The sequence below is a fragment of the Nipponia nippon genome, unplaced genomic scaffold, assembly GCF_047370975.1.
Source record: "Nipponia nippon isolate SJK-2023a ecotype South Korea unplaced genomic scaffold, ASM4737097v1 scaffold_17, whole genome shotgun sequence".
NCBI lineage: Eukaryota > Metazoa > Chordata > Aves > Pelecaniformes > Threskiornithidae > Nipponia > Nipponia nippon.
In genome coordinates, this window is record NW_028262333.1 from 9,010,343 (window position 1) to 9,232,799 (window position 222,457).

General features: G+C 45.1%; 4 protein-coding genes and 2 long non-coding RNA genes across 15 annotated transcripts; 4 read left to right on the forward strand and 2 right to left on the reverse strand.

The window, feature by feature from the left end:
• The first annotated feature begins 13,303 nt into the window (after window positions 1–13,303).
• LOC148056161 (uncharacterized) lies at window positions 13,304–54,797 on the forward strand. Its single transcript, XR_015703911.1, has 4 exons — window positions 13,304–13,421; window positions 48,459–50,583; window positions 54,510–54,637; window positions 54,726–54,797. It is a non-coding gene; the product is annotated as an uncharacterized LOC148056161 (long non-coding RNA).
• On the reverse strand, window positions 19,559–21,875 carry LOC148056162 (uncharacterized). The gene is made up of 4 exons (XM_087754071.1): window positions 21,677–21,875; window positions 21,561–21,590; window positions 21,206–21,334; window positions 19,559–19,843 (listed from the first exon to the last, which is right to left on the reverse strand). Exons 1-4 carry the CDS (start codon window positions 21,818–21,820, stop codon window positions 19,643–19,645), a joined length of 504 nt encoding a protein of 167 aa, XP_087610197.1. The 5' UTR covers window positions 21,821–21,875; the 3' UTR covers window positions 19,559–19,642.
• Window positions 54,798–60,481: 5,684 nt separating the features above from the next.
• On the forward strand, window positions 60,482–122,286 carry ACSL6 (acyl-CoA synthetase long chain family member 6). 5 transcript variants are annotated; one of them, XM_087753837.1, is made up of 21 exons: window positions 60,482–60,653; window positions 88,516–88,736; window positions 89,954–90,068; window positions 92,799–92,863; window positions 93,301–93,402; window positions 93,547–93,646; window positions 93,918–94,096; window positions 94,624–94,656; window positions 95,649–95,700; window positions 100,764–100,837; window positions 103,746–103,958; window positions 106,483–106,617; window positions 107,765–107,899; window positions 109,734–109,829; window positions 110,686–110,758; window positions 112,170–112,258; window positions 112,830–112,946; window positions 113,196–113,339; window positions 114,153–114,254; window positions 114,920–114,991; window positions 117,235–122,286. In XM_087753837.1, the coding sequence occupies exons 1-21, from the start codon at window positions 60,605–60,607 to the stop codon at window positions 117,373–117,375; spliced, it is 2,307 nt and encodes a 768-aa protein (XP_087609963.1). In that variant the 5' UTR covers window positions 60,482–60,604; the 3' UTR covers window positions 117,376–122,286. The 5 variants fall into 5 exon arrangements, with proteins under 5 accessions (XP_087609963.1, XP_009462611.2, XP_009462612.2 ...); XM_009464336.2 differs by having other exon boundaries at window positions 60,483–60,653; window positions 103,746–103,823; XM_009464337.2 differs by having other exon boundaries at window positions 60,483–60,653; window positions 103,881–103,958.
• An 868-nt stretch (window positions 122,287–123,154) lies between these two features.
• MEIKIN (meiotic kinetochore factor) lies at window positions 123,155–138,592 on the forward strand. Of its 4 annotated transcripts, none has more exons than XR_015703840.1 (13): window positions 123,155–123,452; window positions 125,075–125,162; window positions 125,390–125,468; window positions 126,469–126,529; window positions 127,179–127,322; window positions 127,757–127,876; window positions 128,117–128,156; window positions 129,444–129,505; window positions 130,280–130,374; window positions 130,707–130,886; window positions 131,255–131,335; window positions 132,963–133,154; window positions 133,442–133,553. XR_015703840.1 is itself a non-coding variant. In XM_087753691.1 (13 exons), the coding sequence occupies exons 1-13, from the start codon at window positions 123,281–123,283 to the stop codon at window positions 135,110–135,112; spliced, it is 1,293 nt and encodes a 430-aa protein (XP_087609817.1). In that variant the 5' UTR covers window positions 123,155–123,280; the 3' UTR covers window positions 135,113–138,591. The 4 variants fall into 4 exon arrangements, 3 of the variants coding, with proteins under 3 accessions (XP_087609817.1, XP_087609818.1, XP_087609816.1); XM_087753691.1 differs by lacking the exon at window positions 132,963–133,154 and adding an exon at window positions 135,066–138,591 and having other exon boundaries at window positions 133,442–133,565; XM_087753692.1 differs by lacking the exons at window positions 131,255–131,335; window positions 132,963–133,154 and adding an exon at window positions 135,066–138,592 and having other exon boundaries at window positions 133,442–133,565.
• LOC148056164 (uncharacterized) lies at window positions 128,156–140,103 on the reverse strand. The gene is made up of 3 exons (XR_015703841.1): window positions 139,770–140,103; window positions 138,881–139,002; window positions 128,156–128,935 (listed from the first exon to the last, which is right to left on the reverse strand). It is a non-coding gene; the product is annotated as an uncharacterized LOC148056164 (long non-coding RNA).
• FNIP1 (folliculin interacting protein 1) lies at window positions 139,353–211,331 on the forward strand. Of its 3 annotated transcripts, none has more exons than XM_087753688.1 (18): window positions 139,353–139,562; window positions 170,408–170,534; window positions 179,405–179,548; window positions 183,830–183,930; window positions 184,189–184,263; window positions 184,807–184,898; window positions 187,556–187,639; window positions 188,601–188,672; window positions 189,417–189,552; window positions 190,104–190,305; window positions 191,110–191,195; window positions 197,644–197,790; window positions 199,773–199,942; window positions 202,476–203,901; window positions 204,262–204,430; window positions 206,317–206,514; window positions 206,903–207,018; window positions 208,016–211,331. In XM_087753688.1, the coding sequence occupies exons 1-18, from the start codon at window positions 139,474–139,476 to the stop codon at window positions 208,092–208,094; spliced, it is 3,513 nt and encodes a 1,170-aa protein (XP_087609814.1). In that variant the 5' UTR covers window positions 139,353–139,473; the 3' UTR covers window positions 208,095–211,331. The 3 variants fall into 3 exon arrangements, with proteins under 3 accessions (XP_087609814.1, XP_087609815.1, XP_009462610.1); XM_009464335.2 differs by lacking the exon at window positions 139,353–139,562 and adding an exon at window positions 162,373–163,318; XM_087753689.1 differs by lacking the exon at window positions 187,556–187,639.
• The last annotated feature ends 11,126 nt before the right edge of the window (window positions 211,332–222,457 follow it).

Below are 222,457 nucleotides of genomic sequence, written 5' to 3' on the forward strand. Positions count from 1 at the left end.
GTATTGAAACTGGGAGCAGGCAGGCTGCACACTTTGGGCCAATGGAAACTGTCATCTCAGTATTATTACACTTATGAAAAGCCTTTCTCTGTGATAACTTTTCCTTTGTGGGGTACTATCTGTTTTTGATGCAAGCAGTTATAAAAATCTGAAGCCTTTCAAGACTTTCAACAGTCTTGTCAGTTCTTGATTCTAAAAGTAGGCATCTCTGCTGATGAAACACTGTATTTTTACTGCGGCAACACCTGATCCAGCAGAGCTCAACACCTATTGAAGTCAGCAGGATGGCTTGCAAGCAAATCTTAATCTACTTTTGTAGACTGGAGCAGGGTTTTGTCTTGCCCTTCAGGCAGGCTGGGAATAATCAATACCCTTTAAACCCAAGGATTCAGATTCTCCTTTGCCTTTTTGCTTTGTTAGCGTGTGTGTAATGGCCACAAGCCAACACATGGAGGACAGCGTTGTCCACAACAGAAAGGAAATCCCATTTCTGAATTATAATTCAGAAGAAATGACAGTTGATTGCTTAAAAAAAAAATAAATGAGCAAAGTTGTGGAGAAATAGGCAGATGTTTCAGAAATGTAGAAACTTGCTGTTGGTACCAGGCTGTTGTATCAATATGCCACTGCAGGGTGGATGGACTGCAGACCTCTCACTGGCCATTTCTGGTATGGGTATGACTTCATGGGAGTATGGATGACTGCAGGTGAACTTAAAGCCAAAAATGGTAATGGCTTTACAACTAAGTTATTGCTTAAAGACTAGCTTGGGCAATTGTTAATATACCAACATATTAAAATGGCCTCAGAAAGTGAAAGAAATTTCAATGACAGTGAAACATCTAGTTGCAGTCATGATTGCCATGTGACACACATTGGTTTCCTTTCGTACTTCTCTGTTGCCCTGTGTTGTGCAAAGACTGAATGAGCTAGAGTGAGGTAATGCTTAAAACAACTGTCAGGCAGGGTCAGAAGCAATGCACCTGCTGTCCTCCTAGGAGAGACTTGTGGCAGAAGGGGTTTACATGGTGGGTATAACAGATGGCATCCGTTTATTGTATTGGTAATAAATTGTGACTTAGCAATATATGTTTATGTGCCCCTGAATTTTACATGTGAGAAATTTAAGAACTTAATGGTTATTGCTTTGTTTAGTCATTTAGATGCAGCATGTAAGTACATGTATTCACTAGAGTTTTAACTTTTCTGTTAACCATACACAACTGGTAGAGAGAGGTCTTTGCCCAGGCAGAGATGTGTTGAGTTAATGACACTGAAATGAGAGGAGTATCTAGTCTTGTAAATAAGCTTTTTGTGAAGTTATAGCAGGTAGCTATAGGAATTGCAAGATTTTCTCCTAAAAGCTTTAATGACCTAGTACAGCATAGCTCGATAGTTGCTCTCCAGCCTCTCACAGTGCTGCTTCACTCGCCATGAATGTTGTGGTTGTTGGCTGGCTGTTCAGAATATTTCGTTGCTGACCTCTAGTTTTCTTAGTAAAATCTCTCAGCACAACATAAACTTAGGAAATCAGTTTTGCTTTATAACAAAGCATTCAACATATGGCAGCCTCACAGATGTGAAGAAGAACTGATGAGGAGCCAAACCCACAATCTCTGGTTGGAACACTTTGGATTTCGGGGGGAGGGAGAGGAATCTACTTAGACTTTCTGTCAATGTGGTATGTTGACAGATAAAGTTCACATCAGGACTCTCGCCAAAAATCTGCACATCCCACTTCTGAAATAGTGTAGTTGGCTGGGAAATACCATTGTTAACTGTATTATACTGAACTTTTTAAGCTAATTTTACATGTTTGTTTTCTCTGGGGAAAAACTCTATCCTATTCTGAGTTGCTTTCCACCTTGCTTCAGTCTGTCCATTGAAGTAGGATGTGATGAGTGGATGCAGAACTGCTCAAATGCTAAGCTTTCTTTTGTGCTGTGTGCAGGATTTGCTTACTGCTAAGCTGATCTGAAGAATAATAGCTATTTTAGAGAAAACAGCATATGTGACTCATGGGCATTCCTAACTTCCCAGGCATATTTGTGTAGTCTGACAGATTGTTCCTTATTCTGTCTCCTATCATTCTAGAAGATGAACAGAATATGGCAATTAGCCTAAAATTAAGCCTAAGGGATAGTTTTTAGACCTAAAAGAAGATTCATATGCTGGAATAAATAAGCCTTCCTCCATCTAGGCATAGGGAGCTTCTGCCAGTGTATCACTGGTATGGTAAGTACTTAAGTCTTGTTTAGACTGAAGTGGTTTTTCTCCTGACGTACTGCTGACTCTTCTTTATTTCACAGGGTTTAAATACTTTGTACAGATATTTATACACACTACAAAGGCTTACTGTGGACAAGTGGCTGCCAGACACTTTAAAGTGCTTTGGGGACCTTTCAGGTCACATCTGTTAGCGTTAGCTTGCTGATGTGGTCTTTAAGGCACTGCTCTGCATAACAGGTACTGATGAAAGCAGATACCATGTGAACTGTCATGGAAAGATGGTCTCTTATCGTGGCTTATGTAGTCATAAGAAGAACAACCACCCCCAGCCCATGCCAGTAATCCACATCCAGTTTGAGCATGTGGTTTCTTAACTCCTGGCCTGAATGCTACTGTGTGGACATAGGCTGTGTCACTGAGCAATTATGCAGCCCTCCAGCTGGGTTAGGAAATCACCTAAAGCATCAGTGTTCAGCTGTGTAGACTCAGTGAAGTACTTACCTTTTCTGCATTACAAGTTACTTCTCTTTCCTGTTACAGTGGAAAAACATGTGAAAATCATCTATCTAATCACTTTAGAGGGGGAAAACTGGCATCCAGCCTAAAATGTGTAGTGTGAGCAGAGAAAGGGTTTGGCTGTGATGGACAAGAGAAGCCATGCGAGCTATGGCAGAGAGAAATGGGGGCGTTCGGTGGGGAGGGGGACCATAGTTACATTATACAAGAGTTGTGTACCTCAGCTGAGCTATAAAATCTCTAATGTGAGAAGAGGAAGGGTCTTTTTTCAATGATGCCAAGTTTTATTTGAGATGAGGATGGTGTGCGTGTGTAAAGGGCAGCCTAGGATATAGCTGCCCCCCAAGCCTCTTCCTTCTGTTCTTCCTGTAAGCAGTGGTGGTGCTGGGGTACAGGTCAGCATAGTGTGTGCTCCTTCCTTCCTGAGGAAGAGGAATTCCTGTCTGGGACTCTGAAAAGTGCCAAAACCTGACACCTGTGAGCTCTAGGTGATGGGAATTTAAAGATACCAATTTCACATGTTTAGTCCTGAATCTGTCTCATCCTGCAGGGAAAAGACTACATAGACTGTGTGTGTTGAGGATGTGTTTATTTAACCAGAGGTCAGCGCTTGTCCTCTGTAGTGATTCAGATAATCCCTTCCTAAATGCTCATGTGGTTACTCCTCTGTGCTGCCCTTTGGGGATGGTTGCCTCCTGTCCCTCTGAGGGGAAGGTAAACCAGAAAAGGAGGATGGTTCCAGTTAAGTGCTTCCAGACCAGTGCAGCCCCAGGAACCCTTATGTTTGATCCGATTCCAGCTTCCCTGACTCCTGTCTTGGCCTTCCTTCTTCTCATCTATAACATAGCCTTACCTCTGGAGAGGCATCTGCGTGGCACTGCCAGCAGCGCAAGGGCAGAGGTGGATACCTAATCCTCCACATACCTTGCAGTGATACGCAGCGCACAGGTCAGGAGCTTTCTGGGGACTGTCATGGGATGCGCTGCCCAGAAAGCAAGCGTGTTGTTCTGGTGTCTTTGGACAGGAGTGTGACGATCATGCGAAATAATAGTAATGCTAAGATATGGTTAACCCACGGGTACCTTGCACCTCGGGATGTATGCGGGTAGCTGGCTGATGGCTCTCGCATCCCATAACAAACAATAGGTTTTCAATGATTGTAGGGTAACCCCTGCTTGGCTACAAGTTTTGATCATCCATAGCTGGGAAGCATTCATGTGTTTACCTGCTGTGTGAAGAGAGTGAGTAAAGCACATTAAGGAAGAAGAATGAAAGTGAGAATCTTCATCACGAGCATGGGAGAGATGCTGGATATCTTGGACTACCTGAAGACACAAAGCTAACCCCAGCGCTTTGCACATACCTTCTGGGATGCCTGTGCAGGTAAGAGGAGAATCTTGCCTACCCTCTGCAGTGCCATTTGGAAGCTGACCTTTCAGCAAAGCCAGGCAGTCCACATCCCATCACTTACCTCTGCTTGCTGTTTTGCACACAGAATCGCCTCAAAGACAGACTTTGTTCGCAAAGCCCTGGGAGAAACGGCCTCCCAGGCATTCTCCAGCTTTCAGAGATGGCCTTTGGCTCGAGCATGCGCTTTGGGATGTTTCTTTTGAGATTTCTAGTGAGTCCTTGAAAGAAAGTCAAGGATAAAACCAAGTTGTTCACCTGATGTTAAGCATCAACTGGGTCAAAACTCATTACGCAGCTGAAGAATTATTTTTCCTTGAAATCTGGTTTTCTGCTATGCTCCAAGGGCTCACAACTGCATCAGCAACTTATATGGGAAACCAGGGTTCCGGTGACCCGAGTCCTTGCAGCGTGTTGCTGTGTGTGGGCAGGCGTAACTAGTGCACAAACCAGCACCCAGCTCTCTGATGGGAGGAAGGAGTGTGGTTGCAGTTTTAGTTTCCAGCTGCTGGGGCAGGTGGGCAGCAGCAGCAGCAGGGACGTGATACCGGCTGCAGCACGGGGGTGGGCAGCCCCATGGCCACAGCTCACGTCTCTGATTAAACTCTTGCCCCCAGTGTTCTCTGCTGTGAATCTTCATGCAGCCCAGATACCAAAAACAAAGCTGTGTGGGGCTGTTTGCTAGCAAATGAGATCATGGGTGAAGCTGTTTTGCAACATGTTTTGGGCTAGAAATACACTTTGCCAGGTGTTTCGAGTCAAGATGTGGGTCGGAAATGGCAGACCTGAGTGTGCCCTCGGTGTGACCCAGGGTGTTTCTAACTCCCTTGTTTGTTCTGGGGCACCTCTGAGTCAAGTTTATGAAATGATCCTGTTTTTACCCTCCTGTGACCTGAAAAGGGTAGAGCGCTGCCCCTTCCCTTGTGCTGCGATAAGGGACAGGTTTCAGGTGGGGCTGTGCTGCTGGCTTGGCTGAGCTCTTGCTCAGAACGTCCTCCTGCTTCCCGGTGCCTCTGCTCCCAGGAGATGAAGACGACCAGAGGAATTTCATTGCACTGGCATTTTGGTATGCTTTTATTGAAAGAATAGCCAAACCTAGGAGGGGTCAGCTCTTTGACCCCACGCTGGGGGGTGGTTTCTTGCTGCATCAGACCCCCACCTGCAAAATAGGGCCTGGATTCAAAGATGCCCTTTCAGCCTCCAGTGTGGAGGTGAGAGCCCTGCAACATCTGAAGCCTGATGGTGATGTAAAATAATACAGGAGCGAGCTGAGCAAATACCAACAGCCCCTTGTGTGGCTGCTAATCTTTTCAGGCCTTGGGGCTCTTTATCATTCCTTATAGCTGCAGTGGCTATTGCTGTTGGTGTCTGTAGTCTGTATCTGCAAAGATGATGGAAGATTGGATGTATAACACTGCACAACCAGACTACCAGACAACAGACCTCGTGGGACCTGATGAACTTTTTGAATCTTCTCTGCTTGTCTGGGCCGGGGTGGAGTGACTCACGCAGCCCTGGTCTCCTGCAGTTCAGCAGTCCTCTACCCATGTCAAGTTGTAGACCGGGACAGAGCCTCCAAGTGACTCGGCGCCTGGAAGAGGAGCTGGAGTAGTGGCTGATGCTGGCTCTTACCCCGTCTTCTGGAGAAGATGAGTTGAGCCCCTGGGACTGCTTGTTCCTTTGGCTGTGGAGCACTTGCATGTGATTTCGTTTGAGCATGGCAGCCGCACTCAGCTGGTGAGCATTGAACACCTGCGGTCCGGGTGCTCAACTGCCCACGGGGCATCGCTGAGCCCTCTGCAGAGGCTGCTGCACCTCAGGCATCTGGCAGCAAGATCTCTCCCAGGTCCTACCACAATATAATGTTTTCACTTGGTTCTGCATTGTTTTCCTCTGCTTTAATGTTCTTGAATGAAGGTAGGCAAATGGAACATTTCTGACTCAGTGAGGTATATGAATTTGTAAGCGCTAATACCACATGCAGCCTTAGGCTGTCACTTCCTAAAAAGTGTTAATTTATTCATGCTCTCTGGTCTCGCTTTACCTCCACACATGTATTTTGGTGGGAGGAATACTGTAAAATGTGCAACATGCCTGTGTCGGTGGGAGGGAGGGAGGTGATGGCTGTGGCTGTCCCCTGCCTGCTACAGCCCTTGCCCTGGGAGAAGTGCTGACCGCATGTGCCTGCGGGATGTGACCCTGTCAATAACGAGCCAAGTCTGACTCTTGCAGGTGTCCTCCTTTACCATGCAAAGGTTTCATCTGCTTCCAGCATGGCTTTCCCCAGTTCCTCCAGCAGCTGGGAACACATGTTCTTTCCCTGGACAAGCTGGTCACAGTTGGATCCCAGCTTCTCCGCAGCTCGGCCTCTTGCGTGGGCTGCTCCGGCTCTGGGTTAGGAGGGAGGGAGCTGTTTCAAATTAGCAGACAAAGCAGCTGGGGTCATCGAGCTCTTATTCACGTGGTTTTACCCTTGCCAAAATAAATGATGGAAATCTCCTACTGAGTCCATCGGCCCAGCCAAGGCTCTGCTCACTGACCAACCTCCCCCATGAACTCTGCTTGCAAAAGTCCGCATGCTTGCCCATGCAGCAGGATCCTGCTCGTGGCCCTGGGGCAGGGAGCACCCTGGCTTGTGCACATGGCAGGGGGCAAGGGCCTGCTGGGTGCTCCTGGCTCAGAGCAGCCCCTTAGCCACAGCGCTGGGTTCGCAGGAGCCGGTGAAGGGCACTAGCGGGTCTGGGAGGGCTGGTGCTCAGCGCAGAGGATGCGGATATTAAGGGAACTGGTCTCATATAGCACGGGGCACAGCTGAGCGGAGCAGCGAGTCAGCAGGAGCAAGATCGCCGCTGACATCTCCCAGCGACCATCACAGTTCATGTTTTTTGTCGAAGGTGCAGGTGTTGGGTTCGCTGTTCCCAGGGGATGTTGAGTCCTGCAGGCAGCTGGGCGGGCTGCCCTGTGCCTCTGGCCATGCACCTTCCCCACGCCCGCTCCCAAAGCTGCCGAAGATGCAGTTGAGCTGCTTTTCCATGGTTTGAAAAGGCACCGTAAGGAGGAAGGCTGCCAGAGACGATGGGCTGCGGGCTCTCCTGTGTGTAAGTGCATTGCCAGAGTATTTTTGGCGTTTGGGGCTGTGAGCAGAGGAGGGCAGAAAGGCGGGGGGCTGCGCGGGTGGGTGCTCGCCCCGGGGAGGCCCCGTGCACCAGGGAGCTGCGAGCTGGCTTTGCGTCCCCAGCAGGAAGAGATCTCGCGCTCCTGCTGCGGGGGAGACCTCTGTAAGATCGTCAGCTTTCACATCCAAACAGAATGGATGAAAGTCTGCATTTTGCTCTCGTTTAGGGCAACATTATGGACACCAAATAAGAAACAGAGTGCATCAATGGGGCACAAGCACCTGTTGGATTTATTTGAAAAAAATTAATAAGAACGTTCATGAAAATTGCTCCTGTAAATAAGGAGAGGCTGAGAAAGCATTGGTACAAATGCTTGAAACCTTTTCTTATTTGACCAGGTCTTTTAACAACAGTGAGAAGGAGTTTCTGTTTAACTGAGTCTGCTCAGCTCAGAATGAAATATCTGTCTCTCTGTGGAAAATGTTATATTTGAAAAGCCGCATCTGTTTAACATAGTTTTAGTATAATTTACATCCAATAGAGTTTTACTTGCCATCCCTGGGGACTGGGAGGATACAGGGGAGCTCAGGGACACTGCATATGTAGAGAAGAGCCATCCAGGTACGGCAGCATGGTCTGATATGCTTTTGGGCACTGTCGCTGGGTGGAAATGTCCTACTATGTCACATTCAAGCAAGAAAGACTTCGTACATCATGTAGATCATTAAAAAGAAATAATTTCTGCATTAACATGTTGCATAGAAATCCAGATTGCTCAATGACTCAGAATTGTAACCGAGTAAGACTGGAGCATCTAAATTGTTACGTGCTCCCATCTTTGAATGCTCCTTCCCAGAAAAGCTCACTTGCGATTGCATTGCCCGTGAGAGAAAAGCAGCCGGGCCCCCCGGCCCTTTTAGTCAGAAGCTTTGTACAGGTTGTATCACTGCGGTTTTTCATCTGTGTGTTTTGCTCTGAGTAAATGATAACTTGGATTTTCTAGATAACTAGCATGGTTTTACTCACAGGAAAGAGGAAATGGCAAGCTGTAGTTGATTTTGAAGTGGTACACAAGAAGCATTTGTACAACTTTGGGTGCATTTAAAGGTGGAGGACATCAGCCGAAGGCTGTAGGCTGTGCTCGCTCCACCTGCCTCCTTGGCGAGCAGAGCAGAGCCACGTCTTAATAGCCCTGGGTAAGCTAACAGCAGCACGCCGTGCGTGTGCAGCCCCTGAGCTGCTGGGGACTGACCGGGCACCCCTCGCCGCCACTTCCCAGGGATGGAGCTGGTGCCAGCGGGTGCTTTCACATGAGTTCAGAGTAATATTTCCATCCTTATTAGTTTTGATTTGACCCCGATAGCCACAGACAGCAAAACCAAAGGCTGGGGCAGCATGCTGGTCCCCAGCTGCATCTGATGAGCAACGGGGTGACGGCAGTGGTCGGTGCCAGGAGCGGTACCGGGTGTGCAACAGCACGGTTAATCCATTAACAGCTCGCTGGGAGACTTGAGGAGTGCGAGAGCAGCATTAACTGACGATGTGGGGATGGTCTGCTTCCTTGAGAGAGACTTCTGCTTCGAGCCACTAGATCTTACTGTCGAATCTTTTTTTTTTTTTTTTTTGACAAGTAAGATGAGTAAAAATGTTCGTAGCTGAATAGCTGTCCAAAAGCAAGTGAAAGCGTCACAGAGAATCACCCCTGTGAGTACCAGACCTTTGGTTCTGCAATTATTCAGTTAGGAGAATAAGTCGGCACGTGCTCACCCGACTCTCCGTTCCCCATTGCCTGTGCCGGCCCCAACGGCTGCTGCCAGCACTGGTTGTGCCTGTCTCTTCTTGGGCTCTGAGCTACTACGGCCGATTTTGTTTCTAGCAATTTGTGAGCTGCTTGCAGAAGCAGGGGGAGAGAAAGCATTTAAATTATGACACTGATTCTGCAAATAAAAACAAGAAAACAAGAAATCCGGGGCCTGACAGCAGCATTTCCCTTCTCGGTTGAAACACAGAAGGGGGGAACTGCAAGACACAGCCTTGACAAGCAGAGGTGGTGTTCAGGGTATTTGCACGCCCAGCTTACCCAAAATATGCAGCCAGGCCGTTCAAGTGGAATGGTGCTGGCCTTTGGAGTGCACCAGCATCAGGAATCAAACTGTACCCAGTTCTTACCAGATGCTCTCTGAAACACTGGGACACAAGCCCACCCCAGTGCCTTCAGCAGTGGGATTTCTCTTGTTGGGAATCCATGTTATTTTTGTCCTATTCAGTCCTTACCCTGCAAACCCTTGTGAACTTGCCAAACCAATGAGCAGATCCAAGATTTGCATAAGTGTTTGCATGATGAAGTTTTGCCTTTGTTGGTCAATAAAAGAACTGGAGAACAATTAGGAGGAAATGATTTGATGATTAAAAGCCGTTTTTAGCTCATACCTGGGAAACCACAAACTTGAAGCTTCACACAGATCAGAAGCTGCTTACTAACCATCTTGCAATCAGTGCCTCTTTTTTAACACTTGACATTCAGCTCCTGCCAAGGCACTGCTCTGTCTGTGGTTGCACTTTCATGTCTTTCAGAAACAGCAGCTCCAAGTTCCGAAAGTCAGAAGCGTGTCTTGTACTCAATTGGGAGGCTGGATTTTAAAACCCCAAGCCTGTTGAACCTCACTCCCTGCTGCCTGGAGCAGGGCTGGCACTCCTGGGCATGCTCCTCTTCCCTCAGCTCTCCTGGTTATTTTAGTACGAGGTATGGCTTCCCTTTCCAGCACTGCCTGGCTTGTGCCAGCTTGGTGGGATGATGCCGGGGGGGAATTGTCTCACCTAGGGCCCACTGCCTCCTTACAGCCAGAGGAGGAAAGCGGGCACTGCTGGTCATGGGGCGGGTGTGCGTCTCCCATTGGAGGTGGCCATGTCCTGGCAATGTCTGCCTCTCTCTTGGCTACAGAGGAGTCTGGGCAACAAGTCCTGGAGCCAGCGCGTTGGCTTCAGAGGCAAGGCATGGATTCAAGGCTGAGATGGGGGCAGAGCTCCTGACTTGAATGGCAGGGCTTGCTCCCATTGCGTTTCTGGGAGCGATGGAGCGTCCCCATCGCAGGAGGCGTCAGCTCTGCCATCGCTCGCTCCCTTGTCGCAGGCTTGTGACCCAGCTACGGCAGCTGGTGCCTCCCAGGGGCCTCTGAGCAGCTTCCAGCAGAGCAGGCAACTCCCAGCTCCACTGGAGTCAACACCACAGGATGGGCTGAATCCAACCCTTCCTTGCGATAGAGAAGCTGTAGGGAACAGCAAATAACTTGTAAAATACCCTTCCCTCTGTTGGATGAGAAATGACACCATCAGGCTGGGGTGAACAAGTGCATAATGTTCTACCTAACCTGTGAATAAATTCCTCCATTTCCACGGCTATTCAGTGATAGCTGTCTGGTTTTTACTGAACTAGCACAAAAATTATCGCAAGAGCTGAAAACAGATAAAACGGGTGAGGAAGCTTTTTGTCTCTAAGAAATATTGCCTGAAGGCAGGTCAACGTGAGATGTGGTTGTTCACAGCAACAACCAATAGGCACTAAATGTTCTCTAAGAAACGTCCCAGCACAGGTCTTGGGCTTGATATACAGATATAGGCAACCGCATCTCCCACCCATATCAGTTAAAGGTGGGAAAACTCAGCACTTCTCAGTATCGGGATCCAGGTGTGCGGAGCCGAGTGTGCAAACAGAACGATTGGGGGGTTAGATAACTCCTGTGACCCAGCACCCAGCCCAGAGGGGCTGAGCAGCTTCACCGCACCGTTTGGAAGGAGTCAGAGGCTCGGTCCTGTAAATGCGCCCAGAGTTACCCCAGAAGTGCTGTGCTAATTCCACTTTTCTTCTAAATATTTGCCGGATCAAATCCCTCATGTGTCTTAGAGCACATAGATGGCCAAGAAATCTCTTTGCTCAAAATAAAGATTTACCCAACCACGCTAGTGTCATAAGAAAAACTTCCTGGGCTGTTAATACGTAAAGTAACAACCCCTGTTAGCTGAACACTTGACCTATCTATCTTCTGTATATAAAGTCACAACCAGTTTGCAATTTGGGTTTAATTCTTTGGGAAATTTTAACTTGGGAAATTCTTCAAAGCCAGCACTGTCAAACACTTCCCTTTGCCCAGGTTTGACTGCAGCCAGCTTTGAAGCGAGCCTTGCCCATGGGATGTCCCCTGCTCGGGGCCCTCTGTAAGCACAAGTGCCACCAACCCGTGTTGGGGTGCCACGTAAACACAAGCGCTGCTCAAAAGCCTTGTGGGGAGTGGTGAGGCTGATTGCATCCAGCTGGGTGAGATGTTGGCCGGAGCATCGGCTGCAGATTGCAGCTCAAATAATGTGAGAAAGAGCATTCAGTGCTTGGGAGGGAGGAATTAATAAAATAGTTCAGTTGGAAGGGACCTGCGGCCGTCATCTAGTCCAACTGCCTGACCCCATCAGGGCTGAACTGCTTCCTAGAAACCAGCTTTCCTTTATTTAAAGTACTTTTATTTAACAAAAAAAAAAACCCAAACAAAACTTTAAAATACACCAAGTTTTATTAAAAACAAATTCCTTGTTACTAAAATCCTGACTTCTTACCTGTGCCTGATGCTCATCCCTTAACTGCCTTTGAGGGGCCAGTGCAGTACTCGGGAGTGGGAGCAGCGGGTCAATGTGCCGTGGTGCCCATGAGCCACGGCCAGGGTAAAAGGACACGGTGACAGTTGTGACTTGCACAGCAGAACAAATGTCTTCCATAGGACAAGCCAAAGCATCCAATAATTACGCTTTGTCTACATGGTAAGTTGATGCAATATCCTTTTGGGGGGGGGGAATAGAAATGACCTTGTCTCCTTGGCACATTACCTGTAGTAAAGATAGGACATTTTGCCCACTTTTAGCAGCTTTTATAACTCACAGTAGGATTGCCCTGAGCTGGAAAGGCTGCGGGGTGTGATCTGAGCCATCCTACGGTGGAAACACACGTGAAACCTGTGTCATTCAGCACATCAAAGCAAGACAGATCCCAGTCTGACTTTTAACGTTTTCCCCTGAGAGCATCGCTCACCTTAAGCCCTGCCTGGTTTCGGTGTTCCTGGAATACAGGGGTAACGAGGACCTTGCAGTTGCGTTGGCTTGTTACCAACAAAATGCTGCTTCGTGCTTCTGACAAAACTCAATCATTAAGAGGCAAGGTGGCCCCGTGCAGCCGGGGCAATGGGATGGCGGATGGTGTAGGAGATTTCTGTGGGGCTGCCAAGGCCATGGCAGAGGAAACTCTAGTCTTCTCCAAGGGCTTAGTCCTGGCCCTTTCCCAGCAGCTGCACTCCTGCTGTTTGCTGCAGGCCTGCAGCTCAATTTCTAAGCCTGGCTGAGGTTTACATGTAGAAATTGATACTAAAATTCCATTAAAATGGAGTGGAAATTAAAATGGGATTTTACTATCAAGAGCTATTGTTTTGTTAGCGTAAAAGAGATCTGTGCCAGCTGCGAAACAGTGCTTGTAGAAACTTGGAACCAGCTACAATGCTTGTTAAAACCGTGTCTTATAGTAGTGGTGTGTTATGGTAGGGCAGCCCTTGCTTCTGCAAGTGTCTGTCATGAGCAAAGCTTTTCACATGATGTGCATTGCTTGTAGACATGTAATTACCCAATATGCTGCACTGTTAAATTCATCAACTTAAAGAGCTTTGCAAATAAATAATACTGACTATTGTGCAAATAGTCAGTACCTAACATTGCATTTTAATGCATTTTAAATAAAGAGATACTATTGTAACTGGAAAGCTGCAGAAGCAGAAGAGCTGTTCTGCAGAACCAAGAAGCTCAGTGAGTAACAACTGGATAAAGGATGTTTCTGATGATTGATTTGAATCCTGGCAAGATCGCAGAACTGAAAACTCATTTGAACTTCTGGAAATTGCATTATACATTCTGCTGGACTGCCAGTCTGCAGACCAGACCTGATGCTACAGGACCGACCCCTCCCCTGTGTCAGCAGCCCGGCGGAGGACGAGGACCAGGTGGCTGCGGCAGCGTGGTTTGGGAAGGGGGCGGAAGGCAGGACCCATCCCTGGGATGCAGAATTCCTCATCCAGGGTTATCCATCCCCAACCTTTCAGCAGCACTGCATTCATCTCAGAAACTGAAGTAAGTTCATTTTAATTTCATTTTATGACACTTTTCCGGGAATGAAGACTGGACGGCACAGGAAGCTGAGGCACAGCAATGACCACTGCCTGTGCTCTCAGCTCCTGCTGCTCTTCAACCACAACCTTATCTCATGCTTCTATCTGAGGGAGGTCTCTCTGTGTATCACACCTCTTTCTTTTTTTTTATTTTCTAGCTAATAAGCCTTCCTTTATAACTTCTCAAAAGCTAAAATACTTTTTAAACCTCTCCCAGCATAGGCTGTGTTTTTCAGTAAATGATCACAAGTGACTCTGTTCTGTGTGGCATCTTGTCAACAAAAACGAAGCAAAACGGTAAGCTTATTTCCATGATATAATTTGGAGATTGCTAGACAGATCCAGTGGCCGCCTGGCCACTGGGAAAACGATTTGCACCTGTGGCTCTAGCGGTTGAATTTTTTCACCATTTATTTGAAATGTGCAACTTTTTGAAGGTAATATTTAAACTGAGGAAGAGCAACCATTATTTTGATATGTTTGAAATTGCAAGCAGGTGCTGTGGGGACTGTGGCTTTTCAAGGATAATGTGTCTGGATTTATGGGGAGTGGATGGAAGTCACCTGCGTCCGAAGTTAGTGGGTTAGTGCTGACTTAGCAGCAAGTTCGGTAGCATGGGCCTCGTGCTTATCAGAGAGGGGGATTGCTGGCAGCCCAGGTCGGAGAGATAACGCAGATGATGCTTTTACAGATAGCTGAGGGGGAAGGAGGCAGGGACGGGACTTTCCCATTATTTCTGCTTTATTCGTTCGCTCGTGGTAGGTGGTTCAAACTGCACGCAGTCAAGGAGGTCGCTACTGAGTTCTGTCCTCCACCAAAAGTTTAGACCCTGTTGTGACGACGGAGTAGGAACATTTAATTGCAAGGAATAAAAATTAAAAAACCTTGCATGTGAAGTGTATCACAGATAAAATATGCTTCAAGACATGAGAGCCCAGTACTTATGGAAGTTGTTAGAATGAAGATTGTGCTGCTGCCAAGAATATCAGATCCAGATTTCTTTTTTTTTTTTTTCCATTGCCTTTGAGAATACTCAGAGCATTGTACTTAAAAAACCTCAAAGTCTGGATGAAGATTCAAATAACTTAAGAAATTGTTATAGAGAATTGGGGTTGATTCAGGACTGTTTCTGACCAGAATTAGATTGGGTTTCTGTAGATCTCAAGGCTTGGGGAAATAAATTCTTTTATACCTTTTACGTGAGGTTACTGTTGATGGTAACCTTACTTCTAGTCTATGGATTACTGATGGGCTGTTAGCTGAAATGAATTATTTAATACTTGCCGTTTCTTCCACTGACTTTTTTTTTAATATGGTATTTTAAAATTATTTTTCCATTCTGTCCCATAGTTAGTGCTATTATTTTTAAAGAAGGGTTTGGCTTCTTTTAATAAGAATATATTCTTTGTCCACTACAGCTCATGGCATTCGTGACTCAAGGATGTGGCTAACAGCTCTGTGTATCTTTAAAACAAAAAAAAAAAAAAAAAAAAGAAAACAGCTTAAATATTTCAGCTATGATAAACAGGTACTGTAACCTCAGTGTTTGTTGTATTTCCCCACTCTTTGATAAAGTCATGGGAAGAAATAATTTACACGTTGAAGTTATCTGACTGTGTTTCCTTTGGGTCAAATCCTGTGGGCTAGACTTGTGCGAGTCTTCTCTCTCATATAACTGAGAGCAAGAGGCTTCGACAAGCCATTTCAAATTGCTGAATGGTATCAGTAATCATCCTAAATTATGCCTCTTCCTTTTTCTGTAGAAGCATTGACGTTAAATATAAGTTGCATCAGAGTCTTTATTTTTAAAGACTTTGCCCAGCTTTTGTTGTTTTATCATGATACATACCCTGATGTCTTAAAAGATGCCGAGGCACTGTGGTAGTATTAATCTTTTGCTTATTTGCTAAGTTTTGCTTGGTTGTTTCACCCTGTAGAAGCATGAGGAGTAGCTGAGTATGGCTTTGATCTTGAGGAGTTTGTGGATGACTTGAGCCTTGTAGGACATGGCCATCTCAGCCCCAGTATCGGGAGTGGTGAACCTGTTGCAAACCTTCCCGTTACCCCATATGTGAGCTGTGCAGTTTAACTGGCACAAACTATGGGCAGGCTCAGTGGAAGTCTTTCTTACCTGGTTATCATTTACCTGATCTTTTGAGGTGACTCGAGAAAGCTGAAAGTAAAGGAAGGCCCAATTGTCCTGCTAATTGCCATGTTTTCTGATGTTCATCCAGCAAGCGCTGGAAGTGCAGGAACTGAAGATTGATTTGTAATTTGCACCCAAATTCTGATTCATCTATCAGAACAGAAACTTGTGATGCTGTTTGTTTCCAGTTAAAACCTCCTGCGATGTTTTCTGAATATGATATTCCACTCTCATTTTAGCTGCTGTTGCTCGTGCTTGTAAGGGTTGGCAATGCAAGGCAGCAGCGGGCTGCGTGTGGACAGGGAGGGAAGTGCTGGGTCAATGCTCTGCTGTCCGCAGGCACCCAATGAGCGTGTTGGAGCTGGGGGGTGTGTGACAGTATGTCCTGCTCCCCCGGGACCCCAAACCAGTGTACCACAGCATGGCAAACGGGGGGTAGTAGGGGATATCAGCGGGGCTTCCATTTGAGTATTGGAAACTTCTCGCCTGTGATCTGGAAACCTCTGGAAAGAAGGTGGTGATGAAACAGAATGTGAAACTGTTTGTAAGTAAGTGGCGAGATCACCTTACATTTCTCCTTTGCAATTCTGACAAGTATCTTATTAGTTTGCAAGTTGAGGTTAAGTTATTGAGTGTTTTATCCATAAGCCTTGTGTAATAAGCTGGGATTTAATTTTCCCTATCCAGAGTGGGGAAGCTCTTCTGTGCATTGTAGCCATGGTGGTCTAAAAGCAAAACTAAGGCCCAGTTTTCAGAAAGAAATAGTATTTTTCATTACACAAATAATTTGAGATCGTGGGGGAAGACGACTGGGTAAACAAACATTGACTATCATGATCTGGACTTATCTTAGGTCCTGCCAGCGCTGGCAGAGGTGGCCTGGGCCTGCTTGCTGCGGTGAAAGGGAAACGTGTGTGTATAGGAAACACATATGGGAAATGCGGTAAATTCAAAATAAATGCATACATAAAGTTGGTGAGGGAAGTGCCACTACCTGCCTAATTTGAATGGTCAAGGTTTGATTCTGAGTTGGTTTCCTTTTCTGCATTTGTTTGATGCAAAATCTGCAAGTAGGTGTATTGAAAAGTAAATAGCCACACAGGGGTAACGACCTAGAGTTAAGAGTGGGTACAGTAGGAGTGAGAGTAGGTAGTTGGGTTTTTTCCCTCTCTTTAGGAACTTAAAATAACAAATGTGAATCATGCTGGGGGTGCTACAGGACTTTCTGATCAAGTCAATGAGATACCACAGTTTCTGAACCCAAGTGTCATGTTCAGAATTTTAAAAGTTAAATTCAATTACATTAAAATTAATACCTTGGAGGAGCTGCTGGTGCAGGCTCGGCGCTCAGCAGAAAAACCCAAACGTATCTCAGCAGACCCAACCACTGGAGGTAATAAAAAAACATTTTCCATGAAGAACTCCTTAAAATCATGGACTCCTGCAGAATAAATGTCTTTCTGATGATAACATTACTCTTCTGTCAGCCACCCCAGTTCATACACTGACTGGTGTAGTTGTCTCTGGTTTTGTGAGATTCTGCGAATACTGGTCAGCCCTTAAGGTGTGTGTTTGGACAGGCCAGCTCCAGAAAATTTTGTGGTTTGATCTGTTTTTTCTCATAGGGTTAGACAGGACCACTTTTGTTCATCTCTAGGGTTTGCAAAGCTAAACTAAGTCCTCTTGAATTGCTTTCTGTTTTTTAAACTGAATTGTTCTTTGAAATGGCTGGGCTGGGTAGGTGATGGAGCTGCATCCCCTCAAGTAAAACCCTGGGACTAAGGTAAAATTACAGATAAGTAACATTAAACAGTGGCTTCAAGAACGAAAAAAATTGGAAGATATCCAGTTTAAAAGTGGCTTGTTTTAAGCCTGGTGCTTTTTAAAGTCTTCTGGAAGGTGAGGTGGAACTGAGTATATGAGCAAATTCAGGTATTACTCAGCAGCTGCTCTGAGTGGAAGGTTGGTAGTTGGTTGCATTTACTGTATGTGCTGTGCATAATTCAAGTACAGTAATTCAGCAGGTTTGTTTCTTTGGGTAGGTCACATCCTTTCATGCGCAACCACAGAAACTCATCCTTTACCTGGTTGTTGGAATATGGCACTTCAGAACCCTGCTGCAATTCAAATCATGTTGGTACTTCAAATGTTTAGAGAGGCTTTGAGCTTTGTCAATTTATTATTTCATTTCAATTTGCAAAGATCACTGCGATGTGGGTATTTCCAAAGTGCTCATCTTGCATGGGATGCAGAAAGATACAGACAGCTAAACTGAGACCTGTACCACCCCATCTCTGCCGCTCTTTTAACCTGGAGATGCCTGATGGTTTGGGGCCTTCTGAGCATGCTAGAAAACTATTGATATTTGGACTGAAGCATGAAAATAGGACGGGTTTTTTCTCCACGTGACTTATAAATGCTGTGTCTCTTTTTCCCTCTTACCACCTTTTAGTCATCTGCAAAAATCAGTTCTGGCAGCCCGCTCTAGACTGAGTATTGGTTAGTGATTAAGGCATTATGAGAAATGGTGCAAACCTTCTGGTTTGTGTGTATATATGAATTATACCTGTTTTTATACGTGTGATAAATCCTGCTTTCATGACAAGTGATTTCCATGATTGTTGGTGACTTCGGCACAAATCCTTGTCCAGAACCCATAGGTGTTAAGTAGGCTGTGAGTACGAGTGGTGAAGCGTGTTCAGTGGCAGCAAAGGTCTAAGCACCAAGATAAGATTTATCTTGCAAACAGGTATCTGCAGTATTTCTAAGTTAGAAGACCATTTGATGACTCCATCATGTTTTATCACACTAGTTTCAAATTCCTGTCTCAGCCTTTTGCTGGGCTTGGAAGAACTATGGATTTTTAACTGATACCAGCTAGATTCATTATGGTACATGACAATTGTCTTTTGGCTCACTTTTGTGGCAAGCTATATTTCTATCTGTATTTAGAGAAGTCAAGGGTCTGGGTTCTCCCATCTTCTCTAAGTTTTGAAGACAGAACCCTTGAAATCTGTGGTGCCTGCGTATCCCACTATATCGCTGCTGCCTGTACGCACGGAAACAGGCATCAGGCAAGCAACCCTTGGGAGACCCATCATCCGTGACCTCTTATATCTGATACCTTGGTATTGTTATTGCAGACTGGGAATACTGGTATTGCTGTGACCAGAACTTCTCTTAACCACTAGTTTGCATTTCTTAAAAACTTTTTCCTTTTTATGTCTCTGCCTAAGACTTGACTGTTTTGCAAAGATAAAAATATGTATCAGAAAAACGGCATCTGGCACTTGGTTTGTACTGATTTACGCAGGGGTATGCAAGGTCTCATGCAAGGAATATTACGCTCTGTATCTTTTTTAAAGCATGTGGTTCAGTACCAGTTTGGATCTAGTCATAAACTGTATAAATGCTGTATACTGAAAAAATCTGAAAAATTCAAAGCAAAACCTATTCATTTTGCTGGGAGAAGATGCTGCGACCGAAGTGGCGGGCACATGAAACCTCAAGGTGTATTTGGTCAGGTTTACGTCAAAGCTCATCGTAAACCAGTAGAAATGAAAAGCAATGATTTTAGTGCTGGGGGGTTAAAGCCAATGGTGAGAATGGTGGGTGTCCTGTCTCTTCCCTCCCCGGGGGTTGCTCTGCGGGGTTGTGCTGGGTCCCATAAATCCCCACTGAACGTCCTGACCCTCGAGCCACCCTGCAGAAACCCTTTCCTGACCCCAGTCCCCAAAGCGTTTGAATGGTCTCATGGTCTGTGGGTTCAGGGTTGGGTTTTCTCTCCCTTCATACAAAAAAACCCACAAACTTCAAGCCTTACTATTTATCTCTGGTGACATAACAACGTTTCATATTCAATAACTGTGCATGACATAAATGACAATACTTGGCCGTGCTTGTTACATAAAGTTTTAATTGCTGTATACAGTTTTAATTCACTTACTTGCATTAACACTTAGCAAAGACTCTGATTTGTAACAGCCATTTCTTCCCCCGCTTCCCACCCCCCTCCTCGCTGCCCAGCAGGCTCTTCCCTAGAGCAAGCCTTTGTGGTATTTCCACGGGTCAGGGCAGATGCATTTGCCATCTGGATACAAACCCGACTCACTTCTCATGATCTTCTTGCACAACTGCTTCTGGTTGACCCATTTCAAGAATTCTTCCAGACTCTTTTTAAATTCTAAGAAATTTATTTTTTCCATTTTTGAGCAGCTGTTGTCATTACATGATGATCCCTAAGAGAAAAGAGTAAATACTGATGCATGAGTTACGGAGGAATTCCACCCAAATGCTGCACATTCTCCACGGCTTCCTCAGCTCACTGGGATGGCGGATGAAGCCGGCTAGCTGCCCTTCACCAGCCCCAAACCATTTCATCCAATTCTTACAAATCATTAGTCAAATAACATCTTGCTATTTGTCTTTGACTTTCACAGTACTGCAGATTTTTCTGGGTTGTTTTTTGGGGCAGGGGAGTTATCTGCCAAACTGGAAGAAGGAAAGTCAGGTCAAAACATTTCTGTCATAATATCCAAATCCTGGGGACAGAGAGGGAGTGCGGGATGCACTGTGGGATCCCAGCAACATCACACCACGCTCGTTCTTAGCGCTGAGCAGAAGAGGCTCCAGTTGCAGTAGCGTGGAGCTCAGCATGCATTTGGTTAGGTGACAGATGGTAGACATGGTTTCTTCTGCAGCCTGCAGTAATTAGCAAATTGATGCAAATCTGGTTTTCTCCCTAAAGCCTGCTTCTCTGTTCAAGGGAAATGTCTAAGCACAGTCATTGCTGCAAGTACAGCCACTGGCAGAACACATGGAAACCCTATTTTCTATTCCCTTATTTTCTCTGTCTTTCTCTATTTTGTATTCAAAAGGCAGATTCCTTTCTCTGTAGTATTCCTGGTCTGTATCTTTTCTGCTATTAATTGCCTTGTTCTTCCTGAAGGATAAGCTGTACAGGTCCTTATTAATTGCACCTGATAAATAATCTTCATTACTGGGTAATGAAGTGAATGATTACCCCAATCATTCATGGGTCTAAATGAACTATATTAATATAGTCCGTATAAGAATGAATTTGTGCATGATAGACAGACTTCAAGACCCTTCCTTGAGGCTGCAGCTGGTCCAAAATTAAAAAGGAGGACCAACTTCTTTGCTAACAAATCTCAAAACTTTGAATTAGAATTTACCAAAAAGTGAGCAAGAAGTTAGGTGACAGGTGAAGTCTTGCTGAACAGCTTCCACTGATGTTTCTTTAATTCCTTTGGGGAAATTAACTTTCAGGGAAGCTTGGTGGTTTCTTTTAAATCATAATGACAGCTCCTTATATTTTTTCAGCATATTTATAGATTCAATTAAAGAATCATGTCTTATCCTCAATCCTATGCAAAAATAAAGGTGAAAGTGTTGGTGCAGTCCAGTGGCTGCAGCAGCGTTGCCCAGCTGGAGAAGGGGCCGTGGCTTTCCAGCTGCTGGATTGCTTGGCATGGGGCTGAGTGAGCTAGCAGGCATTTGAACAGGTGTAAAAAACATGGATAAATGGATAACTACCAAAAGAATTTGAAACTCAAATCAAGTAAGTAGTAAAAGCTTACCTTCAAAATGGAACAGTCTCTTTCTAATTTTTCCATATCTTTTTCAACTCTCCTGATACACTTACATGCGGGTATCTTTTTTAGTTCGTCAATAAATGTTTTGGCGTTACAATGTGCACAACTTTCGTTCTAGGAAAAAAAGGGAAAGCAAATAGTGTTCTAGTTTACAAGCAGAAAGCTTTTCTTTCTCAGAAGAACTGTTGATAAATCATATTGAATATACCAACTGTTATTTTTCTCTGGAAATCTTAACTTCTTTTATCTGATTTCCTTTTTATGCCTTCTTTTAAGAAGTCATGTTATAAGTACATTCTTCACAACTATTATAACTATATAGGAAACAACAGCTTCTTACCTTTATGTGCAGCGGTTTGGTGAAGTGCTCCTGAAAACGACAGAAATCCATTGGTTACAAATTGGAAATCATCTCAAAATGCAAATCTGGGGTGGGGAAAGTGGAAAATTATTTACCTTAATGTGCTCTTTTTCAGCTTTAAGTAAGCAAAGCATTTCGTCGATTATGGACGTGTTCTGCAGAAGCAGCATTTCCTTCAGAGGCAGAAAGTAACTGGATACCCCAGAGCTAAACAGTAGCAACAACAAGTGAAGATGCATTTTGAAGGTGTTAGATTTGGGAGCTTGACTCTTTTTATCTGAAATGGGCTTTGAATTTAAGCTCGTCTCTCTTGGTAGATACTAAGCACGCTTATATAGAGAAGCTGGGTAAGTGCAGGATATGACTACTATCTTATCTCATTCATAAATCATTAAAATAGGAAAGCGACAACAACTTGAGCAGTCGAATTAGTGGCGTATCTGATTTGAGAAATATTTATGATTAACGTTCCGGTAAACTTCCTAGAGCCTCTAACTCCAGAGCAACACTTCAATGCAAGCAAGAGCAATGTGCAAGGGCACTAATGATGTACGAGATATCGTAAAAGAACATATTAATATCTGAGGAAGTTATTCTACTTGTAGTAACACAGGCATGGATCTGGTTGTTTCCCATCAGATGAGACTGTATCCTATATTGCTGTAAATTATTGCAGTTTAAAGATATCAGCACCTCTGGAGCTAATATCAGCCAAAGGTGGAGCCCATAGGACCTAATCAATCGTCTACATCTCTACAGCGCGACTTGGGCAGGCATGTGGGTGCACAGACATGTATAGCAACCTTGCAAAACTGACTACTTTTCTATGGCAAATATATTTTCTTTGACCTGAAAAGAAAACAAAAGGTTGTTTGTTCATTGTAATTAGTAAGTGCGAGGGATGGATCTTACCCTGACATAATTAATTTTTATGACAGTGCTGTGCAAATCTTCAATCTCAGCTGTCAGCTGCAGCTTCTGATTCTCAGGGGAAATGTTCGTCGCTTCGTTAATGATACTTGGGCCCTTATGTAGCACTTCACAAAGGTAATTAGGTGCTTTGTGTTATATGCGTGTGGGAACATGTAAGTGAGTGGGGAGAAGGGCTGAAACGGCAGCAGAGCATTGTACAGCAGCGCGGTCAGGGGGTGCTTTAGGGTGGGACCCTGGCATGCCCGCAGGAGGGGAGCCAGGTTTTCCCTGGCTTTTGGAGGACTGCAACTCTCCTCGACGTGATCAGCTAAGAGCAGAGTAAACACATGAGGGAGCTCACTTCCAGATAACTCTGTATTTGAAGAGTGAAATTGCCAGAGCGATTGCAGAGCCAGGGCTTAGATAACTCCTAAGATAATGCAGCTCTAAAGAAAAAAAGTCTAATTTGTGCCATGATGGGTGGCAATTAATATTACAGTTAATAAAAGGAGTGTCATCAAGGGAGCTCTCAGTGAGGAATTATTTCTGGCCACCAAGAAATCACTAAGCAGCACCACTGGTGCCAACTGCACCTGACAGCGTAGCAGGAGGTTTTGTAACCTGCCCTGGGAATGCCCGTGCAGCCCGTGCTGCCTCACTTTGCTGTTTGCTTGATAACAGCTCTGACTCCAGCAGAGAGCTGTAAGGAAGTCCTTTTGTAGTGCCAGAAGAAAGACGGTTGGCAAGTGCTATTTGGAAAGGGTTAGCGAAGAGCCAGACTCTCAGCTGGAGCACATCAGCGCAGAGCTTTGCAAATATCCCTGTCAACCTATGCCAGCTGAGGGTCTGGACTAAATATTTCCCATATGGTCCAGTTTCTATTCTAAATCTATACTTGATTTTTAGATAGGGTATTTCATAGAAAATGTCTGACGAAGTGCAGAAGTGGCAGATGGGTTTTACCAGATTTGATTAGGGAAATCTTTGCTGTTGAGTCAGGGATACATTTCACTTTGGATAGTCTTCTAAATGTCATATGAAAATTTGAGAGTGGATAATGTTTTAAGTTCTTTGTCTAGATATGTTTTGGGTTGTCCCTATTAGAAAATACAAGTCTGCATGTTAACCATGGCCATGTTATTCATTGTTCAATTAATTTCTTCAGTTTGCAGAGCAGGTATTTCCATTTTCCAGTGCTATGTGAAAGCTTCTTGTAGCAACAACCACATGGGAAATGATTGTCATGGCTGGACTTTCTAGCCCTGCTTCAATTCACCTCTCTGATGAAAGGTCTGAATCATCCTCTCAAGGGGCAAAATTTTAGTATCAAACTGCTCTTGGTTGTCTGGTGTCCAGGCCCCCTCATTTCCCAACCAAGCTGTCAGAAGACCAAGTAGCTTTTGGCATCTACAAGCTGCTTTCAACCAACAACCTGAGGTAGAGTTGATTAAAACGAGTCACTAAAATGAATGTTTTAAATGTGCTGAACTGGCACACTGAAAGATGTAAAAAACCAACAAAGGTATCTCTGTACTTTCTCCTATGTAAACTTCAATATCTCTTGGTATCTCTAGGGAGTCTGTTCTGCTCCTCCCCTCTGGAGGTGGGAGAGGAGAGGGCAGGAGAGTCTGTCTCCTTTACCTTCTCCCACTTCTGTCTGAATCATTTGGACCAGGGGAAGCTGCTGACAAGAGGTTCAACCACCATCTTATTCTGTACGAGGATTTAATAACCAGATCCACATATGCAAACCACTATGTAGGCTGCACGTTCATCTAAGCCATTAGGCAAATAGTGACACCTACTAAAACCATTTATTGAATGATTTTCACACCAAATACCATTTGGAACAATAATTTTAATACTCACCCACTTGGAAAATATACCCTAGCTTAATGTCACTTACTTTTAAAACTGTTGGAGAGAAGTAGCAAGATACTATTGATAGGCTGAAGCTTAAAGAAAGCAGCTCCCTGTGCCATGCTCGGGATGGATCTCTCAGCGATGCAGCAGGGGCCAGATGTAGGTACCATGTCCTCGCTCCCGTGCGCTGACTCCTGCTCACAGCCAGCATCTTCTTAGGGGCTTTAGGCCTGATACCGTTGCAGCTGCGCTGTTTTGCTTTTAGCTTTCTCTGTAATGAGAGGCAAGAATCTGCTGTACTTTATTAAACCCTTTTGATCTGTAGCCTTTTGGTAACAAAAAGATGTTTTATAACAAAGATGATATAAACAGGACCGCTCACATTTGTAACCAGCTGAAGACTTTCCAAGGGTGTTGGCAGAGGGAGTTTTGAGAAGCTGGGATAAGCATGAAAGCACACAAAATTCTCCAAAATAGTGAAAAATAATGAACATTAAAGACTGGGAGTTTGTACAAAGAGGGGAGACGTTTATCTGTTGGTCTAGCTGGGGTGCTGCAGGTGAACCTGAGGCACACAAGCCCTTTTTCAGGCTCGTTCCGAAAACAGGTAGTCTGAAATCTTCCTTCACCTTTCTGTAATGCTTGAGCTCTTTAGCGTAATACTGAGAAAGGTTGAGTAAAAGCCTGAGTGAGTAACAAACTGGCAGCTCTCCTTCTCCTGTCTCCTCTGGCTGATGCCGTTGGTCCGGCGGCGATGGAGGGACATGCAGCGAGCAAGGGCTGCCACCTAGAGAACAGCCACTGCTACTTGCAGACAGATCTTGATTTTCTCGTTTTCAGAGTAGAAACACTTGCCGAACCTCACACATCCTGAGTGTCTGCGGTAACTGGAGCAAGGCGAGCTGCCTGCTCTGTGATTTGCCCCAGCCTAAGAGCCTGAAGAGTTGCCTGGATGAGATAACCTGGTTTATAGTGATAGCAATTTAATTTGTATACAGAGAGCATTTTAATAAGTGATAGGGAAGGTAGTGTCTGAGGGTAAGTGTATCTGCCATTCCCCAAGCGCCCGGCAGTGATGACGGCAGGTTCAGCCTGCTCTAAGGGAACTATTTTCCAGCCTTTCTTCCCCTCCATGAACAATGGTCCACAGCACCTCCCGGTAGTCCCGGCCCACTCCTTTATCTTCCTCTCAGAAGATTTGTGCTAACAAACGTAAAACTTGCTTTGGAAGCAAACTGAGCCTTTTGCCATGCTTTCCCCTCGCATCCCACAGGGTCGTGGCCCCTTTCCTCCTTGGAAGGTTGTAACTGTTCTTCTCTTTTGCACCCAATTCCAAACAAGAGAGCAGCTTTGGATGCAGTATGTTGGATTGTGATCCAGCTCTCCAAAGAGCTTTCAGCCTTTGAGCTGGAGGCCATTGGCTGCCCTTCAAGACCAGCCTGCTCTATGCCAGCCTTGAGGAGATGGGGCTAGACCATCCCCGCGGGTCTTTCACGAGACTGTCCTAGCAGGCAACGCGGGCACCGTCCCAAAGCACAGATATACCCGGTGTCACTCTCCTTCTGCCCTCTCACCCGCTCACCCGATGAGCTGCTTTGACCTGAAGCCACTAAAAATGTTGAACCTCCTTTTCTATGTGCTCTGTATTTTTGTAGGTATTGGTTAATGCTTTATTCTTGGCTATTTTGGGGAGGCAGGGTGATGATGACTGAAGCTACCGTTGGGGTTTTTTTTTCCCTCCCTGTTCATATGATGACTACTGTGTCTGCCTTCCCCCACCCTCACAAAACTCCTCCACAGCTGTTATTAAAAATATTAGCTAATTCTTCAGACATTAGTTGCCTTAAGGAATCCCTGTATATCCCAGTACGGATTTCCCTGCCTCTTCAATCTGCCCTTTCCTGCAGGCAGTGTGGTGTTCGGGGGATCCCACAGGCACACCACACCTTCCACAAGCACTGCTGTCTGCTAAATTCTCTGTGAATCATGGTGTTTAGGGAAATTTTTTCAGGTGCTCATTGATGCCTGCAAAAGTAGATAAAAACAATGGGCTGGGCTGGGATTGCTTCCTGAAGGTGAAATTCCAGTGGGACAATCCCCTTGGAGGGGAAGGTGTGTGCCCGATGACCCTGATGGTCCATGGGGATGCAGGTGCAGCTGCAGGCTAGCGCTGCTCCCTCATCCGAGACCCAAATAGGATTTTTATGGCTGTTTGCTAAATGTTTGCTTTCTTCTCTATGGGTGAATCTTCCTGAAATCAGAATATCCAAATGGGTGGAAAAGTAGAGATGCTTCAGTGAAATGTTTGCCATGAAGTGAGAGCAAAGAAACAAAAGCCTGACTCGTTATTTGAGTGCTACTTCTACCCAAATTTGAAAGCATAAGTGGCCTTAGGTGGTATCTGGACCTCATGGTGATCCCCTACACAGGGCTATCAATCATCTATAGAGTATATAATCAACTTACGTATTTCTGAGTAGAAACCCCCCCTGAAACTGTCAAAACCTCACCACTAGAAGACCCCAATTCAATCAATCTAACTGTTTTTAGATAGAATATTCCTTAAATCACCATAAAACATCACAAAACAAAAAATTATAAGAGTTACACCTTTGTGCAAGAGATGTATTTTGCATAGATTCTGTTAGAGTTTGGTTACATTTCATACAGTTTTGCATACAAATTTCCCAAATATTTAACTGTAAAAAATGTACATATGTGACGTATTGGCAGCACACAGCTATAAGAACAGTCATGTTTCCACAATTTGCACTTCATATTTTTTACATTTTAAAATGATTGTCACTGTGTTCATAGCATAGTAATATTCTTCAGGTAATGTAAGTACTTAAGCATAATTTTAAAAGTAACAGTTGCATCCTTTTACAAGACTCTCCTCTGAAAATGCCCCTAATTTCCTAAAGAGATGTGAAACTGCTCTGAAGGCATCTGGAAACTTCAGCTGCAGGAACAAAATGATGAAATTGCCAGAGTGCAACAGCATTAAAGCATATTGTATGAAGACTTCATCCGGTTGAAAATAAATGGAATATGATATGTATCAGGCTCTTAGTCATCAGGTTTTATTTATGCAGTTTATCCCTGTGGAGCACTCATAAGACTGAGTGAAAGTCATTTTTACATTCACACACTCTAAGTGAGTATGGGCGATGCCTTAAGTTTGCAAGCAGTCTTTCCAAGGGTTTGCTGAGGTTTGATGTCTTTGAGAGCTGCCTTTTGTCGTGTTTGGTGGCAGCTCAGGGGAGCCAAGGCCAGCAGCCGTCCGGCCATGCCGCAGGCTGCATCCTGGCCCCAGGGCTCGTCCTGGCTATTGAGATGGAGGTGAAGGTGCTGAGCAGCATCTCCAGCCTGGCACCAATGGCTCCCATCCCCTGGGGTGGCTTTGTCCCAGCTTTGAGAGCACTCAGGCGCTGCAGAGCCGAGCCCCGGGGCTGTGGCTTGGGCTAGTGTGCTAGAGAAATAGTGTGACTGCCAACCCCAAACTGGATCCGCAGAGCTCCTCCTCACACACCATTAAATAGCAGTTTCCTAAAGTAAATAATTATTGCATTTCTTCATTGTAAAAATAAATAACTTGAAGTTTCTACAAATAAATAGAATAAATAAATATGAATAGATATATGAATAAATAATAGGTCCCAATAGCCTTGCTCATTGGAGTAAGGATACACAAATGAGGACATGCAAAGCTCAGGTCTCCTGGCAGGCTGGACCAGGGGCGCTTCAAACTTCTTTGAAGACTACACTGTTTCGTCCGAAACAGCATTGTGATTCAGAAACCTTAATAAATATTCCAAATTACTGAAAAAATCCTTTTCTTCCTCTGGCTCCCAGTCCTGTTTCTAAGGGGCAGACAGAAAGGAGAAGAGTTAAAAGAACAGAATCTGGATACATAAATTGCATTCTGTTCCCTGACTGTAGTTTTTTTCTTAATAATTAATTTTAAGACCACGAAGGCTCTGAGGAAGACAATGGCATGGGACAGCAAGTTGCATCTAGCGCAGATGTCCTGCAGCGAGAGCAGCCTCTGCCCCTGGGGCTGGGGCAGCAGCCAGGGGCTCCGGTCCCCATCTGCACCGGGGCATCTCCGCCAAATGAGGGACTTTCTCTTAGCAAGGAGGCATCGGGAAGAGGCAAGCACAGCAGAGCAGAGGAGGCACCAGGCTCATGGCCAAGTGATAGCTGCTGGCTGGAAAGTGCTCCCATCAGCCACTCAACTGGGAGGCAGCCGCGTGCTTTAGTCAGGCACTTGTTCTCAGTGCAATCAGGACAAACACCAGATGTCTTTTATAGTCATCTAAACAACATGAAATAGCAAGCAGAAAATCCAACCGAAACGTACCATCCACCTGAGGCATGGCTTTACAGCATCCCAGATTTTCTGCAGCTTCTGGGCTATTAGTCTTTCTTCCGAACTCTCTTTGCTGCTTTTTAGGGCTTCAATAGATCCTTCCATATAGGTGGTTATGTTCCCTCCTGCCTTCATCATGTTGTCCTGGAATAACAAAGTTTAGTCATCTCTCTCTTTTCTGTACTGTATTGCTGGCAGGTTGTATCACGTTAATGTAATTAAAATGCCTACTACAAGAAATAATGTTGTGTAATAATTTGAGGCCAGTATTTTATAGTAACTTTGGGCACCTTAGAGTAGGAAACCAACTCTGCAACCCAGTGCTTTCTGCCTGCTGAAGGCTGATGTGACCTTCAAAAGCTGCAGAGTGAGACTGTGGAGGTGAACCCAGGCAGGATCAGGCACCTTTTGCTTTTTGATTGCCTCCTTAGCAGCACTCAGGCACAGGAAGGCAGCGATGCTGAGGAGCAGCTCCAGCCTCCAACCCTGCTACCTGCTCTTTGCCTTTCCTGAGCTTCCCCCATGAAGTACACTGCCGATGCCGTTGTTGGCATTGGTCTCTAACAATGTGGGTATTTCTTTCCAGAAAAGGCAGGGGGGACAGCCTGTCCCCCTGCTTTCCCATGGCAGGAATGCGTCTGCCTCCACCTGACTTCAGAAGGTGGTCAGTTCTGACTATCTACTCCGTGAAAAGAAAGATAACCAGCGCTGGCTGGAAGCAAGCTTTTATCCACCGCTGTACTGAAGGCAGTAGCCCTGAGCACTGTTTTTTCAGGGAGATAACTTTGCATTGATAGCTATAGATGGAGAAGGATTTGTCCTGGGGGAGCCGGCCCCTGCACATCACCTCTCAGCACACACAAGCTCAGTTCCCTCCAGCACAGCGCTCCCATGAATGACTTGGTTGCCATCTAAGACCTATCTTAAGAGCATAAAAGAATGCGACAATTAGCTGCTTTCCCCTTCCGTCTCAAAAAGCGCACTAGCCACACCACAAGCACACAACGTTGCAATGTGAGCTAGAAAGTGATCTTACCAGAGGTGTGATTTCGCTGCTGCCCTGAAAGAGATAGATTGATAAAAATCACATTAGCAGGCTCTCCACTAGCACAAAAAGTCAGACGTGGGGCACAAAGAAAATGGAACAACCTTAGAGTTTAGTGTCCGAATGTTGCTGAGGGTTTCCTGGATGAGGAAGCTGGCAGTGCAGCCTGTTCCCGCGGTGGGTGGCACGGGGGACGCGATGCACAGCGCTCCGCAGGACAGCAAAACCCCGATCAGGTGCAGCATCATGGTGAAGGTTCTGCGCTCCCCTCCTTGGACTGGGTATGGCTGGCTCCCAGCTTCCTCTTATATGTGCTCTCTTGCAAGGAAATGATTAATAACTGACCACAAATATGCCTAAACTGAATGCGAGTAGTCACCTGTAGAATGGAAGCTGTTAGTTTCTTATCTGATTGAGGAAACTACATGTTTCTAAAATAAGGGTTCCCTCATAAGTTCAGTAGGAGCTACGTAATTCAAATGTTTGAGCCCATTCTGATTTTAGATGCTGAAGCATTTCTATGTATTGATATTGTCTAAAGATTGGTGCAAGATAAACCAGAACTACCTAAATGTCTCTCAGATCTTTATACTCACATTGACTTGACTTAATATTGCAACTACACTAAATAATACTCTGATCTTTTTTAGTTAATGCTCCTGCCTTGTTCTGTGTGGTTGTCATAAGGAACTCCATGAATAACTCAGTGGTACCATGCTGGCATATAAATGACAAATTCAAGAGCCCTCCTGAGACCTTGCGGTGCCCAGGTGAGCCTGGTGGCGTGCCGGGGAGAGGGACTGGCCAAGGGTTGCTGCGGCAGCTCAGCATCTTGGTGGGGGCAGAAAAGCTGCTCCTTCACTGCTGTTTAAGGAGCATTTGCCCAGTTCCTGTGCTCTCCTGAGGAGGCTGAAACCATTTGGCCGGTATCTCCATATACTTCATCTGCAGGAAGTTTGGGTGATGGGGATTGACAATGATTCTGACAGAATTGCTCCTCAAGCTGAGGGTGAGCTCTGGGGTGGCCATGGTGGGTCCTGGGCGTGCAGAACCCTCTCCTGCTCCCCGGCCCCGCAGAGCCTGCTGGGGAGCAGAGCGGGGCTGCCCTTGGCCTCTGCCCTTGCTCCACAGCTCCTCTGTGCTCGCACCAAGAGGAATGAAAACTGTGCCAGGATTACACCCGCAGGACATTGCTTCTTCACTGTCCAAAAATTCAGAATTTTTTGTTTATATGTTTTTGCTGTAATTTAAATGTTGCTATTTCAATACTGCAGGAGTTTTGTTATCTAATTAACATTGTTTAATGTGTGTTAGGTTTTCCTACCCTTAAAAAAAATCAAGTGGTACATAGCTATAGTTACTGTTTTGCTTGAGGTGCTCCGTCTCCCCTGAGGCGAAGGCTGGTGAGCCACACACCAATGTGCCATCCAACCTGATGAAAGCCCAGATGCTGCTTTTCCTATGCCCATGCATTTTCCTACCGGTCCCCGAGTTGATGTTTCACAGAACACATGTTGTAACTCCAGCGGTTTCCCTGCATGCTATTAGTTACAGCAGAAGCCACTGTTGTGTTAGCTACAAACCAGGTCTTGGAGATGCTGCTGGGCACCTCCCTCCCCTGAGGACCCGTCTTGTTCAGTTCTTCGTTTTCAATCATTTCGCTAATTGTTTGGTGAGTAAGGCGTCTTCCCTGCCGTTCCCCACAGCTCAGCGTTTAGGAGCCTTTGCTGGATGAACCGCCCTGGAAGCAGAAGCCAGGTGCTGAGCAGACCGTGCTCCCTTCCCTGTGCGCCCCAACTCTGCTGGTGCAGGAACTGGGGTAGTTTTCCTGCCTTGCTGGAGTCACCCCAATATTCCCAATGTTTCCCTGAAATCAGCAGATCGGTTTTACTCCAGAGTTGAGGTTAAACCACTATGTGTTACCTTGGTGGGGCAGCATCCAGAGGAATGCCATCTTTGCCTTGTGCCATCAAGGGATCTGCATCAATTCAGCCAGATGGCAGGTGAGCAGTGGTACCAGTCACCATGGTGCACAGCTGGTCTCTTTTAAGAAAACCCTGTTCTTCTGATTTTAATGAGTTCAGGAATAGTGTGAACCTTTCCAGTGACACCATGCATTACACACCCGGGGAAGCAGAATTGCACCTGAGACTCAGATGCTCGCCCCTGTCTCTGCTGCCTTCATAGGGAATGGGTGGTCCAGGACTTTGCACGTCCCTGGCATGGCTGTGGCTGCTGGAGATAAAACGGAATACAGTATGATTTAAAGGGAAGCGATGGATCATATGTACCACGTGGATGAGTGTACGTTCTGGTACCATATATTGTAGCCAGGTTCAAATCGCAGGGAAGAATTTCTTCCCTTGGGGTAGGAATTAGGGCTGCAACTAAACTTATCAGTGAGCATCAGGGATTCTGCTTTTATCTCAAAACTGGCTAAAGAGATGAGAGTCCTTGCAGAGAGGGCAGAAGGGAAAGGTGTGGGCAGGACTGACTTTTACTGCTGGAAAAAACAGAACTGTGAAGCTGGGACTCCACCTTGTTCTCTTTATTCTTTTTATAGCCACTAATGACATGCAAATACATTCTTAGATTGCAGCCAGGGTGGAAAAAAAGAGCTGATAAAATCAGAAAGGAAGATGGAACTTGCGGTATACTCGTGTACGTACACTGATCAGTTGGTCTTTCACGCACTGACTCATTTGCAAATATTCACTCAGAACCGAAACCGTGCTGACCACTCTGCTCCTGTCATGGTAGGATCAGCGTTGACCTTTCTTTCCTGTTCTGCGCTTAGGGGATAGCTTCTGTGGGATGCTGAGATGGCAGGAGGGAGTTTCCAGCAAGGGCTCATGCAGCAGCACCTCCTTCCAACTCCGCCTCCACCAAAAAATCTGAGGAGGATTTGCTCTAATGAGATGTAAATCACTGATATGATTTCACTCCTAGGGAGAGCCATCTGAAACACCCATACCCTAGTCAGACACAGAATTAAATTAATGAGCAGAAAATGGCCTAGCCCATTAGGAATTAACTGAAAGCTTAACAGAAAATTAACTGAGAAACTGAAAAGATAACAGAAAATTAACTGAAAGCTAACAGGAATTTTAACTTTTCTAAGCCTGGAGAGATGATGGGCTTCATTTTTATGAGCTGTGCTCTGTATAGCTAGAGTAGAAATCCTAGTGAGAAGCCTGAGTATAGTGATGGTGCAAATACTGTTCCTTCTGAGCGAAATTCACTCCCTGTGAAGGATTTGCTGGAGAACTTCTGGATCACCACCACATAAGTGATCAGTATATGATCATCACCACATATAAACACTTGAATGGAAATTCAGCCAGCTGGAGCATCTCTTGTGAGGCTTCTTGTCACGTCAGTGGGAAAGGAGACATTTTTGGAAGTAGTTTTGTTGATTAAAATTATCTTCTTGCTCTCATTCCTCTATAAAAAGATTGATCATCACCCCTTTCACTCTTCTGAATATCCTCTTCACACTTGTGTCAAGTTCATGTCTATGCTTTCTTGTGCAGCCTTGAAATGTTTTTATTTCTCCCTAAATGTTTGCTCCTGCCACATTTCCAGCTGGCAGTTGCATTCATACATCTCTGAGCAGACCAAACCATCAGGCTTCTCAGACATGATGGGCTCCTTCTTTGGAGGCCCCTCCTTGGCCCTTCTCTGTATCTCTTCCAGTTTGAATTAATCTTGAACATGGGAGGCTGAAATGCTTTACAACATTCTTTGCAGAGAGGCATCAATACCTTCTTGTCTCGGTCCTGGAAGGAGTTAAGCAGTATTGTATCTCTGTGGTCTGCCTCTGAAGAAGGAAGGAAACCATGCTTCTCTATGGGGTGCAGGGTAATTTTAAATGCTGTTCAGAAACAGTAGAAACTGAAATCATCATCGCTGGTGACTGTGCTCAGTCGGGGCATCTGCAGCAGATGTGCAGCTCCACTCCCCAGCCCAAGGACATTCCTTTTGCGTTTCGTGCTCTGGCTGTGGTCGCTGGTCCATGGCCAGCTGTCTGGACAGTGGGCTGACATCTTTGGAAAGTGTCCCTTGGAGCATGGGTCCAAGTCAGGCTAATGCAAGAGCAGAGAAATAGGCTCTGGGCACAGAAAGACTTCTTATTTAATCAAAAGGTATTCCCCATGGTTTGTATGATTTACTCTGTAGCTACTTAAAAGAAAAAGCCTGTGAGTCACAGAGGCCTGCCCTTCCTTCGCAGGACCAGGGGAGAATTGTACAGACTAATGAAATCAGAAATGAGTCCAAAGCCAACTCATTCTGCACATCTCAGCCTCCAGACCCCCTGCCCTCCGTTGCAATCCCTTTGTCTTTTGTGGCTTTGCCAGGGTCTCTCTATCTGATGGGGGTTAGCAGGTCTGGATGCTTTAGGACTCACAGATGTTTTTGTAGCTACCCAACTTTGGGAAAGCAGGGAAAACCTCCCTGCTCACTCAGAGGGATATTGTCCTGGACATCCACAACAAATTCCTTACCTTTCAGGCAAAATTAGAGATGAGATAAGTTCTGGATTTCAGTGTTAAATTCTAAGAAATTAGATGCCTGTTTTGTCAGAAGAGATTTCACAGGCAGCCTCCGCACCTCTCCAGCCCCAGCGGCAGCAGGTTGGTGCACGTGGGCCAACATACATTATCGTATGCACGCTTCACCCTCCAGCCCTGACAGTAGAGAAAATAAAATAGTCTTCCCTATTTTTTGAAAGAAATTGTGTCTACAATTTCTTGTATCTTCCCATCCATGGAGACTAATTGCAAGACATCTCTGGGCTTGAGTTTATGGTGTAAATGGCATTCAAGCTCTCCAAGGACGCTGTGTGCACCCTGGGAGCAGCCATAGCCCTGCATCTCTTGCATCTTTAACCTGGTGCCTATCGCATATGTGCAGTGGCTTTGGCAGTTGTTGGTAAGCATCCAAAGAAGGCTGGCAATGTTTCACAGTGATTCATTGCCTTCCCAGTCACCCGTCTGAAACCAAGCGAGTCTGAGAGAAACAGATGATCAATCCAAACAATCTGTAATGGGAGTTTTCAAGCCCCACCCACTGACCAGCTGAAATTTGGTTCCAGAGAGGGGGCGGCCAGAAAGGGACACCTGATTTTTCAGTTGCAAAAACACCACTTACAAATGAGAAAAAAAAAAAGTAATCCAAAGCCTGTAAAAGTGGGATCGTGTTGTGCAGAAACTAGAAACACTTTGTGAATCCTGACAAGTGACTAAATGAGAACCGAAGATGAAAAAGGAAGTAAAATAACAACAGAAAATGAGTAATCAAATATTTCAAAAAAGAAAACAGGGGAATTACCCTTGTAGAGTATTAACCCAGATTTAGCCGCTGATTGCAACTTGATGGAGTTGAGGCTGCCTTCATCTGGCCATAATGGCATCACCGTCCCCTGTACATGGCTGATCAGGAGGGTGATGCCACGGCTGATCTCCATCCTTCTCATCCTTAGGGCTAAGAAATGACGGCAACAGAAGCAGACCTCAAACACGAGGGGAAGGATGGAGCACGGGAGCAGCATTTCTGTATCCAAGCAGCTTTCTGTTAGCTCTGCCCTGGCATAAGTGAGGGGGAGCCTCTGGCAGGGAGCCTCCCTGCGGGCTGGGGCAGCCCTCCTCCAGGCGATGCTGAGTGGTCTGGCTCCCTTATGGCTGCCCCACCACATGCTCCCATGCAGGAGGAGCTCTTCCAGAGCCATCCACAGCCTGGAAAGTGGGGCTGTAGGAGAGGAACCCCTGGACCAAGGAGCAAAACATGGTCTCGAGGTGCTGGTGTCTGTGCAAGAATGGGGTATGTTGTGTGTCCCATGTGCTCCTGGTGCCTGATGCATCTCAGCAAACCTTCCCCCAGCCCTGCACGTGGTGCTGGCATAGGACAACTGCCACCATTAAGGGCAGCCAGAAGACTGTGGCTGGTCCTACGTGGGGTGGATGGGATTCTCCCACCCTTGGAGGGCTCATCGTGGAGCCCATGGGCATGGGCAGGTGTAGGTATGGAGTATGCACCTTGAAGAGGTTGAGCAGACTGGGGGATCTGCTCTCCTGCCACCACGGTGGGGATACGGGTTTTACTGAGAATGATTTCTTGCTTATCAAATGGGGAATACTAAATATAACTCACACCTACAACTTCTAAAAGTAGAATGTGCCTCTGTAAAACAGACCTTCCCCCGCTGCGCCACCGTCTCACATGTCTCATCCCCACCTGGGTCTCATGGAGCTGCGTGGGGCTCTTGCTCTTCCTGCCGGTGATGTAAGAAATGCAACAATCATTTTTTAATAAAAAATCTGCTTCCTATATGAACAAGTTTGCATTAGCCCTTGAGAGTCAAAGTGGCGTCTTAACTAAGATTTTAAGGCATGCGTGTTTTATTGTGTTATGATGATGCAAGATTCTTATCAGCGCTGTTAAAGCAGTGACGAAGCAGCCGTGGCTGCTCAGGCAACCGTGCTCAGCATGCTAGTGCAGTCATGCCAGTGATAAGACTGTTCCCGCCTGCTTGAAACTGGGCATTCCCTTCACTCCTCTTTGCACTGCTGTTTTCCAGTCAGCTTAATGATATTCAGGTTATTTAGGAGCCCGTGTGGGATCAGAGATGACGGTAGGGCTCTTGGAAACCCCAGCAAAATGGACTTTTCCCTCGCCTGGACAGGGCAGCAAGAAGGAAGGGCTGTGCCGTGCCAGAGCGCGTTGCAGGGTGCTGCCCGTACCAGGGCTGGGAGGCTCCATCCGGAGCTGGGACCCTGCTGCCTGCACCCCGCTGCCTGCACCCTGCTGCCTGCACCGTGCAAGGCACCAGGGCTGCCGGCCCACCACTATTTTACTTCCCCCAGCAGTCTGCTGCCCTGGGCAACAGCTCGGCTGCATTTGCCTACAGTCAGCCCAGTGTTGACTTTGAGTTATTAACGCTTCACTTTTCCCTCTTGTCTGTTTGTCAGAGTTTCCTGGACTGCTGTGCCAAGAATGCTGAGCCTGATTAATGTTTTCTACTTAAAACCCTGACATTCTTCTCTTTTTCATATACCTGAGATTCCATGACTTCCCATTTGTCCGAAGGGTGAATTTAAAATGTAACGTAAAATATTTAAATGTAATTTAAAATAATGTATGTGAAAAATTAAACACCTTATTGCTCATTAATAAAAACTTTGAAATTCAATGGCAGTAGGAGTCTCTTCAGTGTGGTTCTTATTATTACTTATTAACTATTGCAGCACTGAACGAGACTGTGCTCAGGACCAGAGATTTTCTTGACTCTGTTTAACCTGAGGGAGTCCATCTGGACATTCACTCTCCATTTCAGATTCACAGTTTGGTTTTATTTACAGGTTTCCTATGAGAATTCAACATAAACTGATGCACTGATGTCCTTTCCCACAGAGCCTGGGCGGTTTGTGGTACCCAGGGATGGTCAGGGCACTCGCCCCTTCCAGGGCTGGCAGCTGCATCCCCACTGCAGGGGCTTTTGGGGCTGCTCCTCCTGCAGCAGAGGATGAAGTCCGCCTGTCTGACCTGGTTGGGCTCTGCCATTTGCACAGGGGAGATGCGGTCTGAATGCAAAACATGGCTGCTTTTGGTTTGATCATTGGAAATGTGTGTCTCTGAAAAATGGGGTGTGCTCCATCGGTGCTTGCCATGGAGGCTGCGTGTCTCTGGCTCTTTGGGCACCCATTCCTGCCCCAGCCGGGCTGTCCCCTCCATCCCTCTCCTCTCTAAGAACACGGATGCTTCTCAAGTTTTCTGCGCTGGGAGCTTCCCGTGCCAGGGAAGGGGAGGGGATGCTTCTCGGCTGTGGCAAGTGAAAGCTCTTCTGCTTTCGCTGCACTGCGAACATGGCAGGGACATGGTGCAGCCAGGAATGAGCCACTGTAGCAGGCAAGAGGGCAGCTCATCTTAAAAGCTTAAGCACGGCGTGACTCAGTAAAGCTGAGCTCGGGGCCAGGCTGGAGTACAAGGGCTGCAGGTCCTCAGGAAGGTGCCTGGATGGGGTGAGGGCAGATGCCAGGGGCTCACCCTGAGCAGGGTGCTTCTCCCCCATCCCTGGCAGCATCCACATGTCCATTTGCATCCTGGAAATCATTCTCAGCTCCCCTGAACAGCTCTGAAACCGCTCACCCTTCACAAACAGAGGTCACTTTAATTCCAGAAAAAAAATTGTTTATTTTTGTAAAGGTCCATTTGCATTCATGGAAGGTTACAAACATTTAGTAATGGATACATCAGTGTAGGCAGCACATGGCATGCGTCCTTACAAACCAGCACGAGCAGTAACATTCCTCTTGCATATTATTTTATTAAATATTAACTTTCAGAATCTAAATGGATAGTTTTAGAAGGGTACGCACTTTCTGAGTACATCCCATAGCTATGGATACCTAACAATTTGAAAAACAAGTATTGCCTGATTCAGCTCAGTAAAACTCAGCTCACATGAGATGTGGAAACACCTCATATCAGCTGAATACACCTTAAGGAAAAGCAAACAAGATCGTCAGAGCCCTGTTTGCTTTTGTATTATCCAGAATTTTGTTGTATTAGGGTGACATGGCTCTGCTTAGTCAATAATAAAACATGTAGTGGCTGAAGTTATCTGCTGGATCCGAATGCCTGGGGGGGAGCAGAGATGAGAGCTCACAGCTGAAGTGAATCTTCTCCAGCCCCAGGGCTGGTCTGGGGGCCAAGAGGGAGGCGAAGGTGCTGGGTGGCACTGATGGCTCCCGTCCCCATCCCCTGGGGTGGCTTTGTCCCAGCTTTGAGAGCACTCGGGTGCTGCAGAGCTGAGCCCCGGGGCTGTGGCTTGGGCTAGTGTGCTAGAGAAATAGTGTGACTGCCAACCCCAAACTGGATCCGCAGAGCTCCTCCTCACACACCATTAAATAGCAGTTTCCTAAAGTAAATACTTAAATACAGCACCATCACAATAAATATCTCAAAGTACCCGTAAACAAATTAAATAAATGGAATAAATAAATAAATAAATAGATAAATAAATTATTCTTCATGAATCAGTATGACATAAGTTAAAATATTAAAACTATATATAACATTTAAATATTATTTTAAATACCTGTCTTTTAACAGAGCAGCATGTTTCAATCATTATAGAGAACACAGCTGCTGTCATAACATCACTTTTTATACATATATATATTTATAAAACATATATATATATATATGTACACACCATGTATCTCTCTATATAAATATTCTATGGCCATATTCCTGAGAATAAGTTAATAACTGAATCACATTTTGGTTGGAGTAGAGTTCAGGTTCTTCATTTCTTCTTGGGTTTGGTGTAGTTGTTCTGTTTAGGCATTTTGAATTTTCTCAGAGAGCAGTCTCAAGAATTGGGTCAGTGTCTCCAGGAACGCATGACTCGTTACTTGTACAGTCTTACATTCCTTATCAAGATCCTTAAAAAAAATAAGAGAACATAATCCAGCCATGTAACTTGAATATCATATTTAAGTCTATGTTATTTGATGCATCCATTTTCTAAAGAATACTAACAACGGGGGCTATAATATCCCGCAGTGTGTTTCGGAGAGCTGGGTGAGCTGGGCTCTGGAAACTCAGGGGCAGTGTGACGATGTGCGGGTGACAGCTATCAGCCCGGTGGCACACAGACGATGCCCTGAGACCCATTGCTGCCACAGCTTCCGCTCAGATATGGTTGTTTTTCATATTATTATCTTTCTTGCAGTTGAGATTACTGTGGGGAAAGGTGGCAGCACATGGCTCCTTAAGGGAGGGTGCTTCAGGGAAGCCTTCTTAATTATATTAATTTTCAGAAGAGATTTCTAGTGCCCATTGCAGCCAAATCAGTGCCCGTCTCAGCTGCCGTGTCCCGTTATTGAACAGCATTTGCTGAATATTGTGCTATTGAATACCACAAAGTCAAACTTACTTCAGGGAGGATGTTTTTGTAGGTGTTAACTCTGGTCAGTTTTCTGGAGATGGATGTGCTTGGCTTGTCAAGAGCTGCCAAGGTGCTAACAAAGGTTTTCAGGTGGCTGCGCATACATCTTTCCACCTGCAAGGACAGCAAAGAGTTATTTCAACAGTTGCGTGATACGTTGGTACCACATAAATAATGCATCGTATCTCAGGAATTTAGATATCCATGAAAAATAATAACCTACAGGAATTAAGAGCTGCGTTTTCAAACACGGCCCCTGATTTTGTATTTAGCAATTTACTGGACACCAAATTTAGGAAACCATGGTACAATCTATAATTTTCATTTAAAGACATGCCAGGGACAAAAAAACTCCCACTGCCTTCTTTGGAAGTTGCAGGTGCCACTAGAAACTGGACATGTAAAATTTACAGGTGTCCAGCACTGTAGGTATTTGTTCCTTGCGTGAAAGGAAGGTCAGCCCTGCACTAGAGCTTCGTTTCTTGCTATCGTGTCTCCGTTGAAACTAAATCAGAATTGTCTTAATGAAATACAAGCAATTATTGCTGCTGGTGTGAATTTTCAGCTTTTCTCCCTGAAAGTAAGAGGGGCTCATGCTGTTTATCTCCTGTTCACTTTTAATAGGAGATGGGCTCCTACTTCTCACTTGTACTGCTCATGTCCTCCAAGAAAAGCTCTTTTTTTTTCCACTGGATTTCAGCAAAATACCGTTCAGTGAAATTAATGGGTCTGTATGGGATACAGACCACACCGTAGTTTTGGATTGTTCTAAAACTAAGGGTTTAGAGTGAATTTTTGAGGCTATCGAGAAGATGCCAATACACATGTGAGACCTATACCTACTGAGATAGCCACCTGAAGGATATTAGCATTGGCAACAGCTTTCTGTAGGTTCTTGCAATAACTTTGCATTTCCCTGGGTTTCTAGAGCTATCTTAGTGCTATTAAAGTTCTGAAGTGGAAAAGAAATTTGGAGATTTGAGACAATAATTTTAAATAGAAGAAAAGTATGCAGTTTCTTACTGTAGCATTCACAGTTTCAATGCTGGAAACCTGCAGAAGAGAAAATGAAGTTAGCAACTTGAAAACAAAATTTGGAATAGAAAGGCAGCCAGGTGAAAGCCATTAGAAATAAAGGAACTTACTTCACTTAAATCTAGTTTCTTCATGTCTTGAAGAACTTCTCGAATGATCAGTCCTACCAAAACCCTGGAGTGCTCCTCCTGTGGCAAGCTTCTCATGGCACGGGTGGATCCATTTGCCTGCAGCGGTGCTGAGCTGCAGAGCGCCCCGAGACTCAGCAAAGCCATGACCTGGACCAGCATTGTGAAGTCAGCTCTGCACTTCAGCTGGGTGAACTGTGTGTGGCTCTGCCTTGGGTTCCTCTTATACACAGAGTGCTGGAGGAAATGATTAATATCTCACCACAAACATGCTCTTGCTAAAGGGGAGGCGGGGAAGATTTACCTGAAAATGGAATCTGCTGATTATTCAAATGAGTAAGAGTCTACGTACTTTCTACCTCAAGAGCAATTTTATGGACTCTATACCTGAAGCCCTTTGCAGTATGTACTCCCAAGACGAGCTATACGACTCTTCAGTGTGGATAAAGTGCAGACAGATATCTGTATCCATGTCTGAAGACATTAGGGTATGTATTCATAGAGTATACAAAGACATATACAGACAAATGTACATACAAGTAGATGCTGGAGAACTAAATCTTGGTTTCTATTAATTCTTCAGCACTTCCAAAAACTTGGAGGTCATTTAAAGAAAATGTACAGACTCCCCCAGAAAACTAGGGTTATAGTGCTCAACACTGTAATACTTACATCTTCTTAAGATTTATATTAAAACTACCATAACTATTCTGTACAGTTTCTATAGGGAATTCTGTGGCTAAATTCAGGAAATATATTGCAACTTGACTCTGAGTCAGGCCAGAGGTGCCAAGGTGTTGGGGCACTTAGGAAAGGCATCGTAGCCTCAGGGTATGTTTCCCAGCTGTCTGAGAAGAACAGAACTTGAATAGCAACTGAGAAAGTTTGCAATCAAATTTCATTTAATACGAGTAGAGCTGCCAATGCACAGGACAAGCTAATTATGAATATCAAGTGGAGAAATTTAGTAAAGAATGATTCAGAAGCCTGCTGGGCTTTGAATATAAAAAAAATCAGATTTCATAAGAACAGCTGTCCCCTAGGCTGGCATTAGAGGAAGATCAGCCATGGATGCTGGAGTCCTGACAAAGAGGTGTTAGATCAGCTTTACCCTGGCTGTGGCATCTTGCACTGCTTTTGCCTTGGGCTACAAGTGAAGATGGGAACCAAGCACTAGTTTTCCATGTTTTATTTAAAATCTGAAAATATATTTTCCGTATCAGAGAGTTATCGGGATATTTATTACCTTCTGGGCTATTGAGAATGCACTTGTGGGTGCTGGATGGGTTAATAGACATCTCCTGGGAAGGCAAAGAAATCCCCTACTCAGTATTTTCCCTGTGCCTAGCCCACTTTCAAAACAAGTAGGAGTAGCATACACTCAGTCATCCAGAAATTTTGTTAGGGTATACTTTGCTCTTTAATCCAATATTGCTAATGAAAATCCTGAGTAATGCTAGACCCACACCAGATCCCTACAGCCGGGGCTAGGCATAACCTTGCAAGCTGATGGTGAATTGTTGCTCACCTGCTCTTTTGATCAGTGATACACCTAATACAGTAATTTCAGTTATTTTCCTCTAGTTTGCTTATGAAAATATGCTGTAGTCTTGAGCAAAAATTTCAATAAATGTTTTTCTGCTAACCAAAGTAGAAGTCCAAAGAGCAAACTATTTTTTCCAAATATTACATTTGGCATGATCTGCTTTTCTCTTCGTTTGGTTGCTGTTGCCCTCTGGAAACTGAAAGAGGTTTTAAAATCAGGTTGCCTCTTGAGCAGGCTGTGGTGTTACCCTGGCTGGACCGTAGTCAAGGGGATCTTCAGGGAGGACAACACTCCCTTAGCCTACGTGCAGGTGCTTTGTTAACCTACATGTCAGGGAACTGGATGCTCCCTCTCATTTTAGCTCCTGTGGTATTGGATAAGTTCAAGTCACACATAGTTTTGCATTTTTCTATCTCTAGGATGTATTTTGTTAAACTCACTGAATACATTCACCTCCTGAAATGTTGACACTACTATAACAATCTGCTTTTCTCCTGTTGTAATGTGAAAGAGATTGCACTGTGACGAGCACTTTGTAGATGACACTGTGAGTTTTCAGTCTTTAAAAAATGTAAAGTTAGAGCGGTAAAGAGAACACAGATCTCCTAAGCTAATGTATTATCAAGTCACATCATCAGTAGGCTTTCTTCCAGCCACCTCAGTGTTCCACCATATCTATATGTTTCATCTAAGGGGTAGTTTCCAGCTATGAGCTATAGTTTCCTCATCATTTCACTAATATTTCAGCCGTGCTTAATAATTCCTTCCACATTCCTGCAGTAATCTATGACACTTCTCTGGTAATTCCCAACATTTTTAGTGCAGCTGTCAGGGTCATGCATATTTCAGGATGAATTTTTTAGCATTCTGGACATACTTTCATGCCAAGGCAGGGGACCCGGTGTGCAGGCGAGGGCTGAAGACCTGCTGAAAGCTTAGGCAGGAGGGAGAGACTGTGCAGAGAGAGATGCATGGTCCAGGAGGAAAACCAACAGGTGTAAAACATATTAGTAAGAATACTTCAAACACAGCAAGTGATTTACAACAGGCCAGCATAAAGCAGTTACTCACACCGTCCTGCAATCAAGACACTTGCCAGGAAAAACATAAGCCAGTGTTAAACTCTGGGATGATAATCTGAGATAAATGCCAGGACTATGACTTGTATGATTACTTTATTGGATTCAGTCTAGATTGTTAGAGTAAGCAAATAGCTGTGCTGAGGAGGTTATGGAAAAACAGTGTCGCCGTCTGGTGTCAGCATCACCGCTCTGAGGAAGTGCTTCATCGGGGAAAGGCTTTTGATTACAGGAGTGAGACACACATGTTTCCAGGGATGTGCAGGACAGAGTAAGTATCTGTCATGTCTTACATCTCCACAGCCTCATAGTATGTCCCAACAGGATTTTGCACATTTATAAAATGTGAAGCAGGGTAAAAAAAAGAAAAGAAAAAAAAGAAAAGAAAAAAAGAAAAAAAAAAACTGCACCAGGAAACCATTGCTGATGTTTGTGATCCTTTGGTGCTGTTTTGTGTCTGTGTTTTGGCCATTTGCCTCTGTAAGTGTCACACTTTATGCTTTGTCTTCCCAAGCGCACATCACACTCAAATCTGATAAGGATTGTCCCTGTTTTATGATTCAAATAGTTCATTATTACTTTTTTTAATTACATCTGGGCCAGGAAACCTGCCTGTCAGAAGACAATGTCTTCAGATATTTCAACCTTTCAGACTTCAGCCTGGCATGTCAGGCACTGCCAAGAGCCCAGCAACACCTTCCCCTTCACCCACGAGGGCAGTCAGTCTGTCGAAGAACAGTTTAACTGTGAAGAACAGGTTGTGTCACCCCAAATCCATACTGACTATTTTAAAACTCATGAATCACCTTATTTTGTAGTAGAAGAGACTGAGAGAGAATTGGTTCCCAGATCTTCCTGCAGCTCCAGCTCAGCTGGTTGCTCTATAAGCTCCTCAGCTTTCTTCTGACCCCGGGCTGTGTTTACCTTTCTCCACTCCCAGAAATTCCCACAGTTCTCTGTGTTTTCCAGGGCTGTTGGCAGTCATCCACAGTCATGCTGCAGAGAGCCTTAGGAGCTTGAAAATTAATTGCATCATGTCCTGCAGACTCAGCTATGGCTATCTTATTTAAATATTATTTCATGTTCTTTTTATAAAGACAACTAGTGTGTTTTGTTGACCAGATCTCCTACATACATCCTGATTTACAGAATCTTTGCTCCAAATTTCTGCAATAGATGAGTAATAACAGCTGTGTGTTGGTGGCAAAGGAGGAGCCTCAAAAAGATAACCCAGTTACAGAGGGTTACTTGGTCAGCATATAGGTTATCCTCTAAAAATACATCTCAGAGTTTGGCCTATTAGATGTTTAGTATCTGTAGGTAAAGAAAATCTCCCCAAAGCCTTAAACTTCAAACTGCAATAGCATTTTGTAAAACTGTGAGCTGTGCCAAATTTTGCAACACGTGAAACTACAAATTCCTTATAAAATTATGTGCAAGTCTGTTCTAAGAAACCTGCAAAAACCCTTTCTAGGAAACAGCATACCTGTGGCAAGTTGTCAGTATTGACCTATATTGGAGAGTGGTGTAAAGGAAGAGTTATGCATAGTCATCGGTGGCAATTACGTCAGCCCATATGCTTTTTCTGTACACTCCGTCAGAGGTATGTGGAGATGTGCAAAGACAGAGATGCTCTTCTGGTCTTGCAGAACAGTGCTGGAAGGCACAGGGGAAGGACAGATGCCCTCTATTATGACTCCAAACAGAATCTCATGTTAATGAGATGAAATTAATTTTTCTGAACGTAGCACACTAGCCTTGTGCTGTTAGTATAGTAAATACTGAAAAAATCCAGATGTTTCAGTACGTAAGCCAAGTTGCAAGTGAGCCCACCTCCACAGCTGTCATCATTGCTGTTCACTACGTGCAATCATGTAGGAAAGTGTCTGATTTCTTCTGTAGCGATGGGGTGACTGGAAACTAGATGGCAAAACACAGGTGAATCAACCATCTGCTGTAGTACTGCAAGACACTGAATTACTCTGACACTCAGCTTCCCATTAAGCTGAGCTGAAGATTTAATTGATTTTTGGGATGCCCACTCTCTGGAGTGAGCTTCTGCAAAAGGGAAAATTTCTTCCATATTCAGTAATCTCGATTTATTTATTCTTCCAATGACTTATTTTGAAATGGGTATATGTTTACAAACATGTAATGTTTTCTCCTGGAACTAGCGAGACTTACTATTGGGTGATCTTGATTAAATAATCCTGTTAATTATGTTTAATTAACCAAACTCCTGAGGGAATAAAAGAGTAACAGAAATATTCATGTCACAAAGTTAATTTATCTTACATGGGTTTTATTTCCAGTCTCCTACGGAAGCTTTACAGATGCTTTGTCATAAAAACCGCAAGTACAGATAGCAAGTGCTTTTCTGTACTCTTAGTAAATCCATTGCGAGGTCTAATCAAGGCATGAAAAATGCAATGATTTGATGAGTGCTTTAACTGCTGACTCTGGTGTGCACAGAAATTCCTGTCTCTGTGAAACGGACCTCTGAAAAAGTTGCTCTGAGTTGTGTGAAGGTTTCCAGGTTTAAGCAGATGTAACGTCATGGGTTTTGTCAGCCTGATGCGAAAATGTAAAGATCGAGTCTTCTACTGGGCTTCAGCTGTGTTTGCCGTCCGATCATCAACTGCATTCAGACAAGTTTAGGCAAGTTTATTCAGACAGTAAAAATATAAGCCATAACATCAGGTGTGGGTCTGGGTCTTCCCAATGCCCGGCAGAACCTGGGGTCTGTCCTCTCGTGCACATAACCTTGCATCCCGTTGGGATCCCATTGCTCTGGAGCTGAGCCCAGGACAGGCACGCCTTGTTCTTGTGAGATTTGCTCCCACGTGGCCAAGAAGTACCTCAAGGTATTTTGTGATAATCTGTGCAGTGACTGGAAGGACTCATTTATTATCTCTGCTTTTCTTGATTTTTTCTTTTTTTTTTTTAATTCACTGTAAAATTGGTGCATTTAGTAATGGCTGTACACAGAAAGGGAAGTACAGTGAGGGCTTATGTTTATAAATGCCTTCATGACATGAGCTTGAGATGGCTGCACTGGCATTACGTGAATGAGAGACATTATCAATAGCACCGGAGGGGAAAAATGAGCCCATAATTATGATCAGTCCACAAACAAAAATCAGGCAAGGTCCATGAACTAGACCTAGAAGGACTTAATACAGCAAGTAGTTTGGGATATTTTACATAATAAATGCAAAACAGAATTCCAGTTATTGATGACAGTCTGATGACCGTCAGACCACTGTCAACGATGAGTGTAGAAATCAGTCTTTTTTCTTCCAAATCCATTGTGATTTGGAAGGCAGCCTTCGGCACGGTGGCGGCGGTGGGAAGGGACTGGAAACTCCTCATTCCCAGTGGTGGTGAGCTGATGACGCTGAACAGACATCAAGTTGTAGCTGGTGGTTTCTGTTTCGGAGGAAGGATGCCGCCTATGCACAGTAACTGCAGAGAGAATGGAAATTTAGTTTTTACAAGTACTTGTGGATTTATATATGAATATCTGTCATGAAATGAACCTTCAAACTCCAAGAAAGGAACTATCAGCATAAAGTCACAGGTGCTGATGGGGCCCTCGTAGCCCAGGGTTTTACCTGGGCATTTTTTACAGGTCTATAATAGTCTGGGATACAAGTGACCTGATAATAGATTACAGGAATCTGACCTCCTCTTCTTCTGTTGTCTGTGTAATGAATCCTTTTACCACTTTTTATACCTTATTGCTAAAAAGACCAAAGTTGAACACTCAGAAGCTTATCTTAAGGGCCTTTTCCAACCTAAATGATTCTATGATTCCTAAGTGAGGAAATCCTAAAATGAAGTTTGCTTATGTGGCCATAAGTTGGTCTCCTTCCTTACATTGTGCTTTCAAACTTTCTTTAGTTATATTTTGTATATTTTCTCCCCTGAAAAATTTGTTCAGTGCCTACTTTGCTCAGGGTGGACCTTTCTTGGACTGCAGCAGTTGCCTTTTTTTATCATTTTCTAACTTCTGGGTGGCTGCTTTCCAACCGTAATAATCCTTTCAGGCAGTTTTTTCCTACCTAATTTTGAGGGTTTCTTTTCAAGTAAAAGGAAAACCAAAATTCCAAGCAAGGTACCTTGTGGAGTCTCAGTGACACCAGCATGGTTAGGAACTCAGTGACCTGCACTATATAAGGCCATAGGGATTTCAAACAAAAGGTCATTTTTATGTTTCCGGTCTTACTAAGCAACTTCTTTACTTAGTCCTACTTTTAGAAACTACTGAACTGACATCTTCAAGATAAGCAGCTAGTCAGCGTGGAAAATTTTGACCTGGTAATTAAACATTGGCAAGTCTGTTGGCAAAGGAAAATGACAGGCAGTGTGTGAGGCTCCCTGATAAAAGGGAGAAGGTGCATCTTCAGAAAGGGCGTTATGAGAAAGCATCACATCCCACTTGGTAAAACCAGTGGGATTCAGCGCAATGGAAAAAATACCTGCGGCTGTGTGGGAGCTGGTGATGCACCCCAGGACACTCAGCACCTGATGACCTCTGGCAGCGCTGGCTTCGTGCCAGCTCCCCATCCCTCCCTGCTTTTGGCCATTTTTTTGTATCACAAGCTATACTTATTCTTTATCCATCTTTTTCTTGGAAATCCCTAGCAAAATCACAATAACTCTCTCATAGGTATTCTTCTTGCTTATAGGCAGTCTTCAGAGAAGGACAAAGATCTTCCAACCTGGTTTTCCCTGGGTTTATTCAAATTATGGGCATTTAGTTATCAATTCCAGCTTTGTGTGCTGGTCAGTATATGATGAATGTCCATTTTGTTTTAACATCTTCCTTTTCCTCACTGCTAGGAAAAAAAAAATTGCATTTTTGTTTCAGGTGGCTAATTGAAAAGCAGCATAAGTAATATTGGAGAAATCACCATGGTTCTACCACTGTTTTGTTTTGTAGTTGGCCAAAACCATGGGTGAAACTGAAAACAGAAGATCCTGTGAGATGGCAAAACCTGACCGTACCCCTCGAGACACGTTTCGTCATCCCATCTGGAGTGAGATGGTGACCAGCTGTGCTCCAGCTACTGCATGGCTGCAGGCAGGACTTTCTAAGGCAGAAGGTTTTCCAAGATCAGCAGTGTCTTAATGACAACAACGCCGAGAGTCAAATGTTAAAGAGCCTTGGATGAAGTTTGTGGAGCAAAGTGTCTCAAAGCACTCTGCCACTCCCCAGCAGCTGCAAGAGACCCTGCCTGCAAGTTTAATCACATCGTTTGGAAGTTTCTGACGTTTCCAAATCAGCTGAGAGGAACATCAATGTTTAGAATTGCTGTGCTATTTAAAAAAAAAAAAAAAAGAGACTGTTTATCTCTCACCCATTTCAAACAACCAGATTTTTTTCTCTATGCCTCCTAGATTGCTTTCCCCACAGAGCTATGGAGACGGTGGTACGCAGCCCACGTCTATCAGTGTGCGCCAAACAGGCCAGGGTGTGCGGCAGCATCCCCATGGCTGCAAGCAGACTGATGGCAACAGCACAGGGCTGAGAAATCAAATATATAACAGAGTTAGTTATTCAGAGGAGAAAGAAAGGCGAGATTTCAGGTGGCTGTGAGGATTTCAGTCTGGTTTTCTCTACCTGGGTGCTGAGAAACAGGTTTCTAAATCTCATTTGATCATCTAATAAACGACTGCATTTCAATACTTCTCACCCTTAGGAAATGAGAAGTAGGTTCTGGGAGTAAGCGTGTTATTTTAAAGCAACCAGCAGACAGCACCTTTATCACCGTTAGACAGAAGTGTCACAGGCAGCACAACGTTCCTTCTGCTTCAGCGCTGCTGGCTGGCAGCTCCAGCTGCTCCCGCTCTCCTCCTCTGTAAGAGGGAGGGAAACATTGCTCCCCAGGGAACGGCTTGTCCTGGCTTAGGAGAAGATCTTGAGGTCCCTCGTGTGCTTAAAGGCAACTGCTTTAGCATTCAAGAGGAGTTTTCAAAATACAAATGTAAATGGAAAGTCAAAGCGTTCTATGGATTTCTTAGACCTTCTGATTTTCACACTTGTATCATCAGTCCTCAGCACTGCAACATTTCATGTGTGTTCAACCATCAAACCAGCTGCTTAGCTGTGGCATCTTTCTGCTTCTTGACTAGGAAAGTCTGAAAAATCGGTGTCAAAAGCTACATCACAATATTGACGTGTATTCATATAGGCACATGAAAACAGAAATACTGCCTGAAACCCTCAGTACCACATGGGGGAAAGACCTAAAGCCAGAATTCACCTGTTTGAGTTTCTGCTTTTCTCTCATAGAAAGTATACAAAAATAATTTGTGTTTTTTCCTATTTTATCCATTTTTCATTCGCTAACCAACTTCCTCCTTTTGGTCCCACAGTCATTATTTCAAACTCTGCTCAAATCAGCCTGAAGCTGTATTGCTAATTCCTCTTTTAAGAAAATTGTCACCAAAGCATGTGTGAATAAGCACCGCACCATGGAATAATTTAGGTAACTGCTGAAGACTAAGAAATAGGAGGATATACGAGCATAATTTTGAGGTTTCTTACAACTCCACAGTCACTTCAGTGTCACCTTAGATGTCAAAGTCTGCTGATGTTTCAGCTGTCGGAGCCCAGTGTTTTCAGAAACAATTATTACCGCTTCTGTAGGAGTCTCCAGTGTGGGATGTATAACCGAGACAGTTTCTGAAAAATTACCCTTTGTACTAAAACTGACATGAGCAACGTTTGAGTGCCTGCAACGTCACTTTCAGCGAGAATATTGCTGTATTTGTGTTTACGAATTTGCAGGTGGAAAGACAAGTTGTGAAAATGTGAGCATGGATTTTGGAACCCTCCATAAAATGGCTGTTTCATTTTAAATTTTTTAATGACGGGCTAGTGGCTCACATCTTACCAACTTCCAGCCTGGTGTGATTTTCTGGCTAGTTGTAACTTTGCTATTTGGCAGCACCATCCCTTGTTTCTGTTACCACCACAGCAGTGACCTGAGTTGAGTTACCACCTCTCCTGTTGGATATAAAAAGTTTAGGTCAATGGAAATATTCCTAGTGTCATTAATGAGGTAAATTCATTTTCTGTTGTACATAGTGAATGTATTCGCTTCTTGCATATCCTTCAATGTAAATGCCTAAATGTCATTAATGGGTATGCGACGGCTCTCAGCTTTTGAGCCATTAGAACATGCTAACATTACTGAAGAATGTAAGACCTGATGTACTGGTTTGTCATTGCCCAGCGTCCTATCAGCAGCAGTGGCTATCTAAGGAAATGGTTTGGGACACAGACTGTATGGAAGGGTCTTGCCCTACCATGTCTTCCTGACACCTGACCCTTGGCAATGTAGGAAATCTCTGAGACAAATGATCCCCCTTGTTGAATTTAATGCTACAAACAGTGTTATGATCTGTGAATGTGTGTGACATTTTTTTGAACTTACACACAGATTTTCTTTCCATTATACTCCACAGCAATTAACCTTGTGGTTCAATTAAGTTTTAAGTGAGAACGTACATTTTTCTTTTTTTCCAAGTTGCTGCCTGACAACGTCATTGAATGCCTTTCTGGTTTTTGTATTTTGAGAAGTAATGAATCATCACTTACAATTTACCTTCTGCTTGCCCCCCTGATTGCAAAGCCCAGGGTCTCCCTTTCCACCACTCCTATTCCTAATGTCTCCTGCTCAGAGAGCTCCTCTGTGCCCCCAGTCTCCTCTGCACCCTCTTGTACTCTGCGCTGCCCTTTCGGAGATGGAGCAATCAGACCCATAAACAGTATTTAAGATACAGCCACCACACACAATGCCTTTTTTCTATTTTATACTCCAATCACTTCCAAACAATTTAGAATATTTTATTAGCCTTTCCCACAACCTTTCCCACAACTGAGCTGATGCTGTTGAGGACTGTCCACAGTGATCCTGGGCTAAGACTCATGTAGAGCCCTTTGCTATTTTTAGTGAAGTTTTGTTTCCCACGTGTATGTCTGTGCTTACCAACACTGAAACTTCTGTCCAGTTTTCTTGCCCAGTCACTTAGCATTGTGAAATCCTACTAGGACGTCTCATACTCAGCTTCAGAGAGTACTTGGCATCACTCCATGCTTTCGCACATTCCATCCACCTCGTTTTCCAGAGGACATTAAGCAATGCAAGTACTGTTAATTCTGGCTTTAAATCCTGCTGATGACACATGCTCTTGTGAGTAATTCCTCTGAATTAATTGTTTTATGCAATGGCATTTTCCCTTTGACTGAAGTGATCCAAGCCCCTTAACGCTTTGATTTTACTTATGTCCCTTTTTTTGCACATTCAGTTCTGCATCCATGCGTTCAGACTAGGATTAATTTTTATTACATCCATTTTATTAAACCATACAGTGTATTTTACTCCCTTGTGAGAGATATTCTTTGATTCAAAGTATTAATGAAAGATTTACTATTCCACAGCCACGTTTGCTGTTACCTTGGTAAACAGTGATCTGTTCTTTCCATGTGGCACAAACGGGCTCTGTGCTGATGCTCCTACAGTACTTCTAAAGTGCCTGCCACTTTCAGGGTCAGCTCTGATATTCGTACCTCTTTTATAGAATCATAGAATCGTTTAGGTTGGAAAAGACCTTTAAGATCATCAGGTCCAACCATTAACCCAGCACTGCCAAGTCCACCACTAAACCATGTCCCTGAGCAATACATCTACCCATGTTTTAAATACCTCAGGGACAGGGATTCAACCACTTCCCTGGGCAGCCTGTGCCAGTGCTTGACAACCCTTTCAGTGAAGTTTGTCCTAATATCCAACCTAAACCTCCCTTGGTGCAACTTGAGGCCGTTTCCTCTCATCCTATCGCTTGTTACTAGGGAGAAGAGACTGACCCCCACCTCGCTACAGCCTCCTGCCAGGCAGTTGTAGGGAGCAATAAGGTCTCCCCTCAGCCTCCTTTTCTCCAAACTAAACAACCCCATCTCCCTCAGCTGCTCCTTATAAGACTTAGGCTCCAGACCCTTCATCAGCTTTGTTGCCCTTCTTTGGACACGCTCCAGCACCTCAATGTCCTTCTTGTAGTGAGGGGCCCAAAACTGAACACAGGATTTGAGGTGCGACTTCACCAGGGCCAAGTACAGGGGGAGGATCACTGTCCTGGTCCTGCTGGCCACACTACTCCTGATACAAGCCAGGATGCTATTGGCCTTCTTAGCCACCTGAGCACACTGCTGGCTCATTGACCAACACCTTCAGGTCCTTTTCCGCAGGGCAGCTCTCCAGCCACTCCTCCCCCAGCCTGCAGTGTTGCCTGGGGTTGTTGTGACCCAAGTGCACGACCCAGCACTGAGCTTTGTTGAACCTCATACAGTTGGCCTCAGCCCATCGATCCAGCCTGTCCAGGTCCCTCTGCAGAGCCTTCCTACCCTCCAGCAGGTCAACACTCCCGCCCAACTTGGTGTCATCTGCAAACTTACTGAGGGTGCACTCAATCCCCTTATCTTTCATTTTGAAGCATTTTCTAAATACTTAACCTTGCTATTATAAAAATTACATGACCTATCCATTCTATCTTTTAATTAAACCAAGACAAATAGGCAGCTGGCGGTTGCTCATGGGAAGAAGGCAAATGATACCAAAAGCCCTGGTGGACTGGCTTAAATAGCTTGTTGTCTGCAACACAAGTGCTTGTTTAAAAGATGCTCCATTTCAGTACAACCTAAGTATATAAAATCATGAATAAATATGTGAGATAGATAGTAATTAGTCATATAAAAGGCATTTCAGCCTGTGCTCTCAGTGGGCTATTTCTGCAGCTCTTTCACTTCTGTTGCTTTTACTGGCGTTGGCTCCATCCCCAGCGCCGTGTGTCTGTCTGCATGAGCTTCTGACAGCAGATGGCAGCTTCCTCAAAACCAGAGGGGCAAAAGGGATTGCTGCAGGAGAAAATAAAGCAGAAAGCTCATTGCCCTGCCAGTCTGCTGCTGTTGACAAGGTCACATCGTCGATCACTGGCAAAATTCACCCATGAGGGCATTCCTCTCCTTACCTAGGTTGGGAAGCAGAGCGCTTTGTTTCTCTGTGCAGCATTTACAGCTTGAAAGGAGCCTGGTTGCTTTTTGAATAATATGATCAACACTTCACTGAATCGTCGGCGTGAACGGTCTGTTGCTTTACAGTCCCTGCACAACCTCGCTGCCTGCGCAATGCTGCAATACTGCTATTAACAGGTCTGCATCAGCTTCCCATTCACCCTGCTCCTGACATTCATCCATGGACTGGGGAAGAAGGGAAAGGGAAGCACATGTAGTTTTACAGTTAGTATAAAGCCATTATGCTCTGGTGAATCCTCCACCCAAAATTGGTGTCAAAATTATTTAATATATGTACATTATCTTTTAAAAGCCACTTAAAGTTGAGGAATTCCCATCAAAATATTGTGAAAACATGGCACTTTCATATGTGCTAAGGTATTGGCTTTGTCATTTATTCACTTTAGAGGTGTGGCTCATTAGCCACAAGCCAAATCACAATATCTGTATCTCTCCATTATCTAAATCCGCAGAGTGTTTGTCTAATGAAAGTGCAAAGGTCATTACAATGTATATTTGTATTTATACAAAGGGGTTGATGCTTTACTCCCAGTCTGATGGAGAGGTAGTATAATTTCCTTCACCAGAATTAATCCTTACTGGCCACAAGATAAGTGTGACCAGAGCTTGCTTCTGTTTGTTGACAGGATCCTTTTGGATTCAAGCTGTAAGTATGTCCTCTAAGCCAGAAGAGATTAAGCCGAATATTTGTTGTTTGCCTTATGTGATTTCAGCATAGCTGGCATGAAGTGTTACGAGATTAAATGAGTTCTGTCCAACTCGGATACCTTAATTTGTTCCATAACAACCATAACAGAACTACTTGATTTCTCATTTCTTACTGTAATGTAGGTAGAGCAGGACTGGGATTTGTTTGTTCCCAAAAAGCTCTTGTAAGTCTTTGCTTTGTTTTTGCAGCTGGAGCCTGTGACCGGGGCGGCAGCAGAGCAGCAGTGGCACCCGCGCTCTCCTTGCGTAACCCAGCCAGAAGTAGTTCAGAGAGTTCATGATGATGAATGGACGGTAACAGAAATCAAATGAATAAAGTAGGGCATTATACCATTTCCAATCTAATGACTTCTGGTATTTTTGTATCCTCAAAATGAAATATTCTATTTTTCCTATTTTGCATAGGCAATCAACTGATTTTTCCTGTGAATAGTTAAGTAGAGGTTTTGTCTCCAGCCTTTTCCTTTATAGCCAGGAAGACTTTTGGCACTAAGGTAACTCGTCTTAGCTAACAGTCATGCATAGGTTAAATCTGATGAAATGAATGAGACATATTAAAAATTTGCACTTGGTAAATTGCTTCAGAGTCCAAGAATTATAATTTGTGTATGTGTGTATATATGCATTTATCAAATGAAATGTGTTTACTGGGAAAGTTTAACAGATAAACGCCAGTTAATTAGTGCTATTACAGTATCATGTGGGGCCCTCGTTATGCCAAGTACCTAGAGTCAAACATTAAGAGACAGCTCTTGCTGCAGAAAATTTTTAACTGTTGGAGTCCTGAGAGCACTAACAGGCTTTGATGGTCCTGACCAGCCTCACCTGGGCTCCTACCCACACCCTTCCCATGGGCCCAGGAGCCCATTTAAGCTCAGTCCCAGGGGCCTTTATTCCTGCCCTATGTTGCAGGAATGCTGGTCTCCAGTTCAGTCATAGCCATGCCTGTGCTTGGCCATGGGACCTGTTGATTTGGACTCCAACCTGTGGATTGACTTCCTGACCTTGGACCTACCTCATTGCCACACAGTTACCTGGTGGTCTGGGCTCTTGTCTGACCCCCAGCTGCCACCCTGAGGCCTGTCCTGCTTGCTGTGCTTGGATACCATGGGACTGCACCCGGGGTGGTGAGGTTGGATGTGTTACTGTGCTTGGCTCCTGGCTCCCCATATCTGACACTGACAGAAACATAGTTTAGACAAGAGCTGCTAGCAAATAAAAATGCTCTGCAAGCTAATATGAATAATATGAAAGATGATAATGCTTTAAGCACCTATGTAGTGGTCAGAGGAAGTAACTTGAGGGAAGATATTTATGTTTAACTTCAAAGTGTTGACCTTGTCCTTTCATTTAGCCAAAATATCTCTCTCTAAATCTTCAAGGTTAGGCAGGTAGGGAGAGTTGGCACCACACAGCATGTTTGTATAGCATTCAGCAGCAATTTGTACTGTTCTCTTGGCTATGAGATTCAAAATAGATTTATTGTAATGTCAGACCTATCACTTCATCCTGATTTGGGCTGCCAAATAGCACTGATCTGTGTGCTGTCCCTCTGGTAAATATATCCTCTGCTCATCCTGAAGACGCATGCTGCCCTTCAGCCCTCAGTCAGAAACCCACATTCATCTGTGTGAGATGACCATTGGGAGGTACAGCACGGACCTAATTATCTTCTCTTCCATAGGTAGAAAAAAAAAATTGCTAAAGAAGAGGCTGGCACAGAGGTGGAAGATGGGGAAGGATCAGGCACAACTTCTAGGGTAACATATTAATCAGTTTTGCTACCTCTAATATTGGCAAGTAATAGGGAACGCAGTAGGGAGTCCCTCACAGACGTCGGTGATGTCATGAGGCAAAGCACGGGTTCTTTCATCACGGAGAAGAGCAGCGACCGGCCGGGGCCGCCGCTGTCCGTGGTGCTGGAGGCGCCTCCCCGCTCCGGGGCCCGCCGCCATCCTCCCGTTCGTTCCCTCCGCGGGAAGGCGCTACCAGCGGGAAGGGCTTCGCACCTCGTGTGTGCCATCGGGACTGTGAGTGCTCAGGGCTGGTTGAGAGAAAAGTGGAAGCCACCTGAGGGGCTTTACAGAAAAATAAATGATTCTTCCTCAGGCGCATTTTTGCATTGCAGGTCTAAAAAAGCTATCTTAACTTTCTTCAGGTGGGCTGGAAAAGTACCTTAACCCTTTCCACAGATATTTGACATATTGTTTCTTGTATGCCTGTCAGCTACAATTTTAGAAAGTGAAAGTTAAGAAATAAACTCAGATGAGATCCCCAGCCAGCCAATTTAGACTTGCCTGCATTATCACATACAGGAAGAAGGTAAAACAAATACCTCAACTGCAGGAAAAGCCATGATGAGAGAGTTCACACCCTTCTAGCCCTGGGGCAATCCAACCATGAGACGGAAAGCCACAGGCTTTGCAGGTTTCACTGCTATCAAGATTAATTATTTCTAAGTTGATGACTCACCAAAAGCTTCTCATGCTTTTAGACATGGCAAATTGGATGACTGTGGTGGATTCCTGTCCTCCACAATTTGCTTTAAGGTACAGATAAAATGGTATGTGGCTTCTCTCTGCAGCCAAACAGCAGTGCTGCTAGTAGTAATGAGAACTGGTTGATCAGTTCACCTCTAAAGACCAAAGAAAAGATCAAGAAGAAAACTCAAGGTGTAAATACAGCCTTCAAAGCAAGGTAAATTAAAAGAGAGAGAAAGAGAAAGAAAAGAGTTCAAGAGTTCCTGTCCAGGAACAGAAAACAAGGAGCTTTGAACAATAATGAAGGGAAGGGGAGTTTCTGCTCCCAGTCAGCTGGACTGGGACATTTTGGAGCTAGGCATGTTGTGGTTTGATATTAGACTAGCTTACTTGGCAATGGGTAATATAAAGCTCCAAAGAGACATTGAGAGATGATGGAAACAGTTCAAACGTCTTTGTGATCAACACAAAAAGAAAGCTGAAATAGCATCCTGAAGAGGTATGATCTTTACTTAGCAGATTCTTGCATCGATTCCCTCAATAAATGCTGAATTACACAAGGGAAGAACAATCTTTTAAAAATCATAATTCTGCAATGAAATGATAAAGAGAGGGCACGGTTATCATCATAAGAAGCTAGAAGGGCAGCCAGAGCTGCTACTGAAACGTGGGGGAGTGCTGAGTCACTCTACATTAAGTGCTGCCATAGTAACTATTTACCAGCTGGTTGGGAATGAGGAGAGAAACCTGAAATAAAAATCAGACAAGTTGCAGCTTGAAATATGTTGCTTACCTTTGTAAAAGATTTAACAAAATGGAACATTTTCTAAGTTTGGTGATATTTTTTATATTAGTGTTACTTGGGGCAAACAGATTACACTGGACTATGGAGTAGACACATAAAAGTATTCAAGCAAGAAATAAGAAACTGCTATTTCTTCTCTGCTAGACTAATGTTATTGCACCTAATTGTGAGAACAAGTAGGAGCCACTTTGGATTTGTTTATTCACAGGGATATGGTGTAGCGCATATTCTCTATAACCCAGCCCAGGCTGTGAAGGAGCACAGAGTAGAGGATTCTTCTGGCAGTAACAGGTTTGGGGGTGAATTGGAAAACTTAACATAGTTTAGAGAGGGGTATAAGCTCAGATTCCTTGGCCAGTTTTTTCTGATGTTGTCTTCTGCTCTGGCTATTGGGAAGATCACTGTTGGCCTGTGGCTGTGGCTTGAATTTCTTGGTGGCTGAAGGTACGTCCTCTGCAGGAGAGACAGCTCTGTGGCGTAGTAGCAATTTGGGGCACTTCTGTGACTCATAAGATTCTGGGTGGTTTCTTACTGTGGAAAATTTCAGCATCATCATGACAGGTGTCTGTCACCTTGACACCTCCGAAGATAAAATCTCCACTGCTGTCATCCCAGATGACGGACACTAAGTGAGAGCACTTAATTCAGTGAGAGCACTTAAACTGGCTGCTGTTGGGGTGTGAACAACTTCAGAAAATGGAGTAGCTGGGCCTTTTGATAACCAATTGGCCAAGTTTGCCTCGGGCTGTAGTGTACAGAGAAGCAGAAAGCTATCAAAGGTTTTAAAGTGAAGAATTAGAAAAAGGTTCATGAGAACTTTGCAGAGAGGCAGGAAGTTTGTGGTGAAACACAGGAAGCCACTTGTCTGTTTTTTAATCTGCATAGAGCTTGGAGGAGCTGCTGCAGGAGCTGACGAAGTCAGGAAAGCTCTTCTTTGCAGAGCACAGGCAGACACATGGTGACTCCCCAAAGCAAGGACGTGGAGGTCCAGGTGGTATTTGTTGTGTCAATGATCTTCACTCCTCCTATGTTAGATGGAGGAAAGGTGTTTTCAGGACTCATTGTGCAACTGTATGTGCAAATCTGTTTGCTATAAAACTGTTTAGTGGAGTTCTGGGAGCTGGAACACTTCAATCAATTTCTACTTGTCCCTCAGCTTCCCTAAGGAAGTATTATTTGAAAAGGTCCATCTCCTGAAAGACAGAGATCCCATATCACTAGGACAACTTAATTTGTCCCATCAATGAGCTTCAGTGTTGCCATTTCTAGCTAACAGAGGTTTTCAAGAGCCCAGAAGCAGGGCTCAGCAAATGACAGTGGTGGTTCAGGGAGAAGTCTGGGATTGCTTAGACACAGGGACGGTAGGATCTGGGTAGCCTGCAGAAGACGAGACACTCTAAGAGCCTTCCAACACAAAATTTGCTGCAGGGAGGAAGGTAAAAAGTGGGGTAGAAACTGTTCTTATGAAGAAAGAGAAGGTTATAGGAATAGGCTAGATAAAAGCTCGTTAAGTAAAATAGATTGCACAGTATTTAATCTATAATCTATTTCAGTCTAAAGTGAAATAGATTGCAGTAGATACGATTTTGCCAAGTCCTACTTTATAGCTGTTTTATTTGATTTTATGACACCAGGTGTAGCTGAAGTCACAATTGCTGCAGAGGCATTTACTGGGAGAACTGTAGTCTGAGGAACCAGATACAGTTGTCTTTGGTTCCCAGCTCACTTGTTAGCATGCTTGATGATGGTTTTCTGCTTTGAGACAATGGATCCTGGAAGCCCAATAGCCCTTGAGTAAAATGGATGTGGCAATTTTCTAACAGCTTTCAGGAGTGGGCAGTGATGACACTAACACAAGTGACATCAGTTTTAGTCAGCTGCTGGTCCTCTGTGTACAGGAATTTGTTAAAGTCCTTCTCATAGTGAATCAGAAGGAAACCACATTGTGAAAAAGATGTTGGCCGTGAAATGGAAATTCTTCATTTACATCAACTTCATTCTCACCTTTAAGAAAATGAAAAGCCTATATCTTCAAAGGAAATGCATGCCCTGGACAGCTGTAATCACACCTGAACTAGTGCTAATTCCTGGTACAGGCAGGGAATTTTTTTTTGGTGTATCTTGGTCCATGCTCACGAAGAGTTAAATAGCTGCATATCACAGTTGGAGCAAGCAGTTGTGCCTGCTTTGCAGATCTGCCATGTTAGTCACTCAAAAGACTGGAAAAAAGACACAGTGTGTCTTCTGCCTCTTGCCACTCCTGTCCTGTTTACCCCACTGGCACTGTGATTGCCAGAGGGATGGAAGACGTCTCACCACTGGTGCAGCCCTTTTAAAGCCTTTTTCTGCAAAGCCCTTCTTGTACCACGGAGCTTGGAGATTAGTTTTTCTACAACCAGCTTGTTCAAGGAAAAATGGAATCGCTAAGAACGTGAATCTGTTATTCCTCCCCTTGTATTTAGTATCACACACAGTTTGTCTCCTTTTTAAGTAGCCATTAACTGTATTTTAAGATGTTAAAATACCTAGAAGCAATGCCAATCTGTTTCACAGGTGCTGCTGCTGAAGCTGTAGGTGTTTCAGCGCCTCTGATGGTCAGGGGTTTTAGGACCGCTCCTGTGCGGGTCACCGTCTAGTGGCAATTTCATCGGCCAAAGGCGACGATAAACAGCCGTTACGGAGTCAAGTTTCTCCCCTTCCTTCCCCTCCCCGCTCCCCCCTGCCGCTGATGCTCCCGGCCGTGCGGCGGGGGAAGGGATGCTCTCCACCCCGTCTGACGATCCCCCGCACGCCAACCAGCAGCGTCCTCCCTTTTACGAGGGAGCTGGAGGGCTCGGCAGGATGGGGAGAGGAGGAGGGTTGCTCAAAATGCCGCCCTGTGCCGGGGGAACGCGCGGTGCCCGGCGGGCCGGGCCGCCCCGGTGCGCAGTGGGCGCGCAGTGAGCGCGCAGGGAGCGCGCCGCAGTGCGCGGCTGCAGGGAGCGGGCCGCGCCGCAGGGATGCTCGCCCCGCTCCTGGGCTCCGCGGGCTCCGGCTGGCTGCTGCTGGGTGAGTGCTTCCCGCAAAACCGCCGCGGCGTTTGGGATTTGCCCCCCAACACCCCACCCCGCTCCGCTCGGTGTTTCCCGGCTCCCGTCCCCGCGGCGTGCGGGGGACCCGCTCCCCGCCGGCGGCAGGGAATTGCCGGCCTCGACCCCTCTGAAACGACCTCTGAGCGCAGCTCTCCGCTCTGGGGCCGCTACCCGGCCCCCCCTCGCCTCCCCTGCTCCGGAGTAAGGGTATTTTCAAGCGCTTTGAAGGGAAAAGGCAGGCGGGAGCGCGCACTTAATAGCAAAGATGGAAATGTGATGTTCTGCAGCATGCGTGCGACTGGAAAGCCGGCACAATGAGATGTTATTGCAGCGCGATGGAGCAAGCTCAGCTGAATGCATTACATAATTGCTCTTGGATCATCTTGCTGGTTTATTCAGTTGGTCCATCTTTGACAGATTTGTAAGGGCGCTTTATTTGTAGTGGATGTGTGAAATAGGGCAGCGTGCTTGGATGTGTGTGCGTGCTTGTGCGTTATAGCTGTTGGGCAGGGGGTGACCGTGACTGCCATTGTTTCGTGGGCAGGCGGTAATGATTCAAAGTGTGTCTGGACTAGAAAATTGTTGCAAGTCCTGAAACAGGAGGTTCTCTGTAAGGTAGTTAAAGGTTCAGCTTGAAATGATCTGCTGCGCTGAGTCAAAAACGAGTCCTTTGAATCTGTGTGAAGCGTCTTTGCTAAGGAAAGGTAACGTTCAATGTCTGTGCTGTTTCCCCCTTTATCTGTCAAACAGCTTTCCTCTAGGCAAGCAGACTTGCTATGGGAAGAAGTACAAAGGGGAAAATGATTTTAAACCAGCATCTTTGCATCATTAGGTAAATATTCTTTGAGGGGATGCCAAGAATAGAAAACATCATAATAATTTATGTTCATATCTACTTGCTATTTTTTATTATAAAAAGGGATATTTCACACTGAAAAAAAAAATGGAAACCTAATATAGTGATATAAGATAGTGATGGCCTGAATTTTGCCTCTGAAAATATCCTGGTGGCTCCCATTAAAGTCAGTGAGCTTACAGCTGCTTATATCAGCAGCTTGAATCAGCTGCTTTTGAACTGTAGCAAAACTCATGCAGTGCAAATATGGCCCAGAGGGAATTACATGGGTGAATCAGAAAGCAGGACTTGGCTCGGAGGCTGCAGGCAAGTGTTTGTTACAGTATTTTGGGCCCCGGGGCCCCAGGGACTGCTCTAAGCTACGTTACTGGATGCACCAGGCTTGTTTATGACAACGGGCGGAGAACTGGGCCCGCGGGGAACGGGTCTCCTGTGCGAGCTCCTGCTCTCAGGCCTCCATGTCCACCCTGCGGTATTGATCCCTGTGCATCCCATCTCGGTGTTTACTCTGCTGCGTCCAAATGCGTCTCCTTTGGACGTCCAGCTATCCCAAAGTGTGTGTGCATTCAGGTGCAGCTCTGACTCGTGGCCTCCCTTAATGCCGTGCTCGTTTTATTTTAGTGTGGACATGACTTTAGCCTAACATTTTAATCTACAGAATAGGTGCCCTTGGAAGACAGATGTGCTGTTATTGCCATTTGCAGTGGCACCCTCAGCAGCAGCCGAGATGTACATCAACACAGGCCATCTACAGGAGATGGGTCCCACTGGGGAGGCGAGGGCCCTGCCTGACCCGGCAGCGTGGCACTTGCTCAGCCGTGTGCCTGCCGTTGCTGCTCTCACGCATGGTCTCTGTTTTCTGGTGGCTCCATCCCATTAGGCACTGCTCCATGCTGCAAAGGAGTCACGGTAGCTGTGCTGATGTACTGCACAAGGGGCTCCTTGGCCATTACGGCCCAGTGCAGCACTCTTGTTTACTTTAAATGAATTTCTGGCATCATTACAAGGGTTTTGACTAGTTGAGAACAGGTCTGCAATGCTCACCCCAATGAAATAATGGTAGAAGTCAGAGAAAGACAAAGCTAATTATTTCCTAATGTGCAGACTTGGGTGGTCTGATGGATGCAGAGAGTGGTATAGTAAAATAAACCAAACCTACCTAACGAATTCCCCCAGGGATTTGCACATTGGGCTGGTTTGGTTGAAGCAGTACGAGGTTACAGTTTACCCATTGCTCCTCTCCCCTTGAGTAAAAGTAGGAAATCCCAGAGACTCCTCTGCCCTTCTCTTCCCCCCTCATTTCATGTGACTGCAACCCTGAGCCGCTCGCCTGCCCTGTCAGTCCTGTCTTACAGCGAGGAAGAGGAAGGTTTGCTCTCCTGACTTCTGGCAGCTGCTGGAGGCCCCAGCAGGTGCCTGTGCCTGGAGGCACAAGAAGGGAATTCTGCCATCACGGTGTCCCTTCTCCCTGCCGGCACCAGCACCTCTCCAAATATTTCTCAGTGCATGTTTGCAAAGGAAGCAGGAGGTTCATCTGGTGTTGCAACAGACTTCTACAGTCCCCCTTCTGAACGCGGCTCTCGCACGGTGACACAGGAGTCCTTGATGATGCCCTGAAATTCAGGTCTCTGGATAAGAAATATTTCTTGCTGTGCTTTGTGTATGAAACGGAGCAGATGCCCAAGGCTGCTCAGCCCAGCCCATGGAGTGCTGGCTGCTGCACAAGAGGCAAAGCCTGTGTTATTTGATGAGGTATATTTAGTTGCTTTTATTCTCCATCCCTCTATTACTGCTCCATTTGAACAGTTACTAGATACCATCAAAAGGAAAGAGCAAATGTATTTGGATTTCCCTGCTTGCTTGCAGGCAAAGACAGCACATAGCAATTTTTCTCTGCTGCTCTGGACTAATCTAGACGTTTATTTGATTCTTGTCTCTACACTACTATGGATATTACAAATATATTCAAGTAATGAAAAGAGGAGAAAAGCTTTGAAGACAGATGGTAAACTGAATTAACCAAATACCCACAGAAATACGAAAGCTGACTTGGGAGCAAGCCAGGAACAAAGAAATACAGCATTACATCAGTAAGAGTATAATTGCTGTTGTTTTGACGTCACCAAACACTGCAGAGCACCACAGGGTTTAAACCTTTCCTTGTTGTTACATTTCTGAGAGCTCTTTGAGAGAAATACCAGCATCTTCCTTCTTTATCACTGCGGAGTTGCAACCAGCACCTGAATAACTTGTAGCTAACTAGAGGCGAGTCTGGGTGAGGCTGAAGAAGCGATGGTAGGTAATGTGACACAGGCACTTACCTCTTGAGAGATGCACAGGCATCGAGGACAGCTCTTTTCCTGTGGCTTTTTTCTTGGCTTTGCTAGATTATTTCTTCATACAGACCCAAACAAAATGATTGACTTAATCACCCTCTTTCTGGTCAGAGATGAACAGGAAAGAAGAACATCTATTAATACAGTTTTTTATTTTTAAGTGCTCTGCATATGTTCTTTGGTGATGGATCAATATGAGTAATGAGTTTCTTCCATCACTGCTATTTATGTCTCTTGTGCTACCGTGCGAAGCCAAAGCCCTGCAGGTCCTTGGCACCGGGGTCCCATCTGTCCCTGCAGGGCTGCGGGTGCCAGGAGCACGGGCAGCTCTGAGGAGGGCCACCTGCAGTGCTCCATTCCTGCAGCTCTGTGGCCTTGTCTCCTCTAGAGAAGTCACCGGTGTCCAAACTGCTTCGGCCTCTCTCCTCCTCTCCCTCTGAACAGGAGGGCTTACAGAGCTTGTGAACCCAAGTACCCTCTTACCCTGGAAACTAGTCAAATGCAGTGGAGTGAGATGTATCAGAGAGCTCGTGGCTTTAAAATATGGATAAATATGCTCGAAATATATCTGTAAAATCCATGAAACCCCGGTGTGAGCCCTCACGCTTCTTTCTGCGCTTTCCTGTAGTTTGCTGTGAGCCATGCCTGGCCCTCCCGGGGCTCCTCTTCCCAGACGTGCTGATTCAGAGCCTTTGCAAATCCTTTTTCAGAGGCTCCGCGGAACTTAGCGTTGATACCATACAGCATGATATGAGTAAATGTTTTGCTGGACTTGGATTGATTACCGTAGCATGCTATCGGTGCTTATTGATGACAAGTCATTTACTGTGTCAAATCCTCCTTCCACTGTAAACATTGTCACGGAGACTTCAAGGTGACCTGCGGCCGGTGGGGAGGCAGGCGAGGCCGAGGGAGGGAAGGGGCCGGAGGCTTTGCCTGATTCTGCTTCTTCCTTATGCTCTCTATATAGATAAAATCATAAATATTTTACCATTCTACTGGAGACTGTGCTATGGAAAACTTGGTGGCTGGTGATGAGGAAGGATAAGATCACTAAGATGAGCAGGGTTTTTTTAGCCAGGAAGCGTTTCAAAGCCACAGAGATAGTTCAGCCCCTGGGCCATCCCACAGGGCCCGGGAGCTGGTCCCCACGCTCCCTGCTGCAGCTATGCTTCGCCCACTCTTTACTCACTGCTTGGGCTTTTGCAAGCCGTGATGTAGGTACGATGTGTAGCAGATACTTTGGAAAAGTATGGGTAAAAATGCGGCCCCTGCTCAGCGTGGGCTGAGTTCACGGCAGGCTTCGGCAAGACCCTGCAGTGATTCTCCCACAAACCCCAAGTATTGCGCTTGCTGTCCCAGAAGCTCCCGTTAGCCACCCTAAGTGCTTTTCTGTCTTCTGTGCTGTGTGGTATACCACTCTCAAAAATGTGGAAAGAAGATAAATCCAACCACCTTGTCCAAGTCATTTTCTTTTGCGCCACAGGAAGAAAGTGTCACTTGTCAAAAAAAGAGGTATCTTTCAGTGGAAATCACCATCTTGTTAGGAAACCCCCAATTAAGGGAGGAAAAGTTTTTATATTTAGACCTGTGTGCTATGGTGTTGCAAGACTGCAGCTCACATTTCCATTTCCTCAAGCATGCGGCTGCTGTGGTGTAGATACAATCTCAGAATCACCACATGTAAACTACAGTGAACAGTTTCCACTTCATTAGTGCAAAATAATGCTGCAAAATCAGTGTCAGGTGGGTTGGCCTCGGTGAGATACTTGGGTTTTGTTACGTGGCTTCACTCACTGAGGTCAACTGTGTCACTTGGCACAGGGAGCAGCAATTCCTTCCAATGGGAATGCTGCACGAGCGGTCAGATGCCGCGTGATTCAGAAAAATAACCCCGGAGAAGGGTCTTTTATCAGCTGTTGCCTGTGCCAGAGGTGGTTACCTGTATAAGCCCATCTTCTAGTGGCCAAACTCCAAGACAGCCTTCACCGCTCTCGCTGCTGAGGGTTTTGGTGATGGTAGGAAGGAGGGGAACACAAGTCCCATGCCTCGGAATGGACACCTGGATGCTCCATCTGGACACCTGGGGTTGTACCTTGACCACAGATGAAGAATGGTCGCCTTTGAGGCTATCAGCCTGATCGCAGTCACCGCAAAGCCTTCATTTCTGAGTTGCATCTTCAGGTCCAGAAGTACAAGTGCTGAGGTGGCAGGGACCTGGTGTGGGGTGCCACCTTGGCTGGCCCTTCAGCAGATGTGTGACTCTCCCTGCTGTAAACACACTCTCATTTTGGAAAGTTGTTCTAGAAACTTTTGCTCCAAGTTTCAGCTCAGATTTGCTTATGACTAATCTAGATCCTGTTTGTTTGGATGCCAGGGTGATGTCTCCACCAAGCCATTGGTTTTCCTCCGGTGTTTCCTTCCCGACCCGCAGCCCAGCCTTCTCTCTGCAACAGTTGCCCACATGGCAGCTCTCTGCCCCTGTCCTGCCCGCTCCCGGGGCCGGGTCCCCTCCTCAGGCTGGCAGACAGCCTTTGGAAAGGATGGGGTTCTCCTGCTGCGGACAGCACAGGCAGCGCGTGGCTGGGTGCAGAGGGCACCACGGCTCCCTTTGGGCCACCACTTGATCTGTCGCTGGATGGAAAGCTGCGCAGCCTTCCTTTCCCAGGCTAGGCAAGCCAAGCCACTGCATTTGTTCATGGCTGAGAAGAAAAGGGGCTAAAATGACCTTTCCTTCTCCCACCAGCCATCAAGAAATTGAGGCTGCGTTGCCCTGAGCACAAGCTGGAGCAGCCCCTGGGCTGCGCTGACCCACGTGGCCTCGAGACGGTGCCTGGGGAGCGATGGAGGCTCAGGAAGAGCCTCCTCGGGGAAGGACGTGCAAGAATCTCTGCGTGGTGAGGGTCAGAGCCACGCTCCCCTCTGCCCCCAGAGCAACAAGCAGCTCCTTTCCCAGGGCTACCAAATCCCTAAAATCAGCTCAATGACCAATACAGACATTGCTGCGATCGCCCGGGTGTCCCAGTCGCTGCTAGATGGCACCAGCTGAGAGCCACAGCCAGGAAAGCACCGAGGTGTTTGCTGAACGGGGATTAATTTTTTTTTTTTTTCCCTCCAAGGGCGAGTATGAGCTGGTCAGCACAGGAACCAGCACTGAAATTGCTAAGCTGATTTAATGTAACTTTTTTTTTTTTCCTTTGAAAAAGTATCTAGAAAGAGAGTAAATCATTCTGCTGCTGATTTAAATGAATTGGAAGTGATCTAAGCCAAACTTGCACTGAAATTACAAAAAATATGAATGATGCGGATTTAAATGTCTTTTCTGCAGAGACCAGTATTTAGGTGTAAAAAGTGGAGAGAACATTATTTAGAGCTTGTTTCGAGATTCTTTCAAATGGTGGAGAGAAAAGACACCTATATTAGAATCCCTTTTGAAATGTTACATGTATTTTACTTCGTACGTCCAATACCGTTCAGTTTTAGGTAAAACCGTTCCCCGTAACTCCCGACGACCTAATTCAGAATTATTTTGTCTTCCGCAAAATGTTCAGGCAGCCCCTCCGAGCAGCCCAGCTGAGAGCAGCATGTGAGCAGCCGGCTGCCCCGAGGCTGCCCGGGTGCCCCAGCGCCCCGGGCTCCGCGGGACCCGCGGGCGGGTCCCCGCAGCGCCGTGGGTCCCCCCGCACGCCCACGCGTGCCGCAGGGAGCGCCAAGCCTCTGTTAGGAGCCAGCCGGGGTTTTGGGGACACCGGGGGAGCCATCCCCAGTGACCTCCTCCCTCCGTCCCCGCGGAATGCCCGAGCCTTGGTTTTATTCTGCCTGAAAAGGTTGGGGGGTTGGGGTTTTTTTGTTTGGTTGGTTTTTGGTTTTGTTTTTGGGTTTTTTTTGTGCCGGCCGCCTCTCCCCAGCCAGGCAAATCCCCGCAGCTGAGAGGCTGCTGAGGGTGGTGTGATGCTCTGACCTGCCAACAGCGATTCAGGGCTGTGTTTCCTTTCGGAAAAGGCATTTGCATATCCTCTATTCGCTTTATTTGGCTAAATACATTTGAAAAGGCAAAAGCTCTGGGTCATTGAGACTGAAGAATGGGCTGTCTGAGGGCCTCCCCCCACCTTAACTCTTTTAAACTTTGCTCCAGTGTCCGAGAGACACGTCTTAAAACATCCAGAAAGGGGGATTTAAAGGCTGCTTTTGCAGCAGGGAAAGGGAAGGGGGCTGGAAACGGGGAAAAGCCTGACAGCAAGGAGGCAGCGGAAAGGTGCCGTATAGCTCTGAGCTGAAAATTCACTTATGGGCAGCCATAGACAGACTTGGGGAGAGTTTGTGAAATGTAGCATGGACAGAAATGCCTTCATGAGGACTTGAAAATATCTGTGAGAATAGGAGAGCAAAAGCAAGTTACGGTAGTGCCAGGCACAGAAACGTACAGCGTGCTGCAGGGTGTGAAAAGCAGAAAGTGGAACTGGCTAGAAACAAAAATACAAATAACCTCATTGCTGCTTAAGTTAACAAAATAAAAGAAAAAAAAAACAAACCCAAACCCTAAAGCAACAGCAAAGATCCTGAAAGACAAACCAAGTGTTTAAAAACATTCAAACAATGTAACCACTTGTTATTACTGTCAGAAGAAAAGAAAGTTTCAGTGAAGTATTTAACTCTGAATATTTAAGGACATCTTCAAATCACAGCCCAACCACAGATGTCTCAAAAACCTTCCATGAGATGATGCCAATCCTCCCTTTTCCCTCATTTTCCAGTGCAGGGCCAGGCCCTCGCTGCCGGGGGTAGTGGAGCTGGGTGCGGGCTGTGGTTGGGGTCTGGGGCTGGTGGGTGCCAGCCCCATTGACGTGCGTGGATGAGGAAGGGAGCCCCTCGGACCAGGGCAGGATAGGGCCCCGCACCCACCGCGCTCAGCTGCAAAATGGAGACTCTGCTTCTGGATGCCTGTAAAATGTTTTGAGGATGACAGCTGGGAAGAGATGCGTAAGCAATAAAATCATCATCGTGGGTTTATTTTTGTTCCTTTGCCACCCATTGGCATCCTTGTGGTGCAAGGAAATGGAGGGCTAGAGGGAGAGGAGGCAGAACCACTTGCCTGGTAGCTTCACAGGAGTGTTCCTAATTATTGAATTAATCCTCTATTCATGCAGTATGTGTCCTTCCCGCTGCTCCTTGTCAATGGTCAAAAATATACACCATATAATCAATACAAGCATAATATATCACCCAAAGTTGCAGAAAGGAAAAATTGACTGCTAAAAAGAAACACAAGGCAGTAAAGTTCTCCCATCTTTTACATGACTTTTATTATTCTAATTTGTGGCTGTTTTTTATTTCTAGTTGTGGCAGGATTTTCCATGGATGGGCCTTAAGGAACATAGAGATAATGTTGGCAGACTTCTGTTCAGTAACTGAAGCTATTGCCCTGGGTTATGGGAATGTCCTGAAAGACGAAGCAGCAGTTTTTACTGAGTTGTCCTCAGAATGTTGAAGTGCCATATGGGCCGCTGGGCCGTGGAGCGACGAAAGCCCAGGAGCTCCCGGGCCGGCTCCGAGCCCGGTGTGGTTGCCTGGTGGTACAGCCTCGTTAGCTGCTCTGATGGCTCTGCATCCTCCCGGCCATAAGCATGACTCTGTTTAGAATTCAACCTTAATCTGTTTCTCATTAGTTTTGATAAAGCGTAAAAGCATAGAGAAATTCAATACATTACTCTCTCTTACAGTACTCTTATTTCATGTTGCGTTTGATTGTGAGCATTGAAAGTGCTGTGATTTACTGATACAACTTCTTTTTTCCTGGACGGGTGAGGTCTCAGCCAAATCCCATAAAAGTCCCTTGAAGTCTTTCCATTGATTTTACTGGTAGTTGGATCTCACTGGGCTTTAGACTGAGCAGTAATCAGCACAAAAGGTGAGGTCTTATTTCCTTTGTACTTGTAGAGTATAAACATCCCTGCTACTTAAGACGGGAAGGTGAGGGGCAGTTTGGGGCAGCTTTCTACAGAAGCAGAAGTCACTTGAGTCCTGGTTTGAAGCACAAAGGGCTTTGTAGCCCCTCTTGCCTTGGCCGGGTCCTGGTGCTCAGCACCTCCGGGCTCAGCCCCGCCAGCCCTCAGCCTCGCGTTGCGCAGAGCACAGCGAATACATCTGCAGGAGGATTTTGCGCGTACTTGAACTGTCCTCTGAGTTCCAGTGCCAAAGGCTCTTAGAGCAAAGCCCTGTTTATGGTGAACTGCATGCTTTTCCTCAGCTATGTGTCCAAAAAAGGAGGTTGTCTTCCCATAAAATGCTCTCGCAGTTACTCTGCTCTGCAGATCACCTGGCAGAAAATGCTGGGGCATTGAGGTAGCTTTTATTCTGTGTATTAGAGTTTGCTTACTTCCGTCTTCCCTTAAGGTAGGAAGCTTAAAGCCAGTTTTCTTCCTTTGTTCTGTCTCATGTTTCTCCTATGGTTGTTCCAGCAAGCGAGTCCTTATGCCGTGTGTATGTGCAACAAAAGCAAGACAAGAGAAAGGGAATGACTGCTCAGGGTATTTACCGGGGAGGCAGAAGGGTCTGAAGCTGTCCTGAAACACTTGTTTTACTGAAGCCCTCCACCTGTGCTGCGGGCACATCACCCACTGTCATCTCCACGCAGGTAGGCAAGAGCATCCCTTACCAACAGGTGCTTGAAAGAAAACATCTTATCAATAAATGCAGCACAGTAACTTGTTTTTAATCCAATATTTATTTAAAATCAGTATTCCCACATGCCCTCTGGAGCACTCCATCAGGAACACAGCTGTGTTGTATCCGTGGGCTACAAGCACCCAGATGCCTGGCCAGCCTGGGGCTGCTCACACACCTGAAATATTTTCCTGACTACAAAGTTTCTGCCAAGCTGTGGCTCATGAGGAACAAAGGGGCAAGAATCTGAGCTGGGGAATATTGCTGAGGTCCCATTAAGCCAGCACTGTGATGCTGATTTACACCTGCAGACCATTTAGGCCAGTACTCCCTGCCCTACCCTGGCAAATTTATGAATTAAGCCTGATTGCAGAACCACCCACATCTGAGCCAAACGAGTGACGTTTGACAAGCTTGCCTGAGATCTCATTAAATATTCTCTTCATTCATGAGCGTTAAGAGTTCTTTGAGAATTCTCCATTACGTGCTCCAAGTGTACAATATCGCAAGTACAATTTAGGACGGGTCAGACAGAAACTTTATTAACTATGATAATAGTGAAAGAGTGCTCAGACGGCATCTCGCCCTCTACTCCCCTCTTCTCTGCTAAGTGATTGCAGAGATCCAACCTATATATGGTTTCAGGAAAAAAAAAAAAAAAAGAAGTGAGGAAGACAATAATTTCAATATTAACAAAGTCCGGGGAGGGATGGACTCCCCAAGTGCCTTGCTAGCTGCCACAATTCCAGGAAAGAAAGGAGCAGTAAATAGGGTGGCTGCACGGCGGGAGGCTCCTGGTGGGGCCCAGCGGAGCAGCCCGCCCAGCGCTATCTCAGCTCGGACGCGGGGAGCTGGAAGCAAGCAGAGACTGTTAGCTTTCAGTTGAACGAAATGTTCTTTTAGTTAGGATAAACGTCTTAGCCAGACCGCTCAGATCTTAAATGTTAATAATTTTACCACTACAAATGAATTGCAAAGGTTTTTGTTTTGTTATTATCAGCGTAAAATAACAAAAACTGGCTTTGGCTCAAATGCCAGGTTTTTTTCTTTGCTTTTAATATAGGTAACAATATAAGGGTGATGTTGGTGATAGTTATTTTCTTCCTATTTTATTGACTCAGCTGATTTAGATTTGTTCTACTCAAGCTCTGAAGTTTCTAATTTAGCAGACTAGGGCTGGCAAGGCAGACTTTCTCAGTGTCAGAAACTTCATTTTATGGTGACTTTTCCCAAAGGAAAAAAAAAACCTGATGCTGTCTTTCATTTCAAACCGAGCATTTGCAGGAAGGCTTTGCAGTTTTACATCCAAAAGCCTCGCCTCGAGTCTGTTAGGAGCCGTAAAGCTTCCAGTATGACAAATAGATGTGTCAAAAATCATGCAATATTCAGTAGCAGAAGGGGCGAGTTTTGCCCATCTGCGAGAAGCTGGGATGAGGCTCCCACCGCCGGGGTGCGGCGTCTCCAGTGCCTGAAGGGTTACACCGGGGCACTGCTGCTGCGCTAATACAGCCTAAGCTGATATTAGCCAAGCTTAACTTCTTTCAGCAGTTTGCAGATGGGAAGGGGGTGGAACGTCCTGGAGTCAGCAGTTCTTCAACAAGTCCATGAACGCCGGCTCCGGCGGCGGGAGCCCCAGCCATGAGCTGACTGCCTGCGAGGGGAGAGGAGGCTTTCCCTGGAGCTGGTAAGCCCTTAGCCTGATTTTTTTATTATTATTCTTGAAATCTCGGTGCGGAGCCCGGGTGGCTCCGGGCGGGACCCCGCAGGGCTTCGCGCGGCCGCGGGCTCTGCGGCGGTTGGGCTCCGGGATGCCGAGCAAAAATAAAACCGCAAAAAAAACCCAACCCAAACCGGGGTGTAGGAGACCCCTCTGCGCAGAGGGGGACCCCACGCGTGCTGCTGCTGCGGGAAAAGGTGGTCTCGGCTGCGTTTCTCGGTGTTGCAATGCGGGGAGAGCCCGCAGAGAGATGAAACGCCAGCACCGGCGGAGTTTGTGGCTTTCGCAGTTTCCTGTTGTTTCAGATGTTTCTAACAGCCCGGGGGGGGACGGGACGGGACGGGACGGGACGGGACGGGACGGGACGGGACGCTCCAGCCCGGCGCCGGCTGGAGGCGACAGCGGGGCCGGGGCCGCTGGGCTGGGGAGCCCCAGCCGCGGGAAGCCCGGGGGCTGCAGCGTCCAGCTCGGGCCGCAGCCCCGGGGCTCGGGGCCCCCCGGCACCTCGGGGCGCTCACGGTGGCAGCGGCTCTGCCTGCAGCCCGGCCGTGCGCCGGGGACCAGGTCACTTGGATGCAGAGGGGGAGGCTGGTTTCTGGGGCTGCCCCGGGAGGGCTCTGCCGGTTTGGCCTTCGTTCCCCGAAACATCAGGGCTTGTTTCTGATAGCAGGAGCTCTGTAGAGACCGGCAAACTTGTTTAGTTGTGGTTGACACCCTGCGGGTTTCTAGGCTTTCTGTATACCGAGTTTCAACCACCCGGGCTTTAAGGTAGGCTCTTTGCGATGCATGTTGCTGTCTGCGGGATCGCCAAATGCTGGTGAGTGATGCGTGCCTTTGCCAAAGCTATGCAGCGGTTGCAGGTTAGAAGTGTTAAAGGTCCTGTGGGATCCTCATCGCACGCTGTTGATTCACACCTCCTTCAAGCATGTAACCACGTGCGTGCTCCGTCCACATGGGAAGAGCCTGCTGGTGCGTGGGGTGTACCCTGGTGTTAGGCACAGAACGTGGAAACCTTGTCAGTAGGCACGAAATGCCCGCTCTTGACATCGAGTGTGGTTTCTTGCTTGCCCTATTGCATTAGTGTGTGCCCGTCCCTGGTGCCCACATCCTTCGGCATGATGGGGACAGGCTGGGTTGGGGATGCGAAGAGGATGCTTTCAGGGGTTTCAGAGAGGCTCCTGGAGGGTGGAGGGTCCCCGCTTGTTCCTGGTGGTTATAGCACGGTGGGCCCGGCACGGCTGCTCGGTACAGCTGCCGAGGTGGCTGCGTGCAGCTGCAGGGCCCCCCTCGGAAAACCTGCAGAAACCAAACATGGTTATTTGCTGGTTTCCAGTGCAGTGAGAGCAGTCCCTAATGTGGTGAACATTTCTGCAGCGAACGGTCTGTTTTTACTGGCTTCACGTGCAAGAGAGAAACATAAAGTTATGTTCCTTTAAAAGCATGGCGATATTCTCGCCCGCAGAAAAGATGCGGAGATTATTTTGAGAAGCTCTGGCTGTTTGTGGGCACCGTGTTTCGGTGATGACCGTAGGCTGCTGGCAGGAGGCCCGGGCAGGCAGAGGGCATGGCGGGAGCTGGCAGGGCTGTGCAGCGGGTGAGGCTGCCGCACCACCCTTCTCCTGCCTGTCCTGCTGCCTGTCCCGCTGCCTGTCCCCTGCCTTCGCTGCCTTCAGTCGACCTGCAGCGGGAGGAGGGAGTTGCTTCCCTTCAGGTCTTTTGGCACATGACCTGCCTCTTTCTTAACCCTTATTTTCTTGCCCCTTATCGCACTGCAAGGTTGCCAAATAAGCCTTGAGCAACTTTCAAAGCCTTTTTTGGCTGCTAGTTTGTTTTGGGATAAAGCCTGGTCTCGATTCCGGCAGTCCCATTATATGTGCACGGGATCTGGATAAACCCCTGCTCTCTCCAGGTGTACTTATACCTTTTGGGTCCCCTCACTCCTTCCCGTCTGCATGGACAGGGTCCTGCAGAAAAGCACTGCAACTTGCAGGGCACTTGATTGGTAATTAACCTGGTCTAATTATAGACAGCTTACCGTAAGTGAGGGATACAACTGTATTTATTATAGTTAGATCACAGAATCATAGAATCGTTTAGGTTGGAAAAGACCCTTAAGATCATCAAGTCCAACCGTTAACATAGCACTGCCAAGTCCACCATTAAACCATGTCCCTAAGCACCATGATGACTGTTACTTTCTTTAAGCTCCCATTTTCAATGTAATTTTCTAGTCTCAGATTCCAGCGTGACAGTCATAACGCCGTCTTCATGGGCACACAGTGGACACACAACTGGCAGAGGGCCTTTTGGTCTGCTCGTTGTTCATATGGCTCTGCTTTTACCGCGGCGGCAGTTCAGCAAGTTTTGGAGCTCTTCAGTCTGTAATATTGGCTTAAAGAGAATTGCTTCTTATAATATAGAGTGCTTAGGTGTTACACAGTACAAGCTAGCAGGTCTCAGCCTCAGTCTACGTCTTCTGCAGCAGCAGATGAAAATCTGTGGTGTGGTACTGCATGGGCAGCATCCTGGAGATAGCAACAGGCCCAGTTTCCAGGATCTTCATGTCTGGAGGCAACGCCAGCTGCAGTTTGGCCCCCTTGTCCCTGCTGCAAACACTTTCTACATAACTGTTGATATTACAGCAGGCAACACAAGACTGAAATTTGACCAAATAAGAGTTTCAGTCCAGTCTGAGCTGTCAGTGAAACAATGCAGGCTAACGCATGGCTGGGAAGTGGTGTACAAAGTGTTCCTGTTCTTTCCTGTCCTCTGCAGGACTAGCTCTGAGCGTGCCGTTGCGTTGTCTCTTAAGTGTTATGGAAGGTCTTCCGTTATAAGCTTGTTTAGCTTTCTGTGTCACTTTGGATGATGCATTCGCAGGGCTGCCATGCATGCCTGAACGTAAAGCAATGGCCGTGCAGGATGCTTGCAGTGTTATTCAGAAACCACTTTATTCTGGTACTGCCGCCAAAAGAAACAGCAGCAACAAACCCAAAAAGGGTTTGCAGCTGGATCAGTCCCCCTGCGCCATTCCCTGGGCCACTGCACAAATATTTGTGCTGGCGCCTGGGAAAGGCAGGGTGGGAGTGGGAACGACGCCAGGGGCAGGAGGCAGGCAGGAGGGCTCCTTGCACTGGCAGGGCTCCTACGCCATCCAGCCGGGGCCCGGGATGTAGCGGGGCATCGCAGCCTGCGTGGGCTCGGCTGCAGTGTGCTCCTGGCAGGGCGGGAGGTGGGTCTATGGTGGGTTGAGGAGCTGCCCTGCTCCCACCGGCCGTGGCCAGGTAAAGCGCGAGGTGGCCCCTGTGACCAGTCCCTGTGACCATACGTGGCAGTTCCAGCATTAAACGAAGCCACCCTGAGCCGTGCTGCTGTAAGGGCTCCAGCTGCCCTCCCTGCATGCACGCTCTGGCTCCGTCGTGGCACCAGTGCTTATACCATATGATCGCCACAGGTGGGGATTCGGTTGGAAACTAACCATTTTTTCTGTTACTTTTGCAGGACCGTTAGTTTTGTGCCAGCTCGGTTGCCTGCTCTGCCCAGCAGCCGTGCACCCCAGGGTGGGCAGAAGGCAGAGGGGAGCACTGGCTGCTGTGGGGGAGCCCCATGGCTCCATCCAGCAGTGGTGTGGGTTTGGGTCCCCCCATCCCGCTGTGCAAACAGCGAGCAGAAATCAAACCTGGTGTAGCGTGTGCACGCAGTGGGAGAGCAGCCAGGGCCAGCTCCTGCCTTCTGGTGTCCCTTCAACCCCCCTGTGTCACTGCGACTGGTCTCGCACATACTGACCACGCAGACATGGCCGAGGGCAGGGTGTGAATGGTCATGGAGAGCTCAGCCGGGCTGGGAACTGGCAGCGTAGGGACCTGTCTGCGTGCCTGTCCTTGCCTGGCAGCGACCTGCTGTGGGGACAGAGCAGAGCCAGCCCACAGCAGCCGGGTTAATGCATACTCATGTACCTGCTTCTTCCCTGCCCGGGCATGCAAGAGTGGAAAATTTCACCCAAAATCTCCTTCCCTCCACCCAGGCCTGGGCTAGGGGCTTTGCAGACTTAGCTGGCTACAGAGGGCCTGGCTCTGGCATGTTCAGGTGGGAGACTGAAAATGAACCCTGGAGCAAGCTGCAGAGGGGGTTACACCCCACCTGGGCGCATTGAAGGGCAGTGTGTAGTCTGCAGCGGTACGGAAAGAGATCCCCGGGGGCTCTGGGTAGCCGGTGGGCTCGGGCTGGGAGTGCAGGCTCAGTCGAGGCTGCGGCAGACAACACTATTGCAAATTGCAGCCTCCACTGAGCAATGAAAGGTGTGCTTTTCATAAAAGAAACGAAGGAAAAAGAAGAAACTAGAACAGTGAAATGGGAGTTAGCAAGGCCTGTAGCTGAACTTCCCCAGCCCGCTGGGTGCTGCGGTTGGACACCTCCTTTTCTTCCCCTGCTGCGTCTGGCGGTGGTCCCTGCGCCTCTGCGTTGACCAGCGCTGACACTGCAGCAAAAACTTCAGGTTACTGGGGTTTTTAGCTGGACCGTGGCCTCTACAGACAGTACTAAGGCTTGTTTAAATCCAATCAATATTTGAAGGCAAATGTGAAAACTTTGCCTGGCAACAAGCCGTCAAGCCCTTTGCAGAGCACCTTCGTCTTTCCGCTCTGCAAAACCGGCTGTCGTGGGTGCAGCTGCCTTTTCCTTCTCCATTCAGTGCTTCTCTTTGTACTCTGCCCCAGATAACTATTTTTATGCAATTATTTAAGCTGTTTGTTCACTGCCTGTCACACGGCATTCAAGTACCATATAGTATATGGGACAATCAACCATTGACGTCACTCAAAAAAAAAAACCACCAAAAAAAATCAAAAACCCACAAAGAACCACAACAAAGCCTCTTCTTCACGAGAACTGAGATTTACAAATGATCATGGGTGCCTCTGGAAAGTGGGGGAGCTTTGCAGATGCTCTGGAAGCAGCTTCCAGAGCTGAACCCCAGCCCTGGCAAGAGCAGCACCTTGGTGCAATGCAGGGATGGAAAACAGCCCCACTTTAACGACGCCCGCAGGGCACAGCGCTTAAGCGTGAGCCCCAGCAAAGTGCACAGGATTCACTGGCACCTGTAAACTTTTCCATAAGGCTGAGGGGCAAATTCTTTACTGCTTTAGTTGCCTCCATGGGTTGCTGCCGTGGGCCGTGCTGCCTGCGAGCCAAGAAAGCAGGCAGGGTGCGGGCAGGGAAGGATCAGGCTGTGGTTTCCCCAGATGAAACTTTGCAGCCCCTGAGCTGTTTTTGGTACAGCTGTGTGAGCGGTCTCGATAGAGCTGCAGGCAAAAGACCAAAGAGCCAGAAAACCACATAGTTTTGGGGGTTTGCTTTTTCTTCTGGCTGGGTTATGATTTAGCTTGGAGGAATTGCCTGAGCCTGATTTGGGCAAGCAAACACAGCAGCCACGCTGGCATGAGAGGGATGTGATGAGGACAGCGGGTGCAAAAATATCCCAGGTGGATTTTGCCATCTGAACTTCATTCTCTGCAACCACAGGCTGACGTTTTTAGCCTGGCCAGTGAAACCTTGTGGCTCTGATTCATCACCTGCTGGTGCTGGGTAACATTTTAAGGACATTTCAGCAGTTAGAGGAGCTTTTTCATCACTGTGCCTTAGGCAATTGATAGATTTCAGAGACAACAGAGCTCTGAGCTGTTGAGTTTTTCTCTTCTGGTAGGAAACTTAAAATACTTGCACGGGCTTCCTAATGCTTCAGCATCCAGAGTGGCAGATTTGGACCAGGATCCCAGTCTCAGCTTTCTGGTACACATGAGTCACGGTGGCTTCCGAGTATGGCTGTGCCAATCTGCTCGGGGGCGCGAAAGGTATTTTTAGGTTGGTGCACATCTGTGAGCTGTGCCTGAGCATGGCGAGGTGTGGGACCAGAGGATGAAGCTTTCTGTGGGGCTCTGGCATCAGCGGCTGAATAGGTGGACTCGATGCAGAGGGATGAGCCAAGCCGGCGGCGTGGCTCCGAGCACGGGGCATGTCCAGCCAGCCGGATGGTGGATTTTGCTCTCTGAAACATTACAAGTGTGTAAAGTAAGATCTCCGTGCAGCCACTGAATTATTTATTGAATAATTTCTCCTGGCAAGGGACAGTAGATATTTTAGATACTTTAAATACCTCTGTTTATGTGTGATTACTGTGCTCTTTCTGTAAAATTGGACTTTCAGGACATTGAGCTCCTTGTTAGCATTTTTCCCTTTTTAGTGGATGCTTGCAAAGATCTTGTGTCTTGCAAATGTGTTTCCTTGCAAATGCATTTCTCGGCAGTGCAGAGCAAGAGGGAGCAGAGTCCAGGAGGCCAGTGCCTCTCCTCCGGGTTGCCTGGAGATTCCCATCCTTTGTCTGCACCTTGCCTTTGGCGTTGGGGTGGCTGGAGGAGGCTGGTGGGTCAGCGGGGCTCCTGCACCCAGGGCTGGGCTCTGCCACCAGCTGGGTCCCCGGCTGGTGCCGTGGTCGCGCTGAGGAGGAGCCTGTGCTGTTCACACACCAGATACTTGGTGAGAAGGATTTTTTTCAGGAACACAGAGCAGGAGCGTGAGATGTCTCTGCAATAATGCTAGTGGCACAAGTGTTAATCATCAGTCACCCAGAGCAGGGGGAAATTTATACATATATTTTTTTATATATGTATATGCAGATGCACACACAAGCATATACATCCACATATGCAGATATATAATTTTATGTTTATATATATGTATGTATAATGGTACCAAATCCTTTGTCAGCCTTCTCTCTGCGACAATTTTTCTGCACCAGGCATTTTTCTGCCTGCCTCTCCTAAAAAAGAGTCTCACTTCTATCACTGGGCCAAGTTTATACCACAGCCCCAACCACATGCTGAACCGGTCCCTTCCATTCGTCCCTGTCCTCTCCACGCAGTAACTAGAGGTCACACGAAAGCATTGCCAGCTTCCTCGCTGTGAACTTTATTTGCCTTATTCCTCTCCAGCAGATCAAAGAGGCTTGACCCGGCTGTAAAGCCTTTTTCCATGGCAGATAACTCTGCCTTGCTGATCGGGGAGGGCCAGCGCTGGGGGGGTGAGCGGGGAGGCAGTGGCACGGGGACAGTTGCTGATGGCCTCACCACTTCCAGTGCCCCAGACACCCAGTTTGGGGTGCACCGAGCCCCCGGCCGGCTCTGCCAGCATGAAAGCAATTCGAGCTAAAGAGGCTTATGTACCATTGAAACCTTGTTCTTTAATAGTCTTGTTGGCAAACAGCCAGTTTAACAGATTGGATGGGTCTGATTCCCAAAGGAAAGGGATAAGGACATTTTTCATTAGTAAAAATAAAATGTAAAAATGATAACCTGCTTTTGTTACATTTCTTGCTCACTGGGTGATTCTCCAGTGCCACAGCCTCGCAGGCGTTGCGTGCTCTTCCTCCCTTGTTCGCCATCCATGCAAATAGATGTCCAAGAGCACATACATATTCTGCATCCATTGCCTCTCACACCTTATGTTGTCTGAGTCCTGGCATAATAATGCCAAAAAAGCAATTCTATCTCTAAACTGGTTCCTTTTTTTTTTTTTTTTTTTTTTTCCCCCTTCCCAATTATGACTCACTGAGTTATAGTGGAACCATAGTCAATGAGGACTAATGCCTTTGCTTTGATTCTTAAATTAAATGTAAAATTTGACCCTGCAAAGAATTGTGTAATCTGAGTAAAACACAATAATTGTGGTCTATATGTTTTTGCACTTGGGAGTCAATTATTTCACTCACAGTGGGTAAAATTAAGCATCTGCAAGAGTTAGTTTTGGTCTGGTTTTGGTGGGTAGGGGGCATTCTTTTTAAATGGAAAACACAGTTTTGATGAAAATTATACTGTCCCAAAAATCAAAGCAGTGATACAGCACATGGAGGCCGTGGGAGTTTGCTTTGGTGTGATCTGACGGAAGGTGAGAGACATTAAATGGGGAAAAGGGTTATAGGGAAACGTCTCCGTTTAGAGGAGCAAAAGCAGGTAAAGTTTAAGGAAGTTTTAAATAGTATTAGCCTCGGCTTGGTTGATAATCCCAATAATTGCTGAATCCCAAGTAGTTACAGCTGATTAACCCTTGCAGAGTACTGAGGGTCTCTGTATCTAAGTATCTCTGTATCTAAGTAAGCGCGAGATGGGTCGGGGCTGCGGAGTCGTGGCAGCCCAGCCGCCCGCGGAGGGATGCAGGCCAAGTAATGATGTATTTTGGGTCACTGCTGTGGCAGCGTGTTTATACCACAATTACCTGTGTAGGCCAGGAAGCGGGTAGGAGTCCTGCAAAAGCATCTGAGGCAAGTATCACTGGTCGTCTGCTTTGTTTTGGGGCTGTTTACTGGATTTCTGCACATCGACTCTTTCATCGTTTCAGATGCTTTTGGTGCTCATATTTTCCTCTTTATGTTTATCACCCCCTTTGCTCTTTCTCAAGCAGCCTGTAGGACTCGCAGGTTGTCTGGCTTCGTGTCTCGTGGCAGCGCAACTCTTCTGTGAGGTTTTCAGTCGCTCTCTGTAATGATCAATAAGTATATAATGGCATCCCCTCTCTGTGATTAACACCGTTCAGCTGGCTTTGTGCCCGCTATGAAGTCTGGCGTTACCATTTCCATAAACACTATAGTGTAAAAGTATTAAAGCAGAGAATAAAATTGATCTAATCTCAAACTAGTTGAAAATAGAAAGGTGGTCAAGTGCCCTGAGCTTCCCAAATTTTCTCCTTTTTAATTAAAACAAATGAGAAAAAAATCTGCCAGTTTGGAATAAACTGGATATTGCATTTGTGGCTGAAGCACAACAAAGGCTGGAGTTCAGTTTCTGTGGTTGGAGATATCATTAGATCACTTGTTCTCATCAAATCTTTTGCATCTCTGTCTGTGCAAGCGTGAGACCAGCCTGCTGCAGAATGGCCGGTGTCCTTGCTCCTCGGCTGAGCCCGACCGCAACCCAGACGGGCCTTAGGCTGGGAGCTGAAGGTTCATCCAACTCCTCACCTTCTGTGCCCATAGAAGCAAAATTTGCGGAGGTGCCTGGCAGAGGCTGGCCTGGCTTCGTCTCTGGTTTTAATTACAGCAGTGATTAGGAATTCATAGCCTGTGGTCTCCCAAGAGCTGCTGCCCTGGCCAAATTGGAGAAAGTCAGTGGTACCTGAGCCGCATTTAATGACAGCAGCTCCTCTCAGGATTGCTGTCCTACCGCATGCTTGCATGAAGCTTGGAAAAAGGAAGAAAAAAAAAAAAAAGAATTGTACTCTACAAACAATACACAAAATCCCTAAATGCCCTCTGCCTGCACGGTTACAGCAGCCTCTGTGCACACGTTTTCAGAAATATGTTAATCGTTGCAATAGCTTTCGTTTAAATTAGCAAATGGGTTCCAGTGATGCAGTCTGACGAATGCCTGCTGGTTTTATGTATCCCTGTGAATTCTGATGCTCCCTTACCCTCTGTAAATGGAGACTCTTACGTAGTGACAAAGCCACAGGATGATTTGAATCCTCATCTCAAAGTCATCTGAACCTTGTGTACAGAGTACTGCGAGCATGTTTTTCTTCTGCAGGGGAAGGGAAGGGAGAATGGTCCAAATTTTGCTGGGTGCTTCCTTGTGCAAATCTTCTGCCACTGACCCCGTTTCAGGAAAGCAACTACAAATCTCAGAGCCTGAGGTCTGCGGAGCTGAATGTGACAAAACACAGCTTTCAGAGTTCAAAAAGCTCATATTGTTTCACTTGAGTGAAATCCCTCTAAATCTGCCTCTCTGGATTGAGATGTTTTTAGATCCTGTAAATTCTGTTTCCTCAGTGAAATGAGTGAGCAGCCAGTGCTGTAGCCAGGGACACGGATCTGCAGCGGCTCATGGGGATATTCCTCTTGCTGCAGCTCGCACACTCTGCAGGCTCTGAGCCATCCTCTGTCCGCTGGCTGCATTTTGTAGTTTCCCCACTGCAAATAGTTAATTCTCTCAGACATATTGAAAAGCTGCTTATTTGATTTTGGTTTAGTGCTGTAAAGTCAAATGTAAATAGCCTTTTTTTTCGTGCTTGAATATAGGGACAGTAATTAGACGCTTTGCCTAGTTTCCAATGTAAAATGAATCACCCGCCTCTTCCTTACCCCGCTGTGAATGCATGGTGGGCAGGAAGATGAAGGCATCTCAAAAGGAGTTCTCCTTCCCAAGCAGGCGCCCGCGTGCTGACGTAATGGTAGGAAGGATGTGATTGCACGGCTGCACAGGACGGGTAAAATTTTAATTGCATTATGCACACACCAGTAGTTTGAGGCTGTTCCCACACTGGTTTATGTCACTAAAACTCCATTGACTGCACTGGAGTTACAGAATCACTTCCAGCAGGAAAAGATCAAAACCGAATGGCACAATAGTGCCATTTGTAACTGAAAAAATAAATAAATAAGCATTGTCCCTGTGGTGATGGCCTGTTAACAAAGGCTGGTCCGTGATTCAAAGCCCAGCGTCACTGCTAGCTACCCAAAGACTGGCTGCAGAAGCCCTGTTCACCCCAAACCCTGGGCACGGGAGGTTCAGGCGTGCCGTCCAACTCGGGCAGCCCCAGGCTCGCCCATGGCTGTTCCCTCCTAGCGACTAACCAGCACTTCTTCCTTTCTCAGAACTGCTTTCTTCTGTCCCTCCTTGCATATTTGTTTCTCTTTTCTCTGCCATGGGAATACTTTAGAAATTCAGTGGTAATGTGAAGTCCTGTTTGGAATAAATGGAAGTGTCAGGGTTTCCACGCGCCACGTGCATGGATGCTGTGCTCCGCTCGCTCGCTTGCGCCCAGGGCTGCTTGCTCGTGGGGCGCACGCGCCGTAGCAGGGCGGTGGATTCACCGCAGGTAACAGAAATGGGGCAAAACCGCTGGGCAAGGGGTGCGGGACTCCTGAGACCGAGGTGACGGCAGCGGCTGCTCGCGGCGCGCTCTGGGGTGTGACACTGCCTTGCTGATGGGAAACCCAGCCCAGCCGTGCTGGCTCTTTTTTATTATTATTTATTGTCCTGATCACATGAGAAATATATGCACAGAGAGCGCGTGACCGTGAGGCGCTCACCCGCTCAGCTCGACTCGTCGGAGCAGGCTGTGATCCGGGCAGCCCCGAGCCCAGTTTTGGCAGGCGAGGCAGAAGCAGCCTCCCCTGGGTAGGAGGGTGCTGGGGCGTTTCTCCTCTCTCTGGTCTGTGGTGCTCCTCCCAAACACACCTGGGCCCCTTTCCTGGCCACCTTCCCGAGGCAGGTTTGCTGCCCGGAGCAGATCAAGCACAGGCTCATCACAAATCACTTTGGGATTGCGAAAATCAAGATCAACAGTCGCAAAAGCCAAGCCGGATGAGCTTTGTAGTGCAAAAATCAGATGTGATGAGCAACAGGGGTCAGTGACTGAAGTTACAGATCTCAGGTTGAATAAGAGGATTCAAAGGTGCTGGGAACTTCCCTTGACTGGGTAAGTTCACTCTTGAGAACAGGATCTTGTTCTTAATGCATATGTTTAGTCTTCATTGAACTTAGATTATTAAGTGAAAGTGGGAAAACATAAGCAGATGAGTTTGTGAACCTTCTCCTTACCGCTAGCACTTCTGCTTAACTCTCCCAGGGATCCCAGCACACTTATCACTGCATTTGGGCAGAAAACTAAATGGATTTCTGGTTCCAAGTGTATTTTCTGATATTATTTGCCATTACTGGCATCTCCGTCACTGTGGCATCCTCTGAGATGCCCTGCGGTGTACTTAAAATGAGTCACTAACAAGAAGTACTTACTATTTTTTTATTTAATCACAAAGTATCTAAGAGATTCCTGCGACCATGAAGTCTGCAAGGATTTTAAGTTCACCATGGAAGTGGGCCAGCAGCTTCCCTTGAGCAGAGAAAAGTGAATTTCTGTCTTCCAGTCATACTTATTTATTTAATCCGGCTGATGGGGTTGTGAATGCAGGATCTGGGCAGCTGTTCCAGGGATATGATCTGCTGCACGACAAAACTTCAGGTCAGTGGGAAATAACATCCCAAGTAGGAATTTAGCAGAAGGCAGCAGAATGTGCACAAGTGGTCAGCAATAATAAATGTACCACAAGCATTTAATTGAGAGAAATGTCCTGATTTTTCCCCTGGGAGCGGATGGAATGAGTGCAGTTTGAGTAGTTTCCCTGTAGGTCTTGTGTAATTTTGGCTGCTTGTCACGAATGGGTGAGGGGTGATTTATAACGCTTAAGGAATCACTGACAGACGTATTAGCAAAAGTGGTTTTAATATGATGTTGTGAAAGTGTAACTTAACAAAGTTTGATGGCAAGGTTCACTCTGTTAGCTACTGCATGGAAAAATCGTACTAAGGGAAATTGAGTTACACTTGAGTTAGCGTGATTTACAGAGAGATTGAAGATGCAGAGGGTAAGGAGGACCCTCCCGGGAGTCATGGGGTTCAGAAAGGACCCCTTGATTTCTAAACCCCTTCCTCAGAGAGGAGTCTAGGTGCAGCTGGACCCAATCCTAGTCCCACACTTGGTCAATGGTTTATGTCTAACGGATTATATATACAAAGCTTATGTTTCATTAACCTCAATTCAGCATGCAATTAAAGTTACCAAGGGAAAAAAAGTTACATGCGATATCAGTCACTGTCATCGGAAAAAGGTCTTTCTGCCTCAAGGAGCAGCCTTGAGAGGTGTCCAGGGGGGGAGATCACCACCATGCAGCCACACTGCCTAGCAGGGAGAGCTCCAAAAAAAGTGCTCACTTAGGCTGTCATTTTTATAGGATAAAGTGGTTGGCTTGTAGTCAAAATACGAGAGGTAGAAAAGGTATGCAGGAGATTCCTTGTACCCACAAATTTCTTTGTTGTTTCCTTGATAAAGAAGTCACTCTGCTCTTTTGTGGGTTTGCAGAAAACAGATTAAAAATAGAGGAATTCATGGCCGGTCTACAGCTCAGGCCTTTCTCTCTTTCGGAGCCTGCACCCAGCCACTGCCAGTCTGTTCGAGGGGTCGAGCGCACCCGTCGCGCTGCTGCAGCACGTTTTACCTCGCTGCAGGGGCAGATGCTGCCAACAGCACCCTGCTCATGGCACTCCACGGTCCACGGTGTCCCTGCCACCGCCCCAATAAGGGGAATATGTTCTGTGCAAACCCAAGGAGCACTGTGCCCATCACTTTGCTCAAGCCAAATACCTCCCAGCAATTAGAAGTGATTCTTATTTATTCTTATTCTGTATTAAAGCATCGTTTCTTTTTGGCAGAGTAAAAGTGCGCTTTTGATGAGCCTAGAGCAAATTTTTAAAAATCCAGGAACTGACGTATATGACACCTGACACATGTCAGAGGGATGCAAAGTCAGTAAAGGTGTAATCACACTTTTTTCATTATCTGCATTATAACAGAAATAGTTTTATTCCTGCATTGTACAGGGTCTGGCGTCCAACACTTGTTCTTTTTATTGCAACCCTGACTCTCACGATCCTTTTGCCAGTGCTGCCAACTCCAGATGTCCATGGGTGCCCTGCACCTGGCCAGACGTGCATAAAGGCCTGGCCCTGGTGCCCCCCGGGCGATACCCGCAGCCGAGTGGGGCAGAAGCCTGTGGCTGTGGCAAAGCATCCCCCCGTGGCAGCTGCTGCGTCACCCTTCCCACGAGCACCTTCCCAGCTTTCCGCTTTCAGCTTGGTGCACAGGTGGATACAAAACACCGCTCACAGGCTGATGTCGAGGGAGTCATTCTCAAGAGTTCAGTGTAACCAGCAACCGTGGCAAATTGGGCAGCTGCCTTTGGTGGGATAGGCTGTGTTTCTGGGAGCAGACAGTTTTAAGTGGGACTTGCTGAAATGCCTTTGCACAAATAGCTAATTCATCAGTAAATGAATAGCTCCCTCACTGAGCTCACCCACTTTTTGTAGTTTGCTAGTAAAAGTGTTTGGCAAGCTGCTTTTCATAGCTTGATGTGGAGAAATATTGAGGGGAGAAATCAGCACTCTGTCCCAGTTCATCCTGACGACATTGCAGCCACGTAGTCAATATTTTATCAGATGTGGAGATTTCTGGAAAGGTGCTCAAAGCTCATGAGAGCCCATGGTGGGTATTGCCTAGTAACATCATCTGGAAGCTGTTTTATTTGCTGTGATCATTGCAACCATTCTTGGAGGGGCTGGGTTTGCAGAGCTGGGAACTCTTGGGGGAGCAGAGGTGGCTGCGCTATGTGGGGCTGGCACCGGGGTGCAGCATCTGGCCCGAGGGATGAGTGGGCCAGAGCCCACAGGAGGGAGATGGCCCCGAACATGGGCTCTGTGTCACTGCCACCGCTCCCTGCTGCCCCCCGCCACATTGTAGCCCCGCAGTGGGTGAGGTTAATTGTTCACTGTGGTTTTTTTGCTCGTGCAAACATAAAAACCTCCTCCAGAGCCTTGTGCGAGGGGTGCCCCCCTGTTTGCAGGCTGGCCTGTGCCGGCCTCCAGAGCTCACTCGGCACAAATACGGAAAAGGCTGTGAGAGGGTAGTCCTGACCTTCAGTGTAACCCAGACACTGTTCCCAGGAGGAAAAAAGCTGGTTAGTGTTAACGTCAGTGGTGCCATTGTGTGGGGAGTCCTGGCCCCGCCGTGGGAGTGAAGCCCCTCCATTAATCACTCAGTAGCTCTGCAGGCTGGAGCGAGGCCAGACGGCGAGAGGAAAGGGGCTGCCTGGGCTCCTGTGGCAGAAAAGCTTTTTCTTTAAGATCTTGACTGCTGGTAAAGTCATAAATAGTGCTGTGGGGCTTAACAGGAAACCTTGACTGTTTGGATCCCCTCCTCTGCAGCATCTGCTTGGCTTGTCCCTGGCAGGGCTGGCGGTTATTGGAGACTCCCTGGCAGGGGAGTGATACGGGGCTGTTACTGTAAATACAAGTTATTTAAAATGCTTCTTGTGTACTCAACACCCAAACACAAGTCCCCTGAGGACAGCGTCACCTCATACCCCAGGAGCAGCGAGCTGGGTGTCCGGCTCCTCTGTCCAGTGACTGTTTCTGCAAAAGAGAAAAGGAAGGCAACTTGCAGTGGCTGTGTTTGGAAAGATGCCTGCTGAGCTGCTTGCCCTCAGCTTTCCCAGCGAATAGCTCTCACTCTGCGAGTCTGGCACAAGCCAGACCGAACAGCAGAGAGCCGCCCTCCCTGCGCCCACAGCAAAGCGATGCCAGCAGGACCAAAGGCAATGAGTTGGGGATGGCACAGCGTTACCATCCTGTGCCATAAAACTTGCCCCCTTGCCTGTCTCCTCCATGCATGGAAAAGGAGAAAAGGTTTTCTTTTTGTGTTTAGCTTCAGCGCTGTCAGAGCAGCGCAGGGGCTGGCAGCAGGGGCTGGGGGGTCCCCAGCAGCCCCACTGTGTCCGAGGAGCCGAGGCTCCAGCCCTTCTCTTCTCGTGCCAGGACCGCACCCTGCGGGACTGCCCGTTGGGGAATGCCCTGGCGCTTCTCCCTCCCGGGAGCCTCCATCTCCCCTGTGGAGCACCCGGAGGCGTCGCATCCGGCGGGGCTGCAGGGTGGGGACCCTGCGGTGGCGTGCTCTCAGCCTGATACTCCGGCACTCCCTTATCCCCACTCTGCAGTCGCTCGTTGTTTCTTCCAGGAAACATTTAAGTGATGAACTGAAACTTTCCTTGGCTTGAATCACCTATAATTTACCCTGATGTAAATCATAAGGAACTCGAAGTTGAGAATGTGAAGCCGGCGTAAAGGTGGAAAGTGGTGTTTCAGAGCGTGTCTGCACAGCATTTTGCACACAGAGACACGCTGGCTTTGCCCCGCTCCATGTGAGCCGAGGGCTTGTGGCCGGAGCTGGCGCCGTGCTGCCCGACCCTGCCAGGGGCTGCAGCCACCACGCAGCCCCTGTCCTGCTCAGGGAAGGCAGAGCAAGCTCCTGGCAGCCCTGAGGGTACAGTCGTAGCTGGATCCCAGAGCTTGTCACAGCATCCGTCTGCTACAGATAACGGCAGGTGCATTGCCTAATGTACGTTTGTACTCAGTTGTTCTTTAGGAGTGAGCTATCTCCTCCCACTCACCCTTCTAGGGATGTTTCCTCCTTTCTCGTATCTCTTCCATAGATGCTGTTCTTCTCAAGTTAAGGTTGCTGTTGGTAGGCAGCCCTGGGGGTCAGCGGAGCAGTGTGTTTGCAATGGCTGACAAGGGAAAGCATGTCCTCTGCTTCCCAAGCCGTGCAGGGACCCGTGCTGCCCATGCTCGTCCCGCAGCGTGACCTGACCGCATCCTTCTGGCTCTTGCAGAGTTTGCCATTTCACTCGTGGAGAAGATGCAGGCTCAGGAAATCCTGCGGAGCCTGCGGCTCCCCGAGTTTGATGACCTCAGCCAGTTTTTCCGCAACCTGCCGGCCACGGCGTTGGTGGGCATCGGTGCCTTTGCGGCCGTCATCGCCTACTGGTTTGCCAGCCGGCCCAGGGCCGTGAAACCGCCCTGCGACCTGCGGATGCAGTCGGAGGAAGTCGAGGTAAGACCAGGGGCACACCGGACGCAGAGGCTGGGTTTCACCCAAGGTTTGCATGCCTGGAAACGACCACAGGGGATGCCAGGAGGTGCTTTTGTCTGTTTGGAGGGCTCCCCGACCTCATCCTGAAGTCGGTCATGTAATGCGCTATGCCAGGGATCACTTCACTCCTTAATTCACCTTTTTCTGAAAACTGGAAAACTAGAATACAGCCCATTAATTTATTCTCTTAGGTTTTCAGTAACATTTTGGTCTTGGCTTTGCTTAACCGTCCGTGACCGAAAATTGCAGGAGCTGCCATTGCATGGGAAGAACCACTGAAAGGCAACAGGTGATAAGATCAAATCAGCTGGCCCTTCTTGTGCGTGCCCATTACTGAGTTTGCTGCTGCAAACTTTGTAATAATAAGAAAAAGTAGACCCGAATCTGTGCTTAGAGGCTGAGGAATTATTAATTTTCATCCTTGCAAAAGGTTTTAAAGTTTAATGAAGCTGGTCCATTTTAAAGAGCAGAAATATTTCTGAAAATTGTTTCCACTTAAATTAATATCTGAAAGTGTGATGAGAATTTTTAAAGCCTTTTGTGATGTCCACTCTAAGACCTTGTTGTCTTCAATTCCAACAACTTTTTTAAAGGGTGGGAGGAATTTACATTTTCCAAGACAGTTTTCCTCTGTGGTTAGGGCTTCAGCGAGACTTTCTTCTGGCTCACAGCGCAGTCCCAGTTCGGTCACTCTCACCCTGCCTTGCCCACTCCTAAAACACCCCTACTGAACCCACGCCCTGGGCTCTGGAGTCTGGCCTCTGCTGTAGTCTGTCCTTCATGTTGGTCTAGATGTCCTTGAGAAGGTGCCTGTGGTGCCAGCCCTGGGGACCTGTGGAGCCCAGAGCAGTCGCTCCCCTAGCATGTCCCTACTCCATTACTTGCAGATTTATAATTCCTCCTCAAATCTCCTTGGGAAATATCAACCATCTCCTGTGCCAATGAACTGGGTCAAGTGCTCCTCTCTGGGAAGGTGGTTCTCCATGTTACTGGGGTGCTGAGCTGGACGTCCCACCTCTCCTGTCCTTTTGGGTGTTGGGGCAGGAACACGGTGGTGGCTGCAGAGGCCTCTCCAGCATTTGGGGGGTGTGCTGCTTCATGGTTTGGGGTTTCCCTGTCTCCCGCCTGTCAGGCGGTGCTGACAGCTGTGTTACATCATGTCATGTTGTGTTGCACAGGGTCTGGCCGGGGCACGTCGGTCGGTGATCGGGGACAGCCCGCAGCTGCTGACGCACTACTACGACGATGCCAGGACCATGTATGAGGTCTTCAGGAGGGGATTCAGCATCTCCGGTGAGAGCACGGTGACAAGGAGGCCTGGGAGCAGAGGTGGGGAGAGGTGGAGGACCAGATGATGTAGAGGCCCAAACAGTGCAGGAGGCTCAAAGGCTTAGGGACACTCAGAAAGTGTAGAGGCTGAAAGAGCATGGGAGCCCATAAAAGTGTGGGAGGTCCAAATGATGTAGAGGCCCATTCGGACTCGAAGGCCAAAGGAGTGTGGGAGGCCCAAAAAGGAGTGGGAAGCCACCAGAATGTGGGAAGCCACAAAATTGTAGAAGTCAAGAAAGTGAGAGGCTGAAAGAATGGGGGAGGCACAAATAGTGGGGAGGCTGAAAAAGTGTAGGAGGCCCCAAGGGTGCAGGAGGCGCAAAGAGCGTAGAAGCAAAAGGCATGTGGGAAGCTGAAGGAGATATGATTGTTGAAGGAGAGAGGGAGGCTGAAACAGTATGGGAGGCCAAAAAAGCGCATAGGCCCAGAGAGCATAGAGCCTAAGAGAGTGTGGGAGGCCCAAAAACTGTAGAGGACTATTACATGTGGGAGGCCAAAAAGGTGTGGGAGGACCAAGAAGAGTGGGAGGACCCATGAGTGTTGAGGCCAAAGACTAGGAGGCCTGAGTGTTGAGGCCCGAAAAATGTAGAGGCCAAAAAAGGTGTTGGGAGGTCAATAGAAGGAGTGGGAGGCCAACATATTGTAGAGGCTTATAAAGGTGTGGGAGGCTGACGAGGTGTAGAGGCTTATAAAGGTATGGGAGGCTGACAAGGTGTAGAGGCTGATAAAGGTATGGGAGCCGACAAGGTGCAGAGGCTGAAAAATGTGTTGGAGGCTGACAAGGTGGAGATGCTGAAGAGGTGTGGGAGGCCAAAAGTGTGTGGGAGAATGAAAAGGTGTGGGAGGCCAATGAGGTGTAGAGGCTGATAAAGGTGTGGGAGGCTGAGGAGGTGTAGAGGTCAAAGAGATGTAGAGGCTAAAAAGGTGTGGGAGGCCCACTGAGAGTTTAAAGGCCCAAGGAGTGTAGAGTCCCCAAACTTGTAGGAGGGCCAAGGACTGTAGAGGCCCAGAGAGTGTGAGGCCGAAAAGGTATGAGAGGTCAAAAGAGTGTATGAGGCCAAAATATTGTGGGAGGATGAAAAGGGGTGGGAGGCCCACTGAGGGTGTGGGAGGATGAAAATGTGTGGGTGGCCGAAGAAGTGAAAAGGCCCCAAAAGTGTGGGAATCCACAAAAGTGTGGAAGGTCAAATGAGTGTAGCAGCCCAAAGAGTGGGGGTGATGAAAAGGTGTGGGAGGGAGAAAGAGGACCACAGAGTGGGAGGCTCAACTGGTGTGGGAAGCCCAGCAAGTGGACATCTTGGAGAATGGGGGGCCCAAAGAGTGGAGGCCAACAGATTGGGGAAAAAAATGAAGGGAGACCCAGAGATGGAGGCCCAAACAGAGAGGGAGGCCTGAGGGGCAGAGGCCAGGAGAGTGGGAGGCCCAAGGAGCGGAGGCCAAGGAGGGAGGAGGCCCAGGGAGGAGCGGGGCGAGTGCTGCAGCCTGCGCTGCCTGTAGTGGCGCAGGCACTGCTTTTGAAGCGTGGGGGTTATAATTAGGGTTATTATTTTTAACGTGCATTATTTTGCCCTTAATGCCATTGACTTTTACTGTGCAGTCTCTTAGCACCACAAGATCTTGTTGCTGCCACTGGCAGACAGCTTAACGTCCTGAATTTTGCAGCATCAGCAAAGCTCATCATACATTATTCATTTCCAGAACATTTATGAATACATTAAACAGGGCTGGTCCGGGCATAGAACTGTGGAACGCAACAGAGCTCTTCCTCCGCCGCAAACGCTGATACTTATTTCTGCTTGTTGCTGCCTTTTCATCAGTAACTCATCCAGCTTACCTTTTATTCCACAACAGGGCAGGGTAAGCTCTGCCAAAAGCTCTTAGGAAAGCCAAGTGTGGTGTATCAGTCCATCGCCCTTACCCCATGGTCAATGGTACCGTCAAAGAGCGCTCACACACTTGGGAGACATAATTTCTCGCTCCAAAAAGCCACAATGACTCTTTCCTGCTATATCATAACTATTTCTGTGTCCACTGCTTACGACATCCCGCCTCGTTGAGTACGCCAATTTCATTGTCAGATTATTATTTTTGGTACCACCAAAAGCCTTAGAGGATTTGCAAATATTTCACCCCACAGCACAGGGGTAAATAAATAAGTCAGTAGGTGTATGGAGGGATGGATCTTGTGCAGGTAAGTACAGTTAGCAAATTAATTAAACTTCTCAAATATTCCTCCTGTCATGTAGTGCTGCATATTGTCTTACCCTCCTCCAGAGTAGGCTGTGCTAAAAATAGCAGTTTTCACTTTGAAGTGTTTAAATCAAAAAGCAGCGAAAGCAGTGGGAGCCGGTCTTTGGGATGGAAGCTCTCATCAGACACTAATGCTCACGCTACCTTCGGAGAAGTGGCTTTTAATGAGGCTGTTTGGGGGCAAACTGCTGCTGTCCCCTCTGCAGCTGAGGGAGGAGGACTGAAGCGACTGTTTGGGAGATCCCAGCAGCCGGTCTCCCATTAGCTGCACTTGTGTGGTTAATTTGATTGGGCTTGCTGTGAGCTCTGCCCCAGGAGCGAGAGCCAACCCTGATAACAACAGATTTTGAGGGCTCTGCTGCATCCCCGCAGTGTGGTACTGGGCAGCATGTTAACTCCTGGCACTGCCCCCATAACTCCATCATCTCTGCTTGTGTCTTCCAGAAAACGGCCCCTGCCTGGGGTTCAGGAAGCCCAAGCAGCCCTACCAATGGCTGTCCTACAAGGAGGTGAGCTGGAAATGACCCCCCTGCAGAGTCCTTGCCCCCAGTGCTCTCACCCTGCCCGGCAGAAGAAGGGGTGTTAAGGTGCCCGTTGGTAACACTCATGCACTAGACCGGGAGGTTGCTAATACGCCGTGCAAGGGCTCTCGGTTTCCCCAGCTGGGCACACCCCAGCATTGTACAGGCGTCCTGGCTCTCGGGGACCGGCTCAATGCCGCTCGCCTGCTCCTGCCAGCAGCACTGACACACTCAAAGCCATGGGGCATGGCCAACCAGAGGTCAGCTGCTCGTCCATTACTAATGGCTTGTTATAACAAAAAATTGGGCTTTTAGATAACAAACACAATAATTTGAGAGCCTCCCTGTATAAGCTAAGTCTTTGCTTAGTTTAGTATTGCTTATATTTCTCTTTTTTATGTATTTTTTTTCTCTCCAAATTCCAGGTGGCTGAAAGAGCAGAAGCTCTGGGTTCAGGGCTTCTACAGCAGGGCTGCAAGCCATCCACGAAGCAGTTCATTGGGGTCTTTGCTCAAAACCGTCCAGAGGTGAGATTTTAAGTTCAACTTGATGCAGTATTAATAATGTTCCTGACTTGTGAGCTTGCTTTATACTTGAAGCTTGTTCTCAAGTGCGTTAAACCTGTTTCCGTGGCCCCCTTCTCACCTTCACGCTTTGGTGTCCTCCTGCAGTGGATCATTTCCGAGCTGGCTTGCTACACCTACTCCATGGTGGTGGTTCCCCTCTACGACACCTTAGGTCCTGGAGCCATTCGTTACATCGTCAACACAGGTAAAACCAAAATTGATGTAATCTTCTCAGAAACCAGTTTTGTTGCTCAGAATGGTTCATTTTCTTCTTCTTTCCAAAAGATGGGTGACTTTACTCATTGGGTGTCTTGAAGTCACTTAGAGAGGTTTCTGGGGAGCTGTGTGTCCCCATGCTGGGTCAGGGCTGCCTCTGCTGCATTTCCCACACGCCCGGTTGTGCACAGCCATGGATGGGGCTGCTCTGACAGCGGGCATTACTCCAGGGCCACCTTGTTTGGCTGCTTTTCTTCCAGCTGACATTTCCACAGTCATTTGTGACAAACCTGAAAAAGCCAGAATACTCCTTGACCACGTGGAGAGGAGAGAAACGCCAGGTCTGAGCTCCATCATCCTGATGGACCCGTTTGAAAAGGAGCTGGTGGAGAGAGGGAGTCGCTGTGGGGTTCGCATCCAGACCATGCAGGAGGTGGAGGTAAGTTTGCTCTCCCTCTCTTTTTACTATATTTTGTAGTGTTTGCAAAAAGACAGTAAAATATACAGGGACTTGTGAACTGCATGGCAGGTTCAGTGTCTGGAGAGCACTTTGTGGCCGTTAATATTGATGCATGGCTCAGTGCAGTTGCCTCGTAAGTGTTATTCCTTGTTGACAGGAGCCAGCGTCTCAATCTTTCCTGCATCAAATAAGATATCAGCTGCTAACTGAGCCTGGAAAGGGGGGTTGCTGTTCGAGACACTGTCCTCCTACCCGTAAGCCTACAGCCTTATACTTTTGTGAAGCAGCCTGGATCCAGCTCAACCAACCCAAGCACTACTTGAAATCCAAGGATGGCATTGTGGCTGATGCAAGAAACTTTGGATAGAAAAGATGACCTAAGTGTTAGCCACAAATTTTTCTGCTCTAGCCCACGCTCTCCCTTGGTGGTTTGCAGATCATTAGGAAGTGGGTTACACCACAGGAATTAAAGTGGAAATAATTTTTGTTACTTTAATCTCTTTCAGGACTGTGGCCTTGAGTGTCGACATGTGCCTGTGGTGAGTGTTGGCATGCTGTTTTTCCCACTTGCAGTTGCAGCTGACTGTTACATTTATTTCACTGACAAAAGAGGGAAGGGTTTGCTCTGGGCAGAAGGAAGCGTGCATGTGTTCGGGGGCAGTGCCCCGCAACCCTCTGCCCATGGGAGGCAGTGGAGCAGCCCAGGGACTGTTGATACCATCCACTGGAGACGTGCAGTATTTGCTTCATACCCTCCACCTGGGACGCTTAACTGAGAGAGTTCATCCTTGCCTAACATGTTAACGGGACAGTAATTAAATGCCATTGTTAAGCCACACTAATGCCACTACCTTGCCCAGGTGGCACCAGGGGAATGTGTTTGCACCCTTGGCTGTCCGGTGGGGTTTCTATAGCTCAGAAACACTACTTGGCAGTATTTCTCTGGGATATTTTTGGAAAATTGCATTGATATTTTTCACTGGCTGCTCATACTTGTGCAAAACTTTCAAAAGCAGCCTCTGATTTTCAGGCCGCTTATTTATTCATTTGTGACCCAAAATAGCACACACATGCAGTGGTGCTGAGAATACAGAGATGCTAGTGGAAACGGGAGCAATCAGCAGCTTTGGAAAGTTGTCCCCTGTTGTGGATAACCACACGTTTCCAGAATTTCTCTGGAAATCAGTAAATTATCTCAAGTTTTCCCATGCACCTACAGGTATAGATGGTGTCTTTGAAAATACTAACTGCAAGACAAATATTCCTTCGAAGTCTTCTTGCACTAAAGCATGCCCTTAATGCAGCCTGGAGCAAAACATAAGGGAGGAATAAAGTCTGCATGAACTGAAGAAACCTGATAAAAAGAGTTTTATGATGGTCTTCTCTATTTGCCAAGGGGAATGAAATCTTTTTATGGCAGAGCTGAAATATAATTGGTTTGATCTTTAAGTTTATACAATGACAACAGTCTACCATTGACCCTTCTGCATTTGATTGATGTGATTTTCTTCTTCTCCTTGTGTATTTCTAGCCTCCTCGACCAGAAGATCTATCAATTGTCTGTTTTACTAGTGGCACTACAGGTAAAAGAAGAGGCATTTTAATCTCAAAATGTTAGAATAGATTGTCAGTTAATTATTAATACCACCTCAATATGTGCAAACTTGATGTTTAGACTGATATGGCAATGATATTTCTATGCATTTTTAATATTTAAGAATATATATGTATATACATTTCTGTAGATTGCAAATTAAAAATAATGATATATTTATTTTTCACTTGAATTCCCTGACATACCCTTTGGCAGTACGATTTTCCAATTGTCTGGAAATCAGCCCATGTTTCTGCTTCCCATTTGCAGTGTAGTTGTGAAGTGCTTGATTGATTGGTATTTATCTTCTGCAAATGTTTAAAAAACAAGAAATGCGGGTCCACAGCTTTCTGTTCTCTGTATCCTAAGCACACCAATGTCCCCAGCCCCACCAACGTCTTCAGCACCTCTGTCTCCTCTGCAGTGTGCCCCAGCTTGCTCGCGTGTTGCCCATGTCCTCGCGTTGGCCCTGGGGCACCACGTGCTGGGGCAGGCTCGGGGACGAGCCTGTGCAGCCCACCCTGCCGGTACTCCCATGCTGCTGGCCCCTTTTTCTTGGAGAGGAGCAGCACCATTTTTCTGCCTGTTCTGAGCAGACGCAGTGCTTTCTCCTCTCTCCAGACCCTGGTTTTCACACAGCTTGCAGGAATTTCCTGTTCTTGAGAATTCAACCTCCGTAACATTTACTGAAAAGCCACACAGGCAGACAGCACCGATGCACAAGGCATGATTGCTTGGGAAACTGCTTTTATACTTACCTGCAGGGAAGGACCATGCTCCAGGGACCGCTGGAGCAGCTCTTCCAGGTTCACTTGTGCTCTCAGGATTGCCTAACTCTTGGTCCTACCCCAAAGCATCCTCGATTTGGCCTCCACTCATTTAGGCAAGCAGAAGAGGCTTCTTGACACCAAGCTGCCCTCCAAGAAGGGAGATGCTTGTGCTGCTCAGCCTGAAGAGTCCAAAGCCTGCAGATTAGGCTGAGCAAGAGCAGACATCTTCATCTTCCACCTCCTGGAGAAAACTTGTCCTGCAGATCAGGTAGGCAACTGCTTTATCAACTCCAAGTACAAACTCAAAATGTATGAAAAGGCAGTGCACTGTGTGAAAGGAGCCTGTGACTCTGCTCTGTCTCAGCAGTGGGAATTCCTAAAAGTAAAAGATTGAACCCAGTGCAGGATACAGACATCACAGCTGTGTATGCAGTGAGCACCAGCTGGGCCAGTGCAAAGTGGCCAGGCACAAATGGGAATTGTAGGAAACCAAAGGAGCCATGCCCATGGATATGGTGGAGCGTGATTTGTGTGGATTTTAAAGTGCAGAGCAATTATTTTTTCGAGTCACGTTCGTGTTGATATTTTTATTTCTAAATAAGAAATTTTGAATACAGAAGGGTTTTTTCATTTTCTTTTTTTATTTGCAAAAGCAGTCATGGGCCAGTTTCTGGCTTTGTGGTTTTTTTAGGCACGTGTCTGAAGTTACAGGAATAGGACAACCAGGGAGCTCATTTGCTTTCTCCCACCCAAACCAGAGATTTCAAATTCTGCAGGTTATCTGCAAACTAAACTCTCGTAGCGCAGTGCTTTGTGAACCACCAGCTCATCCTCTGCTGCTGCAGGACTTTGCACATCACTTTCTGGCTTTTCCAGGGGCTGCATCAACACTCTGTTCTGTTTTCAGCGTTATGTTTTGATGTAAAAGGCCTGGCTTGTGTACAGCCCATGTCAGGATATTTTTAGTGACCAGATCTAGAATTTTCTTCCAACAGATATGTTCTCAAGGGCTTTTTCAATTCTGAAGGGCTCCAGATACTTTTGTATGGTGTGAAACAAATCTTTGCTACAGAGTTTGTAACCTGGAAATTGTTTCCAATTCTACAATCTTAGCTGTTCATAAAAAAAACCCAGAAGTTGACTTTAATGCGTGCTTTCCTTTGATAGGACCAGATGTCTAAATGCCTCCACAGGCTGAAGGGAGAGACTGAGATTGCTGAGCTCAGATCACAAGACCAACTTTTATTGTCGTACCAAGAAATCATCAGCACTTATAAATGGGCCAAAGGCACACAGGTGTCCCCAAACCATCAGGATACAATTTTTCATGCTGGCTACTCCAGAGAAGCAAACTGTCGTTTCCTCAAGGATCCACCTGTAACCAGTTGGATAAAAATTGCTTCCCAGCGGTTTCTCACAGCCTGCCAGTGCACATCCCTGACTCCCGGAGGTTCCCGGGGTGAGGAAAGCGCTTACATCCCAAAATGCTGACGGATCACACCACCGAGTTGGTGCCGGAGCTGCTACTTGAAAGACCCATTTAGTGATGTGGAAAAGGTTCTTCTGTTGCTTATGAGAGCTTTCAAACCAGCTTGGCCCCGAGATGAGGAGAAACTGCCATGCCCAGGCTATCAGCTGACAAGGATCACAGTTCTGTAGCAGGACTCTCAGAAGGTGTGTCTTTACGAGGAAATTCAAACTTGAGAGCAGTGTTACAGGTCCAGCATTGATTTTTTTTTTTTTTTTAAAAGAAAAGCAGTATCACTGCCAACTTTTTTCTCTTGAAGTGGTTAATTCTGGGAAAGGGCTTATAGCAAGGGGCACCTGTTTTGCTGGGTTAACTCTTAAAACAGAAGAACTAAAGAAGGTCAAAATTTACAGGTATCTCCCAACCCAAAAAGCTCCAGCTCCCCTGTGGCAGCATGGCTTGTTCTGGATTTCTCCTGATGAAGGCTATCCTGGCTCTAACGCTGCTGCTCTGCTTTGACACCATTAACACCGCAGCCTGTCCGGGATGCTGAACCCACTGCAGGCAGGACATGGGGGAAGGAGCCAGGAGGTTCATAGGGCTTCCAGGCATGTCATGGTGATTTAAGCAGAGGTACTGAATTTGCAAAAAAAAAAAAAAAGTCAGAGGTGGAGTAAGTAAATGAGTCTGAGGTCTCAAAGCATCTGAGAAATCTTCCAGAAAAGTCTGAAGAGCTGGGTCAAGGTGCAGGAGCCAGATCTGCTGCTGGCATAGCCGAAGGGTGCAGTTTTGAATTTCCAAACCAGTACTGAGCACGTCCTCGCCACCAGTGTGAGACCTGCGGGGCTGCCGATGCGGAGAAACTTGTGCAACACTGCAGGAGTAGGGATACTTGTAGAATTGCAGGGGCTGAGCACACGTATTTGGCTAGACACAACTAAAATAACACAAGCAGTTTCTGGGTCGTTGGCATGTATTTACACCTGGCATTGGTTCCTGGAATTTTCTTGAGGTCTGGATCCACGTGTGCACCCAGCTGTGAAAATAAGCACCTCGAAACTAAACCTGCCTGGCTGAGCTGGTGCCCGCAAGCCTGTCTGTACAACACGTTAGGACAGGAGCAGCTGTGGTTGGCAAAGACGTCAGCCCTTAGCTTCACCTCTGAGCTTCGGAGGGGATGAATGTAAGTGAGACCAAAGTCACTTCTGTGCACTGTGTTCATCTGGAAGTATTTGGGACTGAATTACTCAAATCCACTTGGAACACCATATATGGATTTTCAGTAAAATATATTGTGTTCAAAATGTCCTACTTTAGTACAATAAATGTGTGTGATAATTACTACTTTTGTTTGGGCCTTTATTTAATTATTTGAGAGATGGGCTAGAAGCAATGTCAATGAAGCTGGCAGGGCACAGGGCTCGGCACCGCGGCTCCTGGAGCAGGGCCGGAGCCGGGCTGTGCCATGTGGGTGCATGCCCACACCGAAGGGCTGCCAGCGACGCAGCCTGCAAACTGCTCTGAAACTGAGCGGATTAAGCATGTTTTCCTGTGCTGAAACTGATTCACAAAACATCATTGCCCCTTCCTAATCTGATGAAGCCAGAATGACATTCTGGCTGATTTACAATTTTGTGAGGCTGTTGCACCCATCATTAACTGTAACAGCACTGCAAAACTCCTGGGGCATCCCTGTGCCTGCCCTGCCGGGGCCACGCAGGGTACCCGCAGGTAAAGCTCCTCCGATCTGCTGCCGCATGGTGTAGCAGGAGCTACACTGGAGCTACACTGCAGCGGTGTGATCGAATTAAAACAACCTGCTTAAAAATATGCTGGAGAGAGAGGCTGGCTCTGTAATCTTTATTCGAGCTGAGCTACACTTTCTTTTTGGAAATAAACCCTTCGAGGGTGATGAAAAGGGACGGTGTTGTGGCAGGAGGACATGCAGAGTCCTGCGTGCCAGCGCTGCAGGCAGAGTGTTTTGGATGGGGCTCTGGGCTCTGGTTTTGGCCTCTGCGTTTGCTGTTTAACAAACCCTGCGTTTTGGCGTACAAACAGATACAAAATGGAAATGTGTTATGGTGCGAAGGGGGATTCTCAGCTCAGAGGAGAAAAGAGAGTGAGAAAGCAAATGCCGACAGCGTGGAGCTGCCGCGCGGGAGGCCGGCGGAACGCTGCGGGCGTAGTGCCAGGCGCTGGGGCGATACGTTGAGGCTTTGCCAGCTCCCTGTCCCTGTCTCCAGGACACCTCTGCTCTGCTGCTGACAATATTAATGGCTTCCCTTAACTGCAGTCTCATAGAGTCTTCTTGTAGCCTAATTTTTACCATGTTTTACCTGTTTTCTGCATTGTTCAGGTTATCCAGTGTACTGGCTAAGTAAGAGGTTAACAGCCTTTTAAATGGCGTTTGTTGGTATTCAAGATCATCCTTAGTCAAAATCTGTATGAAATGAATCCTACCTGGAGGGGCCGGGAACAGCCAGCCAGGTCTGATGGCCGTGCTTACCAAGCAGCTCCAGCCGAGTACTCTCATAAATTGCAGTTGGGCTATTTCTAGTGGAAACTGTTGTTCAGAGTCTCCAATAGAAATATTCATGTTATACCGTGTTTACAGTATTATTTTATTAAATTTTGAGGATAGCAATAAGTGTGTTTGGTGGATGTTACTGCACAGATATAAGTGCAAAAATTGCATAAGTTTTAAAATTCAAAAAGAGAACTTAATGTTTTAACCATTTCCTGCTTTGTTTTTTTTAAGCTTTTGGAAATTACCTACTGGCTCATCTTTTAAAATCACTCTTTGTTTCCTTTCAGGAAACCCCAAAGGTGCTATGCTGACTCATGGGAACGTGGTTGCTGATTTTTCAGGCTTTTTGAAAGTGACGGAGGTGAATACCCTGATTTAGAAAATGCTGCCATGTGCAGAGTGTGTGGGTTAAGCTGTGTCCCTGCACGGGCTGGAAATGTGCTCCTGCAGATAAGAGGGGAAATTTCTCTTACTCGGAGGGCCAAATCCATGAAAATGGGAGCAGGTCTGAGCTTGCGGCACTGGAGGGCATTAAATCCCCTTTCCAGCACTGGCTCCCTGGCTCTGTAAGGCTCAAAGTGCTTCTGAGGAGCAGTGTTGGCTCCTGTACATCAATTAACTCCTTTCAAACAATTAGGAAAGCAAACAAGCCCTGTACAGTTGCAGCTGGTGCTTCAAAAAGACTACAGGGTCCACTTCTAAGGATGCCCACACAATGTCATCCTCATTTATACGAAAGTTTTCTGCGTATAAAGTGTGTATGTATAAGAACATATACGTTTTTACAAGAATAGTTAATTTCATTGACGTTAAAGTATATCTCTGTTTCCGTTGTACATCTTTGTAAAAAAGCATAGCACTGGCCACGTACAGGTATAATATGTTCCCTGCAATGTGTAAACTTGTGTTTAGAAACAATATAGGAAGCAGAATTGCTTTAGCACAACATATTAAGGATTATATGCAGCTTGTACCTAACAAATATAAAGAATCTATTTTTTTGTAGTAAACAGGCAATTCTATAAAGTAGTGATGTGCACATGGGATGGACAATTTGTCACCTTGTACCCCTTGCTGGTCGTATTGTTCGTGGTGAAAATACTGCAGTCTTATTACCTTAATCCTTGAACTTTCTGAGATTTCCAGACCACCGTTGTAAAGAAACTTGGACACATGATGTGAGAAATCCCACTGAACTCAAGTGCTAAGTATTTGCAGGGTTGTGACTCCGGTGATTTGCAGTATGAAATGTCAATACAGCAGTTCGCTGCAGCGAGCCCCCCGGCTTTGCAGCGCAGAGCTTTCGCTGGGTTCAGAGGCAGCAAGATGCACAAATGCGAGCTGATGTGCGGATATGGCTGAGTTTCAAAGGGCAGGAACGTTTATTTTGGAAGAGAACTAATTTAGAGGCAGCTGAGGGAACTTGGCATCTTCCAGGACTGGCCCACAGAAATGGATTTAGTGTTCACTGACAGCAATGGGACACTGATTATTCTTGAAGGTATCAGATTGAGACGTAAGTCTGGTGTAAGTGGCTGTAAATTCAATAGCTTCAGTCCCCAGAGATAGTTGGTGACAGTGTAAATGCCTGTAGCTGATCCACACAACTAGGGCAACGTCACAGCAATGAAACTGAGCAAAGCGCAAAATAGTTGAAAGCAGTATCAATTACTAAAATAAAAATACCTAAAGCTGAGAAGTATTGTAGATTTTCTGTTTACATACTCTTGTGCCAGTTTTGCTTAGTTCAGTGATTTTTATAAATGGAATATTTTTTGCAGTGAACCTAGAGCTTTATTATAAGGTTGTCATGAAATGCTAAGAAGCTGTTTTCATTTTTACGTTTAACTGGACAGCTGTGCCAACTGTGAAATACTATTCAATGTCATCATTTTGGTCCAATTTAAAACCAAATCATTTATTGTCTGGGCACTTAAAGCAGTGTGAAAACAAACAAAAAAAAGGCAGCATAGCTAGTGATGCTAATGATTTTACATTACTGTGCTTGCAGAAAATGAGGCCAATTTGAAATAATGTATAAATAGATCTGCAGGCCCTAATGGCTTAATTCAGACTGACACGTAAAATAATATGAGACGGGATGCTGAAAATACCCATGTGGTCAATCATGTTTGACTTCACTAGGTAATGGTTGGGAGGGCATACCCAAATCTGACTTGCCCAGATTTAACTCCAATAAAATATTTCCCAAGGAAGAAACTCCTGTGCCTCCACCCACCGCCATGTCCCAGGTCACGGACTATCGATTCTGTCACAGCAGTGGAGATGCAAAGTGGGTATAAACTGCTAATACTGTGAGCTAATAGATTTTATACCCATTTTCCACTAACCACTGGCTTTGGTGCAAGTTATTGGGTAATCAAGCTTTCAGTTTTTCTAATCCATAATATTATGGCAAGCCTTACCCTTGGAAGTGCAGGTGGAAAGGCTACTTCTCTTTTGGGGCATGGATCAGGTAAGGCTCTCAGGGCCTTTGTTTATTCCAGCCTGTGAGACAGAGTTAAAACTGTGGCAAACAGAAGACTTTGGTCATTTTTATTTTTTGCATAATTTGTCCAGCCTTCTTTTTCCCCACTGCACCTGTCTGTGGGGCAGTGATAGCGCCCTTAAAATCACATTTTAATCACTTAAAATTATGAGAAACACTACCAGATATCATTAATTTTTGCAGCTGAAAAAAAATCATTAATTTTTCCAACATATTCTGATTCAAATCAATGATTAACCTAAGGAAAAAGAAAAAATCTATAGCTTTGACTCTAGTAACACTGTGAATCTCTGATGGGCTCTGTGCAATCTGGAAAAATGGTGTGCCTGTGGAGCCCCGCTGATGTCCAGGAGGCTCCTGCGGGTTTGCACCAGGATCCTCCAGGTCTGCACACAGCTGAGAGTGCAAATCGTAGTCTTAGCATCTCATGGTAGAAAGCAATGAATAAAAATTGGGTTCTCTGTCAGGGTGAGCTTCCATTTCCAGCGTGAGCTGTGTGGATACGATACGCCTTCTGCCGTGGAGAGACCTCTCCATTGCCCTCTGTGTACATCTCCGTGCTCTTTCCTTCTCCTGCTAACTGAGCTTCATTGACGCTGTGGCTTAACGCTTCACTTCGTACGCTGCTCCCTTCCTCTCTCAACAGTCTTTACCCTTTTGCTCCTCTGGTGCCATTTTTCTTTTTATTGTTTTATGACTTTCTTGTTGTCTTCCTGTCAGTGTTTCTTTCCTTTCTGTCTCCCATGCCCTTCACCTGCAGAAAGTGATCTTTCCGAGACAGGACGATGTGCTCATCTCCTTCCTGCCTCTGGCTCACATGTTTGAAAGAGTTATACAGGTAAGAAACCTGCCTGAACTGACGAGGCCTCGTGGGGCTCCTTGTGTTTTCTTCCAGAGTCAGTGGTCTCCTACTTGTGAGGATGTACACATTTCCTATTTGCCTTTAGCACACATGTTTGAGAGAATGGTACAGGTAAGGTCCTAGTGTCAGTGGAAATCATCTTTTTCCACGCCAAAAAAAAATTAGAATGAATAAAATACTAAATAACCAGCGATATCTTGTAGCACTAAAAAAAGCTTGTACTCCAGAAGTGCCACATGCATAACACCAGGGCCCGGCCTCTGGTCTCAGTGACATGGCCGTGAGTCCAGAGCGATTCCGGGAGTTTCCCAAGCTCTCCAGCTTACACCGGTGGCTCTGAGATTGGAAAACAGCCCTTCACCAACGAGCAGAAACTGCTACCTGCACAATTTTGGGGGCAGCTTTTCAAAGCACTCTAGGGTCAGGTATCACGGGAGTAAAAATAATTTCATGCCATTTTCTACATCAGCTAAAATCCTTTTATTGCATAAATAACCAGATCTGCCAAAAACTTGCAGACACTGAAAAAAGAGGAAACTAAGATCATGGTGTGACACACATGATCCTCCTGGCAGGGCAGCCTACGGTGGGCATTAACTGGAAGCCAGCGTCCCCTGGAAATAAGGGCAAACAGAAGCGCTAACTCCTGCCAGCCCGCAGAACTGACTTTTCGCATCTCGTTTCTGAAAAGACAGGTGCTGATTGCGCTGCAGTCGGTGTGTTGGGCAAGTCAGATGAGACGATCACATCAGTTCTCGTGGCCGGAGAAGCTGCGAACTAAAAACTGATCCAATATCCGCAGACTGGATCTGGATTCAGTTGCAGCTCTGTACTTTCTCACGGAGGACCATTTTGCGCTGAAAGCATAGTTTTTGAGTCAGAGAAGCATCTGAATATAAGCCTCCCACTTCTTAGTAACAACTGTGCCAGAAATAATATATTCTGCCCTGTTAAAAAACTTGCAAATTGGCAGTGACAGTCCATGAAAGATTTGGAGAATTACAGCCCAGCCTATCTTTACTTGTAATTCTAATTTTAAAAGGCAAGTTGGTCAGTATGGCACCACTATTCAGGCAATTCGCTTTGCCAGCAAACAAGAATATAATTATTAAAAAGTCATCTGACGGGAGAAAATACATTAGAAACATCTGAAATAACCTGGTTTCACAGGATATTGCCATATTGACAGGGGCAGGCCTCCAAACAATGGTCAGGTTTATCCTCTTTGCTAAAAAAGCTCATTAATATAAAGATTTTTTCAAAAGGGCTAAAAAATAATTTTCAAAATTATTCTGAACATCAAGCGCTGTGTCAACTTTAGTAGTTTTAGCCAACATTATTAGTTCCTGGAACTTACAGTTAAAATTATACAGATACATTCTTTAAAGCTAAAAATTTCTAGGAGTTATTTCTAATTCCCAATGAGCACACTGATTATATTTTCGTTTTGTTTGGTTTTAATTCATGTGTATGTGCAGTGTAAAACGCAGATTTGGCCATGTGATGTTCGTTAAACCCACATCACATGTATAAAATTCCTGTGGTTTCAGTTGACGGACAGACAGTCTCTAACTGGTTGACAGAGCAGTGAGAGCACTCCGGTTAGTAGTACCGATTTTTGGGAGCAGCACAAAAAGACTTAGGTCTCTCTAAAGGAATTTGTAACTGTTTTAATTATTTGGGGGAGAGAAGTTGACCACAGGGAGCTGATGTTCTCCATCTGCGCCTCGAAGAGCTCAGAAAAGGGAGCGCGCTGGTCCGGGCGCAGGGAGGCTGGGCTCAGCTCCCGGCATCACGGGCGCTTTGCTGGGGACACCTTCTCCTGCTTGGGAGGAGCAGGGTAGGGATGCTGGTCTCGAAATGCTCTCCAGTGATAAAATGCCAGTTTTACCAAGTTAGTGGCTGGTCCTCTGCAGTATTACTGACTACCGGAGCTGCTGCTCCAGCTGCCAGTTGGCTCATCGCAGGTGGCCTGCCCTGCCCGATCCCACACATCCAGCTCTGTTCTGATGTGATTAAAGTGGCCTGTTTTCTTTCCAAGTATGAAACTTCTGGATCTGTAGTTTCCATACAAGTAAAGCACCTTTTATGAAGTGGGCTTTTATTTCTGGGATACAGGATCAGGCACTGTATTGCTAACGTAGTCTATATTGTTGTATTTAAACAAAACTAAAGTATTAACATCTAAAAATCGGCTGCCGCTCAGTACGTTTTACAATGTTTCTTAATATGCATTTCTTTATCGACAATAGTTCCTCATGCTGTGAGCTGCTATGGTAGGTCTGGGCTTCAGAGGAGAAGTTCAGATCCAGAATCTGACCATAACTCAGCCTTCTCCATCTCCGTACGCAGGGGATGAAGGAAAATCCCTTCTAAAAGCTTTGGTTACTCCTTCTTCCAGAAACAGTGGCAAATTTGGTGGATGCTGAATTGCAGTACTGAAAAGTGCCCAGAACTATCTGTATATTTCTATTCAGTGCAAAATTTATGGTTACATTTATATATATTTCTAAAGCCTTGTTTTTGCCTTACTGAGAGTAGAATTTCAGAAAGGCACTTCTGCGCTTGGGAGGGATGCTCTGCCATGGGAATTAAAAGCAAAGCGGTTACATGTGTTCCTTTTTCTTCCCATCAGTCTGTAGTATACTGCCATGGAGGGCGAATTGGGTTCTTTCAAGGAGATATTCGTCTCTTATCTGACGATATGAAAGCATTGCGTCCAACCATCTTCCCTGTCGTGCCGCGGCTGTTAAACAGGATGTATGATAAGGTGAGTTTCATTTTGCTCTTTTTGTAACAGTAGAGTTTATGTCCCTTTAGTACTGATGTGAAAGAATTCCCTTAGTCGTGGTGATTTCCTGAGCAGATTATATGATTTCTGCCTTACTGCGAACACATTCTTACCCTGTGTAATTGATACAGCTGCTCCAGTCTGTAAGTCTGTCTTACATTGATTTACACAGACTGCAGACATGGCTATTGCTTGTTAATATGAAATCCCTCTGCGTTAGCCTCTTACCCTGTCCTCACTGAGGTTACTAGTGACATTTACAGAGATGAAGGATTTTTTGATCAGAGAAACACTGGTCAAACCTGGATGCACTAAAACTTTTTGTGCCTTTCAACCAGTTTTGGAACCTGAATCTCTTTCTGGTGGCAATGACAGCTGAGAATCAGGAACTGCAAAAAGCCTGTGAGGATTTAGGCAGTGTAAATATGAGGTTGGCTTTTGGATCTAGAAATCTTTAAAACTAAGAGGTGGTCTTGAAAGGTATTTAAGACAGACACGTCTGGTCATCACGTTAAATCTGTTTGACCAGCTGGGAATATTTATTCCTCAGAAGACTTATCCTCTAAAGATGGGCTTAAGCACAAGCTACTGATTTAATTTTTCCCCAAGGTCAGGACTGTTGGCTCAGGGGTTCTGGTGCCTCATTCGAGGGATGGGCAATGGGGGTTTCTTGTTTGCAGAGATGTAGTTCATGCTGGGGTCTGATTAAGCTTAGGTAAATGCAGCCCCATCACCCCATCAGCCAGCGCTGATACCTGCTTTAGCTGCCAAGTATTCACGTTGCTCATTCCTAGTTGCTCAGATTGCATGATTTCACTGAATCCTATCATAGAAATCGTATAGAAATACCAGTCATGTAGATCTAGTCAGAGCCTACCCTATCATCCGCTCCCCTTTTTCCCTCAAAGGAACAGTACGTACAATAGCAAATGAAGCAATACAAATGACTCCCCCCTTTTTTTTTTAATCCAATAAAAAAGCCATAGTGTAGTCTTATTTAACTGTATTGCTAATGTAACTACCCTCCCTGGCACCGGCAGAACTGTATAGCTGTAATTGTAAGAACAGTTGTTGATGTTTTCTCTCTCTCGGGTGCCGTGCTGCCTGCCACCCCGCGCTCCCGCAGATCTTCAGCCAGGCAGACACGTCCCTCAAGCGCTGGGTTCTGGAATTTGCTGCAAAACGGAAAAAGGCTGAAGTTCAAAACGGGATCATTAGAAACGACAGCTTGTGGGATAAACTTTTCTTTAATAAAATACAGGTAAGCAATTTAAGAAGTGAGTCTAAAGTCAAAGAACTGCCATGTCTTCTAGCAATGACTGGTTTTCCTTAAAGTCAGTGTGGTCCACTTGCCTGACGGTGAACTGCAGGCAATTGCTGCTCACTAGCAAACAGCAGGCTGAAAATTTGAATAGAAAAAGGAAATGGAGCATAGTTTGTTGTTCCACTAACTTTTGCATTAACTTTTGCCAAATTTATTTTTATTTATGTATTTATTTTTGAACACCACGCATAAGATGCCAAAACTTCACTTCCATTAGGGATAGTTTTCCAGAGGGGAAGGGGGAAATTCAAGGCAGCCTAAGATGGCTTTTGCCACATCCCTCCTTCAGCAGCACCGAGAAATCACCTATTTGCAGAATAGTGCCTATTTTTCGCCGCTCTTGGATACAAGCTGTGGCCCTGCACAGGCACCAAGGCGGGATGTGGTGCGGAGGCACTTGCCCTCTGCTAGGTGAAGTGGCCCAGAAGCAGGATCGTAGCCTCCTGCCCGACACAAGGGCTGCTGTCGGGGCAGCTTGTGCCTGCTTCGTTGTTTGGGTGCTCTGCCTCACGGGGACTGGGCACCTGCCCGCGCCCCGTGGGTAAATGGTTTCTCCTCGCTCACGCCCAGCAACAGGCAGGGGAGAGGACTGCATTAAACCCACTCCTGTCCCCTCCCAGGGGGGCTAAAATTCAGGAAGGTGGTCATGAAAAGAGGAGTATGATCAAAGAGACGTTGCTCCAAAGTTTTCTGCAAATTCTCTATAGATATGATTGGATTTAGGGCTGGGTTTCAGTTGGGTATATTCAAAATTGCTTTCTTTCCTAGAACAACAAGAATAAGGGAGTAGAGAAAAATACACAAGTAAATCCTGATTTAACAACGGGGACAAAATCAGAAAGCCCTGCTGTGTGCCACACATCTCCTCAGGAAAAAAAGATTAAATTGGCTTTAAACCAGGTTTTCCAGACACTGTACTACACCAGGAGGCTCCGATTACTTCATTTTTTTAATTGGATAACTTATCTGGAGACATGCCACTTTATTTTTAACTAAAGAAACTGACTGTACTTTTTCATCTGCGGATTAGTTGTCCTCAGTGTGCAAAGATAGCAGAGTTCACACGATGCTGACGGGAGCGCAGACAGGAGGCAAGACAGGCTGCATATTGATTCAGGATCTGGCGAGACTGGCAGACTCAGTCAGGAGTTGTTTTCTTTTGTTCTGGGTTTTCTTTTTACTTTTGGAATAAGGAAAAGGAAATGAAAAGGGGAAAAAAGAAGTACAGTGTGACACAGGAATTTATGTAATACCCTCTAGAAATATTTGAAGGTCATCTGCCTTGAAAAAGGGACAGCATGATTTTAGATGGCTTGGGAGCCAATTCATTAAAAACAATGAGGTGCAAATAAATAAGCAAAGAAAACTGGAGGTGGGGAAGAGCCTGGTTTGTACCCAACAGCCCCCCAGAGCCAGACGTGCTTGCTGCACGCCAGGGCTGCCTCCCTGCCGGGCTGCAGCCTGCCCGGGCACGGCTGAGCAGCTCATCCTCCAAGAGATGGGGGACTCCCGCCCCTGCACTTCAAATGTTTTTTTCTTGGGGCACTATTTCTACCTGCGAGGGACACAGTTATTGCCTTTAAGATTTAGCTGGCTTTTTATCCCTAGGGAAAGATTCAGAGCCAGTTCATATTTCCATAGCACAGCTGCATCTCTTCTAGAGAGAGCATTTTGTGCAAGTTCTGTATAAGCAATACTCACGGACGCTGCTGGTTTTGCCATGTGTAATAACCTGTGATGCTGTCTTTTGTTTTCTCATGCTATCAAACAGGCGAGTCTCGGTGGGTGCGTTCGCATGATAGTAACAGGCGCTGCCCCTGCCTCTCCGACTGTCCTGGGCTTCCTCCGTGCGGCCCTCGGATGTCAGGTGGGCTCACGCGGCCGTTTGGCGGTGTTCATTTACTGTTAGTGAGGAAACGCGCTGCATTTAAGAAAGGAGATGGGTTAGGGCCTCAGGACTGCACTTAGGACAGCTTTCCCAGGATTGATCCAACAGCAGCTGCAGGGCTTGGGGCAGACGCAGTGCCCCGGTGTCCCCGGAGCTCTGCTCCCGCAGCCGTGGGGCTGGAGTGGGAACAACCGGTGGCCCTGGAAAGCAAGCGGCAGGCGAGAGCTGCTTTCACTGTGGGCAGCTCCCAAAAAAAGCATAGGCTCATCCCACCCGCCTCTCAGCACTTAATTGAGTACGTGCAATTAAATGTGCTTGTGCGTGTGCTAGGAACTTCGTTACAGAAATTTCATTCTATCTAGAAATGGAGAAATATAATCTTCAGGTGGCAATTTAACCCACTTAAGATGTCCACTGCGTTATTTCTCCTTGACTAGGAAGCCCAAGGCAACTAAAAGGCCTCATTTAGGAGCCTAAAATTAGGTGAAAAAAAATTAAAAGGCGTATTTTCAAAATGTCCCACAAAAATACCTTTTTTCCCCCACTAATACATTCCTCTCGTAGAGTAACATACTTCTTGACTCAAAAGCTAGGTGCTGAATTTGTCTCCTCACTATTTTCAGCTCTAGAGAGCCATGGTAATTCATAGTCATATAAATTAAATTCTGTATACAGTAAGAGCCAGAGAAAGCATCCCTGTATTAAATGTGTACCTGGGCACTGCAGCTGGCAGGATTAGCTCACAGGACCGTGCAACAGAAGGCAATTCTTAGAATTTTATTCTGTAATAGTGAAATCAGATACACTGCTTTAAAGATACCCGTTTCTTTGGCAGGTTTATGAAGGTTATGGCCAAACAGAATGCACAGCTGGATGCACCTTTACAACCCCAGGTGACTGGACATCAGGTAACGCTTTTTTTTCGACCATTTCCAGAAAGAAAAGAAACGCACACTTCTTTTGAAAATTCTGGACTGTAACATCACTGGGTGTTACGCAACATTTGCCACCGTGGGAATAATCTTCAGCAAATGTAATGTTCTTGAAAGTATCACTCACTAGTCCAGAATAAATACAGAGGGATCAGATGTTGGGCACGTTTGCCTGGGGAGATTTGGAATTGTCCCTTGAGCTGTTATGTGCGATACTCTCATCTCTGCATTCCTGGCCCTCTGAGTCCTCTCTAGAGCACTGGAGCTGAATTTAAAAGAATGTTTGTTATAATGAAATGCCTGAACAAAGAAAAGATGAGTACATTCATGTACCTAGCGAGCAAACTCAGGCTTTGAATACAGATCCACTGCTACTCAATACTTTATATATTTCAGGCTTTCAAAACTTTTGAATCTTGACAAAATCAGATAAAAATTAGTACTAAGCAAGATTCAGATAATACATACAAGTACTGTGGCTTAATTTCTTCTTAATATAATTCATCAGTATTTATAAAAATGTTTTGAAATAGGTATCATACTCATCCAAATGAATACTAGTAGGAAACCTAGACATGAGGTATTAACGGGTCTGGCCAGTTAAACATTTCATTCTTTCCAACCCAGATTTTCTGTGGCTGGAGAAAAGCACATGCTTTCTTTTCCCAGCACAAGTGGCCATCTGTTTGGTTTTCTTCCAACCAGAAGCAGCCCCTTGCAGATACTGGTGTGTCCTGGGGCTCGCTGCCCGTGCCCTGGCCAGCACGGGGCAAAGCACCACTCGCCTGCCAATGCCGCATCCTCATCCTCAGTCTGGTTCCTTTGCAGAATGAGACCTCAGCCCATGAGAGCTACAGCGCACAACGTGCTGTGGTAGAGTTGTGACTCCTTTTTCCAGTCTGTGTTTCCAAGCGGCTGTTTCAGGGGAAAACAGGCCTGTTTTGGACACAGTTGTGTGCTAGCAGTGCTTGTTGGCTACAGCAGACGTTGCCCTCGCTTCATCTTTGGAGAAACCGTAGGGGTGGGGGGAAACGTGTTCAGCATAACGTCACTGCAGTTGGTATTCCCAGGTGATTAAAACAACGGGGATCCAGAGCTTTGTGTGCTTTTCTAATGAGTTAAGCTTAGAAAAGGGTTTAGTCTCTTACAGGTAAGGGATGCATGGTCCGTATTTCGATATGTTTGAAAATAGGGTTTATATATATTCAAAGAGGAGGTATTTAGTCTTAATAATGGAAAACCTTAAATGAGGAGATTATTTCTGCACACAGACACAGCTTCTGCAAGAACAACCAGTGTATCTACAACTATGCAAGCAACTAATAATAAAATGCTAATTATTCCTTATAGGAGAGATGAGAAGTGACTTGATAACTTTGATTTCCAGGTCATGTAGGAGCCCCTTTGCCCTGTAACTTAATCAGATTGAAGGATGTGGAAGAGCTGAATTATTTTGCTTCCAAAGGAGAAGGAGAGGTAGCAAATCACATTTTTCTATCAAATTCTCACTAGTTAACACTGTATTAATTAGTTATGTAGTTATAGAAGCATTTTACCTTTTTAAGGGGCATGGTTGCAGGTGTGTTACCTATTACAATCAGGAAAGGAAAACGTCAATTCAGCAATAGAGCAGCAAAGCATTAATTAAAAAGGGGCTGTGGCAGTACTTCCAGCCAGTGCCGTGCCTGATTACTTTAAAAGCTAAGACTGAATTAATTAGTTCAGCTAAGCAGAGCTGAATTGCTGTGATTTCCACATTGCTGATATTTCTATATTGCACAGAAATTAAACTTATTGAAATAACTTTTTTAACTGCAAGCTTAATGCAAGCCAGCTTCAAACAAAGCAGTTTTGCATTCCCTACTTCATACTTCCATTAGTTTGAAAAAAATCCATAGGTAATTCTGTAACGCAATATATTTTAGTTTCATGGAGCACAGTCATTGAGTCAACCTTTAAAATATTTCAATTTTAGTGAATTCCTATTTAGCTTGTTAGTATTTACAGCAGAAAGATAGAATAATTTATCAGCAACTCTGTTTTGCAGATATGTGTGAAAGGACCCAATGTTTTCAAAGGTTACCTGAAAGATGAAGAGAAGACAACTGAAGCGCTGGACCAGGAGGGCTGGCTTCACACTGGAGACATCGGGAAATGGTTACCTGTGCGTCCTGATCAGCTGCTTAGTTCTTATGTCAATTGTATTATCCCATGTCAATTTTCAAGTACTGAACTTAAATTTCCAAGCAGATCTATCTTTACAAAGGATTAAGTTTATACTTTGCAGAATAAGCTTGACATGTCAGTGAAGCATTTTCTGGCTATTTAAAGAGCTCTGTTAAAAGCAAACTGCTCACTGAGTCTCTATGGTTAAATAACTTCTCTGGGAACTCTCATTTCTTTCTCCTAACAGAATGGGACTCTTAAAATTATTGATCGGAAAAAGCATATATTTAAACTTGCTCAGGGAGAATATATTGCACCAGAGAAGATAGAGAATATTTATATCCGCAGCGACCCTGTTGCCCAGATCTACGTCCATGGAGACAGCCTGCAGGTAAAAACTAAGTTTTCAGAAAATCTTACTTTATTCTTTGTAAATAGAAAACAGAGAGCTGGGCATGAACGAGGGGAAGGCGTGAGTGGATCACGCCGTATTTTTGCCCTGATGTCTCCCTCCTGTTCTGGAGCTGGCTGCCAGCCACGCAGGAGCTGAGCTGCTGGTGTGACCCTAAGCAGCTTGGAGGATGTTGTGGCCAAAGATCAAGCCTTTAAATTTGCTTCAGTGTCACCCTTTGGGTCTCTAACGCTCTCCTTTGCCACGTTGCCTGCAGTAAGCCAGACGAAGGCAAAGCCACCGCTGCTCCACAACCACTGCCTACCCATTTGGACCAATCTTGTCCTGTTTATTCGCATATTTACACAAACATGTACAGCTTCTGAAACCATTGCAATTCATCCCTCTGCATTCATTGGCCACAAACATGAGGCTTCCCTTGGCATCGGAGTTTGCCTGAGACTCGCAGGCCCATGAACTGCATGTGTATAAATGATACGGGCTATGTTCTGCTCTGGCTTACACCTGTGAAAAAGTAAGTAATTTAATTAATGTCCAAGCAGAACACAAACCCAACCAAAGGTGTTAAAATTGTTGGCAAATGCAGGAACAGTCACAGAGAACCATTACATCTGAGGAAAGGCACGGCCACCAAAATATACTTCACTATGACGTGTTAGCAAATTATTAACATAATTAAACAAGAAGTGATAAACACATAGCAAATTCAGCCGGCTTATATATTCGCTTCAGTGTAGGGCCTTAAATGTCATTCAGCCTTTGCCTGCAACTCTCCTTCTCCTTCACCTACAGGCCTTTCTGGTGGGAATTGTGGTGCCTGATTCTGAAGTTATGCCAGGCTGGGCAAAGAAAAGAGGGTTTGATGGAACGTACACAGACCTCTGTAAAAATAAGGTTTGTCTTTCTATCTATCTGCAGTACAGACACTTTTTCACTGTAGCACAACCCAGTTAAGAGCTGGTGTCTGTTATTAGTGATCTCAGTGACAAGAACTATTTCTTCACTGAAAATTAAGCAGGGTTGACTTGGATACAGGGATGTGTGCTGACTGACAGTACGGACCGCTGCAAACTCCTGCATGGGTGGGACCAAGGGTCTGTCCTGCAGAGAACAACAGTACGGCAGTAGGAGAGGTTGTATTTATTTAGATGCCTTGAATAAGGATCCCAGCCTTATTTACACACGCTCTCTAATACTGAGTATCTGAGTTGCATCACATCAATGAACGCTGATGCCAGTGAGTCATCCCACTGGTGTCTGTGGGAAATAATTCCGCATCTAAGTCTGGCAAACGGTTGAAGGATTGCAAATTTAAGCATCTATGTCATAAACGTTTGAAAATGTAACCTCACTTTTCATACTGAGGAAAGAGTTAATATCACCGCACTTAAGTTTAATGTTTGTACACTTCTTTAATACAATATTTGCTAATTATGTATTAACTATCGATAAGGCACTTGAACTTTACTCAGAAACGTGTTTTCTTGACGAACAATGACATTAATTGTGTGTAAGGTTGACTCTGCTATTTCATGAGGAATTCATGTGTTTTAACCCAGGAACTGCAGCAAGCGATAATGGAAGACATGGTACGGTTAGGTAAGGAGAGTGGACTTCATTCCTTTGAGCAGGTAAAATGAAACAACTAATACATTAATCAGTGTGGTCAGATAGGCAATTTGTCCATTTGTATTGAATGGGGATTTGTCAGCATTTGTTATGTTACTACAGATCCTTGTCGCAGCCGCACACAATGTTTTCTGAGAGAGAGCTTTATTGCTGGCAAGTTGTATTTGTTCCTTTGAAAAATATACATGCTGTGATTCTGCCTTCCACTCATGCTTGAAATTTGAATTAAATTTAGTGAAAGTTTTAGGTGCAGAGGTAAAAATATAATCCAGGGACATGGATAATCTTCAGTCTGACAGCCAGCGCTCAGGATCAATATCTGTAGGACTCAGATGCTTCTGCCAACTGAAAGCACTGTTAAGAAACTGGGTCACTAATTACCGTTCTTCTAACTGACCTAGGAAATGCTGCTGGTTTATTTATTTTCAGCCTGTGCACTAATTCTTTTCTGGTGCTTGTGTAAATATTTCTGCAACAGAGCTACAAACACTTCAGAAGGAGAGATCTGAAATCAACCCTGGATTACATAGCATTAAAAACACAGTAAAAAAAATCCACCCCATTTAAAAATGTCTAAATGCTTATTTGTGTTAAACTAATGAACATCTTAATCATTACACGTAATTAGCAAGGGCCTTTTTGCTTTTGTTTAGACTGCTTCTGGGTGGGAATTCTAATGAGTAATTCACCATATCTGAGTGCAGCAGAAGCACCATTAAGCATATTGTTATTCTTCATTTCTCAGTTACGTATGCAAATGAAATGATAGTAAAAAGAAATTAATTTAAAAATTAAATTCAGTATAAAGCACGGTTTGTAATGTACATCATTGTCTGTGGCAGTAAGTCTGGTTTGCTCCTGCCATAGTCTTCACAGTATGAAATACCCTCAGGTAATCTCGTCTACCAGCAGTTTGCAATTAATAAACGATAAAGTGGTGAGGAAAGCCTTGCCATCCTTCGAAAAGTTAAGAAGAAATGTTTGCGTTTCAAAACTAAAGGGCTTCAAAATTAGCATCTCTGTTGCGATACGTAATCTTAAAACCGAACTTTGAGCCAGATATTATGGCTAATGCTCTTGTGGCATGGGATCCCCCTCATGTGGAAGAGCCACTCTATCATCCCCGTCCTTGTCTGCAGCGCCAGAGGCCTGAGCTTGGACCCCTGGCTTGGAAATGGCAACTCTGGCTTCTATAACCAACAGCTTCCCGGGAGCAGGCTCTGAAAGCCAGCACAGCAGGCGGGGGAAGCATTAAGAGCACGAACACTGATTTTGTGAAGGACATCACTGGGGGAGGAACTGGACCACAGTGCTTACAGGGGAAAAATGAATCACACATCTAATGGGAATTTAAAAATTGATTCTCGGTCTATTTTCCTGCAACTCCCAGTCTTAACAAAATGCAAACCGGTCTGGTTTGGGGAATCACGAAAGTAGCAGATGGCTGGGGAATTTTGTCTTAAATCGGTGGACTATGACCAGTCACGCAGCAGTTTTCTGCTTTCTCCCCCACCAGCACTCCCATAAATGCACTGGAAGGAAAAGCTCGCTCCCATCTGCGCTGCCAGGCTCCCTGCTGTGCTCAGAGACACCGCTGCTAACAAGGGCAGCCTTGTAAAATCCTGTTTGCCTAGGATGAATGATTTTATATCATTTTAATTAGCTAGTAAAACACCATCGATTCTTCTCCTTTAAAGATGATCATCATGTACATTCTTTGTGTCTGCAAAGCTTCATGATAATTTTGCAAGACTGAATTAGTGCTGCTTGCTTTCTTTGCAGTTCGGTTAGGATGACGTTTCTTAGCACGACTCCCTGCCCTCCCTCCCTTCCCCTCTCCCCCATGGTCTTTCAACCGTGTGAAACTCTGCGGTTACAACATCACATATGGTGACGCTGTCCCTTGCGCTCTGCCTCGCTGCCTTTTGGCCTTGGTTTCATACGGAGAAGAGGTTTATGTCCTCGTTCTCTCGGAGAGCTCCCTTCTGCACTGGCTGGCTGGCGGGTCAGCGCCGGCATGGGAAAACGAGCAGGAGAGCGGGGAGTGGTGAGGGGCGGTGGAGGGATTCAGTGTCACCTTGGAAAACTTGGGCACGTGAGGAAAATCCTGGGGACCCAGTGTAAGGGTCCCCTGGGCTCCAGGCACAGCCAGAGGTAACCGCAGCAAGGCTGGTGTAAGAAGTTACGCTTATTCAGTCTGATGCTTGTAATTTTGTTCTATAAATTCATCCCTTTTTTATTTTAGGTCAAAGCCATTTACATTCACTCTGATATGTTCTCAGTACAAAATGGTTTGTTGACACCAACGTTAAAGGCTAAGAGACCAGAACTAAGAGATTACTTCAAAAAACAAATAGAAGAGCTATATTCAAGCATCTCCATCTGAAACCACGGGAAGAATGTTCTGAACAACGAACTTCGTAGCAATATTAGAATAACACTCAAAAATACAGAGCCAGAATGACACTGCTGAAATGGATAAGCATCTGAATCTTACATTTGAGCCTTTCATTGTTCTAGGATTTCGCCACTAACCATAATTTTCCTTCTTTTTTCCACCAGGTGTGATACAAATCACTTTTTACTCTATGTACACAGTAGGGTACTACTAGGAATTATGCTACATTGCCACAAAATATACAGAAATTTCAATCTATGACCAAGTAAATTATGGAAACTTACCTTATTAATAACTACAAACATTTCTAATTAAAACAGGAAAAATTTCACGTCTGTCTATTGATATTTGATTGTATGTAACCTAATACATTAGAAACTAAAATTGTGGATAATTCAATAATGTGGTCTACCTCAAACAATCAGTGATTGATGGTGAAAGTCTGTTTTCCCTGATCTCGAACTTCAAGCTGGATATTGGTTTATATATTAAGTGATAGTTTTTATATTTTCCAGGACATAAATTACATTGATTTGATTTAATCATTAATGACTAACAACCAGAATAGAAATAAGAATGAATCTCCCGCTATTTGAACTTAATAGACCTATTAGTGTATTACATCTAAGGGATTAATATAACCTTGAAATTACAAGAATGGGTTAGGAAGCAATAGGATAGAATCCCCTCTATTTCCTTTTCATCCGAACTCAATTTATACATGGCATGCTGGTTTTACGTTAGGGCCTCCTTCAGCACAGTGCACTCATGGACATCTCAACTACTCAAACTGAGGAGGTTACAAAAGCATCGCTGGCTCTGTGGCGGCTTTCGGTGGGAGTTCACGTTAACCCATATGCTCCCGGTCCCTAATTTATTATGTTACGTGCTGCTAATACTGCGTAGTCCAGTTGGACTAACTCCCTTTCAGAAACAGCACTAAAGAAATGGAGCACAAGGTATAAGCTGCACTTCTGAACGGGGCTTAGCAAAACAAATTGGTTTCAGAGAAAGGCCATCCTGAGATGCAGCAGTGGAGGGCATCCTTCGGCTGGCCGTGGAAGAACTATTGCCCCAAAAGGCCCACAGGGATGGGCGAAAGGCTGTGTTAGCCATTGCTGTTGGGAGGTGTCGTGGTACGGCAAAACGTTGGACGTGGTTGCAGAGAGGCCTGCTAAGAAAATATCTCTACGTTCAGACGGCTGGAAGCCTCAGTTCCCACTGTCATCGCTTCCAGTGGCCTCTCTGGAATAAAGAGCAAGTAGTCTGGCTGAAACCTTTGATTTACAACCAGCTGCAGCCATTAGAAAGGGGTGAGTCCCCTGCGGAACAGGAACAGACTCTAGAGCTCTCTCTTGATCGGAAGCACGGTACAAAACAATGAGAAAACTGTAACATCAAGTCATTTGAATACTTGGACTGTCGGTGGCTTCCTTCTGCTAAACAGGGTCCTAAATATATACGTGTATTTTAATAGCTGCTGTTTGTTGCACCAGTGCATACTAGCATGGAGCTGTGCCTGCTAGATCTTCTTTGCTAGGACAGTGAAAGCACACTTATTTTCTCTCTTAAACTGGAATCCACTGTAGATTTTTGAAGCTAAAAGTTTAAATTTTTAATCTAAATGATCTCTTATTTTCCCTCTGAAATTCCATTGCATGCTTCAAAATGAAATAAATTGAATTAATGAGTTAGTGTTACACGAAGACTGATTTATTGCAGTAATTTCAGAACAAAATGATACAAAGGAAACTGTATCAGCTGACATAATCACTCATATAAAGAACATGGCGATTTGATTTATCAAATGTGCAAGTATTTGTCTGAATCCCTTTTTGCGCCCGACTCCTCATTTGATCCCAGTGCAATGACTCAGATCAGTCCAAAACAAATAAGAAATACCGCTGCTGGGATCTGATGGCAGTGTACATTCATTTTTCACCAATGCACGCAGCAACCGCATCCCTGGGGAATTCGCGTCTGCTATGTCTACAGAGGATAGGAATTACTGTATAAGATATGCCTCTTTAGGTCAAGTCATAACGGATTTTCATCTCTGCGGAGTCTAGTTTGTCTCCTTTTTGTATCAGCCAAAAGACAGTCCTTAAGTACGCATGCTTCAAAGCAATGAAGAATTAGATTCAGTACAATTTCCTGTCTGTTTTAATGTGACATACTCTTAAAATAAAAAAAAAAAACCAACAAAAACTAGTCATCTAAATAAGTGCAGAAAAGCTATTTTCCACTGACCTTTTTCTACCACATGAATTTAATTTACTTTTCTCCTAAGATGATTTGAGTTTACCAGGCTTTTCTAGACAACTAAACTCTGACTTTGTTTAAGTATAGAAGATCCCAATATGAGTTTATTTACGGCTTAGATGGCTGTTATTTTTATGTATATAATGCCAAATAATACATCTGTATTCTTCTTTTGGTATTTGATGCAAAACGTCAGATGCACTAGAGCCAAAGATATGAATACCAAAAGAGTAAGAAAGAAGAAATACAGACTTGGCCACACGAGGATGATGCAAAATTTGGGAGAAATTGTGTTGTCACACCAAAAGTGTGAATACTTTCAGAACTTGTGAAAAGCCGTATAAATAAACTAAAAGCTCTCTTTAATACTTTCTTGTGTAATCAGATTTTCCTCTGCAGGTCATGCTCTCTAGCCATAATCATGTTGTAAGAGATTAAAACTTGAAAAGAATACATGTGTAACGCATGAGCTAGGCGCAAACATGCTTCTGTTCAAATTCCAGGAATATTTTGGTTTGCATTGAGCTTTCTTAAACTGAAATACTTCTTGTGACCACCAAGAAAAAGTCCCCAGGGCTGTCCAATAACCAGTTTGTTTCCCCCCCCCCAACTAATTACAAAACTAATTTCTAATATTCATCTTATTGAAAGAGTTGAGACTCCAGTGCCATTGCATAAGTGGCAATGCAAGTTACCCACTTCTGTAAAGAGCCCTGTTCTTGATGGCTTCAGGATGACTGGTTTTAATTAATCACTGTCATCTGGGGGTTCATTCTGCAATCAATTAATGAAAAAATACAGCGAGCCCACTGAAACGAGCATGGCTCTGGTCTGCCGTTGCCGGTGGGATCAGTGCTGGTCAGAGTCGGGCCCCCGCGATGGGGCTGTTAACTCGGTGTTGCAAAAGCACCGTTGCCTCGAGCAGCCACATGAGACAAAGCGGTTTTGCACCCTCTCCGCCGGAGGCTCACGCTGCAGTCGGTGTGCTGTGGGCAGGGTACTGTGTTCTCCGACATCTGAAATAGGGGAGGTTCTTCCTGGGCCTGGTGCTATGCTTGTGAAATCACTGGAAGATTGTCTCCAGTGCTCCTACCTGAAAACGAGAATAAAATACATTTTTTCCAGGAAGAGAATATTGCTTAGTTATCTATTTTGTATGTTCTTTGCTCAATGTATTGCACAGAGAAAATACCGTTCTGCCACAGAAATGGTCAGACACACACGGGTGTGAGCAGAAACCATACCAGGCAGTCTTAACCCCACGTTGGCAGGTAACACACAGCGTTATTCTGTCCTGAAAGGCACATTTGCAGGTTAAAATGGTTGATACACATCAGGTGAGAGAGAGATGGTGAGTTGTTTATTGATACAAGTACTATCTTGCAATCTGTCGTCACTGTTAGTAAGTATATATCAGCGTCAGTAAAGTCCAGTGTCATTTTTGCCATGAATATAAAGTTCTTGCATATAACAAAATAATCTGACTTAATCTTCTGAAATGAAACAAATTAACTATAGATTTTTTTTTTTTATTTTCCATGTGTTAAAAGCACAAACTGGTGATCTATATGTAAATAAACTGCTACAAGATGAATGTAAACTGGGAAAGAATATACTATTTTTGCATGGTAACAGATTACTTAAAGACCTCTTGATGCCTTACAGAAAAATTGGAAAAGCATTTTATTTAGAGGCAATTCTATCTGCGTACTTTTTGCACCTTTAGCTTACTTTGGGTTTGTCTGTGGAAAAAAAAAGATATCAGAATTAGATCTTTGTTTCTTCTTGGAATTAACATTCTTCGGTACTTTGCACATTCAATGGTTTCTACATGACCTTTACTCCTGTTAACTAACGAAGCTGAGGCTATGCCGTTCAGAGGAGAAATCTGGATGCTTGTAGTCGGGGAGGGAAAAAGTTTTAGATCCCTGGAATTGTTCCAAAATAAAATGTTTTCTGAGGCATCTAGAGCCCCTTTAAGCCCTTCACTTCATTTCAGCTTTTTGTTATGTATTTTAGCAAAGTACAAGCAGCGAACAAATGAGGCGTTTTTGCAAGTGTTGCCTGTTCTATTTTCAACTGAAAGTGAAAGGGTTAAAATATAACATACATTTGTGTAAAAAAAAAATCTTAACTGTAATTAAAGATTTTTCGGTTTTGGTATATTAGCATGTACATCAAAAAGTCATCTATGGAAACTTTTGTAAAGAATTAAATTGTCACATTTCTCAAAACTGCTCATAAGAGTTTTCTCATGGACTGACATACAATAAAAGCTCTTTTATAAAATCTGTTGTTACTCCAGCACTCTGTCCTCACAATGCGTATGAAGTTGTTCCGAATGCGTGCCTATACTAAACGTGTTGTAAAAAAAAACAAACCATAAAATAATGACCAAAGGAATACTGGAACCTGAGATTGATTTTAGCAATCATCTTCTACGAAAAAATTGTTGCAAAGTTCTCTGAAGATGCAGCAGTCTTTCTGTAATGGTTTCATTTTTTATTTTAAATCAGTAATAATATAACCAAATGTATATGCTTGTTTAATATGAATTGACAATTGGGAACGCATAGTATTTTTTTCAGACCGTGTGTCTAAAACAATAAAGTTTAAAAGCGTTCAGTCTCTATTCCAGTTTTTGCGTGCACTTGCATCTCTCCCTTCCCTTGGAAATCCAGTGTGCCAACGAATTATCTCAATTTTTGATGCTAGTGAAGCAATGAGACTCCTCTGCTCTATAAACTGAAACATGGGGGCTGATCAGTAAAAGGAACATAACGTACACAATTTCGATTGCAAGATGTAGTATTATAAAACCAAATCTATCAGCATTATGAGCCAAACCAGTGAACGGAGCAGCAGCAGCCGGCACCGCCCCGGCAAACGCCAGCAGCCGGGAACAGGAGCAGGACCAGGCAGGATTATTCGCGGGCAACGATGCACTTTAATTTTGCATCAGAAACCGGTGGCTGGCCTTTGGTTCAGGGGAAACCCCCGGCCCCGGCGCCGCCTGCCATCGCCTTCCCGGTGCCTTTGCCCCGGGCCGGGCCGGGCCCCGCTCCCCCGCTCCCCCGGCGGTGCTGCCCGGCCGGCGGGGCCGCTCTCCCCTCGCCCTCCGTCCCTCTCGACCAGGTTCACAACCGCCCTCCGCGTTCACTGACACCCGTTCAGCACAAAACCCCGCAAGCCAGACGCCTGCTGATAACGCGCCCAGGAATAAGCAACCCTGCCCATTCCCCCGCCTCTACAGCTGCGCTGCCTCTCCCCGCGGATCCGCCCGCCGGCGGGCACCCCCGCAGCGCGGCCGCTCCCTCCCCGGCCGAGCGGCGGCTGCCTGCGGGGCCGCATCTCTTCCCTCAGGCGGGGCCGGGCCGGGCCGCACCCCGCCACGGCCGCACTCCCCTCAGGGGCGCCGCGGCGCGGGGGCGCCGCCTGCCGCCGGCCCCGGGTGCCGCCGCGCCGCGCATGCGGGCTGGTGGCGTGGGGAGGCGGTTGGCGCTGGCTGAGGGGGGCGGCCGCCGGCCGGGGGGGCGGCTCTCGTCCCGGGGGGCAGCCCCGGCCCAGCCCTCGCCTGCCTGCCCCTGCTTCCCCCCGTCTCTCAGGGACCGCTGAGGGGAGGCGGCCCGGAATGGAGCGGCAGCGCTGGCAGAGCGCTTCCCGCGGCGGAGAGGCACCGCAGAAGAAGCGCCGCGCCTCGCCGCTGCCAGGGGCGGCCGTTCTCCGGGGCCGGGCCGGCGCCTCCCAGCCCTGCCGGCGGCGCCTCTTCGGGAGCGCGGGCCCCCGCGGGCCGGAGCCCGGCCGTAAGCGCTTCTCCTCCCGCCGCCCGTGCTCGCGGAGCCCCGCGGGGGCCGGGCGGGGTCGGGGGGCCGAGCGGCGCCGGCGGGGCGGCGGCTGGGCCGGGGGGCGCCGGGGGTGGAGAGGGTCCTGTGCGGTGCTTTGTCCAGTACTTGTGTTTTCGTGGCGGGTGAGGGTGCCGGTCGCGGCGAGTCTCCCTCCGGGGAAGCTTCTCCTCGACAGCGACCTGCTCGGCGCTGTGGGGCCTCGGCGTGCGCCTGTAGACTGGGTTTCTCGCCCCCGTGTCCAGCCGAGTGGGTCCCGCCGCAGGTTGGGAAGCGGTTTGTTGTTATCCGTGGCCCTTACGGCGTGGAGAAAGCAGGCGGCTGATCTGGAAACAGGGCCGTTTCCTCAGTTTTGGCTGTTAGTTGGTAATAAATGTTTTTTTCCTTTTGTAAGGTACACCTCCCCCCCCCCCCCCCCCCATCTGATCATTTCCTTCAGAAATGGCAAGACAAAAGCCTTGCCCACCTTGGAGAGGATACTTTTAAAAATTGCTTGAAGTCGTTTCTCAAAAGGAACAGCCTCGTTGAATACAACTTAGCCGATCTTGTGTTAGGAATTGGAGGCCTTAAAGAAAAAAATACTTTCTGAGGGGAAAGTATGGGATTCAAGGAAAGGCTGACAGCAGTAGCATAACTTGCTACAGTAAATGGGGAAGACCGGTGTGGGATGTCTTGGTCCCACACTGATCTCGATAATTTAAAGGTGAGACTTTAAATTACTGTTATGGGGTACAACGAGCATTAGTTTCTATCTGGATCCTGCTCTGTTGGCTCGTGCTCTCGTAGGCGTTTAGTACTCTTGCGTACCTGACTGGGTACAGCTGGCAGCCTTGAGGTCTCTTTGCTTTTCATCCTTCCATATACACGGAAGAAAGAGGGAAAGGGCTGAGTCCTGGATCGAGTCCTGCTCATACGTTGTCCTGTCCTGAATTCCCAGGGAGTTTCAGCTGAAGGGCTCTGTGCAGTGCTGGGGGATGCGGTACTTCAGACCCATTTCTTAGTGTGGGGATGGATGCTCTTTTGACTTGCTGTCATAAAAGTGTAACTCTAGAAAGTTTGGCTGTTTCTAGCTCCTGGCTACTGAAAATAAAACACAAAGCTAAACACCTTATAGAATTGGTTTTAGGAGAAGAAAATACATGTCTGAAATTTGCTGGTTCCTAAGTAATTGTGTCATCATGGCCTTTGGGATTACGTACAGTGAGGACCAGTTTATGCAGAAATTCTTATGATATTCCTAATAAACTCCATTTAAAACTGATTTAGACTCAAATTACTTTGAACCTAGGTAAAGGTCACTTCCAAAGTGGCTTTTTCTTTTTTAATGAAGAGGTTTCTAAACCACCTGAAGTATTTCTTGAAGTCTGCTTTTTATTTTTTGGTCTTGTTGATATACTGATTAAAAAAAAGCTTGGGTGAAAATAATAAAGCAAATTCAGACTTTACAATGTTTGTGATAACAGTGACAAAAATTGTTATGGGCGTGGAAGAGGGGGAACAGCTAAAGGTGCCCTATTAGAAATAATCATCTAAATTCTAATAGTAAAACTAAAATCATTGAACTAAATACTTATTCTTTCTAGGCCTGAAGGGCAAGTCCAGTGTGAAAACCCTACCAAAAATTAAAGAAAATCTTGAAGTTACTGAAGTGAGCTGTTCATCCAACCAAAGGTCTGTTAGAACTCATTCAAATACGCCGTTATTAACACTAGCTAATCATGTACATTGTTTTGCCTGCATGAGCTGCCTCTTGGAGATATGCAGTCTGAATTCTTGGTAAACTGATGTTAGTCAGTCTATTTGTTGGCACCTCATAAAGACATTTTGTAGTTTTTGTCGCCTTCCTCTGGAACAGTGTAGCTTTGTGTATTGAGCTTAGCTCTGTTCTTCGACTGCAGCAATCAAGTGAATGTCAAAGAAACAACAGACTTGGACAAAAATGAAGAGAAAATAGAAGAAAGCACTGTACTGCTAAAGGTGAGAATGCTGTCTTGCTCTTTATCTACTAGTAATTTAGGGAGGCTAAACCAAAGAAATGTTCAATTATTTTTCTAATCAAGTAGAACTTCCAGCGAGTTATGTTAGTGTGCACAGACACAAGTTTTTCCTCTATTTAGGTGTTTTCCCATGTCTTTGGCCAGAATAAAAGCTGTTGGAGCTATTAGTAGCATGGGAAAACACCAATACTAATTATCGTTAATGAGGAAAGGCCACAGCAATTGTGTTGTGTAGAAGATATCTCATTAGAGCGTGATTTCAGAGAATTGTCGCTTCTAGTTCAGACACAGACCTTTGGCAAGTCACTGTTGCACTCTTCCTCGTGTTAGTACAACTGGAACAAAATATTTTGAGATGGCTGAGCAGAAGTGTTATAGGACAGTTAATACTGCAGTGGTAAGAAAATAGTTCATTAGATGTGTTTGAACTGAAATCTGTTACAGCAAAGGGCTTGACTGATACTGGTGTAAAACTTTTTCTTTAAAACGTTAGCTCTTTGAGTCCAGCAATTATTTACTTTTCCTGCAAACGCTTAGTTTCATAGAATATACTATTAAACAACATAGCTGTTTGTATTTATAGGAGCAATCTGGAAATCTGAAAGTGAGCAGCATGAATTGTGTACCTCTAAAAAAAAAAAAAAAAAAAAAAAGACAGGGAAATTCATTACTCCACTGCTGTCTTATGCATACCTACAATTCACGTCAGTATGCCTTCACTGGAAGTCTCATCCCGCAAAGATTGTAGGATCAAATTATTGGGTATTCATTGTGAATTTTAGAACTGTAAGTCAGATTGCAGACTTGTTAATGATGCATGAAAAACCCCGGTACAAATTACACTGTGAATAGCAAGTTTAAATGGTGAAGGACCAGACAGTAAGTTTCTGAGCATCTACTAATGTAGGAATACATTTAATTGCATTTCTTTGCCTACCTCCAGTTTTCTCAGGTTGGTTGTATTGGTCATTTAATTTTAGGAATCCCTGATAATCAGCTTTGAAAGTAAAGAAAGTTTGAAAAATGCTGAAATGACTTCAAGTGAGTATAATTGCAATACATTACATTATTAAATTTTATTTTAGAATTTTAATTATATTACTATAAAAGTACTGGTGTGCTGTTCTTGTACTGGTTCTGACTGTGTGGTATTAGAAAGTAAAGGTTTTGAGACCAGTGGCTGGACTTCTGCCTCTTACTCCAGCATGTGGCTTGGTTCACATGAATTGATTGTAGGCAGCACAGGCAGGACAGGAGCCCTACAAGACCTGAGGCACTCTTGAGCCCAGCCTGTCGAAAACCACATAATCTTGGTTTTATCATTGACAGAACTAGTTGTTGACATGAGTTCTTCAGTTTACTCAAACCTGCATTTTTAAAAACTTGTGCCTAAATAGTTTGTCCTTCTGAAAACAAACCTGGCTAAGAATTACGTTATCACAGGCTAAATTCTTCAAGTATTTCTAGTGAGCCTTGGGCAAGGAAGGTGTCTTCTGTTAGGTTATGGTAGTGTAAATCGGGCTTCAGGATGCCCTTTGTTTATTTAACTGTATTATGAATCAGTATAAGATACTGACTTGACAATATTTAGCTCATCACAGGAGTGAAACTTAGATAAGGAAATCCTGCTGGTTTGTACAAAATGATACTTTTTTTTTTTAGTAGCCACCTTTTTTGCTTCTTTCTCTAGGTACAGGAATGACTCTTCCCACAGGTGTTTCAACCTTTCTCCTAGAGTGTTTAGATGTAGATTCAACTGCAGATTATAACACAGGTGCTAGTGACAGCCTGAACAGTTGCCCATCCCCTGAAACATTCAGAGATGACGTTTCAGGTGAGACTTCTGTTGTTTTGAGCTTTATTTGATGTAGAAAATGCGGGGGGACTATTTACAAAAGAAAGACTAGTGGCCTCTCTTGGTGTGACTCACCAGGTCAGATCTTTGCTATAAGCCAACCTGCGCTTAACACGGGATTTGTATACCTGGTCCTCCAATCCCGAGTGACTCGGGTCCTGGTGTAATTCGAATCGTACTGTAAACTTCAAGTAGTCACTGTTGACACAAGCTGTTTATTGCGGATGACCAACAAATCTGCTTTGAGTCAAATTCCTCCCAAACTTTTCTGTGGCTGTTTGAGCCAAGACAATGCTTTCACTTTGCTTTAAAGTTCCTGTCTTGCAAATGTGATTGCTTTCAGTTTGGTCACGAATTTAATTACTCAATGAATTTCAGCATAAGATGCTTGCACTTAAATCTTTTGTGTCCAGAAAGAAGTAATTTTTACTCTGAGGACCCTGGCAAATACAAGAACTCTACTCTCCTGGACTCCAGCAAAGCAGTGACCATAGATAAGATACCACAGATCTCAAATCTTTCAGCAATATTAGGTAATTATTTTCTACAATATGTAAGAATATATATGTAAACAAACTTCACTGTAGTGCAAGGAACCTGTATAAAATATGTAATGATCATTTCATTTAAGGCATGTCTGCATAATCGGGAACAGCTCCCCGTTAGTCGTCTGTGTTTGCTCCTAATATTTTGCTTTATAATTTAGTGTGCACTAAAGCATCGTCTAGTCTGCTCAGCTTTTTCTTTTAAAGTTTAGCTTTTATGTTTTTTAGAACCTGCACTGGAGGATTTTCAAGACCAATACACTAGAAGGTAATCCGCAAAGCAGACTCTTTGACGCGCCTAAATGTTCAGGTTTTTCTCTTTTGAATGATATTTAAAAGAAAGGCCAGTATGAATAAGCCTCTGATCCTGCAAACACCTCTGAGTTTCAGCTACCTGTGTCCTCACTAACTTTGAAACTGGTGCGTGAAGTCAGGTAAGAGTTTGCCTTATAGACTTTTGTTTTGGTCTTGTCAGCTGTAGGGAAATCAATGTAAGAAAACTCAGTGAAGGATTTTATGGAAGGGGAAGGTGACGTTTATTTACAAAATCCCTAAATAAATTGCTTTTATCCAATTGCACTTATTCAGTCAGATTTCGTTTGGTCACAGGCAGCAAGATGTATGTGCCCAGGTGGTCTGGCCAGGATTGTCTGTGCAGTACAGAGTATGAGGGGCACCTCTTGTCAAGTCCTCATTAAGTCTCTGGCGTTCCGTGCTTGCCCAGGACAAAATTAGGTTTTGGGCAGATCTTTTCTGTTCTTTAGGAATCGTCAGCTTGTACGGGGCACTCGTTTGCTTCAGAATCTTGCTGACTTCAGCCTTCATAAACCTTGGGCCAGGTTGCTGCCCAAAATCAGTTTTTTCTTACTTGGAATACATGTGAACCAGGAAGCGGAATGGTGTATGTGATATGCTGGAACCCTCTTGCCACCCTCCTGTTGTTAGGATGCTGGGTTTTCTGTTGACAAGTCATCTGTGTTGTGGTTTTATCACAATGCAGGGTCTTCACTGAATCTTCTGTACTTGTCACAGTGCTGCTGTCAGGTCCTAAAATAAAAATCGGAGTAACATGAGTGTTTTTCTAGGAACAGTATCCTTTCTTTTAACCCTTGTGCTGCTGTTTCCAGGCTTACATGCAGACCTTTCCATTCGTAGCTTATTTATACCAATCTTGCAGTGTTACAGATCTCTGCACAATTCAATCTGAATTTTCTTGTGAACCTAATTTTTCCCTGCATCCTCCTTAAATGCGTTGTCTCCTAGTATGCTTCAGTGCTGAGCGCTTTAGTGAATGTCTTCTGTGGGCCTTAAATTGCAAGTATCTTCAGAATAAGCTGTGTGACTTGATGATAAACTGTCAAATAACTGTAAACTGTGATGAAGTAACTCAGTAACAATATTTTTAAAAATAAGCTTTATCCCTTTTCACTCAGTCTATATTTTCCTATGATTTCCTTATACATGGTGTTTTTTTGTTGCTTTTTTTTTTTTTTTGTTTTGGAACGCTAACATTAATTCAGGATAGTTGTTAACTTTTTTTTTTCTCCTCTCCTAGAAAGAGACCATCAAATTGCAATTACAGTTCTTCAGTATTAAATGTTTCAACTACTCTGGCAGGTAAAATATGACCTGAAGCAGTTGTACTAGCTGTGAGAGAACAGAATATTCTACCCAAACTTAAGTGATGGCAAAATATCAGAACCAGGCTTCCACTGGGTCATTTTTCCCCCTGGCACAGGCTAAGTTCAGTTGTGTCTAGAAGGGAAAGTGTAAATTGAAAATCTTCCTTGTAAATAAGACTTGGTTCTAATTAATGTGCTAGGAGAACAAAAAAACCCCAAACCCTGCATTTTTCCATTTAATCACCTGTGCACTGAGAATTAGCATTTCTTATTTAACTTATCCAGGAACAGAACTGCTTGTGTCATGCTCTTTACTTGAACTTAGTTCATATCAGCTTCCCAGATGCTATTAGGAGTCCCTCATGTAACTACAGTTCTGAACTGTGACTGATGCAATTCTGGCTGTGGCCCAGGTACCACATAATTTTCCCCTGCTTAATTTGGACTGTAACAGCAGCAGAAGTTGCCAGTGGCAAAGACTGCTGTGATTATGCAATTCCTCTGCTCCCACAGTATGTGTGTCTAGCAGTAAATAGCCAGGTGAACATAAGATTAATAAGCAACCTTGTTTCCTCAAGGAAAGGGAGAGGAGTAAAACAGCCCTGTTGGCGGGGAGAGGGAGGTGAGGATTATACTGAAGGGAGGAAGTGTGTTTGCATGGGTGGCTTTGGAATGAGCCCTCTTTGCAAGCCGTCCTGTAAGATGTGGGTTGGAGAGTAGCTGGGGTCTTTGTCTCAAAGTTAATTAATTTGTTGGAAATCTATCACAGGAAAAAAAGTCTGTAAAATTACAGCTGCAAGAGAGAGAACTCCAGACCTAAAAACTGGTATGCGCTGTTCTTCACCATTAGGACCGGAAAGAAAGGTGAAAGATCCTTAATAAATCAGCCAGATTGTAACATGGATGACTTGCTCCTTCCCTGTATAGGTGGAAGACTCCACCTAGAAGTGTAGTAGTTCCCTTGAACAGGGTGCCTGCAGACAATGGCAGAGAGTGAAGATGTAGCTTGCCTCTACCTCTGGATAGCAGTAATAGTCATGGGTGCCCCCTAAGCTCACTGTTTTGCAGACTGACTGTGTCAGTGGTACCGAATCAGTTGTGTAGAGCTTGAGTAGGACAGTGGGGCTCTTTGTTAGTGCTTACCACACTACAGAGGTTCACTTCATAACACAAAATGTAATTGTTTTGTCCTTTAGCCTGACAATCAAACTGCTAAACCCAAAAGGCTGAAATGTAAGAAAAAAGAAAAAAATTCTACTACATTAGCAGAAGGTACATCATTGTGTTGTCAGCTCGATGCCCCAGGAAACACTTCAGCCAAATCAGTGGGCTTGACAGCAGAAGTACTGCCATCCAAACAGACAGATGCTGTGGTGGTAAGTATTCCCATTGTGCCCCGCTGATTAGCAAAGGCATAAAATTGAAGTGAGAGTTTTGAATCACGACAAAAGTTACAACTAAATTTGAGAAGTGGTAGGAAGTGCTTTATCCTCTTGTTGTGAAGAGGATCTGAAATATGTGTGTTCTGTGCTTCAATAAACTGATTTTGTCTTAATTTTGGAGAGCGCAAGACCAAAAAAAAAAAGTGTATGACAGGAATTCAGTAGTTAAACCCTAAGAACTGTTAGTAATTCTAAATGGAGTTGTTATAAATAGTATTGTGTACTTGGGGAATACTGTAGGACTAATAATAAACAGCGAAGAATTAGAAACTGATATTGAATTCTTCTCTGTTTTTGTTTAGCGAATTAGTTCCACCATGCTGATCACGGAGGAAAATAAAGCCCTAAAAAATCTTGGTTATGCTCAGCCTGCAGAGCTAGATGTGAGTGTTTATCCTGATACTTTTTTTTTTTTTTTTAAATGATTAAAAGCAAACAAATCATCCTTCATAGAATCATAGAATGCTTTGGGATGGAAGGGACCTTTAAAGGTCATCTAGTCCATCCCCCCTGCAGTTGGCAGGGACATCTTCAATGAGATCAGGTTGCTCAGAGCCCCATCCAGCCTGGCCTTGAATGTTTCCAAGGATGGGGCATCTCCCACCTCTCTGGGCAACCTGTTCCAGTGTTTCACTACCCTCATTGTAAAAAATTTCTTCCTTATATCCAGTCTGAATCTACCCTCTTTTAGTTTAAAACCATTACCCCTTGTCTTGTCGCTACTGGCCCTGCTAAAAAGTCTGTCCCCATCTTTCTTATAAGCCCCCTTTAAGTACTGAAAGGCCGCAATAAGGTCTCCCCGCAACCTTCTCTTCTCCAGGCTGAACAGCCCCAGCTCTTTCAGCCTTTCCACAGAAGAGAGGTGCTCCATCCCTCTGATCATTTTTGTGGCCCTCCTCTGGACCCTCCCCAACAGGTCTATGTCCTTCTTGTACTGAGGACCCCAGAGCTGGATGCAGGACTTCAGGTGGGGTCTCACCAGAGCAGAGTAGAGGAGCAGAATCCCCTCCCTCGCCCTGCTGGCAACGCTGCTTTTGATGCAACCCAGGATACAGTTGGCCTTCTGGGCTGCAAGAGCACATTGCTGGCTCATGTCCAGTTTTTCGTCTGTCAGTACCCCCAAGTCCTTGGCAGGGCTGCACGCAATCCCTTTATCCCCCAGCCTGTACTGATACCGGGGATTACCCCGGCCCAAGTGCAGGACCCTGAACCTCATGAGGTTCACACAGGCCCACCTCTCCAGCCTGTCCAGGCCCCTCTGGATGGCATCCCATCCCTCAGGTGTGTCGATTGCACCGCTCAGCTTGGTGTCATCTGCAAACTTGCTGAGGGTGCACTCGATCCCGCTGTCTGTGTCAATGATGAAGATGTTGAACAGCACTGACCCCAGAACTTCATGGCACAGTCCAGTTCTGGGTATACTTATGTGACAATACAAATTGCGCAACCAGCTACATGTTAAATTCAATCAGTTGGACAGTTAAAAAACGACAACAAAAACCCTAGGTATCTGTTTTGTATTTTGGCAACATCTTCTAATGTAAAACGAGCACCTAGTAGCCTTACTTGCATTACCCCTTTGATACAAACAAACTTAATATTTAAATGCCAGTTTGAATTCTTTGCCAGTAAAGGTAGTGTAGTACTACCACTTCTCTCTGCAGGAATAGAAGTTACGTCTCTGTCACTCTTCATGCCATAGCTCCCAACCAAGTCAGCAAACTAAATTTTTTTTTTTAGAAAAAGGGAAACGGTTACAATAGAAAGATTGCTTAATTTTGCACGAGATTATTTGGCAGGAAAACATACTGGGCTTTCCTAGTGTTGTTGCAAGCATACTTGAGTTTATGGATACTAGATTAACAAATAGATAACATCAGGGTCTTGTTGGAGGCTGTAGACAGGAATCACTGGAGTCCTAAATCATATTTTTGAAGCAATAGAACACCTTTTGCATGAGCCAACAAGTGTTGGCCAATTTGAGTTGTTGTTGATTATTTAATTGGGCAGTTATTGCTGTATGTTTTGTATTTTGACGGAGCTGTAGCTTAGCTTGTCACCAGTGTGCAAAGCCTCACCTGGGGAAGACCTATTCCTGAATACACAGGCCCATATGTAAATTCAGAAGAAATTGTTCCTGCATCTCTGAGATCAGAAAAAGAAAGTATTCCTCAAAGTCCAGAAGAAAAGAATATTTTTCAGGTTCTAATTTTATTGCACTCTTTAAATCCACTTTTGGCATGCTAGTATGTAACATACTATATATTAAAGCCTTACAGTATTACAAACAGCTGAAGAAAATGTTTAAGCTTTGAAGTTTCCTATCGCCCTTTCCGATAGCATATTGAGTGTACGCAAGTAGTCTTAAATGTTTTCTAATGACATCCCTTGAAATCTGCATGTCATCTCTAATTTCTCTAGAAGAAAGCTAGAAGAATATTTCTTCAATGGAAATAATTGTGTGAATGAAATGTCATTAATCTTTTCAGCCTCTGTGTGGCAGACAAGAAATCTGCTCCATTGTCAGAACTTCACCGTGCCAGAGGCCTTCCAGGCTTCACCAAATTCCAGTTAACACAAAAGCATTCTGCCTTCCCGAAGGAGTGCCTGAAGGTAATAGAATATAGAATTGGTTGCAGATGGTAACTGGCTATTTGGGTGTTTAAAGTTTGTTGGTTTTTTTTTTTTTTTAAAGTATGAATATTTGGAAAAATCACAAGGCTAAAGAGTAAAAGACGCTGAAAACTTCAAATTTCTGACTTAACAGTGTTCTCGTGCAGCAGTACTTCACTAACAAACTACACTAACATTTTCTCCTCCAAGGATCTTAGCACAGGAATTAATACAATCTAGCCATTTTGTAGGCTAGATCATTAAGGCCAGAAGGTGCTGCTAGGTAACTCTGGAAATATCTGCGCCTCTTCGAGTTACTCCTAAACACAATTTTGATCTTTACTGCTGGTATAGAGACTCCCTAGAAAAGATACCAGCTTGTTTGGTAAATGATTATCCTGTGCCTTATTTCTAGGGTGAATATGTCTGACTTCAGCTTTCAGCCATCGGTGTGTTTTTTATCTTGCTCAGCTAAACTGAGCTCTTTAGCATCCAGTATTTCCCGCCTCCCCCCCCAAGTAGTTCATGTAATAGGGTTTGTTTTTCTTTAGAAATTGTCAGCTTTTCTCTAAAGGTTTCTGTTCTTTTCTCCTGAGGCCCTTAACATAGGGGAAGCTCCTTTCTTCACTTCCTAGATTTTTGTTAAACAAAAATGAGAAATGTGTACAAAACTGTCTCATCGCTACCATAGAGGTAAAATCCCCTCCCTTTCCAATCTCTCTTGAAGTTTCTCAGTGTGCCACTGGATGGCATATGTCTTCCTAAGTTTAAAGTAGTTCTTTACAGACAATGTCTGCAAGTTTCCTGCAACTTATATTAGTCATTTATGCAGTATTTCTGTATGAAATCAAAACAGCATAAGCATAATAGCTTTCAAAAATACTGAATATACACAAATTTCCAATGGGATTGCAGTTTCCTAGGTCCACATACTCTCCTACTTTGTTATAGATTGAGTACATACAGCATCTAGAATGCAGGGAAGTGCTTTTAAGTGTGTGTGTGTGTTAATTGGTGACAATCATCTGATGCTTCTGTACAGATCAAAGAACAAGGATGACAAGGATGTTAAGTTGTGCCCAAGAGAACTGTGTTAATGCAGAACACAGGTTGTACTTGGTAGGCAAGTAGATCTCAAAAATCAGCAAGTGGTGTTGTCAGAACAAAAGTTTGCATTTGTTACTGCTGTTCTAGAGGAGCCTGGGAATCAGGAATTAGACTGCCTAAAGGTGGTGGTGGGGTTTTTTATGCTGGGTGTTTTCATCTCTGGTCAAGGGAGTCTTTCAGATGATGCCCTTTTTCGTGAGGAACGTACATACGCTCAAAACTACTGTTCCCTTCTCGCTGGCAATTGACCTGCAAGATTCAGATTCCTCCAAACAAATGATAGCATAGAGGTCTATTGAGCATCGGAACAGCTTGTCAGATCAATGAGCTTTCTCTTACACTTGAGAATGTGCCACTTTACTGATAGTATTTAACTTGTCACTTTTTCCCCAGATACTATTACGAGTACCAAAAACTGGATCTACTGTAAACGCAGATGAGATTTCTGGGTTTCAGCAGGAATCAACAGAAGAAATAACTGTCTTGCTGCTGTGGCAGGGAGGTGAAACAGAACTACTAACTAGTAATTAACGGCCGTATATTTTGGCATATACGTTGTTTGAAATTTATTATAATGCTTTGCAGTAAGGTTGTAAATACTTTGCTCAAGTGCTTAATATTAAATTATTTTGTACAAGCAACCAGATCTTATTCTGGGCATTTTCTGTAAGGACTTCACAAGATGATTCTTCAGTTCATTTAGATTTTTAAGAAGCGTGACTCAAGAACAGCATTGTGTTAACAGAATTATTTTGGCTCTTGCTGTGCCAAGGTTTCTAGATTTCTCCTGTAGCATTAGCATCTAAAGATGTGACCTCTACTTGAGTTAAGAAGTGTTAACACTGTTATAAACGTAACTGCATGTCCTGAAAATGGGTATGCAAAGTGTTCATGTACTCTCAGAAGTCAACAGTATGCTACCATTAAACTACCTGAATGCTTGGGTCTGCAGAACTTTGGAGGTACAGGACTCTGTGTGTTCTGCTGTGGATTGATTTCTAAACGTGAATGTAAGTGGCCTTCACCCTACCATCACTGCAGTACAGCTAGCTTTTTGTGATCAGCACTATCACCATTCTAGGCACAGCCACTGCCCAGCCACTGTCACCTCAGAGTCCTTCCCATTTAATCTCAGTTATTTTATAATATCACCTATCTCGGTCATTGCTGCTTCTAGTGGCTTCAGACTTGTGCAGAGGAAGTGGGTGCCGTCCATGAACACAAGGGTGGAGAAAAACCTTTTATAGCTGAACTGTCTGAAGAGCTGGATATTGGCCTTTTGGATTTTCAGGTTACTGCTCACGCTACCTGGCACATAGGTTAGATTCCCAGTGCTTCCAGTTCAGCTTGTGGATGGTTAATCCATAAATGTTGTTCTTCAGCAGTGTGCTGAACGCCTCAGAAAACACTGACAAGAGCACAGTTTTTCTCCACTTGCATTCACTGCAGTCTAAAGTAATTCGGATCCCTACAGTGTTCTCACTACAACACCCCTTACTCAGACTCTTTTGTAGACATAAAGGAAGTTTTTCAATGTTTTAAAACGATAGTATGGCTTTCCAAACCTCTTGAAGTCTGAGTTTGTTTCTCAGTGTTACCACCCAGAATACTCGTGCCCTGGAAGATAGTTCTGTGTTTCCAAAAAGAGCATACCAAGAAGACACATACAATCCACAACTTTAATTAGTTTGACTACATTTGAAAATACCTGTGAAAGTTCAGACCCTGAATGTTTTCCCATTGCTCTGGGGTAGAAGGAAGTGCAAATAAATGCTATTAGGTTATGAACAAGTATTGTATAAACATACTATATGGCTCAAGGTTAAAAACGATGCCATTAAGTTATTTTTTCCTTTAAGCATTAGTAGAATGAGTTCTGCCAATAACTCCTTGGAGTCCTCTCAGGTATGCTTCTAATTATCAATATCCTTGTTCTTGCAAATACTAAGCCACTGGTAATTATGCAAGAATCTAGAGCCCCTAGGAGACAGAGGTGAGCTCCTTGATGTAGCTATATGCAAAACTGAAAGTTATATATGTAGTAAGTTGTGATTATGATGATCATTCAAGTAAAGGATGGTCCAGAATAAAAGAGGTGTTTATCATAAGGGTATTCCAGGAGTCCTAGGAAAAAGCACTCGCTTTGCCCTAAACCATTTCGTAGTTTCTATACAAGAAACAGACTAATACTGACAAACTAATTGGAGAGTACAAGAGACGAAAATACGGCATGTAACTGTGGAGTTGGCTGTAGCAGCCTGAAAATTGCTGAGCTTTGTTTTTTCTGGATGTGATGAAGCTATATAGGAGGACAGAAATATCATGAACCACAATCTCTCCTGTCCTTCCCTTCAGTTACGAAAGTGCTGCTGCTTATTTTCGTCTTTTGTCTGACTCTTGGAGAAAGTATAATTAATTACCAGGCTAGCTCTCTGCCCCAGGGAAGGAAATGTTATTCATTTTGAGGCCGCAACAATATCTACTCTTGTTCTGCTTTTCTCAAAGGGAAGGCATTTTCCCATGTTTTGGTTTTAAGCTCAAGAATGACTACATAAAATTTCATTCAAAGTGGAAACTGGCTCTTCCATATTAGTGGATAAAGGTTATGGGTCACAGCCAGTTAATGGGTAGTACAGAAGAGCTTATTTGTGCAGTGATTCAGGAGAGAAATCTGTTCAATGTCAATAGGGCTGCTCTGTCATATCCTAGACATGATGAAGTCTTAATGGCTTGAATGGAATCGCTTACAGTGAGTCAGTCCCTGCAAGAACTGTGATAATACTTTATCACTAGGAACTGTGTGTTGTAGATGCATCTTTAGTAAATGTATTATACGTAAATCTAGAAGAGGTTTTTCGTTACCACTGTTCAGTTATTTTTGTTATCTGAAGTGTACTTTGAAGAGACTTTGGCTTAAAGTGTTCGGGGACGATGGAAGATGTTTGCGTCTCGCACTGGAGTGCTACAGGGGTACGTGTACTAGCTGTTGGAGGGTAAAGACCTTACTTGCAAATGGTTCTGTTTTGGTTCATAATCTCTAAACACGGAAGGGACAGGTTTGGGGCCCAACACGATGCATGCTGTATGGACACATAAGTTGAAACTCGTATTCTTGGTGTAGGTATGAAGATTTGCCTACAGGGAGGCTTTTACAGGAAAATGGATGATTAAACCTGTATTCACCCCTTTTTCTCTTACTGTCCATCCTCCCCTCCCTCGATTAAGGTATGTCAATCAAGCCTATCAGAATCACTTGCTACCAGTTTAGGAGTTTTGGAACAGGTTAATTTTTACTTTTAAAGGGACTATCAGCTTGAATTGTAATGCACTTGTGATTAGCTAAATCTGCACTGCTGTAAATTGTGAAACTACTGAAAGCCGAGTCGTATATCCTGGCCAGAATTCTATTATTTTGTAGTGTTCCCTGAGGACTTCTTATATTTGAGACTGTATTTACATGCCCATCTTGAAGCCCGGAGGTTTTCACATGGTGAAAGGATGTAAAGATCGGTCATCTGTAAAACTATGGCAGGCAGGTGTATCTTCCATACAGAACAAGGGGAAAAAGATGCATCTAAACATGAATTGCTATTTTCTATTAGAATTATCTTCAACTTGTAGTAGATGAAAAACAAAGTTCCTACAGATGGCTGATTGCAAGGAATCATTATATAGATATGTTACACTTGCACTAAATTATGCCTTTTAAAAACAATCTGCTTAATTTAATCTTACATCATACACTGTTTTAGTTTAATTCCATTTTCTAGGGAAAGCAGATGAGTCAGTTTTGTCAGTTCTTAATTAAACTTGTAGTAGTGTTGTATCTGAACAGCGAGACATTGAAGGAGACAGTTAGCTGTAACCAGTGTTTCCATTTTGTTTAATAAAGAGTTTTGGAAAAATCTGCAGATTCTTTCGGTTTTATGAAATCTATCAATTTTTGTTTGGTTTTCTCATATATTTGTTCTGGATTCACCTGCTGGGTATTATGTCCTAAATCCTATGTTGTAGATGGATGTTTTATTTGTAATGAGGGCCTCCTCTGCATGCAAATGCACACGGTCCACCTTCCGTGCAGGTTTTGAATTGGGCGCGCCTGGGCTGTGCGATCTCTGTTACTGCCGTGGGACAGTCGCTTCACGTACATGGGAGGAGGAAAGGGGGCAGGAGCTGGATTTTCTAGGTTTGGGGGTAAAAGAAGTCACCTGTCTCTGCTGCACCTCTGCAGGGAAAGTCCCTGAAGCGCTGGGTACAGCAACACGAGGGATTTGATGCCGAGATCTTGGCCTCTTCTCGCCTTTCTGGTGCTTCTGCCTTTAACTTCCCTCTGAAGAAGGAAAACAAAACAGCGGCGTGTTATCGCCGCCCCCGGCCGTCCAGCCCCAGGGGAAACGCCTCGCTCCCGGCAGAGCCCCGCGGCGCTCCGGGCACCGCGGCCGCGTCCCCCGCGACGCCGCGGGCTGCGGCCGCAGGGGCTGCCCGGGCGAGCGGGGCCGGGGGAAGCCCCGCCGGCGCTCGCTCGCCCGTTGCTCGCCGCAGCCCCTCCGCCTGCGGCTCGCCCCGGCCCGGCCCGCTCCCCACGTGGGGCCGCCGCCGCAGCCACTCCGCGGCCCGCAGAGCGCCCGGCCGGGCCCGCCCCGCCGGCCCTCCCCTTCTGGCCGCGCCGAGTGACTAATGTCTGTCATATGACTGTGACACCGAATGGAGTCGGGCGGGCGGAACTAGCCGCGGCGAGGGGACGGCGCTGCGCGGAGCCCAGCGCCTCGGCGGCGGCGGGGGCCAGCGGCGGCGCCCCAAGATGCCGCCCACCCTGTTCCAGAAGCTCTTCAACAAGAAGCACGGGCTGATCTCCCCGGCCAGGGACGCCAGGGACGACTGTGTCTTCAGGTAACCGGGACGGGGCCGCCCTCCTCCCCTGCCCCAAACTTCTGCGACGAGTTCCCTGCCGCCCTCCGCCGCCTGCCCTGCCCCGGAGGAGGGCGGGCGGCAGCCCCCTTCCTTCCCGGCCGCAGCCCCCTTCCCGCTCGGCAGCCGCCCGTGCTGCAGCGGGGCCGCTCGGCGCGGCTCCCCGGCTCTCCTCCGCCTCGCACGTACCGCTGGCCGCGGGGTCCGTCCCCGCCCTGCCGCGGGAGCCCCCAGGGGCGCCGAGGTGCCCCGGCCCGGGCCCCTCCGCCGGGCGCTGGGTGGGAGCCCCCCGGGGCCGCCACGTCGGGGGCGCCGCGCTGCCTCCTCACGGCTGCCTCCCCTCGCGGCTGCCTCCCCCGCGGTGGCCACCTCTCCTCGGGGCTGGGTCGTGCCTCCCTCCCCTCAGGCCGGCCCCCTCACGGCGCAGCCCGCAGCGGAGCGGGGCTCAGCCCCAGGTCGGCCCGTCGCCGCCTTCCTGTCGGTTTCGCCCGATCGCGATCAGCGGCAGCTCCCCCCGCGCCTTCCCGGGCGCGGGCGTGGGGCCCCGGCCCCCCGCGGCTCCCTCCGGGGATGCTGCAGGCCGGGGCGGGGGGAAAGGCGCCATTCCGCTTGAGGCGGGCAGGCGGCTGGCGATCCCCGGGGAGCAGCCTCAGAAACGTGGAGGAAGGGGGGAGAAAACGTGAAGTTTTGGCCGCTGCCAAGAGAGGCGTAGGGTTTCTCGTGAAATTTGTCATGCTCTAACCGCAACAAAACTGGATCCGCCGAGAGGTGCCAAGCACAACACGGGGAGGCAGGAGAGGCAGCCCTTCTCCAGGAGACCGTTCCCTGCCCCTGCGAGTCGGGCGGGCCGCCGGAGCTGGGCGGCCCTGGGTGACAGAAGCCCTCGGCGGGGTTTGGATGGCGGCTGGGCTTCGCTGTCCTGCGTGGGGACGTGGAGAGGCTTCACTCGGGCTTCTGCGCCGGGGCCTAGGAATCACCCAGGGCCTCCGTGGGGTTAGTTAGATGGGAAACAGGTTGTTTTTGTGGCTGTAAAATAAGTGCTGTTCCACGAGTGGATAATGATTACGCTCGAAAGCGATGCGGTCCTAGTCCTGGCTGGCGTAGCGAAGAGGTAACCTGCAAAATCGTTTTAAAGTGCAGCGTTTGCGACTTGGATGCAAATACAATATGCTTCATTAGTAAGAGTTATGCGCTTCTTGAAACACTTATAACAGTGTGGTAAAGCTCTCCTCCCACCCGCTGTCTTAAATGTATTACCTACAAATGATCAGCCCTTGGGTTGCTCCAGAAAGGGAGATCTCGACTGATGGGCTTAATGTTATGTGGTGGTATAGTCCTTTCAACTGCAGTGATACAATTTAGCAATTTAGGTGGTTAATAGTATCTCTGCAGTAATTTAAGCATCAGGGTTTTCACAGAATATTGATGCGTCTTTTTGTGTCCGTGTAGACGCGGGACACACTGCTGGACGCTACCTCAAGTCCAGTGCGTTAACTGCTAGCGTGCACCTTTTACAGACACTGATCACGGCTGCTCGCACACCTCTCTGCTGCTTACTGCGAAGGTGGTTCCTTTTTTTAATGATCTTTTTTAAGAGAAAAAAACATTTTAATGATGTCTGTGTCATCTTATTTTCTAAATCAGCTTAATACTGGGATCAGCCCCCTTGGTGGGGAAGGGGCACTAGGACTGCTCTGTATAATTGCCTTGCCTTTCCCCCCCTGTAAAGACATTTGTTAGTGCTGGATTTGTATAGAGACTGGTGGTTAATTCAACAGCTGCAGTGCAGACCCTGGGGCAGAAACGTGGGGATCACGCCTGTGTTGAAAGGAGCGAGAGTGAGTACTCAGCAAGGTGTCTTCATCCCTCTTCACCTGCATCGTTCTGTGCCAAACTGGATGTGAAATTTGAAAAAGATATGTCACTGTCTGCTCTTACCCTCTGTTTACGTAGTGCTGTTTCACTGTGTGATGTGAACTGTCAATAGGTAACTAGTGAATTTGCAGGCTTTTTTTTTTTTTTTGATGGACCCACGGGTATAAAATCTCAGGAGAAGGCTGACAGCTCTTCTGACTAAGGCTCTGGGGGGGTGGGAGACCCGTCTCTTACTTAGGAGAGCCAAGTATTATTTTTTGAAGACTAATACAGATGCTCTCTAGGCATGTTGCCTAATGGCTGCTTTCATTTTCCAAATGGGGATAAGTCTTTAGTTAATCCTCACTATGCATGGCCTTATCAGTTACTCGTGAAACTTTTGGATAATATGCAAAATAAAGACCGTTATTTACGACAGCTGGGTCCTTAGAGACTGGAAACAAGCGCTCTGGATTTTTAGACTGTTCCTGGTTCCAGTGAACCTGAAGGCAACAGCCTCACCAGTTTCACTGGGGCAAGGTTATGTTTATGGATTGGTATATTATTATCTGTTTATATTCTAAGTAACAGAACATTTTCCAAATATTCTGAGCACTATTATTTCTGACTGTCTTCACTTTGAAAGCGTGGTCCTTCTACTGAGGATACTGTGTAGAACAACCATGAAACCCACATAAATTCTCCTAATATATTTTGTGAATAATACATACTTAGAGAGAAAAGCCCAACTACTCTGGCAATGACATCGGTATAGGAGAACATTTAAGAATTATTTTGATGCTCATTCTTTTTTTTTGACTATGAATATATTTTGCATTTCTATCAGGCTTATTGTGAAAATTTACCAGGATATAAATTCTACTTAATCTGAACTTACACTGTTTCTAAAATAAAATAATACTTTTCAAGGGAAACGTATTTGGTTTAGTTGTTGGGGTGGTGTTTTTGTTTTGTTTTGTTTTTTTTTAACCTGCCCAGAATTTCTTTCTGTGCTGTGGGTGTGTGAAAGTTTATGAGTCTGGGTCTAGCCAAACTGTGTAAAATCCTTCAGAACCAGGTGCTGGAGAGGTTACCAGTTCTAGTGATGTGACCAGTAAGTTACTAACTGTAAGGTATTTGCTGATGTAGCAGTTTGCTTTTTTTTTTTTAAACTGTATTTAATCTATATAGAAGCAGTTTATTTTACAGAAGGTGGCTTAGGAAATCACAATAGATCCACTACATTTTAGTATTTTGGCTCTTCAGTTTAACCGAGGGCAATTGGCAGGCTTGACCCTTAGACTGAAATCTCTCGGTACAGCTCGACATTCACATGGTAAGCAAGAATATTCAAAATTTTAGTGGTAAAATCTGTTTACAAGAAACATAGAAACACCTGCAAGTATTCTAGAGAAGAGACAAACCCTTAAGTTCCAAGGAGTAGAGTACCCGCTGTCTACTGGAAATAATACTCACGTGAGTGGATTTTCCCTGAGGGTAACTTTTACTATAAATAGGAGCTCTTGGCCATACTGTAGCATCTGGCACTGAGGACTGCTGGTGACAGGAGAGCTCAGCCCAGGCTTGGGCTGTTACAGTTATTAGGAATACGAGATGTCAGGTATGTTGTTTTCTAGAATTTTAGAATCAAAGTATTCCTGTTGTAAAAATACATAAAGCTGTTCACGAGTTGTGTGCTGTACATGTCTAAAATGTATATACACTTTTAAATAGCAATTAAATGAACCCTCTTCCATAATTTTCTGATCAATTTCCCCAGTAAAATGGAAACAATCTTACAAAAAGTTCCTTAAACTAAGCAGAAGCAGCCACACATTTCTGCTGAATATTATATGGGCACACAAAGTATTCCACTGCACATTTACACTACTGACTGCCACAGATACTGATTTTGAGCTGCTATTTCTTTTCTGGCTGTCTAGGGGTCTGCTTCAGTGCTTAAAGAGAAGAGGGAGCTCCTAAACCACTGATAACTCAACCAGCTTTTTGTTCTTCAAAATGGGCTCCATAGAATGAGCCCAAAGCTCAGTAAATTACTGAGAGGTCTCAGGCTTTACATCTTTGTTGTTAAGATATGTGGGCAGTATTTCCAATGGTAAATACAGCTGTAAAGGACTGCAGCAGAGTTTTTGCAGGAGAGTGCATCTGTTGAGATAGTAATTGGGCTTGGAGCACTCTTAACCTATTGCAGAGGGAAGAGGGATGGTCCTGTAATACTGAATTATGGGACTGGTACGTTTTGGGGTTGTATGCAGGAGGGAATCGCAGTGTTTCTTTCCATCTTATGTATAAGTTCAAATACTTGTTCCCTGGTATCTCTAGACACCCTTCCCACCTAGCTGGGGAATAGAGGAATTATTAATTACGACTTCTTTTTACACAACAGCTCAATAAAAGTTTCAGTGTGTGTGTGTGTCTTTTTTTTTTTTTTTTTTAAATCTAGGGAGCTCTAAAGAACCATCTCACCCCGAGGGGCATTCCACCGATGTTTGCAAACTCTGTTTTGCTCTTGTTAAAGCACCTGTTGTAGAGGTACAGCTGTGTGGTAATTGTTCAAGCTTGAAAGAACCCCTTCCAGTTTCGAGTCTTACCAACGGTGTGGAGTATCTTTGGGCACATTCTTCCTTTAGGGGTTTGCCTTGTTTATCTGGGTATTTCTGAGGACGAGTGCAGTTTTCCAAGTGGGAAGGTACAGGAATAAATAACTTGAAATGTTCTTTTCTTTATTTGTGGAGAAGGCCATTTTCAGTCATCCTGGAAACGTGCTTTCTTGGGATCTTCCTGTAATATGTGCTGCTCCTTTATTGAGAGAATAGTTTGCCAGGTTCCTGAGAACTGAAAGGCCTAAGGCTGGCTGCAGAGTAGTATTTCCTGAAATCTGTCTAGGCAAGTATCCCCCATCAGCCCAGACTCTTTCTGTTCTCCGTGGCAGTGACTTTAAATGGTATCTTGAGATTTGTTTCCTTTCACATAATTTTTGGCAGCGGGATTCATCAAGGGAATTGCAATAAACCTAGAGTTGGAAATGAGTGGCATGATCCAAAGCTGCTTCATGAGCCAGTTCCTCTGCAGAGCTATTGTTCTTGCACAGTAAAAATGCTATATGCTTTCTTACAAAGGCATAAATGCTTCTTGAACCAGGAGCTAATTTCTTGAAATAAATCGTGAAGAGACTTGGAGACATCTAACGACATGTAGCTGGGGACTTTTTAAAGTGGAGGCTGGAGTAAGGTGAAGGAGGAACATGAAAGTTGTCTTTACACTGATTTTCCAGTCAAAGTTTTACCCACAAAACTTCTTGGTAAGTTTTCGCATTATTTCTGAAGGTGGCTAGTGCTGGTGACGTAAATGATGTGGTATTGTTACAGGGACTGTTTTGTGTTTGTTCCGCCTGTGCTCAGAGCAGGGGTAACCACCACAGATTGCCGTGTTGCTTTCCATTTTTAAGGTATGGCTTCATGAGATGCCGAAGGAGTTCAGAGCCGGCGGTGTCTGGACACTGTAGTATCATCAAACAATTGAACAGATAAAACCACTGCCAAAATTCTTACTGAATTTACCTTCCACGGCAAACAAGCTATCCCACTCCACACAGTCAAAGGCTTTTCTGTCAACAGCAGGTAACTTTGTGTAAAGCCTGCCTGAGCCCAGGGAAGCAAATCTCTTCCCAAGCCGTGTCAGTCCTTGTGAGCCATACAGCTATCCTAACAGCACCGCACAAGGCTTTTTAAAGCTGTTCCTCAACAGTACTGTCAATGCGTCAAGCCAGTCTGACCAAAACCTGCTATTAATGAAATAGTGTATTTTGGTATTTGTTCACTTCTAGCATTCTGCAAGTCTTTCACCAGTAGTTGTAAAATTCCTGGAATTATACCACCTCAAAGTCTTCAAAAAGAGTGTTAGCTGGACTTCATTTTGTAAGAGCTCCAGCTTTTCATTATTTCCAGTTATCTGATGGATTTAAAAAGTTTTTGTCCCATAAGTTTTTAAGACTATTCAAATTCTTAAACATCCTAAATGTTCTTGTGTTTTTTTTTTTTTATTAAGCTAATTTCTGCCTTTTAGTGTCCCTTAAGTGTTGTTTTTTATAAAAAAAATCCACTTCTTTTGTAATATCTCTGGAAGAGTTTTTGGCTTTTTGGTTGTATTCATTAGCTTGAGTGTAGCAAGTTTTAATAAATATTTCACTTTGATTTATGTGCAGTTTTCTCTATTGCTATGATGACTTTGGCTTCTATTTTGAAATATATTGCTGTTTTCTAAAGTACTTCTTTTTGCCAAATTCTGTTTTGCATTTCCTGTCATCTGAGCTTTTATGTACCTTCCAGTGCTTTAAGTCAACTTTCACCTTGGAAGCAGAGACATACAAATTAATAGGTTCCAGTAAGCACCTCGGGAGCATGGAGAAAGTTTTGACAGTTTCTGCTGAAGGGGCCACTCTCCAAGCCCTCCTTGACAGCACTCTGTAGGTCTCCAGGTGCTTCTCCAGGTAGGCATGAGTGTTGCTGCTAAATGATCCAGCATGTCCTTGAAAATTATATGCTAGCTCTGAATAAGGCAATGCTGCAAGCTAGGTCTGTACAGTGCCTGAAGGAGCTGCAAATCAGAGGGTCGGCAGTCCAGCCGGTGATTGTTATTTACTCGTATTATTGTCAGATCCAAGGGAATTAACTTGGATCAGTACCGACATCGTGCTAGGTGCATGCGAACACAGAGAATGACCAAATACTTTGAAAATCGTTGGGGTGCTTCTGCCTGCCCGACTTTGTGCCTCGGAAAATTTACCTGTGCCCTGGCGGGAACACAGCCTGCCTAGCTCTCGGGTTAGGGCTTCGTTTCAGCGTCTTCCCATCGCCTGTGGAACAGGGAACACCAACAGTGGGGCAGAAAAACCCTCTGCTCGGTTTTTCCTCTATTTTTTTAGAAGGAGGTAAAGGTACAAAATGAGCTAACACACAGGCTAAGGGTCACCCTTATTGCCTTTCATACTGGTATCTCCCGTGGTGGTTGGGATCTTGCGGTGACTTGAGAACTTGGCATCACGAGGTCACGCTGCCCTTAGCGGCCATCACGAGGTCGGTGCCGTCAGCACGCGCTCGGCTTCCTCCCAGCCTGCAACATCGCTTCCTCCCCCTGGGATGGCATGGGTTGTCTGAGGATGGCCTGCGGTCTCTTGCCTCACTAAGCTGCCCTTGGAACGGTGGCTTTCTTGGTTCCCCTTCCAGCTTTTCAACTTCTTCCTCTAAGTTAGAAATCTTCTTGAGGAGAGGCTGTAGGGAGTGAATCACGTGGTGCCTTTTTACCACTGGGATCTCTGCTGGTTAGGCCTTTGGGCCACGGTGCTAGTTTGGATCTTGCCAGCTGATCAGGTGAATCCTTTGATTTTGCTTCGAGTTTTTCTTGGATTTCCAACTGTATGTGCCAGACAAGCGAGTGTGGCAGTTTTCCCTCGGGAAGGCGTGCGTGTCTGCTGTCCTCTTCCCTGTGGGTTTGACCCAACAGGGCTGAGACAGCCCCCGCTCCTGTGCTTGTTCTGTGGAGACAGGGTGAGCGGGCCCATCATCTCCGCTGTGGGAGAAAGAGCACGTTGACTTCTTGCCATGGTTTCTGTGTGTCTGAAAATGGATGTGTAGGTATACTAGAGTAAAAAATGCTTCTTTACGTTTGGCTTAAGCTGGCAAGAAGGTGTTTCTGCAAACTTAGGGGTGTTGTTTTTTCCCCTCCTTCTCCAGGTGAGGTCGTAGGGGCATGAAGATGTGCCAAGAGCATGGGCTGTATGTACCTGTTTGTCTACCGTGAGGTCTTCTCCTTTTCTGAAACAATCGCACCATTAGTTTTCTGGTGACTGAAGGTGTGTTTACCTGACTCAGGTTGTAAACCTTGCCTTCTTGGGATCATCAGCTTCTCTGGTTGACTGATGGATTGTCTTTGTGTTTTCAAAGGGGTTTATCCTTTGCTGTGTGTATGCTGAGTTAGCATATGCTCATGGTGACAGCTTGGATGAATTCAGGCTTCTGTTCTGGAATAAACTGGTCCAGTGTGACTTGGGGCCTGAAACTTGTGTTGTAATTTTGGCTGAATGCTGGAGGTGGCCACTTTAGAAGCGTGTTTTACGAGTGGAAAGTAACGCACACGGTGGTTTCATGCTCAGAGGCTGTGTTCCCTCCTATTGCTACATCTGGAGCAGAATGTCTGCAAGATCACATGTTTGTGAGTAACGTTAGGAAAAATGCAGAGCTCAGTTGCACCAGCAAATCCGCAGCGTGGTTGTGCTGGGCTTCTAGAGTCAGCTTGGAGCAAAATTTGTCTCTGAGGACTTGAAAAAATTTTGAGTTTGTAGTATAGATAGAGAACCTTATTCTATAAAATATCTGCTGGAGGGAAAAAAAGTTATGCCCATTAAAAACAGGAAGTAATTTTAGTCATCTCTAAATAACTTGCTAATGCACCAGCTGCTCCACCTTACACTGAGTAGTAACAGAATGCATATAAGGGAAATATTCCTTTGAAAAAACTCATTTGCACAAAACACACGTGATTCTGCTGCACCTAAGGAGTGCGACCATAATGATTACATTCAAAAGGGGCAGTCCTCTCTGCAGGATAAATCACTTATTTCTAAAAATACATGCCCAAATGTGGTCTGCTCCACAGAAGTGTGAACAGTTATTATGTAGTCTTTGTATCAAAAAGGATTTATTTATTTTTACAACAATGCATTGTGCTGTTGCTTAGTGCTCAACTGAAGCTTTTAATTGAGGTAATTCTGCACGTTTGCGTAAGAAGAATGACCTTTTACTTTTCTGAAACCGATAGCTTCTGTAGATACTATTATTCAGAATACAATACGCTACAGAGAAACCTGTTCAAACATGTGAATTGCAGCACAAAATACTACACAAACTACATGTAGAATATTAGCAGTGCGTGCGTATAGAATGCACCCACGAGTACAATGTGTTTGTACAAAGTTCTCTCTCTTTTCTGAAAAAGTAATTCCATAGCCCTTATCGAGTGATTAAACTTTTGGACTTAAACAGTTTGACTACATGTAAAAGCTCTTTATTTTAAACGGTCTTGCCGCTGCTTTTGGGGTGATAATCTGGGTATCCTTCAGCTTTTACGTATTATCTGTCTTTGAAACTATGGCCTTGAAAGAAACCCCCATTTTGTACAGGTGGAAGACTCTTTGCAGTGATGCCAGTGTCACTTAGTAACAACAAGCTCGGCTGTAGACACCCCCTGTCCACTTCAGCCTCAACAAGTGAACAACCCAACAGTACTCGGTAATCGGTTGTAGCATGAGTGTGGACCTGGGAGGCGGCCGTCTTTGCTGAAAGCAGTGATCTTGAAGCGTGGAGATGATCTATCACACGCCACTTATCCTGCTCTGTTTCTCCAGGATGCTTCCACAACATCGTCAGCAGTGATTTTGGCCTAAAATGAGTGAAATACATCACAGAAACAATCGTATTTCCTTTAATATAGGCACTGTTTGTGCCCTGTGCATTCATGGTATTTGATACTCCTCCAGATCTGCATGTGCCTCATTAGCAGCCTCTTCAAATGTCTTTTCCTTGCTCCAGCCAAAATGTCAACAAAATGTAAAACTTGTAATAGTACCACAAACCCTCTACCCTTTCAGTTTGTGTGATATATAACTGGAAAGAAACAGGAGTCAAATTACAGTTCTCTGCCATCTGTTTTAGTTGATAAATGAAGAAACTTTGAGCTCCGTTCAGCCCTGACTTAAGGTCCTGGCATTGTGCCTGTTTAAGCCAGAGCAGTATCTTCACCCCAGTTCTGTGTCATTTTCCACTTTAAGAGAAAGAAGGTATATTGTTTGTTCGAGCATCGCCCATAGGAGCAGTTGCTTTGCTATACGCTTTCTTTGTGTTTTATTTTGGCCTCAGTACCTATGGAAATGGTGGCTCACGCGGTGCTGCGCTCGGTCTTGCACTCCCGTCTTAGTAATTTCTAAACCTTTTGATCGACTTCAGTCGTGTGTGGTGGAGAGTGCGAGAACAGAAGTCTGAGTGAGCTGAGTTTCTGTAACTTTAGTGAAAATCCTGCATGTGCTGTTGGGTGCCTCCTGCCCATTAGTACCCGTGAAGCTCGTGAGTTGGCTACACCTCGTCATGTTGCTCTTTCCAGTGGGCATGTCAGAAGAGACATGGGGACAGCCAGAGTATGGGCATATTGGAAGAAGACAGTAGGCATGCGGCTTCATAGTTTGCTCAGGAAACAGCTATAGTGTGACCACAAGAAAGGCCAGTCCTGGACTACTGTGAATAGCAGAATATCAAAATCTCTGTTTGCTGAATTATTCTGCTTTCTAGCTAGTACTGAAACACACACCGTCTACTACACACCCACATTTCTCTTGCCTCACGTGCATTCCTTGCACAGTTTTGTCCCAAGGAGAAAACAGGCCTCCAAAGACTGTGAACTCAGCACTTAGTTTGCCATGTTTGGGGGTAATTATGAAAGACAGCAAGTCAGAAGGAAGCACATGTGAGCAGTTAGCTGAGGAATGAATTATCAAACAGGAATGAGATTCTTGTCGGGTTTTTTTGCCACCCCTCACCCCCCCAAGACCTACCTAGAAAATGTTCTTGCCATTTGGAGAGTTGGCTGAATGGTTTGTTTACTCCTTTTCATGAAGCTTGATGTCAGAAATTGGTAGAAAAATGGTGTTAGTTCAGGTGTTAAATGAAAAATAGGTGCAGATGATAAGCTGCATGGTGGTGTGTGCAGGAGCAGAGGCTGCAAAACGTGGGGTGAGCGCGCTCTCCTTCTCAGAAGCTTGTTCTAGTTGAATGACATTATCTGAACATCTGAGAAGCTGTTAAGGAAGAAGTCTGCCAGAATTTTCTTGTTCCTACAGGAAAAATAACAGTATTACCCCCAAAGACAGAGTTAAAGAAATGCCTCAAATGTTAGGACAGTGAGTTGGCTTACAGTGCTAACTGTGTTTCTATTTAAAGGCAGCCCAAACTCTGACATGTAACTTAAATAGACAGAAAAAGGTGGTTGGTTTTTTTCAGTACTTAAATGTATTTCAGCTGCTGTGAGTTACTGGAAATTACTCTACTTTCTTAGTAGAAAAGGAAATTGTTCTACTGAACAGTATGGAGGGCTAAGAAGCTGTGAAAATGAGCATGTTGGTTTCTTAACTACGTGTATTTTCTAGTCATACAAGAGATGCTAATCATGAACTCATGACCGCTTTTTTTTCCAAAACAGACATAATTAAAAAAAAAGGGGCAACTTAAAATACATTCTTATGAGACTGTAACAGAATTATATCTTTATATAAACAGAAATGTTTATCAAACTTTCTTTTTCAGATAAGCAGAAATACCACTTTGATATAAGACTGATTTAATGTACTTGCTTTAGATTTTAGTGGTTTTTTCATAGTATCTTATGTGCAGTTATCTTCAAATGAATTATTTTGGTTAGTCCGAAAATGTATCTTATGTGCAGTTATCTTCAAATGAATTATTTTGGTTAGTCCGAAAATGTATCTATTTTAAAAATGTGTCATCAGATTTTCTTTTTCAATTGGAGTGTGCTCACAGAACTGCTAGATAGCTTGTGTTTGTGTGTTGTGGAAGAATTTTTCACACTGGGGTCAGAAGGTAAGAAAGACACCAGGTATTAGGGGTTTTGTTTGTTTGGGTTTTTGGGTGTGGTTGTTTTTATTTTTTTTTTCTCCACATGGATTTGGTATATATTCATTTAAAGACTGTTTTTTTCTATTAGCAGCTAGCAGGACAAATCAGCTAAATTACACTCAGGAGATGACATTAGTCCACACCCACACTGGAGAAAAATCCATGCAAGATAAAGTAAAATTCACTAATGGCAATTGTTCTCATCTGTATGGATGGAGAAAACATAGGAAAATGTACAGGGAACAGGGAGTTTGACAAGAGATTATTTCCATATAAGATTTAAAAAAAAAAAGAGAAACTTAGAAATGAAGGCAAATACAAAATGGTGCAGTCCCATAAAGTGCTGAGCATCCTCAGCATAACTCATGGGGTTTGAAGGCTTTCAGTGTCGCAGCCTTGAGCTTTGCTAAAGGATATTTATGCTGGGAGAAAAGGGATCCTAAGAGCAAGAAAGACCCTACTCTCAGATCTCTGTCTCCTATATACGTGTGTGTATGTGCCTATATATACCTGTATATTTCAAAATATACCCAGGTGCCTTCATTTGCTGTCATGGCTCTGAGCGTATGTGCACCTGTATAAACTTACAGTAATCAGAAGACCATAAAGCAAAAGCCTGCCCACCTTGTTCAGCGGAGTGCTTGACTGTTGTCTTTGTAGTAAGGTCTTTTGTGTTTCCCCCAGCAGTGAGATAGATAAATCCAGTATATGCATACACTGTGTAGACAGGCCTAAATTGTTTTAATATAATGCTGGACAGACTCATTTGCTTCTTAGAACCATAGTGCTAAGATTTTTGTGTTAGGATTTAGGGGATCATAGGTGCTGTATAAATACAAGCTAAGATATTAGCAACAGAAGAGATGGAGAGACTTTTGAAAACTATAATCTTTCTTTTCTTTCACTTTTTCTTGTCCACAAGACAAGAAAAGATTGTTCCCTGCGTCTGAGTGGGGTGCTTGCAGCCCTAGGAGCAGCTGGAGACCACCGCATGTATCTTAATGGAGCGAAGGAGTCAGGGCTGGTAGGTGGTCTAGCTCCACCTTCTGCATAGCAGCAGTAAAGCAGAGGGGAGGGGGGTGCAGTGGGCTTTTATTTGGAAGGTATAACATGAACAATGACAGCTGCTAAGTACAAAAAACAAAAGTCAGACTGGAAACGCTGGGTGTGAAGTGAGTGTAATGAGTATAAAGTGGTGGCGTTTTGGAGTTGCTCTGTGTTCATAAAGATACAAAGATAACGTGTGCAAGTGTAGTTGGAAGCAGTTGGATGGTGCTGCTGTGATTTAATGCATATGTTTTACAGGATTCTTTCTCCTTGGTATTCCCTGAGCCTGGTAATGTTCTCCCTCATCATCACTGTCCCGGTTGTTTGGTGCTCTGCTTTGGAAACTAGTATTTACACACATGTGCGCACACACAGAGGAAGAAAAGAGTTAAAGCCAGCTCACTTTCCCTTCCATGTTTCTGTTCTCTTCTGAGTTTTGTCCTGTCTGAGACCTGCAGTGCTGCCTCTCCTTTCTGAAGGTCCCCCCTGGGTGCTGTACCATCCCCTCCTCCTCCTGCCACAAGCAGTAGGGTGCATCCTGTTTGGGGTTACTGCTGTGTCACTTGAAATGACACGTGCTAGCAGGAGAAGGGGAAAGGGAAAGGAGAGCCAAGCGAGCGATTACTTTGCCAACAGTTCCTTTCCAAAAAAAAAAAAAAAAGTCCAACAAAACAACCCTGTCCAAAATGTCCTGGTGGCATTGACAGCTATTGCTGTCCAGCACGTGAGCCTTTCTTTCCTGTTGATGCAGCAGAATAAATAGCTTCATGTGGTGCTGTTACTGGTTCACAGTAGGATACCTGCAGCACTGGGCTTCTTCGAGTTCCCACATCTTATGGATGCTCGTGTGGACGGACTGAATAGGGAGGAAAAAAGCTGAGGCAAGAAAATACTTTTGAATGAGAAAGCAAAGCTGAGTCTGCCACTCCACAGGAATGAGAGGAAACAATAAATGTTTTTTTGTTCTCGTTAGACTGCAGTACGTGAACTACAGAAGATGCAAGAGCTGATGCTGAGCTGATCGGAGCTAGTTGGGAAATGGCTCGTTGTGCTGCAACCCCAGGAGAGTCCCTCTAGGAGACAGGCAGGAGTTGTCCCAGCCACATCTGTTGGCAAGCTGTGTTGGCTGGGAATGTCTGGAACTACATTCTCATCAAATCCATTACCACCGGCAAAAAGGGGTTTATTGAACATACACTAAATATATATATAATCTTGATTAAGTACAACCTCTCCCAGTGGAACAATGTAGGTTTTATCAAGTGTTTCTGTTGATTCTGTGAGCTGTGAGGCAGAGCTGGTTTGGAGTGTGTGTTCCAGCTCAATCCTGCGATAAGGAAGGTGTGTATTCGGAGTGAGTTTCAGTGCTGATATCCAGGGAGGGCACACTGAGCTGAACCTGCAATTTCTTTACAACAGACCAAGATTTTAACAGTAAAAGCTATGGGGACACACAGGGGCTGTTTTCAACAGATGCTCAGAGCTTGCACTTGCATCTGTCTTGTGGAGTTTTCAGTAAGACTTGACCAGTTCAGCTGTTCTGCAGTGGAAAATCCCTCTAGGTGGATAGTTGTGTTGAAAAGCTTATTTTGTTTAATCATCGCAGGGCGATGGCCAGTGCCTCACTGTATTTCCCATTCCTACCATTCTTAGAAACCCAAGACAGTGAGCGTGTAGTGAGACCTTGAAAACCAAAGGGGACAGCAGAAAATGTGAGAGTACGGAGTTCAGTATGACAGTGGGCAAAGCACTCTATTGCAAACTCAGTAGAGCACTTTGTTAAGCTTGGTTTAAAGATTGAGCAGCTCCTTTACAATCAGAAGGACCACTAGCTGGCTGACAGATAAAAGCATGCTTAAGTGCTCTGCTGCTTTGGGGAACCAAAGTATTCAGGACCTCACAGTTTTAGTGCGTTTGTTTGTTAGCTGTCAGGCTGTTCCATTATTCTGGCAGCCTGTATTTTTTTTGCAGATATTAAATGAAGTTGTATGGCCATGTGGCTTGTTCAAGCATCTGATTTTTCTTTGTCCTCATGTCCTTATGAGTTACATAAAAGTGAAGTCAAGCAATGCCTTTAGTGTCTGCTCTATATAGATCTACCTGAAATAGTTTCAGGTCACCTTTGCATGCTTAATTTGGAAAACAATTGAGCAGCATGACTCTTGCCTTGGAGAATTGAGCAGTCTAGGCTCCTCACAGTAGTCTTGGGGCTCTTGCAATATCTATGCAAATCAAGATCTCATCCCTTCTGCAAATTAAGTAGGGGCCCGTTCAACTCGTAGAGCCAGTAAGGGAGGGATGTTCAGTCCTCGGGTTGGAGCCAAGTTAGAAAAGTCTTCCCTCCTGAAAAGCAGCTGTAGGATAGCTCCAGCCCACCTAGATATTTGTTAATGTTATTTGGCAGATCTATGAAAGCGTTCCTAGTTGTTTCTGGTTCAGAGCCTGGCAGTTGTCTTGAAATGCAGTGAACTTCCTGGCTAGTAGTTGTGAGGGTTAACTAAGGCGGGTGGTGAAAGGCTCCCAGGCGCAGAGCTCTCACGGAAGCCAGTAACCGCTCTGTGTGCAGAGAGGCTGCAGAATTGGGCCGAGCATCGCATCAGACTTCTGGAGGTGTTGGAGGATGCTTAGATGGCAAGTGACACACACAGTGGTGTCAGACAGTTGTTGATTCACACGAGTATCTATCATTAGCACTTGTGGAATATCAGTATAAATGAGCATCACATACAGATAGGCCAGACTGGGATTTCATTCCATAGATATTAATTTGTTATACTTGTTTATACAGTCATCCTCTGTCTTTAGTTTGCAGTTGTTCCTGTGTAACTGAGATGGTTTTTGGTGAAATCTGAGGGGGGAATAAGACTGAGTCAGCACTCTACTTAAGCCATGTACTTTACTTTAAGTATGTAAGTAGTTTCATTGCTCCCAACGAAACCTCATGTGCTTAGCATTAGGCATGTGTTTTAAATAAGTTGCTGATCCAGAGTGATTGTTTTTTCTTTTGGAGTAAAATCTACACAAATGAGGAGGGTAAGACTACAAACACACAATGTTTAAAATGTTAGAAATCAAAGATGTAAGGTAGTAGTATTCAGGAAAAAAGCTTTTGGCATTTAATGCATTTTAGTGACACGCTGAGCTTAAATGCCACTTTTGTTGGAAAAAAATGATCATCATCTGTTAATTTTATGTGACTGTCTTTATAAATGACCTGGCAGCATAGCAAGCTAAAGTTCACTGTAGTCTTCTACAACATCAGGCTTTAGACTGAAAGCAGCATTTTGGGATTATCCCTACATCAAACCTCGGTTGAACTGAGTACATATAAATAATTGTCTGCCAGCTTTTCCTATTACAAATACACACAGTTTGTGAAATTGGTTTACCATGTGCTGAAAATTTCTTTGATATTTTTAAAAGCCTGTTGCTATGGCAACCGGACCCCATAACAGAAAAGCTTTTTCGTAATAAGAAGGCTAAGAAATTCTGTTACCATTCAGGAATAAAGCCACAGCAAAATAGCTTGTATTCTTTTTTCAAAAGCAAACAAACAAACCAACCCCAGAAGAAAGCCTGATATCCCAAAGCAGCTTGGACCTGGATTACCAGATGGAAGGGCACATCCCGCTCGCAGGGCTTGCAGAGCTCTGCCGGGGAGCTCCCATTGCAAATGCTCAAGCTGGTCTCAGCTCTTACGGTGGAGAATAATCAGGGAGTTCGCAAGCATTTTGCTCTGAAATCATTGAGATGTCTCTTTTTTTTTTTCCCATATGGAAAGGTTGAAGTGATTTGATGGTTTGGCTTGTGGGCAAGGAAACATGAGTTTTGCTTCTCAGAACTGGATGTCCCCTTTGTGCTTTGCTAATACAGAAACTGGCAGAACAGGCATTGCTTTTTCTTTGACGTTAGGGCTTGCAGCCCTGTTTCCTTGTGTCTCATGACTGAGTGAATCAACACCTAATTAAACAGTCACATGAGGGACAGAGTAAAATGCTGCTCAGGCACTGATCATTGTGAATCTTTGGAGAATAACTACTTACATCTGTCTTCCTCCTTCTCCAAGGAACCCTGAACAGCTGCAGCTTTGCTTTCTTTTTTTTTTTTTTTTTTTTTTCTTCTTCCAAGGGAAAAAAGATCACGTAAACCTCGGCTAAAGCAATGCCGTCTGGGCAGATAAATGAGACCTGGGGTAGGGGGAAGAGAAGACTTGGAAGTACTGGACAAAATCTTGAGAAATTGGAATGATTTGAGTTTGTGCTGGGGATGACTTAGCTGAAAGCTGGAAGTTGTAGTCCTTGTGCATTTGACGCTCCTGGTAATTTAACTGAAAGTGTGAATCTTGGGCGAGGAAGTACAGTAAGCTCTTTGGAGCGGTCTGGGGGGATTCTTCATATATTTAATATTAGTTGTAATTCTTTCGCTCGCAGCATGTTATGAAGGGTCTGTAACAACTGCTTTTCACCTACAAGTGGCAAATACTTGTGTGGAGATTTATTGGGCTCTCAATTATCACTCAGTCACAAGTGCAGCCACCTTAATCAATTACACGGACGTGGCCTACAGCCAAGGAATGCTCCAATCCCCACGCTGCCTGCTCGCGCTGTATGACTTTCACCACCAAGGCAATATTTTTTTCGCCTTAAAACTCACGAAACAAGTATTACAGGATGTTTTAATCAGCGTGAGCAGATGGCTACCTCCACCCTGACACAGCGGTGGGCTCCCAGGTAGCCTGTGGGACGCGCTGGGCTGCGCAGCAGATGCCTGGGTCTATAGCGAGCGGTTTTATTGCTGTCGTGCCCTGGCACTGGAGGTGGCGGTGGTGGTTTGGGTGCCCCATGGTGCAGTATTTCCAGGCTGAAGATATCCACCAGGGGTCATCCTGGCCTGCCTGCTGCAGGGCCGGGGGGCTCAGCCCCGGGGAGAACAGGGTCTGGGCCGCTGCCCCCGCAGGGACCCGCTGCCCCCGGGGACCCTGGGCACAGCATCGCCCACCCCGGCATGGCTGCACACTCAGGGGTTAAAAAGCATGACAGAAAAAAATGCAGCTGTTTACATTCTAGTCTTTTAGCCTTTAAAAAGTTATTTATTTCTTGATATATTGATCTGATAAAAAAAAAAAAAAGCTTATTTAGATGTGTTTGCTCGGTGTTGGTGCAGAAATCCCATGGCATGTCAGGCATAACTAGAGCACACTAGCAATTTGTTTATGCACCTTGCAGCTTTTTTTTTTTTTTTTTTGTATCTCCTGAAGTAATGTATTGGGAATTTCAGTGTTCACTTGTGTCAGAAGAAGAAAAGAAAACTGGTATAGTCCTTACAGTTGCTGGGAAGAGCATGAAAAGAAAAGCCTTAAAGACTCTTTAAGCTGAAGATAAATACGGGGAATTCAATGTTTGTCTATTAAAAAATGAAAATGTCAATATTCCTCAACCAATGTACTCTTGTTACATCAGGAGTCATGGAAGGGTTTATTATTAATATTGGAACTGATAGCACTGGTGGAGCTATAGCCATCCCTCTAAGATGTCTTCCTTTTCATGGCAGCAGAGTTCTTGCAGTCAGCCTTGACTCTAATAGATCTTCTTTTCTCTTCATTGTATCATCTATTAATACCCATGATCTCCAAAATAAAAAGCAGCGATTCACCATTAAGATACCTAAGCAATAAACTTTGCAGTTGATACATCTAAGCCTGTGAGCTTGTTTTTGCTCTCTCTAGTACTGTGAAACCGTCACTTTTTTTATCATATTAGTAATTCTCAACAGTGGTGGCTCAGATGCAATATAGATGCCAGTTGTCACAGGCCAAGTTTGCTTTATTGTCTGCTGGAAACTCTGGTGTATCAGGCAAAGATAGATGCTGCATGTCACTGAGTGTCATATTGTCATTCCCATTTTGAAGAGGGGATGGAAAACAGAAGTTAGCTTTATGTGTGGATTTAGGATTGAAGAATCTATCTAGACATCTCCAGAATTACACAACACAATGGAGGGGGGGGAAGACTTCCCCCCCCCCATAACCCTCCTCTGCTACACTAAATTATTCTGTGTGACTTTAGAAAATTCTTTATTTCCACCAACTGTTTATGTGCAGCAAAAGCAATTTGTATTGGAACTTTTTTTCTTCCCAACTTTTCATTAAACACACACACAATACTGAACTATTTACGCTTTATTTTTAATAGCTACAGCAAAAGATTATTCTGCTCCGCACACCCGAGAGTGCACAATAAAATAACTGTTTGGCAGGGGGAAAATGCCCTGTTGTCTTGCAGTACCAGTTGGTATTATGGAGGTTTGTTTGGTGTCTTATTTATAGTAGATTGCAATTGGAAATGTGATACAAAACAAACACCGATGTTCCAGTAGCTTAACCATGCATCAGATTTTTACTTTGGTAGTTATTTTTATTTTAAGCACCTTTTATCATGACTTGAAAAATTACAACAGTGAAGGGACAGTCAATCTGCTGAGGTCTTAGCATCCACGTTCTTAAAAGAAAGATGTTGCACCCTCCAGGAATGTTTCCAGGCAGATTTGTATTTGTGCTGGTGCTCCTTTACGCTGCCCGTAGAGACAGTTTATTCCAGTCATGAGACCTCTCGCTGCTAGTGCGAATCCTGTGTATGGAGAGTTTATAAACTTGGGTTCTCTGTTGATTTTTGTGTGTGTGTGTGTGTGTGTTGCATATGAAAAGCACTTTTTTTCAGTATTTAAAAATCTGGTTTCCTTTAAAGAAAGTGGGGCCTAGGTTTTGAAAAACCTGCGGACTGCTTGCAGTGATCTTTCTCATCGTTTTGGCTCTTGCTGACCTTTGGCTGGGCTTATGTTTGTGCGTGCCTATCTATGGTGCGTGCAGGTATGTGTATGTATGTGCTCCAGTTGTATACGGAGGGTTTATGCTTTAATACTGTCCACTTTTCCTCTCCAGCAGTGAGGAATTCAGTGGATTTTTTTTTGCAGGGATACAAAAATGCACAGAAAGCACATTTTTTTAGAAGTCTAGCTCAGTGGTAATCCTACTAAGGTGAGTATTTTGTAGAGAAATGGTATCCAAGTATTTCTAGTTGGATTTCAAATAAAATCCTAATTGGTTTTCTCTCTTTTTGTCTAGTGTGGCTTCCAGCTCCTACCTTTGTGCATTACTAAGCAATAAACATTTCTTGGCTTGCTTACTGGCTCTTTGTTGTGTGCGTTTATAACATGTGTGAGGGAAGCCTTCTTTCAGGAGAAAGACTAAAAAAACTCGTTAAGGCAGCAGAGAACAAAAATGAATCATTTCATCACTGTTTTAGCTTGTGGTTGGAGCAAACTGTTGTCTCCTCAGTTTAAAATCAGATGATTTATAGCCAAAAGGTGCATATGAGCCTTTCCAGTAATTCTAAATGTTTTCAGAAATGCCTTTGGATAAAATGAAGAAAGGAACTCTTTTCACTGCTCTTTTGTTTTGAGGATTTTTTGTTTGTTTGTTTTGGCTTATGTATGTTTAAGAAGGAGCCCCAGCCCCAGGCTGGCGTCGGGGTCTGCACAGAACCCCATGGGTGGGATGTGCTTCATCCTCTCAGCTGTCCCATGCGGCTGGACACCATCACCGCACCTTTCCCACCTGCCGTCGGGTGGATGTGCGTGGATACTGAAGTGCCCACCCCGGATCTCTCTGGAAGGTGATGGGCTAAGGCAGGAAATTTTGATTGCCTTATTTTTTGAACTTACGTGTTTTTCTGAAACTAGATAATGTTATCAGCTTTGTTTTCCAAGTTCAAATTTACACACACACAAAGAAAAGCCTGCACCCTTTCAAAGAGACGGAGAGTATCATATTCCCTGCCAAAGCCAAATACTGCTTAGGTGGTAAATGAGGGACATTGGGGGGGGGGGAACTGGGGGGAGGGGGAAGCTGCCTTTCTGGAGGCACCTTTCAATGACAGATGCCATAGGCCTGTTGCAAACCGCATAAAGCTTCCACAGCATAGGTGAAAACAAGTTACTGTAGCTGGAATACAACCAATATTGTAATTTTAGCTTTTTTACTAACCAATGGCCCACTTTGGGTTTTATTTTTGTTTCCCTCCGCTAGAAACAGTGCAGAGAAGCAGCGAGGAGGAGTGGCCGAGGGGCTGTGCCATGCCCCTCTGCCCTGCAAGCTGCTGTCAGTCGGGCAGGGTGGGTTATGGCAGGGTGGGTTATGGTTCTGCGCGCCCGCCTTGCATTCCTCCATCCCGGCACAGCCTGAGCCCTCTCTGAGCATGGCTTTGCATCTGCAGTTGCCAGCCAGTAGGTTTGGATTTGAGTACTGGCTTGAACCCAGGTTTAAAATACCATAGGTACGCACTGGTGTGACCAGAACATCTCAGAAATTTAGAATCAGGCGTTGTTTTTGAAAACTTACCTCCTCTGTTCCAGATCAGTAAATAGGATGTTCACTGTGCCTGGATATACACCTAGAGAAGAGGATCGTGCATGTTTAATCTTAGAGAGGTTTGAGTATTTTCTTGGATGTGGGAATGGTGACTGTGTTTTGAACCAACACCGAGTATCTGAAATCCTTCCTCGAGCAATAAATATTCACTGATCTGGCTAAAACACTATTTACTCTCTGTACGTTTTGAATCTGTCTCTATTTGAAGAGAAATTCCTTCCAGTATTTTTCCTGGTCAGTTGTTGGATGGAGGCTGGGTCTGCTTTCAAAGCACTTGTCTTTAATATGCATCAGGTTACCCTGAGGTAAAATGGAAACCTTAGATGTTACTCCTGTAAATAAATGTTTACATAATACATTGCACTGAACTTCTCACCATTGCATGCCGAAGAAAAAAAAGGTCACTTTTGACATCAGTAACCTTTAGAGAGTGATGCGTTTGCCACACAGGTAAAGAAAGTTACTGCGCACAGCACATTCCTTTCACTAGATCAAGAAGGTAGGAGAGGTCAGATGTTATTGCTTACAACTCCCAAGGCTTGGCATTTTAAGCTTTAAAGGCAAGATTTGGTTTTAAGGCATGGGTCCTGTAAACAGCACATGCCTAATTTTGCTCATGTGAGTAATTCCATTGAATTCCTTGGCACTAGTCACATTTGAAAAGCTAAGTCTATAATGTACGTCTGTGTGGGGTCAGGACCTCAACTCTTCATTCCTAAATGAGAAATTTCCTATAAAATTCATGGTCACAAAAGATAGTGGGTTTCGATTTGGAACCAAGTAAGTATCTGTGTCTTAGTTTGACTGTGTTAATGTCCAAATACTTGCCCAGCACCCAACATAAAAATACTACCTTCCTATAAGTCAGCAGTTAAGGATTTCTCTCTGAACTTAATCCAGCAGATGTGTAGCAGAAGAGGGAGCTCAGTGTTCTCTGGTGGAATCCATCCTGGGTGGCAAAACATCACCTGGGCTGTTGGGATTGGTGGTCTTGGGATCAGAGCCCACGAACAAGTGCATCAGCTCACCCACTCTGTGATGCAGGGGAATCATCAACAGCCCTAAACTTTGTGTTGTGGGATGCAGTGGAACAGGAGATCCTGATGATAAACAGATTTTTGCTGCCTTTTATTTGAAATATTGGCAAAACCTGTAGGTTTTCAGACGCTGAGGAAAAAACTGGAGTAGGAGCTATGATGCTACAGTCTCCTGCCTTTATGTATTTCTTGAGCTTTGTCCAAAGATAATACAAAATTAATAGTATGAATGATTAGCCCCACATATGCTTGTGACAGTACTTGATGGCTTTTAATGTGCATTGGTTTTTTGGATGCCTGGTTTCTTCTTCACTTCCCCGTCCATCTCTCTTGCTCCTCCACCACAATTTAGAGAAAAAAGTTCTTTAAATAGCAAGCTCTCTGCTTTTGTGATGTACCGGGCAGCCTTCCTAGCATGGTGGGGTTACCACAAGAGCAATCATGAAACCTTGTTTACAGCTATCAGGTTGGTCAGGATTTCTTTGTGGGCATTATTTCACGTCTTCTTTTTTTCCCCTAAAAACCCCTATATATTGCCATCCAGTTGTCTTGCATGTTCCTGATGCTTCACTTGTAATATTAATGAGCCCTCACAGGGCATACAGTGCTTCCTTTGTTCTTATAGGAGCCGATGGGGAGGGGGAGTGGGTGCTGCTGTGATACACGGAACAGAGCTGGTTTTACTCAGCCTGCAAACACGCTGGAGAGCTGAGAACTGGCGACGCAAAGGCAGGCAGCAAGCGTCGGTAGCTGTAGGCACCTCTCCCCATTCCCAGCACGCACGCAAACAAGACCCCGTCTAGTTCAACATTTAAAGGCCTTTATTTTAACGGAGAAATGGCGCGCAGGGGTCGGCGGCGGCGCTGGGATTGGTGGCGGCGGATGGCGGCTCCAGGTGGCACACGCTGACAGCTGGGTCACATGATGGCTGTCAGCGCTCGCTTTTCCACCCCTCTGCCTCCGCTCTCGCGCTCCAGGGCTCCAGCGCAAGCATCCCGTCGCTTCCAGGAATGTAAAGGCTGGGGGTGCAGTCTGGAAGGAGGCCACGTTGCTTTGCCCCCCCCCTTCCTTGTCCGAGCAGGCTGAATTCCCGACGGCCGCGGCTCGTGGAGGTGCAGGACGGCGGCCACAGTTGCCAGGGTCTCGGGTCATGAGACTCAACTCCGATCGCCTTCGCTAGAGGAGGAGGATAGATGGGACTGACATGTACGCTCCGGCAGCTGCCAAAGCAGCACTTAGCTTTCCGATGAATTAGATTGATCTTCTCTGCAGCAATACACTGGAAGAGACAAAGGAGCGGGGAAGACGGGCGATATTTACTTGAGCAGAAATCCCGGGCTGTGCAACAGAATGGAGGGGCAGGATTTGGGTTATGAAACTCCAGGGCAGTGCAAACGCAGCCTGCTGCAAATGCCTATATTGCGCTTCAGCAAACTGCTTTCTTTAAGGTGGTTTTTGTGATCCTGTTGCTAGGATGAAGCCTTTTGCATTGCAGCATGGGGAGTCTTTTGTTTGAGTTAAATTCAGACCTCTTGATATGTCACCTGACAGTCTTGTGGTTTTGGATGAATATGGCTCATTGCTATTATTAACCTGAGTTGGCAGCCGGGCACAACAGGAGTTTATAGGGATTTTGAAAAGTGGAACTGCTCGGGGGACAAAGATGCTTCCCAGGTACGGTCACTGCACAGTTCTTGAGATTATTTTAATTATTTGAAAGCTTAATATTTTCACCGTGATGAAAGTATTTCTTTTCCAGAGATGTGAAGCTTTTAGAGATTTAATTTTATGATTCTTCTTACAATCATATGCTAAATGGCACAAATGTATTTTTTTTCCCTGAATTGGTTCTATCTGTTGTAATTTTGCAAAGGGAAGTGCAGTCTGCTTGAATAATGTAAAACATCGTGTTCAATGCTAGTCAATTTAACTGAAAGGAACTGTGTCTTGTTTGTGTGTGTTTTTTATTAAAATGGGTATTTCAAAAGAGCACAGAGTTTGTGTACGTGTGCGTGCATGTGCATATGTTTGCATGCATATATGTGCTTAAATCAGCTAAAAGCTGAACCGTTACTTTTTGAAAGGACATATGTGAGATAGTCCCAGAAATATTTTATGAAATTACTAATTGTAAATTCTGAAGCCGTGTAAATTGCAAAGTTACTCAATATGCTACATGTCTTTAACAAAACCTTCCAACCTACTTATTTTCAATATCACACTCCAGATTATGATTAATGTGTTGACTAGACTGCACCTAACCTGTATATATTATGTCTTTTTGCTTGTGGAAAGGCATCTGGCTCATGTATTGGACTTTAGAGTATAAATTAGGTACCTTAACGAGAGCCAAGTGACTTGGTAGAAGGGAGAAAAAAATGAAAACAAACTAAAGTCAGCTTCATGTACAGTTAAAGAATTGGACAGAGCCAAGGACCTTGGAAGCCAATTGAAGTCTAGGTCCAGTTTAGTATACTGAGTGTGAAATATCTGGCTGACTGAATATGTGCCTAGTGTACAATATGTGCTTAGTATAAGCAGCAGAAGTTTCCTGGAGCTCAAGTAGTGCAGCTATTCAAGGTGAGGATTGCTAAGCTGGTAAATGAACGAGACAGATTTATAGATGTAGCATGGAGCTGACCTCTGCGGTGCTGCAGTGCCTGTGGATGTGTCACCCTCCTTCAAAAAATGAAAAGGGGGTGGCTTGGATTTATCTTTTTTTTAAGGGAAACATTCTTTCCTTGTGATAAACCTTAAAAATGTAACTGCTGCAAGCAGTCACCAGTCGTGAGCGGTTGTCCCTGAGATGATCCACCGTCTAGCAGTTCTTCCAAGCTACCCAGAGTACAGGTCCGTTGACTTTTGCAAAACCCCAACTGAGGTCACAGTGATGGAGGGCAGCGTCACCCAAAGGGATGGGTAAACTCCTTCGCGACTGATCGTCCCAGGCTCCCTCCATGGCCTTGGTCAAGTCACAAACGCCGCTTTTCTCTGCAGAATCAGCAGGCGTTCACCACAACAGTCACACAACCCTGAAGTGACCTCAACTCTCGCAAAGATAATTATCTTGCAAAATTTTTTTCTAAGTGTAGGCCCCATGGTTTCTAGTTTAGGGATCTTCTTCCTCCTCACAGCCTTATGGACATGTTATATCACCAGCATTTAAATGGAATCTCTCGCTGAAAATGCCAACTTTGCAAATTGGCAATGCAGCCTGGATCATCCTTCTCATGTGAATCCTGATAAACTTCTTTTGCATTTCAGGTATTATTATTAAAAAAAATAAATAACCTGCCCATGTCTCTTTAGAAATAGCTAATGGATGGTCTTCCAAAGCTGGAAGCATTGTTAACATGCCATACATGACTGTTTTCATTGCTTCCAAATTAGTTGTGCTCTTTCAGAAAGGTCTACACAGCTGTCTTTGTACAATAATGGTCAAATAATAAGTAAATTATTGGATTGCAGTAAGAAGGTATTAAAATACATAGCATACCCTCCCCTTGCGTCCTATATACTCAACTTCTGTTGTATCTTCTCAAAGCCAAAAGAAAAAAATCCAGTAACAGATAATAGCAATGTGCAGAGGAATTTGGGCAGAAGGGAATCACTTGTTGGAAAAAGCATTTCAGTCAGGGGTGAGAGGTGTATGATATGATGGTTGGACTAGGCAAGGACCATTTGCCTTCTGCTTCTGATCATCCTTCCCTATAACAAAGCAACTGCAGGATCCTAAATACTACTGGGCTGTATATGTACTGGTGAGCATGCTTCGATGTGAATGTACATCTCTGTGGAACGTGGAGATGACCTGCATCTGAAATATCCCAATGCACCTAGTGGCACGGTCTCATACTTAACGTAAGCTCTTCAAGACAGGGACAGTCTCTGTCCAATGCTTGTGTAGAAGTTGGCTGGGTGTAAGCACCACCGTAACAACAATAGGACATGAAGAGGATCATCTGCAGGAGTTGGAGATAAGCCCTGGGGATCCCTATGCCTCTGTTCTGGTGCTCATCTTAATGGGAGTAAAGCAAGACGTTTCCTTCCCTGTGGAGCCCTGCGAGGAAGGCGTGGGGCAAGGTGGACCTGCCGTCTGCTCTGCCCTGGCTGTTTCTGTCAGCCTTTTAAAAGGTGCTAACATGAAAAACACGCAGAACAGATAAGCTAGCATAAACTATAAATATCATTTGCGTAGATGCATTTAAAAATAGTTGGAAGTGATTCATCACCAGGCAGTTTTTATAACTATGGGTAACATGAGGTAGGAAAACAATAGTTCGACTGATAGTTTCAACTTACTTTTTCAATGATTAGTCATATTATGGTTTTGAGTAACTTTACTTTTTTGCAAACTCTTTTACAATTCCTACCTGCTTAATATCTCGATCAGTTTGCTTCAGTTGCTTTTCTTTAAGACTTCTAAAATATCTGTGTTAATTATTAAAAAGTAATTGGACACTACCTAAGCTGTGTTAGTATGAAATTGTTTTAAAAGTAAAGTCTCAGGCAGGCGGAAAAATAGTATTAAACTAGACCCTTAATGTAAGGAAGAAATGCTGTTCGTGTTGTAGTGGAAACAAGGAGGAAGGAATGTTCTCGCTTTCAATTACAAGGGAAAATCTTGTATTTTAATGGGTGGAGTGGTAATGAAGCATTTCTGCGTCTGTCGTTTCATCTACTAAGACTTGCACACAGTGTAATACTACCAGTTTAAAGCCATTCCGTTGCCTCTTGCTGAGAAGTGTCTATGGCAGTAATAAACTCCAGGAATTAGATACATGAGCAAATCCATCCTGGGAGAGAATTTGGAGTTCTGGATTGCCATGCAACTTGCAGCAGAGATGTCAGGAAGCACGTAATGGATCTGTAAATGTACACTACAAATAATACTCCTGCTATTGAATGTAAAAAAGGCAGGAAAACAAAACAGGTGAAAAGGCAAGAAAAGCTGAACAATAGTAGGGCTTAAATGTGAACATCCATTAAAATATCATTTTTCAGGCCTTGATTTCATTATTATTAGTTTCTAATAATTTCATTATTATTCATGTGGAAGTTTGTCTTTCTGTCCCAAATAATTCCTTTGCTTTGTGCTTTCTACTTGTATTAGCATCTCTGCAGGGGGGCTGGAGCAGATGACCTCCGGAGGTCCCTTCCAACCTCAACCAGTCTGTGATTGAGAGAGATCGGGTTTTACATGACTTGTTTCTGAAATATCCCCCAGAGTATCTATACATCAATGGATTTCTACCCCATTCTATTCAGATAGGTATTTCTGAACATCTCATTCAAGAAGAATCACTGTTTGTGTAGCGGAGCTCTCCACAGGATGGGTGTCCTGCTCAGAAATAATTTGTTTATCACTATTTCTTCTCTTGCTTGATGTGTGAACTCGCAGCACTAACTGTGTGGCAAAGTCACACACACTTCCACTGGTGAAAAGATTGTTGGGGTTTTCTTGGTGGTGGTTTTTATGTTTGTTTGTTTGTTCTGGGTTTGTTTTTGTTTTGTTTTGTTTTTTTTAAATATAATCAGTTTCAAGGAAAGATCAAAGAGTGGTAGATAAGTCACGCAGGAAAAAGTCCTCATTAAGAGGATGGTCATTTCCAGAACAGCGTGGGAGATGGAGACTCACCTTTCATCAACATTACTTGAACATCTGATTCTACGTCTCCTGGTTTTTCTATAAGAATCTCAAGAAAACATCAGTTAAATGTCAAAGTTAGTTTCCATTTATAAACAGAACTCATTATATTCAGAAGATCTAGGTCAGTTTTCATCTGCCTGAAGAGCAATGCTGGAGTATTGCCCTGTTATATTTGTTTTGAGAACATGCCCTGCGTATTGCACACAAGAATTTGTATGTTCCTGGGGATAATCTATCCAGATATCAAGCTTAACGGTATTTTAAAGCTGCTAACAACAACAGCGAAGCTACTCCATGTCCCGCTTCCTCCAGAAAAGTGTGCCTCGCTGGGAGGCGGTGGGGATGAGTTGGAGGTGCCAGTCTGCCTCTGTTTACTGTCTGTCTAAATGAACTTTCCCCCAGCTCTCTTAAAGTTTCTTCTGGTTTGGGAAGTGGCCCGCTATTGCCAGGGAATGTTTTTGCAAGGCTGAAATGTGCTTAAGGACTCTATTATGTAACAGAGATAACGCTTATTTGGAATGATCACAAATTATGATGGGTAATATCTACTAAATGCTTGTCTAGAGAAAGTTAAAATGTCATGTGAAGAAGCTGAGAAGTAAACAAGCTCTTGTTACCTTGATCAAATATGTTTCCGAATACAGCAAGAGTTTTATATTTAGCTTTCTCTCCTCTTAGTGTGTAATCTGCTCTTGGAGCTTTTTATAAGTAGACTTTCCTAAGATCTGGAACAGCTACTGCCCTTCTTTGCCAGTAATTTCAAAGTCAAATATCAAAAGTACTAGGTAATGGAAGACACGCTTTTGTCTGAGCGTGAGGGAAATGCGAATGCGTTGCAAGGGTGGAGCAAGCAATAGCACCTTTTTGGCATGCAATTAGTTGTTATTGTCATGCTATTTCTTTATAGGAACCACAATGGCCTATCTGGAAACAAAATGGGTTTCCAGACTTCCACTGATTTCACTTCAATATAAGGAGATGGTTCCTCCAGGAAACCAGTTTATCCAGCAGTCTCACTTGCATCTTCACCACTAGCCAAAGTCAGGCTCTTGGAGGTAACCGTCCCCAGCTCTAGTGCCTTGGAGCCTCTCAGTTGGTAACGCTCCAAATAGACATCAAACAATATGGATTTTGTTTTCTTACATTTTCTGAAATGCAGGATGGGGCTCGTTAGCAGAGCCCCTGGTAAATGGAAGCTCTGCTCTGAGTTTGTCACTGTGCTCGGGTTTTGGTACAGCATTTGCTCAGTTTGCAGTCTGCTCTTCGTGTGCGCGTGTCCCTCTGAGGACGATGCTTGGCTTTAGGTGCCCAGAGAGGGTGTGTGGCTCTTTGCCCCCAAATCTAGACATGAAGTTATTTCAGTTTCAAGTTGCTCAACCTTTTTTTCTTGTAATAAGTTGCTTTTGACATTTGTTGCACACTATCTTCTCTGCAGCTTCTGTTTTTGTCTCCTGTTGCTAAATGGTGGGGCTGAGCAGATTAGGAAATGGATTTCCTCTCTCAAGAGACGGAGTAACTGTGTGTCTGGGGCTTAGTTTCACCTCGCTGGGACTACACTAGTTGTAAAGCCTGTGAATCTATATTGGACAGTCTTAAAAACTTCTGATAGGCAACCATGGCTTTGGTGATCAAATTGATTCTCTACTGTGACCTATTATAGAAGTTGTTGGCTTACAAATTGTCATTTATGATCACATAAAGCATGGGTGCAGAGAAGGAAACCTTTTGGGTGGTGAATTAGAGGGACAGAGGAAAGGAAAATTTACCATAGTCTTAGAGTCTAGCATGCCAGGTTTACTTTAATCCATATTATCATAGTGTCTTTTTGCTGAAATAAATGTACAGCTCCTTCTTGTAAACTGGGAGCCTGTATCCTTCATTAATGGCTGGAAAGTTCCAGGGCCTCATTTCTCACTTCTTGGGGTTTCATGCTAATACTGCTTGCCTAAAAGCCAAGGATAAAGGAGATAGAATTTCACTTGATCTAGGAAATGGCTCGTAACTAGCTGAAAGATGATTCCCGTTGTTTCATGGATAGAGCAGGCGTCTTGTTTCCTATCTTCCAAGAAGGTATCGGTGAAAATGTTTGCTGGCCTTAAAGTGATGGCTGGTTTTTTTAAAATGGAAATTGAAGATGATGGCTACGCAGCACCCTTAAAGGCAAGATTATGCGATGGTATTCAAGCCTGAGCCCTGCAAGTTCTCCCTTTGCAGAGCTCCTCTGAAGTCAGTGGCAGTAGGGAAGGCAGAGGCTCGGGAAAGCTCCTTTCCTTGTTATTGACTGCAAAACCAGTTTGGGAATAGGCGTGTTAGAAGAGGATTGCTGTGTGTGTTTTGCTGACCCATGCAGCAGCATGGCCTTGAATCACAGTGGCTTAAGTGGAGATTATTCTCTGAATGTAGCGAGGACCTGAGTATATAGCCACACGTGGCTCTCTGTTCGCCAGCGTCAAAGCAGATACTAGTATGAATGTTGTAGTTCATAATACTGCAGTTAGTTCTATACACGTGTGTTACTACAGTGTTAACCTGATGAAGGGTAGGAAAGGTACTGCGCATTTTTTCAGCTGTGGAGTTCAGTGCTTTGCCAACCCATGAGACTGAAAACCCATGACTGCAAATGCAGAAATTCATTACTTAAGGGAGAGGCCCGTGTGAATATATACCTTTTTTCTTTTTCCTTTTGAATTGTGAATGCTTTCAAGCTAGTGCTTGCCATGAGGAGGGACTCTTTTTTTTTTTTTTTTCTTCTTTTTTTTTTGGTCTTTCAACACAAAAGCTGAGTTCTTCTGTGACTGATTTCAAAAAGCTGGAACTTGAAGAAAACATTAAATATCATAAGACAGAGCACAAGAGCTAGTGATGCTGTGCACATCATTGTATATGATTGTAGTGGATTGATGCCATTTGTGCCAGTGTAATTTGGCAAGTGTAGGGGAAAAAAAAACAAAAGGGATAGTCCTGGCTACAGGATCAAAGGGTTTGATGAAATGGCATTGCATTTGCTTGACTTTATGTTTTAATAAAGTTGTATATACAGATAACGTAGAAAGAACAGTGTAATAAAGAGTTGTGGTAATTGATCCTTCTGCTCTTTTATTTCTCAATTAAAGCTGGCCTTTGCCGGAGTTTGACCCAAGTCAGATTCGACTGATTGTGTATCAGGACTGCGAAAGAAGAGGACGGAATGTCTTATTTGACTCCAGCGCTAAAAGAAAAATAGAGGATGTTTCAGTGTCGGTGAGTATTTTACTAATTTACATGGTTATAGTCTATATTTTTTAAAATGGCAAGACTGATAAATCACAAATGTTCTGTTTTATACACATTAACATTTAAACGTCAGTTATATGCAGGGCTATATTTAAATGCCTGTTAAGTTGCAAATTATTCAGGCTTCAGTGATTTCACTCTTAACAGCTTTAAATACTATAGTGATCTCTTTATTCCTGGGCTTGTCTACTTTCTGCTCTTTCAGAGAGAAAGAGCAGCAGGCAGTCCTGGGGCTGCAGCAGGCAATGCTGGAGGGCTGAGGCAGGGCATAAACTGCTATTTATGGATGTGCTTTTATGCCACGGTGGGGTCTGCATTCTTAATCGGAAGGTCCTCCCCGTCCTGTGTCCTCGTGTCCTGTTTGGTTAGCTTTTGCCAGTCGTTTCTATGCTTTGCTGACAGTTTTTTCACACGAAGTTACTTGAAAACTTTTCCTCTGTTTTTCCTTTTGGCATGGTCTGCATGGTAATCTATTAATTGAAACTGTAATGGATGCAGTCAGATGAGGATACTTTCTTCTAAGGGCTCTGGCCAGAAGATTAATTTCTAGCCACAGTGCTATTGTAAGTGGTTGTGTGAGGTTGAACAACTTCTTTCGCTGCTTTGAACTTCCTTTCCACCATCTCTGAAAATATTTGCAAACCATTTTAAGCTCTGCAAGCAGAAAGCACTGTGTAAACTGAAATTTATTATCCCAGTTGCTTTTACCTGTAGGACTTACTAAGTTCTGTAAGCAGGAGTACACAAAATAACATGTTACCCCCAAGCCCTGGTTTTCTTGTTGGGTATTGGAGTACAGCCAGAGGATTCTTCATCCAGCTTTGTAAACTCTTCTGGCCTGTTGCTGAATGCTGCCAGACTGATGCTTCTCATCCTGGTCCCGAGTGCTTCCTATGGCCGCGTATCCTAACCTCTGGGAGCCAGTTTGTGTCTCGTCAGGCACTAACTTCCAGGCTTCTCCACCTCTTACTCTAGCGCTTTTATAGCCATGAATCAAGATCACAATTTCCTAGTTCTTCTCAAGAATTTGTGAAGTAAAGCAAGTTCCACAAATGTTGAACAAAATGCATCTTTCTTTTTAATTTTAACTTGTTAGAATGGCTTTAGAATTTATATGTTCCTGTTCTAGGTGTTCTTGCCAAGAAAACAGATTTTTTAAAGACCAGAGATCTTTAGAAGTGGTTTATTGGTACAAATTGCTGGCTATGCTTATTACTATTACTTCATTAATTATAAAGCATTACTTCATCAATAAAAAAGATGTTGTACAGTATAAATTCTCTTGCCATATTTCAATTGATTTCTTGAAAGCCTAAAACCTCTTTAAGATAGATCTGTACTTGCACAGTGAATTTGCAAACTTCACTGTTTTGGTTTATTTCAGAAAGATCGTTGACTGTGGCAGCTCAACAGCAACAAAATAAATGGTTGATAATGAAGCTAACACAGTTCCATATTAATCTCTCCTTTATTTTTCTTTGCTAAGGGGGAAGGGGGAGGGAAATAGCTGTATTCACCATCTCTATGAAATGAGCATGTGAGACTGGTGGAAGAAGACTGTTCTCAGGTGTTCGAAATGCCCAGTGCTCATCTCTAGTAACTTGATTTCTTCTTTTTTGTGGTATTAGGAGACTTTGAAAGAGAATATATTGAAACATTTGCTTGCTGTGATATCTGCCTTCTGCAGCACTCAGATAATGTCACGTCAGGCAAAACTTTCCTCATAAAACAAAACTTTGCAATAGCAGAAGCATTATGCAGGTAAAAACGTGCAGAAGAGTCCTCGGCTCAGCTTGCTGCGAGCTTAGTACAGGCTTGTACAGTTAGCAGTAAGTACTGGCCATTTTCAAGGAATTGCGTTGTTTATTTTTCTCACTCTTTATCATGATTTTCATTAACAAAGACACACCCTGCCTATACAAAGCCAGATCTTGGCTCTAAGCACATTCCAAGGCACTCTTGCCCTTTTGCAGCAAGACATGTGTGTGGGCCGGGCACTCTCCCTTCTGAAAGGGAATCTGTTCAGCACCCCACAAAACCCAAAGGTTTCTGCATCTCTCCCTGCCCCCCCCCCCCCCCTTTCCTAACGTGATTTATACCTCTGGATTCACAAATAACACTAGGGGGGAGATTTGCAAGAGTGCCTAGCAGTGGCCAGACTGTTCTGGTTGAAGTCTAATCAGTCTAATGTGGAGAACCGAGAGGGTTTCAGTTTGCTTTACGTTGCTGTGATCTTCAGTTCCCATTCTCTGTTGCTTATGAAACGTGAAAGCAATTATACTTTAAGAGTTGTATGCCTGCAGCAAGGTGAGATATACTTTGCTCTGTTTTATACATCTAATCTCAACATATGTCAAGAGTTGTGTGCGGTGGACCAAGGTTGAACATGGCTCAGTCGTTTGAATTCTATAAGGGAAGGTATGGTTATAAAATTTAAGGAGCATCAGAGCAAACTTTTCCAGACACAGATGTTGCAAGAAATAAAACAGTAGGCTCTGACTTTTTGATGAGTGAAAACTGCAGAGTTTGTGCTCACACCAAGCTGGGCTTTAATTACTAAAGCATTACTAGGTTCATATTATCCATGAGGGAAATGTGACTATAACACATAAGGATTTTGTGTTTTCATTGGATATTAAATCAGCCTCTTCATGTCTTCAATAAAGCTAAACACCAGGTGCACAAGAATTTTGGGAGGGTATTGCACAGAGACAGACAGAAGGCAGCAGAGAGTTTGCAGTATGGCCATTAAAATATTTTAATTGTGCAGGAGAAGTGATGTTTTCCTCGGGTCTCGCTGGAGTTAAACTTGGCGAGTAAAGCCGAGAAGCTGTCTGGTGATTCGGAGGGCTGGCGGCCGCTGCACCGGGAATGTTGGCCGAAGGCTGTGCCAGGCGTTTCCACTGAGGCCAGGCAGAGATCCGCCTTAGGCAGCTGTGGGCGCTTGGCATGGCGGGGAGGCAGAGAGATCCCCTTTGTGAGTCCTATACCTTTTTTGGTGCTAAGCAGGAGAGGTTCTTCCCCAGCTTTCCAGGGGATGGGCTATTGATCAGCCAGGCTCTGTAAGCAGAGCCGAAAGACTGCTGCCTGACCAGCATCAGAAAATTGGGTAACTCCCCTGTCTGAGTTCTGCCAGGGTATCCCAGAAGAGAGTGGCTGCCCTTTCCAGCCCTATGACACAAGGTCATGAGCAAATGTATCAGAACAGGCATTTGCATATTAAGTATGCCAGGGCAGCCTGTGATATGGGAAGTAGACATTATTGACGCCTTTACTAAACAGCCTCAGTCCACACCCAAACATCCACATCTCTTGGATTTTTGGGTATCGAAGTACTTTTACAGGCAAGCTTGTGGGTTTGATCCGCTGTTTCCTCTAGAGATCTACTTCAGAGTTTGTTCCTCATACTAAGAAGTGTCACTTCTAATGAGACTGTATGGCTTGATTTGCAGGTGATAGTGTTATGACCTACGACTGATTTCTACTAGTAGGCTCGTTTCTGTGCTTGTCTGCTCCTTTTCCTCTAACGCCTCCCCGCCTGCTCTCCGCTCATGCATACCACCAGCCCCACTCACCTCCCCGTGGGGTGCCTCGGGGCTGTGCGAGGTCCCGCACACATCCACCCTGTTGGGTCGTACGGAGTTTCCAAGCCAGGATCCATGTGTGAACACACGTATCCAAGAGCTGTGATAACGGGCCTGGTTTGAATTTCAAATCAAGCATGACAAGCCGCTCCTTTTCCTTTTTAAGGTGCAGAGGCCAGGTGGCCCTGCCAGTGCTGAGCTTTCAGCCTTGGCTCTGCCTTTCCTGACCCTCTGTGTGCTTGGCTTCTCAACCTTGACACTGCATTCATGCTAACCTTAGCGAAGGCTGTGTTGGATTTTACTGCGCTGCCGCTGTTGCGCGGCTCATGAGTTATGTCGCCATAAACGTCGGTGTGCAAGGGCCAGCTGAAGTATGAGAAGTTTTCCTCCAAGGGCTGGCAATTGACTGGGATAAGGATGACACAGAAATAGTGCCACGAGGGAGAAGTGGGGAGTAAAGCAAAGAAGCTGGGAAGGGGACCCTTGTGTCAGGGCTTTCCTCGGAGCAGCTGAGTGAGTTCAGGGACAAGGTTTAGCTGTCTTGTTTAACTGCTCCTTTTCCTTTTTGTGTTGTCCACTGGTGACTTACGACAAGATGGCAGTTACCATTCGGGATTTGACTGAAGAGAGGTGCTGATGGACATGTAAGAAGCTAAAATATTTCCGAAGTCTAAAGATCAGCCTAGAGGATGGCGTGGAGTCCAGGGAGGAAGAAGGGGTGTCAAGGGACCATGAGGAAGAGGAGGGGGGAAAGAAAGCAAGAGCCAAGCTGTGCACTGGGCTGAGCAGGGATCCAGAGTTTGGGCGGTTTGGCTGGGAAGGGAGAAAGACAAGGAATCAGACAAGGGCAGTGGCTTGTTCCCAGGGCCCAGAGTCAGAAGAGGATTTTCAGAAGCAAGGCTTGTTTTGGTGTTTTGAAGAAATGAAAGAGAAAGAGTGGCCCGGGGTGCAGAATTTGAGATCTTGAGGTGTAACAGTGGACTTGGACTTGCGGAGCGAAAAGTTCACTTTTGCCATGTAACCTAGTTGTCTTTATCTTCGGGATAATTTAACTGAAAAGTCATATGATATTCGATCTCCTACTGCGGCAATTTCTTTCACTCCGAATGTCATATTTATCCCAAAGCAGAAAAAATGGCATGCTGTTTTAAACAAGCCAGGATTAGCCACGTGTTCTAATATACTTCAGCACTGGATAAATGTTGAGCAGCAAATTGCTTTGAGGGATTAGTAATTGGATAGTGAGCCTTTTGCTTGTAGGTGAGTTGTGTGAAATGGAGACTCTGGTGTGTATCTGGCTCTCGGTGGACAGGTTCCCAGTGAGCCAGGCTGAGCAGACAGATAAAGCAGTAAGCACAGAGACCAAGTCCCACCTTCTTAGCTCTGCTTATTCTCTCTAAGCAGAAATGGAAGAATACTAGTGGAGCATAGGGTTGGCTTTACTTCTTTCACTGACCTCTGAGTAATAGAGGAACTTGACAACTCTGCAAATAAAGGGAGAATGTAGCACTTGACAGCTGCATTTTAAGAAAGCTACCTGGATTTTTACAGCAGCACTTGAAGGGAAGGAATGAGCGCCTATTCACATTACTCTCATGTCCTAGGTGGATGCATACATTTAATTACACATTCAGACCAACGCATATTAATAAAGCAAAAGAGTTAATTTCTCTATTTTGGAATAATTTTTCAGCTTTGCTGAAAAACCTGTTCTAGAAATGAGGTACAGAGCTCTTGAAGAGTGGCAACTTTACTTGGAAATAAAGATTTCTCTATCACTACCACCACAGTGGTATTTGAGCACCTGCTGTTGCAGAGAGGTAGAAAAGAGTAAGCCGTATGATGACATTCCTTTTTCCTTCTGTCACTCACAACCCTAAGACACATGCACACAGTCTGGATTTAGTTCAACACGCCAGGCTCCTTTCAACTTTCTTATTATCCCCAAACCAAAACTTGCCCAGCAGAAATTCCTCTTCCTGTGCACAGCCCTGGGCATGTTCTTTCCACTTACTGAGGAATTTATAGACCTTATGGCAAAGAGTTAAAGGTCTTTGCTGATAGAGGTGGAGAAAAGAGATTCCAGAAGCAGAACTGTAGAAGAAAACTACTTTGTACTCTGTTGTACTATAAAGACATTTTACTCTAAGTTATCTTCAGTACTACCTGATAGGTCTCTAAGACTTTCAGCAAATGATGACCTCTAATGTGAGAGCTGTGACTGCCAGGCAGTCTTTGGAGCTGGGCGGTATTTGCAGCGAGCTGGCAGAGAAAGAACAAAGAGTGTGACCACAGCGGGGAGAGCGGCGTGGCAGCCAGGAGCGGCAGCTGCCCGCGGCATCCTTCCAGCAGATGTTCTGCTCTCCAGCAAAAGTGAGCGTTTCGGAGGACTCCAGCAGCACTTTGCCTAGGGATCTGATTTGTTGCAACTATGTCTATTTGGAAAGAAAATCCACAACTTTGAAACTTTCCCTTGTACAGTTCTTAAATAATTAGGTTATGTTTTTATTTTTGGAAGCCTGGCTTGCATATCTTTGGAATATTGTATTGGAATGCAAGTAATCCCACTCATTGATGCATAATATCTTGAGATTTTTAGCATCTAAGATTTCATTGATGTTTGGATTCAGAAACTGCAGAGGAGAGGGGCATTGCAGGTACTTGATCTCATTGTCCAACAGGTTATTCTTAAGCACACACTAAGTTTGTAAAAGAGCAAACACCAAAATTTGTCAGTGATCTGCATTTTAGGAGGGATTTACTGTCCACAAGGTTCTGAAAAGTGGTATCTGAATGATCCTGACCTCTTTTACAGACTCCTTGCAGGAGTCTTGGTTCATTAAACTCCACTGCAAAGACCAAACAGCCATTTTCCTGGTTTGCTATTTAAATTAGGCAACTATTACTTCAAGATACCAGACTCCCCAATGGATCTGGGGAAAGCTGCTGTGCAGAAAAATGCAGTGATAATGAGAAGAAATTATTTAAAAGTAAGTAATTTGCAAACTTAGCCTATTTTTTTTAATGCACAGAAATTTTTTTCACCTGTAGAAATGCATTTACTGCCTTTACAGTCTCAAGGAAGCTTAGTTATAATTGTAATTTTTTAGAAGGAACTTTCAACATCTGATGGAAAATGCAAGCTGAAATGTGGTTTGCCTGCAAAAGCTTCTGTAACCCTGTGGATTTTATGTGGTTTTATCACATGATGCTTGCCTAGCCTAGGACATTGTTGTTTGTGTCAGAGATAAAATGCAATTCTAGTTCACGAGTTCCTGCTGAAGTCATATGATGATCATTCACATGTTCCAGCCATTGTGTACTGTGCTCAAGCCACAGATACTAGCCATTAGCAAATCTACATATTGCATGAATTCAACGTACTCACTACGATGTCGTAATGAGAGGATACTACTATGGGAGGCTGTATAATGGCAGTAAAGCACAGGACTAGGCAGCTAGTGCATGCTTCCTTCCCCTCTGCCACGGAATTACTGATTTGTCTGCACATTTTTCCTTAAGGCTTTCTGCGGCAGCAGCTCTCTAATGGGAGCAGCAGTGCGGACTGCCGCGTGGAGCTCGATAATTCCTGACATTTTCTGCTGTTTTGCTAAATCTCACCCACAGTTAGGGCCAAATAAAAGTCCCCTGTCCCTAAGTGTGGGTGAGATTTAGCCAGGAAAAAAAAAAAAAAAGTAACCTGCACAGCCTAGGAGAGAGGCATGGGATTCCCATCTTGCCCCTCATCAAAATCCCTCTGCAGCAGTAAGGGCAGTTTTTTTGTACAGTTGTTGCTGATTATTGAGCAGACTCATGAAGTTACCACCCTGTGCCTTGGGTATTTCACACTTTCCTTTATGTCTTTTCCTTTTTTTCATAGCTATTAAAGATTGAGACATACTGATGTTGTTGAACGAAGGGGGAGCTTGTGATGTGGACCTGTGAGTCCAGAGATGAAGCTGTGACATATAACAGCACTTCTGTATTTTCATCTGTCCCTTGAACCTTGCTTCCAGTAGGGTTTGCTTCCAGCTTGCTCTTACTGGTTTGGTGATTGTACAGGAAATGTTAATTAAGAAAGTCTTAGGGCAGAGTTAGTATGTAATTTTTAGCAGTGTAGACTATTTCTGTCTCCTAGTGCTGCCCACTAGCAAATGTAAATAATGCCACCCTTACGTGGGTGTGTTGAAGTGTAATGAGTATATGAAAAATACATTGAGATCCTTAGGTGAAGAGGATTGCCTGATGCTAGTGTAAAGGGCGTTAACTAACGTGGATGCTGATTCTGCTTGGGATGCTGAGATTCACAGGGGAAACTGCAAATGTTTTTAAATAGTGAAGGAAACAGTAGTGGAGCATCTCCCGTGCCAGTGATTGATAACAGTGCGTGTGTAGAGTGGATACAGATCCTACCCATCCTGTATGTCGGTTCCAGCTCCATCTGAGCCCTCCTAACTCCCTTTTTTGCTATGCTTTCTGTCTGAATCTCTGTCAGAAATCACCCCTTGGACCATTTCTCCATCATTTTGTGAAACTTTTCTGGCTTCTCTGTAACACTAACTGTGTTTTTCAGCTTTGTCCATTTCCAGCCCCGCAATTCCCTCGTACTGAAAATGAGAGGAACGTGTCACCTCTGTGCCACTCTTTAAAAAGACTAGGGGACTTAGACACAGCTAGGGAGAGATCTATAAAAATAGTATCTTTTCTCTCCACTTATCCTTGTAACATGAATCTCTCTCAAATTCTGTGTTGCTTTTGCTCGATTATTCCTAATCAATGTGTTTTCCTGTACATCATGAACTCCTCCTTGTTGTGATCTGGCCGTCATCGTCGCTCTGGAGGGCTGTGCCCATCACGCTGCTCTGTCACCTCTGCCCCAGTGGGCACGGGGAGCAAGATGAAGACGGCTGGAGCCTATTGTTGCCATCCTTCCTTTAAACGCTTTCGTTTCATCCTTTCTCCTAATCCTGGGTCTAAAAAAGTAATTTGTAAAGCTTCAGAGATGGATGGCTACTTAGGAAAATGGAGTTGGAGTGACCTGTTAGCTCCTGGCTAGTTGGAAGTAAAACAGCTCAGCTTTCTTTCGTACAGCCAGGTTGCAAGAGACACTAATAAATATTCTGTTAACTGTTTTTCTGGGGCATAAGCCTTTCAGCTGTTAGATATCTTACCTAAACAGGTAAGTACAATGCTGCTAAACAGTGATTTCAGGTCATGGGTCTTAGTGTGTCACATATGTTGTCTGTATTCCAGAAACTCTGCAGCGATGCTCAGGTGAGAGTTTTTGGGAAATGTTGCCAACTGAAGCCTGGAGGAGACAGCTCTTCTTCCTTGGATAGTTCAATCAATTCATCCTCCTCGTTCTCTGATCCAAAAGAACAATGCCCAAAATACCAGGTGAGTCACTCTTCCTTTTTTTTGCATAACCCGTGTCAAATACTAACGGCAGGTGAGGTACTGAATGTTTTGAAATGCTTGAAATCAGAGGCTGGCGGTGGAGAGCAGTTTTCAGTCAAAATCAGACTTTGGTTCTGACTCAGTAATGCTTAATTCTGTAGCTTTGGGTTTGAACAAGTCTAAAACGGACCAGCTGGTTCTCTCAGGATGTGTCTTGAATGGCAGTGATTTCTCTAGGGCATTTGTTCTGTTTTATGACCCGGGTTATAACACTTGTTTGGTACAATCAGACTTGGCACAAATATCTTATCTGGGTGTAGATGAGGTAGTTTATTTTACTTTATTGCCAAATGCCAGGGAAATAACAGAAATGTGCTATCTGTAGGGATAGCCTGTGTAACAGCTTTATAACAAGGGATTCAGTGCACTTGAGTTACATTTTACATAAGAGATTTTGGCCATGACAGTAGCTAGAGTCATCTGACATGGATATATTTCTGTCATCTCTCCTTCCATGGATCACAAGTGTTTTATATTAAGCCACCCTAAAATAGAACTAAGCCCTTCCACTCTTTGTAATGAAGTAATTGTGTGTTTGAGGGAAGCTGCTATCTCCACAACCTATTCTGAAGTACAGTACTACTGATGTCTTAATCTACTGTAGATATAAATGAAGAACCTTTCGGTGCTGACTTTCCCACTGTCGTGTTAGCTCTTGCTATATTTGGCGAGCTGCGTAGTCTTGTTTTCTCTTTCTCATCATACTCTTTTCCACAGCTTTAGTAAGGTGGCTGAAGATCTGTTTTCCATTCCTCCCTTCCTGGAAGGGCACTTAGCTGCGGTTATGAAAGGAAGACGCATTTCTGTCAGCAGCTTCCTTCCAGCACAAAATAACGTCCTTCGTGCATTGTGTGACCAAGAAAAATGATGGTGCCCACTATCCAGAAATTGTCTCTCCTACTGGGCAGGCTCTGTGCAAACAATGGTCAACATTATTAAAGGAAATTAATTTTAGTGGTTGGCATGACAGTGTATTTTAAAGCTGTGGAAAGTTTTCCCTTTGAAGTCCCATTTCCTCACGCGTATCACTTAGTCAAAATCTTACTGAGTTGAACTGAAATGATGTGTGGCTATGTAACCAGCTCAGAAAACGTATGAGAAACTTCCAGCTTGAGTCTTCTACAGCGTATTTGTTGTAAATTATCTATTGCAGTCCCTGTACTCCTTCCAGGCTTCCCCAACAAGTAAGCAGAGAGCCATAAATACAAGAGTTCTTTACTGCACAATAAAATTGTGTATCATGTATGGAGAAGGGCCAAAGTTTGTCCAGACATCAGTCAGCCTGGCATTTCCTATCTTCTAACTGCTGTGCCTGGTAACCTCAGAAGTTACTTAATGTATTTGCAGTATTTATAAGTTCTTTTGTTTGTTTTTTTTAAAGCTATAAAATGGAAGTCCAAATAATACAATGCTATAGGACTTTTAAAGTAGTTCTTTATGTTTCCTTGTTTAAATACACTTTGAGTATATATGAGCAGCTTCAATTGCAAGGTGAAATACAGGGGTTTGTTCCAGGCTTCCATATTTTTAATTATGTCCTATCCAGATCCATCACAAATGTGATTAGAATCCATTAAGATGAAGCTGAATATGGTTTTAAGCTTGCCTACAATTATTTGCACATTATGGCACTAGTGTTACCTCTGTACCTGCTTGTCAGGGTAGTCAGGAATGAAAGTCTTTCTGATTTGTTGATCATGACATTTGACATTTATTTCTGTACTGCATTTTTAATTTACATATGTACTTAGTTATTGATACGACAATAGGTACAGTAAGTGGAATATTAAGTGCTGTAAATATATTCAGAAATGTAATTTCCAAATCATGCAAATTTTACTACCTCTAATATGCTAATGTGCAATAACAAACACTTGTGGGTATTTTACGATCAATTTGTATGTAAGCTCATAAATATGACCTAGGAAATTGGTTTGTGTCCAAGCTGTCAGTGCCGGAGGTTATGCCCCTTTTGCCAGATGCTCCTTGGCTATTTTTTGTTTGAGTTTTTAATATTTAACCCCTTTCCTCAGTTGATTGCACTCTACTTTGGTCTTGAGTGACCTTTATTTTGCGGCATTAAAGGCCCAAATTGTTGAGCTGTAACAGTGTTTCCATATTAAATGCATTAAATATGTGCATCTTCTGTTATGCATGGTAAAAGTATTAAGTGTAGATGAAATGCCAGACTGAAACAGCCATGGGTGCATCTTATCAAACTCTTTGCCTTCAGCATTGCTTGTCTCTGTCTTTCAGAGGAAAGGGAAATCCCTATAATTAAATTTGAAAGCAGCTGATTTTCACTTGCTTTTTTAATTCGGTTGCTTGACAAAGAAAATCAATACTTTATCTTAAAGTATTTTTCCTCAGCTTTAGAATTAGGTTTTCACAACAGCAGAAAGTTGAAACCAAAACCAACCATCAAGGGCTTGACATTTATTCAGAACGAGTCCTTCAACTGGAGATCTGCAACAGATTTAAAAATAACAATCATAACATTTGGCTGTAGTAATTTGCAGTGTTCTTACTACAAGATTTCATGATGCTGGCAAGACCTATCATTTCCTAGAGCCATTAACATGTATGCTTATATTTCCTTAGAGCTGCTGGGTCATACTGGCTGACTGATTTTAAAGTCTAGTTTTTCTAGTACTGCCTACAGTGCACCTCGGCAGTATGATATCCTGGGAGGTGAAGACAGAAATTTCTCTGAGACCCAGCTAATGAGCAGATTTTGCCCCGTCATATGAACACTAACAAACCTTGCAATTGTATCCTCATTTTTGTAACTGTGGTTGCTACCTTTAGTCATCCCCTATCTTTCTTGCACTGATAGCAGATTTCAGAGGTTAATAGTATGTCTGTTAAAGTACCATCATCTTAATTGAGAGTGCTTGAGAAGAGCTAAAAATTGAAAAGTGTTATAAGTGTGTTGCCTTTTGGCTGATTAGCATTTCCTTGTCCTGCCCTTGTTCTGCGGGCTAGCGTGAGCAGAAACATTGAGTGGTCATTTTCCTATCACTCCTTACTGCTGGTAGGAATCTGTGGTGTGGACACCCTGTCCTTGGTTGTGCTCTGAGCTCACTCTCTGACGCTGGGCAAAATATTTAGATATATTCCAAGCCTGTGTAGGAATCTGGGTGAGGTTCCTGGTTGTTCAGAGCTTGGATAAGGGATACAGAGATATGGCACTTAGCATTTTCCAAACACAAGGTTATTTCTGTGACTGGTTTTAGGGACCATCTGATAGGATTACTCCAAGGAAGTGTTATTAGTTATCATGCACCTCAAAGGAAATGTATTGCTCTCTTGCACAGCACCAAAGTACCTCACTTATGAACTGCCTGAGCTCTGTGAGGGAGTGATCACGATATTTTAAATCATCCAGGGCAAGGCACAAATGGAGAGCCAGCACTAATACTCTGCTAGCCTAGAGATGAAACAGCCCTGGACAAAGGGACAGTAATCTCAGTCATTGAAAGTATACAAATAAGATGACTGTCAGCTGAGCAGTTGTCTCCAGTTGATTGCCCTGAGTAACTTTTTTAATTTTAGGGTTTTGTTTGCAGTATTTGATCTAGCCTGTGATGCGGCATAGTGACAGTCCTTCTTTGTATTTAGCCAGTATGCCTACAGCAAGCTCTCACCAACTGAGAAGCAGGAATTGCATGACTTAAGCCTGGCATCATGATGCTACAGCTCTTTGCTGGTACCATCACAGGAGTGCCAGGGAAAGATGGATCAAATATAAAATACCCCTCCATGGAAGTTATGAATCAGTCTTTGTTGAGAAAGCACTGGTCCAACTTGGCTCCAACGCACGGCCTGTATAAGATCTCCAGTGAACTTGTGATTCTTCTTGTCAAGCAGACACAAGGTTTAGGCTTAATGGTTCTTATTCAGTCAAGTGTGTTATCACACTCTTAAAACTTTTTAGTCCCCTAACTCAGTGCAGTTTGAATCTGCTTCCCCTCACCCCCTGTAGGTGGGCTGGGTTTGTTGGATGATTTATTGGTTTAGCTCACAGCCGATGTGAAGATGACTTTCCATGCTAGTATGATCTTCATTGAACTGTTCAACTTAGTGTATTCAACAGTGTTATAGCAAGATATTTTGCATGTTTGTCTTTTAAATGAAGAATATTTTCCTTAGTTGTATGTTGCCTTAATAGAAGTGTGCTTCTAAAATGCTTAAAAACAAATGTTGGTCGTTTTTTTTCAGGGTTCTCGGTGCTCCTCAGATGCTAACATGCTTGGAGAGATGATGTTTGGCTCTGTGGCCATGAGCTACAAGGGCTCCACACTGAAAATCCACCAGATCCGGTAAGATTAATTTTTTACTGCTGGTCTTTTCAGGAGACTTACTCCTTAGTGCTAATACATAAAGAATTGAATGCCACAAGTGCAGAGTAAAATGGATTTCTGGTTTTGCTTTAAAGTTATTCTGATGTCACTTTTGACAGAAAACGCTGTTATGTCATCTTTAGGTCTATAAAATCTGGAGGGTTGTGAAATGGAAAGCAAAGCCAAGCCTGTCTTGGCACTGTGTTTCTGACTGACATCTTCCTTTTTGTCCTCTAGCTCACCTCCTCAGCTCATGCTCAGCAAGGTTTTCACAGCTCGCACTGGAAGCAGCATCTACGGAAGTCTGAATACGTGAGTCCATTACAAATTGTATCTATTGCACATAAGCAGATGAATGTAAGAACACAGAAGGCTTCTTTTTTTTTATACCGTCCAGATTCTTTCTCTAGAAAAATAACGTCTTGTTCCCTGATCTGTTACATCCTGTCACTAGTGTCCTCACCTTTCCCTTCTGGTTATCTTCACCTCAGTTTGCTTTAAGCGAATGAATGAACCATTCCTTTAATGCTGATATGGTGAAGCTTGATATTGTAAGGTACAAAAGTACCTGCAACCACCAAAGGAGAAGGGATGAGGACAGAACACTGGAGCTGGGGAATTCAGTCCGAGATGAAGAAAAAGGTGTTACAAAAACATCTGGCTTCAGAGGGTTCAATGTTTAGTTTTCTGTGTATTAATTGACCCACCTGAGGACGTGGCTTAGGCCATGAAAGCTTTTTCTAGTGGAAGCCTGCGTTCTTATCTTGTCTGTTCTGTTTGAGCTATAAGGAAGTACCGCTATATTCTACTCAATGCAAATCACTGTTTCTGTTGTATGTTTTATGTTCGTTATAGGTTGCAGGACAGTCTTGAGTTCATTAATCAAGATAGCAATACATTAAAGCCTGACCACAGTACAATTATGAATGGACTTCTTGGGAATATAGGTAATTACAAACAGATTTTATTTCCTGGTATCTTTACCTGAGTAATCATAGATTCTAGAATATGAAAGTCTTCTAAATAGAATCAAATTTAAAAAAAAAAAAAAAGCTAAAGACGTAACAGAAAATTAATGTTGTTCGTGGGGCTTGGTGGAGAATAAATCAGACAGTTCAAGGAATTAGCAGTGGTTCAATATATACAGCTGTATATGAGTATATAGAAATAGACATAATAGAAATACTTAGATATACTTAAGTTCAAATACAGAAAATGTTGGAAAATAACAGTCTATAGAACTTTCTAAGCAGCATATCTCAGATCAGGCAGGATTAATTGCCTTAGTTCCCCAGTTTTATTTTAATTAATAATTTTCATTCTGTTCTGTACTGTGGCCACCTGAATGCATGTGGCCACATGTTTCATACTAGTCCAAGCTAACCTTGCACAGTTGTGCTGGAGTTTTTGATCAGATTAGACAGAATATCATTTTGTTCTCCTCTTTCTATCTCTCTCTGACCATGGAAGCTAAGCGGTGTTGAAAAACCATCTGGCATCTTTGGTTCTCAGCCTTCATGGAAGTGCTGTGGGTGAAGGTTCCCTGGACATGAGATTACAGAAAGAGGGGAAGGCCTTGGCTTTTCCTTGTGGGACCGCTAGAGCTGATAGTAAAGTCACTGTACTTTAGGGCTTGGTTGTCCAGTATAGCAGCCTGCTGGCTCTTCAGCGCATCCTCCCTTTCCCTTGGTTTAGATTGTTGACATTCCAAGCAAATGTCCGTTGCAGTAGGTGGAATAAGGGGCTTCTTTTTATGTTTGCTTTCCAGAATATTGCTGTATGTAAAATACACTTTTCTGGGGTTGGGAGTAAGGAGTGAATTTGATGACTTTGTTACTGCTACTGGGTTTCTGGCTTTGACATGGTCCTAATTCTTGTTGGGTGTGTTTACTTCTCTCCTTCACACTGACTTTGATAAGACTGCACCTAAGCATGGGCTGAAATGCTTTTCAGGCTCAAAAGCTGTATACCTCATTAAAATAATTCCTAATAGTCCATTTATAAGGGAAGCCAACTAAAGCTGTAAGAACCTATTATCTATTAAATGCTTCTTGAATTTCCTAAGTCAGGAAAATTAAAAAGATGCATTTTTCTTAACATTCAGTATTCCTTTCAGAATTCAATTGTGACTTTTCACAGTGCATGCGTGAATGAGGTGCCTGATCTAAGAGAGAGGAACTCACTTCATCTGCTTTTAGGGTTTTTGTTGTGAGAGGAACTCACTTCATCTGCTTTTAGGGTTTTGTTGTGGTTTGTGCTTGGCAAAGGTTTGCTGTATCATCAGTGTGATCTAAACTGCAAGTTCAAATTCAGATAATGCAACTATTAGGCATGGACTCAGTATGATTTAGGTATAGCCAGTGCCATGCTTTCATCTGGGTCCGGCGCCGTGGTGAGGGTGACTCTTCCCCACCTAGCAGAAAGGATAACTGGCCCGAGAGCTGGCCTGGAGGTGCAGCCCCTCGGTGCAAGGGCGTGCGACAAGAAGTGGCGAGGTTGCCTTCTCGAAGAGGATGCTGAAACTTTCTTTGTAATTGAGCTGCACAAGTTTTCAGTGCGTGTGACAGTGTTTGCTTACAGTTCCCGTTTCAGCGCAGAGGGAAGCATGGGTCAAGTAGGTAAAGAAAAGTTAATCGGTAACTGTAGCATTTCTAACAACTGTGTTCAATAGCAAAGACTGCTCCTGACTCACTGGCTCTCGCCAGCCTGTGATAGGAGAAGGGTCTATGTGTTTTGGTTGGGAACTATTTACAAGCTGCTTTTTTTAGATACGCTGGTTAAAAAAAAAAAAAGAATCAACACTGGTCATGTCCTTTCCTTTAATGAGTAAAGACCTCAGTGAATGGAAGGGACCTTTGCTGAGGTGCAGCCTTAATGTTTTGTATAATCAGAAGACTTTGAGTGAGCAGTAGCTTTAAATTTAGGAGAAGAACTGGCAATTAACTCATTAAAAATACCCACGCATTTTTCCTGGCTCTGTGTACAGTAAATACACTATTTCCCTGGTATATCTGCAATCCAGTATTACTTTTAAAATGGACTACTGAGACTGCTAACATTCATTTTCTGTATGATCATTTCACTAAACTGATGTACTGACTGTTCTCAGAACAACTATTTCAGCCTATAATTTTTTGTTGGTTCTACTAAGATGAATTTCTGCCTGCCTTCTCCCCCTTCCTCCCATCGTCTGCAGCAACAGTGTTCCTCGGCCACCCCACCAGTGTGGATGTTAAAACAAACATTGTACTCCATGATGAATCTCCTGTTTGTGATCAAGTTAGGCTTTGAGCCTGCATAAATTAATAATTTTTCAACTTAAAAAAAAAAAAAAAAAAGCGCCCTCAGAGAGAAGCCCCATCCTTGTATGGGAGACAGTGTAAAGCTGGGTCTATTATTTTAATTCTATAAATACTACATAATTCAACTGTAAGCCGTATCCTTGAATCAACGTTCTTGTTAAGCCTAAGAGCCGTTCTCCTGCACACTGTTAGTCTGCATTTATGTTGGCTTATATCTTCTCCCTGCCCTGGCCCCCTCCCTACAGACTGTTCTGCTTTACTAACCTCATTCTTTCATGTGTATTTTACGTTTTGCCATGTAGGTCTTTCACAGCTTTGCAGCCCTAGGCGGGCATTCTCAGAGCAAGGTCCGCTCCGCCTGATCCGGAGCGCCTCTTTCTTTGCAGGTTTGCAGTGTGCTGTGTGCTGTGCTGTGTGGCTAGTCTAGCTGGTGTGACAAAACGCTGTGGATTTGTAGTTTAGCCCTGGAAATAAGATTATTTTTTTTTTTAAATACAAAATGGACAGTGATGTCCGCTCTCTTACCTTTTTGGATACACACTTTAGACCCCCAGAGGACAGCACTGGGGTTGGTTGTGTTGTTTTGTTTTGGAAACTTGTATATTTAACGGTGGATTTCATATTTCTGGAAATAATATTTTACAATAGTGTCAAGCTATTTTGATCTGGACGTGTTTCAACCAAACTGTAAAAACTAAAGCTAACCTAGGTTCATTTAAAATGGACATTTCTTGCTTTTAGTGGCTGGGTCTTATTTCCATGGCTAAGTAGCTTTTATTTCACACACATATTTGTAAAATATATCACACTTAAAGACTGTTGAGGCTGAGACACTTTTGATCTTGTGTATATGCAGACTGTGAATCTGGACAGCTTATGGCTTAGTTGAACAATCAATGCACTGCTCACAATTTAAAAGTATTTATTTTCTTCAAGGGAGCATTGTAAAATCCTTTTAAAATTACATACAATACCTGAGAAAGCTGATATATGAATGAAGTCCATGTTTATATTGGTGGGTTTTTTGTCTATACACTGAGTACTACCAGTGTACCAACATCCTTTTGGTACATTAAAATTTCATTGAAAAATATCCGTATAAAGAAACAAAATGTACTAGTTTTAGTTTGTACTAAAATAGGTGTATGGACTTCAGAAAAATACATGCAAGCTTTTCAGATAAGTGTTTTGGCTTGTTCAGCTAAGCAGCCTTTCTTGGTGATGGCCTTGTGCAGTGCTCTTGATCTGAATTAATGAGCATGTTTTTGTTTCATTAATTACATGGAGATCTGCAAACAAGAAAGGAACTGTATATTCCCCTGCTAATTGGTATTCCTTGTTTTACAGTTCATAGCAACCCTATGGATATGCCTGGGAGGGAGCAGAATGAGGACAGAGACAGCGGTATAGCAAGATCTGGTAATGTCAGTGCCATGCGTTAACCCTGTAGACTCCAAAAATATTCAGTAATGTTCCTCACCAAGATGTCTAGACATCATCAAATAGTTTTTGCTGTGCTGAAACGTGATTGTTCTGTTTTGTTATATATAAGCATTAATGCCTACCTATATGTATACGTACAAATGTTGTAGGCGTCGAGGATATTGCATTAGGAACCTCACAGAGGTAATCTGAACAGCAGTGCACTTTACTAAAGCATGCTGCAAATAAGCAAGCCAAATTAAATATTGAAATGAGTTTTCAGCATTTCTAAATGATACTTGTCTTCTCGTTTCCAAATAGAGGAGGATGGTAATGTTAAAACATGAATTCGCCTCCACAACACCCTTCTCCTCCCCCCCCAAATTCAGGATATTGGGCACTTAAGGTTAGGATTGGAAAGGCTGTTAAAGGATGCGATTAACATTGCTCCTTTCCACAAAGAATTTATTTCCCGATACTCAGGGTTGGTGAGGAAGGTCCACCCTGTATGTTGCCTATTAAGTAAAGCTGCAGGACTGTCCCATCCTTGTAGTGCTTGTATATCTTGTTAATGTTGTTATAAATTGGTTATTTTTAGATAAGAAACATAGATAAGCAAAAGAGAAGGCACTGGAGAAGCAACAGCAATTTATCTTGAGGAGCTTCATTTAGTTGCTGGTATTATTTTCCATATGCTCTTTCTTCTGTAGAGATTTTTATTTATTCCTCTTATTATTGCAGCATCTCTTAGCAGTCTGCTCATCACTCCGTTTCCATCTCCGGGCTCTTCGTTTAACAAAAGCTGTGCTAGCAGTTACCAGCGGCGTTGGCGTCGCAGTCAGACTACCAGCTTGGAGAATGGGGTCTTCCCTCGATGGTGAGCTGGGAATGAAAATGCTGGTTGCTGCCCATACATTTTCCACCATTGTCAGCTTGATTCTGCTCTTGCATATGTACATCTGCTCTTGCTGTTGCTTTCTGTGGGGTATTTACAGAGGTGTAAGTCAGGCTGCACTTCAACGCCTGATCTTTTTTAGTATCTGTTTTCTTCGTGGCATTCATTGTTTTGCACTAACTAGAAAGCCTTCAGCAAAACGTAAACCTGTAGGCTGTACTTTTGAGGATAAGAAGCCCTAAAATCCTACTCAAAACACAAATTCTTGGCAGAGATGGGAGAGAACTAGAATACCACATTCTGATCGCACAAACACTTTGAATCTGGTTCCAGCTTTTGTGATTGCAGGATCAATTAATGGTTGCTTGTAAAAAATTGCGAAGTGGATGTTACCAAAGGTGATGATTTGACAACACATGTAAACAGAAGATGTTTACTGAAGTTAAATGTTCAAGAATTGAATTACACAGGAAGCCAAGGTACAACTTTAAGCAGTGGATTACATTAACTTTCTATTTTTTCCATGCTTCAAGGTCCATGGATGAAAGCTTTAACTTGTCAGATGACAGCTCGGGTCCTAGCCCAGGAATTGTTAGGAAGAAAAAGATAGCAATTGGAGTTATTTTTTCACTCTCAAGAGATGAAGATGAAAACAACAAATTTAATGAGTTCTTCTTCTCACACTTTCCTCTTTTTGAGAGTCACATGAACAAACTGAAGAGTGCAATAGAACAGGTAAACACAGCCTCTTTTGATTCTTGCACTTGTATTGCTGTATATTCCCCCCAGCCCTGTCAGATTTAATTCCAAACTCTTGTTACTAGTTTACAAAAGTGGGATCAACTTGCTGTTGGGTATTGGAATTGCACCAGAGAAGAGCTTTGCTCCACAACATCTTTGATGATGTTTCTTATTGCTAGCAAAAGCACAACACAGGGTGAGGACAGAGCATGCTGCATTATGCTACAGGGATGGCTGAAAGCTACAACAGTTACTAGGCTGTGCAAGCTCCCAGTAAACCCTGGATCAGCCAAGGGGGAAAGGTGCTCTTACAGCCACCTCTACCTCCCCGCTTCAGCTCTATCTGAATCTAGTGGGTTGCAGGGTCAGAACCTATCTCTAGGTTATCCCAGGTTGTAAAAATATCAAGCTTTTTTCTTTCTCTTTTTTTTAACCCCCTGACTCTGATGTGTAGGAAATTTTCAAAGATCTAAGTTTCAAATGTGCGGTTCGATTTGCTTCAAACCTCTCTTCTAGGAAATACTTAGTGGTTACTTTGCCACTGCAATGAAAACTTTGACCCCTTTTATGCGTTGAATGATGAAAAGCACAGAAGAAGCAGAGGCTGCAAATGCATGTGCCTCACCTATCTTTCCTCAGATATGAAAGCTGGCACTTGTACCATCATTTTATCACTTAAAAAAAATTTATTTGCATGACTAGTTGCATGAAAGATAAAGTCAAACACATGACTTTGTTTTCCATTTTCTGTGCTTCTGTGGCTATGTGTTACTTATCTGTTTAATGATTGTTTTCAAGGCTATGAAAATGAGTCGTAGATCAGCTGATGCCAGTCAGCGGAGTTTGGCATATAACAGAATTGTTGATGCCCTGAATGAATTCAGGTGAGCAGTTTGTCTCCTATCTGTTGTGTCTGTTTCTTCAAAAGCACTCAAGTCTGTTTTAGAAGGATCTTCTCTTTAGTGCAGGATAAGTAACTTATAACGTCTCAAGTCTTCTGCTTACAATAAAGGTATTGGTGATAGCAAGCTATTATAATCTGTGTGTGTTTTTAGATTTTGCCAAGTGTGTATATCCATCAGGGCTCAGTGTGAACAGGACATAGATGATCAAGGTTTTCTGTGCTTTTAGTAGTAATGAAGCTCCTGGCAACCTCTTAAATTATCTTTTATGGCCCGTTGAGAGGGGGAAAAGAATTGCAAAGCCATGTTAGGAAAATCTTCCTCTAATGTATATTTTCCTGATGTGTGAGCAAACCAAGACCTTTACCCTGCTCTAAATTCTGCTCTAAAGGCGTTGCAGATAACCAGCTACTAAGAAGGAGGACTATCTTTTTCACATAGTAAAATGCATTACTGTAATCTCTTGCTAGCAGTACCTGCAGAGCATCTCTATTCAACAGTTAATATACAAAGTAATGCAGATAAGTACATCCCTGGCATTTAAGTGTATTTTCTTTCCATAGTTTAAGTCATGGGGAGGGAATTAAGATGAAATCCGTCTGTTTCAAGTGATTCATCTCCTCTCAGATGGGAGTGGCAGGGTGCCTCCTTTTACAACCAGTGTAGAGCTACTTTTCAAAGACATTATAGAAGACAGCGCTCTGATGTTGTAAAAAGAAAATCCTGACATCAGGATGTATTTCACTGAACAGCGAAGGATCGTGAGGGCTCACTCATTTTTCTACAATTCAACTTACTATGTGAATGCCATGGATTAGGTCAAGTTGCAGTATGAACGCACAGATATTTTTTTTTTTTTTTTTTTAATTTTTTAGAACCTCGCCTCTGCGCGCTTGCAAAGGAGGGCAGAGGATATGTTCAGTAGGGACAGGGAAGAGTGAGCACGTGGGCCTGCGGTGAGAGGTGGATGGGATAAGCAGTGCCAAGAGAAGGAGCAGACGGAGCTCGTGACTGCTGGGAGCCGCCGATCCTGCCCAGGGGCCCGAGACAAGTTCAGCAACTCCGAGCAGCCACGGTGGTTCCTCCACTCCCCCCAGCTCTGCTCTGCCTCTCCTCCCCGCTCTCACCCAGAGCCGTGGCTCTGCATTCCCGCCCCCCGATAACACCACCTCCCCAGCTGTTTTCCCAAAACTTCCCCCAAAACATTCCCCCCTCAAGATACATTCGGTGGACTTTGCCCATTCTCCTTTGTCCTTCCAAGTTAAACAGTTCCAGAGAGGTGGGGAGGGGCACGTATCCCGAGTCAAACGTAGGAAAAATAACCCTGAAAACACAAGGCCAAATCCTCCTTGCTAGCTTTTTTCCTCCTTGGAGGGAAGCTCGGCGGCGCTGAGCTGGGATGGGACGAGGAAGGCTGCTCTTGTCGGGCTGAGGAGGAAAATAATGTCCCACCGGACAGCAGAGGATTGGCACTCTCGTGAGCCGCTGCAAGACGCGATCATTCACATGACACAGCCCTTGCATAACCAGCACTGGAAGCATGTGTCTAACTACCAGTTTTATGCAAAGGTTTCCATGGTGATATAAATATTACTCTTTAATAGTGTAACGAGGTAAATTAAATCCAGTTTAATTTCATATAAATGAATTTCCTGGGGCAGCAGACTTTGGCAATTCTCGGGTTTTTTTGGTTTTGTTTTTTGTTTTTTTTTTTTAAGTGAGTGCATTCAGAGGTACGCACCAGCCGGTGCCCCCAGCCTGGGCCGGTCCTGCAGGCGGGCAAGGTCCTCGTGCCTCCGCGGTATCTCGGGGTGGCAGTGTGTGCTGCCATGGGGAAAAGCATTTCTGTAACATGCAAGAACCACTTGCTTTTCAAAGCAATGCAATATGTGTCTGGTAAGAAAAAAACAAGGCATATTTAAATACTGAAGGCTGGATGCAAAGATGCTTTGGCACAGGTTCAGCAAACCCATTTAGGCCGCTATTATCTCTTTAGGCGTCTGCTTTCCCACTGAAGTCACGGGGAAGTCAGAAGCCCAAGTCCTTTGGTGAACCTGAGACTTGTGTTGATTCCTGCCCTCTTAGCAAATTGTGCTGGAGGGAAGAAGGGTGCTGACTTCAGTGGGTTGGTGTTTCTAAAACGTAATCCCGTGCTGGTTTAACTCATTGCAGTCTTTTTTTTTTTTTTTTTTAGGAGAATTTTTTTTTAAAAACCCAGACTTTCAGAGGTTCTCAAGTGTAGCTGATGTGCACTCCTCTGGTGATTCATATAAATAACCTCAGATCACTGGGGCATGGGGGACCGGCTACACACTGCTGTGCTGATCAGAGAAGGGAGGAGGGAGCATGATGGTTGTTACCCCAGCCTCCTTCCACCCAGAAGTCCCCCTCTGCAGGGAGGGTGCCGTGGTTGTAGGTCAGCCCGCTAACCTGCAAGCGGGGTTGTTCTAAGGAGCTGGCTGCAGGGCCAGTCAGGCATTTACAGGCATTTACCTGCTAGTACTGGAGGACAGAAGGAGAGGAAAAAAGATAGCAAAACAGACCCCTTTGCTCTTGTTGTTTCATCCAGCGAAAAACAGAGCTGCTTTCTCGGAAAGGCCTAGGTTGCTTCTGCAAATTGATGCTAATGATAAATTTGCCATCAGTTTGGTGCCCAGCTCCAGGCCTACCCTTGCATCATTATTCACTTTACAGCAATTTTTAACTTTCTAAAGCACTGATGGATTTAGCTCTTAACACTTGACTTAGAGGCTTAAAACTCTCTTCAGATGTCAGCTATGCAGACACATGACTTAGGAAATAAGCTACTGTACTTGCATAAACATTTCAACTCCCCTGGTCCCTGAGGTCAATGCAGCACATTGATAATACAGATTATGCATCTGACTAATACCTGTGTGGCAAATACGCAGACTGGCAAGGAAACACTGAACACAAGGCCTAGGGAAACACCTCTCTCTACTTTCTGGCAGCCAAATTTGATCCTATTTAATGCCAGTAATTTTTAAGCAGCTTATGCTGCTGTGAACTGAGTGGTGCATTTTGCTCAGCAGTGCAGGCTGGCCCCGTGCACGGGCATGGGAGTCGCATGGGCTCCCTGCACGGGGGAGCCACACTCCTGCACTCATTGCAGCTATTATTGCCTTTGTTTTCTTTTTACTTTCTAAGGAAAAATCATCTTTGGAAGGAAGGAATGAGGAGAGGGAGCAAATGCATGTGAACTGAGTTTTCTAAACCACTGATGTGTTTTCTTTTTTGAAACAATCCCTAAAGAGACGCTAAGCTTTGCCATTACATTGCAACTCTTAAATAGCAGAGCAGCTCTCAGCACGGCGCTGAGGGTCAGAAGTGTTTCCCTTAGGGAGGAAGGGGGCTGCAGAGGGATGCTCTCATCCACGAGGAGCCATCTGGCTCGTTTGGTTTGTACAGCACCAGGGGGAAGATGTCTCGGACTGGTACTAAAACGCAGGACAAAGGCCGGGGAGGTCTGCGGGTGCGTTTGGGTGAGGGTGAAGAAGGAAGCGGAGAGCAGCACAACACCTGACCCGCGGCCGGGCTGTGCCGTGCGGAGGGCGGCTGCCGCAGCCCCACAAGTGCTGCCGTGTGTGCAAGCAGCAGGACTGCTCGCCTCGGTGCCATCTGTGCCTGCAGAGCAGACAAACCCCAAAGGGTTTGCAGGAGGGGTTTTGCTCAGATCTTCATTTTCATTTGGCTGGGCTGTGCTTTGTTTGGTTTCAAGCCGCTGTTAGATGCGAAGGTGTTTCCTGAGGAGCTGCCCCAGCCCCTGCGCCTGCTGCACCCATTGCTGGTGCTGAGGTGCCCATAAGCTCCAGGCTGGAGTTCAGTATCCCAGAAGAATTTCCAAATAATAAACCATTTTAAATGTACTCGAGCCCTCAAAAGAACAGAGTCTCTCATTAACTGAACTTTCCCTTGCATGCCGCTGTGCGATGCTGTTGTGCGTGGGGGATGGCGAGCGGAGGGGAGGGGGCTGCTTGCTGCAGATGGCCAAGAGGGGTGAATTTGATTTTTAATGCTTGTTATGTTTTAAATCCGGTTAACTTCCCTATAGGGTTTTGGAGGGGGGGGTTTGTTGTGGATTTTGTTTTTTGTTTTTGTTCTTTAATAAATGGAAGGAGAGCCTTTCCCTCTGTGTTTGCAGAACTGGAAAGCAGTTAATCCTTGCCCTTGCTTTCTGTGCCATTGCTGCCTGCGCTGGCATGGAGGGTTCCCTGCACTGCAGTCACATGCCTGCTGGCCGCCGGCCAGGGCAATCTGATCTCTCTCTGAGGAAACACTATCAGTTGCAGATGCAGCCAGGGTTACCAGAATAGTAAATAACGAATCACAAGACTCGGTCTATCTTTTCAACGAAAACAAATATTTTAATATGTTGGGTTTAGTATAGAAGTAGTTTCTTTTTTCAAAACAGCCAAGCTGCTAGAGGCTTGGCTTGAGTTAGTTTGCATATGAAGGAGAAATAAGCTGTATTTTACATTAAGTTGTGCAATTTATCATCAGCTTCTAAGGTCAGCTGTGTTTGGGGGGTGCAAGTTTCAGTACTTGTTTTGAACTTTGAAATTCATCGACCTTTGAAGTCCCGGGACTTGGGGTTTCTCCCTTTCTTTGGGCCTCTTTAACATCCGCTCCAATTAATGGGCTGTGAACAGAAAGCTTTCCCTTAATAATCCCACCTCTAGTCCCAACTTGCTACTGCCGAGGCATGAAATCCTGGTGCCCCAAGAGCGCTCCGCTGCTGGAGACCCTCCGGTTCCCCCCGCGGTGCAGCCGTGCTGGTGTCCCCCGACTGTGTGCCCCTCTCCTGTCTACCCCGGGAGGACTGTTGTGCCCAGGCCTGTAATCAGTCTGTGCTTTCCTCCCAAGAGACGACCAGCAGCAGAGGGTTAACGTAGAGCGGCTCCGAGGCTGCTCTAAACTGAGCCAGCGAACAGCCAGCCCTCTGAGGGCCGGTGGGTCTGGTAACTTGACTGTTCCCCTCTCCAGCCCACTGACTGTTTTCTGGCTTTCCCATCGTGCCTGTGGCAGTGGAGCGTCTGAAAATCTAACCTTTGAGGAAGACGGGGTTGATTTTGACTATTGTGAACACACAGGATGGACTTTGTATTTAATGAAAACTGGTAGAAAAAATAAGGCAAAAAACCCGCCACTGCCCCCTCGCCCCCTTTCTTCCCGAGCAGTCCCAGTGACTTCGGCACAGTGCACAGTCCCCCCTGCTGCCCTTTGGGGAGCTGCTCTGGGGGTCTTGTCACCACTGCTTTCTTCTCTGCTTAGTAACCGGGGCGTAACTCCTTCCTCCCCCGAGCGCCCCTCGTACCAGCGCCGTTGCGTGCTGCTCCGCTGCTGACGTGCCGGGCTCTCGCTTCCTAGGGAGTTTCACTTTAAACACTAAACCACGGAAGATTTGGCAGCTGCTGCCTGAGTGTGTTTGCCTGCCTGCCGTGCACAGCCATTGCTTTACTTCTGGAAGTGTCTATAAATTTTTAGAACGACGTATCCAAAGATCATCTTCATAAATCAGGGGTGGTACTAGGGATAATGGGATAATGTAAATCTTTTTCTTGTGAAACAAAAAGATCTCTTCTAAAAACAATAGTGCATTAGGTGGGGAGAAACCTGAATTGATCAGTCATTTCCTTTGTTGTTTTGGGTTTTTTTAGGCTTCCATTTTTACTGTGATGAAAATACAGGTTCCCATAGTGTCATAATGTAGGCCTTGTACTTAAAACAAAACTAGAATTTGGTTTAGATTTTAGAAGAGCTTAACAGTAATCTGAGGGGTTTTAATCTGCTGTTTTAGTGCAGAGCCCAAGTTTTAATCATCTATTTACTGTCCTCCGTAGAGTCAAAAAGGATGTGGGTATGTGTGTAATCCTTGAAACTGTGGGGTAACTTTGACTCTCATACGCTTTATTTAAAGCTAAAGAGGTAACCTGGTCCCCTTCTCTACAAATCCACACTTTGGTGGGTTTGGCCTGGAGATACACCAATTTTTGAAAGCAAGGAGGACATTAAGGTATAAGCCAGATACACATAAACTTGCCCTAGTCATAAATTAAGCAGAACTATGGAGGATTTACATGTTGAATGAAATGGAGAAAAGGCAGGGAGATAACAACAAGAAAAAATAATTCATTTCTTCTCCATTCAGAACAGGGCAGCTCTTGACTTTTGACAGTGAATGTTACTGTGCTTGGGATCGGTTCAGGTACATGCATAAAGAACCTTAACTCTCTGAGGTGGAAGGGTGAATTCATACTATTTATTGAACAACCTGGTTTGGAGAATGGTTGATGAGAGAAATTTTGTTTCTGATAGAAATGACAGCTGGAACTAAATGTTGCCGTAAACTCTGAACAGGGATCTCTGCCTTTTGTTGTTTGTATAGTCCTCTGGATTTTTTGTTTTCTAGAACAACTATTTGCAACCTCTACACGATGCCACGGATTGGGGAGCCTGTCTGGCTTACTATGATGTCGGGGACACCAGAAAAGAACCAGCTTTGCCATCGTTTCATGAAGGAATTCACTTTCTTGATGGAAAATGCTTCTAAAAACCAGTACGGTGGATTTCAGTTGTTAAATTACATATGTGTTTATGCCTTTGTATTTCAAACCAATTTTTGAATCTGTTTTTAAAATCTGGGTAATCAAAGAATCAAAAGACCATGCATTAATATCTTCTTTCTACAACAAAAAAGTATCTCATTAAATGCCTGCTTCCCCACAATCCTCTAAATCTTGGTAGAGGCTAAACATTTGAAACATGTCCATAGGAAGCGCGTGATGGGTGTGTATGTCTGGAAGGGGGTGAACATACCTTATGAAATGCATTAATCTACCTTTCAAAATCAGTTATCATATGATGAGCAAGGTTAGACATTCAGTAAGAGCCATGTCTGTAATACTGTCTGACCGCAAATTGCTCTTAAACCTGACTTCTGTAAAATGCCACTAAAGAAATTGTGTGCTTCATTAGTACTCACCTTTCTGCCCTCAGGACAAAGCCGTGAGCGGTTGTTAAAAATTGAGAAAGAGAATGTTCTTGATAAACTCGGGAGAATCTGATAAATTTACTCTTTTGTCAACACTTCATCCTCTTTCCCCAGGGCATGAATAGGGGAAGTTTTTAAAGTGCTTGGCTCCATTTAAGTCCTAAAACGAGCAGAAACATGTGAAGTTTGAGTGGGAATGGCACTGAAAGACCAGCTGTTAGCTCCTGGGAAGCTGCGCTCTGCAGGGTGGGGAAGGGGTGGTTGCAGGGGAAGGGGCTGCTGCTCACCGTCTTCCAGCTTTGCCACCAGGCTTGTCATCTTTTCTCTCCCCCAGATGGGAGGGTGACAATTAGCAGTCAGGGTGATCCACCTTCTCCTGCCGCAGTGCAATGGGAGAAACCGTAGGGAGTTGTGAGGGGTTCAAATGTTTTTTCTTAAAATCAGTTTGTGCTGCAGTAGAAGCTTTTTCCTGGGATTAGCCCCTTTGGTCCCTGCCGTTCTGAGCCCTGTTCATCTTGGTTACATTTAAATGGTCATTTGTTGGGGTTTGTTTGCTTGCTTTATTTTAAATATACTAAGACTTACACTGATGGAAGCAAGAGCAAAATCAAGCCCAATATCCTTTTCAATCCCGATTTAAATCTCCTTTCCTCCTTTGGCTGTCTCCAGTGAGGAAATGGGGCTAAATCTAAGCTGTAGGGTTCCTGATGCTTGTAGACTGTTCAGATAGCATTATTTTGAGGCTCAGCGGCATTGGACTGGTTTGCTCCCTGGGCACCTGATGCACTGCAGCGGCCGCCAGCACCATCTGTCGGCGTGCGGGAGGCTCTTGGGCCGCGCTTCTGCACGCTCCTCCTGCCAGGAAAGGGACTGGGAGGGAAGGTCTTCCCTGCACGGAGCAGAAACCAGGCTCTATTGTTACAGTAAATCACATAGTTAACATTTTTCAGAAAGGTTTTTTGCCTTACTTGCTTAGCTTGTGAAAACCGTTTTGCCAGTGTAAGGACACAGCCTTTCTGGCTGAGCTACAGAACTTTGGGGGTTTTTATTTTTTTAAAGGAGCAGCCATATGTGCTGAAATTGCGTAACAGTTAGATAAAAGACTACAGCACCTAGTTATTTTATAGACTGGGTAGCAATAGCCTTCCTTCTCATCAATAGTCAGAGATCTTAAGGGTCTGGGATCTTCTTCTTGGAGTACAGAGGCCACAGTGCCACTGTTTTCTTACAGCGAACAAAGTAAGTTGGTTTTGAGATGTTTTACAACATAAAGCTTGCAAAATAGGAAGTCTCATAATTATTGCCAAACAGAGGAACTGAGATGCCACAAGTTTAAAATATTTCATTTCACTTTAAATGTGTGTTCTAAAAAAGAGCTTTGCAGGGGTGGGAGGGAGGGTACAGCCCTCTCTTTTCTCCCCAAAGAACCAAGACCAAAGGGACGATATCTGCCAGCTTTGTTAGGTTGTTTCTGCAATTGTTGATCCATATAGACTGTAGAACTGCTGTCGGTTTAACATCCTGAGTGTTGAACATTTTGCTTTCAGGTTTTTACCAGCTTTACTGACTGCAGTCCTGACTAACCACTTGGCCTGGGTCCCTACCGTCATGCCGAACGGCCAGCCGCCTATAAGAATCTTCCTGGAAAAGCATTCTTCCCAGAGCGTGGACATGCTGGCCAAAACTCATCCGTACAACCCACTGTGGGCACAGCTCGGTAGGTGGCAAACATCTCTAAACCATCCAACCACTTTACATCAATGGGTATGCGTGCGGTGGCTTTTATGGATGCTTGTTACTCCCTCCCCCCCCGTTAAATTTTTTTGTTTTTATTCAAAACGAGACAAAAGTGTGTATTTCAAGCTTTGAGGTGGTTGCTGTATTTTTTTTATCTGTGCTGTAATTTCTTAAGGCATTATCAATTATAAAGTGGCAGCCAAAAAGTAAAGTCCTCTTTAGTCATCTGTGGCACGTCTCCTAAGGTCACCTGCCCTGGTGATGATGGAGGATAAGGGAAGAGCAACTGACATCATCTGCCTGGACTTGTGCAGAGCATTTGACACTGTCCTGCACAACATCCTTATCTCTAAATTGAAGAGACATGGATTTGACGGATGGATCACTCAGTAGATAAGGAATTACCTGGATGGTTGCACTCAAAGAGTTGCGGTAAATGGCTCGATGTCCAAGTGGAAACCAGTGACAAGTGGTGTTCCTCAGGGGTCAGTATTGGGACTGGCGCTGTTTAACATCTTTGTTGGCAACATCGACAGCGGGATTGAATGCACCCTCAGCAAGTTTGCTGACAACACCAAGTGGTGTTGTGTGGTGAGGTTGACACGCTGGAGGGAAGGGATGCCATCCAAAGGGACCTTGACAGGCTTGAGAGGTGGGCCCGTGTGAACCTCATGAAGTTCAACAAGGCCAAGTGCAAGGTCCTGCACGTGGGTCGGAGCAATCCCAAACACAAATACAGGCTGGGCGGAGAATGGATTGAGAGCAGCCCTGAGGAGAAGGACTTGGGGGTGTTGGTTGATGGGAAGCTCAACACAACCTGGCAATGTGCACTTGCAGCCCAGAAAGCCAACTGTATCCTGGGCTGCATCAAAAGAAGCGGGACCAGCAGGTCGAGGGAGGGGATTCTCCCCCTCTACTCGTGAGACCCCACCTGGAGCACTGCGTTCAGCTCTGGGGCCCCCAACATAAGAAGGACATGGACCTGTTGGAGTGAGTCCAGAGGAGGGCCACGAAGATGATCAGAGGGCTGGAGCCCCTCTCCTATGGAGAAAGACTGAGAGAGTTGGGGTTGTTCAGCCTGGAGAAGAGAAGGCTCTGGGGAGAAGACCTTATAGCAGCCTTTCAGTACCTGAAGGGGGCCTGCAAGAAAGCTGGAGAGGGACTTTTTGCAAGGGCATGTAGTGACAGGGCAAGGGGTCATGGCTTTAAACTGAAAGAGGGTAGATTTAGATTGGATAATAAGGAAGAAATTCTTCACTGTGAGGGTGGTGAATCACTGGAACAGGTTGCCCAGAGAAGCTGTGGATGCCCCATCCCTGCAAGTGTTCAAGGCCAGGCTGGATGGGGCTTTGAGCAAGCTGGTCTGGTGGAAGGTGTCCCTGCCCATGGCAGGGGGGTTGGAACTGGATGATCTTTAAAGTTCCTTCCAACCCAAACCATTCTATGATTCCTCTAGTCCTCCCTCTATAAGGAAAATCAATTTTTATTTTTTGGGATGCTGCTATCAATAAGCCTGGTTCTGGAAAGAGCAAATCAAGGAAATCCATCTTTTGATAAGAGATGAACATACTCTCAGTACAACAGGCAAAGGAGCGACATAGTCCAGGAAATCATGACTAGGCAACCCCCTGGGTAAGGTCTCAAAGCGTAGTTGATTGAGTAGCTAGTCATCCTGTCTTCTCATTGCTCACTAGGGAAGAGGAGATGAGCTTCCTTTTCTCTGGTCAGATTGTCCTGCTCTGCACACAGACTCTTATGGAATTTGGATAGGGAAGGGAAGGGAAAGGAAAGTTTTGCGAGGTTGCCCTATTCTGGTATAGGCAGGAATGGCTAGGGACTTGGCAAGACGACTTGATTTCAGAGCTCATGGGACTCAAAGGATCCACTGTGGTTAGGTTGGCCTTCGAGGCTTCTTGAATCCCTTGTCCCCCCATCCCTGCATTCATGCAGTGCCCTAATACCTCCAGAACAACACATTCACAGGCACTTCCCCAGGTGAACAGGGAGTGCTGTCAAAACAACCCATAGTAGAGCTCAAGGGGAGGGAAGAGTTCGGCTTCAGCTGTGCACCCACCACTGTCACTTTTTGCCCTCGTTCTTGGCATAGGTTTGTTTCTCCTTACAGCTTTCTCTTGGCGGGTAAAAGTTCAGCCCTGTTTCCAGACTATCCAGGGTAATTCAGAGCAGATGCCTTCTCTCTCCCATGGCTATATAAGGAACCCAGGAGACGAGCCTCCAAAGCTAGGCACTGAAGTTAGGTGGTGCGAATGCTCCCTAATATGTGAGATCAGATGTCTCCCTGACCAGCGTGTCACCTTACATACGATACCAACAGCATCTTTGGGATTCTCTGTATTGAAAACAAAATACTAGCATAGCTGTCCTCACTCTTCTGCTTTAGTATTTTTCTGTTCTAGACCTGGCCTTTGAAAACTGGCCACAACAATTGTCTGTTAGAAGAATAATTTATTTTAAAGATGAAAAATAATCATCTGTTTTCTTTCCTGTTCTAGGTGACCTGTATGGGGCTATTGGATCACCTGTGAGATTAGCGAAAACAGTTGTGGTTGGCAAACGGCATGACCTGGTACAGAGATTGCTTTATTTCCTTACTTACTTCATCAGATGCTCTGAACTTCAAGAGACGCATCTTCTAGAGAATGGGGAAGATGAAGCCATTGTCATGCCTGGAACTGTTATAACTACCACACTGGAGAAAGGAGAAGTAGAAGAATCTGAGTATGTGCTTGTCACAATGCACAAGAACAGGGGCAACTTGCTACCGACGGAGTCTGAAGAAATGAGAACTCCTAACTGTAGCTGTAAATACTGCAAATGTCCAATTTCCCTTGCACAAAACGTCGAAGGTGTTTCACAGCAAGAGAGAGAAGACGTGCAAAACACTCCTAAAGTAGAGCTGGAAACTTCTTCAGATGAGAACAGAACTATTGTTCCTGACGATTGCCAGGAAGATGCTGTTGATGTTAAGCAACCGAGACCCTGCCTGGACACAAAACTAGAGACCGTGGTGTGCACAGGGTCAGCTTCACCAGAAAAACGTGTAGTGACGGAATCTGGTTTGGAGCCAACAGCAGATGTGTGGAGGAACGAAGACTCGCTGGAATCGGGCAACCAGGCGGTCAGTGTAACAAGGTCACCCGGTATTGCTGTGGAAAAGAAGCCGCCGGATAAGCTCTTCTGCAATGAGTTTCCTTGCAGTGCTGCCGAAGCTCAGACAAAGGTGACTTTCCTCATCGGAGATTCTATGTCACCTGATTCAGACATCGAACTCAGAAGTCAGGCAGTAGCAGAACAAATTGCTAGGCATCACAGCCCGCCAGCAACGGAGGAAGGAGTGTCTGCTGATCAGAACTGTGAAGCTAAACAAACTGTTGAGGACCAAAATAGAGACTGTGGGACAGCTGAACCCTTCCCTCAAGTTGCTAGTGAGCATCAGAGCTGGAATCCAAACCCATACAACGCTGAGAGCATGAGTCTGTTTGACGAATATTTTACTGATGACAGTTCAATTGAAACCCGGACTATTGATGATATTCCAGGGCAAGCAGCTACAGACCTTCTTGCTCACAACAGTAGTTTAGAGTTTTCTAAAAAGCTGTGTACAAAAACTAGCAAACCACCTAGTGAGTTTTGTAAATTTATGGACTCTGTTCGACAAGAGACCTACAAAAACTGCTTTAATGAGCAGGACCAAAGAGAGAAAATCTCTATTCATGTCCCCCATGGGGACAGAGAAAATGTAGAGAAAAAAGTCGCCCCAGGAATTGATTGGGACATTCCAAGAAATGAGAGTTCAGATAGTGCCCTGGGTGACAGTGAAAGTGAGGATACAGGTCATGATCTAACTAGACCAAGCAGTAACTATTACGGAGGAGAGCAAGAAGATTGGGCAGAAGAATATGAGATTCCCTTCCCTGGGTAAGTACTATTTAGCAGTAATAGAGCCTAAAAAAGATAGAGCCTCTTCTCATGTCACATGTTTGGAGGAATGCAGCCTAACTTGGCATCAGTGGTTGGAAAAGTGTCTCTTGAGCTTGCTGGTTGTAAAAGAATATAGAGAGATCAGTGGTCTGGAAAAAAATATTAATTGTGCATTGCGATCTTGGCTTGTATCCTTTTCTTCCACAATGGGCTGACTGCAAAAGCTGACTGTAAACTCTTTCTTTTTAAAAAGTTCTTGAATGGAAGTTAGAAGAGAGATGATAAATGTGAAAATGCAGCTGTGAGCTGAATTTGCTGTTTACTATTGTACATCTCTTTGATATGCCTTTCTTGCAGGTCAAAATTAGTTGAAGTGAACTCTGTCCAGCCCAGTATTGCCAATTTTGGAAGATCCTTACTAGGTGGCTACTGTTCGTCTTATGTCCCTGACTTTGTTTTGCAAGGAATAGGAAGCGATGAAAAGCTGAGGCACTGTTTGGTGTCAGATTTGTCGCATGCTGTGCAGGTAATTAAGCTATATTTGGTAAATGTATTTGTCACAGTAGGGAAAGGCAAATGTTTTTGAATTTACAAACCTGCTGGAAGTGGAAATATTTACTGTCACAGCTCTCTTCAGGTTTCTCCAGTCCCAGGTCACCAATTTTTTTCTTCTCTCTCAATGTGTCTGAAAAACATGGGTATTTCACTGCAAATCTGGAGCGCAAAAACTCAGACCCCCACTGAAGCCAGCTGAGAGGCTTGTGCCCTTGGGAAGACGGATCTCTGTGCTAAGCTGTACGGAAATCATCATCTCCTGTAGGCACGTCAGCCTGCTGATGGTTGCATGCCCACAGGATGGAATGATGTTAAACAAGACCAAACGCTGAGGTTGCTGTGGATCTCTTCCCGGGCACAGTCTTGCTGCAGTGGTTGTGCAGAAGCTCCCTTTGCTCCCTCCTCTTTCCGTGCACATCTAACCAACGTGCTGCTACTTGTGGAGCAGAACGTGTTCTCTGCGGTGAAGCCATCAGGAATGCTCAGTATTTTGGGGACATTACTCCTTTTTTAGGATTGTAGACAAAGCATCCGATAGTGCAGGCTTCGTTGAAAAAGGAGAAAACCAATATAAAGATAATTGTCCGTAGGGGACTCACACTTCTCATGTGCGCTGGAAATCATCTCTTCTCCACAGCAGCTTTTCCCTAGATGAACTGGGCCATGAATGGGAAGCGTGGTATTTCCTACCCCTTTTATAGTCACCAGGAGAGGTGGAAAGCAGGCTGTCACTGAAAAGCGCGATTCTGCTCCCCTGTAGTTTATTCCAAGGGAATGGGGAAAGACCCACGCACAGGCTGGGGAGCGGGCAGTCTGCTTCTCTGAGCACTCCCCGGGAGCCTCCGAAATGTCCCCTTCTTCCATACCCCTCGAGGTACTGCCGTGCATCACACCTCGCACAGACGGCACAGCCGCCCTTCCTGCGGCCGATCCCCGCGTTACTGCCCCTTTCCTCGTGCCCAGCCCTGAGGGGGGCAGTTTTGCTCCCTGCCTGGCTGTTCTAGGCGCTGTTTTAAGCCATCATGTTTTAGGCCGAATATTTAAGCCATTTGTGAAGTGTAATTGAACTTCAGGCAACAGAGGCAGCAGTGTGAGGTAGCTGCTGCTACGAAACAGATTTATCTGAAATACAACCTAATAGCGGTGCATGTCCATCAGCAGACTTAAACTTCAGTTGCAAAAGTCAAAGATTGAGAGGATACAAAAGGACCGAGCAAGATTTTATATGCTTATCTTCAAGTAAAATAATAACTGCATCCTAGCCCTGTGTCAAGTCCCTGTGGGACTCTTTGGAAAGAGGTGCAGCCCAACAAAGGTATTGGGGAAGGACAGTGGAGTTCCAAATACTCCCTTTTTAAAACCTCCGTGGCTTTAGAGAGGTGAAATGCTACTTGGAAGGAATGGAGGAGCTGGGCGCAGGCTTGGTCCCTGACTCCCTCTGCTGGCCCTCCCATAAAGGGAAACCGGTGACAACTGGGAATAAACCCAACCTCGTTAACACTGCCATGTTGAACAGCACGTTGGGTTTTTGGTACTTCCAGTTTTAGGGGTTTAAAATGTATTTTAGATACATCAGATCTGTTTATATCAAATATCAAACGATTTAATTGTCAGCCAGTGACATGCTTTCAAGGCTGGAAGAAAATGTGAAATAGTGACTGTCCTTCTAAGACTGTGCCTTGCTTACAATAAAGCTCTGTTTTTAATAGATGGAACGCCATGTTAGCGCATGTTACGGTATTTTAGATGAAGCAGTGTCTGGGATGCCATCCCTGCTATCCAGGATGGCGACGTTTTGTGAAAAGACCGTTGTCATTTGTCATTCTCAGGGTCCTGCTATTCATTTTTTGTTTCTAGCATCCTGTTCTGGATGAACCGATTGCAGAAGCCGTCTGCATTATTGCAGACACAGACAAATGGACAGTGCAAGTGGCCAGTAGCCAGAGACGAATGATTGATAATAAGCTGGGAAAAGAAGTGTTAGTCTCGAGTCTCATCTCCAACCTGCTTCATTCCACTCTTCAGCTTTACAAGCATAATTTATCTCCAAACTTTGTAAGTATGAATGACAATCGAGAGGGCGATGTTTTTAAAGCATCCTTTCACTTCATAGGTTAAAGAGGTTGCAAGGTTCTGCCTAGTTTATTTATCCGTAGTCACAATGTTAGTAGCCAGGGCATCCCCTGATGTAGCTGTTTGAGCTGTCCGTTTAAATGTTACTCTGTAATGAAGACAACTGTCGCGTTAATTCTGATTTAACGTGCAATCAAAGGCTTCTGCTTAAAAGTTAGAGCCTTGCCAGTGTACATCTTACTAATTATTCACCTAGACACGGCCACAGGAAAGGCAATAGACTTATGGGGTCTGTGCTGTTTGCTCTGAGGCTGGGTGCGGTTTGGATATAGCGCTCTCTTCTCCCTAACACGACTCTTTTGCTTTCTAGTGTGTCATGCACCTGGAAGATCGGCTGCAGGAGCTCTATTTCAAAAGCAAGATGCTGTCTGAGTATCTCAAGGGCCAGATGAGAGTTCACGTCAAGGAGCTGGGCATGGTGCTGGGGTACGATCACAAACTTCCTCCGAGCAGTGCTGCCCTGGGTTTCCTGGTGCCAAATTCTCCGCCTGGGCTTGTTCTAAGCACAGTGAAATGGATTCCTAAATGGGACTGGAACCATAGTGTGGCATAAATCACCCATGGCCGCAGGCTCCTCCTTACCCATTGCTTGATCCCGAGGATCCCCCAGCCTTTCTCTCTTCCCTCCGGGCAGGAAGATGGGCTCAGCACTCCAGAGCTTATCAGACTCCTTCCTTAGTTGGTCAGTCATCACTGAACAACGTGGGGCACCTGATTCCTCCAGGTTGACTTTCCCTACATGGCAGAAAACACCCTCTGGGTCATGTAAGGCACATAATACCTCTCTGTGGGTGTGGGGCACAGGCAGAGCAGCTATTTAAGGGGTGTTTATAGGAAGGCTCTGAATATCTTTTGATGCAGAGGAGTACCGGGTGAGCAGGAAGGCACACGGAGCATGTGTGGAGCTGGAGCTGGGGGAGCAGCTGCAGCGGGGTGAGCTGCAGGACGGTGCCAGGGCTTCCTTGGTAGCCGCAGAAGTAGTTTAGCTTAGTCCTCTGCTCCTGTGCTTTGCCCCCCAGCTATTGCTCCCTTTACTTTGAGGGTAGGAAGGAATCTGCTGTTTTTCCTCCCTCCATCTGCTTTCTCACCAGTTTGTTAGCTCAGTGGAAAAAAAAAAAATAAAACGCAAACCAGGCAGGTAGGAGCTAAAGGCTGCGTTGACAGTGGGAGCAGGCACGTCTGGAAGGGATGTTACAAACAGTCTGGTGGCTGGAGTGTGTAACCCAGCTGGCAGCGCCGCGTTAGGAGAGGGCGTAACTGGCTTCCATTTTACTTGAAGAATGTCCTGCCACTCGGAGCTGTACACACTCGCGGTCCAAGCACAAACACTTGGGCTTGAGCAGGCAATGTGGTTACTAACGCACGTGTTCAGCCCAGCTACATTTCGGGTTAGATTTAATGTGACTCTTCTGCTTCCTTTTAGGATTGAATCCAGCGACCTCCCTTTACTGGCAGCTGTAGCAAGCACTCACTCTCCGTATGTTGCCCAGATACTACTTTAAAATGCCAGAGGCCACAGACGTTGACTTTTTTCCCCTCTGGAAACAAAGTGGAAAACAACTTGTTCTGGCTCCTTTCTCTTTGAAGCAACTGAAACAAACTGCTCGTTGCGCTGCAGCACCTCCATATGTGACTGCACATTACACAAACAGTTGGAGACTTTTCCTCTCCCACTCTGTCATTTATAAAAAAGGATAAAGAAAGGAAAAGAAGAAAAATGAGTGAGCCCGAGATTTCAAACACGGAAAAGCAAAGATTTTAGCAAAAGCTGAAGATCTTGCATTTTTTATCAGTTTCTGCCACAGTGGCTAACTGTAATTTATACCGGGGAATGCGAGGAAAAACTGCTTTGAGAAATACATGATGCTATCGCCAATTATAAACTTAACAAGAGAATGCAGCAGCTGTCTTCAGACTGGCTTCTCCTGATTAGGATCTCGTTAAGATCTGTAATTCTCAAGCTGCAATGATTTGTAAACAACTTCTACTTTTTCATGTCGTAGTCAAATTCTGGATGCTTCCCAGAGGAAGAACAGGGGTTGGGGGGCTGGTTTGTTTTGTAAAAAGCTTATTAATGACACTCAGCTCCAAAATTTATTTATGATCTTTCTCCTGGGGAGAGGGAACAGCGGGGGGCGTGGGGGGGACAGGGAGGAGCGAGGAAGAGGCCAACAGACAAACTAGCGACGGAGATTCTCTTTCTTGGCCGGATGTCGTAACCAGTATTAAATGTTTATAATGTTTAAATGTTGCTTTATACTAAGTGATGCTTTTCTTCCACAACGTAGTCAAAACGTTAAAAAAAAAAAAAAATCTAAAGAGAACGTTGGCTGAAATTTCCCCGTGGGGTCCCCAGAATGACTTGACTCTTACCTCTAACTTTTTTATGGTCTCTAATGTTCTTGCAACATCATATTCTTTTTACAGCAGTCAGTCAGCTATTGAAATAATGAACAAGAAGTAATTGTACCAAAGCATTGGGGAAAAAAATGAATAGGCTATTACCCTTAATTGCTCAGGTAACTAATTGATATATTTTTTAAAAGCATTCTACAAAAAATGAATATTGATTACACCATAGTATAGTAATATCAAAATTATTTTTTGACAAATATACCCTTGATGCAGATGACTCTAATCCCTTTTCTACTCACTTGTGTAATTACCAGCAGGACCTCTTGTTTATTTTATTCTCAGCATTTCTCCTCTACTCAGCCATCACTGTTTTGTCACTGTATATACAATAGCTGTACGAATAGCTGATGGACCCAATCTGGTGTAAGTAATGTAAATACACAGTGGTAGGTGGATTATGTTTTCAAAGGCTCTACTACCTCAGTTTAACTGGACACTTCATTATAGGCTTTTCTTGGCGTATTTGTCCTAGCAGCCAATTAATGTTGCTGATTTTTAGGTTCTGTTTTCATCGATTGCGTTCAGTATATCGAAAATCATGGATTATCCACAGAAGTAGGAGATACGTGTTCACTTGGTCACTGAACTCTATAAACAGTTCTATAAATATGTCATTCTGTTATCATCTTTTCAATAGTATAGCACGCCTGCTATTGTTTGCAGAGTTATTTTAAATACAAATCTATTTTAACCATTTGATAAACTTGAAAACAATAGGAGTGATCCCTGCCCCACCGCTGTCAATGACAAAACTCTCCTCCCTTCCTTCGCTGGGGCCAGGATTTCACCCAGAGTGTTTTTTCAGTAATATTTAAAATCTGTAACTTAAGACTCTGTTCCAGGGAAGATCTACACGGCAAACCCACACCCCTTTCCATGTAGGACTGAGTCTACGTTAGTAAGTAAACCAAACGTTAATATAGGCAGTGTCGTTTGACGCTCTTTTGTATATAAAATCTAACGCTGACTGCTGCAGGGAAGAAACTTGTGTTTAATATGTGATCTAAGGATATGTTTCTCCCCTATTCTTCAAAAGTCCTTTCTTCACCACACAATTATATTACATCTGGCTTTTGGAATGAGCACAAAATGTAGGGGCCCAGTTGTGTAAACACATTTTTAATGAAATATAGGATCGAGCTCAGAATATGAATTTTTAACTCTTTGCTATAATACATTATCCAGCCAATAGTTACGATTCTGAACATTGTACATAGATTTGCAGTTGTAACCTGACGACGTTAGCGCTGCCGGGTGCTGGCGTCGTGGTCCCGGTGGAGGAGCCCCGAGGATGCGCTCCTGCCCTCGCCGCTGGGGAGGATCCTTGCGTGGGCTCATCCCTAGGACATGCCCCAGTAGCTGGGGCGCGCCGCACCGTAAGCCCGGCACCTCCCAGGACCGTGCTTAGAACGCATCCTTACAGGAAAATACTACGGTCTCCTCCATTTCACCACTATTAGGTGAACTGTGGGTATCGCTTTCAAATGGATTTGACTCTCAAGAAAGGCCCTTGCGCAGCTTGAAATGAGTATTAACTCGAGAAGGAGAAAAAGGCGGTTGTTCGGTGGCACCCTTCTCTGCCGTCTTCTGCCTAACACAACCCGTTAACGTCGTCGTAATGATGCGTTCAGTCAGTCCCAGACGAAGCGGCCGCAGATGCGGCTTCCTCCTCTCCGCCCGCCGGCGCGGGTCTCCGCAGAGCCCCCGGGGCTCTCGGCGCGGCAGCGGCCCTCCAGCAGTAGCAGTATTGTAGTCAAAGCGCAGCCAAAACCCTTGCGTGACGGGAAGTTATTCTGTAAGTTAACTTTTAGGGTACACGAACAAAGTGGTACGTAAGTCTAGTTGTTAAATAATACAAAAAGGGATCTTTTGTAGGACGATAGCGTCGGCTTTTACAAAGTGTATCGCGATTTGTTTTATGTGAATAGAAAACTAATGTTTGATTTCTTTTTTCCACTATTACCGATCTCCATTAACATGTCTTAATTTTCGGGCTGAAAACTAAGTGTACTAGGCACACAAATTAGCAAATTTGTTGTTGTTGCAATTGGCAAACACTGGGCTGCTAAGAACAAAAAATATTTAAAAGAAAGGATTTTACACCTTGCGTATGTTTTCCCTATTAGTTATTATAGATGTTTTATGACAATTTTTTGCTTTCTCTAAATTATTTAGATGGTGGTACTTGTAAAATGCTGGGTAAAATGTACATACTTGTTATCTCTTCTGTTTTTGTATATATTTCCCAAGATGTGCACTTGTATTATAATAACCATTCCCAGTTTTAGGGGAAATTTGTGCAATAAATACAGTATGTCAATTTACTTCTGGGACGTTTTTCTGCCTATTTTTTATACTTGTAGTACGAGAGTGTTGGTGAGTGTATAAACTATGGCCATCACAAGCTTGACATCTGTCCATCCCTTCTGGGCATGCTTCCTAGTACTCAGAGGTGCTGCAGCCATTTCACTCAGGGTCTCATAAGGAATTAGTTATTTCAAATAGGGATTTGTATTTGAATTTGCCGTCCCTTCAGCTGCGAACGTCGTTGGCCCAAAAAGCGACGGTAAGAGGGGAAGGTGGCCCTGCCCGTCCGTACTGATGCTTGACTTTGCAGGAGGAGAAGAGACGTAAGCGTAAAGCCCTGGTCTTCGCACTGGTCCGGACGTTCGTTCCTAATGTTACCTGCAAAGCAGCTCCTCGCACTCGTCGAGTGTAATTCCTCTCCTACAAGTTACCGTGTTTGTGCCCACCTGCCGAGTTACAATCCCTTTTCTGTCTCTCTGGGCTGCTGCACAGAAATAAAGCTTATTGAAAGTCTTTGTAAGGCTTTATTAACGGTAAGTTCAAATTACGATACAGTGCTGTCAAGAAAAGTGAAGTAATAATCATACAATGGGAAAAAGAATTAACTTGGGAAGATGTAGCAGAGTGTGCACGAGGGCTTTTAGAGCATGCAGATTAATACAGGTCCTCTGTTCTTGAAGGGGAAGAAATAATCAGCAAAAGATGGAGACCTTGCTTCGCCTGAAGTAGCTGCACCCACTATTTTTGATCAGCTTTCTCGTGGTTTGCTTTCCTGGTACGTACCTTCCCGGGTGCCCTCGCCGCACGCGAGGCGTGGGACCGGGACGGGGCACAAGCAGCAGGAAGGGGCCCCGGGCCCCGTCCTGCAGAGAGCAGCTGCGGGGCAGGAGGCTCCGCGGATCCCACGTGCGGCACAGCCAGGCTTACCAGACCGGAGCTTTCTAGGATTTCCACTGGCACCTGCCAAGTCCTGTCTTGTAAAAAGATACCTGTTACCAGGCTGCTGCTTTTTTTTTTTTTTTTCATCTCCAGGAGGAATAAAAGCTGTAACAGCAGCCTCGCGGGTGTTTAAGCTGGTCCCGTAACACCACCGTGAGCTCTCCCTAGGAGCAGGGAACGGAGGAATTGCTCGGACTGCGCGTTCTCAGTTCCCATCCCGAGTAGCGTGATATCAAATGGCTTAACGCTCCGTGCGGGTGGTGCGATGTGAAAACAATCGATAAAGATTCAATTGCCTTTTAATAATTATAACATCGGGGTTTATTGCTTGGCCTGGTGTTCCTGTGCCGTGATGGATTCAAAAGACAGCGCTGGAGGGGTACGGCGGGCAGCACCCAGCCTGGCTCCAGCGGTACCTGCGGCAGGAGATGCTCAGCCTTAGCCGGCGCCGGAGGAGAGGCGGGAGGCTGCGCTGCGGGTACCGGCGATGCGCACTTGTGCGCTGCTGCTGTAAGTGGACCATCCGTCAGCCCTCCAGCAGCGTGCCTCGGGCTGGGCCTCGCTGGCTGAGTGCACCGAACGCAGGACAGAGACTTTTGTGTTACCGGAGTAGATGGTCATGAGGCGTCCTCCTGACGGGGATGCACGAGGTGAGCTGGTGATCATGGGTCTGTGTGGGTCTTTGGCAAGCGATTATGTTCGCAGTAAGTTCGGCAGTATAATCACTGCAGCATCCAGAAAATGCTGATGGTAATGCCCAGAACTGATTTCCTTTTTCACTCTCCAGCTAGGCTGGGATAGAGCACTTGCTAGCCAACATTTTTAATGTATTTTTACTCCTGTTCTGTAATTTCTTTAATTTTCCTGAAACAAAGGGCAAAGCTAATTCACTTGTGCCTAGGCAAAGGCAGGGAAGCAAGCCACAGGCATTCGAGCGCCACAGCGTCTTTCATCCCTTGCGCGATTACCGGGGGGCTGCAGAAGAGGAGACGATGGTTTTGTGCGCGGCTTCGTGCGGAGTAACCACCGGACGACTTCTGGGCCCGCGGGGCGGGAAGCAGCTCGCCGTGTCACTGTTGGCTGCACAAATGCACAGAGCTCCCAAACAGCTCGCTGCCAAACCGCTGTTGCTTTCTTCTCTCTTTGCAAATGTGACTTAAGCGTTTATCGTTACAATAGAGCGGCCCTGTAGCTGGAGTTAAAAATGAGCGTACACCCTGGAGATACGCACATCTTCCGAGTCTGCGTCTGTGCTGAAAGTAACGCCTCTGTTTACGTGCTGCCGCGTGCACATTCTGTTCCAGCCGTCCCCTCCTTTTTTTCATCGGCTACAGGAGCATGACAGGCTTCACACGCCGACTGTACGGCCTCCCTGCCTTGCCTGTGTACAACACCACCATCTTTGCTATTGCTACAGGCAAATCCAGATACACCGGTTCTCGGGTTTTTGAAAGTGTTGCTGGTGCTCACTGGAGACGCTGCTTTACTGAAATCAGCGCTTTTCAGAACTTTGGCAGTCGAAGAACCACAAGTTCAAATCCCGGTGGGATCTATCCAGGCTTTTAGCGCAGAACCTGCTTCCCTGGTAACGTGGGCTTTGCTTCCAGACCCCTCCTGGCAGAGGAGCTAGAAGGTAAATCGGCTGTGTCCGACGTGCCCGTGTCTCTCCCGAATGGGGGGTTAATTCTCCCACTCCACGAGGTCCAGAGGGAAGGAACGGGGCCGAGTCCTGCTGCCTTGTGGGGGGAAAAGGAAGAGAAACACGAGCGGGACGTGGTAACGCCGGGGGCACAGCAGAGTTTCCCATCAGCAGAGCAGGGGTTAACTGCTGACCCAGAGCACTTTTATACTGTCCCTAACAGAAAAACATTATTTTAAATATATTTCCTCCAGGTTTCAGCTGGGCTGCGCCAGCTTTGTCAGCGTCATCGCGGGACACGCAGCTCACTCAGCACCGAAGTACGGCGGTGTGAGGTCCTGCCCCGACGGGCACAGAAAGTGCCAACGCGGGGAGCTGTGGGTCCCCACGGGAGTCGGCTGAGGAGCCGGCACGGCGGGCCGCAAGTCGGAGAGGTGCTGTGGCTCTCCTTTCCCCCGAGGGACTGCTGCTGGGCAGCGTTTTCTGCCGGGGCAATGTCTGCTGGCTGTCCTGCAAGGCTGGGCACGTCGTGTGGCCTCTGGAAACGAACAGCGTCGTGTGAGCAGGGCACCCTTGTGTCACCCGCTTGGGTCTCACACGGGTCCTCTGCTCTCTTACAGCCCTTCTCCTCCTAGGAAGCATGGTAGCAGGAAGAAGCATGTTATTCCCATTTCTTTGTTTATTTTCATTACCGAAAATATTTGTACAGCGGCAGAATTTGATTTCTAAACGTCTGCCTGTTCCAGCTGTTTGTTCCCAGCTGGAGCTGAAGACATCTGCTCCGAGGGTGGGGAGTCACCGCCTGAGCTCCTGCCTTCAGCTGCGCCTGAGGAGCCAGCCTCAACAGGGCACGGCGAGCTCTTCGTGCCAATCACCAGGAACTACCGCAGAGAAGAAAAAGGTGTAGAAGTGAGACAGATGACAGTAAGTAGCTGGTCCTGTGGTTTGAGACATTACTGCTGAAGGAGAGGCTACCTGAAGAACATCATCACAAGCGTTTTGTGGCGAGGCACCTGGCAGCACCTCCTGCGCTGCACGGCCGCCTCCGCCGCAAGATCACATCTCCTGAGCGAGCTCAGCATGGCGACATGGGCTCCTTCCCCAAGCTGTGACGTTAATGCCCGTCAGCTGAACACCAGCGTGTGGCCGTTTCCTCTGCCCGGTACCTGTTGCTCAAAGCCCCTGTGGGTTTGAGCAATGCCCGTGGTGGCCGGTCCATGGGCAGGGCAGCTCGTGCACGCGGATCCGGCCCGTCAGCCCCCAGGGAGCCCCGCAAGCTGGGTGAGCCTGGCCACACGGCTTCTTCCCGCTGGGGCTCGGGCGCTCCCGTCCTGCTGCAGACACTCACTGTTGTTTCAAGGCCAGATTTCCACCAAAACTCCATACTGGAGCCTTGCATACACTCTAGCCAGCTCTTTGGGTGCTCAAACACCACCGCAGGCGAGGAGCCGTGACTCCTGGGCAGAGCTGGGAGGCACAGTAGAGCTCTGCTGCCGGTCGGCACTGATGAGGCATCCCGGACCAGCCTGCAGGCCCTTATCGCAACATCCCAAAGGAAGTATTTGGGCTGTGGGTTGGTTCCGGATTTCAAAATCAGCACAGGAGATAAGCAGATGCCTGTTTCTTGTGACACAACTGCTCTGCCTCTGCCCCAGCCCCGGCCAGGCCCTGGGCAGGGACAGGAGCCCCAGTCTGGGTGCTGGTGGGGGGTGCTGGGGTGATCCAGCCCTTGCTCCCTGAACGCCTTCGTGCTTTCTGTTGCTGTTGTTTTCCTTAAGGACCTGCAACCTGGCTCCTTTGGTAACAGTTTTTCTGTAGGTATGTCTTCTCAGAGATGAAGTTATAGACCACAAAAAGTCTTCAACTTTTATTATCTAGGGGTGGGGGGGGCAGGAGGGAACCGTCCTGCCCTGGCTCATCTTCTTCCCACTACAAAATCAGAACCTTGCATGAACAAGAGGGAGCCGCTTCCTCGGACACAGGTCGCAGCTCACGCCCCGGGAGCGCTGCCCGGCTCAGCCGGGGCCGGGGGAGCCCCTGCGGTGCCGCAGATGCCGGAGGTTGGGGCCAGCCCTGGGCCCACCAGGTTTTAGCCCGTAAAGACATTGTTCAATGCTGGTCTTTTATTGTTTCAAGATTTCATTTATCCTGCGCTTTCTAAACTGCTGAGAGAGAGGAACTTTCTCTGACTGCCGTGCCTTTGGCTGCTCCCGTTGCTCAGTTTCTAACCACAGCGTCTGTTTAATCTGGAACTTGTTTTTTCTTCTTCGTTAACTCCTTAGTGCGAGTTTTTGTGCCGCTGGTGGGACAGACTCAGCTTTTTTCTTAAGGAAAACCACTAAGGAGGTGCGGGATGCTGCAGTGAGGTCCCGCGTGGCTCTGCTGCATTGGAGCAACTGCGGTAAGCCAGATGCAGGGCTGCTCTCGTCCTTGATTCCTTCTCGAGTAGGATGGGCTGAAGCCACAGCTCTGAGACACACGTGTGTGTCGCTCGTGGCACCGCTGGGCCGGGCGGGAGAGCCGAAGGTGGAGTTTGTCCCAGCCCGTTAACGGAAAACAAATGTTATCCTTGAGCGGCATAGAAAATGAAACCGGTGTTTCTCATGGAAGTGCATGTAGCTGGGCTGAAAAAGATGGGTGAGAGCATTTCCTTGAGAAATGAGCATCTTTGTTCCTAAAGGCAAATTATTTTAGTTTTCTTGGCTAACAGAATGAATTTCTAGAATGTTTCCACTGATGTCACCGAAAGAGAAGCGGTTTATAAACGGCCCAGAGCCAGCACAGAAAGCAGCGGTGAGAGCGCAGGGAGGCAAAGCCCGAGTCCGTACGGGGTGATCCCGGCAAGTCGCTTGGTCGGCTCCCAGCGCTGAAACTGGACCACTGGAACCGGTGCTTCGAACGCGCGGGACCTCTCCTGAGCAAACACCCTCGTTTAAAGGCTCTGGCCTGGGGACTGCTGAAGGTCATTATGCTACAAAGGCGTTTATAAACAGTGACTTTTGGGAAGAGGGTACAAATGGGTTTGTGTGCTTGATTTTTTCCTGCCAGAGATGCTTTTCGCTTTGGAGAACTTCAGTGCATTTGAAAAGACTACATTCAGCAATTCTTCTGTAATTACTTCAAAATTACAGCCACGAGCAATTATATTTTTCAATAGCTTATTGAGTGCACTGAATCCTAAGAAATTAACTACCAAATTTTCAAGGAGTAGATTTATTAATAGCAGCTGTAACTAGAAATCTTGTCTAATTTTGATCACTACCGAAAGAACAGAAAGAATAAGGGCTCCTGTTTCCATGTATTAACAATATGACTGATAAAATTTGTGGGAGACATTCTCGGCGAACAAGATAATTACAGCTGTGCTGCTTGTGCCGCAATAATTAATGATCGTGCGCTTTATTCTCCAGGCTTGTTTTTCTTGTACAGCTCCAACAGTTTAAATAAAGGTCTCGATCTCTGTCATTTCACATGACATTGTTCTGAAGCTGGTTATGCTGTAAAAGCCATCAGCCTGGAGGCAAATTTATTTTTCAAAATGCAGTTTAGATCTGCGAACGATTTCTTAAATTATAGGTTAGTGAAAAGCAGGCCCTTCCCATGGAAACAGATACAGTTTTTTAAGAACTGTAGGCTTGAACCGATTTAGTATTAAGATCAAGGGCCCTGTCCTGGGCTAGTGAGAAGCCCCGTGGCTCCTGGCGATTGCAGCCCTTCACAGCTAGGAATTCAGACTCCCATTTTTAGGGGGAAAATAATCCTTAACCTAAATCCAACTTTTCAAATATGTTGTAGTTCGCTGTCGCATCCTCATCTGGTTTTTCCCAGGCTTGCTCGCTGGGAAGCTGCTGACCCGTTGGATCGTGGGTTCCTGCGGCAGGTCACCCTTTGGTCTGCGAAGGAATCACCGGCTCGGGCAGCGCTCGGCAGGAGCCCACGCGGGATTTGTCCAGGACAACTCATCAGTCTCAGAAACAGGGGGTGAATTCCCTCTTTTTCAGAACGGGTACAACAGAGGCAGTTTTAGAGGAAACATCTTCCATCAGCAGTGTCTGTCCTCCGCCTTCATCACTTACAGTCAAGCATGAGAGCTCATTAAGCGTTTCTAATTAATTTGTGAGTCGGCTATTTCCTGTTCAGACTGTCAACTAAAGAGGCAGCTGAGCATCATTACTGGAGCATGTGGCAGTCTTGCTATCTCAGCGAGGAAAATACGTTTGCCAACAGAACTGTAACCCCCTCCTTGCCCATGGTGTTACCGACGGTTCCGTCTGCTGGCCCACCGTCACTGGTGGGCTGTGCCACAGTCACCACACCTTCACGTTTGGGGTGCCTCTGGCACCCGTCTCCGCTCACGATCAATCAGTGCCAGCTACTGGCCAGATCCCTGGAGATGCCTGCAACGACTGGTAACTCCCACCCTGGACACAGGCTTCTGCTGAGCTCTGCTCTCTTCGTTTCTTACTGCAATAGTCTTACTGCCATTTTTGGTTGCAGATTCTTCACCATTTGTGTGCGCATCCTTCTTTTAGACCACAACTGGAAAAAACTCTGGGGTGGTTGCTGCTGCCTCAAGGTCTCCTTAACTGCAAGCCCACACACGGTTTCCATTTCTCTTGGTACCTTCTTCAAAACAGTGCAGCACATTTGTAATACCCTCCTGGAGACAGGCTCAATTAGTAGTTCACAAAATAGCAACTGCTACAGCAATTGTTTATATAAAAGAAAACACTTCTACTGCAAAGGCAATTTTGCCTTGGATAAAGACAGCAATGAAACCCAACTGTTTAAATGCGATGCCGACTTCTATGGAAAGAATCTGCCCACTGGCCAAAGCTCTGAGAAAAATACTAGTCACTAAAACAGGTTGAAAAATTCTGATGTTGAGCTATCTGCTGGTACCATCCGTGGGTTTTAGCATGCTGGTACGGCACTGAGAGTATTCCTAATGGCATCGAGAGGAGCTAGGGCACGTGGAGGGCAGCTTATCTGCGACGTGTCAGAATTCAGCTTTCCAGAAAAGTCAAAGTTTGCTGGTTCAAGTTGTGCAGTCATTTCATACACAGTTATTAAAAATGCTATTTCCTTGACAAGATTGTTCTTGGTGTCATGGTGTTTCTGGAAGTTGGTGTGCTTTCTACAGGCCAGGCAGCTCTCTGCACGGATTTCATTGTGTTCCCCCTTCTAATGGCAACAGCAAACACATCTCCAGACACCGCTCCGCTGATACCCCGAGAGCAGCCTCCACCCCCTCTTCAGTATTTCAGAATGGGGAATGCTTGCATCTCAACTTTCACCTAGGTGGAATGAAATGCCTAAAAATCTAAAGAAATTGCTTCTGCTTCAATATCATCACTGTTGTCCTACCTGACAGATCTTTTCCTGATTTTTGAATTCACAGTATCATAGTAAGAATGAAAGCCTATTCTGCTCTGAGCAAGCGAAATACTTCCAGGTGGGGTAAGCGACTGTAGGTAAGTGATACTTGTGTACTTAGGTGGCATGTGGTTTTATTGGGCGGTGCGCTGAGCCACGCACTCGTAACTTGCATCACTGTATGATTCATGTGATCATCTGACCTTCATCTAGCTGCTGTTCTGCTTTTATTTCCTTTGCATCCTACAAGTTACAGTAAAGGAAATTCTTCCTGTGTTTCATACACAATGCTTCCTTTCATTCAAGGAAGACCGCAAATGGTTGCACTTTTAGCATTTAAAAACCCAACCAGTATAATCATCTGCTTGAAAAGCACAGGATGGAGGAACACTTCCCTTTCCCCTCACATTCACCCCCCCCACCATACACACTCCAGGAGCTGCTGTACGTTAGTCTCAGCCTCCCCTCCTGGGTGAAATCCCTGCTAGGAGATGCTGCAGACCCTTGGGGTGGGATGACGGGGTTTGCAAGGAGGGTCCCTCCCCATTTTGCATGCCAAAAGAAGAAGTGAGCAGGTCTTCCAGGAGGAGTCTAACTTTATGCGCTGGCTCTTGCTGGTGCTGTACCTTCAGCTCCTGCTCTGCACCTAGGGAGGCCGTTCCTCCTGGGTCCGCGCTTGTGTCCCTCCCCTGCAACTGAGGAAGGACGGCCGGCATCCCTGGATGCCTTGGCTTTTTGATGCATGTAGGTAAAAGAGAGTCTGGTGGTCTCTCAGCAGGAGCATCTCCGCTGTCCACTGCAGGAGAGCTTCTCGGCTGTGGGAAGAGGCCACCACAGGCTCTGGGACACTGCTGTGAATCCACATTGCCTGCCATCACATCTACTGTGATACAGGATTACTGTGTGACATTACCATGGCCAGGGCCTCTGTAAGGAGGCAAGGAAGGGAGGAAAACCACATCGAGTTGAAGAAGAGTCATCTGCAGATCACAGAATCATAGAATCATGGAATAGTTTGGGTTGGAAGCGACCTTAAAGATCATGCAGTTCCAACCCCCCTGCCATGGGCAGGGACACCTTCCACCAGACCAGCTTGCTCAAAGCCCCATCCAGCCTGGCCTTGAACACTTGCAGGGATGGGGCATCCACAGCTTCTCTGGGCAACCTGTTCCAGTGATTCACCACCCTCACAGTGAAGAATTTCTTCCTTATTATCCAATCTAAATCTACCCTCTTTCAGTTTAAAGCCATGACCCCTTGCCCTGTCACTACATGCCCTTGCAAAAAGTCCCTCTCCAGCTTTCTTGCAGGCCCCCTTCAGGTACTGGAAGACTGCTATAAGGTCTTCTCCCCAGAGCCTTCTCTTCTCCAGGCTGAACAACCCCAACTCTCTCAGTCTTTCTCCATAGGAGAGGGGCTCCAGCCCTCTGATCATCTTCGTGGCCCTCCTCTGGACTCACTCCAACAGGTTCGTGTCCTTCTGTTGGGGGCCCCAGAGCTGAATGCAGTGCTCCAGGTGGGGTCTCACGAGAGTGGAGTAGAGGGGAGAATCCCCTCCCTCGACCTGCTGGTCCCGCTTCTTTTGATGCAGCCCAGGATATGGTTGGCTTTCTGCAATCCTTTTAAAGTTAAAAATAGACAGGACTTTGTCTGCAGAAGACAGTTTGTTCTGTTATGCTGCTGACATCATGTGAGCATGCCGTACGCTTCTGCATTTGAAGACTAAAACTGACATGCTGAAAACAGGAACTTTCTGGATATTCTGCATGCCTAAGATTTAATGGTTTCAGCGAGCCGCCTGATATCATCTCATCTATACGCTTGTGTTTGGGTGGGGGAACTAAACATCTCATTAGCTCTGTAGGGTCATTAAAAGCCGGAGAACAGATCATAAGGAATAATAAGGACATATGTCATCGTGCAAAGACAGATGATAAAAGCAACCGCCTCTGACACTGATCGCTTCAATGAGAGGGGACCCAATTTACCAGCGTGGAGGAGCTGAGCGCTTGCTAACTCACTAATGTCAGCGGGAGCTGTTTATACTGTCTTCTTCAGAAAAATCAGACCGACAGCATCGAAATGTGACTAAAACCAGAGGATGATACAGGCAATTTTGGCCTACATAACTTTGCAATGACTTCACCGAGCATTCCTGGCTCCCAGGCCTGAACTGAGTCTACTAAACTGTGCAACATTTCTTCATAATCAAATTATAGTTTATACACACACAGAGAAACACAAACACACAGGCACACGTCTTCCTACAAACATACAAAATATCTGTATTTCCACACAGTGGAAAGCTGATGTGATGCTGGCTGAGTTGCTGCGCTGGTCTCAGCTACGACAGCAATGCCCATGGTTGCAAAGTACCCTCACACTGACACCAGCAGCAAGAAAATGGTAAGAATTGCAAGTATTCCCAAGCCTTGGTATTGATTCAAATGCTGTAATAGTACGTGTAGGAGTTCACAAATAAGTAGCATGTATTCGATTGCATAAAGCAGAGAAATAGCATGTCAGGCTTTTATTCACAATTTCTTAATCTAGTTGATTGCCAGTTAAGAAAAAGTCTAGACTGTTGGCCTGTTATTTGGCAGCAGAGAGGTTGTTTATTATTTTTCCACATGCTCAGAGAATTACTCCATTTACTTAAAAAGGGGGGAGGACTGAATCCTATTTACTCTAATCTTTATCATATTTAAACTGGCTCCTCTCCGTAGACATGCCCTGTTCTTTTACTAGCTCAATGCTGTCAGCCAAAGTGTTGTCCACTTACAAATGTCATGGATACACAGAATGGTAATATTGAGTTATGCAAGTGTTTGGCTTTTTGCCTCTGAAAATAACTACTCAGTAGAAAAATACAAATACCATTGCATGTTCTCTCTGGGTTATAACAGGTCATCGTCACAAAATCCCCACTGTTTGTGAAATCTTCTTGCAACTTATAGTTGTACAGCTTTAAGTGGCCCCCAAAAATTAATGAGACATTAAATTCTTGGAATAAGATATGCTGAACTGGCTACCAGTGCCAGATTACTGGTGGGGAGTTTACCATGGCAAGAGTGTTGGTTCTTTTTTTTTTTTCTTTTTTTTTGAAGTCTTCATCTTTATCTGTGCCCAGCCCATTCTCTTACCCACCCTCCCCTTTCTAATGTTTTTGGCCTGAGGTTTCAAAATCCT

Excerpts from the sequence above, each read along its gene's own strand:
- ACSL6 (XM_087753837.1), top strand. The coding sequence starts at position 60,605 with ATGCTCGCCCCGCTCCTGGGCTCCGCGGGCTCCGGCTGGCTGCTGCTG. Across the intron at positions 107,900-109,733 it reads TTTTCTTTAATAAAATACAG|GCGAGTCTCGGTGGGTGCGT; the intron begins GTAAGCAATTTA and ends GCTATCAAACAG. Across the intron at positions 109,830-110,685 it reads GTGCGGCCCTCGGATGTCAG|GTTTATGAAGGTTATGGCCA; the intron begins GTGGGCTCACGC and ends TTTCTTTGGCAG.
- LOC148056162 (XM_087754071.1), bottom strand. The coding sequence starts at position 21,820 with ATGCATCTTCACTTGTTGTTGCTACTGTTTAGCTCTGGGGTATCCAGT. Across the intron at positions 21,591-21,676 it reads CTGAAAAAGAGCACATTAAG|GAGCACTTCACCAAACCGCT; the intron begins GTAAATAATTTT and ends TGTCGTTTTCAG. Across the intron at positions 21,335-21,560 it reads CCAAACCGCTGCACATAAAG|AACGAAAGTTGTGCACATTG; the intron begins GTAAGAAGCTGT and ends TTTTTTTCCTAG.
- FNIP1 (XM_087753688.1), top strand. The coding sequence starts at position 139,474 with ATGCCGCCCACCCTGTTCCAGAAGCTCTTCAACAAGAAGCACGGGCTG. Across the intron at positions 191,196-197,643 it reads GATGCCCTGAATGAATTCAG|AACAACTATTTGCAACCTCT; the intron begins GTGAGCAGTTTG and ends TTTGTTTTCTAG. Across the intron at positions 206,515-206,902 it reads ATAATTTATCTCCAAACTTT|TGTGTCATGCACCTGGAAGA; the intron begins GTAAGTATGAAT and ends TTTGCTTTCTAG.
- MEIKIN (XM_087753690.1), top strand. The coding sequence starts at position 123,281 with ATGGAGCGGCAGCGCTGGCAGAGCGCTTCCCGCGGCGGAGAGGCACCG. Across the intron at positions 130,887-131,254 it reads AACAGACAGATGCTGTGGTG|CGAATTAGTTCCACCATGCT; the intron begins GTAAGTATTCCC and ends GTTTTTGTTTAG. Across the intron at positions 131,336-131,772 it reads CTCAGCCTGCAGAGCTAGAT|GCTGAACAGCCCCAGCTCTT; the intron begins GTGAGTGTTTAT and ends TCTCTTCTCCAG.